A 288,358-nucleotide genomic window follows, 5' to 3' on the forward strand; every position below is an offset into this window, starting at 1 on the left:
TATCTGAATATACCCTTAGTTTGTCTTGTCCTTTGTAATTTTATTAAGTTGTGTGTGGAGAACTCAATCGAGAGGGCTACTAGTCTATCAGTAGGGCTACTAGACAAATAGGATAGTTGTGAGACAAGTACCCAATAGACAAAATCCAATAGGCTTCCATCCCACCGGTACACGAATATTGTTTTCCATTCACACAAGGGTAGAATTTTTTCATCCCACAGGTACCAGAAGATATGGACCCGATCACACAAATTGTTGTGTGAGTTGATTACTTGGTAGGTGTGTTGTTTCACACATTGAACAAACAAAAGAACTTGATTTGGACATAGTAGTCTTGGGTGTGAGAAGGTTATCACCTAGTTGGTTGCATGGCTCTACATCAGCTATGGTTTATGTGAGTAGGGTTTTTGTGGGGTTTAAGGTTCTAGCCTTTCCTTAGAGAATCCTCAGCCATGTTATATTTATTTGTTGACCGGCGATAGCAATTTCCCATCTTTTAGGTTGTCACAAAAGGGGTCCATGACCATGTGTTAACTATCCTCACACCTTAGGTCTTTCAAGTTAAGTCAGATGCTTTTATCCCAAAGTTTATGTGTTGCCTGCAAGTAAAAATCTCGTCTAAGAGCCCTAGGCATGCCCACATACCATTACCCCTTTACCCTTTGTAATTTACCACATGCACAAAGTTTCACTTAAGTGTTGGCTCGGGCACCTCAAAGGATGTGGGGTAGTAGGGAACAATGGATGATAGTGAAAATTTTACCCCGCAAGGGTTTTAAGCAACATAAAAAAGATGTTGCGGGCATAGTGGACACAATGAAGTAAAATGGTCCTCGCCACCCCACATAGTCAAAGGAAGGAATGAGGACAACATAGTAGAAAGAATGCTATGGGATAATTAAATGCCATGAGGAACAAGGAAATCCTTGTCCAGTGAGGACCCAAGGGAAAAGTGGAAGGTGTTGTGAGCTAAGCGTCTATAAAGGGATGAGAGGTTCGCACTATCTCGTATGATTAAAGAGGGATTTGTTCTGCCAAAAAGAAGAAAAGAAGGTAGGTAAAGGAGAATTGTCTCTTGTGGGATAGCGGGGTACAGCGATAGACAAAGGAGTCCTCACCCTACACGGGTCCAAAGTTTGTACAAAGGATGGTGCGAGGGAAGCAAGAATAAAGGGGGATAGAGCTCCCCGCCACCCCGCAACAGTTGAAGAGGAACAACAAAAGAAAGAAAGGCTTGCTCCCAGTATACAAAGGCATCGTGTGGGATAGCGGGGGATTTCTTAAGGACAAGAAAACACTTACCCTATATGGGTAAATTGGGCATGAAGAGAGCGATCTGGGGTAACAAAAGTAAAGAAAGTAATGACTTTAATTATCTTGCAACTATAGACACAAGGATGAGATAGAAGAGGAGCAACTTAGGTGGATGTTGTGTGGGATAACAAGGAGCACTAAAGAACAAGGAGGTATTTACCCCGCAAGGATAAAATTGGTTTGTAAAAAGTGGTGTGGGGCAAGAAAGAGGGGATAATATGGGCTTCCCTGCCACCAGGCAAGTCAATTAGGATATGATAACGCATGGCGCAAGGCAAGATGATGCACATGGGGAAGTCCTTCTTGCCACCTCACAGCCTAAAGGGAGGAACATAGAGTATCCCATGGGGTAAGAGAAAAGGTAAAGTCATGGATGGCAATTAGGCTCCCTACCATCCTCTAGTGCGATTGGAAACAAGAGGAGGGGCTTGCAGGGTAACATACAGATATATCGAATGGTGTCCCCCACTATCCCATCATGCTAAGGCCAAAGTAAGTTGACTTCATGGGATAAAAACAACAAGAGGAGATGACAGCAACCTGCCATCCCGTAGGTATAATTTTTACAACGTAGAGAACGTGATGGATGTTCATCCACTACTGACTCAAATATGACTTCATGTGGCAGTTGACCAGGCTTAACCAAGTGATTTGGACATTGAAAATGAAGACAATTGGCTTCTAGGTGGTCAAATATAAGATCTGGTATGCAGAAGTCAGTGTCTTAAGATGGTGTTTCTTAAATGTGGTAGTTTTTCTATCTAATCAGATCAGGTCAACAAAGGATAAAAAATACATTAATGGGAATCTTGTTCTGGATTGTTGTGTGGATCGAGATGATTGACAAAGAAGATATCAAATCTTACGGGCAAGTGAAGATTATTAAATGTAGTAATCTATACTTAGAGATCGATCCAAAATGGCAGATGATGGAATTAATGATGGAGGCCAATCAACATGAGCATGGATATCTTTGAGGCTCAAGAAGATTGCTCAGGGCGGTTGTGCCATCAGGTTCATGATTCTAGAGGTTGTCCTCACTACCATTTGCATTGAATGACTCTAGAAGGATTGTGTGTAGTGCATGAGGACAAATGGCTTAGGGTTTATGGTAATCTTAAGCAATCAGATTTTGACTAGTGTCTTATCTGGCCTGAAGCTTGTTTTGCTCCCTGGTGTTATAAAAGGGAATTTTGGGCCAGTAAGACAGATTCTAAAATTTTGAAGTAGTTTGTAATAGGAGCCAACCGAGGAATGAAAAGAGTGAACATTTCCTTTCTACAGATGTCTTGTGTTATGATGTATATATTATTTTGAAAATTAATGACAGAGAGTCATTTTCAGATTGTCTCACTTTGTGCATGCATGTTGTATGAATTTTTATGTTAAGGACATATGAGTTTGTCTTCGTCAAGTGGGTGTGTAATTTTGAATGTGGTTCTCTTTTCTTGAAAGGGTTAAATTCTATTTTCAAAGTTACTGCAATGTGTGTATGCTAAGTATCAGCCAATCTGCAATTGTTTTCAGAACAGGTTATGTAAGTCATAAAATGTTTGAATGTGGTTTATTGAATATATATCATGGTAATTGTTGATAATATTTAGATTGGACTCTATTTACCCATATAAGGCACTGGTCTCCCATCTCACTCTATTTCAAAATCAATCATCATCAAACTTATTCTTTATTTTTGTTAGTAGGAGTAGAGTTAGATATAGCTTAGAACTAGTCTCAATGGCTAAGTGAAGGTCTGAAACCAACGTTATAGCCAAAATCTTGAGTGATAAAATTTTCCTTGGTATATTTTCATTGAGACGTCTACTTTATATAAAAAAGTCAGATAATATATATGATTAGTTCTTGAAGGTATTATTTAGGTACACCTGCCTTGGTTTTGCAAAGCCAAAAGTGCAGAAGGTCACAGTCCTGAGACTGTACCTTGTTCGTTGGCCAAATCCTATTCTAATTTTATTGATGAGTTAGTGGCTATTTCTCTAGGACTTAGAATCTTTTGATTTTTCAACCAACAAGAGGTCACACTAGTAACAACTAGGCGGCCAACATAGGCCTCTTATGTTGTCATCTGCATGGTATTTATGTTTATTTCTATTAAGTTTCTATGACTATTTGTAAAGATCTATAAAAAAAATTACATTAGGTCCCTCTCAAGGTTAGTGTAGGAAGTTGTTCCACTACTTAACTTCCATAAAATGCTCAAGCAACAAGATTAAGACCTGCTTTCCCCTTATGTAAGCCTCGCCCTCTTTCTTGTGCCAAACATTCTATAGTGGTGGTTTGTGATGCATAAATGACCGAAAATGTGGATTTCTACCAACTCAGACATTTTGTTTGTTATTTCTTCAACCTTTGGCCCTCTCTACCCAACCTGCATAGTTGGGTTTGAGATTCCTGGAAGCCACTTGTGGCTAGTAAGATAGAGATTTTCCCCTATGTGAAAGGCTTTGTGTTGCTTCTTTTTCATCTTCTAAGGACAAAGACTTAGTGTTGGGTCATCTTTGGGCTTATGGAGAGAACTATCTCTCAATCAAACCCCAGTCCTCTTCATTTAATCCTTTTATCGAGCCTCTCAATGTGTTTTTGGTGTGGGTTGGGCTTCCAAATCAACCCTTTCATTTCTAGGAGGATTCCTTATACAAGGCCATTAGCAACTTGGTTCCTTGGTTCTTGAAGTATGATGATTCCACTTCTCATAATGGGATTTCTACCTTTACTTGTATACTAGTGGACATAGACAATTTAATGCTTTTCACAGGAAAGTGGTCCTGATGGTTGGGATAGATCTTGTTCGCAACCACTGGATTATAAGGGCCTCCCTTTTAGATGCCACTGATTCTTTTCTATTGATCATTTTGCCTCGTATTTCTCTCTTTCGCTTCAAAAAGGAACTTATACTTGGTAGAAGAATGCTAATGAAGATCACCTAATAGTTGAGGATCCTATCTCTCTCATTGGCTCATCCTATAATTCTCATGAGAGTCTTACTTTAGGTGGGCTTTATTGGGCCCTGAGGTCCTTGTTGGGGTTCCTCTAGTTATGTGTTTTGTCGATCCAATTGTCTTATCTCAAATTTCATCGTCTCATCAGATTGATACCCATCCTTGTCTTCTCTTCCAATGCTTTAGTCAAAATCTTGTGTTTGAGTAGTTCTCGCAGTCTCACCACTAGTGAGACTCGCCCTACTTGAATTGAAGGTTGATTTGACTATAAAGAGATTGAATGGCTTTTCTTCAACTTATGAAATTTAAGTATTGTGATGTGAACCAAATGGATGCCCCTAGATGGTTGGTTTAAACTTAACTTTGATGGAACAACCAAGGGTAAATTTGGAAAGGCCAATAGAATTGGTATCCTATGATCTTCAAGGGGTATTGTGGTTGTTGGTTATGTTGGTAGTTTAGGAGTGATTACTAATAATGTAGTTCAAGGTGTGGCCTTGCTTTGGGGGGTTAAATTTTCTCTTTCAATAGGAATCAAGGACCTTGCAACTGAAGGAAATTCTAAATTTATACTCTACTCAATCTAGGGTAAGATCAAACTGGTATGGACTATTAAGAATATAACTAATGATATCCAAAAACTCCTTGTGTAGTTTGAAAGGTATGAGTTGACTTATTTCTATAGAGATGAAAATAGGGTAGCAGATGCCATGGCCAATTTGGGAGCTAACTACGAGACTTTAAGAAAGATCTTGGAGAAACTATAGACACCTTTCAAAGAATGTCAAAAACCTCCTTTATACGGAGTCACAAAACACAACCCCCTTTAATGATGAAAGCTGGTAGTTCCTTTGTTAGGATTCTAGGGCCATTTTTATCTTTATGCTCTCTCTCCTTTTTAACCCCTTACACATGTGACCACAAGTGACATAGACTTTGAATTTTCAAGACCTATCAATGTGGCGATGACCTAAAATTGGCTTGTTAAGCCTATCTGGAGATTACCCCATAATGATGAAGATAGTATTTGTGAAGTTTGAAAGGTTGTACTCCCTAATTATGATAACCCCCATCTTACCACCCAAGGTTTAAATGAAGAACTCGTGATTGTAACTAAAGGTGTGGATCCCCCTTTAAGCTCTAAATTTATGTGCATGCAAAGGACTCATTGCATGTGAAAAAATAATATTCTTCTAAATATTATGGTGTCGGGTAATAAAATTTCTTATTACCTTGGAAAACATCTTAATTTATTTGATAATATTTACACTTCATGCCTTGCGATATTACTATTTAAAAAGAATCTAGTTAATTCCAATTGGTTTTCTGGTTTCACTTTGGGATTTTGTTGTTGTGTTAGGGTATTGATAACAAGACACACAAACTTTCCGTTCTATATTCCTCGATTTCTAGTAAGATGGGGGGTGACAAGGTGAGAATTGAATTGATTCTCGTGAGAAATTTTGCAATGTTGCAACCATCTAGACCATCTGCAATGAGGGAGGGATCTCTTCATTTTTGGAATGTCTAAAGTGCATGATGAGGACCTTTCAATTTGGTTTACTATTACTTGGAATAATCGCTAGGTGTGCATGGGTGGGATTTCCTTTGAGGTAAACAAAGAAGTGATTTCTCAACCAAGTAGTATGTCCTCAAAGAGTTGCAAGCTAAAAAATCATAGTAAAGTTCCATTCAATGAGAACCTTGCTCTCTTCTTCAAAGAAGAAGAAACGTCGCTTAAGCTCTAGGGTATTTTCGATAGAGAAAAGCTGCATAACCCTTGGGATAAGGCATGTTTGTTGATAGTGAAGTATTTTACTCTAAAGGGAAGTTTCAAATGTTGTCATTTTTATCATTTTATCCTTGATTTATATCACTTTAACCTAGCAGTTTTCTCCCTAAAAATCATTGAGGTAACACTTATTGAGAATGCCTCAATAGCCAAGTCTCCTTCCCCTACTCTCATGGAAAACTCAAGTGTCAAATATAAAAGTTTGTCTACAAAGGTAAACAATAAACTTACCCCACCATAGGTTACTCCCCAATCATTCATTATTCCCACCAAGGGTAAGATAAAAATCACTACCCTACAAGCCTCCTTTGTCCTCTCCTGTGGTGTCTTTGGTAACCCCAGTATGCATGGCCCTATGTTATCCCATTCCCCTAAAAATCCCTACTCCTTCCAAAAAATAATAGTAGAAAGTCTTTGTAACCTAAAGAGAATCCCCTTCACAAATTTTATTTTTGGTAAAAGGGGTTACATAGGGAAATTGAAAAATTTCAACCCCAAAACTAAAAAATAAAAAAAATCCTCAATTTAGTTCTTTGCAGAGGAGGTCCATTATGAGGATGAAATGGTTTTGGCTAAGGATTTGGAGAATAAGGAGGAGGATGTTAACAATTCAATGAGCACCCATTTGAGGACATCCAATAGCTTGGCTTCTCGCCCCACCCCCAAGATCGATACCAATGAAGAGGAGATAAATGATGTTTTCACAACCAAGGATAGTGAGGAAGAGCTAGAGGACACTGATGAAAGTAAGGAGGATTGAAATTATGTTTATAGCCTCTTCTCAAAGATGAATGAGCTAATAGTATAAACACTTCCTCTATTACTCAATTTTGTCAACCTATGCATCGCAGCTGTTTGAAATGTGACAAGACGACATAGAAGCTTGCCAACCTCATAGCCAATGTTGTTGACCTAGAAGAAAGGATGGTCACCCTCTACAAGTTTATCTCAAAGTTTATGCATGAGTCTACAACCCCACTCTATCTAATACAAGAGAAGGAATTCAAAGGACATCAAAATGAAAAAGGTGCAAGTTTGAGCAGGATTCAGACTAGTTACTTGGATATAGTTTTTTTAATTTTTTGATTTGTTGTTGTTCATTATAATATATATGTTATGAACATTGATACTTATGTGTTATTAGTGGTATGTTGGTTGTTTTATTTTCCCTATTGGCATTTTGTTTCTAAAGGGTCAGCACCATGGTTTTCATGCTTAATATTATCAAAAACATTGTGATGTGAAAATAAAATGGATAATGTCTTTTTCTCTTCATTCTTAGTTATTATATAAGATTTAAAATCTTGGTGAAAAGATGTGTTAGGGGGAAAAATTAAAAGGTAATGGGCTTAATATTGATCAACTAGGTAATGCCACATTTTGGTTTTATTAGTGGGTGAAAAGTATAAGAATTATGTTTGTTTTCTCCTCCCTCATGGTATTATGATAAGATGGCTTTAATTCGCAATATTGCGGAGGGTATTTTCATAGGATGTGAAACTAAAATTAATAATTGGAATTTTTTGGTAAATTGGAAATGCATAAGAATTGATGGCTCTATCAATACTTGCCTTTGAGGGAAGAGCTATTTTCCTAGCATCCTGGATATAGTTAAGAAAAAGGAAAGAGAGGTGGCTTGTAATAAAAGGTGGGAATATTTTATATAGATTTGCGTTGGTTGTTGCATTTATTTATCTTGTGATTAGCTCAGTGTACTTGAAAGAGTGGGTGATTTGAGACTCATAACTAAGCCTACTCTTGTGCAATGTTAAAACAAAATGTGTATCTATGGGGAATATTTTGCAAAGGAGGTATCACCACATTATTTATATCAGTGAGAGGGTTTAATGACACTCTCACCTTGAATTTTGTTCTCTTGGACAAAAGGTGAGGTAACTATGGGAGGGGTTAGCTTTATTATGACAAAGGACCTCATTGTGAGGACTACATACCTAAATTGTGAAGAGGCCATGGTGAAGAAGAGAAGTAAAGAAAATTATCAAAAAATTATTGATACTTTTTTTTAAAGAGAAAAGGTCAAGAAGTATTAAAATGAGTAGAGTACAGAGAATTTTCAAGTCTATGGTCTATAGTGAGTCTGCATGTTATGATATACTTTACTCATGAAGGTAGGTTTAAAATTGTTCATGCATACCATTTCCCACTTTTGGACCATCTCGAGTATGGTAATTTAATAAATATACCTTTTTATTTGCTTTAATCTTTGGAGAAGTGTACTGAAGATAATGCATACCCACCCTTACATCAAGGTTAAATTCTAGCCATATTGTTAACCCTATTTTCAAGAAGATTAAAGTGAAGATAATAATGTTGAAATAAGGCTTCAAAAAGTATCTCAAAAAAAATCAAGTTTTTAAATGGTACACTCATCAACTTTAATCTTCGATTGAATATAATACAACTCAACTTTAATTTTTTATTGAATAAAATACAACATGTCACCTATGCACTCAACAATAGTATGACACAATTTATGTAGACCTTATCATACTCTCTTTTGATGTCCTATAGTAATTCACAATAGACTATACTATTGCCATCTACATTACATATGGTCACAATAGACAACTTCCTTTAAAGTGACCTTGGTGAACAAAAGTTGAACGTGACCGAGGAATTTTGTAATACTACCCTCTATCAATATCCTTCAACAAATAGAACACATCATTCAACACCTCAATTACATCTAGATCCAGTGTGCATCTGCATAGGATGTGCAATGGGCAAATGAAAAAAATTCTATATGAATTAATCACCCTAATTGTCCTTTCCCTATAATCAATCCCAACCCTAAAAAATTATATTACATACCAAATAGACACCACTCTTTTATGTAGACACTTACGAGATAAAAGTATAATAAATTAATAAATGATTATTATAAACCAACAAATCTAGAGCCACAAGAATGATGTAATATTCCTAAAATCCACACCATGTACAAAGTGCTAAGGAATGTGCATATAAAGGAAGTTAGTCATGGTGCACCTTAGAAAAGAGTTTCCCTAAAATAACTTAAAATGAATTAAAACCTAAAAAGATTGATTTATGGAAATGTTTGCTTCTTTTTTTTTAAATGTTTATGAAATTGGATTGTAAGAGGGATTTTCATATCTCATTAATAATTAATGTATAATTTTTATTATTTTCCTTCACAAGGTGATTAAAATTAAAGATAAAATCTCATTTCAAGACAAGTTGACTGCTTAGCGAGAGTAGATACTTTAGAGGCAACAAGATGCAATGGCATATTGCACCAGCAAGAAAAATTGACAAGTATCTCTATTAAAAATTAGGATCTTAAAGACTTTGTTATCTTAAAAATTAGGTGTTCATCTTAAAGATTATATTGTCAAGGATGAGGAGAATTTAGCATTATGTTGGAAATGGAAAGACTCTGATGTACTACAAGCTAATAAGGAGGAAGCCTCAGCTCTAAAGGATATCCTCAAATAGAGATCATTAACTTTTAAAGAAGGACTGGATTCCATCTAGCTTGGGGAAAATTCAGGCAATTATCACTCAAAGGATGTTTATCAAACAATTGTCCAAAATCATAGCTTGAAAAAACCGAGATTCCTGTTTCTTAATGTTGGGATAAAAGATGCCTCCCAAAAGCAAGCTTTTTTGCAAGGCTATCTCTTCAAGGTAGAATTTTAACAGCAGAGTGGTTCAAAAAAATTGGATTTGCAAGGCCCTCAAAATACGTCCTTTGTGAGAAAGAAGAAGAATCCATCAATCATATCCTCCTATCATGCCCCTTTGTAGCTAAGTGTTGGCAATGGCTCTATGCCAAACTAGGTTGGCTAATTGCTCTTTCAAACGATATTTTGAGTGTATTTAATAGTTGGCCAAAACTACATTCTTCAAGTCTCTTCCATTCCTTATGGATTTCTTCACCCTCCATAACTATTTGGGAAATATGGAAGAAAAGGAATAGAAGAGTATTTAGAGGGGAAAATATCTCATGGGAAAGGATGATTAATAGACTAGAAGTAGCAATAGTGGAAGTAATTAATAGTGGTCTTCCCAAACATCAAGAAAGAAACTCTCAATTCTCTTGGTGGGATAGTAAGATGACTTCAAACTTGTATGGGCTAAATATTCCCCCCTTTGTAGGGTACGGGGGAGGAGACTTCCAAACAAAGAAAGACAATAGTATGGAGTCCTTTGATAGCCGATTGGTTTAAACTTAATTTTGATGGCGCCTCAAGAGGTAATCCAAGCATTTATGGGGTAGGTTGCATCATTCATTTCCCATATGGTATAATCATAGCTAAATTATCCAAACCATTACCAATCGACACTAACAATGTGGCAGAAATCCAAGCAGTCATTGAAGGTTTTTCTTTATGTAGGGAAATGGGCTTAAAAAAGATTTAGATACAAGGAGATTTTACAATTATAATTAATTCTCTAAGGTCTGGCTCGACCCCAAATTGGAAACTCAATGCATTTCTAAGAAGAGTCGTCAAGATTCTCAAGGTCTTTGAAGCATTCACAATTAATCATGTCTTCAGAGAAGTCAATACATTGGCAAATTCTTTGGCAAACAAAGGAGCAAATGGATACTCTGATTATATAAAACATTATGAAGGTAGAATTCATTGAGGATGACAAGGACAAGGAAACATTTTGAATTTTCAATTTTTGGTATTCAAATTCTAATGGCCTTTTTGTTCTAATTCACATTGCTCTTAATCAAGGCAAGTTCAAAGCATTTTAGTACGAGAGTAGGCTACTTCTCGTTAAGACTTTAACAAGATATACACATCCAACTCCTCCAATAAAAATTTATTGGCATTGGGTGGTTAGAAACTCAAAAGTTTCATTGTGTAAACTTGTATTTCACACAAGTTCTGAGAAGAGCATTTAATTTTTGGGCAGCTTTTTCGAATGAGCTTTGCATTTATTCTGACTTGATAGATTATCAAGTAATTTTCTTTGTTTTTCATGTCTAAGGTCTTATCAAATCTTTCACTTTCTCCTCTCTCTTCTTCTCTTTTCTCTTCCCTTGTCTGCTAGTTTTGCTTGTTGGCTTGCTCGCTCCTTCTCTCTAGTTTTGTTTTGTTGTTTGCAAGTTGGCTCGAGGAAGAGAACAATAGACTCTCCAATACATATATTGGATTCAAAAAGATAGATGGAATTCTTAGAGGAGATCAAAGAGAAAAGAATGCATGAGGTTCTAGATAAATACCACTTCATGATCTCCAGGGCAGTGAAATTGATCTTGCGCAATCAATTCTTCAAAACAGACCATAAAAAAGGGGTTACTCTCCTCCATTTTGGACTTTCAAAAGACAAATCAGAGATGTTGATCAGAAAAGTGTTTAAATATGACTTTTCAGGGGGTTTGGACCAAGATCTTATGAATATTGATGAAAACCTCACCATACCTCTTCCAATCGATTATGGAGTCAATTTCAAAAACAGAAGGCAACCGCTTAGGTTCCCTATTTTGTATATAGAAGATGAGAGCACTTTCAAATATACAGGCTTCATTGTAGATAAGAATGCCAACTTTCTTTGGAAGCTCTTCAAGATGACAGAAACAGAGAATAAAGAATGGATTAGAAGATTCCTTGATTATCATAGATTTTCTCAATTTGCTTCGGAGGAAAAGCTGCAGGAATGGAATAAAGACCTAAAAGCTATTTGATCAATGGGTGGGGAAGATCCAAAAACTGGGGTCGAATGCTTTCCAATGCCAAAACAAGGTGGTTGGGGAAAGAGAGTCCCTATCATTCTCGAAGGTGTCCCTCCTTTCCTCCATCCAAGTTCCTCTTCATTTGTGGGTTGATCTATCTTCATATATTTAGAGCACTTTTTGGACAGATAGGTGATATAATCTTAATTGGATAGTTGTTTTACCTTGAAGAACACAAATGGACACTAAGATAGGGGTGAATCAGTGGCTTTTAAAACTTTTAACTATGTGTGCAAGCACTGAAACTGAAAATTAATAAAAAAACATACACACACACACAAATCAAACCACAATGCCAGATTTATGAGGAAAACCCAATGTGAGAAAAACCTCAGTGAGAATAGTTGTTGGAGTCTACTGCTCCAATCCAGCATCATAGTAAATAACAAATTACAAAGTTTAGGGCACCAACCCAAGGAGCACCAACCCCTAAACTTTAGGGCACCAACCCAAGGAGCACCAACCTTGATCTTTATGAAAACCTACTCAAAGGAGCTCCTGCCCCTACTTTGAGCACCCACTCAGATATTTACAATGGTTATCAAAATTTTCAATGCAGTGATAAAGCCTTGTTACAAATAAGTTTTGTAACACTTACAAATTTCTCACCTCTTGAGAATGAATTCCTCTACCTGCTGAGGTTCTTCCTCTGTTTTCTTCTTCTTCCTTTGTCTATTTGTCTTCTTCTCTTTGATACAGCTTCGCTTTCCAAGATACTTTGTTCCTTCTCTCTTCTTACTCTCTCCATTTTTGTAGATTTCTTTGTTTTCTCTCAGCAGCAACACCACTCTATTCAACACTCTCTCTTGGCAGCAACACCACACACAATATATTTTCTTTTATCTTCTACTGCTTAGTCAACTAGTTGAGATATTTCTATTTCCACCTCTATCTTTATCTCACTAGCCACACCTACCAATGTCAAATCTCATCACATCTATTATTGGATGAGTTCCACTCTGTACACATCAAATTTTTCTTCTACTGCAGACTTGAATATTTTATTCAAGTCGGTTGTCTAGGAGATGTACACCTCTGGAGATTTTATTCTTTGTCATAAATTTGATATCATATTTGTCGTCTATAGTAAATGCATCCAATCTTCCTTCTGATCATTATTTGAACTTAGATTACTAAGTTTAGTAATCGTTCCCTGTCCAAGACGATTTGGTATCCTTCCTTGAGCCACACAACTTGCCTACAACTCCGTCGCCATTAATATGTTTTCCATCCTCTCTACCAGGACAAAATCGACAACTACCATACTAAACTCCAACGTCATCAACTTCTGCACATCAGATATTATCATTGACAACCAAGGAGCCATATGTCTCCATTTCCTTCATCAGATTACTCAATCAGGGTTGGTCAGCATCCATGTAAAACCCTTGTGCCTATCGACATACACAAGTGTCGTCAACAGCCTTCATTATTGACATCCAAGTCACCTAGTCAATCGCAATGTGGACAATCATGCATATTGGGTTGTCGTTGTATCGACTAAAACATCTCTAATGGTCATGATAACCTTAAACTGTATCGCTACAAGATAACAGGATATGCACCATTTATCATTTTAGCATACCTCGTATCATCATTCACACACCTATTTTGCCTATGTGGGCTGGCGGGATGCATCATCTTTCTACCTCTACTCACCCCACGAGGTCCTCTCTCCATCCTTCTGTGGGTTGCAGGATAGTGGGATCCTTCTCTCGCTTAACTACCTTGTCCTGCACGACCATCATCTTGTCTTACTTAGCATTGTGGGATAGCAGGATACATATCTCGCTTCTCCTAGTTTTACCCCAAACAACCATCGCATCTCACACTTTGATGACGTGGATAGTGGGAATCACTTCTTTCTTCTCCTTGTGTTACCTCGCAAGACCTCCAGTCTCAACACAAACGAGTTGTGGGATAGTGGGGGGCCTTCTTGAAGTTATCCCACACGAGCACCATGCACACACTTTGCATGGTGTGGGATAGCAGGGGACAAATTTTCCCTTGACATTTCTTGTCCCACGCGGTTACAAAACTCTTTCTCATCATGCCATGGGATAGAAGGAGGTCTTTCGACCTCAATGAAACTCGTATCCTGCACAACTAGTGCATCTTCCATCTCAACGTTGTGGGGTAGTTGCATATGGTCTTTCCTTCGTTCAAGTGTTATTTCGCACGGTCTCTTCACGTGGAAATCATAGCTTATAAACGACAACTTGAGACTCTATCACTACTGCAATGAGTCTGGTTGAAACCCATGTAGCATAACACGATGTTTTATGGGCAATTGCACAGCATAACCTGCATTTTATGTGCGATTGCTACTTGCTTCTCTACAACTTCTTGACATCCCTTGACATCATGATTACTACCTTATATTCTGCAACCATTTGACATCCCTGGACATCAATTACAATAATACCAACAATCTCCCCCTTTGGCATTGATGTCAACAAACTTGGAGACCACTCTCTGACTAGATCTCTCCACCTTTGACAACAATGGCAAAGGGTAAAATGACCAACTATCAACTGTGCATAGTCTCCCCCTTTGATTGACTATAGCAATGAGTGGAACTTCCAATTTTGATCATGACACACCAGCAATACACTAGAAATTTCCTTAACAACTTCTTGAAGTATGTCCTTTCTGCATGTTGGAATTCCTTTGTTGCTAGTGACCTAGATGAACCATTATTACAATATAAAAGGCAATGCCAATACTGCTTGCAACAATTCAAATCTCCCCCTGAGATAGTACATGAGGTTCAAGATAGAAAATGTGAAACAATATGCTCCCCCTAAACCACAAACTACAAAAAAAACACTTAAATGTTGCAGACGGGTGAAAGAACACCCAATTTTTGTCTCGGATATTCAAAGTTGTCCTTAGGCAAGGGCTTAGTAAAGATATCAACTATTTTCTCACCAGTGCAAACATATTCAACTTTCACCTCTTTCTCTGCAACCTTCTCCCTTAAAAAATGATATTTGATTGAAATGTGCTTTGTCTTAGAATGCATGATAGGGTTCTTTGATATATTGATTGCACTTGAGTTGTCACACATGATGGGAATGGGTTCTAAAAACTCTACCTGTATGTCCTTGAGAGTTTGTTTCATCCACAAGACTTGATAACAGCATGTGGCAACTGCAACATACTCAACTTCAGCAGTTGATAATGAGATGGACTCTTGTTTCTTGGTATGCCATGACACTAGCCTATCTCCAAGGAAGAAAGCTCCACCACTGGTGCTTTTCCTGTCATCAAAAAATCCTGCCCAATCTGCATTGGTATAGACTTGTAGAGTGAACTCTCCTTTCTTTAGGTACCATAAGGCATAATTAAGTGTGCCCTACAGATACTTGAATATTCTTCTCACTGCATTAACATAAGTTTTCTTAGGGACAGCTTGAAACCTTCTCATAGTGCACATTGCCTGAACTATATCAGGCCTTGAGGCTGTGAGATAGAATAGGCTTCCAATCATGGATCTATATAAGGTTTGATCTACAATATGTGATTCATGATCTTTTCTTAACTTTCATCCTGTCACCATGGGGGTACCAACCGGTTTGTTGTCCACCATCTGAAATTTCATCATGTCTCTAGCATACTTAGTTTGAGATATGAATATCCCCTTATTCTATTGTGATATTTTCAAACCAAGAAAATAAGATAACTCTCCAAGCATGGACATCTCAAACTCCAACTCCATCTCCATCTGATTAGCAATTTTTTTGCATAGAATATCTTTATTGTCTCCAAAGATGATATCATCTACATATTCCACAACTAAGAGAATATGTTCACCATCTACCTTGATATATAAATTGTTGTCAGCATTTCCCTTTCTAAAAATTTGTTGATGGGGATACTTATCCAATCTAAAATACCATGCTCTAGGTGCCCTCTTTAATCCATACAATGCTTTCTTCAATCTGCAAACAAAGTTATTATCTTCATACAGTTGAACCCTTCAGGTTGCTCAATGTAGACCTCTTCTTCTATATTTCCATTGAGAAATGCAGATTTAACATCCATTTGATAGACTTTGTATCCTTTATAGGCTGAGAATGTCAAGAACATTATGATTGCTTCAATCCTTGCAACTGGTGCAAAAGTTTCTTCAAAGTCTATGCCCTCTACTTGAGCATATCCCTTGCATACTAGTCTTTCCTTGTTCCTTAGTACTTTGCCTTCTTCATTCATCTTGTTCATGTAGATCCATTTAGCCCCAATGACATTTTTGTCATCAAGTCTAGGAACCAATTCCCATGTTTTGTTCTTTCCAATCTGCTACAACTCTTCTTACATAGCCTTCATCCACTTCTCACTCTTGTTGGCCTCATCATATGTTTTGGGTTTCATCTCAGTCATAAAATTTACTTGCTCAGTGTTCCTTGCTCTCCTTCTAGTTTTCACACTATCATTCCTGTTGCCAATAATCTGATCCTTAGGATGATTATTTTTCACATATATGTTTGGGGCTTTTCTAGGTGCTTCTTCTTCATATTCACTCTCAAATTGATCTTCATCTTCAACATAAGGTTCTTTAGTCTGAGTAATTGATATTTGCCTTCCTTTGTGTAAATCTTCATCCTCTCACATGTACACTCTTAATTACCTTCTTAAGTCTTTTGTTGAGACACTTATAAGTCTTGTTGTGAGTAGAGTAGCCTAAGAAGATACCATCATCACTTCTTGATTCAAAGCTACCTAATCCATCTTCATCTCTTTTGATGTAGTTGTGTCGACTTGAATTTAATCATCAAAATACTACCTGCAACATATTAGTTTCACAAAATACAAAGGAAATGCTATAGGAAATCCAAACTCAACCAATGAAACTACATGAAATTGATATTAAAATAAAAATATTGCTTTTACCTTCATGATTTAAGTCTCATTGTGTCCTAACTCCATTGTTCCTGGTTGCAGATGGTGTGCTCTCAGACAAGCACTGATAGCTTCCAAGATGGCATATGAAGAATGGACTAATAACTGATAGTTAACCGATACTATGATATGCAATACTAAATGATTATGCTAAATGAGAAATGTTAAATTGCTTCAAGATTAAAACTCATAGATGCATAAGTTTTCACAAATGGTTAGCTTGAAAACTCACTTGAAGACTAACTCTTTATCAACTCAAACTCCTGATTTTATAGACTTTGAGAGGATAAGATGATGTGGCCTAGATCAACGATCATGATCTGTTAGAACATAATGTTATTAGGGATCACATCCTTATAACATTTATATATAATGTTCTATTATAAGGTTATAAAACCTTATATATTATATGCTTTATAAGCATATCCCATTTAAAATAATCATAATCTAATAACTATTAGATTATTAATTATTTATGAGTGGGGGTTATTGAAAAGGTGTGAATAGTGAAGTCACCCTTCCTCCTATATTTAAGGAGGTTCTCTCTCATTTGAGAGGTGTGGGAATTTGGAGCTTTATGGTGAGTTGTATCACTATGCATATGAGGTATTATTGGCCATGTGGAAGTATTGGAGGAGTGTCCCCAGGTTCATGTCTATTTTATGATAGACTATATTTGTAAGTGTTTTAATTAAATGATGCTTTATAGGGTTTTTTACCCGAAAGGGTTTTCCCCATGTATATCTTGTGTAATGTGTACATTTTGCATGTATGTTTCATATTTCATTTACTTTATAATCTTGTTTATAATGATTAGTATCCTAAGATCCTAATTTCTAACATGATCAGATCTACAGATTTGGATGGCTATGAGAAAAGGTGAAGGTTGAGAGAAAGGGGGAAGGAGAAGACAAGTGTCACTCATCTCACCTTGACTAGGTTGCTGACTGAGGGAATCTAGGGTGATGCCGGAGCATCCAGGAGGGCAAATGAACAAAGGAGGACACCAAGGACTAAGGAGAGTGATATGACATCACTAGAGGTCAATTGGAATGTTTTGAAGCCTATAATGGCCTATTGTAATGTTGAATTCAATAAATTATGTAAAAGTCCTAAAGGTCCTGATAAAGGCCTAAGGACCAAAATGCAATGTAATAGGATGATGGAGTCTAGATAGGTTGGATAGGAGTTTATTGTGATTTAATGATCTTATTATGTAAAAATAAGTTGAATGGGATAGGTTTTAGTTGATTAAAAGTATTAGAAATAAAGTTGAAAATTCAAATTTTGAATTTCAACAACTAGTTCCAGTTTTGGTGGGAAATAAGTTTTAGAGTTGTTTTGACATTTTAATCACTTGGATTAGTTGGAGATTGGTTGGAGTTGGTTGGGGAAGGTCTTATAAAGTCTCTAAAGTAATTTTTGTGTGGTTAGATAATGCTGGTACGGACTTGTACGGACTGTCTCAAAAAATTAATTAAAAAACTCTTTATTTGCTGTCAAATCCTTGTTTTTTCATGCTTTCTTTGCATTGAAAGGCTAAGGGATCATCATTTCTGTACATTGGGGGTTTATTGGTTATTCCTTTGATGTATTGAGTGTATTTTTGAAGTCTTGAAAGTATCATATTTTTATTTATTGCTGACTGTCCCAGAAAAGACAGTGATTTTTTCACTAATTTGTGAATTTCCAAACATGTAAGGATCCATCCTATGAATGTACAGGTCTGATTCTCATAGGATGGATGCCAAATAACATGTACAATAGTTTAATAACCCATTATTGATAGGAAGGAGTGAAGAGTGCAGGTGTACACCATGAAAGTTGCATGAAAGTTGAAGAAAAGTGACTGGAAATGAGTGAAAATGAAGGCTAGAGTGTAGCAGCAGAGAATCTAATTGAACAAGGGGGGTATTTTATGCATTTAAGTGTCTAGACACACCATTTTAAAGGTTTTTGAACTTTGGTTGAGCCTTGGAAGTGATTGGAAGTGATATTTCTAGAAAGCCCTAGGGAAAAGGGTGATTTAGTGAGGTTTTTTGGTGTTTGGGTATCTAGGAGTGCAACCAAGACCTAAGACCTGAAAAATCCTTGGTTTGGGAACATAATAAGAGACTGTACAAAAGGGTTTAATCTAGTGTTAAGTTTTGTTGGTACTTCCTTTGTAAAGTGGGTGGTTTTTAAGGCTAAAAAGGGGCACATTTGAGGACAGCAAAGGGTCCGTCCAAAACAACCTATATTGATTTTCTGATATGTTTTGTAACATCCAAATGGGTGTCTAAATATGTAATTTTTTTGTCAAGTTTTTTGGGATGATTTGGAGAAAAGTTGAAAATACCCGATTTGGAGGCTACAAGGAATAGAGCCTAGAAGAGCAAGTTTGGTTTATGAGTTTGAGTCTGAGTTTGGGGGTGTGTAGAACCTTGTCTTATGGTGTTTGGGATGTGTTAAGACCAATAGAGGTGTTGGAACAAACCATTTTGATGTTATCCTTGGTTGGGTGTGTTGAGTTGAGTTTGGTTTTGAATCACCTAGCATGTAGAGGATCCTTTGATGTGTCTCCTTGAGTTGATTTAATCCTTAGGGAGAGTTCCAGAGTTGATCTCTCTGCATCATAGGGACGGTTGGAGAAGATTTAGGCATGAGAGGATAAGTGGACTCAAGTCCTTCCTAAGATGTAAGGATGTTGGAGGGAATATAGAAGAAAATTTAAGAAATATGTGATGCTTTGCAAAATACCCAAAGGTTAGACTAGAACCTGTAGTCATATAACACACAAAAACACACAAGAAATCGTTAGTGTTATTCAACTAAGAACTAATCTAAGCAGGCATATCAAAAGAGATACTAAGATCATGCTAACATATTTAACAAATGACACAAATATAAGAAGGCATCTCCAAATGCCTCTTAACATGTTCTTAGCTCCTTCTCCTTTGTTCCTCTCCTCTCCAAGTTCCAAAATAGTATAGCTCTCGGCAGCTTTTTGCACTATGGATGCTTATGGAGGTTCAAGATTGTAGATGATCTCAAGCTTATGCAATACAAGTGTAAAACAAACTAATTAAACATATTATGAAAAAGAATTAAGATTTATTTTAGTCCAAGATGACAATATATAAATGATTTAAATAAATGTTTGATTTAATTTTATTTAAAAGAGGAATAGGGGATTTAAATGAAATAAATATGATTTATTCATTTAACTGATTTGTGAATTTGGTATAATGAATTAATTAAAATAAATTCAATAATTTATTTAATTAATAGGAGAATGTTTGAAGATGAATTAATTAAATATTAATTTAATTAACTGGTGGCTTAGTGGATTTTTTTAATCAAATAAATAGCAAATATTCATTTAATTAAACTGGACAGATTTATGTGACTACATTTGCTCCTCTTTGAGACGGTGTGGTTTATCGCATCGTTTCAAAGAAAGAAAAATAGGTGTGAAAAAATGCCCCATAAAATGTAAATTTAATGGGTGGTATGCCCCCTCGAGAGATGGGCCGAAAATTTTTGAAAAATCGGGCGATCTCGCGAAAAAGAATGAAAATTGGCAGGGTGGTAGAAGAGAAGAATTAGCAATAACGGTGAAATAATGGAATAAAACAGAGTGAATACGGAGAAATATCAAGCCAGTGAGTACCCTTAGGTTATGCAAGAGATACAAAGAAGATGTAGTGTGTGGTTTGGATTGATGCTATACAATTGATCAAAATTGGTTGGACAATCTGGTGCAATTGGTTTAATTGCCCCGTCGAGTCAAAGCATGACAGTTGATGTCAGTTGGTCGCTTGGACAGGATAAAGTCTGAGTAAGTGAATCAAAGTGACATGATGGTGACTTAGACAATTGATGTAATTGTCCGATGAAGTCAAGTTATATGAAGTAAAATACTCGTTGAGACTTAGACAATTGATGTAATTGTCTAATGTGATTGTGTTTGATTGGTTGATCAATTGATAGTGTGTGCGTGTGATGGATGGTTGCGGGGAATCATGGCAGCCCCATTGAGACAAGGTCATTATGATAAATGTCTGTTGTAGTCTAGGTTTTCCATGATCGATTACTTGCTGAGACCCGAAGATACTTGATCAAAATATCTGTTGATAGTCTAGGTGTGCGTGAGTCGATGTACCTATGCAGACAGAGTGACTTGCTTGAGTGCATGGATGACTTGGGATAAGATGCGCAATCCCTCCTTTTAGAGAATGGATGGTGATGAATGTAGCTTGATTGAGTTGATGGGAAACAACGAAGGGTATGTGATGTTGATTATCGAGATGGGGAGGGTTGGGGGGGGGGGGTTTGATGTTAGATAGAAGAAATGGAGGACCTATGGCTCATTCCTATGGAAGAAGAGGAAAAATAGAGTATGCATTGTCATTACTATGTATGCATGATATGCAGCTATTATGAATGTATGGATGGGTGGAATGCAACAGAATGCAATATATAAACAAATGAGATGAAATGACGATCCATAGTGCTCTATTTTCATCATTGAGCTTTAAAATTTTGTAAGAAAATACAAGCAACTTGACATAATGGTTCAAGATGACCTAAGTATTCCTTTCATGGATTTTGATATAGCAAGTTAATGCAAGCAACTTGATATAATGGATCAAGTTGACCTGAGTATTGCTTGCGGAACAGACAAGGATCATCTCCGTTTATGCATGATTTGGATCGTCCTCCTTGATCTTGGGCTGATCATATCCTGAGACAAGTGCATACCTTAATAAGAGACAAAAACCTTTATCCAAATTGGATGAGGAGGAACCAAAGAAGGAGAATTGTTCGTGCAAACAAAACAGTATATACATAAAGAATAAAGAATATGGATCCTTGGTAATGGTTCATGCTCATATGGTCGAGGTATATGTTGTAGTCAGCAAGCCGTAGTGATCTATGACTGCATTTTGCATAAGATCACGTAGCTTAGTGAACTTCCCACGTAGACACCATTAGTACATGCCCCAGAACTTCATCGGAATAATGCGTCGAAGATACACAAACAATGCTGTAGGAACCTGATACATATAAATGAATGAATTACTCACAAATCAACCAAGTATTTGATAGCTTAACACATAATTTTCTTGTCAAAGAAAACGTCATTTTGTCTTTGTTTTGGTAAGGATGCATCCTTGTTGAAGATAGTTTTTGAGTGTTGATGTTGATTTGTTTGGTTAATTTGGAGAAGTGATCATCGTGCGATAATTTTTCAATGTTTGTTTGGTATCTGCTTAGATGAGTATGTACAATGCGGTGCCATGTTTTTGTTTGATTTTTGATGTTTTCTGATGTTTTTGGATTTTGTGAGATAGTTTTCAAATGTTTTTGGTATTTTGATGATTGTTTTGAATGTTTTTGTTTATTTTGTGAGATAGTTTTGAATGAAGAACCCAATGAATCACAAGTAATGCAGAATCCACTTCCATCAAAAGGTTAAAGGCATTGCCCCTAGTTTAGATATGACTATGAAAAAGCGGGATGCAAGACGCATGGAGTACTGTCTTAATTGCGGATTAATAACAAGCCATGGTTTGGACGGATGGATGTGTGGATGTAGTGAATGTGATCGCAACAAGTCTGAAAGACAATGGAGCCATAGCCTTTACGAGTGGCACCTGTTTGCCAGGTTTTCACCATCGCACTTACCCAAGGTGCCACCAGAGTGGTTGTTCACCGTTTGGATGCATGATTTTTCTTTACTCTTTTGATGTTTTTGTATTTTCTTCAACTCATTTATCTGGATGTTTTTGGTATTTTTGCCAGTATATATGGGAGCCTGATGCTCTGTACAGCTCTAGGTATAAAACCGTTCGAGGTGCATGCTATTGATCAGATCTGCTAGTGGTTCTCCTTCTGACGTCGCCAACTGATATGCCCTGGACCCAAATATAGCAGTGACAACATATGGACCCAACCAATTTGATTCAAACTTTCCTTGATCTTCTCGATTGGGTTGGTTACGAGGATTTTCTTGAAGAACAAGATCACCTACCTCGAATGTATGAGGCTTAACTCGATGATTATAGCTTCTGCTCATGTGCTGCTGATAGGCTTTGAGGTGATTGTATGCAGCTTGTCGCTTCTCATCAAGTAGCTCTAAGTCCTGAAGATAGGATACTCTGTATGCTTCATCATCGATGAGATTGTGTAAGGAAACCCATAGAGATGGTATCTCAACCTCAATAGGTAAAATAGCTTTGGCACCATAGACCAATGAGTAGGGAGTTGCGCCTATAGGGGTTTGAATGCTAGTTCGATATGCCCATAGTGTTAGATTCAATTGAATATGCCAATCACGACCGGCATCATTGATTGTCTTCTTTAGGATCCTCAATATGTTTTTATTTGATGCTTCAGCCTGACCATTGCCTTGTGGGTAATAGGGAGTGGAAAAGCGGTGTTGGATGTGAAATTTCTCACAGAGTTCACGGACATCCTGATTTTTGAAAGGAAGACCGTTATCTGTGATGATGGACATGGGTACACCATATTGGTAGATGATGTAATTGACGATGAATGAAGCGATCTTCTTGTCGGTGACTCGGGTAAGTGGAACAGCTTCGATCCACTTTGTGAAATATTCGGTGGCGGTAATAATGAATTTATGGCCATTGGAAGAAGATGGATGGATTTTACCCAAAAGGTCAAGACCCCATTGACAAAAAGGCCATAGTGTCGTGATTGGTTTCAATTCTTGTGTTAGTGCATGTATCAGGTCTCCATGAACTTGGCATTTCTTACACTTTCTGACAAAGTAGTAGGAGTCTTTTTCCATAGATGGCCAATAGTATCCAGTGCGCAGGAGTTTCTTGGCTAGTGACAAACCGCTTGCATGAGTTCCACAAATTCCTTCATGTACCTCTTCCAAGGCCTTTGTTATCTCATCCTATTCTAGACATCGAAGGAGAGTACCATCGAGATTGCGTTAGTATTAGGTTTTGGCAATAATGGTATATCGAGCATTTTGGCGAATGAAGGTTTTACGTTGGTTATTCGATTGGTTAGGAGGAAGGGTGTGATTGTGGAGATAGGTGTAAAACTCACCGTACCATGGGGATTTGGAACCGATAAGACAATATATCATCTCGGATTCGGGGATATCATAAGCGGGAATCCAAAGTTGTTCTACCAAGAACTCATAGCGTGTTGAATTCTGTGGAAGATCTAGGAGAGATGCGATGGTAGCCATAGCGTCAGCAGCTCGATTCTGATCTCTTGGTATCTACTCAAAGGCGATAGTAGTAAATGATGCCTTTAATTTGTCCACCATTTGTTTGTATGGCATGAGTTTATCATCCTTTGTCAGATATTCATCAGTTGCTTGTCGAATGAGTAGTTGGGAGTCGCCATAGACTTGTAGTTCTTGTAACTTCCATTGTAAGGCTAGCCTGAGTCCTATGATCAAGGCCTCATACTTTGCTATGTTGTTGGTGCATGAAAATGTGAGCCTGTAAGACTTCGGGATGTTGTCACCTTGAGGTGTGATAAACAGAATGCCTGCCCCCGAGCCATGCCTAGTATACGAACCATCAAAGTATAGTTTCCATGGTTGTGATGTAGTGATCATGAATATCTCTTCATCTGGAAAATTGGAAATGAGAGGATGATCGCCTATGAGTGGTGCATCGGCCAACTGATCTGCAATAACTTGTCCTTTGATAGCTTTACGGTCTACATACTCAATGTCAAATTCACTTAGAATCATCACCCATTTGGCCAAGCGGCCTATCAATGTTGCTTTGCTGAGTAAATACTTGAGTGGATCAATCTTTGCAATGAGCTGTACTTTGTGTGTTAAGAGATAGTGCCTCAATTTAGTTGCTGCCAAGCTTACTGCTAGGCAAGCTCGCTCAATAGGGGTGTAATTGAGTTCATAGCCAACCAGTGTGCGAGAGATGTAGTAAACAACACACTATTTTCCTTCTGCATTATGTTGTGCCAATAGTACACCCAATGTTGTATTTGTTGCTGATATATAGAGTAACAAAGGTCTACTTAGATCTGGTGGGATCAACAATGGCGTATTCATGAGATAATCTTTAAGCATCTAGAATGCTTGCTGGCATCTTGCATCCCATTGAAAGCGGATGTTTTTGTGTAGCAGATGTGTAAAGAGGTGACACTTATCTGCCAGTTGTGCAATGAATCTTCAAATGGATTGTAGTCGTCCTTGTAATGTCCTTAGCTGACTGATGTTCTTTGGTGGTAGCATGTCCATGATTGCTTTGACCTTTGCTGGATCAACCTCAATACCTTTGTTGGAGACAATGTATCCTAGAAGCTTCCCGGAGGTTACTCCAAAGACACATTTCTTTGGGTTGAGTCGAACATGATATTGTTCCAGTCTATCAAAGATTTTATCTAATATGTTGAGATGACTTTCTCTGGTGAGTGATTTTGCTAGTAAGTAATCAACATAATCTTCCATCATAGTATGCATCATGTCATGGAAGATGGTGGTCATTGCTCGTCGATAGGTCGCTCCTGCATTCTTTAGAATGAAAGGCATTACATTCCAGCAGTATGTGCCCCATGGACATGTGAAAGTTGTCTTATGTTGATCCTCTGGTGCGATCTTTATCTGATTGTATCCGAAAAAACCATCCATGAGGGAAAGCATGGCATGTCCTGATGTTAGGTCCACTATGATGTCGATGTTTGGTAGGGGGAAGTCATCCTTAGGACATGCCTTATTCAGATCTCAGAAGTCAATACAAATGCGGATGCCCCCTTTTGGTTTGCCCACAGGAACAATTTTGGAGATCCAGACTGCATAATCAATTGGTCTAATGAAACCAACATCTAGGAGTTTCTTGAGTTCTGTTTTGACTAGTACTGCAATCTAAGGATGCATCTTATGAAGCTTCTGCTTGACAGGCCTGGCTCCTTCTACTATTGTGAGGTGATGCATGACTAAATCAAGATCAAGCCCGAGCATGTCTTCATATGACCATGCAAAGTTGATCTGACGCTTTTGAAAGAACTCTACAAATTTAGGTTGTTCCTCTGGACTTAGAAGAGATGCCAAATGTATGAGGTGAGGAGTTTCAAGAGTCCCCACATTGTATTCTTTCATTTCTTCAATGACAATCGTTGATTGTTCCCGTTGTGTGCTATAGGGAAGGATGTAAAACCTTTCATCCTCAAGTGCCTCAGTGAGGTTTTCACCGTTGGATACGCTCTTTCTTTTTACTTTTGTAGGATCAAACAGTGCCACAGTGTGGTTTTCACTGGAAGATCCATGTTTTATTGTTATATTTTTGCAGCTGAAAGGTTTGGCATCCGCCCCGAAGTATGTTGCGCTATTAAGTTCAATGGCGAATCCAGCTTTGTGATCCCCGCTTGGTATGTTATCCCATAGTTCCAAAAAGTCAATGAGTGCCTCATTGTTTCGGAAAAGGTCAAGACACGGGGGATTTGGCTGGTTCCATTCGATGAGTTCAGGATGGATAATGGGCATTACTTCATCGATTAGGTTAAGTTCGTTAGATGTGTCAGTGAGGGTTAAGATATTATGGTGAAGGTCGTTGATGGTACTCTCCCTGTCAGAATTAGGCGTAGGATGTGACGTAGGGTCTGTGGAAGATGTTTCCAGCTCAGGAACCCAAGAGGTCATTATCTATGCTTCTCCATAAATAGGGATGTCTTTGCGAGGTGGAGGTAGTGATGTGTCTTCCTCATCTAAAGTATTAAGCTGGATGGAATCAAATTCTCATTCATGTGAGTCAATCTCTGAATCACTTTCCAGCATCTGATTACTATACCATACTGGGATGTCCTTTGTGTTAAACACTGCCGGTGTGATCGGTTGATGTACTTTTGTAGATGAAATGATCGGTGTTGCAGGAAGGAGGATGGGGATCAATGAATATGATACGGAGAGTATCGGTAGTGTTGACTCTATTGCTTCTACTGGAACTGCTGGTGTTGTAGATGTTGTTGTGGGTTTTGATGTAGTTGTTGCTGTTAATGGTGCTATTGATGTTATTACTGTTGCTGATGGGATCACTGGTTTGATTGGTGGGATGATTGGTCTTATAGGTGGTTGGGCTGGGATTTTAAGCCTCAGTGGGGCAGTTGCGATGGTGTTTGATGCTACTTTGATAATAAAAGGTGTCCTCTTTGCAATAGGCTGATATAGTGGTTTGTTGGGTTTTCCTTTGAATCTGAGTTTAGGAAAGATCTCCTTTTCAAAGCCTAGGCTTGTATTATCCTTGGCCTTTAATTCCGGTAGCAGTGGTTCATGTCTTCCTTGTTTGCAAGGTCCCAAAGCACTCTGACCATCATAACCCATTCTTTGCATAATGAGGAGGCCTTTGCCATACTAATCCATGGGAAGTGTAGCTTGTGGTATATCAGTAGTGATGGGATCTCTATAGATCCATTCTGCTAAGTCCTCATCTCTGGTTTCTTCTTCTTGACTCTTCCCAAGGATAAAAGGTGTCAAAGCAAATGCTGGCATGATCAGTGGTGTTTGAAGTAACTGCTGAGGTTTTCCATGTGCTCTAGGAGAAGTGGGCATTTGTCCCACACAAAAGAGTTGACTCAAATTGTATTTCCCAGGACCTTCCTCTGCTATTTTCATCTTAAGTTTTTCTTGCTTGGGTATAGTGGTGTTTGAACTGGCAAGAGAGGCTGGACTTATGTATGATGTAGAGGAGATGGCTTCTCTATTGTTAGGAATGGTAATCTCTAGTTGATGACTGATATTATGACAATATGCAAAGGGATTTGCATCACCCAGGATTGTAATCTCTACACTGTTATGTGGGAATTTGATACACTGATGGTAAGTGGATGGAACGGCTTGCATGGCATGTATCCAAGGTCTTCCTAACAATAGATTGTATGGCAGAGGAAGGTCCAGAACTTGACAGATGATGTGTTTCACCATAGGGCCCACTCGGATTGGTAGTTACCACAGCTCCTTTGGATGAACGCTCTGCATCATCATAAGCTTTGATTGTGAACTTCTTGCGAGGATCCACTGATTCTATTGCATATCCCAAAGCTGTGACCAACTACAGTGTACAAATATTCAGGCCTGCTCCATTATCGATCAAGACTCGCTTGATCCTATGCTAATTGAAAAATCCTTCAATGTGTAGCAAAGTGTTATGAAGTTGTTGGAAGGAAGAGTTGTCACTTTCAGAAAAAGTGAGACAAGGTGATGACTTTAGACTTCCAACCATGGCTTGGAATTGATCTGTATTTAGGTTTGCAGGGACCGACGCCTCTTGGAGAGCTTGATCCAAGATTGTTTTATGAGACGGAGATAGGCACACTAGCTCTAAGATAGATATCAGTGCAAGCATTTTGTCTAACTGTTCCACAAGGTTATACTACTTTGGGATAGATGGGGTGCCTTGTGGAGCTGCTTTTATAGTAATCTTGCTGCGACGTGTAACAACATTGCAAGTGGAGCTAGGATTTTTGATGGTTATAGTTGCAATTTGTTCACTGGCATCGTACAGGTGATTTACAGTGTAATTATACGCAGCTTGCGTATAATCAATGGTATCAGTACCTCTCCTGGAAGTGGAAGGACCCCTTTGATCTTGTGATGGAAGTGGATTTTTGAACATCAGATGATCATTGTTTGTTGTTTTTGGGTCATGTCCTTCAATTTCGATTTCACCTCGGTCAATAAGATCCTGAATAAGATCTTTCAATCTGTGACAATTGCTTGTCTTTTGTCCTCTCCCTTGATGGAAATCACAATGTTCAGTATCCCTCCACCATGCAGGTTTGACTTGAGGTTCATAGTTTGATGTTTTGGGTAGGGTTACCAGATTTTGAGAAACCAGTTGTCGTAATACTGTTTTGATGGGTTCGCCTAAGGGGGTGTATGTTCGCTTTTGTTTTTGTTGACGAGGTCTGGGTTCATCGTGAGATGTAATGGGGCCTTGATTTGGAGGAGCAACTGTGTTAGTCTAAGGTGGGGGATTTTGTCCTGCAAATCGAACTACAGGTTGTGCACTTTTGATAGTTCTTGCATCCACAACCCCGTCGTTGACAACATTTTTGTTTTTGTTCTAGAAGCTTGGTTTGTCACTATTGAAGCGTGGGTGAGGACCATCCTTTGGTTCATTATAGATTTTGATAAGTCCTTTCTTGATGAGAGCTCTCTCACATTTTAATCCTTTGGTGATCATGTCATTGAAAGAGTCTGTGTCTTTGACATCTAGGTCAAATTCCATTTCTTTGTTTAAGTTGGAAATAAATATCTCCACTAGTTCTTGTTCAGGTAACTAAAGAGAACATCTGCTAGACATTTGACGCCATTGTTGCAGGAATACTGAGAATAGTTCACCTGGTTTTTGTTTAGTGTTACATAGATCATCCATGGTGATATCACGTTCAATGTTATGACAGAAATGTGCCAAGAACTTCTGAACTAGCTCTTCAAATGTCCTAATGCCACCTAGTAGTCGGGAAAACCGTGATGTGGTTGTTCCTCCCAAGCTTTGGGGAAAAAGTCGCATTAGGTATGTGTCCTCGTATGCCACTTTGAGGCAAGCTGAATGGAATTCTCTGACATGATCGCGAGGATCTCCTTTTCCTCTATACTTTTCGAATTTGGGTGTTTCGAATCCTCGTGGAAAAGGTGGCATATAAAGATTCCTATCAAACAGATAGGGACAGATGTCATTGAGTGAAAATTGATTGGTTTTTACACCACTATGAAGTTGTTGGGCGATATTTTTGCCGCAACATCTCTATTTCATTTGGAGGAGGAGGTGGTGGGTTACCTCAAGGAATGTTATATCTGATGGGATCTCTACCTCTTCCTTCTTCATGGTGACTTTGTCGTTCTGATGCTTGTCTTAGTTGTGCAAGATCAAAGTCAGAGGGGAGCTTGGCTCCTTCTTGAGCAAGCTTTAAAAAGTGAGCATCCGCATTGCTCCTGAGTATTTCGTCAAAAAGTTTGTTAAAGAGAGGGTTGTGTTGAGCCCTTTCTATTGTTGCAGGAGTAGGAGTACTTGGGTTTTCGTCATTCGCATTTCCTCCAAGTGCTTCTTGAAATTCATTGATATTTTCCTCCTCTTCTTCTTCAATTTCTATTTCTCATTGCCTGGACTGTGATCGGGTTTGAGCCATTTTGTTTATGAGTTTCTGTTGAAGTTGGGTGACAATGATGATGAGTTGTTGATGAAATGAAAGATTGATGTTTGGTGAATTGTGTTGGATGTGGATCTCTAGCACTTAAAGGTAGATGTTACCAAAATTATTTCTTTGAATTGCTTGTTGTGTTTGATAAGGTTTGATGTGATAAGGTGCAGAGAAATCTGAGATGTGTTACAGACTTAACTACCTAGTAATGAGAGGATTCACTCATAAACTAGTTTTAACCTGCGTAGATATGTCTCTTAGGATGAGTTTATCCTAGATGTAGAAACAATCTAAAAGGTGATGTTTTGTGTTTGATTCAAGCAATATCTAAAAGAGAACTTAGGACAAGAACCTCTTAATTTTTTGAGAGTTGAAACGGATTGATGATGAAGTGAATGTGGGAATGGATGAGATGTTTTAACTTCAATAAAAGCTTTGTGTCACAAATGGAACAAATTCTACCTCTTCTCTTTTGGGCGTTGGTGGCATTTCTCGAGCTACGTTGTATGCGATACAAATTTTTGGGAAGAAGTTGGGATTAATCTTGCCTCCTTGGTTTTTGTGATAACTCAAAGCTCTATATTGCATAAAAGCTCTACAATTTAATGATTCTGAATCAAATTCGTTTGATTTGCCTTGAAGGTAGAGACGCATGTGACGTAGAAAAACTCTATGAGAGACAAAGATTTGTCTATTTAGATAGAAGAATTTCCTCCTTTTGATCAAATCCTTTGAGCTCAATGGTCTTCTTTTCAAGTTGATGTTTTGATGAAGATTTTTCTTTCTCAAGATGTGAAGAATGGTCATAAAGTTTGATACTTTTCTTTGTTTTTGATCTTTTGGTTGTTTTAAAAAATGTTTGGTTGGATGAATACTTGTTTTGATTTTTGGATTTTATGATGTTTCTTTGACAAGAAAACAAAGCAAGCACACAAACACAAAAATGTTGCCTCAAAAGACACAAATGAGTATGGGTCTAGATCAACCCAATCCTTGGACTTTTATGACCCTTTCCTTTAAGTGTATTTTAGGTGTTTTCCTTTCCAAAGCCTGAAGTTGGCTCAATTTGCACTTGGTCTTTGAGTAAAACGAAAACACTTCAAACACTTTGTATCCCTAAGGTCAAATGGCCAGTTGCGATAAATTCAACCCACATCTTGATATTTCTTCGACTTTGGTACTAATACCTTATGAATCCCATCATGGCAGGTAAGGATGTGATATACTAAGTCTTGCATGAGCATAACAAATAGATGATCCCTATGATGGGGGAGTCACCACTTTCATCAAGCCACAAGTGAATTTTCAAAAAGCTATGTTTCTAGTCAAGGAAATATGTATGGTGAGTATCTTGGGAGCAAAACCATCTATGCTCTTGCACTGAATTATATCACAAATATCCTCAATCAATAGAACGGGTGGGCTACTACTTAAAGGTGTTTAGTCATTTTCGATGTCTTTGGACATAAGTTCATTCTGCAGTGACTCACTTAAGAGCCTTGTAACTTGTGGTGGGGAACATTTGTCCTTTCGGCAAGTTACACTATAGGAATAGTTATACCCAAGGCTACAGCTTTCGCTCTCACCTGATTTCTATAGTGGGATCGAAGGATTTACCGCGCGAGGTCGTTCCCAAGAGTGATGTGTCTCTTGGCAGGCCTCTCTTAAAAAAAAAAAAAATTGAGTGTTACTAACACTTTTCTCTTGCACCTAGGACCACGAAAGCCAAGGGAGAGGATAGTGTGTGTTAGAAGTAGGACCACCCGACAAACTCTTTTGCACAAGTGTGCCAAACACGAAATGCACTTGTTCTTTTTAACCCATCATTGCAATGTGATTTAACTATTTGGAGATGTTGCTCCAACAACCATGATGTTCTTTTTAACTTCAAAGGCAATATGTTTAAGTAACTAGGAAAATGAAATCCTGGTCAACTTAATAAAAAGCATGTTTTCTTGAAGTAAATCGTTTTTGCAAAATGAGACAAGTTGATTGTTCTTTTTACTTGTACCAAAAATTGAAGTGTTGATTGTGAGTTTTTCTTAAGTTTGATGCAATAAAATGAGATTTGTCTTGTCTTGTTTTAAGCACCAAAATAGAGTGTATCTTAACTTGCAATGAAAGCAAATTTGAAGTTGTTGTTCTTTTTACCTTGTAATAAAGAAAGATGAATTTTCTTTTAAGCACCAAAAACAAGTTTGAGGTTCATTTTATGCACTCCAAAATAAAATGTGAGGTTTATTTTAACTTGTACAAGAAGGGACAGTGGATTCTTTTTAACCAACTTTTGTTGAAAGAAAGTTAAAAAAGAAACTTAAAGCCTCTAAACTAACTCCTTCCCCTGCACAAAAAAGATTAGAACCTGCACATAGTCAATGATCAAATGTTAGTGTGGGCTTACACAAGCCTAAATTCTTATCTTGGTTACAAATTTTACAATCCTGATTCTGAAATGCCCTGAAATTTGACTAAGTCTGAAATTTGGAGGATCTTCCAAAAACTAGATTTTGCATTACAACTCCTAGAGGTCTGAAACCCCTCTCAAACATCCTGACAATATATATGGAATATAACTTAAAGTATAAGGAATGTTATATTCCATATATATTATGCCTCTCACAAGCCTAAGAAAAATAATTTTATTGATTACAAGGCCTTTTTTACAACGTTCTGTTACAATAGCGCTAGTCTGTGCGAAAACAGAAGCGCTACTTTAACACAAACACGCTACAATATTACAAAAGCGCTAAAAGAAAAGATTTTTACAACAATACAAAAGCGCTAATTCATGAACAAAAGCGCCAAAATACTGGCAAAAGCGCTAATTCTTTGACAATAGCGCTATTGTAAGAACAAAAGCACTAAAAGACAAAAAAAACAATAGCGCTAAAACGCGACAAAAGCGCCAAAGCGCGACCTATGTGTCAAGTTCAACATTCAAACATGTTTGTTGGGTTAAAAAAAATTGTTTTTTAGGTGCTTGGATTCATGTCGGGTTTACCAAATGATGCTCTGCAAAATACCCAAAGGTTAGACTGGAACCTATGGTCGTATAACACACAAAAACACACAAGAAACCGTTAGTGTTATTCAACCAAGAACTAATCTAAGCAGGCATATCAAAAGAGATACTAAGATCATGCTAACATATTTAACAAATGACACAAATATAAGAAGGCATCTCCAAATGCCTCTTAACATGTTCTTAGCTCCTTTTCCTTTGTTCCTCTCCTCTCCAAGTTCCAAAATAGTGTAGCTCTCAGCATCTTTTTGCACTATGGATGCTTATGGAGATTCAAGATTGTAGATGATCTCAAGCTTATGAAATGAAAGTGTAAAACAAACTAATTAAACATATTATGAAAAAGAATTAAGATTTATTTTAGTCCAAGATGACAATATATGAGTGATTTATGCTAAATTCTTTCTAAAATTCACTATGGATTAAATGCATACAAGTTTTCAAGATGCTTGAAGCTTGAGGATTTGAAAATGAGGAATGTGAGCTCTATTTATAGGAAAAATGGAGCAATGGATGGTTGAGATTGAGTAATCTCAACAAGGATCAGGATTGAATGATATTCAATCCATGTGAGGGCTTTCAACTCAATCCCAAGATGACAAGTGTCAACATGAGAGGGGTTGAGAGGAGAGGGAAGAAGCATTAAATGCTTAACATGACCTGAGGGTTAACTTGGGAGTTAAGGTCAAGGGTTGGGTTGAGTGAATAAATTCTTTATTCAAAGAATAAAACTTTTATCCAATGGATAAATTCTTGTGCAAAGGTAAAAGGGATAACCATGGTCAAAGCAATAAATGCTTGAGGAGACACATGAGTACAAGTTGAATTAACCATAAATGGTTATGTAAGAGCCATAAATGGTCATGTAAGAGCCATTAGTGGTTTGAAAGACTTTGAAGGTTAAATTGTTGAACACACAAAGCAATAAATGTTTCTCAAAGACTTTGAAGTCTTTGAGAAGTGACTCCAAGTTGCTTAGGAATGTGACAATAATTAGGGGATGGATTAGGTTAATTAAGAAGGGCTTAGAAGAATCTAGAAGGGGGTTTAGAATTGCAAGTGGGTTTGGTGGGTGAGGGAAAATAGGATTTTTAATTAAAATAAAATTCATTTATTTCAATAAATAGGTGCAAGTTGCATTTGTACGAAAATGCAAGTGGAGGGGATAAATGATTTAAATAAATGTTTGATTTAATTTATTTAAAAGAGAAATAGGGGATTTAAATGAAATAAATATGATTTATTCATTTAATTGATTTGTGAATTTGGTATAATGAATTAATTAAAATAAATTGAATAATTTATTTAATTAATAGGAGAATGTTTGAAGATGAATTAATTAAATATTAATTTAATTAACTGATGGCTTAGTGGATTTTTTTAATCAAATAAATAGCAAATATTCATTTAATTAAACTGGACAGATTTATGTGACTACAATATGTATACGTACACAATATTTCATTAAATTTGGATGTTGGAGATAAATGATGAATTAATATTTAAGAAATATTTATGTTTGATGAGTTGGCAAAGGAAAGATGGAAGGTGAGTTGGAAAAGGGATTTAAATAATTTTGAAATTATTTAATATTTGAGACTATAGGATAGAAGAATAATTATTAAATATTAGATATTTAAATGATTGAAGGAAATAATTAAATATTTAGATATTTAATTAATTGATCAGAAGAATAATTAAATATTAGATATTTAATTAATTAGAGGAATAGGATAGATGAATTAATTAATAAAATATTTCAATTAAATTAATTAATAGAAAGACATGAAATGAATTAAATAAATTATCTTTTCAAATTTAATAGAAGAATAATTATTAAATAAATATAAAATATTTATTTAATCGCTCATAGCCTTTTTTATGTGTATACAGTAGCATTTGTTGCCAAACACCTTGAAATACTTGATTGAGGGTCTCCTGTCATACCATATTTCATAAGGTGTCATATTGTTGTTCACCCTTAGTTGTACTCTGTTTAGGGTGTATACAGCAGTGTGAACTGCCTCTTTCCAATAAACATCAGGCAGATTTGCTTTATTTAACATAGTTCTTGGCATTTCCTTGACTGGTTTGTTTTTCCTTTTCACAACACCATTTTGTTGTGGTGTCGTAGGGGCTAAATATTGTCTTCTAATTCCATGTCTCTCACAGTAGTCTTCAAACTCATTTGATGTAAACTCACCTCTACTGTTTGACCTCAGGCATTTTAGCTTGTATCCACTTTCCTTCTCAACTATTTTCTTGAAGACCTTGAATCTCTCAAATGCTTGTGACTTGTCTTGCAAAAAGGTGACCCATGTCATCCTTCAAAAATCATCTATAAGCAGCATGAAGTATCTTTCTCCATTTAGGGTTCTTATTCTTGTAGGCCCACTCAAATTAGTATGAATAAGTTCTAGTGGCCATGTAGTTGAGTATTCTTTAGTCTTGAAGTTTACTTTAGTTTTCTTCCCTCTTTGGCACTCATCACAGAAGATGCTTACGGGTTTTATAATCTATGGTATGTGCCTTACATATCATTTCTTTCTCACTTTCACCAAATTATCAAAATTAATGTGTCCTAACCTTCTATGCCACAGCCAACTCTCATCAACTTGTCCCAACATGCATTGAGACTCAAAGCATTCTTTCTAATTGTATACATTACCATATGTTCACTTACCTTCAGCAACTAGTTGTCCACTACTCTCTTTTCTGATTTCACATCAATTTGAATCAAATGTGAATTTATATCCTTTCTCACACATTTGGCTTACACTAAGCAAATTATGTTTCAGACCTTCCACATCATATACATCATGTGCTTTTAGTTTGCCATCAATATTGAGAGTAACTTTGCTTTTTTTTTTTATGGATGAATTGTCTCCAAACCTCAATGAGCCTCCATTCCAATCTTCAAGCTTTAAAAACGTTTTCTTATCACCAGTCATGTGGTTGGAGAAACCATTGTCTACTACCCAAAGATTCTTTCTTTCTGCATGTAGGGCAGTTTGGACAATCAAACTTGACTCGATCTTGTCTTTATCCTTTTTTGCCCAAACTTGTTTGGTTTCTTTCGTCTTTTCCGTTGTCCCATTCAGTTCTAGTTTTGCCTTAGGTTCAGATGTTGACACTATTTTCTTTTGCTTAACAATCCTAAGCTTACAATGTTTAGCAATGTGTCCCAAGTTTTGACAATGATAGCATTTTACATTTACATTGAATGATGAATTTGAAAAACTATTGTAGGACTGAGATACATTTATCCTACATTCATAACTCCTATGACCAACACCATTGCAATGATAGCAAATGACATTTACATCTATAAGAGCATCAAAAGAATTTCTACTTTCATAACTGGGAGGGGACCTACGCATAAGTCTACATTCTGCAATTCTATGACCATAAGTATTGCATTTATAATAGTAGACATAGAACTGAGGTACATACCAATCATTGTTGAAGTTGTTTCTCGTTGGTCTCCTTGGAGCAGCATAACTCAATCTTCTTGAGCTCTTCCTTGTATCCTTAACTCTAGTGAAGCCTCCACCATCCATCTTGTCTTTTCTTTTAGCATCAACATACTGGTTCATTGACTGATTCTTTGTAGCAGCAGCATATGTCTTTTTCTCATTGGGTTTGTTGACTATGAATGTTTGTTTAGCTTCACTTTCACTTGAAGAGGTGAAGTGTATCTCCTTGCGTGATGAATCTTTACTGTTATAACATTGTCACTTTTCAAATCCAACTCCATTGATGTCCTTGTTGTGCTTCTGCTAACATAAAATTTTGTCTAATGCTTTAGTGCTACCATCAGAATTAATCCTCATGTTCAGTTCATGTTTGTTCTTTTCTAATTTTACTCTTAAATTTACAAGATCTTCTTCCAATTTTTGACACTCCTTATCCTTCCTTTCTAAATCTGATTTAGTTACTTCATACATCCTCCTTGCTTCTTCCAACTGGATTTTCAAATCAGAAATTGTTGTCTTTGACTCCTCAAGAGATTTGTTTAGTAGATATTGTTCTTCAACAACAGCATGCTTGTATTTCTTATATTATTTTCTAACTTTTCTAAGTTCCTCTAGTGCATTTACAAGTTCACCTTCAAGGTCTACTTCAACTTCAATTTCTTCTACTTCATCATCAACAAAATGTTCATCAAATAATTCTTCTTGCGCCATGAAGAGATTGACTTCTCTTTCCCCTTCACTGCAGCAGTCTTCAGAGACACTTTCTTCATTAGAAGCATCATCATTAAATGTGTAAAGACTACTCTTTCTCCTAAAATTTCTTCTCTTTGGCTTATAAGTATTCTTCATCTTTTCCTTTCCAAAAGTCTTCATGTTTCTCTTTTCATCTTCATCCTTTTCTCCATAAGGGCACTTAGATGCAAAGCATCCAATCTTGCCATAGTTTAAACATTTAAATGGCAACTTACCTGTGTACTTTCCTGAACCTCTTTTAAGTTTCCTTACAAAGTTTGCTACAGCAGCATCAAAGTCATTTGAAGCTTGCTCTTTTCCTTTATGTGTAGTATTGAAGGCAACCTCTCTCTTTGAAGGTTCTCCACTTATTGTTCTCATCTCATAAGCTAATAGAGAGCCAAACAGTTCATCCATAAAGAAGGTGGTCAGATCCTTAGCTTCTTCAATGGCAAAGACTTTGGTGTCATACTTTGGATTTAGAGATCTGAGTACATTTTTTACTATAAAATCATCTTTGACTTCTTCTCTAAGTCCTCTTATAGCACCCACATTTTCATCTACTCTTTGCAGATAGTCAACAATTTTCTCATCTTTCATTTTCAGGTTTTCAAATTGAGCTCTCAGATTTTGTAGTTTGGCTTCTTTCACTTTGGTATCTCCTTCACATATACTTTGCAATTTGTCCCATGTTGTTTTTTTCTGATTTGCAGTGCATGACTTTCACGAACTCTGTATCAAAAAAGCCACTCAAGATTGCATTCTTAGCTTTCGCATTATTTTCATATTCCCTTTTAGCATCAAGGTCAGTAGGAGGAACTTGAGGAACAGTGTAATCATTCTTCACTGACATCAAAACATCAAATCCTGAAGAGGACATGTAAGTTTCCATTCTTCTGCTCTAGAAGGCATAGTTACTGCCATCAAACATATGGATTTTAGAGGAGGATTCATTTCTAGTCATAGTGTTCACAAGACAGAATCTCCCCAAGCTAGAGGAAACTTTACAATAAGGGAACCTAGGGCTCAGATACCAATTGAAGAACACAAATGGACACTGAGAGGGGGCTAAATCAATGTCTCTTAAAAAATTTAACTATGTGTGCAACTACTGAAAATACAAATTAATTAAGAACATACACACACACAAATCAAACCACAACACCGGATTTACGAGGAAAACCCAATGTGAGAAAAACCTCAGTGAGAATAGTTGTTGGAATCTACTGCTCCAGTCCAGCCTCACAGTAAATGACAGATTACAAATTTTAGGGCACCAACCCAAGGACCACCAAACCCTAAACTTTTAAGGCACCAACCCCTGATCTTTATGAGCGCCTACTCAAATGAGCAACTATCCCTGCTCTGAGAACCCACTTAGAGATTTACAATGGTTATCAAAATTTTCAATGCAGTGATAAAGCCTTGTTACAAATAAGTTTTGTAGCACTTAAAAATTTCTCATATCTCGAGAATGAATTCCTCTACCTACTGAGGTTCTTCCTTTGTTTTCTTCTTCTTCCTTTGTCTGGTTGTCTTCTTCTCTCTGCTACAGCTTCACTTTCCAGAATACTTTATTCTTGCTATGTTCTTACTCTCTCTACTTCTGTGGATTTCTATGTTTTCTATCAGCAGCATCACCACTCTATTCAACATTCTCTCTTGGCAGCAACACCACACTCAATATATTTTTTTTATCTTCTACTACTCAGTCAACTAGTTGAGATATTTCTATTTCCACCTCTATCTTTATCTCACCAGCCACACCTACCAACGTCAAATCTCATCACATCTATTGTTGGATGTGTTCGACTCTGTACACATCAGATTTTTCTTCTACTACAGAACTTGAATATTTTATTCAAGTCAGTTGTCTTGGAGATCTGCACCTTTGGAGATTTTATTCTCTATCCTGAATTTGATCTCATATTTGTCGCTTGTAGTAAATGCATCCAATCTTCCTTCTGATCATTCTCTATACTTAGATTACTAATTTCAGTAATTGTTCTCTACCCAAGATGATCTGGAATCCTTCCTCAAGCCACACAATTTGCCTACACCTCGATCGCCAATAATGTGTTTTCCATCCTCTGTCAACCTACCTGGACAAGATTGACAACTACCATACTAAACTCCATCGTCATCGACTTCTGCACATCAGATATTCTCATTGAAAATCAGGGAGCCATATGTCTCCATTTCCTTCGTCAGATTACTCAGTCAAGGTTGGTCAACTTCCACGTAAAACCCTTATGCCTATCGGCATACACAAGTATCGTCAACAGTCTTCATAATTGGCATCCAAGTCACCTGGTCAACCCTGGTCAATCGTGCATATCGGGTTGTCACCGTGTTGACTAAAAATACCTCTACTAGTCATGATGACCTTAAACTCTGTCGTTGCAGGATGGTGGGATGTGCGCCATTTATCCTTTTAACTTGCCTCGCATCATCGTTCACACACCTATTTTGCCTATGTGGGCTGGCAGGATGCATCATCTTTCTACCTCTACTCACCCCGCGAAGTCCTCTTTTCATCCTTTTGCAGGTTGCGGGATAGCGGGATCCTTTTCTCGCTTCACTGTCTTGTTCTGCACGACCATTGTCTCATCTTACTTAGTGTTGTTGTCTAGTGGGATACATATCTCGCTTCTCCTAGTTTTATCCCGAGCAACCATCGCATCTCACACTTTGACGACACGGGATAGTGGGAAGCATTTCTTGCTTCTCCTTGTGTTACCCCGCAAGACGTCCAATCTCAACACAAACAAGTCGTAAGATAGCGAGGGGTCGCTATGCCCTGCTTGAATTTATCCCGCACGAGCACCATGCACACACTTTGCATGGTCCGGGAGAGCAGGGGACACATTTTCCCTTGACATTTCTTGTCCTGCACGGTTACAAAACTCTTGCTCATCACGACGTGGGATAGCAAGGGGTCTTTCGGCCTTAATGAAACTCGTATCCCGCATGACTAGTGCATCTTCCATCTCAACGTTGCGGGGTAATTGTGGACAGTCTTTCCTTCATTCAAGTGTTGTCTCGCACGGTCTCTTCACGTGGAAATCATGGCTTATAAACCACAACTCGGGACACGGTGACTACTGCAATGAGTCTAGTTGAAACCCCTGTACCATAACACGATGTGTTATGCACAATTGCACAGTATAACCTGCATGTTATGCTCGACTACTAACTGCTTCTCTGCAACTTCTTGGCATCCCTTGACATCACGACTGCTACATGTTATTCTGCAACCATTTGACATCCCTTTACATCAATAACAATAATGCCAACATACCTTTAGTTTTTAGTCATCTTTTCAATTTCGATCGCTGGATTTTCGAAATTTTGATGCTACCCTTCATAATTCTTAGGCATTTTAGTATATTTTGTCTACTTTCATGGCTCTAAATCGAACTTGACTACTAATCATGGTTTGTATTTTCAGATTATCTTAATATATATTATTCTCGGCTCTAGCCCTTTACTGATCAGGAAACAAATTAGGTTTAAATTATTAATCATTACAAATTAATATGAAATAATTAAATAAGATATACAAGATATACAAATTAAATGCATTATACAAATATATAAATGGAAAAACTCCTCTAGATAATTTTTTTATTTTTAAAGAAAACCTCATAACATCATTTCATTATAAAATACTTACAAAACGATCTATTAAAACATAGACTAAATATGAGGAACTTCTTATTTTTGCATGGTCAATAATAATTTTTGTGCATAGTGATAAATTCCATTATTTTCAATGAATGACAACCTCATTAATTGTAAAAAGGGTGACAAAATACATAAAGAATATTAATCAAACCTATTCAAAACTACCATTTATAAATAATCAATAATCTAATAGTTATTAAAGTATTATTATTTTAACTAAAATATGCTAAACAAAACATATAATATACAAAGTTAAAGTTAAAATAATGTATAAATGTTACAAGTAATGATCCCTAATAACATTTTTCTCAAACAATCTCATTTGCTAAATAGATAATCGATCAAATGAATACTAATAGAACTCTAAATAAGTTGGATGATCAAATCAATCTTTCTACAAATAACCCTTTTCTAATGAATACCAAGCTCCCAAAGTTTTCATTACCAAAATCGCATTGCCCAGTAATATTTGCCTATCTTTTTTTATATTTTAATTCTTTGTATAATGGGTTAGTTGATGTATTTGTATTTGTGAAGTGTGCATTGATTCTTTTGATTTGTGGTTTTGTCTATGTATTTTAGAGCCTAAGGAATCTACCAAGACAAGACAGAAAGTTTTTGACGCAACAGTGTCACATATGCAAACACACTAATGGAGAGTGTTGTCGTATAAACTTTGTGATACCATGAATGAATGAATGAATGAAGGAATTTTAATGGCGTCCACGAGACCAAGCGGTTTAAGGGACCAAGATGCAAATTAATCCATTCTGGGGTTCCTTTCCATGTCAGTTCTTTTGTTATGAATTTTGAGTAAGAAACTCATTGTTTTGTGAATCCTTGCCTCTTCAAAAAGTTCATTCAAACTATCGAGCTTTAATTCGTTATCAAACTGATTGTGAATATCTTCATATGTTGCACACTCCTTGATGAAAAGTCATTCTATTTCCACTGCCTTCTTGGTGCAAAAAATGCACATCCTCTCTTCCCAATCTTCGTTGGGCACCTTCCATTTATCAGTTTCACGTCGCAAATGATGATATCCAGTCCTTAACTATTCAATTAAAATTTTGGTCTTTCTTTTTATCGCAAATCCCAAATAATTTTTTTCATCATGCTCCCAAGTAGGGCTAACTTCTTTAATATAGTATGTTTTTTCTCTACCTAGTTGTTTTGTCCACATGGCATCCTTGAATTTTTCTCACCCTTTTTTAATCTCCTCTTTAGTGCTAGGGGATTCATGCAGATTTATGTCCCGCTTATTCATTCATTTGCTATTTTGATTCTTCCAAGTCTTTTTCCTACAACTTAGCTCCTCTCTAACAATCATATTCAACGTTGCTTATCCAAATTTTCAACCTTTTTTAAGTAACATAACAACCAAATGATCGCAAGGCCTCAATTGGAAACATACCAACCTCAACAAGAAGGATCTCATAAGGTACAATTGATTTGACTTTGAGGTTGCTAGTGATTAGATGTTTTAAATTATTTCAATCTATCACCATTTGTTAAATGACATCTTATTCCCCCATACTTCACACCCATAAAGGATAAATGGCACCACTAACAAACCAAAAAGGGTTTTCTCAGTCTTCTAATCCCACAACTTTGCTTTCCTATATCTATTCTGAAGAAGGTATAATGCTTTCCATCCTCTTTGGATCTTCTTTGATCTACATGTCTCCCAACTAAGTCTATTATAAAAATCAATTCCTAGGTACTTGTATTCCTCCACTATCTCTAATGGGTTGCCCTCAGAGATAAAATTTGCCTATTGCTTCTTCCTTTTCAAGGTAACGATCATGACTTTGGTTTTGCTAATATTCACTTGCATTCCAACCTCCTGACAAAAGAGTTCAAGAGCCTTCAAATGCTCTCTCAAACCGTGTGCAGATTTAGCAATAAAAATAAGGTCATCTGCATATAACAATAGTTTTACCACTTACCCTGTCAATTAGATACCATCCTCATTATTATTGTTTAACCACTCTTCAACATTATCGATATATAGACCGAACAAAGTGGGAGATAATGGACACCCTTGCTTGACTCCAATGTTGTACTGAAATATTTGGACATACCCTCATTAGTTTTGATTTTAGCTCTAACTTGCTCATAGAGTTTATGGACAGTAGCTCTAAACTTCCTTCGGACCCCCAAATCTTCCATTTGTTGCCATAGCTAATCTCTAGGGACGGTGTCAAAAGCTTTCTTGAATTCAACAAAGAATCCAAAAGCTTTTCCACCTTGGTCGTCCCAAACTTTTTCAATAAAATGTCTTGATGTAATGGTCAATGGTGGAGTGTTTAGACTAAAAACCAGCCTGCCCTCTTGCCTTTTTCCCTTTTTTTCTGCCCATCTACTAATTTCGCGCTCTTGCATGCTCCCAAAAAGTTTTCCAAATAGAGGGTTGACCATAATAGTACAATAATAAGAGGGGTTATTGATGTCTCGAATAACAGCACTAGTTGTCCATTCAGCCGGAAAGATGTTTTGGTTGATCCCGTTAAAGATCTTGATATGTGAAGCTAAGAGGTCGACCCCCCACTTTAAAAATTCTACTTGTAGACTATCAATATGTTGTGCATTACCACTTGCCAAATTCTTTATACCTTGTTTGATGTCGATAACTGAAAAAAACTTAACTATAAGTGTCAATTATGGGTGGTTCACTTTTCTCATTGTTGTGCCCGAGTGGCATACAAAGGCATTCCAAAATTGGTAAGGGAAACTATAGATGACCAAATAGAAGCCAAATTGTTATGAGATCTTGGAGCTCCGGTCACTTAAAAATAGGACTTTTAGTTCTCACCCTAGGAAGATCAAATGGCATTGCACGAGCATAAAGATAAGCATTTTTATTTCTATGGACACTGCTAAAGTAGTCATACGCATAACTAAGCTTAACAAGGGGATACATTGTAACACGGGGAGACTGCAAACATTCTGAGAATTTGGTTGTAGAATACGCTGTTGGGTTCCATACCTTTGGAGCGTCTCATACGAGTTTCATTTTTGGCATTTGAATAAAGAGAGTTTTCCAAACTGTTCATTGTTCTTAACCTTCCGCTTCTGTTATGCAACCCTCGGTCACTTCCAGTCAGTTGTTCAGTTGACTCCCTAACCATTTGGCTCAGATTTTAAACATTTTTCAATTGAAGGTCTTTACTTCATGGTAAAATAATATTTCTCAAGGGGTCATTAATGTCTGTTGTTTCCTACGTTTTGTTACTTAAAAATAAAACGTTTTGTCTATCTTGCCATTTTGTCCCAATAACAATATCGATTTCCCTTTAATTCAACACAAATCTTGAACTACTTAATTAAATGTCAAATTGATTGATTTTACAAGATACAATTAACTACATCACGTAATATTCAACACATCAATCCACATTGCTTGAGGATCCAGGATCACAAAGAGATTGTGGGACAAAGAATATGGTGTCGAACGATTAAAGGATACATTTGATGACGACACTGCACTACAAATTTTTAAAATGTGATTCAAAACTTTAAATCTTGAAATGGCAGTCCAAATTTTTACTCCACGCCAGCTTGGCAGCCCGTTACCTTACCCAAGATTTACCCAGTAAGAAATACGAATCCACAAGAGTATAATTTGACATAATTTTTCGAGTAATGTTCAGCACAAATTTTCAAACTTATATTTTTATTATCAATGTTACATTGAAATTTCTAGAAGCAAAAGGAAATTCTGTAATTGTGTTGACAAGGTCAATTTAGCATTAAAAAATGTATAAGCAAAGGTAAAGTCTATTAAAAATACTATTGGTCCACTGTTTCCAGGGTGGGGACATCAAAATGGCATGCAATGCATTTCAGCGATGTTAGTCCAAGGGCCATTTTTGGGGATGGCATGGGAATGGCTACAAGTGTGTGTGTGTGTGTATTAGTTAATGGGCAACAGTATAACAGCAGCAATATAACATGAAACTGTTAAAATGATGTTTGATGATGTTTGCAAAAGCCTGCATGCCAACCATGTTCCAAAACAAAATTGGCTGTCTGCACTTCTCACACAACACCAAACTGTACCAGACCATCGCCAATTCACATTTAATCTCTTTTGCTATAGTCAATAATAGCTCACTATAAGGGTCTAATACCATATCGAAAATTTTGAAGTTCTTGATACTTTTTTGAATGTTGGAATTGAAATTATTGTTGTTAGTGTTGACTGTTACATAATTTATATCATTACGTATGAATCTGAATTGTGATATATGTGTTATACAACTGTTGCTGTTGTTGCAACGGTCATGATTAATTTAATTGCTATTATACTACTATCATGATATATTTATTGCTGCTGTTATAATGTGGTCATGTTATACTACTGTTAGAATGCTGTCATGATATAATAACAGTCTATTTTTAATATTATGAAGGATTTTCTTTCTTAACTACTATAAAATTTGCCTTGCCATCAGGGTCGTTTGGCCATCCCTGGGATAGTTGAGGCCACATACTAAACATCCCTAATCATATCGGGTACAGCCAAACCCCATCAAACACAGTAAATAAATAAATATTGTACAACAATTGCATAAGAAGAAATTTTCTAAAATGTAAGTTCACACGCTCACTAACTTTCTGTCTAAACATGTCAATATATATTATTAATTTTATCAAAGCAAAAAAAAAGGATGGTTAACAAAAACCCCGCATTTTTAATCAACCAATAAGCAGGCAAGACTAATTTTTACCCTACAAACTTAATGCATGGAGAAAGAAAATATCTAAATCTTCAAGTACAACTCAATTTCACAGAATGGATACCATGTGATGCTAATAGAATTTCATTGCAAGGGAAGCGCAACTCACCAAGTTTAGCTTTTCACCAAATATGGAGTCATCACAATCGTGAATTGTTTGAGGACGCCATTGCACAGGTCCATATTAAATCAATATATCCTATTTCACCTATGATCAGCGAGACAAATATAAAACTTGAAGCTTGTCCTACATTCAATATAGACAAGATTTACAGGACTTTTGAAATAAACCCTTGGTCAAGCTTCGAATAGAAACTACCAGTGGCTGCCATCTTACATAAAGAGCCAGAAATTGGATACAATTTTATTCATAAAATATACAAGATAGATAATTTCCAGGAGTGAAACGATCAATTACTAATACCCATTTCTATGCACCATGGACATGTCAAAGAATGCATTCATCTAAATGAATGTATAATTGCAAACTATCAAATTGCAGATCATAAATCCTAGGAATTTGATCTTAGTTCTTCTTCTAGCTCATCAAATTCCCAACCTCCAATCTCTTGTGAAGAGTAACCTTCACCAGATTTTCCAAACTCAGATTCCAACTTTGCCAGTTCTGCTTCAGGATCCAAGACGTCCTCTGATGGTTTGAAGTCTCTGTCAGATTCCTGAACTGATCCTGGCAACTGCTCTTTGTCTTCTTTTTGCAAGGATTGCAAGCTTTCAGATAAGTTCTCTGATGGTTTCTCCTCAGTAGATGCAATATTTTCTTTTGGTGTCACAGGCTCCAATTCTAGAATCGGTCTCTGCATTACTTCAAATTTTTGTCGCATTTGATCAATCATGCCAAAACACTCAATAGTTTTACCTTCATCCTCAGCATTCCTGAAAATGTCACAAAGTTTAGTTGCAAAAAGACAACTTCACAAATTAACTCTGTATTTACCAAAGGCATAACTGTTTACACAGCATGTATACCGAAGGAGCTTGCAGGGAGCTTGCCAAGAGGATAACTATGTTTTTGCAAGCTTCTTCACAGATTACACAGGAATAAAAACAATCAAACCATCCTACCTAAAGCTGCTTTTTTCATGTGCGTAAAATTCTGCCTTCATGCTGTCAACTGTTCTAAAAATTGTAATTGCCTGCTTCATGAAAAACCACACTGTAGTCAAAATTTCTGTATTGAAAAGAATAAGAATAAAGAAATGTAGTAATCTAGAAGATAAACAGGAAAGAAAACTGCAAATTATGGCCTTTTTGCCCTAAATATGGGATCTGCATTCTCTTAGTTACAGTGCACTTAACTTATTTTTGTCACTAGTTCAAGGTAAAGATAATTTTTCTAGGGAAACCCTGCTCAATCCCAATAGAATTATATGCTATTTCCTTGAGAATATTTTAATATCTCAAGGTAGGCAATCAAGATAATTATGACCTTTTTGCTCTAAATATGGGATCTGCATTCTTAGTTACAGAGCACTTAACTTATTTTTGTCACTAGTTCATGTTAAAGATAATTTTTCTAGGGAAGCCCTGCTCAATCCCAATAGAATTATATGCTTTTTCCTTGAGAATGTCTTAATATCTCAAGGTAGGCAATCAATACACAATACCACTTCTCAACATTTTCTCCTGCAGATGCCATTCCAAAACCTCATTTATTCTGTTGTCCACTGCACTTTGTCATTTCAGAGTCTGGCCTTAAAATTTCTGAATTCTTCCCTGCTAATCTGGAAGCCTGCTGTTGAGCTCTTAGATCTGCTCCTCAAATGCTGCTCTGCTGATTGTTGATGAGAACTAAGAAAGAATGACCAATTTTTTCAACTATTTTTACATAAAACAATTCCATATTCATTGTTGGTCAGCCCTATATCAAATCCCATAAGGGTTGGTGGTGGCCCTGATCTGATATAAAAAAAAAAATTTAAAAAAAAAAAACACAAAACAAAACAAAAAGAAAACGTTTTAATTTGAAAAAATTTCAGGGGTGTAACAATTGGCTGTCCGGGGAACATGGGACAGACTGGGCCATAGGAAAACATCAAAATCTCTAGCAATAATTTTGATCAGTGCCATAGCTCTAGGCAATGGAATCAGGGCTACTTCTAATTGCTTAACCTATATAAAACCTAAATAAAAGCAAAAAAATCATGGAAAAGGGAAACGTTACTAAAGATGAGCACAAAAGATGGTAACTACCTATGTACAAACAAGAGGAAACAAACTGGCTAGATGAAGCCATTTACAAGCTGGCAAAAAGAGCAACCCCTCTGTTTGAGTTCGTTATCCAACTGTGGTGGCACACATTCTTGAAATCTTCACTAAATTTACATTGAGGTGCATTGTTCAGGACGATCCAAACACTTATGCAAGAAAAACTCAGGCACAAATTCCTCAATATTAAGCAGCTCAAAATAATATTCTTCCTCATTGAAATTTATCTCCATATGATAGAGATAATCTACTTCCTTCTAGAGATATTTCACAATGTCCTGAAATTGTAGCACTTCTTCAAGAATGATGGCAACCTCATATCTATCTAATCTTCTTCACATATTACTTCAGCATGCTCAACCATAAACTTAGATGGCACAAAAGGGGCTGGAATTCTCGAAGAAAGATCTCCATCACTTGCATCTGGATTTCCAAATCTAAAATGACTGTTGACAGCAAACCTTGTGTAGGAATCTTGTTCTAACAAAGTATCCAAATTTGTGTCCTCTTCAAGAACTAGGTCATCATCAAAGTGAACATGTCGAAACAAGACATCAATCTTTGGAATCATACCCTACAATTCATCCTCATATGGTGACTGCAGCCTTTGAGTGGATTGGCCCTCTTCAGCTTCATTTGAAAATTTGTTTCAAAGAGTCAATCCATCAAAAAGTTAGTTTCACTATTTCATATTGTGCATCTACCATCTTCAATTGTGTCATTGTTGTCATCTTCTATTATATCCGTTTCCAATACAAGTTTGTTGCAAACTGATGCATGCTCAACACTTAGTTTTTCAATGATTTTCATGGAAGATGTTGAAGATGAGCATTAGTCAAAACTCAAAAATTACCATGTCTAGCACTAAAGACCTATTATTTAGTAATGGTCAATTAGTTATTAGTTGCAGGCTTTAATAAGGTCGTTCCGACTTTAGGATATACTCTAGGTTTCATTTCCTTTTAGTTTGTTCTTTTTTATTTATCTGACATTCATAATGTGGTTTGTCATCCTTCATTGTAATCATATTTAAAAAAGCTTTCACTTCTTATTTTATCAATTAATGTCTTAGTTATCTGTATGCGGATGATTTGCATAATATGGCATCAGAGATCAACTATAGCCACAAAAACTATAAAAGTGTGAAGACATAGAGACTGTTGCTGGCAGAGACAAACTGAGAAATTGCCAACTTAGTGTAGTAAAGATGCAAAAGTTTTTGCAAACTGCACCATACAGCAGATCTGTACAGATTTATGGGCTGAAATTTAATAAATCGCAGATTTATTCCAGCATGAATGAGACAACATAATTTTTTTTTCAAAATCATAAATTTATTTGGAGCTAAAAATAACAGATTTTTTCTATGCTCCCCTAAGTTTTCGGGACAGGGATGGCAGGGGAAAGGGAATGTGTTTCTGGTAGGGAATCTTTTTTGCCATTTTTTACAGATGGCAGGAGATGGCTAATAGAAAATAAGGAAAACATATTTTCATATGATAACATTGATAAAACATTCAACATAGGCATTATTGAACCTTTGTGGTGATGGGTAATTGAATAGGAATTATGATCTTTATATATAGATATGAACAAAAGTTAATAAAGACATGTCTGACCAGTGTGTGTATTCAAGCGAGGGATCTATTATTAAAGTTTTCTTGAAGCCTTCAAGGCTGTATGTTTTGTTGTCAAACTCATTAATTAAGAGGAACGGTTAACTAAAAAGATAACTGGTTATGTTTCAATTTGACCTTCACCGAAATAGATGGGATTTTTCTATGAGTTGTCTATGCAAGGCATGATTGATAGATTTTTGCATCATGAAGATGGCATTCCCTGCCAACTATAACTCATATTCAGCAGCATAATGATTGTAGCATACCAACTTTGTTTATGATATTCTTTGTATACTAAACAAGTTGTGCTGTAATGTCTCCTCTTTGAATAGGATTTAGTTATAAAATAATTAAAATACCAAAGAATAAAAATATGATTAAAATTAAAATATAGAAGAAAATGAATAGTCAAAACTTAAAAGGCATGAAATGAAAAGTTGAGTCTCCCTCAAACATGAGATATAAAAGGGAGAAAAGAACCTCATTTGAGGGGGAAATACTGAAGGGAATCAGAAGTGCACATCTGATTTAAATAAGTGCACATCTGATAAGACAACAATGAGGAGGCATGACCCTTCAAATGGATGTCTCTTTTCCTAGAGATGTGTCTCCTCAATAAAATAGGATAGTATGAAAGGATATGGAATGAAGAGAGGAAGAAAGAAGGAAGGATAGAGATTAAGGAAGGTTAATGTAGTGGGCAGAAAATAAGTAAGTGACAATTAGGGACAGAAATGATGAAGATTGTGACCCTTGCCAAGGGAATGAATGATGAAGGGGTGTGACTTCTCCCTCACAATGGAAGATATCAAGGGAAGGTCTCATTTGAGGAAGGGAAGTATATTTGACATATCTCTGCCTGTATATATGTAATACATATGGCAATTCCCTTAAGGAATTCCATTGGGCTATCTCATTTTGGAGGGGAGACATGGTACATACAAAGGATTGCAAGCAGCTAGGAAGCCACACCAGTAGAGACACCCCAAGTGGGGCTTGGAGGCGAGAATGGAGGTTGTCATTCCGTGCTCCTAGGCTGGATGGAATAGCTCAAGGCACCTTGTATGGTCTCCCAACTGGTGCTCCCTAATGATGATGAGTTGGTTAGATAGTGTAATGTCCCCATTGTTCCAGTGATCACTCAAGAATCCTAGATTTGCCTGTTAGTTATCTCCGCAGGCAAATGATGGGGTTAGGAGATGTTTGGCTCACTGGGATCAGCTATACTTAGTCAATTTTGGAGCTTGGTGAAGAATTATGCAATAAAGTTTATAATAAAAGCTTATAAGACTTTATAAGTTACCTTTTTCTATTAATAGAAAATTTTAATAAAAGTAACTATATAAAGTTATAACTTTATTTTACCCCTTGGCTCAATTTCCTAGGCAAGTGTTATAACTTAAAAGGTGGTCAAGTTAATCACAAGAAAGCAACCCTCAAAGTGGGCGTACTTTTATGAGAGGAGAAGATTCCTTGGAATCTTTGAAGATGCCTTCTTGAAGTTCGCTGAAGGTTTGGAGGCTTATATTGAAGGAAGCGATTCATTTTGGGATATCTTGATTTCATTTTTTTATGACTATTTTCTGTTTTGCACAGTCTGCAGCAGAGGGTTCCAGATCTGGGAGCCATAGGAGGACGAAAACCCTCCAATTTTTGAAGATGTGGATGAAACCCCACACAATCCATCTTTGTGAGCATTGGCAGGTCTGAAACATCAATTCTAGGCGGTTTGCAGTCAGCTTACAGCAGTTAAAGTAGTATTTATTGCAGGCCATACCAGTCCCAGGCTAGCCGTACCACCATTCTTGCCTGGAGCTCTCAATAAAATAATTCAAGGGTTTTAATTAGGCTTTTTGGTACAGAATTTACTGTTAGCAGCAAATAAGAAGAATCCCAATGTTTATTTGGTGAAATTGGTTCATACTAGAGCTACAGGAGCAAATCAGTGGGTAGAAAGCACGCCAAATTGGAGTCTCTCCTAGGGAAAGTTCAGGAAGTGCATTGGAATCAGAATTTCTTCACAAATTTGTTTTAGATAATTATTCAGTAGGTGAATAAAGCTCATTGGAGCCACTAGTTGCAGCTGGAGGTGCTTCATTCAATCTTTCCACCTGTTCAAGCCAATAAACCACCTTCAATTCTCAGCACTGGACTCCTGGTAGGCCATTATTGGCTTGGGTTGTTAAAAATAATCATTTGTTTCCATTTGTTCTATGCTGATAAATAAAATCAGAATTCTGAAATTCATTTTCAATCAATTATTTTATGTATTGCGTTTGTTATTCATTTTGCATTGTCAAATTCCAAAACTCAATAACACGCAAGTTATCCTAAAAACCTCAAACTGCATTAAAAACCTAAATTCCAACCGCTGGTCAAAGAAATCAGACTCAGAAAAACATATCAGATTGTTCCAATCAGCATTCAGCTTCTTTCAGATAGAGCTTCAAAGGGAATTCTATATGTACATCTTGGATGTTACAATAGTAAATCTGAATTCTATTTGTTCAATATTGGTTTATATGTTAATTTATCTTGTGATACTAACCTGGTTGCAGGCCCTAAATCAGGATACTAAAATGACAATTCCCATTTCCAAGCATTATTCAAACCCTAATTGGGAAATTTTAGGGCAGATTAAGTCCCAATAGGGGTCATTACATGTCCAATGTATGAAACATAATAATCCTTGATTGTGGCTTTGATTTTGAAGATGCAGAAATTGGTAATAGGTGATATGTATTTTGTAGATTTGTGATCACGATTCATCATCGATCTATTACTTGGTTAGACTTATAGTTTGATGGGGGTTTGGAGGCAACACCCTCGACAGGGTCAAGGGGCAGCACCCTTGCAAGGTTTGGAGGTAGTATCCCTTGCACGTTACTTGTCATGATACAAGATGAGGTTGAGGGGCAAAGCCCCTACCACTAGGTCCAAATTAAGACCTTCAAAACCATATAGACCTTCATGGAACACACCACTATCCTATTTTTCTATAAATCCTAGATGGGCATATCATAAACTAAACAAGCATTGCCAATTTGTAAGTTCTTTTTAAAAAGTAGATAAAATCCCCCTAAAATGTTTGGATGTCCCCTAGTCATCTTGGGGACAGCTAGCCCTTCCCTAACGTACCTTGCAAATTTTTTGACATTCCAAGGAAATTTCCTGAATTTTGGCGAGAAAGGGGAGAAGGTGGGGATGTTTACTACCCATCCCCACATCCCTAAAATGTCCCTAGTAGAAAACGGATCATTTTGGGTAGAGGACGCATCTCTGGGTGCTATGGAGTTTTTCAAAGAAAAATCGTGGAATTTTTTTCTATAAAACTCAATGGTATATTCACTAAAAATCGCATCATTTATCTAAAATTTCAGTGAGGTATCTTATCCAAACACGTGTCTATTTCTACATGAAAATCATTGGTCTTTTACAAGAATCTAAGCAATTGTAGCTAGGGCATAAAAATTTGAAATTTGTACATACATGACTAGGGTTTTTCAAGATTCTTTTACTACATAGATCTAGGGAATGACATGCATTTTTTTGCATATTTTGTCTTTTGTTGGGCACGTGATTATTTTTGCAAAAGCGCTATTAGGCATTTATTTTTGTCTTACTCTGACACTAAAGGGAGGGAAGAACAATAAGAATGGCCTCGTTACCCAATATCATGTTGGAATGCAACCAAAGCTTCTTTAGTAAATATTATAATACATGGAGCAGCATATGTTAACTATTTCGGTGCATAGATGTTTGGCAAATATTGTCCTTGGTAAAAATACTATGCAACAACTATGGTTAAAAACCAAGTAAATTTGATAAACATAACCATGAAACAATAATGTTGATCAAACTATCTATGACAGATGAAATGCTTCATTATGTTCAAACAAGGATGACTTTAGCTGAAATTTGGTAGCATTTATGAGATTTGCATGAGACTTTAGACAAGGGCAAAGCTTTCTTCCTAAAGAATATGTTATTTCCAATCACAATAGATGAGAAAGCTTCGTTACAGGAGCATTTACTCAAGATAGAGTTATGGAAGAAAAGGACATGGTAATAATAAAAAAACTTAACATGTGCTTATGAATTCTTTATTCAGACCTTGAATATCACCTCTAGGAATGTTGACCTTAAATTTGAAGAGTTATGCAATAAGCTTAAAATAGGACAGAGAGAAAAAATAGTTTGTCAGTAGCAGTGAGACAAAAAAGGTCTTCGCAATAGAAAAAAAAGGGGCAAAAACAAATTGTCACAAAAGAAAGGACAAGGAAACAATGAGGATGCAACTAAGACTCTAAAAATCATGTCATTATTATGATAAAGATGGATCATATGAAGAAACATTGCAGAAAAAAGTTGGATGATCAAAACTCCAACCTAGGAAGACCTCAACAAAAGGCTCATATTGCAGAACATTCAAAGGACAAGTTAGCCTTAAATGCTTTTGAGGCCAAGAGACCAATAGATGGTACAGAGATTCAAAAGCATCGCATCATTTCACCAACAGGCAAGACTGGTTTATGTAGTACACTATTTTCATTTTTTCATTTTTTTGGATTTTCTATTTTTACTTTTTTGGATTTTTTGGTTCTTTTACTTTTTTTTGGATTTTCTGGATGAAGAGAGAGCTTGAATATCTGAAATTCAACTTCGAAAACTCAACTGGTTCCTCCAGCTGCGCAAAGTGCTTCCTTTTTTCGCAAGTCCAATTGACGACTCAGCGGTCACCTTCCTTCTCTACATCACTTTCGTCGAGCGTTGAAGATGGCTTTCCACTGATCTTCCTTGGATTCAAAAGTTCGCGTTCGCTCACCTTTCTTCTACTTCAATTTTGTTAAGCATGAAGAGGGTAAAAATCTCTAGATTTCTCCTCTAAATATGACTTAATAAAATCTGGATTTCAGTTGCTCAAGCGTTCATCGAGATCATGCCCTCCTTCTAGCGCCAATTTTGTTGATGTGTTTTTCATGCACATGCGAACACAAAATAAAATACCAAGGTATCTTATCCTCTCTTGAACAAAGTTTCCCCGAATGTTGAAGATTTCGCCTAAGGATCAATCGAGACAACTCCAAGGTTCTTATATGTAGGGTCTCTACGTGTGGATAAGCTCAATTTGGTCTGATGTGATTATGTTGGATTCACAAAGGGGACTTACATTTGAATGTCTGAGCGTCTGATTTGCTGGAACTCAAGTCCTATCTACTAGCTGAAAGATAAAGAAATATCAAAAGATACAGGGCTCAGAAAGTCTACTCTAAGACCTAGAATGAAAGAAGATGGATGAATGACTAGTTGGAGTCCTACCGGGCTGGGTCTTACCATCAGGCTGAACAATTCAACACCAACTCAATGCGATCTTCTAAGGGGCGCTTCGAATATGTTCAAATCGCACACCATCAGACACTGATCACCATTCAAGCTAATGCATGACCAATAGACGTGTAACGACTCGACATTAAGCTCATTCAATACCAGTTGACCACGCAAGGCGCCCTTAAGATCAGCAAGAGGCCAGTGGTTTGGACTAAGCGGATTCCACGCGAGTGCATTCAATAACTTCCTTCATTCAATCTAATTATATATCATCTAAAATGAAGATTCAACAAGAGACCATGCACATTGCAAAGGGACAACATATTTCACCATATCTTCAATGAAAATGGAATCTTTTACAATTAAGGCAACAATTTCTTGCCTTCTCCTACTCTACTCTAACTTCTATTCTATTGACTATTGGCTGTCCTAACCACTATTAAGTAACTATTAACCTTTACAAATGAAGAGCGAGAGCTTTATATAAAGAGTCAGAGATTTATATAGAGAGCCCTTTACATTTCAATGGCTCTAATTGATTTACAATCAATGGCTAGGATTTCAAGATGAAAACCCTAATTAGGGTTTGTTACAACAAACTCCTCTAGCCAATGATAAAATTACATTCAATGCATGAGAACCAATAGGAAACAGGGGTAGGTACACCGTAGTTTGTGCCTTCGTGCATAAGCGTGATTCACTGAATCTGGACATGCTGATGTGGACCTTTCTCACTGGAAAAGTAGTGATTGGGATGCCACCTTGTTTGGTACTTGCTCTGTGATGACCTTGGTCGATCCTCCATCGTCCTTGATGTACCCTTCCTTGACTCTCTTGTGTTTGATGAAGCCTCCTTCCTGGTCAAGTCACTCCTCCTCTGGTAGCTCGTATAGCCTTGAAATGTTTATAAGATCTTTCTACTTGACATCCTCTGATTTCTCCATGTAGTAGAATGAAGATCTTGAAGATAGCTTGCAACTCCTCGAACACTTGAAGCCTTCCAACGCTTTAGAAGCACCTTGAGTCCTCGTGTCATGTCCCCTTTCTAGAGTGGACATCAAAGACAGAGGAGTTGGCCTATCATTGGAGTCTCGTAGGCTAGCAGAGGTTGATTGGGACTCATTCAGTGCATATAGTGACTGGATTTTGGCTTTACAGGCAGTTTGAGGGCCATTTGGAGCAGTTCCTTGATTTTAGGGAGATTCCCTATTTTTTAGGAGGTTGTGGCAGTTCCCATATTGGAGGTTCCACGGGACCATGTCATGGTTTCAGTTTCAGGAAGTTTGGGTGTGTTTCCTAGTTTCTAGGAGCATCCCTAGATTTTAGGGATGGGACTGTCAGTTAGTTCAACTTTTCCGGCATCGGTCACAGATAGGTGACAAAGTTATATTCATGATTGTTTGGTCATTTTGGGCTATTATTGGATATCTAGAGATATTTTAATATATTTTAATATTTCTTAAGTTTGCGATTAAATTAATTAAAATAAGGCTATGTATTTAGTCATTTCGGAGTAATAAGGGATTTTTGGCTTCATCTGGGTTGATATGCCTATGTGTTATAGCTCGTTGGAAAGGTCTTGAACTTTGCTACATGATTCTCACCTTCCGGAGTCTTTTTGGATGTCTGAAGCTATTTATTTGCAATTTAGTGTTATTTTCCTGTAGTTGACGCCATAATTAGAAAATAACACTCTTTTCATAATGCGCCAACTTTACTCCCTTTTAGGGTTTGGCTTGGAAAGGAAAGGAGATATAAGGAAATGACAACCAAATTGTTCATTATCTTTTTACACAATCAAACTTATTTTTGCGAATTAGCTCTGAGTGGGCGATTCTTCCTCTCGGACGCAAACCCCAAGATCTGGACAGGCTGGGACGTAGCCCTCAGTAATTATTGGCATTGGATTCTTCAGGCAGAGTGCATTGTTGATAGAGATTGAGTACGCCATTCTTCATTGTGGATTCAGGTTGCAGAGTAAGGGTTTCAGCATGGCAGATTGATTCTTCAGCTTGGGCGTGATCCTTGCAGCCTTAGGGCCTCCATTTGTAGCAGGTACATCCCACGTGGAATGTAAGGAATGCATGTATTCAGCCTTAGAGGTATTCTTGATTTATGATCACTATTCACCTTTTAGTTTGGCATCATTGTTGGATGTAAGTTCCTTGGATCTGCATTGGAATTATTATTTGGTTTTACAAATCAGCAATCTGTCTGGTACAGCTTGTAGCAATTCTGAATTTGGCTGTATGTTCTTATTTATTTTCAGTCTCCTTCATGTTTACTGTTCATTATTCATTACTTGTTTGAAAACTATCAAAAAACACAAAAAGAAACAAACCTTCTGCAACTTTTGTCTATTCTCTAAAACCATCAAAGGAATCACAGGAAAATATAGTTTATTAATTTAAAAACTACAGCAGATCAGCAAGGGGATCCATCAGGGATCTTTCAGTGGTATCAAAGCCTACATCCTACTAGCCTGTAGGGTTTATGAGAAATTGTCACATCTGGGTATTGGATAGAAGGTTTTGATAATTCATATCAGCAACTGGGTAGTTGTCAGCCTACACATTTATGCTTACAGTTGACAGCTGGTAAGACATACGTTGGTCAAAGTCCCAAAATTGTGGAGAACAAACTTTATTTCGACCTCTGGGATCCGTTGGGATATCAGTTTAGTTACAGGTAAATACCATGGCTAGAACTAAAATTGGGCACTCAAAAGTTTCATCTTCTCCAACACGTAAAAGTAGGATGCCTCCTGCCAAGATATTTAATGATATAGTTATGAGCAGCTATCATCAGTATTGTTCTCTTCCTAAGATGATACGTGAGCTCCTTTCCTTCACACAATTTATGGGTGTACCCGGAGCAGACGAAGATAACTTGGTAGCTACAAGTTCAGATCAGTGGCAAAGAAGTAAAGAAGAATCAAGGGTGCAAGAATCAAGAATGGACAGAGAACTTCCATTTAGGGGTAATATACCTCTACATAAGAATGTTTTGGCGCCCTCAAGTTCCGATGAGTGGGACAAGAATTTATGTGATGGTTTTGTTAGACATGTGGATTCAACTCAAGGAGACATTAGGACAGCTTTGGATAATGAATTGTGTCCTCACCTTCCGTGCAAGGGATGTCCAAAGAGGCAACTGAGTTAGAGGTTAGCAATTCTGATTTTCATGACAGGAGTGAGGTACCTTTGCATCAGCTTGAGGTATCAATGTCTACACTCGTACAAGATGGTGCCAATGGGCTGTCACGTGAAGGTATTCAAAATTCAGGTACCAATTATGCTTTGAATGTTGAGAACTCATATCATGATGATTCTGATTTTATAGATCAGACCTTAGAATCCAGCCCAATATGTTCTCTTAGTAGCACTGGACCCTAGGATCGTGAGCCAGTGGGTTATGCGGACACATGGGATGCAGAAGAGAGTGATGACAGTGCATTTTCAGCAGCATCATCATTGACGGATGTGGTGTTCTCGGAGGCACAGAGCAGCAGTACTTTGGATGAGGTTGTATCCATGGCCGAGTGCATACACGATGTTGACTACAGAGAGGTACAGGATACAAATACAACTTCTTTCCACAATGTAGATTTTGAGTTTGTATAGTTACAAGAGAGCCAACATTCTCGGACTCCTCATCACCTGATTGGACAACTCAAGGTTGATGACAGGAGCATAGACACAGTTATTGAGCATTTCGATGTCGCTCGCCAGTTTTTGGTTACACAGAGTTGGAGCACCCTCATGATTGATGAGCAGGGCAGCAGTGATTTTTCCTTGCCAAAGTTTCATGCTCTTTATGGAGCCATTGGGATACTGAAGCATGAGTATTTATAGTTAGTGGCTGACCGAGATTATCTCCTTCAAAGGGATTTTATTAGTTATGGTGCTTTGTTGAGGGAAGAGGAGGAAGTTGATATCCTCTCTCAGGAGCTTGAGGCGACTGTTGTTGCATGGGAGGATACCCAGTTGTCCCTTCAGGAAGCGAACTCCAGATTGGAGGAGCTTTCTGATAGATTGAGAGTGGCACAAACATCATCAGCGACAGATACAGAACAGTGTTCTACTGTGACACTGCGAGATTCACCAGAGAGTTGTGATTTGACTCACGATATTACTCCTGTTGACTTGTTTCCTTCTGGAAAGCAAATCTTCTTTTACACCTCTTACAGCTGACGAGGGAAACCAGTATGTTTCATAGCAGATCCACAGTGCTCAGTTGAGGTGTATCTTGGATTTTGGATCTTAGACATATGAGTTGTCTTCGGATTCATGGTTTGAGAGCAGTGGGAGTGATGATGAGTTTGATGGACAAGATTATGACACAGAGCCATTGAGTGAGCTTACGAGAGTCCATTTAGATTACCTCGCGAGGAGTGCACTTCATTTCTCTTTTAGTCCGATTGTAGATGATTGGATGGCTCGCAGATGTGAGTTGGTTCGGGACTTATACTATCCCTATTGCGATAGTGCTCTCCCATCTTCAGAGGATAGAGTTATTGATTGCAGGCACCTGATCCAGCAGTTTGGGATGGATTGTTTGCGGGATCAGCAAACAATCAACCGTTATGATGAGCAGCGACCGTCAGAGTTTTTCATCTCCTTGACACAGAGACTTCATCCAGGATCATGGGGGAAGGATGATGCATGGATTAGCAGGTGTGTTGTTGTGGATGGTTATCACAAGTGTGAGAGTTTCACAGTGGTTGTAGAGAGACACGGTATCGAGGATGCCTCTTACTATCATTGTCTCTTCATGATAGATGGATGTGGATTTAGTTTTATTTGGGATCCAGGTGTTGATTCATTTGATACAGCATCTTATAGGGATTATAGTATGTTGCTCCAGATATTAAGATTATATGGCACTTATATCAGAGGAGAGCAGCAGGAGCAATTTATGTCCTACAGGTGGTTTGTGTGGGATCATGGTATAGACATGTGTAGTACCTTTCTTTCGTGGATCCTACATGGTTTGCTTCACTTCAGATGTATAGATGTAGTCGTGGGTGTACAGTGGTTGTTGACACTTGGACGGTATGTTCGGAATTTCACGAGGATGGAGCTGGAGTTTACCCACTATCCATCTTAGTTTATCGAGCAGAGTGGGACGACAGTTGATCCACAGGTTGATTGTCATCAAATAGCTAACGTGGATGAGTTATGTGATGTTACTCCTAGTGAGTGCTTTGAGCCAGCTGATGTGGCAGTTTCACCTGATTCTCTAGACAGGGTGATTGTTTCATTGTTGGTTGGTGATTACATATTTTTAGATGCCAGCCTGGACAATGATGATTTTAGTCAATATTATATATTGTCTAGTGAGTTGGCATTAGATCTTCTGGCACATCAGCAGCAGTGTGTGGCAGTTGTGTGTCACTTGTGTCAGATGGGGTCAAATCATAGAGGGTCTTCCATGGATTGGTATTCATTGGATATTATGACAGATGTTATGCATGTTGGTGATCACAGACACACTAGTGATCTTGGCATTTATGGATATTTGATCTATGGAGATGATATAGTTTTCCATTGCTCTCTTGAGGTATTTAGCGGGAGCTATGCTTCGCTCTGGGACCCAAGCAGTGTTGATTTGACAGCACAGGTGCTTCAGCGTTTTGAGGAGCCATTCCAGACCGGGGTATTGCATGTTGTTTATATCAGAGATGAGCAGTAGTTACATGCAATGATTTGTTTACGTCTTATTTGGGATGGTGGAGGATTGGTGTTTCAGTTGCTTGTGGGCAAGCAACTCCAAGAGGGGAGGATCTAAAAGATCCCTGATGGATCCCCTTGCTGATCTGCTGTAGTTTTTAAATTAATAAACTATATTTTCCTGTGATTCCTTTGATGGTTTTAGAGAATAGACAGAAGTTGCAGAAGGTTTGTTTCTTTTTGTGTTTTTTGATAGTTTTCAAACAAGTAATGAATAATGAACAGTAAACATGAAGGAGACTGAAAATAAATAAGAACATACAGCCAAATTCAGAATTGCTACAAGTTGTACCAGACAGATTGCTGATTTGTAAAACCCAACAATGATGCCAAACTGAAACGTGAATAGTGATCATAAATCAATAATACCTCTAAGGCTGAATACATGCATTACTTATATTCCACGTGGGATGTACCTGCTGCAAATGGCGGCCCTAAGGCTGCAAGGATCACGCCCAAGCTGAAGAATCAATCTACCATGCTGAAACCCTTACTCTGCAACCTGAATCCACAATGGAGAATGGTGTACTCAATCTCTGTCAACAATGCACTCTGCCTGAAGAATCCAATGCCAAAAACTGCTGAGGGCTACGTCCCAGCCAGTCCAGATCTTGGGGTTTGCGTCCCAGACGAAGAATGGCCCACTCAAAGCTAATTCGCAAAAATAAGTTTGATTGTGTAAAAAGATAATGAACAATTTGGTCTTCATTTCCTTATATCTCCTTTCCTTTCCAAGCCAAACCCTAAAAGGGAGTAAAGTTGGCACATTATGAAAAGAGTGTTATTTTCTAATTATGGCATCAACTATAGGAAAATAACACTAAATTGCAAATAAATAGCTTCAGGCATCCAAAAAGACTCCGAAAGGTGAGAATCATGTAGCAAAGTTCAAGACCTTTCCAATGAGCTATAACACATAGGCATATCAACCCAGATGAAGCCAGAAATCCCTTATTACTCCGAAATGACTAAATACATAGCCTTATTTTAATTTATTTAATCGCAAACTTAGGAAATATTTAAATATATTAAAATATCTCCAGATATCCAATAATAGCCCAAAATGACCAAACAATCATGAATATAACTTTGTCACCTATCTGTGACTGATGCCGGAAAAGTTGAACTAACTGGCAGTCCCATCCCTAAAATCTAGGGATGCTCCTAGAAACTAGGAAACACACCCAAACTTCTTGAAACTGAAACCATGACATGGTCCCGTGAAACCTCCAATATGGGAACTGCCACAACCTCCTAAAAAATAGGGAATCTCCCTAAAATCAAGGAACTGCTCCAAATGGCCCTCAAACTGCCTGTAAAGCCAAAATCCAGTCACTATATGCACTAAATGAGTCCCAATCAACCTCTGGTAGCCTACGAAACTCCATTGATAGGCCAACTCCTCTGTCTCTGATGTCCACTCTAGAAAGGGGACATGACACCTCGTCCATGAACTTGAATAGGTCTTCCTTGTCCTGCCCTAATCCTCCTCCATCTTGATTTTGTTAATCTACAAAATAAACAGAGGATGATTAAGTATAAATGATATATTTGTTCTAACATGATATTTCTCACCTTAAATCATCAACAAGAGTACATTAGAATGAAATTCACTCAAGATTTTTTCCAAGGACAGGTCCTATAGTGAAATTCGCTCTGGACCCTTTGGAAGGGTCAGGAGCGAAATTGGACAAAGTTGCTCAATTAGACCAAGATCAAATCATTTGCCTCCAAAATTGTTTAAGAATGGGTTTTGCTCAAAGATCTAGTCAAAACATTAGACCTCCTAGGAATTTCGCTCTAGACCCTTTGTAAGGTTCAGGAGCGAAATTTGCATTTTAGCTCAATTTTCATCATTTCTTTGCCTCAAATCTCTTCTCAAGGCAAGAATACATCAATCTTATGCCATAAGGACAAAATCTAGGCTTCAAACAAGGAGCAAAATAGTGTTTTAATAAATTATGCTTGGGACCTTGGCCAAGTACAAGACCTAAAAGAAATTTCGCTCTGGACCCTTTGGAAGGGTCAGGAGCGAAATTTGCATTTTAGGCCTAATTCTTCCACCTTTTCACCCCTCAATTGCTTCTAAGGCATGATGACATCCTAGCTAAGGCTTCAAGGCACAAAATTTAGTTCAAATTTGAAGCAAAGGGAGGATTCTATAAAATTTCGCTTTGGACCCTTTGGAAGGGTCAGGAGCAAAATTTGTCTTTTACCCTCAAATCCATCATTGCTTTTACTTCCATTCAGTTCCTAAGGCAAGTTTATATCCATCCTCTCTCCACCATGTCCTAGGAACAAAGATCTTGGCTTGAACAAGGAGGAAAATAGTGTTTTAAGAAATTTCGCTCTGGACCCTTTGGAAGGGTCAGGAGCGAAATTCTTCCTTAGGCTCATTTCACACTTCTTTTCTCCTTTCTTTGCCTTGAATTTAACTTGTCAAACCTCCTTCTATCACCATCAAGTCAACTTGCTCTCAAAGTGGTGCCCATTTCAATGTTTTAGTGAGGAAAAAAGGTTTCCTAAGAATTTCGCTCTGGACCCTTTGGAAGGGTCAGGAGCGTAATTGATGTTTTAGGCTCAAATTGACTTCACTGACTTCATTTCCAACCTTTCCCTATCAAAACAAGTGCTTTGCTTTCAAAAATGCATGGGAAAAGGATTAGTTCATAGGCTTGAGCAAGGTAGAATGCCTTATAAATATATTCGCTGTGGACCCTTTGGAAGGGTCAGGAGCAAAATTGCTCTTCTTGGCTCAATTTTTTGACCTTGTCCTCAAATTTCATATTCAAGCTTATCCAAGGCGTCGGTGAACTCAAGCTTATTTCCCTCAAATCCATGCCTTAAAGTGAAAGTTTTGTCGAGAATAGGAGTCAAAAGCAAGCTAAGGAAGATTTTGCTCTGGACCCTTTGGAAGGGTCGAGCGAAATTCACAAAAATGCTCAAAGTCTTGACCTTTCTCCAAATTTCCAAGTCTAGACCTCATCATTAGGCATTTCTCAAGGATAAATAGGTCAGCTTCACATCAATCAATGCCTAGAACTTCATCATTCATCAACTGGACCAATCTCAAACCCTCAAAGGGAAAATCCTTGATGATACTCACTGACAAACCTTCATTCACTTCCTTAACTCAAAGACATAGGTCTCAAAAGGCAAGACTCCTAGCCGGATATAAGGACTTCCTCAAACTCAATCAAGACTTAACCTAGAAACAAGAGCAAAGCCTGACCTAGAGAAGACCTTCAAAGAGACCCTGACCTGGACCACCTACTGACCCACCTCAGCTCAAGCGAACCCTGCTATCCCAATGATCTCCCTGACAACTCTCCGATGCAAAGGCTAATAGCGAAGACCAGACAACCAAGCAAAGAAAATTAACCCTAGAAAGCAAAAAGTAGGGGTCCCCATTTGCAATGGGGCGATGTGTGAATACGTCACAAAATGTATAGACTGGTTGACATTGGACAAGTCAAGAAGCATGCATTGCCAACCAAGAGTGCATCAAACATTAGTACATTTTCTCATCAATAGTATGGGCACCTTAATTTATCCTAGCTCTTGAGCAAACTTGGTAGATAGACATTCCAACATCTAAACCCAGATACAAGTTGTTTGCAGAGCTTACCAAGCAAGGAGGCAACACAAAACTCCATCTGATGACAGACAAGCTTGGAGAGCCAAGAGAGTCCTGCAACTTGTTCATGCAGATGTTTGTGGACCAATTGACACAGCATCCATCACTAATGTCACAATGTTTTTTTCTGTTTGTTGGTGATTTTAGTAGGAAAATATGGGTGTACTTTCTAAAATTAAAATCAATTATGTTTAATGAATTTTAAAAGTTCAAAGCATTAGTAAAAAACAGTCAAGTTGTTACATAACCACTCTTAGATCTAATAAATAAGGAGAATTATGTTCAAAAGAATTCAACAAGTTTTGTATTAAGCATGGTATCAAAAGATAGTTCGCCATACCCTACACTCTACAACAAAATGGAGTAGTTGAAAGATGGAACCACTCTATCACAAAGATTTTTCCAATGTATGATGGAGAACAAGAGCATTCCCAAGAGGTTTTGGACTAAGGCAATATTTACAACAGTATATCTACAAAATAGATCTCCAACATAAGCAATGAAGCAGAATACCCCAAGGGAAGCATGGTTTGGAAGGAATCCCAAGCTAAACGGTTTGGAAGGAATCCCAAGGTAAGTTAGCTTAAGGTATTTGGTTCCATGGCCTGTGCTTGGATTCCAAATGAGAAGAAAACCAAGTTAGATCCCAAGAGTAAGAAACTGATGATTATTGGGTACAACGACACTCATAAGTCTTATAAATTGATTAATGTTGTCATTGTTCAATTGACCTTTAGTCAAGATGTCCTGGTTGATGAAGGATCTAGATCTTTCTAGACTTCTCTAGAGTTCAAAATTGCTAAAGAACAACTTGTTATAGCTAAGGATTTAGGTGTATAACTTAAGTAGTTCCAAGGGAGAGAATTGTAAGAATGAGAAGTCTCCCAAACAAGCAATACTTCCAAAATCTATTGATGATTGCCTAAATTAACATTCAAATGACATAGGTACATATAGCCCAAGTCATGGTGATAACACTAATTTGAATGAAGAGGATACTATGAAGAGACCAAAGTGGTAGCAAAGCACCATCAGAGATGTTTGGGTAAGTGAAATGATCAAGGGACATCATCAAGAGACTAAGAGCAAGAAGAACCCGATCAACTTTCTCTAATGGCCAATATTCAAAGAGTCCATGACTCAAGTGTTTTAGGAGACAAAAAGGAAAACCTGACTAGGAAAAAGCCATAGAAACCGAACATAAGTCTTATGAAAATAAGACTTGGAATCTCGTAGATCTTCCACCAAGTAAGAAACTCATTGCCTACAAATGGGCATACAAGGTCAAGTACAAGGTAGGTGGTACACTAGACAAGTACAAAGCTCAGTTGGTTGCAAAAGGGTTCTCACAAAAAGAGGGCATTAAGGAGACCTTTGCTCATATAGAAAAGATGAGTACCATCCAATTAGTCTTAGCCATGCAATCTCAATTTGGCTGGATAGTCTATCAAATGGATGTAAAGAGTACCTTCCTCAATGTAGATTTGGTGGAATAAGTGTGCATGTATCAACCATAGGGTTTTCAAGTTACATGGAAGGAATATCTTGTATGCCGACTAAATAAAGATCTATATGGCTTGAAGCTGGCACTTAAGGCATGGTACATCAAAATTGATAGGTATTTGGCTTAAAAAGCGTTCCAACAGAGTGTTTTGGATTCCCATTTTTCTATCAAAAGCATAGGTGATGACCACATTCTACTAGTCATGTAAGTAGGTGGCATCATTATTACAAGTAATGAGGCACATACTACTGAACAAATCAAATCTAATGTGAGTAAAATCTTTTGACATGATTGATCTATGTATCTTACATTACTGCCTAGGTGTAGAAGTTTAGCAAACAGATGGCAGCATGTGTCTCACAATCCAAAAATATGATAGGAGTTTACTTGATAAATTACAAAATCTCATCTACGCCTATAGAGAATGGGCTGAAGCTTTCAACCAAAATTGACTCTAAGATAGTGAATGAATCAACCTTCAGCCCAATAGTGGAGAGAGGCAAGGGTCAAAAATTCAATGGCCTCTAGAACCTTTCGACTTGGTTGGAGGTTTGAGAAGTCAAGAACTCGTGAACCTCCCAATAGCACATCACACTACACCATTGTTTTATTATCTTTCCCGAAGCTTTCTATGTCCTTACTTACTGAAGCCTTGGGAAGATCTCGAACCACGTTATCAAGTTCAAGAGTTCTTGAACTCACTAACAACACTTTCCCTTAGCCTTCTTTCCTTCATCAAAGAACTGACAATTTCTTCAACCAATGAATCCATCAACAACATTCTTTCCTTTCCTTTTTCAATTTCCACTTTCATGTCCAAGCTTTGCCACGTTTTGAACTTGTTGATGAGTTTGACAAGTTTTGAACTCACTAACACAGATCCATACTTGAGCAATTATTTCATCTATGTTTCAATTTTGGGCTTGTGGAGAAACCTGTCGCACTTTTGTGGAGTTTGCAAACTCATGAACTTTGCAACAACACGAACTAGGAAAACATCATCCTTTTCTTCCTTGCAATTTCAGCAATTTGGAAAACTCGTGAACTTGCCAACTATTGAAACCCTGTCAACTTCTCACAAAGTTCGTTAAGTTGTGAGCCTTGCGACATTGTGACCTTGGCAACATTTCTTGTTCCTTTTTTGAGGTTTTGGGAGATTCACAAACTTGTGAACTTCCCAACATTTGCAGCTTAAACACAAAGGGAAACACTTAATACTCAGCCATATTAGATTTTGACAACTCTAGCAAATAGCATAAAGGGGGAAACAACACAACAAAGAGACATTGTGATCATAGGGGACCCATTAAAGATATTTCAAATCAAATATAACTAATGGGCAAACAGCACAAAGGGTAACAAAGGGGCAAGGAATTGGACCGGTTTTACAATTGTTGTGGCCTTCAAATATGGGCAGTAACCAAGTATGTAAAAAGTAAACTTGACTTTGGCATTTTGTACAGCAAAAAGACCCTAGGCTATGTGGGTTTACAAATTCAAATTGGGCAGGTTTTATGAATGATAGAATATTCACTTATGGATATGTTTTCAGTCTTGGTATGGGTGTATGAGCAAGAGTCGGTTGAGGTCCACCACCCCACCCTCGAACCCCTGCCCCCCTTACAAGGTTAACTTGAGAATGAAATTAATCACTTTACAAAAGGTTTAAGTTTTAAGTTGGGTGCATAAAAGGCTAGTGGCATAGATGATTTTCAGATTGAATATCTAACTAGGGGATGAAAATCCTCACCCTGGATATTGTGAAAATATTCAACTTCATTCGACATGGGTTTCCAAGAAATTGGACAACCAGCTTAGCAACTTGTTTTTAAGAGTGGAGATGTTAATAATGCTTCCAACTACAAGACCACATTATCAATCATTTATTTACAAAGCTAATTGGAAGAATGGTTGAGCACAAAATTCGCAAGTGGGCAAAAAGGTTTAAAACCAAAGCACTAAACGATAGATCACAAAATTACCTTGAGGTGTATCATTGAAAATATCTAGAATGAAAAGGAGGAAGCTTAGTGTTGTTTTGTGGGCTTCAAGAAAGCTATTGCCATGATGTAGACGGCAAATATGTTGCATTAAATAATACTTTGTTATGTTTAGTTTTAATAAATGGCCATGTAATGTTCACGTAGGAGGAAGCTTAGTGTTGTTTTGTGGGCTTCAAGAAAGCTATTGACATGATGTAGACGGCAAATATGTTGCATTAAATAATACTTTGTTATGTTTAGTTTTAATAAATGGCCATGTAATGTTCCCGTAGCGGTTAGTTGGTAGATGTCGACGGTTGGTACCTTAGCCAACCACCAGGTGGTATATATATGTCATATTCTATCAGGAACGAGATCACTATTGTATCCATCACATGCTGGAAATAAAGATATATCATTTTGCCATATGTTGTTATAAGTTCTATGTGTTGTTGTTTCATGTACTGTATATTTTTTATTTACTTCTGGTAGTTAATGAACATACCCTGTAGGAAATAAACATTTTGGCGCCGTTATCGGGGATTTTTATAACCAATTCTTGTTTTCAAGGTTAGGATTAGGAGTACATAATGTTTTTAGAATGTTTTACATTTTATTTTATTTTATTTTTTTCTCCTCAACTTAATTATTTCCTTCATTTATTTTAAGTTTTTAATGAAATCCAACCCCTTCTTTACAATGTTTACAACAACCCTTACTATTTCTAACTTTAATTTGTTTTCCAAAAAATATTTCCTCCAATATTTTGCTATGCCAAAATACTTAAATTTTATTTTAAGTACCTTCAACATTCCTTAGTACTTTCTAGCCTTTACTTTTCTTGTACTACTTCCTAGTACGCGTGGTAATAATTTTGTCTCTTGTTTGGCAATGGCTTTTCTTAATTTTTTCAGTTTTTCTCTCATTTTCTTCCCCGGGCGCCTCTTCACTGTCCAGTTACCAACCTCTTGCCTATGCTTTTTATTACTTCCCTCATCATCGCTGCCAATTTCTATGCTCCATTTTGTCCCAGTGGGCTCTATGCGGGGTCGCATTTTTATTTCCGAGTCGTATTGCCTCCAGCAAGTGAATGGCGACCACTTGTAGCACTCCAGCTCGCAGCACATACCCATACATTCTAAGTCAAAAATCTTATCCAGCAAGGGTGTCGGCCCGACCCCTTTATACCGTCCATCGATGTATCGTCCACCATATCGTTGGTACCATGTCACCCTTTCCCCACCAATTTTTGGTGGGCCAATCGAGTTGGGAATAACTCACCATAACGATTTGGAAACCTGATCCTTGTTTCCAGGTTGTATTTCTGCAATGAAACAATCTTTTGCCTTAACCACCATTTTTAGGCGTGGGCTGAGAGTCGCTCCATACTCGGCAAGGTCAATCTCCTCTTCCAAATCTTCCTTGGCCTCCTCTGGTTCCTTCCTTTTACCAGCCTCCTCCTGTCGTTTTGCTTTGGCTTCTTCATCAATCTCATAGGCTAGGCATCCTTGGTGTGGCCCTTCGTATGGTTCCTTTGGTTTCCAATGGCCACCCAATCTTACCCATACAACGGGGGTGCCAAAACAGGTGTTTGTCAGGTGCTTGTGTACTCGTGGAACTACCACACCTTCTACTTGCTTCCGCACCATCCTCTCTTCTAGGAAGGTTACAGGGTCCGCCTAGTCTTCATCGACCGGATACGGCTCTCCTTTCATCATTGGATCTTCAAGAACTTTACTCCTTCCAATTGTCCAATCACCTCTCATTGCGTAGCCCAACATATTAATGGCCATAGTAGGGTGCTCTCGTTCTCTGTAAATTTTCAACTTCAAGTCATTCACCGGATCATGGATAGGATTATCGTACAATGTTGATAGTTTTACTGCACCATTCTTGCCAACTTCCCTGATTTTATACGGCCCCAGGCAATGAACTTTGAACTTCCCGAGACGAAGTTCGTTACGGCCGTTATATTTTAGTACCAACTGTCTCGATCAAAAGTTCATTCGCGGGAGGTGTTTGTCATGCAAGAACTTCCGTCAACGTTGGGCCACCTCAGTTGCCCACTATGTCGTCATTCTCCGTTCATCCAGCTTGGTAAGGTTTAGGAGTCGTTCATTCAAGCTCTCGGCATCACCCAAACGATTCTCTACTGCAATCTGTAGGCTCGATACGGTGTAATATGCTGGTACCACCACTTCCTGCCCGTACATGAGTTGGAAGGGTGTGTGACCTATCGTCACCTTGTACGTAGTACAGTACCATTGGAAGCCACTCCTCCCAATCTTCCTATTCCACCCCAAATGATTTGTAGATAATTGATACTAGAACCTTGTTGGTTGATTCTACTTGGTCGTTCGCCCGGGGGTAGTACGGACATGACAGATTGTGGAATATTTTAAATTCAGCCGTCATAATCCTGATTACATGGTTCACAAAATGTACCCCACGATCACTAGTAATCTGAATTGGGATGCCAAACCTCATGACAATTTGTTCGTAGAGGAATCTTGTCGTACTAACGGTGGTATTGTCCGGGAGTGCCCTTGCCTCTGCCCACTTCGTGAGGTACTCAATGGCAACTATAATGTACCGGCATCTATGCATAATACTCACCTTCGGTGGGCCACCGAAGTCAAGACCCCACCTTTCAAACAACTCATACGGCTGGGATGGAAACAGGAGCATGAAATCCCTCTTGAGCAGCTCCACAAAGAGCAACTACAAGACCTCCGACAATTGCCAACGGTTCGTATCTCAGCCAACCATCGGGAGGTATATGTATGGCATATTGTATTGGGAACGAGATCACTGTTGTATCCATTACATGCTGGAAATAAAGATATATTATTTTGCCATACATTGGTGTAAGTTCTATGTGCTGTGTTTCATATACTGTATATTTGTTGTTTACTTCTAGTAGTTAAAGAACATACCCCGTAGGGAGTAAACACATGATTCCCAAGGTTTATTTATAAGGAATGAAAGATCTTGGTATCCCAGTGCAATTTAAAGCAATTATCTATAGGCTCTATGAAGAGGTTCAACTCAAAATCAGAACTCAAATAAGCATTGCAAAAAAATTTAGGAGCGACATGGGAGTTAAGCAAGGATGCCCATTATCTCATACTCTTTTGTGCTTATATTCAACAAACTTTGGTTGAATTTGCAAGATGGGGGTGGTGTTTTATAGGAGAATATGTTGTAAGGCTTCTTTTGAAACGCCTATGATGCTGTTTTGATTGCTATGTCCACCCAAGGGTTGCTAGAGCACTTATTTGCCCTTGACCACTTTTGCAAATAAAGTGTGTATGCAAGTCCACATCAACAAGAACAAAACCATGGTCTTCTCCAATAGAAACAAAAACACCAGCTTGACTTTTCTTTTTGGGGAAGCATTCTTGAAGAATAAACCAATATAAATACCATGGGATTGACTTCAACAACAAACTTAGTTGGGTAACTTGCAGAAGGAAGAGAACTTTGGGAGGTTAAAAAGCAACTTTTTCTCTTTAAGATAGATGCTCTATGGATGTGAATTATGGGCCAGCAAGACCTCAAACACAAAGGGGATGCAAATAGAGAGAATCCAGAAACACATAATCACAACTAAATTCAAACTAAAAACTCCTTTCCCATATAGTACTCTTCTAGCTGAAACAGGTACAGTTACTATTGAAACCATTACCATATCGTGTCTTCTAGGTTATATGGAAAAAATCAAACTGGAGGCAAATATAAGGCAGAAGGTTGTCTTTAAAGATGTCTTGAGTGAGAGAAAGAAGTCCTAGATAAAGAAAAACAACAGGTGGATGAGCAAAAAGCACATTAACTTGAATGCATGTCCTAATAATAGCAAAAAAATAAGTGTTTCTTATGGATAAATTCCACAAATCTATGTGGGAAAAAGCATTAGGGAGAAAGAAGAAATATTATCTTGAGGAATTAAATTCCACTTCCAATCATCAAAAAAGGCCTGCCTAGGGGCTAATATCCCATGGAGAGAAAAATTCCGCATAGCTCAGTTAAGGATTAATTCAAATCATCTTCCATGAGAAACGAGTAGATGGAAATTGCCAGATGAGGTACAGGAAGAGAGAGTTTGCGTCTTTTTCACAGCTGCCACAACAGAAACAGAAAAGCACTTTATTTTGGAATGGAAAGCTTACAATGACATCGAGATCGAGTCCACAAGTAATTTAGCAGCAACTTCATTATAGGATATATTCAACAAAGAGATCGTTGAGAAAATGGAGTTCATTATCAAATTGAAAGCAGTAGATCAGCATTTCAGAAAGCAAACATAATAGCCCATGGGATATCTTTGGCCTCATGGATGTTAATAACCTTCTATTCTATTCTCAATTCAAACAAAATGTAATTTGTATGTTAACAATTTTAATCTTTTTGAGAATGATAGTTTTTCCACATTTCTTGCAAATGGTGAAAATGGTCGCCATAAGGTTTGCAACAGCATAATTTGAGTAAATAAGAACAAAGAATCTTACTTTAGCTGCTAGGACAAGGTTGCCATTCATTTTGGCACACTACAATTAAGGTCAGGAAGCTAAATGAATGGCAACCCTGTAATAGCAACTAAATTAAGAGTCCCCACTATTGCTTATCCACACTATGTTGTTCCAACAGTTGTAATTACCAATTGCAAGAAATTAGGAAAAATGCCATTCAATGGAAATTTTAACTAAGAAACATGTCAATCGAATTAAATTTTAAACTCATTTGCATTAGCATTTTAAGGTGTCCCTTGCAGTACAACACAAAATGGAACATATACGACAAAACTTTTCTTCAAATTTATAGGGGAAGCTCCCTTTTTGAAGAGCAAAGGAAATGATAAATTCCTTCACATAAAGGATTGTATAAGCTACAGATGTTATCAAATAGAGGGTCCCATAGGATTGAGAATAGTAAATCACAAGACTCTGTGTTTACAACCGTGTACACTAATCTGCAGGGATTCAAAAAATATAAATTTGAAGTCTCTAAAACCATACCAAGAATCCTAAACTAGCAAACCTAACCAAAACCAACACATACATTTAAAGTCCTCAGACCTTTTCGAGAGTCATTTAACTTAATAATGGTTGTCCAACTATTAACAGATGGCCAATGATAAATTGTTCTGTGCAAATGCAGATAATGATCTGTTATATTTTGTACTCACTTAATTTTGGAAGTTTGTGATTTAGTATCTCTTTGTTCCTTCAGCCATTAACTTTTGATTGTTATTGTATAGTGTGCTGTATTCTTTGAAGTTTGAAGTTTGAACACATGGTATTCCAACTAAATATAATTTCTATTATTCACATGCTCCAATTAGGTTATTAAAAATTTTGCACTTCCATAGATGGAAAAAATACCAAATCAAAAAATGTACCATAAAAAGGAGATCTAACACTTTCAGCAAAATATACTCTTACCATTTTAGTTTTTATCTGTGAGAAAACACACTTTCAAATATGGTAAAAAGTCAACTTAAGAATTTTTACAATTCCAGCATCATTTATCAATCTTTGCCCATAGTTCTAGTCAATTATTTACAATAAGTTAAATTATTCAATTCCTCATAAATTGTGGACCCATTACTCCCTCAGAATATATTGCCATGTGCTGTAACTACATAATCCAATCATATAAAAAGAACCAGAAATATCAAAAGGCTTATCAAAACAAAAATATAAGGATTGAATTTTCAGTTACATCACAAAGCAATTATAAAATAGCAAATCTGTGCATTAATCAGCCCACACATGGTGGAGAATACGAGAAGCAAATATTCTGAAGGTTTTCAAATAACCATATCGCACAACCATGCATAAGAGCAACACTCTGGATAAATTGTTTTAAATGGTGGGGGGTAGTCTGATGCATACCAGCTGTATTCAGTGATTGACATGGCTTGGCCCTTGCCTTACCAGGCAACAAAACTTGACCACACTAGCCATGGCTACATACTAAGCAAGACTTAAGCAGCGCAGCATACCCCACGTACACGGGATACTCATAAAAGTCTAGACATTTTATATATTTTCTAATACAGTGAGTTGTTGTCAAGTGATAAGATAACTCTTAAATCTTTTTCTTGTTATGTCATTCTCAAGTCCAAAATTGTGTTTAGTTGAGTACAAATATTCACATATCTTGGCATACATGGTTCTTCAATTTGTCTATAGAAACCTCAGAATTAGTTATATCAAGGCAACCTGTAATCATGTAAAACTAACCTGTGACTCTGCTTCCAGATATTTCTCTTCAACCTTTCTCCTTTCTGACACCTCAGATTCATTTGCTTGGTCAAACTGTGATCTGTTCAAACTTAAAGTCACAGAAATCTTAGGAAGCAATTAAGTTCATTCCCCAAGACCATGAATGTTCAAAAATAAGTCCACACAAAAAGCTCTTATTTGAGCATACCTCTTATTAGACATATCATTGATAGCTTTTGAAAATGCTTTCAATTCATCAAGCAAAACATCTAAATCCTCCTGCACTTATAATACAAAGCATAATTAAAATATTTGATGAAACTAAACCTTCACACAAATGGTTAGATACAGAGATACCAAACCAGAACATATTGGATTTGCATGTTACTCAGGTAGAAAATAATATTTCTTCACAATAATAATCTGATACCCATGTGGCAATTATATATTCATACTAACCCGTACAACAGAATTTTCAAAATCAAAGAACGCTACCTTGTATGCAGGCAACTTTGAAATGACAAATTGCAAAAATTGTCTATTGGCTTCCTCCAAAGCATCCCTTCATATAAATATAACAATAACGATCAGTTATCAATTCCATAAAGCTATTCAAGTGCTTAATAGTTTTGTGAGTTCCACAAACAATATCCATTGCCATTTTCTAATCCTTGGTTTAAGCTCAAATAATTTGTGCAGAAAAGTCTTATTATCTTATAGGTGAACTGTACATTGTTTACTTCCTACTTACTTCACCGCCTGTTCTTTCTGCTGACTTTGAGAGGACTGTAGAATCCACGTATCTTCAAGAAAATTTGTCCATGTATTCACTACAACAGATTCAGTCTTGCGTTGAGCCACTGACCTCGTCAATTCATCTTCCTGCACCCATACCAGCCTTTGGATTAAATTTCCAAGTTTAACAATGTTTATAAACCAATGCAATGTTCATACTCCAGATTGCCTCAATAAACTGTGCCAAATGGTCATTCATCATTTTAGTTTTAAACTCAATGCCAATCCATGCAATGGAATCCACAAAGTGTGAAATACACTATCAACAAACAGTAGAAATATATTGACTAATGGAAAGAAAACACCTATCTAGGTATGTGAATGCTACCATAATATACCTTCATCTTTAAATGAGAAACAATTTGAGTACTTGCTTCAAAAAACTGTTCTTTCTCTTCTTGAGCATTGATGCGACGCTTATTGACAGCTGCTATTGCAACATTGACCTACACCAAGAAAAGGAAACAGTGAATAACTAACTACTGACATGAAGAAGTGAAGTATGCAAAAACCTACAAAAATAACATTAAAAGATATTATTACAGAAGAAAACATAAACATATATTAAACATATTATAAGTATAGTTATTCAAAGTTTATATATACATGAAAAAAATAACTAACGAACCTTAAACTTACAAATAGAAAAGCAATACAAGTTGAACAAGCGAAACTTCAAAGTTTAAACATCTAAAAAATATGCCCTTTGTGTCTTGTAAACTCATAAAACTTCAAAACCTCTAAGAACAAATGTTATGCAATAATGTTGATAGCGATACCACTACATCAATCAAAATTAAGCTTTATAAATTATAAATAATAAAACCTTAAGCATGTTGATAAAAATTTGAATATTATAGAACATAGTTTTATAAGACCTAAACATTATAATGATATGTAATATCAAGGAATTTGCCAAGACTGATACATTCCACTCCACAATAATATTCCAAGGCAGGAGGAGGCTTACTACATTGTTCCAAGGTAGAACTGCAAAGTGCAAACTATCATCATTACAATAGACCATGCAGCACATACAAACCATTTTATTGTTGCCCAATGCTCTTTGAAGCATACAAAATCAATCCTTCAACTGCAGGAAGTGTAGCTTCTTGTGCACAAAAACAATGGCCAATGCAGTCAACAGAGACCATCATAACCTTTTAGAACTCCATCAACATTCTTGCTCAGAAACCTCTGCAGTCTGTGTCTGCCACATGTAAGTCATGTTACATCCTCAGTGGTAGTTCAACCCCTTCTCCTGAAGCAGTGTCAAATGTCCACTAGCAGCTGTTTACATTTTTTTGTGTGGAAAAACAAAGTACAAGCAATATGAGCCCAATGTGTACCCAAGCAAACCTCATGCATGCCATCACACTTCCCACACTCCAACACAAATCTGCACACCTATGATGAGTGCCAATACACAAAGCTTTTCGGTTAACAAACCTACTAACAAGGGTCATGGTTTAAGTATAGAAGACCAGATCATCTGCTACAATTCTAACAAGCATGACCATGCTACATAGAATTTTCCAAACGTTTTCAAGTTTTATGGCAAGACACAGGCAGGACCAACCAACATTGCTTTTAAAATCGTAGAGAAGCACCAAAGATGGCCAGCATGATCTAAGTTCTATCTAATCAAGTTTTTGCATCACTACCTATTGTGGCAAGGTTGCACTTGATCACAAGGAAACATTTAGGGGTCAACATGGTCACACAAGGCACAGCATACACCAAGGGCTACTATAAAATTAAGGACTAAATAAAAGTTAAGAGAACGCTACCTCTAAGCAACCACCTAGACCAGCACGAACAGCAGAGATTCCTAAATGAAACCCAATATGTTTTGAGGGCATCAATCTTAAAGTAGTACTATATGTTTTGAGGATTTCAATCTTGAAGTAGTAGTTGGAAGGTGGAAATGGAAGCTGGGTCAGACACCAAGCACTGAGGGACAAAAGGATAGGCGTCTGAAAGTCACACATATTGAATGTCATACTGCATAGGGCGCTGCTAAGAGAGATCTTTAAAGTACTAAGTAGAGAGGAGTTATTGCATTAAAAATAGTCCCTATAAGATGCATCTGATCTAGATAATTTGCATTTTGAAATGAAATTGAAAATTACATAGAAATGAGAAAAGTGATGGGAGTTGTTGTGACCTTTTTCACACATCGCCACATTGCAAATGGGGACCCCAGTTTTCTGCTTTTTTAGGGTTTTTAGCCACCAATCCTTGCAAGTCTAGAGTTAGGGGTTTTTCAAAGAGTTTTCCAGTATTCATCAGGTCAACTGGACCAGTTATGATCAAAGGGACATTATGACATCATAGAAGTGCTAAAGCAAGCCAAAGGACAAAGAACGCAACTGCTTAGGGTCAATTCTGACAACTTCCTATTTTTGTGGGATTCTGCTTTTTTGCTTTTTGCTTTTTCATTTTTGGCATTTTGGCACCAATCTGGGAAGCAGCTTTTTGGCCTGCTTTTTTTATTTTGGCTTTTTTCTTTTTTCAGCTTTTTTTGAGAGTTGACCTAGGATTGGGTCACTCGGGTCATGGCAACAAGGTTCTTGTCTTCGAAATGAAAAGTTTGTATCTCCAAGTATGAAAAGCAAGGGAAAATATCTAGACAAGGCATTGATCCATAAAGTTCCAGATGACCATGGTGATGAGCAAGAAAATCCATAGTGTTTATGGCAAAGAAAATTTCTAAATGGAGAAGGCAACGTCTTGTGCAATGCTCAAGTCCGCCATCATGGAGAAAGCAATGACTTGTGCAATGCCTAACTACACCCAAGGAAAGGATGAAAATGTCTTAACTGCACATGAGTTCCCCCCAAGGCAAAGATGAAAATGTCTTAACTGCACATGAATTCCCCCCAAGGTTGAAAGGAAGATGTCTTGACAAGGTAGAAAGTCCGACAAACTTCAAGTGCAATGACTTGTACAATGGCAAACTCCGCCCATGTCTTGTGGTATAGCAAAGTCTGCCTAAGGAAGGGTTGGATATGACATGCCAAAACAGCAAGTCCACCAAGGTCAAGGTTGGTAAATGACTTGTTAATACACTAAGTCCGCCCAAGAAAGGTCGATAACATGACATGCCAATATGCAAACTCCGCCTTGCACATAGCCAAATGGCATGCCAACACACCAAGTCCGCCAAGGTCAAAGATGAAAGTGACTTTCAAAGGCACCAACTCCACCCTGCACTTAGCAAAAGCGACTTGCCAAGGCATAAAGTCCGCCCCCTCCCAAAGAGAGAATTGTTTGAACAAGTGCAAAGTCCGCCAAGGTTGGAAGAAGATATGCCTTGTAAAAAATGACTTGCAAACACTTCAAGTCCACCCAAGTATGAAGGAGAATGGCATAACACATGGTCAACTCCACCCAAGGCATGATGGAAAATGTCTACCCATGTGCAAACTCCACCCAACACAAAGCAAGACATGACTTGCTAATGCATCAACTCTACCATGGCTAGAAAGGAGATGGTTTGGGACATACAAGGTTTGCACAGCATAAAAATGTCTTGACAACACCTCAACTCAGCCCAAGGTATGATGAGCATGGCATGAAAAACACTTCAACTCCGCCCAATCATGGTAAAGAAATGACTTGATACCACATGAAGTCCGCCCAAAAGGTTGGAAAAGGCGTGATAGCACATAAACTCTGCCTAGGAAAAGCATCAAAATGGTATAACAAGTGCCAAAGTCCGCCAAGCTTCAAGAGGCAACATGACTTAACAAGTGCCAAAGTCCGCCAAGATCAAGGGGAAAAGATCCTAACACGTGATGAAGTCCGCCATGGATAAAGTTTGACCAAGTTTGAAATACAACTAAAAAATTTCGCCCAACACTAAGAAAATATTTCTTAAACACATGGAGAATCTAGAAGATTCCTTGCCAACACATTCGCCTACATGGACAAGATGAAAACAATTTTGGCTAAGAGAAGTGGCACCAAGAAGCAAGAAAGGAAACATTCTTTCGAGAATCTTCTAGAAGGATAGAGTTGCCATCTCTAGGAGAGAAAAACAAGGAAAGGAAGATGAAAAAGGGACTAAGTTTGACCAATCTACAAAAAAAACATAAAGATGCCAAAAGAGTTCGAACTTCTCAACCTTATATCAATTTCAACATGTCATTTTCACTTTCATTTCTTTTCAAATTCGAAAGTTGAAGAGCTCTTTCTCTCCCAAACTCAAGGAAGGAAGATTTTCGAAGGATAACAACAGGATTTCTGAGCAAGAGTAAGAACTGATCAAGAGTTTTCATCTTCTCTCAGAAATAAAAGGCAGATTTTTCATCAAACTCAGTCAAAAGTTCATCAAAACTCAGTTGGAAGTTCATCAAATTCAGTCAAAAGTTCATCAAAACTCAGTCAAAAGTATTATTCTGAAGTTCAAAATCTGATTTATTTACTAATTTCCTTCATCTTTTTCTGTCTCAAACACTTACTTTTCATGAATTTTTACCGAGTGTTGAGCAGATTTTCTCCGTTCACAGTCTGATTTTTCATAGAATTTTAATTTTTATGATAGGCTGATGGTGAAATTTTGGACAAAAGAATTTGGAATCAGGATTGAGTTTATTGAAAGTAATATTCATTTAATTTCCATGTCTCTCTCCCAAAGTAGATGACCACTCAAGGAGGACTTTAGAGAAAGGTTCAAATGAAGTTTGCCAACAAAGGAACGCAGCCCAAGTCCAAAATCACTTCAAAATGGAGAAAGGTTGGAGACACCAACCTTAGTCACATTGATTCCAAACAATTTAGAAGAAGAATGTACGAACATAAAGGGTATTTACCCACACCAATTGCTTGAATAATGATGATGAATGGTATAGTCCAAGCAGCCGGATTTCCACTAGCAGTGGAGTGCAGTGAGCTAATTGTAGAATGTGCAATGCACTACAATGTCCAGGAAAGGCAAATTATTGCACCTAATGGGAGAGTATTGGCATATATTGGAGAACTCGCTATCGAGAAGGCATTCGGGATTCCAAACTACAACAGAACCTCATTCAAAACCAAGGAGGAAACCACCAAGATCTATGAAGAACAGCTTGAACCTTATGCGACAAATATCAACAAACTATGGCTGGAGAAGCCCAGGCCTACCTATAAGAGGATGACAAATAACCTTCTTCGCATAGATTTCAAAGAAGATTATGGAGATATAATCTTACTACTCAATAGAGTAATGGGCAGCCCTCAGGGTGCGCCATTTGAGTTCTAGATGTATTACTTTATTGATGAAATTACCTCGGGAGTGAAGATGTTCAATTGGGTAAGATAATCAGCAATAACCTGGATGAACAACTGAGAAACTTGGAGAAAACAAAATATTTCTACATGAGCTCTTACATTATTCGCCTACTAGCCAGAAACTATAAGTATGCTGGATTGATTTGCAGCGGTGTACTAGGTAATGGTGAAAATGAATTCAAGGCATATGATTCTTACCCATAGCTGCAGATTCATGAGAAGTCTCATTTCAAATGAGTGAATGATGTATTTTTTATATATATCACTAGAATACCGCAAAGAGGAACTCACTAGAGACTAACTCAGGAAGCCAAGGACTTGGTAGGCAGATTTGGATCTTGGTTCATTCGGTATCCAAGATTCACATATGTGAGGATTCAAGGATTTACCGGATGTCCGTATAGACTTCCAATTTATCCCACCAACAGAATGATATTGCTAGAAGTTCTAAGGCAATTGGAAACACATGAAAGCTTCCAGAGAGCAAAGCACAAGACTGTAATTGCTTTTCCATTTTTTATTGGAAAAATGATTGAATCTTGTTCAACAACACAAGCAGCTGAAAGTGCAAGGCTGGAAATGCAATCGTATCCATTTATCGTCTACCAATCCAGAGAAAACTTTGATCCCCATAATCATATCGGATTGGTAAATGGAGAAAAATACAAGCACAAGATGGATCTTGAGGACTTTGGGGCGAATGTTGCAGATGAATTTGATATTAGGAAAAGGCTATGGTCAAGATTACCTATAAATTTGATCAGAACAACTGAGCTTTTCCATGTGCCTGACCAACTAGAGGATGATGGAGAATACAGAGAATACACACAACCATGTTATGATGAGAATAGACCTCTTTCTCCGATAAATGGTCTGATCCAGAACTTGCAGATTCAGCCACTCTGATGCGACCAGTTGTCAAATATACACAATGGTGGATTGATCAACAGGTCCAAGTGCTGAAACAGAGAAATATGTCTCTCACTTACAATTTGATGGGCGTCATGGAGTAATATTCTTCTAATCATGAAGAAGCCTCTCAAAATGTTGAGCCACCAGAAAGAGAAAATTTGAGGAAAAGAAAAGAAACTGCAGAAAGTTTTGCGAAATTAAAGGGAAAGAAAATTGTAAATGAGGGAGCTGCTGGAAAGAAACAAAAATCAGGACCATCTCACTCCTCCATTAGTGCCACATCCAAAAATGTAAACAATACATCAATTCCCGAGGATGAACCACTAACTGAGATGAAGATCCCCTCCCCAATTCATGAAGAAATAAATGTGGAATCAGTTCAGCAGGAAGATCAAGAACCAACATCTCCTTCAAATACAGAAATAATTGAATCGGAAAATGAGGAGATGGATATCTTCGATGGGGAATTCCAAGAGGGAATGATTTCCACTCTTTAGAGAGTTGAGGATAATCCAGCTGCACAGAGCAATCAAGAACACGAAGGCATTGAGCAGCCCACAATTCCTGATTGGTTAAAAGAGAGAATGAAAGTGAAGGCACTTGTGGAAGTTCAGCAAGAAGATGATACAGCAGATTTCCTGGCCAAGTTACAAAAGGTTGCAGTAAAGAAGACAGCCAAGATGTTTTCCTCGATTCAAAGGGATGAAGCAGGCTATCGTTCAGTTCAAATAGCTGTGCCAAAAGTTGATAAGGCAAAAGAGGATATTACTCCTGAGGAGTATGAAATGACAACTATCAACTTAGGTCCAACCACCAAGGGGCAAGAAGTTGAGGACTTGGATAATTCAATCACTTCCATTAAGGCAAGATTGGAGAAGGAAATAGGAAAGAAAAGGAAGTACAAGAAGGAAGTTGAGCAATTGAAGAAGTATATCCAACACTTGACCAAACCCATTAATCAAGGAGATGCATCAGCTCCTCCACTCTTGACTCTTCCACAGGAAACAGCTGGGAACTTCGAAGAAGGAAAAGTGATAGCTGAAGAGACTAAAGAATGGATGGCAAGCAGCAATACAGAAGCTGTCACATTTGTGGAAAGGCTCATGTTAGCATATGGACAAACTTCTTCTTTTCTCTCTAGAATTCAGGACATGTCAGAAGTATGGGAAGATCTTCATGATATTCAAGATAGAATAATCCCACGCTTAAAGGTGTGGAAAGGAATTCCCAAACAAGAATTAATAGATGGACATGTGATTGTAGCTGGAGCTGTATATTATTTCAACACATGGTATTGGGCATTAATTGCAAGAAGTGAAGTTTTGTAAAAGGTAAAAGTTGATGGTGTCAAAATTAAGGAGCTGATCAAAGAGATTCAGAACAAGATTTTCCTTGTGGTTGTTGATATACTTGGGAGAAAAGCAATTCGGGAAAATGAAATGCACGTGGAAAATCTTAGGATCAAAGCTCAAGAGAATTTCTTCACTGTCATAGGGCCAGTCCTTAAGCAAAATTTTACTAAGGCATCAACTTTCTTTTCCATCAGGGATGCCTTTCAAAAACAGGAATTGGAATGGGAGAATGCTTTTGCCACATATGCTGATGACTTGGATGTAATGGAATTCAAGATAAACATGTTGCCACATGTCACTATGGAAGAGGTCAATCCTCTTGTGTCCAGGTTCATCGAACATGCTACTATAGAAAGAAGGCTCCCCATGCCACTTGTCTTTGCTTTATTTGTTCTTATCGGATAACTATTGGAAACCTTAATTAGGGTATTTGTGTTTTGATCTCAATCGTTGATCTTTGTTTGATCTGGGCCTTTCGTTCATCTTCAAAACTCTATGTAAACCCCACTACTCTCATTTGTATAGAGAGATTGGTGAAATTGTTGCTTTTATTACTAAGATAATAAAGTTCATTTGCATTGCTTTGAATTTCTACGTTATCAAGGATGCCTTTCAAAAACAGGAATTGGAATGGGAGAATACTTTTGCCACATATGCTGATGACTTGGATGTAATGGAATTCAAGATAAACATGCTGCCACAGGTCATATGGAAGAGGTCAATCCTCTTGTGTCCAGGTTCATCGTCTTGTGTCCAGGTTCATTGAACATGCTACTGTAGAAAGAAGGCTCCCCATGCCACTTGCCTTTGCTTTATTTGTTCTTATCGGATAACTATTGGAAACCCTAATTAGGGTATTTGTGTTTTTATCTCAATCATTGATCTCTGTTTGATCTGGGCCTTTCGTTCATTTTCAAAACTCTATATAAACCCCACTACTCTCATTTGTATAGAGAGATTGGTGAAATTGTTGCTTTTATTACTAAGATAATAAAGTTCATTTGCATTGCTTTGAATTTCTACGTTTTCTTGTGATTGCATGGTTTCATATTTTCTTCAACATAAAATAGAATTTGCTTTATAAGTTGTTAAATGAATGAAAGATTTGATAGTATTGGTTGGTAAAATCATTGCTCATACTTTTGATGAACAAATGATTTTTGTTCATTGTGAAAAGTTAGCTTGAGCGTATTCTGTGGATGTTTAACTTCTACTTTCAATAAATATTGTTCATTTTGATGGTATTATTCATAGCATGAAAATTATAAGCACAACCCTTGAAGATTGCACCCAATTTGTCTAGTTGTTTAAGTTAGCGAACCAAAGCGTGGTTTAGATTCACCCAATCACTACCGTCTCTTAAATTCTTAGGAATAGTATAGAATTCCTAAATCCTTTCCCCTTTTATCTCTTTTTTGAAGTCCAAAACCGAAAATCCCAAAAACGACAAAGCAAAAAGTTTTCACTGTGATTGAAATCCGCAAGTCCCCCTTGGATTACTAGCATACATAACCAAACAAGCTATATTCAACATTAAAGTCGCTAGTTCGTAGTATAAACACTGGAATCGCCATATGATCTTCTTTGCAATCTTAGCATACACGGTCATTTTATTCAAGAGAGATAGAGTGCCTTTTGGGCATCTTTATTTTGTGTTCGGTGTGTCATAAAACATGCGTCGATAGGAGTTTTGACAAAGAACAAAATTCTAACGGCCACTTGAACAGCCTTGAAGTACATGACATTATGGAGAATTTGGATGCTAAGGTGGATTTTTTACCAATGATACTTGAGAGGCTATGAATGACTAAAGTTACACCTTCTTTAACACAACCAAGGGTTACCCGCATTAGCTCGTCATGAATGTGGGGATAGATATTATTGAGTGTAACACTTTTTCCAAATTTCAAGGCAATTGAGCTTGTAGAAGCAAACACTTATCAAGTATTGTTAGTGAGATCACAATGCTCTAAAACTATGATGGATTTGCACTTCAAATATCCAAGAATGTGCTTCATGAATGATTAAAAAGATGCATGGTTCCGATTGGATCCATTGATGGGAACAACATACATAGATTCAATTCAAGACAATTCAAAAATCCAAAACATTCATAACAACAAAACACAAGGGGAGCACTTCATCAATTCTAATTCAAATGAGAAACACAAGGGGAGCATCTTTGTCATAATAGTATACCCCATTACAGAAATAGAACTATCCGAAAGACCTTTAGCTTATCCCCATTTCACATAGGCTAACGAATAAAGAAAGGGAAATAATTTTTAATAATATGAATGACCGGTTCAACCAACCACCAGATCAGGGTAAGTTGGGTCCTATAATTTTTAATTCAAGGGACAACTTAATATTATTTAAACAAAAAATATTTTTAAAACTAATAGAATATTAAAAGTATTTGTTAATAATTAAGGAAATTGGTCGCAAGGGCCCCAACGGAGCGCTACAAAAGGAGGGCGCTTCGCTTCATTTGGATTATCATGTTTTTTGCAGCACTTTGCCATTCAATTTCTAGATTTTGAGCTCGGTGTTCAAGTATGCTTACATGAATGAAAAACCCTTGGTTGGTTTGAGGGTTTTTGAGGACAAAAACGCTCTTGAATCTTCACCACTGGATTTGTGCAAGAAAACCCTCATATCCACCATTCTAATTCCATCTAGGGATTGCTTGTGTGCTAATTTGGCGCATTTCAGAGCTTTCCTTTCATTTAATTCATTATGAGTTAATTCCAAACTTGGGGTATGACTTAGGCAAACCCCTATCAACCCAACCCCATTTTTCCTCTCTTGTGTGTGCAAGTAACAGGTAATGAAGAGAAGGAATACAAATCCAGAAAGTACAAATTGAATTGAATTTTAAAGAAAACCAAAAAACCTAGACACCTATTTAGGGGATTCTAAGTGACATTCTGATCCTGAAACTATTTCCAATAGCTAAATTTGACACCATCAGGATTTAGGTTGCCTAGCCCCATAGTCTGACTTCCAAGCCCGAATTTTAGATATAGGTTGCTATCTGCTTCCCATTTCCAGATCGGTACTCAATGTCTACAGATTTGTTCTAAAATTGTTTGTTCATGCTGGTTTCTCTCAATTTTGCATCATTAGCCCTAATTCTTACATTTATTCATTTCACATCCAATTACAGCAATTCCACTAAACAGGAAAGTGAATTCAATTTGTGCTCAACCCTTTACCAATAGGTTTGAGGTTGAGCCTATTAGATTCATTCTCCTTAATGTGACGCGTTGTAAATTGGTTTGATTCATAGTTTGCATGCATAAACTAGCTATTCCCATTTTCCACCATATACAGTTTCCAGCTGCCACATGACCTCCCTAGGTCATTTTGTCTCACCATTATTGTTGCTATAGTACTTCTACAATCAAATCCAGCCACTAGCTTGCCTAATATTCACCATAAAGAATTCCCACAGCATGTGGCAGTTGTACATTCATTATTACAAACCAAAACTCAAATATTCGATGTGTGAAATTGTGCATATCAACCATTGTAAGTTGCTCCAGCAAGTTGCAACTCAACTAAAGGTAATATGAAAATGACAATACAAGATTTAATAATGCTTACAAGTGAACGCCCAAGGCCAATGGGGCTAGGATGGATAACCCTAGGAAAAAATTGAATGCTCCCTTTGGAACATTGATGAAGAGTTTTACAAATGTTGGTTTTGGAATTCTTTGAAGGATCCATCAATTACAAAATCACAGAGGAGATTCATGTGCCAAACTGTATTTTTAAAAATGGCTATTGCTTGCAAAAATTAATTCAATGTTTTATTTCAAGGCAAGGATGAAGGCCTACTTTTAGGTCCCTTTAATTAGAATTTTATTTGTTTAGGTTTAGATTTTCTTTACAGTATCTTTCTTTCCATCTTTTTTTACAACGTTTGGAAGATTTGCTTTAAAATATTTCTTTATGGGATAATTGATTATTAATCTCAAATCCCAAAAAGATATTCTTTGTAACGTATAAATAAGTGCCTTGAGCACAATATAACCAGAATGGTAGTTGAAGTGAAGCTTATGCTACAAAAAATATCATTCCTATATTTGACCTAAGCTTTTATGTGTGTGCATGTGAGATTATATGTGTATTAAAATGAAGAACAATGTTGAGTTTTGTACGAACACTACATTTCATCTTAACAAGTTACTTTGTGTGCTTCTAAGTGTTCATCCTCCTAAATTATTGCTCTATGGTTTGGTGTTGGAAGTAGCTTTTGTGCAATCCTACTTCTAACAACAAACCACAGCAATTTTTTGAATGTATATTGAAAGTTATTTATTTTAAAAACCCAAATTTTTCTATTAATTCTTTTTTGAAAATACTAAACCTAACCCTAAATCACATTTTTTTGAAAAAAAAAAATATCTATTGGTTTACAAATTTATTCCCAAGACAGATTTTTCCTACTATAGTTGAGCCAAACATGCATGTCAAACTTGAAATGTCTAAATATGACCAAAGTGGGTCATTGAGACCCTATAGTACCCCACTTTGTGAAACCCAATTTGCAAGCACACCTAGTACATCTGTAGAGTATATTATTCTCATTATGCCTCCATATGCCTTGTAGTACTTTTGTAGTATATTATTCTCATTATGCCTCCATATGTCTAAAAACAATTTTGTACATTCAAACATGTTATGGTTATTTGTAAAGCTCTTTTACTTGTTAAGCTAAATCAATGTTCTCCTCTTATTCTTGAATCAGACTCTAAAATATTGATTGATCATTTCAAAAACAGGTCTTCCTCTTGCTTCTAGCACTAATAGTTGAACGAATATAAGAAAGACATTGATATCCTTATCCATGGTTTCACTATTGTTCAATGGATCCATGATAGAAGGGAAGGCAATCAAGTTGCAATTCTTTTGGCTAAATTTCCCTCTATCAATCCTTTAGTCACTAATGCTTGGTCATCTTCTCTATCAATCTCATCTACCCTAGGCATAAAACCCCTCTTTCAACCTTATTCCACTATATCCACCACTACATCCGATTGAATTTACACATTTCTAAGCACACTAAACACCTCATCAAGTCAATCTATAACAACTAAAATCCCTCTACCTCTACCCACAAATCATTGTGGTGACATCTTGACTCGCAATCAACTCATCACTTGCAAGAACTTATCCCATTCTAACACCAATTGATTTAGTCACGAATGGAATTCTAAGCTAACAAATGTCCTAACCCACAACATCAACACGGCAAACCAATCACACAACAGAAAGCATCGAAGTTTGGACTCGAACTCAAGACTCAACACACACTTGGCAAAAAACTCAGCTAGGACTCGACCAAAAAAAATTGTAGTTTTACAGAAGAAAAAAAATTAGTTGAAAACTTTAACCTCATGTGTAATTCCAATGGAATTCTAAGCTAACGGATGTCCTAACCCACAACATCAACACGTCAAACCAATCACACAACAGAAAGCATCAAAGTTTGGACTCGAACTCAAGACTCAACACAGACTCAGCAAAAAACTCAGCTAGGACTCGACCAAAAACAATTGTAGTTTTACAGAAGAAAAAAAAATTAGTTGAAATCTTTAACCTCATTTGTGTAATTCCACTCCCAAACCCCCTCATTGTAATCAAATTTCTTATATGACAAGAGATTCCAATAACTAGTGGTGGTTTGGGATTGGAAACCCTAATGGGTTGGAGGGGCAGCAATGATCAGTTGCACAAAGTGTTAGATGTGAGAAAAACCCAACGATAGAGGGGATGCCCAAATGCGTGTCTTCTTTTCTCGTTCCCTTGCTAATTCGCTATTCAGACCTAAAATGGACAGGTTTGAGCCAAAATATGAATGAGGAAAAGCTCACTTTTTGATGTTTCAACACACCCAAACAAACCCAAGAGTTCACACCCAAAACTTGGGAGTCTGAATCTAGGACTCAAAGAGTCTTGGGGTGAGACTTGGACAAGTACTCCCTAAAACTCTTACAAACTCGCCCTGTGATTCAGTGATGAGTCGACTTAGCCAGAGAAAGGATTTGTGAGTTTGGCGAGTTCTAGAGAGTACTTGTTCAGTCCTAAAACTATGGAAACCACAAATAATGAACATCAATCTAGCATAACAAAAACAAAGTTGATTGGAACAATATAATCTTCTTAACCTTCCATGTTGATATCAATTTTGGCCATTCAACTTACATTGAGGATTTTAAATCCTACAACACTCTTTCAACCTATAAACGAACTTAAGACAAACTTCAAACTTTTTATCTTCCTTCAACCTGCTAACTCTTTGTTGCGATAGATTCCTTCATTGCATATCAACCCTGACAATAGATATTCATCCAAAATTGCTAGCCTTCATTTCAATATCTCTACAAATACCTTTTTATAATAGTCTTTTAATGACCTTTTGATGTGTAAGATGGTCCCAAATCAAATGCCTGAAGTGCCTCAACTCAAATGCTAGAAGTGTAAAACAATTTCTATTGGTTCTTCATCCCAAGAATCACAATGCACCATCCAATAAGTAACCAATATCAAAATTTCCTCTTCATTCGCTTCCCCAATGATATCCTTCAGGTTGTTGTGTAGGTCAAATCATCTTTAGTGGAAATATGTAGCACACCCACTCCCAATTATGACCAAGTTGTTGGGTCCACTCCAATGAGCATACTTGAAATGCATGAAAACATGTACAGCAAATCTAGAGTATCCCATGATGCTAGAAGATCAATTGTGCCAAAAAACCGAGTGATGTGGTCTATGATGATTGCACATGGCAATGCAATTTTGTTCTTGAGTTTGTCATATTTGTGTTGCAACACAGACAAATAGAATGTGAGGTCCTCTATGGTAAGGTAAGATATATACAAGTGCACTCCAAGAGATCGCATAGTGCTTGCGTAGAACTGCACAAATAAATAGAGATATGTACAAAACCACAAAAAATTGTTTAGGTTTCAGTTCTAATAGTCAAGCTCTCAAAGTTTGACAAACGACTTATAATAATCTTTTGATTTCGAGATTACAGCCATTGGGCTACCAAACTAGCCAATCAGACCTAAAATAGCAACAAGAAATCAAAAAACCAAGAAGACTACTTTTGGGTTGTCTTGATGTGTTTTTTCGGCACCTCTAACATAAAATAGAATACCCAAGTATTTTACCCTCTCTTGAACAAAATCACCTCAAATGCTAAATATCTGATCAACTAAGACAATTCCAAGGTTTCTAATATCAGTTCTTGACATGTTGGTAACTCAATGGTGAATGTGATTTTGCTGTTTGCACAGAGGGACTTACGTAATTGTTCTTGAAGACTCAAAATTATCATGAATGGGAGTAGGTTTGCCAATGATTTCCAAACGACTTAAGATTTTGCATTATAAGCTCTCAATCTACTTCTAACAAAGATTTTCAAATAAAATGCAAAAGAGGAAGGGTTTAGAAGTTCTATTCTAATCCTATCTTACACCTAGAATGCAAGAGATAGTGAATGATTCAATGAAATTCAACTAGGCTAAGTATTGTCATCAAAGAACAACTCCACACAAGCTTAGTGCAATCATCTAAGGTAATTTATAGATGTTCAAATTCATACTAACAACACTAACACCATCAATTCGATGCATATCAATGAGCAAGCACAAATTGAAGTTAAGGTCAAATTTGATTCCAATTGACTACACACGGCAAATTCACAATCAACAAATAGCTAGTGGTATGGATAAAATGAATTTCATATGAATGCACTCAACAATTTCTTTCATTCAACTAAAAATACTTGAAACAAATTCTAATCTAAATTTGGAGGTATGAGAACCACACAATGCTTCAAAATCTCAATAAAATCACTAAAGTTCAATGATTCAATTAAATCTAATAGAATATAGGCGAAAATTCTCAAAAATCTGAAATCGCTCTTACAAAAGAGACGAATGGCGTTTATATAGTCTCCCACTGAAATGAATGGCCAAGATTCATTTAGAATCAAGGGTCAGGATCATGCCAACATTGCCCTAATTAGGGTTTACATCAAAAAGTGGAATCAAAAATGGAGTCCAATGGGATGACGCCCAGCCATCAAATAGGGAATCCTCTAGAAGATTTCGACTTGCATCCCTCTCTCTAGTTCCATGCGAACGAATCTGGCCAAGACTGAGTTGAGTTCCTCTATCGTAACATTTGGTAGACCTTCTTGCTGCAAATCAATCACATCCAAGAAATTTGAGCAAGCATCGAAAATGCTTTCCCAATCTGTCATAAGCTTCTGCAAGTTGTTGATGTGAATCATGAAAGAAACCAAGTCATCTAGTTGATTCTTCCTTATGGATTCCAACTGTTCGAAGTAAATAAACTTCATCTTCTCCAACTCTTCCAAATTCAAACTGCTAGAAGCATGTACATCTTGTCCCAATAACTCTTCAATAGATGTGAGGATCTTAGATTGTATCTCTTGAATTGATCCTTCCATCTCCATGCACTCTTGCCTTGCATGATAAAACACTGATTTCCTCATGGCCAAAGAACATACAATCCATGGAAATCATACACATTACCTTCCTGAAAAACCCCCTCCTAGATCAATGTAGAAGTAGGAATCTGCTTCAACACCTTGAGGCGAGGAATAGTCTGTTCTTGCACTGGTTGGAAATCTTCCCATACTCCCTCCAAGCATTGCATCCTGAATATGAGCATTGTGGTCTTATCATATGCTTGGACGAATTGAGCTAGGAAATCATCCGCTTGCCTTGAAACATCTTCTATCCATTTACCAACCTCTTGATATATATTCCTCATTGCCTCATGATCAAAGGGGAATCCATGAGCAATAGCAATAGGTGAGACAAAGGAAGGATCCTCATGCCTTAGGGAATTCATCCCTTCAATATACTCCTTGAGTCTCCTGTTCTCAACTTCTAACATCTCATTCTTTTCTTCAACCTTATTCAACCGTGCCTCAATTGCCCTGCCGGTATCATTCAACTCTTGAAACTCTTGCTGCTTCATAGTAGGCCCAAGGTCAATTTAGATTCAAGTTGTCCTCTTAGACTATCCACTTTTGCTCTTTGAACATGTTCATCTCCACCATACACAGATATGGGCTTGTCCCACATTGCCTTTGCATCATTGCAGCCTTCTATATCATTAAACTCTGAATCGGTTAATGCAGATGTTATTTCAATCATTGCTTAAATATGATCTTGTTTTGCCTTTATCTCTTCCATTGTCAATGGATAGGTGCTCGGTGTAATGAAATCATTCTCCAGATAATATACAGCATATTCTCCAACTCCTGATAGGCGCAGCTTCATCCTTTTCTGCCATGTAGAGAAACTTGACTTGTTCAGCTTCGGTGCATCCCTCATATACATCTTTAGATCTTTGCCTCGAGTACCTTTAAACTTTTCTTCCGGAGTCCAAAGCTCTGATACCAATTGATAGTTTTGATACTTAATGTTAAATATAGATGCCAAGCTAATAAGATGAGAGGGGGGGGTGAATCATACAAACTTAATCTTCCATAAAAACAACAGATTCAACCTCGGTAGCATATACTTCAGCAATATAACCAAAACTGCTAAACATGCAAACTCAAAAGCATATAAACATCATAACACTCATAACACCAGATTTATCGTGGAAACCCAAATAGGGAAAAACCACTGTGGGATTTCAGACCCACTAAGAAATATACTCTTCTAGAGTATGCTCGGTTAAAAGTAAATCCTGTTAAATATTACAAACACATTGCTAGATGTGACCCGGTTAAGGGATTTCCCTCAGATCTGTTAGGATCTTCACCTTGTTAGAAGTGACCTTGTTAAAGGATTTCAAACACTCAATCAGAATGTCACCTTGCTAGAGGGTTTTACAAATAAGACTGTTAAGTCCACTCGGTTAAGAGATTTTCTGTCACTTCACAAAATAACAGTAATAAAAATCTATCTGCAATTTCACATCTAAAATGCTAAAGCAGATTCTTATTTGCTCAATACAATAGGACTTATCTTGTCCATCTGCTAGGCTCTATACTCTGTTATTCAAACAGGTCTTCAAGCTTTTGTGCTCGGTAATCACTATGTAGCATCCCTATGCATACACTTGCCGCATGCATTGTTTATCAACAGTTCCTTATTTATAAACAATTCGCCAACCGCTTAATCTCCTTGATCACATTTCCCATGATCAATCATAGCCATCAGATCTTCAAACTTGACCAAGTTCAATGTATCCTTCGATCTAAAAACATTTTACCCCGCCTTGGAACTTGCATACATTTCTTGGAACTTGTGCTAGGGTATTGCGGTTCAATCTGAGCTGTAGATCTTCTTGCCGATTTTCCTTTGCCATAGATTTTTTAACAAACTTCATGCACGGCATACCAATCATTAAATCATAGCCAGCTCATCAGCTTCCTTCATTAAATAATGCTTCTATTCATTCAATGCATTTTGTTACTACTCGGTTGCAACTCGGTAAATACTAAACTTCACTCGGTAGACATTTTGCCTTCATTAACCGATAGCGATAACCTTAGGGTTTACCGACTAGGTTCCTTAGGGTTTACCGACTAGGTTCTTTGCTCGGTAATATAGTATAGTATTAACCTTACAATCAATAACATATGTATGATATCAAAACAATCTAAACATCATGGTCTCATCATTGTCTAACTCGGTAATAGTTGCCCATTGAATAACTTATTTCTCCCCTTATTCATCACATTCTTTCTGTGTCTTTTACCGACATCTTTATACTCATCAAATCATACTTCTTAAGATATGGCAACATCATACTGAATTAGAAAATCAATTTCTTGACATCAATGACAAAATAATAATATTAAAACAGTAAACATCCTTAATCAGTTATATCCATAATCATCAACAACCTTCTCAATATCCTTATTGAAATGCCAACAATCTCTCCTTGTCTGTTATAATGCCAACAATCTCCCCCTTTAGCATCGATGGCAAAACCAATTGATTTGACCTAATTGATTCGGAGTGCTGTGAGATTTTGAAACGCTAAAATGCTCTCGCCCTGTCATCAGTCTTCTCCCCCATACATTAGTATCCATTCCTTTTCTCCAGTCTTCTCCCCCTTTGACAACAATGCCAAAAAGTAAAGAACTAAAACATAATTTCTTCCTGTATGAAGTGATTTCCTGCTGTTATGTGTCAACTTAGTCTCGGTCAGAGCATTTTATCTTCAATTCCTGTTCCCTTTATTGTTTCCTGCACACCTTTAGAAAACATCCTAAAGTGTGTAAATCAGCATCAACTCCTAAAAGATATTTTGTAGAGTCATCGAAATGATGCTTTCACCGAACTTGGTCAGTGAATGAAAGATAGGGGTAGGACCCTATTGATGTGTATTTTGTACACGACCAAACACAAAATAAAATACCTAAAGGTACCTTATACTCTCTTGAGCAAAGTTTTTGGACTGCTGAAGATCTCGCCGAAGGATCAGTCAAAGCAACTCCAAGGTTCTTGTATGTAGGTTCTCTACTCGTAGATAAGCTCTTTGCAGTAGGATGTGATTTTACTGGAATCACAAGGGGACTTACACTTGATGACTGAACGACTGATTCGCTTTGAATATTACTGGAACACAGGATTTCACTAGTCTAGACTTTGAAAAAAAAGGAATAGGATGAGGGCGAGGAAAGGATCTAATTCTGACACTAAGAATGTAGGAGCAATGAATGACCTTTGATGAAATTCTAACTAAATCTTGTTTTGACATCCGAGGACCATCTCCACAAGGTTAGTGCGATCTTCGGAGGAAAACTTTATGATGTTCAAATCATTGCTACAGGCATAGACACCATCAAGCTGATCCATATCAGTGAAGAAGCGACAATTGAAGTTAAGCTTAAACTGAATGATTCCAGTTGACTACACAAGGCAAGTCTGCAATCAACAAACTGCTAGTAGTATGGATATATGAATTTCACCATCAATCAAACACATTTCTTCCACTCATCTAATAACATGAAATCAAATATGAGAAGTATAGAGACCATGCAAATTGCTGAATCGACCCATAGATTTCACCATTTCTTCAATGAAGTTTTACAAGCCTTTTACAACAACATCCTGGCAACAATCTTTGCCTTTTCTTTCTATTCTGCTCTAATTGCTATACTATTAACTGACTATTCACTATTTCCAACTATTCACCCTCTAACTACCGACTAACTATTATTTATTACAAATGAGGAGCCAGGGCTTATATAGCGCCCTCAATACAAATCGATGGCTCAGATCAACTTGAAATCAATGGCCGAGATCTTACAATGAAAACCCTAATTAGGGTTTGTTACAACAAACTCAATTCTAGCCATTGAAATAATTGCATTATTTGGACACATGTCTTCTCTAGAATATTCGACCAATGGATAACCGAGGTAGGTACATCGAGGTTTGTGTCATCTCCCATGAGTCAGGTACATTGAATCTAGACACGCTGAGGTGGACCAATCCGATTGGAGGAGTGATGACTGGGATGCCACCTTGTCTGACACTTGTAACTTGCTAGATGCTCAATTTGATGATGCTGAGAAGCTACCTTTAATTAACTCTTCTGGAACTGTCTACTTCTTTAACGAACCCTTGCTTTAACCTCCTTTGTCTTTGATGTGCAAGATGGATGGTGTACCTTTCCTTGAAATGTTGGACTAGAAGAGGTCGTCCCTGATGATGCTGGACCGGAGAAGGTTGTCCTTGATGATGCTAGACTGGGGAAGGTCGTCCTTATTGATGCTGGACTGGAGAAGGTCGTCCTTGTCTTGGCCTGGTCTTCTTTTAACTGCAAGACAAACCAAAAGATGATTAAGGACACATAATAAATTCATTTCAACATAGTATTTCACACCTTAAATCATCAACAAAAGATATCAAAATGAAGTTAGTTCAAGACTCTTTTCAGGGACAGGCCCTATCCAGAATTTCGCTTTGGACCCTCTCGAAGGGTCAGGAGCGAATTTTGCATTCCTGGCTCATTTAGACCTCCTTTCAACATTACCTCACAATTAGCTCCTCTCCTGGCCCCAACAAGGTGAAAAATAACAGTTTCAAAGGATTTCGCCCTGGACCCTCTGGAAGGGTCGGGAGTGAAATTCACCATTTAGGTCACAACTCTTCATTTTCTTCACTTCAATTCATCTTGCAAGGCAAAGTAACATCATTTCAACCTCAACTACGCCTTAGGACTCCTAGTCTTGACTTGACACAAGGAGGAAATAAGTAGATGAAGAATTTCGCTCTGGACCCTTTGGAAGGGTCAGGAGTGAAATTCACCTTTTAGCTCAAAATTCACACTTTTGAAGGTCAAACATCTTTCCAAGGCATTCCAAATAGCTTTTCTCACCCTAGTCTAGGCCTGACTTAGCACAAAATTTGGAGGATAAGATGGTTTTTAGGATTTTTGCTCTGGACCCTTTGGAAGGGTCAGGAGCGAAAATCTTATTTTAGGTTTATTTCCTCATCTTTTCAACTCTAATCCACCTCCAAGATCAAGGACACATCGCCTCACTCCTATCTAGGCCATAAAAACCAAAAACTTGACTTGATTTGCAAGGAAAAAAGGGTGATCCTAGGAATTTCGCTCTAGACCCTTTGGAAGGGTCAAGAGCGAAAATCACTTTTTAGGCTCAATTCCTTCACATTTGATAATCATTGATATGTCAAAGTTATTTCTAAGGACCTCTCCCATCAAAACTCACCTTAGTCAGCACTAGACTTGGCACAAAATTGGGAAAAAAGGTGATTTAGAGAAAATTCGCTCTGGACCCTTTGGAAGGGTCAGGAGCGAATTTCTTAATTTAGGAAGGGTCAGGAGCGAAAATCATGATTTAGGCTTTGATTGCTCATTTTTCCAACTTCAATCTTGTTTGGGAGGCGAACATAGATCATTTTCCACTTGAGGAACCAGGTTTTAAGCCCATTCAAGGTAGCAAATGAGGTTTATAGTGAATTTCGCCCTGGACCCTTTGGAACGGTCAAGAGCGAAATTCCCTTTTAGGCTAAAATCTTGATCTTCCAAAGCATTCCACTCCCTCTCAGAGCAAGAACATACTAATTCCTTCTCCATCATGCCAAAGCTTAGCCAAAATAAGGAAGAAAATAAGAGCTACCAAGATTTTCGCTCTGGACACTTTGGAAGGGTCAGGAGCAAAAATCATGTTTTGGGTTTGATCCTTGACTTTTCCAACTCTCATCCTCTTTGGGAGGCAAACATAGATCCCTCTCCTTTCATTTCCACCTTGGTCTTGACTTTGGCTAAAAGAAAAATGAGTGTTTTCAAGAATTTCGCTCTGGACCCTTTGGAAGGGTCAAGAGCGAAATTCACATTCTTGACTAAAATCCTTCATCTTTCAATCTTGACAAGGCTAGAACATTCAAAAATACCTTCAAACATGCTTTAGGAACTAGAAATTTGGGCTTGATAAGTGAGAATTTGAGGTGTACAAGGATTTTCGCTCTGGACCCTTTGGAAGGGTCAGGAGCGAAATTCCTAATCTTGGCCAAGATCCTGACTTCATTTTCACATTTCTTCATTCAAACAAGCGTTTTTACCTTCATTCAAGCTTGTCAATGCGTTAGTTCTAGGTTTTGGTCAAAGTAGAATGTCTTATGGAGAATTTCACTCTAGACCATTTGGAAGGGTCAAGAGCGAAATTTGACATTTTGTTCTCTCCGTTAGGATCATTTTATGGAATATAACATTTAAGTATAAGTGAATTGTCACTTATACTTTAAGTTATATTCCATATATACTTCCAGGATGTTTGAGAGTGGTTTCGGACCTCCAGGAGTTATAATGAAAATCTAGTTTTTGGAGGATTCTTCAGTTTTCCAGACTTAGTCAAATTTCAGGAACAGGACATTCCAGACAGCCAAATTTCAAGGCATTTGAAGATCAGGATGACATCCAGACTTCATCATTCACCAACTTGACCTAGCTCGGACCTTCGAGAATGATACTTACTCACCAAGCAAGACACAATTAGCAACAAGAGCAAAACCAGGCCCTAAGGAAGACTTTCAAAGAAACCCTAACCTGGAGCATCTACTGACTCAGCCTAGCTCAAGCAGCGCCTGCTATCTAGCGATCCCCCTGACAACACTCATCATGCAAAGGCTAATAGACAAAACCCTAAAAGACCTAGAAAACACACCCCGGAAGGCAAAAAGCAGGGGTCCCCATTTGAAATGGGGCGATGTGTGAATACGTCACAACAGACACCTGACTTACTTCTGAGATACTCAAAAGTGTCCCTTGGTAGTGGCTTGGTAAAGATATTTGCTATTTGTTCCTTTGTGCTAACATACTCCAACACCACTTTCTTCTCTTGAGCTTCTTCTCTAAGATAATGATATTTCATAGAGATGTGCTTTGTCTTAGAGTGCATAACAGGTTCCTTTGAAATGTTAATGGCACTAGAATTGTCACAGAATATAGTTACTGGCTCGGTAACTTTCTCATTTATACCTTCCAACAGTTGTTTGATCCATGCTATGTTGGTACAATTCAATGCTGCAGCAACGTATTCAGCTTCTGCTGTTGACTGTGAAACACATCCTTGTTTCTTGCTAAGTCAACTCACTAGTCTTTCTCCTAAAAAGAAAGCTCCTCCGCTTGTGCTTTTCTTGTCAGCAATGTTGTTTGCCCAATCAGCATCAGTATAAACTTTTAAATCAAAACCATTTCTTTTCTGATATACTAAGCCATAATCCTCAGTGCCTTTCAAGTATCTGAAAATTCTCTTGATTGTTGTCATGTGTGTTTCCTTAGGATCTGCAGAGAATCTTGCAACTATACCTACTGCATGTGCTATGTCTGGCCTGCTGTGAACAACATATTGTAGCTTTCCAATCATGGATCGGTAAAGTGTCTCATCAACAGATGCAGATTCATCATTCTTTGATAATTTACAGCTGGTAGTCATAGGAGTACTTACTAGTTTTGAATCCTCCATTCCAAATTTCTTCAAGATTTCCTTTATGTACTTCGATTGAGTAATGAAAATCTCATCTTTCATTTGCAGTATTTGTAAACCTATAAAATACTTTATCTCACCGATTAATGACATCTCAAATTCTTTGCTCATTTCATTTCCAAAGTTCTTGCATAGACAGTCATTTACACAAAATATAATATCATCAACAAATATGGCTGAGATCAGTATTCCATTTTCATCATTCTTCATGTACATCTTGTTGTTTTCACTTGTTCTTATAAAACCAATCTTGATTAAATAAGAGTGCAATCTTTCATACCATGCTCTAGGTGCTTGTTTCAAACCATATAAAACTTTGTTCAATTTACATACCTGATCTTTATTCTTGTCTTCAACAAATCCTTCAGGTTGTTCAATAAAAACTTCTTCTTCTAATATACCATTCAGAAATGCAGATTTGACATCCATTTGATATACCTTGAAATTCTTGTAAGCAGCATATGCCAACAATGTTCTTACTCCTTCAAGTCTTGCCACAGGTGCAAAAGTCTCACCATAATCAATTCCTTCTTCTTGGGCATAACCTTTGCAAACTAGTCTTGCTTTATTTCGAATGACCTCACCTTTTTCATTCAGCTTGTTTCTGAAGATCCACTTTGTACCGATTACATTTTTGTCCTTCGGTCTTGGGACCAGTGTCCATGTGTCATTCTTCTTGATTTGATCAATCTCTTCTGTCATAGCATTTATCTAATCTTCACTGTTAAATGCCTCTTTCACTATTCTCGGTTCAAATTCAGATATCAAACATGTGTTCTGTCTCAATTTGTTCCTTGTCATCACTGGATCATCCTTATCTCCTCTAATCTGACTTGATGCATGATGTCTTCTGACATACTTGGCTAATACAGGCTCGGTAGGCTCTGTATGATCTTCTGCATCACTCGGTAACTGGACATTCTCTTCATTTCCTTCTGCAGTTTTCTCGGTAGGACTTATCGGTTGAACATAGACAAATTCATCATAACCTTCCAATTCTTTGGAGTTTCCTTCATCATTTTTTCCAGCAAATTCATCAATTTTCAAATTTGCACTTTCTACTATTTTGTTAGATGATTTGATCAGACATTTAAATGCTTTACTTCTAGAAGAATAACCAAGAAATGTTCCTTCTTCACTTTTCTGATCAAACTTGCCATTTCTATCATCCTTGTCTACATAGCATCTACTTCCAAAGATTTTAAAATAACTTACATTAGGTTTCTTGTCATACCAAATTTCATATGGTGTCTTCAAAGTTCCTTTCTTCAGTTGTACTCGGTTCAGGGTGTAAACTGTTGTGCTTATTGCTTCTCTCCAAAATGTTTGTGGCACTTTCTTTTCAATCATCAGGGTTCTGGCACAATCCACAATAGATCTGTTTCTTCTCTCAGCAATTCCATTTTGTTGTGGAGTTCTTGGTGCAGAGACTTGTCTTTTTATACCATGATCATTACAGAATAAGTTGAACTCATCAAATGTGAACTCTCCTCCTCTATCTGACCTAAGACATTTCAGTTGTCTTCTTATTTCATTTTCAACTCTTGCCTTGTACCATTTAAACATTTGAAAAGCTTTTGATTTTTCTTTTAAAAACATTACCGACATCATCCTTGAGTAATCATCCACAAATAATATGAAATATTTATCACCATAATAACTTTGAACTTTCATAGGACCACAAAGATTAGTGTGCACAAGATCTAAAATTCCCTTAGAAGTGTACGACTTACTTGTAAAGCTTGATCTTGTCATTTTACCCATCTGGCATCCTCGGCACATAGCATTCTCAGGTTTTTCAAGACTCAGTAGAGCTCTTACTCGGTGCTTCTTGCTTATTTTGATCAGATTATCAAAATTTACATGACAAAACCTTTTATGCCATAACCAAGTATCATCTATTTTTGCATACAGACATTTATTCCAAGTTGAGTCAAGGTGAAATGTGTTACCTTTTGTTTGTGTCCCGGTAGCAGCTAACTTTCCATGCTTGTCATGAACTTTGACAATTCCTTTCCGAAATTCTATTTGGTATCCTGTATTGTTTAGCTGTGCTACACTCAACAAATTGTAATTCAAACCTTCAACCCAATAAACATCATTGCATCTTGCATTATCAAGAAGTGTTATAGACCCTTTACCTTTTATCGGACATGGTGCATCATTACCAAATCTTACATAGCCTCCATCATAGTCTTCTAACATAACAAACTTGTGTTTATCTCCTGTCATGTGATGTGAGCATCCACTATCTATGATCCAAGAATCATTAGTATTTATGTGAGATATTAGGGCTTTTTCTTCATACCTTTCTTCATCTGATCCATCTTTGATAGCCACATAAACTACTTCCTCTGTATCAGTTTCATCTGATTTATCATCATTGGATTCCTCATCGGCTATTAAGCATGACTTTCTATCTCTTCTTCTGAAGTCTCGGTGTCCTCTGTAATGATTATCTTTCTGTCTATCATCTCGGTAATCTCTCTTCTCAGTAGATTCTTTGTCAGGACAGTTAGAAGCCATATGTCCTATCTTATCACAATTGAAGCATTTCAAAGGTAGTTTTCCTTTATACTACCTTTGCCTCTCGATAACCTTCTGGCTAATAGTGCTTCAAACTCTTCTTGCTTTCTGATTTCCTCATATAGTTGTTGCACTTCCTCCATGTTCTTGCGAAATCTTTCACTTGCACCATTGTGATCCCCTTTTGTGTACTTACTCATTCTATCATTGTAATCATCAGATTCACCAATATGAAAAGAACTAAATGCAGATTCAACTTTATTTACCGATGACCCACTGTTATCAAAGTTACTTAATTCAAATGCATGTAGCTTACCAATAGTAGCATCTAATGAAACTGGCATATTGGGTACGGACCTCAATTCATTGATTGCAGAGACTCGGATTGCATAAGCCGGTAGAACGGTTCTTAACAACTTACTTGTTATATCCTTTTCTTCAATAGTTCGACATGCTCCTTTGATTTGATTGACAATCTCCTTTAGTCTTGTATTGTACTGGGTTATGTTCTCACCTTCATTCATCCTCATAGATTCAAGTTGTCCTCTTAGACTATCCACTTTTGCTCTTTGAAAATGTTCATCTCCACCATACACAAATATGAGCTTGTCCCACATTGCCTTTGCATCATTGCAGCCTTCTAGATCATTAAACTCTGAATCGGTTAATGCAGATGTTATTTCAATCATTGCTTGAATATGTCCTTGCTTTGCCTTTATCTCTTCCATTGTCAATGGATAGGTGCTCGGTGTAATGAAATCATTCTCCTGATAATATACAGCATATTCTCCAACTCCTGATAGGTGCAGCTTCATCCTTTTCTGCCATGTAGAGAAACTTGACTTGTTCAGCTTCAGTGCATCCCTCTTATACATCTTTAGATCTTTGCCTCAAGTACCTTTAAACTTTTCTTCCGGAGTCCAAAGCTCTGATACCAATTGATAGTTCTGATACTTAATGTTAAGTACAGATGCCAAGCTAATAAGATGAGAGGGGGGGGGTGAATCATAAACTTAATCTTCCATAAAAACAACAGATTCAACATCGGTAACATATACTTCAGCAATATAACCAAAACATAAACATTATAACACTCATAACACCAGATTTATTGTGGAAACCCAAATAGGGAAAAACCACTGTGGGATTTCGGGCCCACTAAGAAATATACTCTTCTAGAGTATGCTCGGTTAAAAGCAAATCCTGTTAAAGATTACAAACACATTGCTAGATGTGACCCGGTTAAGGGATTTCCCTCAGATCTGTTAGGATCTTCACCTTGTTAGAAGTGTCATTGTTAAAGGATTTCAAACACTCAATTAGAATGTCACCTTGCTAGAGGGTTTTACAAATAAGACTGTTAAGTCCACTCGATTAAGAGATTTTCTGTCACTTCACAAAATAACAATAATAAAAATCTATCTGCAACTTCACATCTAAAATGCTAAAGCAAATTCTTATTTGCTCAATACAATAGGACTTATCTTGTCCTCTGCTGGGCTCTATACTATGTTATTCAAACAGGTCTTCAAGCTTTTGTGCTCGGTAATCACTATGTAGCATCCCTGTGCATACACTTGCCCACATGCATTGTTTATCAACAGTTCCTTATTTATAATCAATTCGCCAACCGCTTAATCTCCTTGATCACATTTCCCATGATCAATCATAGCCATCAGATCTTCAAACTTGACCAGGTTCAATGTATCCTTCGATCTGAAAACGTTTCACCCCGCCTTGGAACTTGCATACACTTCTTGGAACTTGTGCTAGGGTATTGCAGTTCAATCTGAGTTGTAGATCTTCCTGCCGATTTTCCTTTACCATGGATTCTTTAACAAACTTCATGCACGGCATACCAATCATTTAATCATAGCCAGCTCATCAGCTACCTTCATTAAATAATGCTTCTATTCATTCAATGCATTCTGTTACTACTCGGTTGCAACTCGGTAAATACTAAACTTCACTCGGTAGACATTTTGCCTTCATTAACCGATAGCGATAACCTTAGGGTTTACCGACTAGGTTCCTTAGGGTTTACCGACTAGGTTCTTTGCTCGGTAATATAGTATAGTATTAACCTTACAATCAATAACATATGTATGATATCAAAACAATCTAAACATCATGATCTCATCACTGTCTAACTTGGTAGTAGTTGCCCATTGAATAACTTATTTCTCCCCTTATTCATCACATTCTTTCTGTGTCTTTTACCGACATCTTTATACTCATCAAATCATACTTCTTAAGATATGGCAACATCATACTGAATTAGAAAATCAATTTCTTGACATCAATGACAAAATAATAATATTAAGACAGTAAACATTCTTAATCAGTTATATCCATAATCATCAACAACCTTCTCAATATCCTTATTGAAATGCCAACAATCTCTCCTTGTCTGTTATAATGCCAACAATCTCTAGTCTTATGAATCAATCCCTTGCCTGCGCTTCACCTTCTCTATGCAATCAAACTTTGAGAGTCACCTCACTACCTCAAGTAACACAATCTTGTTTGTCGGATACGTAGGAAGCTTGTAAGGTTCAAAAGTAAATCCCTAAATCCGTAGGTATGTGAAGGTAGGAAACTAAATATATGTACTTCTCGATGAGTGGCATTGCCTCCTTAGACAATCGCTTATGTATTCCGCCTTGCAACACCCTCTTGATGTACATGGTGAAAGCATTGTTCACCCTTCTATATTGATCTATCTCATGTAGGTGGAGTTGTGGATAACACTCATACACCCTGTATTGCCCAAGCATGTTTCCAACTTCGCCCTTACATATCAATCCTTGGTAAACTATCTGCCTTGCTAGCATGTAGACAAGGTAGGAAGTCATGTAGAAAGTCCTCATCCATTCCAAACTCCTCAGCTGGATATCTTAGTTTTCACTTATAATCTTCGCCCAGTTGATCATCATTGTTCCTTCCACTATCCCTTCAATAAAATAATACATCCATGTCCCAAATAGTGCCCCTTGAGGTGCTCCCATGACTCGGTTGAGTAGAAATATCAAATCGATGTACTCCTCCTTGAAGTTGGAACATAGGAGCCTCTTGGGTAACTTAGAGTGGTGACACCTTGTCTCAAGGACCTACTTGTTATTGAGAACTGTCAAACTGGCTCTGATCTCCTCTCAAATTTAGCTTGGGCGTCCTCCTTGGTTCTCTCTTGCATGTCCTGATATCTAGGGATTCCAAATGCCTTCCCAATTGACTCCTCGGCTAGGTATGCAAGCATCAACCCCCTAGGCGTTTTGATTGTTGAGGTTTGTGGATCATAGTGCCTTGCACACTCAACCATTAGCTCATTGCACTGTATAGATGGTGGAAAACCAGCTGCGTGGTAAATTCCACTCTTCATGATATTGACTGCCAAAGGAGATGGTAGATGATGCTTCGTTCCAAACATTCTCTGCTTCATCCTCTTCCTATCCAGGTACTCTATGTTGGTGTCTCCAATTCTCTTCCATCGAAAAGATATCTGCGACTCCGAGTAGTAACCCTCTTGCACATTCTTCAATTGAGTCTTCCTCACAGCTATCCCCGCCTTAGACATAGCATCTGTACAAAGCTAGAAGTCAATAACATGATAAAATAATTCAAATAATTCATTTTCAGAATTATATTAAGTTCTGATTTTTTACAATTTTCAAACTTGAACCTCACTAAAATAAAAAATTGAACAATATGTAATACGAATTCTGAAAATGTGGGAGTTTCAATCAAAATAAGGCACATCACCTTCCAAAAAACGGAAAACCTGAATTTCAGACTTAGAACAAGTTTCATTTGATCACTTGAGTCTGAGTACACCTCTCTATACTCAGAAAATGGGGAATTGGACTCCCAAAAATGTTGTCTCAGGTCTGATTTTCTGAGTACAAGGTCTGAAAACACCTCTGCAAACTAAGTTTCAATGGCTGGAAACCCTCATGATCATGACGCAACACATACACAATGCGATTTTGCCCAATCAGCTGAAAGCCACCATGTATTTGCCCAAATAGATGGCTGGAAGCAATGTCTTGGTCTGCAAATGAGAGCTGGAAAGAATATCATGCAAGCGAAAGATGGCTAGAAATGTGTTTCAGATCTTCAACCAGCGATGGAGCCCCTTTCTCAGCCTTAGCAACCTCCCATGGAGAGGCAATGGATGCCTCAAACAAAATCGCACCCTTCTCTTGACAATGGTGCACTTCAAATTAGCTCTTCCAGCACTTCAAACATCACATCAGTTACATAATAATAATATATTAGTCGCTGGACTGTCTTTTATTCACTCTTTTACCTTGAAAGTCACCACACAGCCAATGTGGGATAAAAATTTGCACTTACCAGCCACATAGGAAAATCGATATGCATTGGAATGTGAACACTTAGCCTTATTTTCACCTTGCTAATCCACCAATGCAAATGCTGGAAAATTGATTTCAATTGGGGCACACTTTGCAATCAAAATCGTGTTCATTACCTTCAAAAATTTCACTTAAATCTGATTTTCAGCCCCTTGGGGAAAATCATGGGTCATTGGGACACATTATTTTCAATTAAACCTACCCCACTTTGACAATTATAGCCTTGAGTGGAAAATCGATCCCCATCTAGACATTAAACTTTTGTCATTAAACTCACTTTCTTAACAAATCTTCTCCAAGTGGAAAATCGACTTTAATCTAGACATGTAAATTTGATCAATTCTATGTAAAATACCCCCAAGTGGAGATTCGCCCTTCATCGGGACTCAACTTCCCATCAAATCTTATCAAATTCCATCATAATGCTCTCCAGGGGAAAATCGAACCCCATCAGGACACAATGACTTTGTCATCTCCTTACATTTTCTCCCCAGTGGAGAATCGACCTCCCATCGGGACACACAAATTCATCTTCATTTCACTTGATTTTAATCATTTTCCCTCTAGTGGAAAATCAAACCTCATCAAGACACTCAATTTGCATTAAAACTTGGTCATTTACCTCTAAGTGGAAAAACGTTGGTCATCGAGACACACATTCTTCATGCATTTTGCTCTTGTAGGCCTGGTAGAAAAACGACCTCCAATGGGAGACTTCATTTGCCTCGAGTGGAGATTCCTAATTCATCGAGACTTTCCACAAAATCACTTGTCAATTAAGTCCAGTAGTGGAAAAACGCACCCCATCTTGACTAAGTCCATCTTCATCATTAAATCAACTCTTTTTTGCTCAAGATGGAATGGAAATTCATGCTCCATCAGGACTTTCATCATTTTAATCTCTAAAATTGAGTGGAAAAGTGCCTTCCATCGGGAGTTTTCACTTTTATGCCTTAATTTCATGGTAGAAAAACATTTTCCATCGAGACTGTGATGATTTTCCCTTTAAAAGCTCAAACTTATCAAATTTTATTATTTTACAAAATGGAAATTCTATTTCCATCAGGACTTTTAACATTTTGGCTTGATTTGAAGGGTGGAAAATAGGAGTCCATTAGGACTTTGTGCATCTTTGACTTATTCTACCTCCTAGGAGTGGCAAAAATGACTCCTATAGGGATTTTGATGCTTTAGCACAAAATTCACACCAATTTGCAACATTTTAAACACGTTGCGCTCACATTTTAAAGCAAGTTGCAACCTCAACACTTCGAAAAACTTAGGGTCACTTTGACATTTTAACTTCAAAACTCAAAATTTAACATTGCTTGCACATTGAAGACCTTTGTACATGACCACATCAAAAATGAGACTCGAGCGCTTGAAAGCTCAAAATTGCCCTAACTGCCAAAAACCCTAAACTAACAAAAGCGGAAAGCAAGAAAGAGGGGGTTCCCTGTTTGCAATGGGGCGATGTGTGAAAAGGTCACAACAGGTTGCTCGACCCCTAAGATGATCCTACATCACACATGTATGCATGCAGACTCCTTGGGTTCTTCTCAAGTATGAATATGGTGTATTTAGTATTAATTTACAAGAAAAATTTATCTTATGTGGTCCCTACCATGGTTTCTATGAAATTTTAGGCAGAGGGATGATAAAGAGTGCTACAAACTCAAATGGATAATCAAACATAATTTCAAAAAATATAAGGGTAAAAAGAGCCTTGTTTTTTGAATTGAACAAATGAGGACCTAGTGCAAGAGCAAACCATGAAATTTGAGACCTTGAGGGCGAATTTTCGCATGAAGGAAGCTACATACAAAAAACAGCATTGCCAATTAGGATATTGTTATCTCAAAATCACAATACTGTAATGCACCAAATATCATTATCAAGGTTTGAGCGACAAGATCTAGGGAGAAATCAAGGTATATATGAAGTTCAAAGAAGTGGTGACCCAATCCATTCCTAAACTAACTTAATCCACACCAAAAGTGGTCAAGGCTCAACATATTGTGAGCCGGGAGCTTTTAGAACAAGGCACATAAGTTAGCAAGAAGAAAGTATTCGATTAGGTACACAAACACTAGATAGCTGAAGCCTTTGATTTTTTTTAGCCATATTCGGTAAAGTGTGGGAGCAACATTGCATCATGTCACAAAGGAACTTGAACACCTATTGATGAAAGCCTATATAAAAGTAGCCCACATTAATAGATGGCATAGCCCTCCCATGGGTGCACACAATGCCATAGATACCATATAGCTAGGAACATGTATTCGTTGTAGAAAACCACTTACAAAAAATTTATTGTTTCACAACGATCTATTCCTACCTACAACCTTTATAAATTCCTATAGAATTAGACAATTTTCAATTTTGTCAGTCAATTGAGAAAGTAAAGATATATTTTTAAACTTTATGTTGGCTGTCAAATGATCTTTGAGCCATATTGGTCCTTTTAATATAACTAATTGCATATTTTAATACATTGACTAAATTGACACCATGATTTGCCTTATGCAATGGACAACTTTCTTTATATATAATGTTACATGCATGTATGATTTTCTCATGTTTTAATGGAATAAAATGCTGTCTGGATTAGTTTTGTTCCTTCTCATTCAAGTGAAGTATTTCACATTAAGAGTATGACAATGCAATGAAAAGATTAGATTGCTTTGATGGGATGATATAATAGAAAATGCAAAAAATGTAAAATTTGGAAGATAAGATTCCAATATCATGATATTAAAAGCTGCACAACTCACTTTTTTCAATTCTTCCTCCAGCTCAACCCTTCTTTTATCAAGCGTTTCAATCTCGGCTGACAATTCCTAAGAAAAAGAAATAACATATGAATACTGAAAGAACATAAAGGGGAAAAATGTAGAATATCTAAAAGTCATAATTTACTTAATTCAGAAAACCTTCAACTTGAAAAGGAAACTTTGAAAAAATAGATTGCATTCATACAACTTGTGCCTCTTTTTTGTTCTAAGTAGCAAAGTTCACAAAGAATTTTGAGTTGAAGTCAAGCAGAATAATTCTGCAGCCTATTGTCACAATAATAATTGAGAAGAGTTCATATAACTTATATTGCAATTTCAACCCCATATAATAATTGTAGCTTCAAACAGAGAAAGACATTGATTACATTGTGGGTACAAAAGAACATGTGCAAGGTTGTAATGATCTTAACAAATTTCCCTAACAGAAGAGTACAAAGCCAACAACAAAATCATGATATGCAACATTTCAAACGAAAAAAATATGATTTAACTTTGTCTAATTTTGACGAAAATTTGTAACCCTTTTTGACTTCCAAGTGACAGAAATCTAGAGCCAATCAATGCATGTGAAGCATATCACTAGAGTAGTATATGAGAAACAATGATTCATCATGTTCATCTGCCCACCTTTTGATCACTGAGTTCCATGAATGAATGGGGTGAGACCACACAGTAAGTCAGTTAGCACTAATATTAAACCAAAACTATTGCTAGTGGCAGGCCACACAGCAAGCAAGAGCAAAATATGAAAAGATATTGACCTAACGGCAATGCCTTCCAAGTTTCACAATATATCAATATCAATTTCAAGATTGAAAATCAAACTTCTTTGCCAATGCTGAAATGAGCAAAACTGGAAATTATTGACACAATACAGCAGCAAGGAAACCCATAAATAATTTCTAATACCCTTTAGCTGCAGCTTCTGAATATTGGCATAATTTAATAGCAAGTACCTTAACATAAATGATCAGCAAGTGCGACTGATATCTTTTATAAGTTGCAGTGATGCTATATTTAATATTGTAGCAACTAAGTTACCAAATATCATTCCCTAAGGTTCAGCAGGCTAAAGCTTAACATCTCCAACACTGTACGACACAGAGCAATAGTGGCGACAGAAATAAAAATGATTTTGAATGACTAACAGGAGCAGCCACGCCACCTTTTGTCACTACATGGTAGTCCCTGTTTTGTATGGCATCTCCTTTAATAGGTTGTGGCAAGCTTAATAATATACAGTGGCTACAATTTAGAATGCAGAAAAGAATGTGTACTAATCAAGGGCATCCCATGTTTTAGAAAGTAGCTGGGAGTTCTGATTAAATCCGATGGGATGATGTTCATTAACTATATTGGAGATGGTAGGACATCCATTGGCTATACTAGAGATGGCAAGGTGTCCATTAATGTCACACTCATTTACAGCCAAAAAACAAAAGAACTTGAACTAAATTCTTAATTCTTAAGTCTTTTTCAAGAAATTTCAAATTTAAAAAAAAATGTAAAAACATTTCTATTGTCATTTAACAATGATTTTCAATCTGTATTTTGTTGTCGATTCCAGGAATAAATCAATGCTTGCACTTGCTATGATACAAATATTACTAAAAAAAGTTGATTGGATCTATAGGTTTTCAATGTCTATTTACTCAGCATTGCATTATAGTAAGCAATTATATGACATAATGTAACAAATGAGAAAGTCATTCAATGTTTGATCATGGGATATGGATCAAGTAAATACTTTTACTAAAAATAAATTTCAGCTTCTTTTAGTTCAAATATTAATTTTTTATATAGTGTTTTAGTTGCCATTCCTAGTTGTCCCAAAAATCCACTCTAAGAATTGCCCTCGCCAAATACACATCAACTCGTTCCCAAAACTAAGAGAAATACTGAACGAAGTTGTGCAATAGTTTGTATCCATTTAAAAAAAAAAAAGAAAACCTGGATCTTAAAATTAAAACTTTAAAAGCGACATCAATGAAACCTTCACATCACGCATTTTCACAGTCCATGTCACATTTCTCATCCTTTCACGCTTCCATCCACACCCACTCTCAAGAAAATCTACCTTCATCCTTCATCCAAGTTGGCTGTTATTTCTTTTCCTATTTTTTAAAGTCTCTCATCTTTTTCCTATGACATGTCCATCAACAAACATTCATACTCCTTGTAACATCCCCTTTTTCGAACTAAAACAATTTAGAGGACCTGAAGCCTATTTTTATTCCCCATAAGCTAAAGGGGGGATTTAACAAGGGAATAATATAATAATACTTTATTAAGTTATCCAAACATGTACTAAATAATTGAATTCTGTAAATAAAAACTAAAAGTCAGTCCGAAAACCCTAGGTGATGATATTGCTTAAATATCTGAATTCTCTAAATAAAATCTTATGTGAAAACAAAACCTTCGAAAAAATATCAAGGTGTTCTGCTGATATCAGGCTCCCATACACTGATAACAAAATACTTCGAATGTTCACTGAAATTCTAATAAGAATCTGCTATTTTTTTCTAGAATAGAAGAGGAATAATGCTGATAAACACCTTCGAAAAAAGAGATAGGACATTCCCTACTGAAATGCAAAGAAAGAGGAATTATGATGAAATTGCTGCTGATAGAAATTTTCTGCTACTGGAATGAAGTCACTGCTCTACAGATTCGATGAAGGTTACACCCACTCTGCTGCCACTAGCTGCTCTGCTGTGAATTAATAAAGATCAGTAGCCTTGTTTAAACACAGAACTTGTTCTATTGCACTATTATTCTAGTTATATAATCTTCTTTCTCTTTCAAATTTACTATTCTAAATTCCCCTCCTTTGAATGCTAAAACATCTATAGATAGCAAATGGATTCTTGTTTAAAAAGACATTTTCTATGGATGGGTGCAACATTGTAAAAAGAACTTGCAGCCACTTCTAAATCTGGTTGGCCTCTTTGATATGATATGCTGATTATAGATGTTTTACAAATACCAGTCATCCACCATTGGTTGGTCTGCATCTATGAGTGTTTTAACAAATACCAGTCAGCCACCATTTGTTGGTCGGCATCTATGAGTGAATTCAATACTTTTTAAATAAAAATGCGATCTACCTCCGGGCACATGCTTATACATAAAATTGCATGTTTTTAAAAATCAGAATTCAGGTTTACACGTATAGGTGCACACCTGAAAGTGTCTTTGTAGAGTTTAATTCTATTCACTGAGGCATGCACTTGTGTGTTAGTATAGTATGTTCTCCAAAACAATAAATTCCTTCATTAAATAGCACGTGCCTCATAATGGTGCAGACAAATTTTGAAACTCAAACCATTTCGTCCTACTTGTAGGCACACCTCTCTGTGATGTCCTTCTAAGTTTGAAATTTAAAGATCTACTTCCTTTGCACTGACACACCCAATATATGTTTTGCAAACTTTGATCATGAGACATTCATTCTTCTCTGATGTCATCCCTTGAAGACTACCAGTTCAACATTAACTTTTATACTCTTTGACAGCATACACCATCCTAATGAAAACTTTTTGAATATCAACAAAAACATGCTCCTACATAATGGTTGGGTGTGGCCTATAATGCACAGTCAGTACCCACTGTATCACATATGATATGACAAGGTCTTTGCTAATTTTTAGAACTTGAAACTCCTTTGTATATGGAAAAACATGGCATGCAGATTTCTGCCCCAAACCTTCCACCTATTTCTTCACTCTATGGTGAACTTATTGCTATAGAATCAGAATGACAATCTTAATGCCTTCATAAATGCCTGTTGTTTTTCCATGGTTTGAGATCATTATTCACACCAACAAATGCCCTTGAAAGTTCTTGTGATTGCTCCCCCTAAGATATGACAAAAACAACATAGACCAATGGAACGAGTCTGAAACACACATGCTGAATAGGAAAACAAGATTTCAAATGTAAATTTTGCACAATACAAAACAAATTCATATGGGTACATATGAAATCTTGCACAATACAAGATTTTCTCTTGGGCTATTCATTAACTTTATTAGGGTTGTCCTTTCTTGGACCATTAGATTTGGATGGAAATTTTATTAAATGAAACTGGGATCCAGATGATGAAATGTATATGACACAACCACCTGGATATGCAAATGATTCAAGTTTTCATTTGCAAACACAAAAGATACAGAACAAATGCCTAAGGTACAGTATGACAAAATTTTACATGGATATAAACAGATAGCTAGGGCATGGTATTATAAATTTCATAAATATTTTTTCATCATGAATTTAAAAGATGCGTTAGTGATCTAAATTGCATCACCAACAACAGGGTGTGCTGGCTGATTCATCCTGCATAGACAATTTAACTTCAATTGTCCTGCACAATATTGTTACAAACAACAAAGCATGCATAATACCATAGCTATCATTTAATTTAAGTTATTCTACAAATAGTAATAATGGAGCAAACTAATCCTACTCTAGTACAACATAAATAAGAAATAATTCAATATAAATACTACCTAATGCCATTGAATTAAAGATCAAACATTAAGGCCCGTTAAGGGGCATGGCTGGGTTAATTCAGCATCCTCTGAGACCATTGACGTCGCCTGAGAAAAACCTATGGAGGGATGGTGGAAGATTAACTTCGATGGAGCCTCGAAAGGAAACCCTGGTCCGTCAGGGGTGGGGTTCATTGCAAGGGATTGGAATGGCAATATTTTGGCTTTGGGAGCGAAGAAATTGGAGAATGGGACAAACAATGCTGCTGAAGCATCAGCAGCTTTAGCAGCAATAAGATTTGCTAAGGTGTAGGGACTACCGAAGATACACTTAGAGGGGGATTCCCTAATCATAACTCAAGCAATTATGAAGGGAAAAATTGAAGCTTTGCATCTTCAGAACACAAATTCTACTATAGTAGAAATCTTGGCAACTTTCGAAGACTTCCGAATTAGCCACGTCAAAAGAATGGGGAATGTGGAAGCGGATAAACTTTCTAAATGGGCAGTATCGTTTGAGAAAATTGGTGAAACTAAGGTAGAAGATTTTAGATTTATTCCTTTGGAAGAGTAATTTAAAGTGGTTTCAGCAGATACGTAGCATTAAAGATCCTGCAATGATGGAGTTTCATTGAAATGCATGTAAAATCCTGATAATAGATCTTGAAAGGATGGTGGAGCAGTGATCGTGTAATGCATTTATGGTTGATGTTTATTTGGAATGTGGTGGTAACTCATTGCGGAGTTATATTTTTTGATCTTTTGTTTGATTCTTGGTGATGTTAACTGCACGAAACAGGTTTGGAGAAAGGTGGTGTCACTGTTGAAACAGAGAGTCACGGAGGCAAATTTTACTTTGAAGACAGAGAAGCAACTTTGTCCCTTCCTTAGTTATGTATCAGAAAGGAGGTTGAAGAGGGTGTTTTTGTTTAAGGATGACAGACTGGTGAAGTGCTTACAACTGATTTTGGGAAATTCATTCGGTGATTTGAAACACAGATACCGAACTAACATGGATGTGTACTCCCTAATAATGGCCTGGGGCTAGAACTCGGAGAATTCAATGGAGCCGGTAAAGCGGGTTATGGAGGCGATAGTCCCTAAGGAATTCCTTTTGGGAATGGACTCGATCTTTGAATGGGCAATTCCTGGAGCTGGGTTCGATGTGAGAGAGGGAATTGAAAATATGCATCATGAGGTTTTTGAAAGGTGCATTCCATTTGTTAGGTGGCCTAAGGGACACTACAAGGCGCGTTGTAGAGGGGAGGCGAGAAGGGCCTGGGAAGCTTTGAAAGTCTTTGTGCAGTTGATGGAAGCGTAGGCAGCCCCAAACCAAGCCAAAGAGGAGGCGGGGCTTGTGGAGCACAGAGCATTGCAGCCAAGGAAGAGGAAGGCGGATGAGGATCGAGCCTTAGCAGTAATTCCAGGTAGTTCAAGTTGAATTTTTTAATGCTTTGATGTTTTTTTGTTTGAGTGCTAGGGTGGGGTTAATCCATGTACGCTCTAACGCATGTAGTGGATAGACAGCGGGTAGGCTTTACAATTTTCCTTGTCAAATCTGATCTGTAACTGTTTCGTTGAGCGAATTTTTTGAGCTCGAATTGACTATGTAACGGTTGGTGGTCTGGTTGGGTGGTTTTTTGTATGGGTGGTTTATTTTGGTGGCTTGTTGATAGACTTTCTCATGCAAGATGTAAACTTTAATCTTAATAATAAATACTCTTCTTACCGACCAAAGAAAAAAGATCAAACATTAAAACAAGGTTTGATAATGAAATGAAAAGGAAGCATGAATACACACCAAATCTACAAACCTTTGAGTTTCATTTTATTCATCATGTCAAAATGCCCAAATACATGCAACCATGAAAGCTCATTTCACTGGTGCAACTCTTATTTTCTTGTTATCCCATAAAAACCTATTCTCCTAAATTCCTAATTAATACTACAGCCCTCATTTTTTTAACTTTTTTAATTCCAGATCATAAGTTTTCAATTCTATGCAACCAAATTACCATTTTTTATTCACTTTTTGCCATTTTCCTTGTTTACAGAATGTACAAGAGATTCCCAGCTCCACGGGAATATTTATTCTCTCCACACTATCCCTCTAAGCCCTATTCTCCTAATGTCTCTAATGTCCCATTGATATTATAATTTGAATATTATTCAATCTACCAATTTCATAAAACATATTACCTTTTTGCATACACGTGTTTCCTTTTTCTCCTTTACACCATGTCTATGCCAAAAAAATTCCTGTTCCATGGGAATATTCCTTTCAAGGTTACACATCTTCCTTCTAGAACATCTCATACATCTTTAAATACACCAAATATCTCCTTCAGTCCTTTGCATAGTGCTTTCAAATGTTTCATTTTAAGAACAAGAAGTCTCAAACAATTAATATAAATGTGACCTCATGCTCACATTCATATTAACATAAAAAAATCATTTCCGCAAAATAGATGATAACGTATCATTTTGTGTCATGTCCCCATCTTTAACCCAATAGTCAGATTAACAAATGTACATAGTACTAATAGTTAGCTGTATATTTATAACAATTGTAGCATAGAGACATTGTGGAAAATCGTCTTATTTCATAAGACTTCATGATCTACGTATCAAGCCTCCAAGTGAAATATAGAGAATAAGATAAGTGGTGAAGACAAAGAATTGATATCCACCCATTCCCATGATCAAGGAATGAAGACTTGAGAACATACTGAATCGGTGACCATAATACTGATGTCACACAAGTACTCATGAAGGTCTCATAGGCAAAACCTTATTGGCATAACAATGAAGACTTATCATACCTAAAGGTAATTCCTATTGGCTACATCCCATCGATTAAGGCATTAGCAAACACTTAGTTAGTGGCAGACCAGATCTGATGTGTAAGGCCCTCCCAAACCAAGCTTTGATTAACTTAGTTGACCATGTTTGACCCTACCAATAAATGCTATAATTCAATAGGATGGGCTATGTTAGACAGATAGATTGGTGAGAAAAGTAATTGAACCAGGTTACGAAATCATTTCACCTTGAGATGTACATTTTTATGCATTATGGATTTAGAACTTATAAGATTCCATGATTTGGATAACATTGATGTATGTTGATGCTCCATTTATATGCGTTATGATATAGAACTCTATATGATTCCAGAATAGGATAAATTTGAGATGATATATGTCATTATTGGATTTGCAGGACTTCACTATGATGATAGAAATAGGATGTATGTTTTATGTATGGATTAAAATTATGAGGATTATGAGGATTGCTTATGTGGATTTATTTGGATGTAAGATGTATTGATTTGTTTAAATGTATATTGTATGTAGAGTGTTTGATGTGTATTCTTATTCATGTGTTTTATATTATAGGAGGTTATTTGGAATTACTAATGTGTAATTGAGATGCGCAGGAAAATTATCCATGTGACCATGGAAACATTATGTGGAACCAAACCTAGACATATATACATTCGTAAAACCAGGGTTTGTCTATTTGGAGAGACAACACCCCGTTTGTATCGTATTTTATTTGTGAAAGTGAAAGTGGCATGTGTGTTAAATTGAATTTATTAAATTGTGTAAATCCAACAAGAGACAAAATTTCATGTGTAATTTTGTAAAAGTATTTTTATTGTGTCACTTGACACGTGTTGATTTATGTCTTGATTTTTGAATTGTCTCTTGGAGGGAGTTGTTTTAACCATAGCTTTTTCAAATAATTTAATGTGGTTCTATATTTTCCTTGGGTAGAGAATCTTTGGGGTGGTCAACTTAGGTTTGACCCGAAAGTTAACTTCACATGGGTTTAAAAGGGGTTAGGGGTAGTTTAAAGGTGTTTCCTAAAGCCCATAAGGTATACCTAAGGGTTAAGAATATTTTTAGGCATATAACAACTCCCATGTGACTGTTTAGTCATCCCAAAAAGTGAGTTTTCTAAGATGTGCGAAAATTGAATTTAGAAGGCATCATCTAGGTTAGTTAACTTTCCTTTTTTGATGAGAGATCCCTTTCGATCTTTTTCTAACTTTTTCCTTTTTGAATTTTAGAAACTTGAGAGAACTCTCACTGAGGTCTTCTTAGGTAAGAATGAGAGATTTTGTGGGTAATCACCCACACTCCATTTTTGGAGACAATGCAATTTTGAAAAGAAAAGATTTGGTATAGGAATTGGGCTAAGTGTAGAGAAACAAGGATTGTAGAATTGGGCTGCTCATCCTCAACTAGATCTAGCATACCTTTGGGCAGTCTGAAGGTTGCTTTAACTTCTCTTTGTATTGTTTTCATGTTGCATGTTATGTTGAAAAGATTTGCTTGTAAGAAAAGGCTAGTTTCTTGCATTTTCTTTTGGAGAATTATTACACGTTATGTCTTTTATTTCTTGTATGCTTTCTATGTTTTGGGAGTAACCAAGACCTCCTACTCTTGGGAGAGAGGATGGTCTTGTGGGTCGTAGAAGTTTGACAGCCCTCGAGTGAGAGGCTCTCGTTATGAGAGTGATCTCAAGGGATATTTATGTGACCTTTGCTGCATGGCTTGTTTATGCATTTGGGGGTCATAAGGAGGGAAATAAGGCATGAATGCTTTGGAGGGCCATAAGGATGTGGGGTTATTATACTTATGATATATCTTTGTTTGCCATGAGGTGGCTTTGTGTTTTACCATACTTGCAATCTCCTCAGGGTATTTGGTCCACTACCACCCGTGTAAAATCATCACATTGTGTGGTGCAGTGTAGCCTTGGTTGGGAATATGTTGTTCTGATTGTTTTCCCCTACTTGTTGTGTTTGCATGTGTGTAACCTGTCTAGGGCTTGGTTCTCCAAGCTCGGGGGTGGCTTCTAGTAAGCCTAGGCTGGGAGGTGAGCACTCCATGGTCATAACCCTTTTGATTTATTTGCAGGTTGTTGAAAGAAAAGAAAAAAGACAAGTGGAGTTGCTGGATTTATTTGTTTGCAGAAAAAGATATTGGAAAATGGAATATTTATGTTTTAAGTTGCAGCAATGTAAAGGGAAACTATGTTGTATCTATTTTCAAAAGGAAATGTATCTATTATTTTTAAGGTCCTCATTTAATAGAAATGAGAGGTCCATTTGTAAAAGTTGACTATAATGTATTTTAAATACACCTTAAAGAAATACATTGTTTTATTAAGTATTATTTGGTTGCAAAATGAATTATTTATGTGAAGAATTACGTTTTGTATTGTTCTTGAAGTTTTAACAATTGCATGCACGTTACTTGAAACAAATGTTCAAGTTTATTTCCCTATGCATATCTCTAAGTTTTATTTCAATGTTTTCTAGTCTAAAAATAGTTGATGTATAAATTTATTGAATTCTGTCATTTTATTAATTTGCAGAAAATAAAACCTAGAGTTAAATAGTCTATTTAATTGAAATAATATCCTATTTATATAGTTGCTGTTTAATTTTTATGGAATTTTGTCAATCATTTCATTGCAGAAAATAAATCTAAAATCAAATAGTTTATCTCTGTTTTATGATATTGGATTTCAAAAAGAAAAAATACATTGATTTAAATCAGCATATTTAAATCAATATGTTTTAAAAAAAAAAAAGGATTTTTGTTTTATCAAAAAAAAAAAATATGATATCTGTATTTTTGCATAACAGAGTTAGCCTGGGTATCAAAAACATCTAATATATATATATATATATATATATATATATATATATATATATATATATATATTATACACCTATTTTTAACATACATTTATATATGTAATATATATATAAATATATATTTATATATATATATATATAAATATATATTTATATATATATATATATAAATATATATTTATATATATATATATATAAATATATATTTATATATATATAAATATATATTTATATATATATATATATAAATATATATTTATATATATATTAATTAATTTTTTTAAAAAAGGTTTAACATGAAATAAAATTGTTTTAAAAAAAAAAAAATATCATAAAAAAACCTTGGTAAGGGCTCGCCCGCCCCCCCCCCCCCCGCACAGTGGGCGGCGACCCCCCAGTGGCGGCCGCAGCAGCCACGGTGGGAGGCTTCGGCCCCCTCTGTGGGCGGTGGTGCTGCCGAGCTGCGGGCGCATCCCATAGCGGCGGCCCAAAAAAAAAAAATAAGGATTTTTGTTTTATCAAAAAAAAAAAATATGATATCTGTATTTTTGCATAACAGAGTTAGCCTGGATATCAAAAACATCTAATATAAATTAACATGCATTTATATATGTAATATATATATATATATATATATAAATATATATATTTATATATAAAATATATATAAATATATATTAATTAATTTTTAAAAAAAAGGTTTAACATGAAATAAAATTGTTTTTTTTTAAAAAAATATCATAAAAAACCCTTGGTAAGGGCCCCCCCCCACAGTGGGCGGCGACCCCCCAGCAGCGGCCGCAACAGCCACTGTGGGCCGCAACCCACAGTGGGAGGCTTCGACCCCCTCTGTGGACGGCGTTGCCGGGCTGCGGGCCGCGTCCCACAACGGCGGCCGCGACCCCAAGCTCGGCAGTGGTCGTCCCTGCGGGGAGCCCCCCCCCGGCCTCCGCCTCTCGCCCTCCTCCTTTCACATTCGTTCGGCCCCCCTGCAACAAGGAAAAGATTCGAAACCCTAACCTAGTTTGGGTTAGGGTGTTCGAAAAATAATAGAAGTAATTAAAGTATGAAATAAAAAATACAAGAAAGGGGCATTATTATAATCTTTTAAATTAGGGTTTTCATGGTTATTTATTAATAATGTGAAAACATATTTATGTATATATATGTATATATATATATATATATAGAGAGAGAGAGAGAGAGAGAGTTTAAAATATAAAAGATTAGGGCAAGTTGAAGATTAAATATTTTATTAGGTGATTATAATATATATGTTTTAATAAACATATGGGTATAATTAAAAGGAGGTTTCAATTTAAAATACTTATGAAGTTTAATCTTTTAGAAATTTCATAACAAATGGGATAAGTTATTTTGGCTATGGGGAAATATTTTTAGTCCACCTAAATATAGGTATTTGATGAGATTAAACTTTATAGGAAAATATTCATTATGAATTTAATTGACCCTATAGTCGATTTAGACTAAACACATTCTAATTAAATGATAAAATAAAATATAGACATTAATGAATCTAAGTACTAGGACTAATTTAATTAGTCCCTAAAAGTAATTAATGTTTATTGGTGAGTAATATTATCTTTGTCAATTAATTTAGAGAATCTTGGTTAAATTAATTTATAGATTAATGATTGATGAGATAATAAATAATCATTTTAGTATTTTGCATTTAAGTTAAATATTATTTTCGCTTACTTGAGTTAGAGGTTAAAGTTAACTCAAACATAGTTAAGACAAAACTTGATAGGTGCGTCTCGTATTAGCAACATTTAATGTTATTAAGTTGTGATTTAAAAACAAATTTATCCCGTTCGTGCCCAAAAGTTTGGGCATGACATGATGCATGTCAGATCTATCTGCCTTTGCAACAATTAATTAATAATACATGCATTAAAAGAGAGCACCGCTCTTATTACCACAAGCAGCAATCAAGATAGAATTAATAATGAAGTTTTTATGAACAGCGATTACGATGGGAGACCAATTGCTACAATGTGTATATTCAACAAAGACAATTACATGAAGGGGCAGGGATTGTTATGCTAATCACATATTAGCAACAGTTATGAAAAGGCATCCTGTGACAGCGATTCACAAAAAAAAAATTGTATTTATCAAGGAACGTCAACTTTTAGGGGGTTGTGTGGGTTGAAAAGACACAAATTTTCTATCGATGTGAGGACTATAAAATAGGTTAGGATGGGAAAAGTAAAGGCATCGAAGGGATTGAGACTGATAATTATGAGATATTAATACTCAGCAAGATCGATCAGATGAAATCAGAACTGTTATTAAGTTACAGGCAGTAACATCCTTGTCTTGGCAGTATGCATGGAGATGTTTCTATGCAGAATTCAATAATAGTATTAGTATAGATTATTAAAATAATATTAATATCTATTCTATAATGGCCATCTTCTATTCTTAGTGGTCATCTTAGTTGTCGACTTATTTAGCTATTTAGCTTTTTAGTCAACTTATTTAGTTTGTTTAGTCTTTTTAAGTGTAACTATTGCTTCTTTATTAAAGACGCATAGTTAGCTTTTTATTATTTAACTTTTTAAGCTTTATCTAGTGTTTTAAGCTTTTAAGCTTTTTAGTTGTTCACTTAAACGATTTGTTCTTTTTATAAAACATCGTCTTGTAAACTCATTATATACAGTTGTTTATCGTTGAATAAATTATCTGATTATTTTGAGCAATCAATTTTTCATGGTATGAAAGCGGGTTTGGCGAATTTTTTAATAAAAAATCCGTAGCCTCTTTACCTGGATATTATTTCCAGAAAAAAAATTATGAAAAAAAAAAATCTAAATTGAAGAGTTTTGGAAAAAAATCTCTCTTTCTAGGCGAAATTTTTTTGAAGGTTTCTTGCTAGGGTTTGTACTTGTTCGAAGATTTTGCAGCGGCGGATTTTTTCTTCTAGGTGGATTTGTCTTGGGCGTTTTTTTTCTTCAAAGAGAAATCGCGTTTTTTTTCTTTAAGGAAAATCGCATTTCTGTTCGGAGGGTTTGCAAGAGTTTTTCGATGCGATTTTTTTTTCAGCCGTTTTCTGAGCCTCCCACAACAGATTTTGTGTCATCTCCTTGCACGTTTTTCTATCATAATTTGGCGACGCGGCAAAAAAGGATATTCGCAATTTTTGTTCAGTCACGTTTCCAGTTCGCACTTTTTTGCGTCGGTCTTCATGCCTGCGTTTTTTTACAGCGCTCAAGTTTATGAAAAATTCGTGTTTTTTTGTGTGTGGCCTAGGGCATTTTTCCCTAGGGTTTTTGCCGCACGATGGTTTTTCGGTTATCTCTGTGTTTTCTTTAGCGGCAACGATTATTAATTTTGTGATCCTTATTCCACATTTTTTTTCCCATGTTTTTCGCAATTTTCACCAGCAGAAACGCCTAGGGTTTTACTATGGAATTTTTTGCTTGCAGACATCTCTACCGCAATATAGGGTTTTTTCCCTATTTTTTTTTATTACTGTTTTTGTTTTCTAAATCTAAATTATTTTCTGCAGATTATTATTTTCAGAAAATTTTCAGGGTTCAAATTTGCAAGAAATTTTAATTTCTGGGTTTTCACATTTTTTTCCTCTATAATTGTTCGTAGGGTTTATAATTTTTCCTTAAAAAATTATCATCTCTAATTCGCAAAATTCGCGTATGATTTTGGTTATCTGGGTTTTACTATTTTTTCCACAAAAATGATGATTTGTAACCTCAGATCTATAAGTTTTCACGATTTTTCCTTCAAAATTGTCTATTGGTTTTTTCGATTTTTTCCTCAAAAATCATTTGTAATATCTATTCTATAATGGTCATCTTCTATTCTTAGTGGTCATCTTAGTTGTCGACTTATTTAGCTATTTAGCTTTTTAGTCGACTTATTTAGTTTGTTTAGTCTTTTAAGTGTAACTATTGCTTCTTTATTAAAGATGTTGGTTTTTAATTATTTAGCTTGTTAAGCTTTATTTAGTGGTTTAAGCTTTTTAAGCTTTATTTAGTGTTTTAAGCTTTTTAGTTGTTCACTTAAACGATTTGTTCTTTTTATAGAACGTCGTCTTGTAAACTCTTTATATACAGTTGTATATCGTTGAATAGATTATCCCATTTTTTTGAGCAATCAATTTTTCAATACTTAATTTCATATGCAGTGGCAGACCAAATCTGACGCATGTCAGAGTTGTCTGGCCTTACAGCCACTAAGTATACTATTAACAATGATTATGTCAGAGTTGTCTGGCATTACAGCCACTAAGTATGCTATTAACGCATGTCAGAGTTGTCTGGCCTTACAGCCATAATAGGTAATTTGCAAATACATAAATAATTGGTAATATGATTTAATTCATTTATTTATTTATGTGTATATATATTCAAATCAGAATAAGGATAATAGATTTATATATGATAATGATGTTAGCAATATTTATAATAGCTTGATATACAAACATATATACTTGCAATAATATCAATAAGATTATATATATATAAAGAACGGATTATAAATATTATGGATATGATTAAAAATAAATCACTTTGATTATTTATATATGTGTGTATGTCTTATCTTGTAATCAATCAAAGGAATGAATGGAGGAAGTAAGTTAGGGAATTGTAGTTTACCAATTCTCCCAAGCTAAGTAGGCCACCCCAAGGGATGGAATTGTCATAGTGGGACGTTCCTGCCTCTTGAGGGCCAAGAGGTGGGTTGTCATAGTGAGACGTTGTGCGCTCTTGGGCTTAGTTGGGTTGAGCTGTTTACAGGCACCCTCTCGAGGCTTCCTACCAAACTAAACTATGATTGGTTATAGGTAGAAAGACATGTTTATCATTCTTTGTAATATATGTTCTATTAATCCATGTATTTATTTGTAAATTCATGAGTTTATTGAATGACTAGATTAAGTCACTCTCATAATTTAAAAAAATGATAAACTATATTGTGGAATTACTAATTTAGGACAAAAATTCACGTAATCCCTAGTTGGGGACATTACATTTTGGTATTTTATACGGATGATCTCATTATTACAGATTCACAATCGTTTCCTCTATTTACTCACTTATTAGCCATCACATGCTTTTAATATGACAAAATCAGGCTTACTTCATTATTTTTTGGGGTTAAACAATATCAATTGGATGGTGGCACTTCCATTTCTGACAAGTACACTTTCGACTTCATTAATAAATTTAGAATGGAAAATTGCAAATGTTTTCACCCTCCCACTTGAATCTAGTGCTAGATTAAGTGTTTATTATGGTTGTCAAACACAAAGAAACGGGACTCGGACCCAACTCGGACTCGGCAAGGCAGACTCGGGACTCGGAGTCAAACTCGGCTGGACTCGGGAAAGTGAAAAACTCAAGAAATTTAGAGATTTTTAACGATTTAAAATTTGTTTCATGCACCCTTTATTGAATACACCTTAAAGACACAATAACATCATCAAACTCGACTCATTTGATTACATACACAAGTATACATCAATCACATAAGCATAAACGCAAATTGTAGGTAAGGAAATAACAAACATAGTTTTATAAATATTGTCAAATGTATACAATATTACAAAACTCATGGAATCAAAAATCCATGTTATCATATGATCATCATCAAATGTTCCATACAAATACCAAAGGTAAATACAACTACAAGCCTATGGCTCAGAGGAGCCTGCACCCTCCGGCCTCGGCCCCGGCCCCCTGCGAAGCCATCTAAGGTAGGTCCTGGATGATTCACCAGCCATAGCCGCTCCCTGTGACACCATGCCATGCTCACCAACATCAGGAACATTTGTGTCACTATCTACCTCTGAATCTCCTGTCTCTGCTCGTGCTCTCCACTCCTCCTCTGCCATGGCTACAGTCTCAGCCTCTATATCTACCCGGTCGATCCAATCAGTGTCAGACTCGGAGGTTAAATTTTCCCTACTTCTATAGACGCAGTTTCCCCCCATATTTTTCAACGGGGGTTTGGGGGCAGCGCCCCCAAGGTGGGGTCAAGGGGCATCGCCCCTTGTGGGGTCAAGGGGCAGCAAGTATTATTTTTCTATTGGCTGACATGTTGTAACCCTATTTTTTCTCATTCTCAGGCGGGGGTTGTAGTGAACAAAGACGAGATTATTCATTTTTTTTTAAATTTAAAAAATGTATTTTTTGGGCCTTTTTTGGGCCTTGCCGCCGACCGAGTCCAAGGCACAAGACTCGCCGAGTTTGTGCCAAACTAGCCAACTCGGCGAGTCTAGCGAGTTTGCCCCCTAGACTTGGACGAGCCCGAGTCCGAGCTCGCCAAACTCGGGGGGCATGAATCGTACTCGGACTCGCCGAGTTTGGCGATTTTCCGATCTTTGGTCAAACATGTATCACCACCTGATACTTGATCATTTACGGTTCTCAGTTTATGCAGGAACCTTAAAACCTATTTTTCCTCATCAATGTTAAAGCTAAGGTCATTACAGCTCTCTAATGAAGAAATTGGTGTCATAGCCAGCTTTTGTGTTTTAACTTTTCTATTTATGGATGAGAAATTACAGTATAATACCCTTCCCCTTTTAAATTGTTCCTTTCCCACAATCACATCTGCATATATTTAAATGTGAATGAATGCCATGTCACATTTATCCTCTAAGGGCTTATCACTGTCATCTCATTCATACATCTTAATTTGCAACTGGCAGGTACAAATAATTAACTTCTTGTCAAGGTTTTTTGAGCTTCCGATACAATATAGGATATGTACATTCACACAGTACACATTGTAACCTATAGCCAAAATCACTTAGGCCATAAATTTCATGTTTATGGCAGAAAATCAAGCATAACTTATTACCATTGCATCTCTCTGAATGATTTTCAGTCACTTTCTACTTTTCATCCCACTCAAATTCACATGAGAGAACTTAAAGAATACTAATCATACAAGTTAGAATTTTTTATTTATCAAAGTAGAATGGAATAGATATTATGAGTTCCAATTACCTGATGATGGAAAAAAAACCTACTGAAAATAAGAAAACATCAAATGAAACAAAATATACAATAGATATATTTCAAAGTTGCAATCCAAATTTAAAAAACAAAATTAGGAATTTATAAGGACACCTTCTCTACTTCTGTCACTTCATTAGCCTTAGCCACACGGTAATTTAGTGCTTCCTCCTTTTGGTGCCTGCAAAAGGATAAATTGAACTGGATCATATATTTTGTGAGTGATTGTTGTCAAAATGAAGACAACATACTCTAAAAAAATTAACATGAAAGAGAAAATGTGTTCTTGTAACACGGAACTACACAAAGCAGCTAGTCTACACAAACCTCAGTATGCAGGCATCAGATAACACTCCAGAATGAGCTTCAAAAAATTTCCACAAGAAAGGAAAAAAATACATGTTTTATAGTTCTGAAACAAAACTTTTGATCTCTCCAAGAAAGAAGAAAATCTAGAATTGAGATATTTCAAACAATTGTGCTGCATCTCCCAAAACTAAACTGAACGTACAGTGTTCACCACTGATTTATCACTCGTAAATCTCACAAAGAGTAAGGCAATAGAAGATGAAATGAATTTAAGAAAAATCATTTGGCTAATAATTGTGTGAAACACATTTCAGATTGAGACCAAATGAAAAATCATCCTTGGCATCTAAGTATGGACAAGAAAGTCCAGCATATTCTAAAGCATAAATGTGTAACATTTGTAACCTAGGAGGCCTCAAAAACATCAACATCAGGCTAAGAGTCAATTTTCATTAAGAAAATCACCTTTTAACTCATCCTCTCTTTGTTTTGTAAACAAATATTTATCCTCAAAACAATATCCATTCAATTTAGTATAACCAAAATGTCATGCCCCTGCCTAAACAATAAAAATCCTAATAAAGAAAATTGTCTTTTCAAAAAGACTTCAAAAATTTCTTAATTGATCTCAGGCAAACGATAATGTAGACAACAAGGGGGATGCACCAATCAACTTTACTAATGATTCTCCAATGAGAAGTGACTATTCTCATTAAACTAGTGACAGCAATTATAATTAAAATTAAATGGTAATTAATCTTCAATATGCAGAAGATCCAATAGGCAGCGATTGAGATGCATAAAACAGTGAACCAAAAGCACAATATAAACCATCAATGGAAGACAGAATGGTCAACATATTAATCGGTTATATAACAGCAAATCATGGCAATCAATTATATTATAAACCATCGGTTATATGATAGCAAACCAATTCATATTCTAATCGAAGCATTAAGAGCCATACAGCAATTAACATTAAACGACAAAGTCATTAAAAATAAAGAAAGGATGTGATGTTATGAAAGGGCACCATCTTGAGGTAGAATCTGCATTAATATTAATTAAGGTGTGATTGATGAAGGGTCAAAAGACATGTAGGCAAGGGACAGCCCTTGTGCAAACTGTTGCCCATAAGAAAAGACATGCCTCTTCACCCGGTGGGAGTAAATTAATAGCAAGATCAATCTCCAAGAGAAGGCACATAACATCAGCAAGTAATCATCATCAAACAATAAGAGATCTTCAAATACATCAGCAGGAATCATAAATTCACAAGAAGCAGATTCGACCTCCAGCATCAAATAACAACAGAACTTTTCCCATTCACGGCAGACCAATCTGTGTAATAATATTACTGTGGTATGCAGAAATAGATACATTGCTTATCTATAAACTTTCATCAATTATATATATGAATATATAAAAGATAATGATATCAATGGTAGGCAGATTTGATTGTCTAATCTAAGCATCTATGCATTTAATGATAATATTATAATTATCCATCATGTAGGGTAAGGAAGGAAGGAATCGGCAATTAGGGAGAACAGCATAGGGCACTCTGCTACAGTGGCCAGTAGGGAGATAACGTCAATGGGAACCCTATTGTAATTTCCCTTCGAACCACTACGTTGAGAGACTGTTAATAAACATAAGGATCCCGAACCATGGATGTGTGGTGGAGGACTGCATGGAGGGAGAACAGCTGTCTTAGGGCACCCCACCCTGCATCCTTACTCCATATCTTCTATGACTGAGATTCACATACAAATCAAACTTGCTGTGTAATGATAAATATAGAATTTCCTTAGCCTAATCATAGATTTATTCACGAATGATGTCTGCAATATTACCTAACCATAATGTTTAAATATATATATATATATATATATATATATCTGTCTGTCTGTGTGTGTTGTTCATCATGTGATTGCAGAATTAAAAAACCCAGGATCGCATTATTAAAGAGATATTTATTTGGTAAAATGTAACCATAACCCTATTTTGTTGCAATTGTGATTTTAGGGCAAATTCTAGGGCAAGGTACGAAGGGGACATTACACAAAATACTTTACTCCACCTGGCATAACTTCACTAAAGTTTCTCTCAACATTTTTTATATTTAAACTTCGATTTTTGAAAATTTGTTGAGGAAACAGTAAATGCAATGATTATTGTTGTTCAAAGAGACACATTCAACATTCAAAGAAACTTAGTCTGTTTAATTTCAACATACTCTCTTTTAGTGCAAAATTGCATCAGCCTTTTCTTATCTATGAATAACTTAGAGGACATATTTTAAAATGGTGCATCTTGTGCATTTACTTATTTCCTTCTCCCACTTCATAGGCTTTCCACTTTCAATCTTTCCTAGACAGATAAAATAACAAAGATTACCGTAGCCAGCCTAAGTCAATGGAAACTGAAAGATCTAAGCAGAAAAATTAGTACTGACTATAAGCAAAGAAAGTACTAGAGTGGAAGCAAACTATTACTTTAGAATTGCATCCCTGCAGGTCGCTTTTACATCCTTCTAGTTATTGTCTTTCCTTGTAATTGACCTGCTACCTTGAATTTTCATATTTTTTTAAACTTAAACGACCTACAGACTTGAATTTTCATAGTATATTGTAAGTTAATAAACTTTGAAAATTCAAGCCTGCTGGTCATTTTTGATAAATATAAACAATTTACAAGCTTGAATTTTCGTAGTTCATTATAATTTGAATAAATCCTTTCTATGCTGAAAATGTTGATTCAAAGATCAATAGAATGTTAGTTGTGGAAATTATATGAATTTTTAAATTTCACTTATATTACATTAATATCATAAATTATAAATAACTACGAAAATTCAAGCTGGCAGATCGTTTATATTTATATTGAGCACTATTAAAATGAAATTAAAATATAAACAACTTGTAGGCTTGAATTTTCATTGTTTATTAAATTTTAAATGATCTGTAGATTTGAATTTTCCGAGTGTATAATTATAAATTGTGAAAATCCAAGCCTCTGAGTCATTTATATTTCTAACTATAAAATTACTATAATAAAAAAATAAAAAATAAAAAATTCATATAATTTCAACATCCAACATTTTATTGATCTTTGAATCAATACTTTCAGCATAGAAAGGATTTATCCATTATGGTCTCTTTGCTCCTTTAAAAATAAAAAACATATTACACTTCCTTTTTAGTTCAAATGGAACATATTGGCATTAATTTATAGTAGGAGTGCAGAGTAAAGATGATATCAAAACGGTGTAAAAACTAGTGATCTTGTAATGCAGTACTCTACACATTTCCAAATAAATGTCAACTAGAATAAAGAAAACAATAGTGATCTTGTAATGCAGTAGTTTGCACTTTACACATTTCCAAATAAATGTAGATTGGAATAATAAAATCTCCTACAGAATGGCAATATTGGTTAGATGGGCTGCTCTTTGAAGAAGTAATACAGAAGGAAACAAAAAGAATTTTCACCTGCAAATACGACCCAAAACCATGACTCATATGGACTAACATAGAACAGTTCAATAAATATTAACAAAACATGGATAAAGTAGTGATATTTTAAGATCAATGCACCAAAGAAATAAATTATACCTTTTATACAGAAATTTTTCTTTTTTAAAGATTAGGCTGCTAACTAGGGTATTACTGAATTTTTCTGTTGTCTCCCTTTTGCTAGGATTCATTTTAATTTTTTCTAAAAGGAATATTGCTTCCTCAAATATAAAAACTAGTGGCAAACCTAAGAACCCTTGCTAGAAATTTGGAACACAGTCCAATGTGAGGAGAGGTTATTTATATCCACTATACTTAGGATAAGACTAGAGGCAAAAATCAACTCAAATATCACCTTACACAAATCTCTTGTCAAGATGTTACACCATGTACAGCAGCTACTACAAAGGTTAAGGAGGCAAAAGCACTCCTTGCAACATATGACCAAAGAAAAGCAAAGAAAATGAGAACAATAGAGAGAATGATAGCCTCAAACCTATTTTTTTGTTCTACAAGATCAGAGGGAGATATGGGGGTTTTTATTCCACCGGGCCACAAATACTAGGATCAAGCAATGTGGGCAGGACTGGACCCACATTATTAGAATATTTAATTATATTTTAGTCACCTATATTTAGTTCCTTGTTTAATGGTCATTTAGCTTTTTAGTTAATTAGCTTTTAAGCTTTATTTAGCATTTAGCTTTTTCTTTTTAGTTAATTAGCTTTTAAGCTTTATTTAGCATTTAGCTTTTTGGTAGTTCACTTTAAACGACTTGTTCTTAATTTAGAACGTCATCTTGTAATCTCTATATATATGCTTGTATACTGTTGAATAGATTATCCGATTATTGAATCATTCATTCAATTTATTTTTCATGGTATCAGAGCGGGTCGATGGGATTCTTTAAAGTTTGGCGAATTTTTTAATAAAAATTCATGGCCTTCTTTCTAGAATATTTTCCAGATTCTTTTTATTGTTTTTTTATTAAAAAAATGATTTTGCTTTTTTGAAGGCTTTGTGAGGGTTTCGAGGGTTTCCGGTTCATGGGCGAATTTCTATGTGTTGGGCAGCAATTCATGTTTTTTTTAGGATTCTTGAGATTTTCGAGCTTGCAACCTGGAGGTTTTTTTTTGCAGATTGAAAATTTTTCTAGGGTTTCTGCAATTTTCGACTAGGGTTTTGACCCTTCAGTTCAAGTCGAAATTTTATTTTGGTTGCAGATTCTTGATGGGTTTTTCGAGACCTCAACTGGGTCGTCATCAGATTTTTCTGGGTGAATCGTTTTCCATGCCTCAATTTTTGAGCCGTCGGATTTGCATTTTGATTTCAGATTCTTGGTGGGTTTTTCGATAGCTTTTCTGGGTTCGTCTCAGATTTTTGTGGGCGCCTCGTTTTCCGTGCCTCAAATTTTGTGCCAACAAATTTGCCTTGGAATTAAAAAAACAGTCAACGATTTCTGCTAATTCTGTGGACGTCGGGAATTTTGGTGTCTTCTGGGCGTTTATGCTGTACATCCGACCTAGGGTTTCTGCCCCTATTTTTTTTGCGTTTTTTTTTCAAAAAAAATCATCTATATTTTTCTGTTTTTTTACAAAAAAATCAGAAGTTTTTTTAATTTTCTGCAAATTATTATTTTTTTCTGATTTTTTTCAGGAAAAATTTCAGGTTTAAGTTTGCAGAAAATTTTAATTTCTGGGTTTCTTCCAAACCTCGAAATTTGCACCTTAGAATTTGTGTCAGAATTCTCCTCTAGGGTTTCAGATTTATTTGTGCAGTTGCTTCTATTCTGATTTTTGAATCAGATTCTTCTGTCTCATGCTTTCACTCGTTCAACCTCCATTTTTGTGATGGCATCTTTGACCAACATCATGTTGGAACACAGTCAAAAGTTCAACAACTGCCACAACACCTGGAAACAGTGCATGTTCACGATATCTGAATATTGTTGCCTTGATTAGATTGATTTAGGCCAGACCTCGTCTTACAGGTTCCAGGGTTTTCACGATTTTTTCCTGAAAAATTGTCTGTCGGTTTTCTGATTTTTTCCACAAAAAATCATGGGAGGGTTTTCACGATTTTCTTCTCCAAAATTGTTCGCAAGGTTTATAATTTTCCGTTAAAGATTATCTCATCTGTAATCCACGATATTCGCGTAAGATTTTAATTATCTAGGTTTTACCGTTTTTTTCCACAAAAACGATGATTTGTAACCTCAAATTTTTTGGTTTTTCGATTTTCTCCTCAAAATCGTAAATTCTCTTTTCGAGGGTTCCTATTTCAGGGTTTGATGGTTTTTTCCTCAAAATCGTGCTTTGTTGCAGTTAGTTTGGGTCGCACCTGCCAAGGCGAACATCTGCAACCGTGGTATCTTGCAGTCAGTTTTGGAGTTGATACTCTTCTACAAAAGGGTTTGCCGATTTTCCTCAAAATCATGGTTTCAGTTTTCAGTTTGGTTACCCAACGTTAGGTTGGATGGATTCTGGTATTCTTGGTCATTAACACTTTTCAGATCCAGGGAGGGTCTCCACTGCAGCAGAGTGTTCTTTTCATTTGTGATCAAAAGACCTGCAGTGTCTTCTGTAGGGTAGTTAGTAGATAGAATGACCATTAAGGGAGGGTATTAGAATATTTAATTATATTTTAGTCACCTATATTTAGTTCCTTGTTTAATGGTCATTTAGCTTTTTAGTTAATTAGCTTTTAAGCTTTATTTAGCATTTAGCTTTTTCTTTTTAATTAATTAGCTTTTAAGCTTTATTTAGCGTTTAGCTTTTTGGTAGTTCACTTTAAACGACTTGTTCTTAATTTAGAACGTCATCTTGTAATCTCTATATATATGCTTGTATACTGTTGAATAGATTATCAGATTATTGAATCATTCATTCAATTTATTTTTCACACATGAACACTCAGGACAAAGTAGAAGGACCCAGTAACATAGATCTCAACCACTGCAAAGTCATATGGTTGTGTTTTCTTCTTCAAGATATATAGTCATTGGCATAGTTAGCCCATAAATCTTCAATATTAGGCATGTGAGCATGTATCACTCTGAAGTATTTCTACTATAATATCCTTTAAATAAAAAACACTTGCTTGAAAGTTTTGCACACATAGTTTTAGCATCTAGAGTATTGCCACCCCTGTATGGTCCAATTTGTATAGGAAAACTTGCTCCTAACTTGTGTTGCTTCTTGTAAAAATCATGGGAAATTCTCAACTCCTTGTAATACTTTGTAAAGATAACTTGATTACTTAAAATTCAGGTTAGCTTGTATGAATATGAATCAAACTTACAAACCTTGATATATGTGAAGGTAGGAAATTGGACAAACTGATCAGCCCATTTTGAAATGACCATCCTAACATGCTCTGAAATGTAGATGCGGTTCTCATTTTCTAGATCTCTAACTATCAACATTAGGAAGACATTATTGACCCTTTTGAAGTGCTTCATGCTTTCCTAGATAGCAACTGTGCTTATTGCCTAAAATGTGACCTTCTGCATTAATTGTATACAACTTTATAAAAGCCTTGGACTTGAACTAGTGAATAGACCAAACAGGATACCATATGAATGGATTTGGTTTCAAAGAAATTTACCAATTGGACATGAATATTGTTGCGAATGAGATGTTGCCAGTTAATGTATAGAACATTCAACTCTTGAATGTTTGGGCTTATAGCTCCCCAAATAGGATACCATGTGAATGGATTTGGTTTATGAGAAATTTATCAGTCAGGTATGAATACTGTTGCGAATGAGATGTTGACAATTAATGTATCGCTTCCCTTTGTGCATGAGATTGACAATATAGAACATCCAACTCTTGAGCGTTTGGGCTTCGAGCTGCCCAATTACCCTATTCAACGTAGTAATCATCAAGCTCAAGCACCCCTTTGAAATCATTACAATACAATATCGTTAGCAACCAATTAGATCGTTTTAAATGAAGCAAACATTATCATGCAAGTTAAGTCTCCTAAAAGGATTACAATTCTAAGCCTAAATCCAACCTTTAATTCCCAACTTGCATACCACCCAAAATCTTTGGTAAACAACCTCCAAAACATATGCAGTGATAACAAAATGGAATATCCTCATGCAGTGCTCTTCATAGCTTCCCTTGACTCAATTTACCTCCACAAGAACTCTTTCATTGGCACAAACTCCCAAAATGTTGGTGCAAGCAAAAACCAATTCAGAGACCATGCTATGCTTTTACAATGACTCAAATATCATGAAACGTGAACATGATGCCACCCCAGCTTTGTACAAATTACTCTCCAAATCATGAGACACGATAAGAATTTGTGACAAAATGTGACATCTTTTGGAACCCATTAGTGACTTTCACACAGACACGTAGTGAAAAACAAAAATTTAATTGTTACAAGATAGTCCTTGTACCTCTTGGATGTTATTGCATCACTTGATATGGAGGAGCAGGAATTGGAACAAGAAGCTGAGAAAAAAGATACATCTAGTGATCAACCATCTCTTGTCATGTGTTTTCTACCACTTTGTGGGTGTTATTGAAGTGGATGGTATAGCTACAAAATTTTCATTAGGGGCCTTGATAGTGCATCATTAGTGGTGATGGGATCAAGTTTTCTACGCGACGAAGCCGCCCCTAATGGCTCACCAACCATATATGCTTCCCATTTGGAAGCCTCCCTCTCCAAAATAGCTCAGTCATCATTGGTTAACAATAGATCCAAATCAACATTTTGAAGCTATACAATCCAATCTGAATATGGATCTGTTGCGACGTCTTCACACATCGCCCCATTGCAAATGGGGACCCCCACTTTTCGCTTTTTAGAGTAGAAGTTTTGCCTAGTTTCCTAGTGTTTGCCTTTGCCGATGAGAGGGTTTTCTTGACATTTGAATAGTTTCAAGTTGCAAACATTGATACTTTAATGATCCTAAATTTTGTCTAAGTGTTGACCTTTTGAGCGTTAACGTGTTTTTAAACACGCGCATCAGTGATTTTAAAGTGCCAAGGTGTTCACAGACCTTTTGGAGTTGTTTTCTCGCTCCTAAGGTATTATTTAAGTTGGTTTCGCACTTTATTCCAATATTTTCCTAGCGTTTCGTTCTTTTTTTTTGAAAATTAGCCTAAGTCCAGTCTAATTTAATGTTTCTAAGCAACTTTGAGTGGTTAAAATGATTAAATCCTAAGGGAAATCCTTATGCCAAGGGTTAAAGGGTCAAAATCCATGCTAGAGGTGTTTTTCCCCTTACATTCCAGACTACCCAACCCATTCCCCTACTCAAAATCCACACTACACATGGGTTTCCCCTGAAATCCATACTGGCCACTATTTTCCCCCACTGTTTATCCAAACTGCCATCGAATTTCCCCTGGGAGTGCTAAAATATGGCTAAGTGTCAGGATTTATCCAGACTGCCATCGATTTTCCACCAGGAGTGCGGACTGGAGTGCGGACTAAAGTGCGGACAAAGTTAAGGATAATTCCATGCCTGGGTCGATTTTCCACCAAGATTTTTGTGACAACTAAATGAGGATTTTTGCTTGGATTTCTATCCAGACAGAGGTCATTTTTCCCCTTAGAACTTTAGTAAGGATTTTTGTCCGGATTTTTATCCAGACAGGGATCGATTTTCCACTGGGAATATTTTGAAGAGTTTTGAGTCCGGATTTTCATCCAAACTGAGGTCGAATTTCCACCAAGGAGGTATTTTTCCAAGTTAAGTGAGTTTTGAGTATGGATTTTTGTCCAGACACATTGAATTTCCCCTGGGGAGTGATTTTTTGCAAATTGAGTGCATTTTTGTCTAGATTTTTGTCCAAACTCACATCGATTTTCCCCTAGAGGGTTTTTGTGTGCATTTTAATGAAGTTATGCATGGATTTTTGTCCAAGCATGGGTCGAATTTCCCTTTTGGGGTAAATTTTGACACAAATGATTTTTGAAGGGATTTTTCAATCCTAACCTAAGTCGATTTTCCCCTAGAGGCTTGTTTTGATTTAAATTGCAATATCTTAATAAATAAGCCCCATTTAATTGCTTTTAAATAATGATTAATGATTATTTAAAATTTAAAAGCAAAATTTAATAACTTGCAATAATCATTTTAACCTTCTAGAAGCAAGTTAGGGTTTCACCAAGCAAGTATTTATACAAGTATTTTATCCCACATTGCTTGTGTGGTGAAAGTGAGAGGTAAAAGCAAGTATATGAGAGGAGTTTCCAACATTATTTTATTATTATTTCTGCCAGGTGTCTCCATGAAAGCGATTTTTTTCTCCAAGTTGGCGAATTTTTTGCATAGTGCTGAAGTGAAGTGTCGGGTTGAGGATTCTTTCCTCCTCCATTTTTTCCAGCTTGGCTGTTCCAACCTCCATTGTTGCAAATCTGAGCTGCCATTGAAGACATTTTCAGAATTTTGGAATGGCGCCATAGCTGGGAAAATTTCGATTTTTATTTGGGAGTGCTTTGTGTTGTTGTTTGGGGTGATTTTCTTCATGCTTGGTGGCTGCCATTATTTTCAGACCTTGCTGGGCGCCATTGCTGGGAGTGATATGACCTCCATTGTTGGCTGGGAACACATTTTCAGAATTATTTCTTCATTGCCCAGCTCATCCACACTAAGGCGATTTTGGTTAAGGGTTGTTTGGAGGAGTTTTCAGTGCATTTTCAAGGGCTGCCATTGTTGTTACAGTCTGAAACTCCATAGTTGCAGGTTGTCTTCAGACTGATTTTCATTTCCAACCACTTGCCAGCTTGGAAAATTTCACATGGGCGTCATTTCTTATGAGTTTTTTGGGCATTTGGTGGAGCTTCCATTGTTGATCTAAGTCTGAAACTCCATTTTCAGATTTGTCTTCAGACTTAGATATTTTTTACCAGCCCTTTGTTTGTGCCCAGATTTGACAAACTTCACTTTGGGAAGGTGAAATTCATCAAATACAGGTGTTTCCTATGACTGCGACAAGTTTGAATGACTGATTTATTAAAGTTGCAGGTTGTCTTCTGACATTGGGCAGCAATTGTTGGACCTTGGAAGGGTGGCTTCAGACTTTAAGAACTAAAAATCAGACTTTTTCACACCCTTTTCCAAGCATTTTCAGAATTGTGGTATGCTTTCGGGCACCATTTTTGACATTTTTCTGAGTAAACCAGGTTGTCTTCAGACTGAAACTTCATTTCCAGCCACATAGTTGTGCCCAAATGTGACCATTTCTGAGTTTTGAAGGTCAAAATAATTCAAATGCAAGCATGTGACATGGCTGTGACCACTTCCAGCCATTGATATTCATCATTTTCAGAGTGTCTTCAGACTTTCAGAGGTTGTCTTCAGACTTAAGAATCAGAAAATCAGACTTCAATACACCATTTTTTGAGTATTTTCAGACATTGGAGGGCGTATTCAGACTTTGTCCTCAGAAAATCAGACTTTTATTACAACTTTTATATCTAAAATCAGTCACTTTCTGAGTGTTTTCAGACCTCCAAGTGATATTTCCAGACCTGGACATTCATTTTTGGGCTCCAAATACTTGATTTTCTGAGTTTACATGGATGTCTTCAGACTTAGCAATTATGATCAGACTTATCCTAAGTCTGAAAATCGGTTTTCTTAAGGGGAATTTTCCAGACTTTAATCCGGACCTTCATATTTTCCAGAATTGGTGTTGCAATTTTCTAAGACTACCTATCACATGTTTGGACAAATGTCAGGAACAAAGTCCTGATGGTGTCCGGATTTCCACTCCATGGAATGGTGATCTAGTCAACAAAAGATTTTCAAGGAGTCTGGATGAGGGGGGTCGGATTTCCACTACAGGGCGGAATTACAAAGGAAGGAAGTTGTTCAGAGAGGCATCAAATTTCCACCAAGTGAAGAATGGACAAGGATAATGCGGATGGTTTTGAGGAATGATCAATCAATATGCGGATGGATTTCCCACCAAGGTTGAAATCAAGTTTATCAATGGGTGTTTGATTCAATGCTTGTTTGTTTTGCAGGACTGTTACAAGGAAAGGAAGTGCGATGATCGGGGCTTGAAGTGAAGGAGGATGTACGCAATGAGGATAAGGAAGATCAATACTTCAAAGATTGGATGGGGATTTCCGGATAGAGATTCCAAAAGCTGAAGATGAGGACTAGATCAATCATGAAAAAGACTTCACTTTGATGGTGAACAAATGAAGGAAAGCAAGAAATGAAAACAAAGGATTTTACATCAGGAAATCCGAAACTACATCAAAGAACTCCAATATCAAAGTGCGTCAAGGAAGGAAATATTTCAGGATTCCAAGATTGGGAAATTTTCCAAACATAAGGAGGGAACAGTTCATGGAATTCCTTAATATAAGGATGGAATGCAAAGTATCATAAAGGATTCCAAACATTGTGAAGATGAAGAATGTACAAGGCAAATTGATTAAGTGTGCAAGGCAAGCTGAGGTGGCATCCTAATCACCACTCGTTCAATCAAAGGGTACCAAGTCAACATTCATTCAAGGAGGGAATAGGTGACACATGGCGCTACATCAAATATTATTTATCTTACCTACCCTCGTTTCATATTGGCCAATGTAATGGTGGTTGTACAAACCCTAATTAGGGTTTTATCTTGTAATCTCGGCCGTTGATCTTGGATCAATCTTGGCCATCCAATTTGTAAGAGACTCTATATATGCCTCCTTGTCTCTCATTTGTAAAGGAGAGTTTTTGTACAATTGTTGGTATATGTTGCAGCTATTTGAATCCTAATCATTGTTCAATTGTTGGTGATTTTGCTCTTCAAGTGTTGTATTAGCATTCATGGTTCTCAATTCCTCCAAGTTAGATTAGAATTTAGATTAGAATTTATTTTCATGTATGTTAGATTGAGTGGAAGATTTGTTGAATTCATTTGTGTGGAATCCTTAATCCATACCACTAGCCTCTTGCCACTGGTAAGTGCGCCTTGTGTGGTCAACTGGAATTTAAGTAAGCATAACTTCAACTATTACGCGTCTGTTGACAAGCATCAACTTGGATGGTGTCTACGTTTGATGGTGATAGCCTGAAAATCTTTAAGTATACCTTAGACGATTGCACTAAGCTTGTGTCAATACCTGATTGTGAGACCTTGCCTGGTTTGATTCCACTAGATCCATTCATCATTTCCTACATTCCTAGGCTTAGAATAGACTTCCTGAACCCTATTCCTTTTGTCCTTTTTTAGTAAGAAGTAAATCCAGAGCCATATTGATAAATCTTAAGTTGTCAGCACACCTATTCCGCATCATTCATGATAATCCAAACATTTGCGTAAGTCCCCAAAGTGAAACACAACAACTCACATCAACCACTGAACTTACCCACTCGTCAAGACCTGACATGTAGAAACCTTGGAATCACATTAGTTGATCTCATTCTTAGCATCTGAGGTGATTTTGTTCAAGAGAGGGTAAATTACTTTGGTAATTTATTATGTATTGTTATGTGCATAAAAAACACATCAACAGGATCAATGTCATCAAGGTCAAGTGCGTGATGTGTATCCTATCCTTGTACTTTGTTGTCATGCAACCAAATATTGTACTGCACATGGACAAGGTCATTCAAACACTTTTGAGTCATCTTATCACATTTATTTATGTAAATGGCCAAAAAAAACTCCAATTGCACTCACAAACATAAGCACTACAAGGTTGGGATAAAATGTGGAGGGCAAGCTTTTGAAGATTAGGTGTTTTGGCACCATAATCTCCACACCACATATTTGCAAGAAATCAAGATAACATGTATAACTTTGTAAAGCTTTTAGTAAACTTAAAATAAATAGTAAATTAAAATCAAACATCTTTTTTTATGTGGCTACAAAGTGTTTCTCCTACGAATCTAAAAAGTGCACGATAATTATTTCTCCTTCAACCTCTTATAGCTAACTTTGTAGCTCATCAAGTATGAGGTTGTGAAGGCTGTTTATCAACATCCAATCTCTCATTACATGAGTTCAGGCCAAACATAACCTACGTGTTTTCCTTCAGTGAGAGGGAGAAGAAAAACTTGGGGTTCAAATAGTAGGCAATAACATAAATATGTTGGAGGAGTTGTCAATTCCACCTCCAATCAATAATGCACCATACGGGTTCATATTTGGCCTTATTTGACCTATACAAATGTTTAATCGTCTCATTGGCCTTATCCATGACTTCATAAATATACTCCATGGGGTTTTAATCCCCATCCACCAATAAGTATCAAAATTTTGCAAAATCAGCAAGAAGTAAAATTAGAAATAAAATAAAAAAGGAATTGGAGTTTGGAAACTTACCTTGATGATCTCCTCCATGACTTCAGCAAATCTATCATAAAAAATGGTCTCCATGACCTTCTCTACTTTAGCTTTCCTACAATAAGGAATCTCTAACCTCCTTTTGCTAACATACATGTGCTTAAGGCTGCGCAATGAAGTTACCGTACTCAAAAAGGTCAAGAGATTAGTGGCAAAGTGTGTGATCCCTGATTGCACAATCTCCTTGCCATCAATATGCTCTCTCATAAGATTTAGAACCCAGTGTACTTGTAAAATGTACTTTGTGATATTCCTTGTGTTTACCCAATTTAGTTACCTATGTTTTTAAGGAGTAGCTCAAGACGATGTCTACCAGCTGCCACATAACCAACTGCATTGTTATGTTGAAAGTTTGTCATTGATGACAATGTGATTCCTATGCAAACAGCAATCATACAGATCGTGGCATAAACAATATGGCCAATTTATATACAAGGAAGCATTGAAGATAAATTAATACGGCAGCAGTTATAATGAACCAAGACATAGAGTGAGTCTCAAGCTCAATAAATTAATCAACACTAATTCGACCAGCATTAGAAACATTGATTACATGGTCGACTTCCTATGTGAACAGCGAAGGATATACTCAAACATTTGAATAATACAATACGGAAGATCTGATTATCAGTTGATAAAATTTGTTAACAATAGTTTGCAATAATAGTAACCGATGTGTTATCTTAAGAAACAAAACATTTAAGTCTAAGTGATGTGACTGATACATGGAATCGGTGGTAAGAATAACTATCAACTTGTTAAAAGAAGATACACATTTAGTGAGAAGAAATGAATTAATATTAAAAGATACGATTTAAGACAAGAACATTATTAAGAGATGCGATTCATTTTGAAAGGATAGAATTTGTTTATTAAAACAAAAATAAATCAACAGATGTTCTTTAGAAAGAGTCACACTCTTTCCAAGATAAAGAAAAAGATATAAAGGGAAAGAAGAGTGTGTGTTATGTAAGATGATAGAGATATATGCTGCGTATAAAGAGGAAACTCTTTTCTCTGATTTATATCAGACAGAAGTAACAAATAAGATTTCGATTTAATGAATGAAGAGGAGTATATTATGAAGAATTTCTGAGTTTATTATCCTTGATTTTGGACAGAATTGAGTAAGGAATAAAGGCAGATTTATGAGCAGACCTGTAGCTTACATGAAGGCAAATTTATGATCAGACCAGTAGCAGACATAAAGGCAGATTTTTTATCAGACCTTTGGCAGATTGGTGTTGAATATGATATCAGATTGATAAACAAGTTATAACTCTAAATTGAATGAGAGGTTGGTGCCTCTAAATTGAATGAGAGGTTAGTGCCTCTAGTGAGTTGGTGCCCACACAGTGAATGAGGGATTGGTGCCTCTATCAATTGTAAAATCATATATATATATATATACGTACATGTATATGTATATGTAGATTATCATGTTGGCATGTTTCTATATATAGATATATATGTATATATATATATATATATATATATATAGAGAGAGAGAGAGAGAGAAACATGCCAACACAATAATCTACAATTATCGATTGGGGGGCGGTGGGGTGCCGGTTGAAAGACAAAACAGCTTTCTTCTTATGCGAAAAATACCAAGGGATTCCATTATGAGTAATCTCAAGGTTCATCACCCAGATCATGTTGGTCAGCCACTTGATTCATGATGAATTGGGGTCTTGAAACCCTTAGCTACCATGGTCAATGCCCTATAAGGACTTGAAGCAACATTAAACAAAATATTGTTGTAGTACCCAAATTTGGCACATGCGAACTTCACCTCATGGTGCAATTCTCTTCCGTTAAAGGTTGAGCACCAGGAGTTCTATGAGGAAAAAAAATGAACTATGCCTTCCCACACTACCTAATCCTCATATGCATGGCCCAATGGAAGAAAAGCCCACCATATCTTCTAGAGTGTTTGATTCTATAGAATTGTGAAATGTGAGTGAGGCAACCGTTTTCTCTATTGTCCTCTTTTTTCTTCTTTTTTCTTCTTTTTTCTTCTTTTTTAACTCAAATACTGAAAGAAGAGCTATCACCTCATGTTGCACCTCCAAAGTTGCTTTAGTACATAGGGTAACATCTTGGCAAGGAACCTATGCAATGTGATATTTTTCCTAAGTTACCGGTTCGGGTTCGGGCACCGGTTCGGGTTCGAAGAACCCGGTACACCGGTATGGCAAAATTTTGAAAAGGGGTTTGGGTTCGTTTGGGTTCGTTAGTACAAAAACATGTAAATTATATATATATGCAGCCTATAAGCATGAATTAAGATTAGCATGTCACATAGCATCATATAAACAACAAAACCAACATAAACTTGTAATCATAGCATCATGATCATACCATAACAGCATCATATACATCAAGTTTAATATCAAAATGATAAAATATTCAAGTATCATTGTTTCAACTTTCAACAATTTAAAGTTTGATCATCAAATGGATTCTCTAATGGGGGTTTGGGGCAACGCCCCCAACGGGGTCAAGGGGCAGCGCCCCTTGCGGGGGTCTGGGGGCAGTGCCCCCAGCGGGGTCGAGGGGCAGTGCCCCCAGCGGGGTCGAGGGGCAGCGCCCCTCGCAGGGTCCCGGGGTCAACATCAAATTACAACCTTCAAACCCACACAGAACTCCATGGCGTGCATCAATTTTCTGCTTTTTTAAGACGTCAAGAACAAGGCCAAAGAAGTCGAAATTCTGATCAAGGTGCATTCTCCCGTACGGGAATTGTGTTTTCTGACTTGTTCTTTCGTACAGACTTGTGCTTCTCTCTTGGTTGTATGATGCATAGGTGTGTGGCTTGAGACATAGGGTCATTTTAATTTTTTATGTGGTGGAATTGAAAAATAAATAAATTTTGCAAAAAAAAAATCCATTTTTGGGTTGTCAGACCCCTGGGTTCGACTTGGGTCCTCCTGGGTTTGACCCTGGGTCCTCTTGGGTTCGCCCTAGTTCGAACCAGGCCTGTGAACCACGAACCCTGTCCGAACCACAGGCGAACCGGACCCGAACCTCGAACCCAGACCGTACCGGACCAGTACCAGGGGTCTAGGGGGCTGAACCCGGTAACTCAGTATTTTTCTAATGAAGATTGTACACCAAGAGTGTTACGACAAAGAAAAAAAAACTATAGCTGCCCATACTACCTAACCCTCGTATTCATAGCTCAATGGAAGAAGAGTTCCCCATATCTTCTCCAATGTTTCACCCTATAGAATTATGAAATGTGGGTGAGGCTCCCATTGCCCTTGTTGTCTTATTTTTCTGCTTTTTCTTTTTGCTCAAATGTTGAAAGGAGAGCTCTCACCTCATTCTAAACCTCTAGATTTGCTTTCGTACATGGCCTAACATCTCAATAAGGACCCTGTGCAAGGTGATATTTTACAGCAATGGTTGCAAATAAGTTAATAACCATTCCTTTTTCTGGACCTTTTATCCCCTATTTCCAACAAGGGTCCTTAGGTTTGCCACTTTTCTTAATTGTAGTTGTGGATGTCAATATTCTATTCTAAAAATGAAAATCAAGTTTGGCAAAAGAGAAATAGCCAGAAAAAAATTAATAATATAGGCATAGCTCAAAATAAAATTATCATTCACACGCTCTCCTTGTTAAATTTAATCTTTTTAATGGTGACAAATAGCCAAAAGCCCATGGCAACAGTTTTTAAAATTTCAAATTATCCTTGTGCAATAGGTTCATCGTCACATAAAAAAATAAGCCATATTTGAATTTTCTATTAACTTTAGTTTATATTCTTCTTTATGACAAGTGCTTTTGGAACCTATTTGACATATGAAACAGCCATTTTACATTTTGAGCAAGATTCAGTGATGACTTCTATAAAAAAATTGTATTCTACACAGTTAAATTCTATAATTGTTGTTCAGGATATAATGCAGACTAGAATTTGACTACAAACATTGAAAGCGATGTATTAACAATTTCATTAACAAATGCCATGATTTGCCAACTTGTTAAGGATATCTAGAAGTAGCAGTAATATTTTATATATTAAGGGATGAGATCTACCTTTGTCATTTTATGAGCACTTAATAGCCTCTTGCTGTACTAACATATAAGGCTTTCATTCTTTTTGCCATTTCTAGGCAAAATTTGATATATTTATGTTTGCATTTTGATGTCTTTTCCCTAATGGTTAGTTGTTTGTGTTGGTGTTCGAAATAAGCCACACCCGGACCGACGATGGACTGGTCCAAGAGGGGCCAGTAGCTCAGTGGTAGAGCACTCCAGTAGCGTATGGAAGGTCCTAGGTTCGAGTCATAGCTGGTCCATGTCTCAACATGGTATCAGAGCCAGGTCCAGGCTAGGAGCCCCAAGCACACGAGAGGTGTGGCTTAAGGGGGGGGTGTTGGTGTTGGAAATAAGCCACACCTGGACCAACGATGGACTGGTGTGTCATTTTATGAGCACTTAATAGCCTCTTGCTGTACTAACATATAAGGCTTTTATTCTTTTTGCCATTTCTAGGCAAAATTTGACATATTTATGTTTGCATTTTGATGTTTTTTCCCTAATGGTTAGTTGTTTGTGTTGGTGTTGGAAATAAGCCACACCCGGACCAACGATGGACTGGTCCAAGAGGGGCCAGTAGCTCAGTGGTAGAGCACTCCAGCATCGTATGGAAGGTCCTAGGTTCGAGTCCTAGCTGGTCCATGTCTCAACATGGTATCAGAGCCAGGTCCAAGCTAGGAGCCCCAAGCACACGAGAGGTGTGGCTTAAGGGGGGCTGTTGGTGTTGGAAATAAGCCACACCTGGACCGACGATGTACTGGTCCAAGAGGGGCCAGTAGCTCAGTGGTAGAGCACTCCAGCAGCTTATGGAAGGTCCTAAAATTCGAGTCCTAGCTGGTCCATGTGTCAACAGTTTGCTATTAACACATATTACTGAACTAGTAGTAACTGATAACACATTCAATTTATAAAATAGAGCACAAACCCCCTATTTAATTTTAAATTTTTGAAATGTATTTCTTTGCAATCCTCATGGTGTTCACAGTCACAACTCGCATATTTGTATTTCTTTGATAACATATTAGTGATACGAGAAGTCAAGGTCATGACTCACATATATTCATTGACACACATACCCCTCACAGCATGTGAATATTGAAATGGTGAAAGTTTTTACCCTCACAATGTCTGAAACAGCTCAAAGTTGTGGTGTCTCAAATGGTCAAAGCGCTCAACAACAACGTCTAAAAATGGTGAAAATTAAATGATGAAATCGCATCACATTTTATTAGTTTATTTGGGCGAGTCAAACCCTAACTTGCAATTTTTTGATGAGTTTCGATGATTTTTTGGCCTAAAATTGCAACCGGTGTTTGCAATAACTCGTTGTCAAGTATTTCTACAAGTCACTTGGCAACAATTTTGACTTGCAATCACTCACGAGCTGTACAAGCAATGGCAAAGTTTTTAATCTATGGTTTCAGTTGAAATCTTTTATTCATATAAAAACCTTGTTTGTGAGAGAATTACCTGTTAGCTCTTGTGTTCAACCTCTAAGAACCAAAAAGATAAGTCAAAGTTTTATTTTTAGTTTTTTCTTTTACACAAAAACACAGTGATGTTGTTGTAAAGCGTGCATAATTGTGAAATGCGTTTAGATCTTAGGGTTTAGGAGCAGTGTTGAGTTTTTTGGGAGCTTCCACTGCTGTTGCATTTTCTGTTGTCTCAGAAGAGACAAATCAAAAAAACTAATACAGTCCAATTAACTATATTTCAGTCATGGAAAGACCATTAATATAATTTCTCAATGATAAATCATACAGCAAAGTCTATTTTTTTATTTAAATTACTAAGATTCTCTGCAAATTTACCATTCCATGTGTATATTTTCAAAGAAAAAAATTTCACATGCGTGGATTGACAAGCCTTGGCATATAATTCAATCAAAAATTCAAAGAAATGTTTTTAAGCATAAAACAGCAGTGATCGTCAACCAATAATGAATCCTACAAACCTGTTATCTGCAATTTGCTTTTCTGCCTTTGTTGTTGAAACAGAAAGAGATTCTGCCAAAAGCCTTAGCTTATCTACCTGTAGAATGATTGCATGCACAAGCACATAGAACTCAATTAGAACTTTTTGAGACTATCCTTGGAATTTAGTTGCAATCTTAAATGTGCATTGCAAAGATATTTAAAAGATTAATACAGACAATCATAAAGTATTGACATCTGCTTATGATGATTAGAATTATATACTGGAAGCCTTTGTGCCATGCTTCGCTTTCTATTATAATTTGCTCCAAATGCCTAAATGTTTCCCATTACAGCAACTTAACGTCACTAAGCTAGTGTTGTGGATTGCTCTTACAGAAAAACATATAAAAGCCTATAAACACAATGCAATACTTTGGTACTAATTTGATTGTATATTTTTCAAGAAATTGTATTACCCTCAATCAACTCTCATGGCAGATTTTAATTTGAAAGATTCACAGGAAAGCCACAAACAATCAAAATATTGAGATGTAATGGGTAGATTCTTTTCCTGAGGTTTCATAAGTAATTGATTATTTCTATCAAGATTAGACTGCACACCCTCTACCTAACTCATAATAATTGATAACAAAGGGAGATAAAAAAGAAAATATAAGTATTATGTTGATAAGGTAATATATAAAGGAGATATTGATTACAACATATTGGGATGTCATATATATGGACATTTAAAAGGTAATCTCTCATGAGACACCCATGCATTATAGTTAATTAGTTAATTAAGTCTATAACAAATCCACAGCACTTGAGATGCTTTTTACTTGAAATTATTGGAAGAGAAAGATGCTTATCCATAAAATATTTATTTTGTTGAAGTGTGTCTTCACTAGATGAATATTTATTTTTCCGTAAATGCTTGGATATTGCAAAATCCAATATGAAATGCTGGTGACCCTACCTAAAATATTTTCTCTGAGACAGTAAAAGTTTAATTAGTGAATGTCTCAATTCCCAAAGCGTGCATTGTTTATCTTGGCAAAAAAATTGTTAAAACGACTTTGAAGATTCATTAAGAACATATTTAATTTTTGTTATTTATCAAAACGAAGAAATATATCATTAAAGGTTTTTGATGGAGCCATTCCCAACCATGACATCAAAACCCTGTTGTAGGATAAACAAATAAAACAAGTGTTTCAACCAATGACATGTCAATAAAATTATAGATGCTTCCTGAATCAATCACATTTATTTCACACAACTCATCATTACTCAATATACCCAACTTTTGCTTGAATTCAGCAACTCATCAAAACTTGAAAAATTAAAAAAATCATCTGAAAACATAAATCCCATGCAAAAGAGAGTTATATAACATATTTAATGAGTTTGCAGAATGTGGAGAAGTGTTTTCTATTAGAATTGAATAAAAAATAATACAATATCACATCAAATTCTCACCATGCGAATACAAAGAATAATATGATATGAATCTCATGATGATTAAAAATAATCATCAAAAACTACAATCCCATCAAGTTACAACAATTTATAATTTTCCTTCCCATCATCCTCAACCATGATGTCATCTAATTCAACACCACCTATTAGGCTATTTCTACTCCTTTTGCGCCTTATTTACTTCCTTTTCAATATCAACAATCTTGTCTTCTATGAAATGGACTCCTCATCTTGGAAAATATAGTTGCCATATGGCTCCATGCAACCCAAGCCAATTGTCTCACGATTATCTAATCACTCCAACCGTTTTGAGAGAAGATGAAATGGCCATCAAGAATGGCGACATGGCAAACACTGTAGCTGTAATGTGAGACTGTCTAATGAAGAACAACATGGAAACTTATGAATATATGATTAGTGAAAATGAGAATTTGTTCTCCCCAAAGCAGTTGGAGAGATCCCAGGAGGTCATTGAGACCATTAGGGTCCTGGTCTTCTCTCTCTACTGAAATCATTCTATCTTTTTTCTCTTAGTTTTAATGGAAAGGACGCTACCCCCATGATAGCAATTTGCTTTTATATATATATATATAACTGGTATGCAACCTATTTAAGGACATTGTCGGATATAGTGGAAAATTCGGTCAGATTGTCTAGACTCTAAAAACAGAAATAGTAGATCAAAGGGAATTAGAAGTTCTCCTACATATATAACCTGTATTCATCAAATAAGAGCAAAAGTTTTTATATATAAAACCTGCATTCATCAAGGAATTGTATCAGATCAGTTATACACAATCTCCAACAGCAGACTTAGATCTAATAACCTGTAAATGGCAGACTTGTGATCTAGCAAGTAATTGGTATGCAATATGAGGGTCTTGCTTAACATATAATCTCATATGTAGTATTAAGATAATTAAGAATGGGAATTGCTAATCCATCTAGACTCTTGTAGACTTATAATTATGTATTTAATCAATTTATTCTCCTACAAACAACCATGTAGGGGTTGGCAAGCTGATATGTGAAGTTCCCAAGTACTTCCTAACCAAAAACACCGATCCTATTGTAGAACGAATTTCTGAAATTTTGTTTGTTTTCTGATTTTTTATTTTTTTTTAATTATGAATTGCAATTGAAATGATGCTGGGAACAAAGATACTCAACAAGAAATAATAATGATAAGCTATAACTAAAAACTTAATTTATGACTAATACAATGACATGCATACCAGGAAATTAAGAATTAACATTGTATTGTGATTCCAGAAGTTGCAGGCGGCTGTATCAGATCTGATCATGAGCTTTTCTTGCAGCAAATTATGATCCTTCCTCCTCAAAAACCACGCCAATAACCTTCCATGTATTACGCGCCAACTTTGACAGAAAAATAAGCCTAAAAAGCTAGGCGATTTGCCTAGAATGATCACGCCTAGAGCAAATAATGGTACGGCTGGGGATAGGAAGCCTGTACGGCCTGAAACAATTGTGCCCAGCAATGAATTAACACGTCTCTAGGAGAAATCTGCCTTCTGCAGTGAAATTCAGTTCAAACCCTTAATGATTCTTCACAACTATGCTCTGTTTTGACTTCTGAATGAAGCCAAACTCACAGGCAAACCTTCAGGAGATATTTCACACCCTCAGATTGCAGAAACACTGAAAAATGATCGTTCTCCAATGTCAAACAGCTCTGGAAATGCGGAAACCCTTGGTTTCTCTCCTCCAAACGCCAAGAAGTCGTGAAAAGAGATTATCAAATGCTCAAAAGATGAAATCGATTTCTCTTGGCTGCCTTATATATTTCTTCCAAGAAGTCGATCCCTCCAAAAAGACATTTAATTTGCATTTATTATATTATAAGCCTACACTTTAATATTAAAAAAACAAACTCCTAGCTATAGGCGTCCAAACAATTAATTAAATGACCCCCTTTTTATGATAAATGGATCCTTGAGTTATAAAGTGCAAATATAACTTTATGATAATAATTATTATGAAAGTTACCTTTAATAATAATTAAACATTATAACTTAAGCAAAAGTTCATACTTCACCAAACCAACTGAACAATGGGATCAACACTGCCAATCATAATAAATTCAGGTGCCCTGCTATAAATAGTAACTCTGAACTCTCGTGACCCCAAGGACTTACTATAAATAGTAATTATAAGAAACTGAGCCCTGAAACCTCTGCAAAGGCCAAGCCTGAGTCAACTGAACTCTGGAGAAGAAATAAACCATTCACTGACTAGGTCTCTGCCACAAGGGACCCTCTATCCAATCCCATTAGCCTACAAGGGTCAACTGATAGGCTAATCCTGCTGACAATTGTAGTCTAACTAGGAGGGGACATTACATGATATGATTGGGAAATCAGATATGGGTTCCCCCTCTAAGTAGGCTACCCAAAGTTAGATGGAATTGTCTTGGTTGGATGGTCCTGCCACTTGTGGGCCAAGGGGTCAAGTTGTCTTGGTTGGATGCTCTGCGCCCTTGGTCTTAGTTGTGGCGAATGGTTCCAGGCACCCTTTGTGTTATCCTCTCCAATCCATACGATGGTTGCTTGAAGGAAGTGAAGGAAGCAATCATGTAAAGGTTAGTAAGGAAACATGGTTGAGAAAGCAGATACGGGTTCCCCCTCTAAGTAGACCACCCCAAGTTGGATGTACTAGAGGTCTTGCCACTTGAGGGCCAAGGGGTCAAGTTGTCTAGGTTGGATGCTCCGAGCCCTTGGGCTTAGTTGCGGTGAATGGTTCTGGGCGCTCAATCGTGCTTTCCTCTCAATTCCCTACAATGGTTGATTCTTGGAAATGCAACTATAAATTAGATCTTGACAAGTTATGTTATTTAACTTAAATATGTATTTGATTATTAATGCGATTGATTATATATGCATTTATATGTTATTGGATTCCTAACCTTATGGAAATAATTGGCCTTATGAATTATATTTCAAATGTTAACATTTTTGCAAGGGTTAAACAAATATTTATGTTGGAAAGGAAATTGTTAATTGGTAAGTTGTATCTTAATGAACTATATTTCTTATATTATTTGAACTTGTGATTTTAGGGCAAGATTTAGGAACATCCCTAAAAGGAGACATTACATAAAAACTACAATTTGATGTTTGGTCATCAAAGGGTATGATTAACACATTCCCCTTTAATGAAACTCTTAACAAATAAAAAGTAGGCAAGATGATGTGCAATGGAACATGATGTGAAATACTATTTTGCAGAATGTTATTTACATTCTTATATTACTGGAAACTTGCTACGGCTGCTGTCAATGGAAGACAAGAAAAGATACAATCTTAAAAAACCTGCTAAAAGTGTTTGTAATGGCAGCCAAACAATGAAAACTGTGTTAAACCAGCAATGAACTCTACAAGGCACTTGGAAGTGGCACAAACTGTCAAAAACAGCTCCCACTTATGGTGCCTTTCCAAACTAAACCTCTTTACAATCTGCTAAACCCTTGCTCTGAAATTGATGACCTTGAAAGACAATGTGAACATGACAGAAGTTGTCATGGCGTGCTATTGGTTATTAAATGCCATTTTTCAACTTCTTGTCACACTCCATTATGCCTTGATCTTCTACTGTTCAAATTTCTGACATGCTCCTCTACCTTTCTAGGTCAATTTAAAAACTTGTACAAAATGCATTATGGCACACTCTGGAGCATCAATTGTCCTCTTTTCACTTAACAAGTTTTATGTTCAAAACCCCTCAAGGAAGCTCCTGAGTATTAAGGACACTTTTGTGTTTCAAAAACTTGAGAAAATCCTTTGTGATGTGCTCCAAGGACGCATTTGACCAGTTTTCACTTTATCTGCTTTCTGTCCACAAACATGGCATGCTTCTCTGCGCAAAATGGGCACTTTTTCACTTGGAAAAACTCATCCAAACTTTATTCTGGCGCACTCCATGAGGGGGTTTATAATAAGATCTCACTCCTTATCATCAAGGGTTTTCACTTTTTTATTATAGGACCTAACTCCTCCAAGTTTGTATGATCACATACCATAATATGTAATCCTTAAACCTTGAAGTTTTGACATTATACTTATAAAGAATGATCACAAATTGAGGCAAAGGTCGAGCTGCTCTAAATGTCCCCTTTAAAGAAATCTTCAGAACTCCCAACTCTGCCCCCTCCACTCCAATTCCTAATTTCTCCACCACAGCAACCTTGTTATTTATTAAGATTCGCCAACCATGGAACTATTGTTATATTCCTTTGTTGTTCCCTATTTATTATTCTGCCAATCTCAAATCTCCCAAATCCATCATGACTCTCTAATCTTGAATATAGTTCCTGAACAACAGTATACCCTTGCGAGAACTCAGACAAACACCTGTTTACTTGCTAAAATAATATTCCTTTCATGATTAGCTAAGTGCCAATTTGATGCACTTCTATATTGGGCAGCCCTAATTAGCCCAAGCTCCTGTAAATAAAGTATCTCCCTTGATTTTGAAATATCCCTGTCATGATTACCCTAAATCCTATTTTTTTGTATTTCTATATTGGGAAGCCTTAATTGGCCCAAGCTCCTATGAATATAGTATCTGCCTCAATCTTTGAATGCATTCTTGCCATACTACTCTTCTTCAACTCCAAACGTGTTCCTTTGAGTACAACCATCATTATAATTTTAAGACGAAGGCCCAATTGAATAATTTGAGACTTCTAGCATTAATCCCTCATTTTGACATAGGCGCGCTGATGCTCTTCCAAGACTAATTGATATTTAAATTGATTTTTAAAACCCCGGCAAAAAAAATCGACTAACTATTGCCAAGTTCCTCTGGCTGTTTCTTTGGAAAAGCTAACATTGATAGTCAGTAAAATGAAATAGATTGTAAAATTTTAATTTGATTAAAGACAATCTAACTGCTACGGTGATCCATCTGTTGATATTATCACTGAATATTGCTCAAACCGTGAGAATTAGATCATTCTACTGAGAAAAGCTTGCTCAAACCGTGAGAATTAGATCATTCTACTGAGAAAAGCCTTTACATTTGGCATGTAGGGGAAGTATTAATTTTTTTTTGGCAGATCCCTCAAGTTTACAGTTGAATAAAGTTAAAATTTTCTAAGCAGACTTGTCCACTCATATTAAGGCCTAAAGATAGTATTTAGCGAAATCCAATTAATTCAGTGAGTGTTGATTATCAAGCTCATATATAAGCCCTCATTTCCCCTACTGGGACAAAGAGTATACACCGTTAGGGCCATTAAATTATTTATTCTTGTAATCCATATGGTTCACTGTTTCATGGCCTAGGACATTGATAAAGCACAATAGGTTTGTAAAATTGAAGGTAGCCATAACTGGTCCAATAAGCTATCTAGCAAAATTATGTTTAGATGCTGGCAAACATTATAGATTATTGGGCCTAGAGTCAAAGATTTACAAAAAACGAATAAGAAGTTACCTTTTGGGTATGACTCTCTTCTGAGTCTCCACTGTGCAAAATAGCTTTCTTTCTTTCCAAGAGAAATTGTAGTCTTGAGCATTTGCGGATAGTTTCTTCTGACCTCTTCAACCCCTGCAAAAGTGTATAGTAGAGTCGAATCAAGATATAGAAAAAGCATTTTGAAGCGCCAGAAACAATGTCCATGTTCTTTCTGAGAAACAAATTCTAAGCCTATAAACAAAACAAACAGAATCCATTGTTTAACTACCTTTCTCTATAACAGACATATCTTTTCTAAATAATTATAATATTAAATGGGACTCACGCTGGAGTCACTCTGCTAGAATTATTTTCTGTGCCCCCACCCCCCCCCCCTCCTTTTTTTTTTCAATATTATTCTGTGTTTAGACAGCTCTGTTCCATGTGTAAACAAAAATTGCAGGCATACGTCTGATTGTGCACCTTATAGTGCTGAAACAAGTTTCCAAATAAAAAAATACAAGTTATCAGGCACACACACCCTATTGAAAAAAAAAATTAAAAATCAAAAAGTGCACTTCCATGGCCATTGGCCAACACACACCACTCCAGGCTTGCCAGATTATTTTAAAACCAATATTTGCATTCATATATACAGCAGTACGCTTTGTAAAAGAGGACAATTTTCGTCAAGAATACAAAGATAACAGAAGGGATCTCAAGGTTTTTATCACTTTTTCAGTGAGTTTTCAGTCTCTGATAACAGCAGAGATTCAACTATAAATGTACTTCTTGTTGGACAATATACGAAACAGACAACTAGATCGTACTTTGATATGGCTAACAAAGAGAACTTATGACTATGTTTAGTTTGAGATCAATATTGTTTAGCAATGGCTGATGATGAGTCATTGACCATGGGGACAATGATTTAAGGAACTAATGCTATTGACTATAGGATTGATTTTGGGTAGGAAAACCTTCTCCAAGAGAGTACTCTCTATAGTAGTGCATTAGTATTCTATCTAGCACTCAAAAATTTTAAGGAGTACTCTCTATAGTAGTGCATTAGTATTCTATCTAGCACTCAATTATCTTAAGAGATGATTACAACAATGATCTCAAAGTTGATATCGTATAATAGCATCTTCAAGTAATAAAGCTTCTTACCTCAAAAACATAGAGATCTTAATGTTCAAGCTATCAATTGTACTTGTGTCATGGACATGGTCCTTCAGAAAATAAGGCATTTGAGAATGACTTAACTTGTAAAATACAACAGCATACTCTCCCTAGACTACGAAAAATGGAGGTTGAGATTATATTTAAGCTATGAACAAATTGAAAGGATATGGTGTCTAGCATTGATTATTATTTCTAGAGGTTTTGGATTGTTCACATTGAAGTCTCTCCTAATATATTATTAAATTGATTGCCATCTGTTTTAGGTGCAGAATTTGCCCTGCCTCTTTTGAATTGTATTGAATCATTTAACTATTATACTCTGTTAATAAAATATTCAAAGAGAACAGGAGCAGACCCACAGGGAACCCAGCCGCCTGTGCAGGACCCGGGTGGGACCCAGGTCGAACCAGGCTCGGACCAGGACCGGGCATGAACCAGGACCAGGACCCGGCCATTTTTGGCAAGAACCGGTAACTGAGATAAATGATAAATGATAAATCATAAATCCATAATTGCCAATGCCAATAAATATTCATATATAGCAAATGTAATCAGTACACTAATAACTAAAATCTAATATCATATTCATAAATTGCAAAAAAGATAATATTCAAGTTTCAAGTCTTTTTTAAAAAGTCATAAAGGGGCGAATTAGAGTTTTATTAAAAAAAAACTATTTTAAAAAGTCTTTTTTTATTGTGTTTTTTATTGTTTTTTTGACCCGTGTGCCCCGTTTTTGGGAAACCACAAGCCTGGGTTCACGTGGGTCCTCCTGGGTTCACCCGAGTCATCCTGGGTTCCACCCGGGTCCTTCCCAGGTCGCCGGAACCCAGGAGGAACCCAAGGAGAACCTGGGGAGAACCAGGACCCGGACCCAGGCCAAAAGGGGAAGAACCGGTATCTTAGGTTATTTTCTCACAACCTTTTACTCCTACTTTGCATATGCACAAAAATGAGAATAAACTCTTGTATAACTGCCCTTAAAAGTTTTTCGGGATTAAATGGGTCTTTTGCATATTATTTGAGTTGAGAAGGCAATTCAAATAGGTTGCTTGAACTCATTATCCCTAGAGCACTCCCACTCCCAAAAGAACTCCAATGGCAACTATACTTTTATGAACTCTAGTTCTTTGTTGAATTTCAAGTTCAAACTCTTCACTCTCACTACCTCACTGTTGTTCATTTTCTTTTTTTGATAAAAATATAAAGCACAGCTGCAAGTGCGAACAAAACACCTTCCCCAACTCTTTGTAACTTACAAAAAAAATCAAAAAATGCAAAGAAATTTGAACAAATGAATAATGGATGGTAAATTTACCTCACATGACGTGGATTCTGTTGATCTCTACTCATTGCTATTCTTTCACTTTCTCTTCTATAAAAATTAAAAATTGTCAAAATGAGTTTTATTTTATTGAGTTGTTTTAATTTTAGGTTCAATCTAAAGGGGTGGGTTGGGGGGCGTCCTTGTGGACCCACCATCCCTTTTTTTCCCCAAATTGTGTTTTATTTTTTATTTGAAGGTAGCATAAAATTCCTAGACCATAGGGCATGTCTAGGCATCCCCTTAAAGTAATCAGGCACACCCTTTAAAAAACACACGTTTCTGGAACATTTCCTAATTTTTGCAAAAAAAATGGGAATGGGAAGGGATATTTCCTAGCCATCCCTAGGACCCTAAAACATCTCCTATAGGATATGGTGCCATTTTTGGTAGGGAACACGTCTCCAAGAAGCATGGCCTAAAAAAGAAACACAGCTTATCCAATTATTCAACCAAATCAATATGTAAAACTGTTAGGGTAGAGTTCACCTAAAATGGTGCCAAAGTCGAGAGAGAGAGAGAGAGTGAGACCATAAGATTAAGGCTCATTTACAAAATCCATGATGCAATCAATCAACAAGTAAACTCAAAGATCATAAAAAGGGTTACATGAGAAGAAAGCACACTCATCATTATAGTTACATAAGTCAGAATGAACTCCTTGGCTTAAAAATGAAAGACCTCAAACTCATCATATTTAAAGATGCAACTAATAAATTGAGAATGATTATTAGTCATTGAGACAATGTTGTATGCAATGAGTTTTTTGTTTGAGATTGAAGTTGTTAAATCTCTTCTGACTATAATGTCTATTTATTTCTTAAGAGGAGAATAGAGGAACTAAGGGGGGAATCTCAATAAGGTTTAGGTCGTGGTTTAAACAAAACTTGAATACTAAGAAAGCAGATAGTCAGATTGAAATCTCATCTACCAAATTAATCTATATATGGCAAAAACTAACTTGTTGAAACCAATAAGTTAAATCGAAATGTATAAAAAAAGCTTAATGATGGTAACCTGTGAGTGTAACATAAACTGATTGAAGTCAAAATTTGTTGATGATATTATATTAGCATATTAACAAGTGAAAATCCTAAGAAATTTATGTTAATATGTATATATTATTATGGCATAATTACATGTTGCTGCAAAATAGGATTAACAAAACAAGGTATTCTTTGTTTCTTTTGCAACACCTTGTGCTTTCAAAACTTTTCTTTTTTTCTTCATTATCAGCACAATCATTTTAATTATTTAGTGAGAAATTGGTGATTTTCTCTTTCTTAAATCCTAGAGCACCATTGTATTCCACACTGGAAAGGGAGCTGTATCTTTTCTTTTGCACTTGAAATATACATCTGAAATGTCTCTGCAGGATGTCTATTATTCCCAGTTAAAGTCTCTGAAGAATTGCAAAAGCTATATCTACATTCAAAATGTCACATAATCCAGTCCTGGAATGCTAGAAGCCTCAAATGGCCTGTAGCAAGTTAATATTGTCAACGCTTAGAGCTCACTAGGTCCCATAATGACTCAAGAGGTTCTTATATCCAGGGCTGGGTGATGCAAGGGCACAAAAATTCAATATAATCATCAGTGTATCTTAAACAAGCTCTAAACTAGCTGCAAGAGACTCCTACATGGGTGGCCTGAGAAAAGTCATTGTCAAATAAGACTTGTGTTTGTATTTTTTCTTTTTATTTTAATTCTCTGAGAAACCACTCAGAGAGCAAACTACACCACCAAATAGTTTATCAACTATTGTACAAACAAAAGGAGTATTAAAAAAACATATTAAGAGTACATTCATCGCAATTAATTCAAACTATCAGCTGAAATTGTTAATAATAGCTTACCTCTATAGTAACAGGTAAAGCATCTCCAGACTTTCTTGGGGAAACATTGGAAAAATCATGATGTCCACTGTCCAGCATTAATTCCTCTGCTATTTGGTACTTCAGATCCCTGACCTCTCCATCTATTCTGCTTGGTTCAACAGGTAACAATCAAAATATGTACATGATAATCACATTATATTTATATTTATTTTATCAACACAGTGAACTGGTTCAACTTACAAAGACGATATGAAATATCCAGAATATTGAATCAACAATGAAGAAAAATGGGAAATGGGAAAAAAATGAATGTTATAGTTTACTTTCAAAACAAATGAATAACATCAATACTGTAATGTACCCTATTGGGATCTTTTTCTATTTTTGCCCTAAAATCACAAATTCAGTAGATAAGCGATGAAATATATTTAGAAATGCACAATTGCCAAATTTATGTCTTGATTTAGATCCAAGCACTTTATAATTATCAAAGTCTGCTGACTTCGCTTATCAATTCTGAAATTGGATATCTCTTCCTTGAGCGACTGACTTCCTTTTGTCTGATTCGATGCCCTTCCTCTCCATTGCCGATCGATCTTATATAGCCTTTAGTGGAGGCATAGAGTCACCCCTTTTTGCATAGGACATCTTGCTTCATAAGCAGGTGTCTCTTCCCAATTGACTGTTGTCCCTTCATGGCTGCCTGGAACTCATTTGTTAACATTCATTTGTTTAGGATTATGATCTCTTTTGCTTGTCATTAATAGTTTATTAGGGTGATCGACTCTTAGCAAGGATAATTAACAATCAGTCATTAATTAATAACAGCATCCTTTAATGTGCATAAAAGCCTCTTTAATCCAATAGACACCCTGCTATTTTGTACGTGGATTGCTTGCTCTATGGTGGATGTAAACTGCTACCAGCGTCATCTCTTGGAAGAAATTCATGAAGTCTTATGCATAAGACAATTTTCTGGTGCTGCCATCTTCAATTCATGCTTGGAGACATGACAAATACTTAAAGACTAAAGGCAGTGATCCGTCCTAGAATTATCAGAAATGTAAGCTCAACAACACATCCCCATCATTATAAGGATTGTTTGTCATTTGACTAATCAAAGAAATCAAATCCTCATGCGGGGCATGTAAGGTCACATTCAGTAGATCTTACATAGCACGGACCACTGCATAGTTGGAAATTCGAAATTACCTATGGTATCTCCATGTGCTGCCTAAGATAAGAATGGAGAGTGACCAATCTTCATCCAATTCGAAGTTGGAAAGTTGATAATTAAACTTTGCAACAGATGATAAAAATGCATCCGATGGAAGAAAGTGCAACTGACCCTTCTCCAATTGATTAATGACAAAATACAAAAAAACCAATGGGTCACCTTGCTGGGAGCTTGAAATTAGAAACCATTATACACCTCAACAGTCCTAGGAAGTGCTATAAGACAAGTTCGGAAAGATAGCAAACATCTCAGAAGCAATAAACAACTAGAGATTAGCTGAAGAGCACAATAAATGTAATACAAATATTCAGAAAAAAATTAGAAACAATTTTTTTTGTTTTCATGAGTTTCACCACAAAAATTACCTCATTTTCTTGAGGAGAAATTGTAACACAGCATTTTGGTATTCCAGACCAAATCACTTCAATTTCTATTTTTTCAAATTCTCATTTCCTATTGTAAAAGCTATAAAGGAATTGTCATCCAATTGTAAAGAAAACAATTTTGTAGCTTCACATTTCTCCTCGGAGATTGCAACCTTCTTGTAAATTAATCTCAATTTCATTAAAGATTTCATTTCCATTGCATTATCAATAGCAGTTATTGATTTGTTTCCGTTGCTTCAGCTCATTGCTTTCATAACACGTTAAGGTTCTACACTTCAGTGTATTGTACACAGCATCACCAATCAAATCCAGATCATGCAAAAATTGAAAGTTTGATAGAAAAGGATAATCATGGCTGAGAAAATAACCTGAAATTTCCAATTAGATGGAGAAGGCAAGATCAGCCACCTTTTGCCTGTTATATTTCTTTATGAAATGGTGAAAAAAATATTGTTTATCTAGAGGCAGAAAGCATACAACACCTCTCACAAGAGATCCTATTAAAACATTGAAGGTGGAACAAAATCACACTTCCTCCCTCCATATCGTCAAGTGGCTCAAGGAAGAGGAGCAGCTGAGCCCTCTCTTTTACAAGTCCAGACTTCTCCCAATATTTCAAGTTCTACAAGCCAGTTTCGAAGATTGATTGCATTTTTCAAAAGACATGTCAATGTCAAATTTATACAAGTGCCACTTCAAGATCACAATGTGTATTAAGACCTGTGTTACTGGAATCATGCAGTTGGGTCTAGGTATGGGGCCGAGTGCGATCCAGATCTAGGTACGAGGCCAGTTGCAATCCAGGTCTGGGTCCGGTCCGGGTTCGGCCCTGGGTTCACCCAAGGTTCAATCTGGGCGCCCGGACTCACTATGGGTTCAGCAAATCAAACCTTCAATAAACCCAAGCGTTTTCGGCACTGTGGGCATACAGAATAGGGCCCCACAATGAAAAAATCAATTTAATACTTAAAAAATACCCCCCAACCCTGATTTCGCCCTTCCTTCCCTTCTATTTGTCATTTCACCTCATTTCTTCAACACAAAACTTACATTCTCACCATTTTTTTTCTCCAAGCTGGGTTTAAATGTTGCTGCATGTTTTTGAAGCTAAAGGGTACAGAGGAGTTAGACACACACCAAAGGCTTAGTAATCATTGGAAAACGAAGATTTAGCCATCAAAGGTGAGTAAATCTTCATTTTTTAAGTTTCAACAATTTTTTCAAGATTTTCAAGTTTTTTTTCTATTTTTTTAGTAAGTTCGAATATTTTTTTAAACTTTTTATGCATAATAAGGGGTTAAAATGCCCTTTTTTTTTAATATTTTCAATTTTAGGTTCATTACTCATACATCATGGCTAGAACTAGAAGTACTAGTTCAGTTGCTCGAGGCTGAAATGAAGAGAATCCTTTTAAAATTGATGGATATTTGCCACTTTGGCGCTACACAACAATGATAAGCAAATGTTTGGTGGTGGGAGTTTTCTTTGGCGGTGTTATCATTGCAGCATAGAATATACAAGCTCATACTATCGAGTTAAAGGTCAACTATGCGCCATATCTGGACACATAATAATAGCTTGTTGAGAGCCAAATGGCAAAGGCTGCCACAAGAACTAATGATGGCTTATATTAAAGAACAAGAGGAAGCCAACATGAGAAGCAACAAATCAAAGAATGATCATCCTCTTGCCAAGAAAAGCTCAAACAAACCTCCTAGTGGCTTGACACAACCAACTGGCCCACATCCTTTCATGCCAATGCCACCACATTTTGAACCAAAGAACGTTTTAGTTACACTAAAAAGAGGCCCATTGGACAAGGCCTTCAAATATGAAATCAGAGAGGTTGCAGATTAGAGCATTGCTCGTTACATTTATGTCAATGGGTTTCCTTTCAACATTGTTAGATCACCTTATTGACGGGAGATGGTGAATACCCTTTGCAATACACCTCCTAATTATATTAGTGCCATCTTTGAAAAGGTGTGAACAACCTTATTGGCGAAGGAGAAAGCTTCAGTATAGACATCAAAGAGAGTGATCAAAGATGCATGGCCAGAAACAAGTGTGACCATCATTTTTGGTGGATGGAAAGATTGCAAAAATAAACCATTAATCAATGTTATAGTATTGTCCCATAAAGGGGCAATGTTTTTATGAGCAATGATTTGTGAGGAGCAAGTAAAAGATGCAAGTTTCATTGCCAATATCATCATAGAATCCATTGACATGGTGTGGCCTGAAAATGTTGTCCAGTCATAACGAACAATGCTAAAAAATGTAGGTCAGTTGGGTCTATAGTGGAGGCTACATATAATCACATTTTTTGGACACCATGTGCAGTCCACTCAATTTAATCTTGCAAAAGATTGGCACACAAATTGACTGGGTCAAACAAGTTTATACAGAGGCTGAGAAGATTCAAATGTTGGTGACTAATCATCACAAGTCACAAGCCATATTCAGAACCTTCTCCATGTTGGAGCTGTTGAAGGTAATTTAAATTTTATTTTTCAATTTTTTAGTTTTTATTTTTTTATAGTTGATATATAATGTGCATTTTTTTATGCCATGTTAGGTTGTCGAAACACGATATGCATCTCACATAATCGTCTTAAGACGACTTGTGAAGGTGCGAGAGGCCTAAGTGCTATGGTCATCAACACCTTGTGGAGTGCATGGAGGCAATCAAACATAGAAAGAGCCTAGAAAGTAAGAGAATGGCTCCTTTATGATGAGTGGTGGGATCGTGTGGAATATGTTTTGAGTTTCATTGAGCCCATCATGAGCATGATTAGGTATGTTGATATTGAGTGCCCATGTTTAAGCAAAATATATGATGGCATGGACTCCATGGTGGAAAAAATAAGAAAAATAATAGAGGCCAGGGAACATGACCCAATAGAAACATTTTCCAAAATTGTGCAACAAATTCTTGTTGACCATTGGAGCAAGATGACCACCCCCTTACATACCTTAGCATTTGCTTTATCACCAAAATATTATTGCAAAGAGGTACTTGCATTGCCAAGGAGAGTGGCACCATACAAAGATGTGGAGGTTGCTACTAGCTATTAAGCAGCATTTAGAAAGATATTTCATACGATGAAGTTTGATATATCGTCTTGATCGAGTTTGGCCAATTAGTACCGCTCCTCATGCCAAATATAGGATGAGTGTTGATGAGTGGTGCTATGTAGATGGTCAAGGCTCCATTTTCTTGCAGCCTCTTACAATTAAAATTCTCTCCCAAGTATGTATCTTTTAATTTTATTTTTATCCTTTTCATTCGATGTCATCTTATTAAAATATGTTTATTTCATAATATACGTTTTAAGTTTTGATTCTTGAATTACAAAATTAAATACTAAATGTTGTATGCAAACTCAATAGGTTGCAAGTTCTTCTTCAACTAAGCGAAATTGGAGTACATACTCCTCCATCCACTCGGTCAAGTGCAATCCTTTGGGTGCAAAAAAGTAGAGGATTTGGTCTACATTCACTCCAACCTTCGTCTATTGTCACATAAAAAACTTGAATACAATGAGGGTTTGACAAGGAATTGGTATCAAGCCACTGAGTGTCTTGATTTAGATGCTACAGTTACACAGCTTGCCCAAGTCTCTATAGAGGAAGATGAGGCAGTTCTTGCACTTGACATAGGAGTAGCTAGTGAGAGCGGCAATCTAATGGATTGTGGTTCAAATGAAGTTAAACCTTAATGCTTGTGATGAAGATGAATATGGATATTACATATGGATTGTAATTTTAATTTTCATTGTGTAAACATTTTGAGACTTGAATATTATCATTTTTGCAAATTATGAAAATGATATTATAAGTATTTAAATGAATTATTTATTGGCAAATTATGGATTTATGAGTATCACTCTTCTTATAGTCATACATGTGTGCAGCAAAATGTGATTCAAAAGGAATGAAAATAACAAGTAAAATCACTCAAAATCACAAAAAGCAACAACAATCAAGATTGGGCAAGAAAAGAGATCAAACCGACGAACTAGCCATTGAAGACCAAGTATGATGCTCTCCACAATGCAAAAGTTTTCCAAGCGACAATGGATTTGACGTGTGCTCACAATTTCGACAACATATGGGTGCTCAAGTGATCAAGATTGCATGAAGATGATAACGGTTGCATATGTGAATAATGGGTGAAAAATTGGCTAAGTGTTGGTTGAATGAAGGGAGATGAAATGAAAGGCCAAGACTGTTTGCATTAGATCAAGGGTTGAGGGTTATTTGGTCCTCACATCCCATAAGGCATTGACAAGTGTCGACCTAGGAATGCATGTGAGAAGAGATGGTTGGGAAAGGGAGCCACTTGGAGTGTAGACAAGACATTGCCATAAACGCATTTCTTGTCTCCACACTCCAAGTACTTAGGGAAAGGATTTTAAGAATTTTAAATTCCTTGGAAGGGGGCAGAATGAAAGGGACCCATGTGGATACCCTCCCAAAAGTGGTTAGCCTTTAAGGCTGATTAGGCAGCTCGGGTGGCCATTTATGGCATGGGTTGACCCTTTCCCTAATCACATGGATTAGGGGCTGTAATGTCCCCTTTTCTAGGTGACATGAGATGAGCAGGGGTTGACCTACCATTTGAGTTTCCGTAGGTCAATGAAATGGTTATGGGACTCATTCATTCTGAGGGTCATGGAGCTTTGCAGGGGCTCTCTGAGCCGTTTTGGACCTTCAGACGACAGTTCCTACATTTTAGGGAGGTCTCCTATTTTTTAGGGAGAACTAGTAGTTGACTGAATGACCACCTGGGGGACCAAGGAGTAGAGCAGGATCCTTTTGAGCAGTTACAGGTGTTTGGAGAGAGGTTCCTACTTTTTAGGGAGATTCCCTACTTTTTAGGAGGTTGTGGCAGTTTCCATATTTGAGGTTCCACGGGTCCATACCATGGTTTCAGTTTCAGGAAGATTGGGTGTGTTTCCTAGTTTCTAGGAGCATCCCTAGATTTTACGGATGGGACTGCCAGTTGGCTCATCTTGTCCGGCATCAGTCACAGACAGGTGACAAAGTCAGATTCATGTTTGGTTGGTTATTTTGGGCTATTATTGGATCTATGGAAATATTTTAATATATTTAAATATTTCCTAAGTTAGCGATTAAATAAATTAAAATAAGGCTAAGTATATATCCATTTCGGAGTAATAAGGGGTTTTTGGCTTCATCTGGTTTGATATGCCTATGTGTTATAGCTCGTTGGAAAGGTCTTAAACTTTGCTACATGAATCTCACCTCCCGGAGTCTTTTTGGATGCTTGAAGCTATTTATTCGCAATAAAGTGATATTTTTCTATAGTTTGACGCCATAATTGGGAAAGTGTTACTTTAATTATAAAGCGCAAGCTTTATTATTCTTTAGGGTTCGACTTGCAAAGGGAAAGGAGTTATAAGGAGATGAAAACCTACTTGATAGCATCTTTGATCATTTTGAAACTTGCGAATTTGGGAATTGCTCTGGAAGAGTGATTTTGGTCTGGGACGCAAACCCCAAGTCTAAGCTTGCTGGGACGTAGCCCTCAGCACGAGTTGACAGTGGATTTATCCAGGATTGCACAGAGATTGTCAAAGGTAGAAGACACATCTTCTTGGCCTGAAGATTCAGCGTGCATATTGGGGGTTTCAACAGGGCGGCTGGTCTATTTCAGCTGGCACGTGATTTGTAGCAGCTTCCATGCCTCCTTTGCAACCACGCCTTGTTTGTATGTTGGCTTGAAGGGTTGTATTCAGATTATTTGGTCTTCCTTGTTCGTTGCCAGTAATATTCCTCCATTTGGCATCAATCCAAATTGAGAACAGCTCCAAATAAATGTATGGATTCTTGCTGAATACAAAACTAGGTTATTTGCCTGGTATGATTTGCAGTATTTTCAGATTGCTTAAGTGTTCTTACATATGAACATTGTTTACTTTTTTATTTCACAATTGTTGCTATTTATCACATACTTTACTTATAACATCAAAACCCAAAAAGAAACAATCCTTTTCTGCAACTTTTGTCTATTCTATAAGATCACCGGAAAATTACAAAATACAGTATGTTTAATTAAGAATTTACAGCAACAACAGCAAAAGGATCCATTTGGGATCTTTCAGGGGCGTACACATGATTTCGAGGAATTAATTAAGCTGATTACGAGGAGTAATTAGGAGGCAGTGGGGGGGTTGGAGGAATTTACTAGTGGAGAGAAAAGTGACGAATTAAAATTGATTTTAATTCAAATGTGGAGGAAAATGGAAAAAGAAAAATTAAATAAATATGGGAATTTATTTAATTAAATGGATGAAGGGTTTGGGAACATAGATGAATAGGCAAATTAATTAAATTAATTGCCTAAAAGGATTGGCTAGGAAATAGAAGAATTGATCGCTAATTAATTTATTGATTGATTGATGAGATGACAGAATACACAAAATAAAGGGGTGAATTGACCAAATGTTAATGGTCAATTTTAGGTGTCTACAATACAGTTATAGTTATATTTTATAATTTTGAAGTTTGATCCATACTCGTACCCAAGGAAAACAAATTTGGCATACCAGTGTACCTGATTTCGTATTCCGAATTGGCAACTTCAATAAAGATCCATGAAACTACTGGATTAGTGATGGACAAGTTTGCATTTCAAGGACCTACAAGCTCGTAACGACTGAAAGATTAATCTTTTTGACTTTCCAAGCAATTGTTCTTCCCTATTATAAGAACTAGCATACCTATCTTTAAAGGAATATAGGTAAAGTACACCACAAAATATCATATTTGTTCATTATTCCACTTAAAAATTTATTATATTATTATATTATGATATTGTAATTAATATTAATTTATTATTAAGATATGATTATATTATTATGTTTTAATATATTATTATTTTTATATATTTATATTTCCATTAAACTCTTTACAAAAGTTAAAAAAGCTTTTAGTACAAAATTATTATTATTATTATATTATTATATTATTATTTTATATTCCTTAAGAAAAAAGTGGATTTTATGTAGGGACACTCTCAATCCCCATATTAGATTGAGATAATTGTGAAGTTAACTGATTGCATGTTGGAAATAGACAAAATTGATTGATCAGTTAAAATCAGAGTGAGTGGCAGTTGAGAGGTGGAAATGAAGTAATTAGCATTATATAATTAAAAAAATAGTTAATTGAGTGCATGAGAGGAGAAAATAAATTAAAATAAATCAAATAAATAATAATGAAATATTTTTTTCTTCTTTTCATGCATTTTAGTTTTCACTAAAAAAAGCTTTTGCATTCATATGTGAGTATAATACGCCTTCAGCATAAAGAAGAACCAAGCTTCTAATCAATCCATGTTATACTTAGGATTCTTTATCATTGGAAAAAAGTATATGGTATCTTGATATCAGAAAGAATGAAGCTGGCAAACTGAGAGAAGCTTGCAAGGAAATGAATGAATTTCTTTTGGAATAGTAAGAGCAAGGAAGTCTAGAAGTCAAGCCAGTTGTAGTATGTGTGTTTGTGTGTTTATAATGAGTTTGAGAGCAGTAATCATATTATGGAGTGTATTATCCTTGCAGCTAGTGGTATGCTGATGTACTCTTTTAAACTATAGATATAATGAATTTTTAAGTTAAAATCATATTATGGAAGATGTTTTCCTTGAAGCTACTTATTTGTGTGTACATCTCTTCAAAATTAACAAAAGAAAAAATCCACTTCCTCCATATTGCATTTATGCACTCTGACCTGACTGAATGGTTGACAGACATTCATTTGACGCATGACCATGACATGTCTAAGCATCACTTTGAGTTTGAACCAAAAGGAGATTTGTCTTAATTTTGAGTCCACCAGTAATAGTTTTGCATAGGATCTGTTGTCCATGTTAAACAAATTGCCTTCCAGCTTATGGTTCAGAAAGTTAAAAGGACACTACACTTTGAGATAGACAATCCCAGTCTATGAAAAGCATTCGACATGTATAAGGTTAAAACCACTCTGTGGTGAAGCTAGAAAATTCATTCCTAACTAGCACAGGTTTAAATGGGAATCGTCCATCCACACAATCTCATTAGCAATACCTAACAAACTATACCACTCTGTTGAAGCCACAGACATCATTTCTCTTTAGAGCACATTTTTAGTATGATTTTGATAATTTCAAACTAATTCAGGTAAGAAACAAATTGCATATGTATTAAGAGGATTTTGGCAATCAGCTAAAGCTGGACATGACACAAGAAGTGAATATTTACCATTTTAGTTGTGTATGCAACATAAAATTTTATTATTTATGATGCGAACCTTGAACACCAAGTAAATAGATCAAAGCTTATAGATTGGAATACAAATTTACTAATAGTCTAATACCATTTATAATTCCTAAATACTGTTTTTCTACTAACAAACAACACCTAGCTATTTCAAGAAAATAACAAATGTTGAAACTGTGAGCTAGCGTTTGGTGACCAGTAACCACCTAATCAATTCAGCATTCAACTTTAGCCCAGTAATTGCAACCCGTACAAAGTGGAGCAGCTCGTCACGTTTCACCTGAAAATGTACATTCAGAAATCAAACTGAAGGCATGAGCACAGTTGACAATTTTGCTAAAATACTTCTTATTTTAAGCAATGTTTCATGGACTAGTAATGCATATCATAATTATTGACAAATACAAAAAGAAAGTACAAGAATCATAAGATTTATATGGAGGACAAAGAAGACCATATCACTCAGAAAAGGTAAGTATGCCATAGCCTATCTATTATTTTGATAAATTTGAAATAATTTAACAAATGTGCTAAGATTAAAAATTCAACCAAAGGCCACAAAAATACACTGATAAGGAAACAGTGTTTCTAACATGTTTCTCACATAAAGATAAATTAGATGATAATTAGGTGCATAAAAACCAAAGATACGACATGTCTGATGCACAAAAGAAAAACGCATAAATAGCAAATAATTTACATTTCAACAAACAAAGAGAATCGATACAAGGTTCAACACTCAATATGTTATTAATGAGCCCACCCAGTCTGAGTCTTCAAAATCAGGGAAACCATATTTTCATTGTTCTTGTATTCAATTCCAAAGATTAATATTCCCTACATGTTTTTTTTTTGTAATCCTATGGAATTTCATTTACAGGCCTCATTTTGTCAGTCAGTTGTCAGTTAATCCTAGAGTTTGCATCAATTCCAAGTCAATTAATGTCTTCCCATAAGTTTACAAGGGTTATCTTGTCTGTGGTTCTTTCAGTTTCAACCATCAGTTTTGCAAGGAAAAAGGTGATCACAACAGAGAAGCAAATGATAAAAATGATGGACAGAACAAGGACATAAGAAGGCAAGAAGCAGCACTTCTTGAATCCATACCCAAAGAAAAGTTGTGAGAAAAGTTGGAATCTAATACAACGAAAGAACACTTTTTGAGTGGATTCTACTACCTGTTTTCTCCACCCTAAATCAGCGAATGTGATCATCTTTTAATGATCCATGCCATATTGAAAGTTTTTGTAGACTAAGTGAAGGTTGGTGCAATTTGATGATAGCAATGCAAAGGAGAAGATCTGCCTGGCAGCCAACAGGTGGCAAATTGCTCACAAATGTGTGCCTGGGTAGACGAGGGTGAAAACTCTGCCAAATAACAATCAGCAGATGTGTCAAGAAGATAACTGATCAGTGCTTAGCTAGAAGAAAGAGAGAAAACAAAACAAGTGTAGCACACACCTTGAGCGTGCAAATTAACTAGAAAATTCCACCAAAAACATGGCGTAATCATTAATGAAGCACACCAAGGGAGGGTTAACATTCAAAGTAGTCACTGAGTGCTGTTTTGAGGTGGCAATGCCAGGGGCAAACTCTGCCCACAAATCAAAAGGTGCAAAGACCTCATGAAACCTCATCCAAGCTCAAGATCAAAATGATCAAGGAATTGAGGTGCCAATTTGTGTTGGTAAAACCACCTATAAATTCCATGTATCATCCCAAAGTTGACCAAGTCAGAATAAAACTCCATGCTGTTCAATACAAATGTGGCAATTGTTTAGGTGATCAGCATCAGGCAAGTGAAGGTAAAAAGAGGCTAAATCAAAGAGGCGTGCTTTTAGAGTGGCACCACAAGCATATATCTCCAGCTTTATCCTCAACATGGCAGTTCTTTAAGTGAAAGGAATCTCATATAGAAGTCCTTAATTGGTGGCACACTTTTAACTCAGTGCAGCCACTAGAAAACTCTGTCATACCCTGAATTAGTCAGCCAGATGTATTTTGAGTGCCTACACCAAGTGTTTTAAAGCAAATATCACATAGATGGCACCATCCTTAGTTTAACTGGCCTAGGTAAAGGAAAAGCAGAAATTAAAGCATGGATTGCTTATATATGAGTGTTTCTATTAACTCACACTCAGAAGCAAATTCACTTCTGTTGTTCATAGCAGAAACAAGACCTTCTACAATGCCATGTCCCTTTTGGGAATGAAGTTAATCAAGAGTACCTTGGCCTTTATTTGATTTTTCTGTAGGTTAATGGGTTGGGTCAGGGTAATTATTGTTAATAAAATAAAAAATTAAGTTGGTCATAATATTATTTGCAAACATTGTAAAAGACAACTCAAATATTATTCATTAGGCCACTTAAATAGGGCATAATAAGGTATTATGTAACTCTTAGTGATGTTTTATTATTAGGGTAGAAAAAGTAAATTAAAGTCAGATTTTAAAGGGTAGAAATTATCATAATATTTTAATTCCCTCAACAATTGTAATGTCCCCTAGTTATACACTATCAATTATCAAAAGCAACATCTATGTTACTACCTTCTTGTTGATCTTAAGGCAGTTCTCGTTGACCACAGGCAAACATCAGATTTGTTGCCTTCCCAACCATAGACGATAAGCTCTTATTGTCACCCCCGAGCACGCTACATAAATTTCTCACCATCAATTGATCTGCTTGTACATGAATTTGATCTCTCTGATTATGATCGAACTTGCTGTCTCATCTTTGTTCCAAAGAGGGAAGACCACGTCCATATATATCCGTCGAAAGGAGATATCCAAGAGTCGGCTCTCATCAAGGAGGCACGACCTTCATGAAGCATCGCATGCCTTCAAATGAGGGGTGGCGGACTTTAACCAAAAGTCGGCCCCTTTGAAACAAATCCGATAAGTCAAACTCGATAATGTATGTTTAATCATTAAACCTGATAATGCATATGTGACTTAATAAAGATATTAAAGGATTAACATAAGTTGATAGATTCATCAAATGTGTAAGGCCAATAGGCCATTCACACATTTGATCTTGCTGAGTCGGCCTGTAGGATTTCTACCGACGCTATATCATCAACACTTCCATTACTAATTAAGTATAACTAACTAATGCCCTGTAACATAACTTCTTAAAAATATGCCTAAGCTTAAACCAATCCGACCCTATTTCCAGAAGAGGGCTTGGCTGCCTAGGGCGCTTGACACCACCTCTTTAACGTAGCCCAGAATACCGGACTCAGTCCATTGACCCTTGGGGCCTGCAGCCCAGATTTCAGAAGGAGCCTTTCACCCTTGGGGCTTTCTATTGGATGGTTTTACTCTGCCTTTCCCTAGCAGCACCCATCTCCCTTGGGGAATAGGAAAATACGAAATTGATTATAGTTTAGGACAAATTTAAGGCATTCTGTTACAGGAATTATTGATTGTTATTGCACTCTTGTTATCTTTGATTCTTATAATTAATTAATTGTAGTCATGTTCTTGATACCTTATTTATGTTTAATGAATTTGTGTCACTATGAATCTAGTTAATACTGTCTACTTGTTCTTCAAAATAGATTACTGATTTAATCTTGTATGTATATTCATACTGCTTACAATTATATATATATATATATATATATATATATATTAAGTCTTCACATATTGAATTGCATTGAATAACAAATAAAGAAATAACTTGCTGTGAATGCAGAGTCAGCAGTGAGGGGAGATTGAACTTACCAAGACCCAACTAGGCTGCCACTATACACGTGACCTGTCCTGCAATCTCCTCAATAATTCCCGATATTTTCCTTCTTTTCTTTCCAATGATCCCCTGAATGTTGGCATGATCCTTTCATATATTCCTTCCTACAGCCGGTGGTGACATTTGGGGAAAGAAACATCCCTTCCTTTGACCGCTGCCCTCATCCACGTGGCCCAGTTGCAATGATTGGTGGTGACTCTTGGGAAATAAGGGTCCCGTCCCATAAAGCATACTTATTAATAATAATGTATGCAGATAATAATATTAATTAATACTATACAATCGAAGGTGATATTAATATAATAAGTCAAATGTATTTAATGAATTAAAAAAATAATAAATTAATCATTAATAATAAGAAGAAGAATTTAATGAATTAAAACTAATAAATGCATAGATAATAAATTAATCAATGACAATCATTAACAATAATAAGAGAAAATGCAAGGATATGATATGAAGATCAGGAAATCTAATTAAATTTGTGTAGGGATATTACAGTCTGCCCTTCCTAAGATTGCTTGTCCTCAAGCAATTTAAGGTTTGGGTGATTAAATATTTCTGCTCCTTCCCACATTGCATCTTCTTCAGGTAGGCCTTTCCACTTGATCAAATATTCTGGAATGACCTTATTCCTTAGTCGCTTTTCCCTCATGCTGAGGACTCTTTTTGGCTCTAGGATTAGTTTACCTTCATCATCCAATGGGGGAAGTTCTTCACACGGAGTAATTTGTTGGCCAAGGACCTTTTTTAATCGTGATACATGAAAGACATTGTGAATTCTACTATTTGCAGGCAATTCCAGTTCATATGCTACTTCACCAATCCTCCTCAAAATTTTATAGGGGCCATAGAAACGTGGTTTAAGTTTTTCTGCTCCACTCGTTTTGATGAAAGATTGCTTGTATGGTTGCAATCGTAAGAAAACCAAATCTCCAACCTCAAATGTTCGTTCAGTTCGATTCCGGTCAGCATATAGTTTTTGTTGGTTCTGAGCATGATGTAAGTTATCCTTGAGAACATTCATGATATCAATATTTTACTGTGCAAAATCCTTAGCCCCTAGTACTCGGCTTTCTGGAAGAATTAAACTCCCAAAAGAAGTAGGTTCATAACTGTATAGTGCTTTAAAGGGGCTCATTCCCATGGATAAATGGTGTGTAGTATTATAGCAATATTCGCCGAGGTGTAGCCATTCTACCCATGCATTTGGCTGTCTTGTAACACAATTCCTTAAATATCCTTCTATCCACTTATTAACAATTTCAATTTGTCCATCAATTTAAGGGTGATAATTTGGTGCCTACTAAACGAAAAAGCTCTTGCCAAAACATGCTAAGAAACCTGCTATCCCTATCACTAATAATGTTCTTGGGCAACCCATGTAATCTAAATACATATTTGGTCAGTCGATCCACTACTACGTATATACAATCTTTCCCTTGGATTTTTAATAGTTTTTTTATTCAATGCCCTATAATCTATAAACATCCTCATCGTTTTTGAAAAAATAAATTGAATGAATGATTCAATAATCGGATGATTACATTGAACGATAAACACACGTATATATAGAGGTTACAAGACGATGTTCTATAATTAGAACATAACGTTAAAGTAAAAGATTTAAGGAGCTAAAAGCTAAATTAAGCTTAAAAGCTAATTAACTAAAAAGAAAAAGCTAAATGCTAAATAAAGCTTAAAAGCTAATTAACTAAAAAGCTAAATGACCATTAAACAAGGAACTAAATATACGTGACTAAAATATAATTAGATATTCTAATACCCTCCCTTAATGGTCATGCTATCTATCACACCAAGCTGCCCTCTAAATTTGAGAAACTTTGCCGGGTTCAAGGACTAAGTGAGGATATCTGCAGTCTGATCTTCTGTAGGAATGTACTGCAGTATCACTGATCCATCTTCAACATGCTGGCGGATGAAATGACAATGAAGCTCCACATGCTTTGTCCGCTCATGGAAGACTGGATTTTTGGCTAATTTTAGAACCTCTTGATTATCACAAAACAAGGGAGTAGGTCCTGGTTGAGACATTTGCATGTCTGCAAGCATCCTACGTAGCCAAATTGCCTCACATGCTGCCTTAACAGTTTCCCGATACTCTACTTCGGTCGAGGAAAGAGCTATTGCCTGTTGCTTCTTGCTGGTCCATGTGACTGCACCTGTACCGAAGCTGAAAACATACCCAGAAGTTGACTTTTTGTCATCAACACAACCTGCCCAATCTGAGTCTGTAAAACCAACCAGCAAAATCAAAATATTCGAAACCCTCAAAAAGCCTTCAAAACTGCAAAATCGTAAATTAAAAAAATCTGGAAAATATTCCAGAAAGAAGGCCATGATTTTTTATTAAAAAATTCGCCAAACTTTAAAGAATCCCATTGACCCCCTCTCATACCATGAAAAATAAATTGAATGAATGATTCAATAATCGGATGATTACATTGAACGATATACACACGTATATATAGAGGTTACAAGACGATGTTCTATAATTAGAACATAACGTTAAAGTAAAAGATTAAAGAGCTAAAAGCTAAATTAAGCTTAAAAGCTAATTAACTAAAAAGAAAAAGCTAAATGCTAAATAAAGCTTAAAAGCTAATTAACTAAAAAGCTAAATGACCATTAAACAAGGAACTAAATATAGGTGACTAAAATATAATTAAATATTCTAATAGTTTTGTACTTCTTTTTGACAAGTACAACTGATGATGCAAATGGGCTTGAACTAGGTTGAATCTGTCCCATCTCAAGTAATTCATTTATAGTCTTTTCTATTTCTTCTTTAAACTTTTGGGGATGTCTATATGGAGTGGTGATCACTAGTTGTGCTCCTTTCTCTAATTCTATTATGTGATCGTATACTCTTTTGGGGGGTAATCCTGGAGGGATGTCATAAAAGACCTTTTTGTGCTTCTTGAGAATGGGTTTTATGTCAATGTGCACAGCTTTCCCTTGGGGAGTAGACTTGTCAAGGATCATGCATTGTGCTGCCCATTGTCCTTGACCTTTCCTAAACATTACAAGCTTGTAAGGTTGTTATTGAGAAACAATAATTTTATTAATAACATTGTGTTCCCAAACTTACCGAAAAATTCTTTCCATCCTTTTGCAAAAACTACCTTGGAGTTCCGTTAGGTAAACCCTGCAATGTAACTTCCTTTCCTTCATGCTGGAAGCGGATTGTTAGGTTGAGCAGATCAGTCATGTAACATCCCAAGGAGTATATCCAAAGAGAGCCTAGGATTACATCAGCATCTAAAGGTACGACATAAAAATCTTCCTTGATGGGATGTTTGCCTAAGAACATCTCTAGTTGTGGAACTATTTTGTTGCATTGGATCATGTCTCCGGTGGTTGTTGGTGCTGTGAACCCCTTAAAATTTTCATTTTTTATCTTCCTTCTCGCCACTAACTCTTCATTAATGAAATTGTGGGATGCCCCACTATCCACCAAGACGATAACTCTTTGCCCTCTAAGTGTACTTTTGATGTGACATAACTGATGTTTGGAAGTGTGAGTGATGGTGGCTAAGGTTACATGTTCATCTTCTTCAGCCCTAACTCTTTTGTTATCATTTTCCTCAATTTCTTCCTCGAAGGTTGCTTCTGTCATTTGGGCTCGACCCCTCTTGCCACATCTGTGTCCTAGTTCCCATTTTTCTTTACAGCTGTAACATAGTTTTTCCTTCTTTTGGCAGGAATGTCCCCATTCCCAAGGCTCTTGACATGTGTAACATAGGTTCTTTTTCCTGAGTTCATCATGTCCTTCCTTACAAGAGAAGGTTTTGTGTGCTTCATTCTTTTGGGGGAAAGGTTTGCCATGGTTATAAGAGGGTTTGCTGCTTGCTGCTGTAACTTCTAGTTTTAATGCTTTCTCAATGGCATCTTCTAAGGATAGTGGATTAAGTGCGCTCACTAACCCTTTGAGTGAATCCCTTAAGCCTTCTACGAAAAGATAGGTAAGTCTGTCCTCTTCTACTCCTGAGACCCGGACTGAGATTTTCTGGAATTCTATTATATAATTTTCTATTGACCCTTGCTGTTTTAATTGAGTCAATCTTTTAAAGTCTTCCTGGGGGTGTCTCCTCTCAAACCTCTTGATAAGTTTTTGTGAGAATTCTTCATAGGAGGTTATATTTTGATGCCCTTGGGTGAGGAGTCCATGGTCCCACCAATCATGAGCCAGACCCTCCAAGTGTAGGGTAGCAAATTGAAGTGCATCCTCTTCTGTCATTGGGCTGAGTGTGAGATAGGTGTTGAGTTTTTGTAACCAAGTGTGAGCTATGATTTTGTCTGTCCCATCAACGTTAGGGAGTGTTACCTTATTTACTTTATGTCTCAATTCCTTATTTGGTTGTCTTTTCGCTCTCCTAGGTACCTCTTGTCTCTTGGCTTCACAAAACCCTCTAAATGTTATAAGTTCCCTAACCTCAAGGTCCAAGTCTCTATATGCTCTAGCAATTTCTTCCGTGCTATTTGAGGGAGGGTCAATTTCATCTTCTTCCCTTGGAGTATCTTCCCTAGGTAGGAATGAGGGTTTGGGTACTCTAGGCGTAGATGTTCCATTATTATTTATTGACTGATTTGAACTGACATCTCTCTCATTGGAGGGATTGTTTTTGTAAGTTGAATTCCCCATGTTCTGTAGGGCCTGAAGTAGTGCTTTATTTTTTCTATTTTTTCATTCTGATTTATGATTGTTTGATTTGTTTTTTCCATGAAGGGTCTTATTTCATTGATCATTTGTTCATTCATGGTAGATGTAGCCCTCCTAGTATGTTGCATAAATTATTTTGTTCCTCAAGCTGGCAGGAACGGTGCTCTGATACCAATTGTAATGTCCCCTAATCATACACTGTCAATTATCAAAAGCAATATCTATGTTACTACCTTCCATTATTAATTAAGTATAACTAACTTATGCCCTGTAACATTATTTCTTAAAACTATGCCTAAGATTAAACCAATCCGACCCTATTCCCAGAAGAGGCTTGGTTGCCTAGGGCGCTTGACACCACCTCTTTAATGTAGCCCAGATTACCGGACTTAGTCCATTCACCCTTGGGGCCTGCAGCCCAGATTTCAGGAGTCGTCTTTCACCCTTGGGGCTTTCTATTGGATGGTTTCACTGCCCTTCCCTAGCAGCACCCATCTCCCTTGGGGAATAGGAAAATATGAAATTGATTATAGTTTAGGACAGCTTTAAGGCATTCTGTTACAGCAATTATTGATTGTTATTTCACTCTTGTTATCTTTGATTCTTATACATAATTAATTGTAGTCATGTTCTTGATACCTTACTTATTTATGTTTGATGAATTTGTGTCGCTGTGAATCTATTTAATAGTGTCTACTTGTTCTTCAGAATAGATTACTGATTTAATCTTGTATGTATATTCATACAGCTTACAATTATTCTTCCTATATACATATATAGATGTATATATATATTATTAAGTCTTCCCATATTGAATTGTATTGAATAACAAATACAGAAATAACCTGCTGTTGAATACACAGTCAGCAGTGAGGGGAGATTGAACTTACCAGGACCCGACTAGGCTGCCCCTATACACGTGACCTGTCCTGCGATCTCCTCTATAATTCCCGATTTTTTCCTTTTTTTCTTTCCAATGATCCCTTGAATGTTGGCACGATCTGTTGATGTGTTTTTTATGCACAATCAAACACAGAATAATATACCAAGGTATCTTATCCTCTCTTGAACAAAGTCTCTCAAATGCTGAAGATTCGCACAAGGATCACATGAGACAACTCCAAGGTTCCTAATATATCAGGTCACAACGTGTGGATAAGCTCGTTGGTTTGATGTGATTATGCTGGAATCACAAGGGAACTTACATTGAATTGTTGAATGCTGGAATCGCTGGAACTTAGATTCTACCTATTTGTTGGGAGAATAAAGAAAGAGCAAAAGGCATGGGGTTTAGGGAGTCTATTCTAATCCTAAGAATGCAAGAAACAATGAATGATTGAGTGAAATTCAACTAAGCTCTGCTTTGCAAATTCATGAGGTAAGTAGCAATTGAAGTTAAGCTCATACGATTCCAGTTGACCACGCAAGGCACCCTTACAATCAGCAAGAGGCTAGTGGTGTGGACAAACGAATTTCATCATTAATCATTCACAAATTCTTTCATCCATCTAATTATCATTAGCTAACATGAAGATCCAACAAGAAACCATGCACTTTGTAAAGGAACAACACATTCCACCATAACTTCAATGAAAAGGAAGTTTATTTACAACTTTTGGCAACAATTTATGCCTTCTCCTCATACTCTACTCTAGCTGCTATCTGCTACTAAACTATTCTCTATTGACTCTTAACTATTCTTCTATTCACTATTCTATTAACCTTTACAAATGAAGAGCTTGAGCTTTATATAGAGAGCTCATTACAATGAGTGGCCAAGATTGAACCCCATCAATGGCCAAGATTTTACAATGACACCCTAATTAGGGTTTGTGCATTAGAGTTTGTGCCCCCATGGGTGAGCTTGGCTCATTGAATCGAGACATGCCGGTGTAGGACTTCCTCTGATGGGTGGAGTAATGATTGGTATGCCACCTCAATTTGCACATGTAAACCTCATTCATCACCATGAATGAGTATTGAGCAATATCTCTTGATACTCAACATTATCACTTGCTCAAAGCTTGGTGTGATGATCAAGTTTGACCTTCTTCCCTCGCTTGCCCATCTCACCTTGAGGTGATTGTATGGCCTCTCTTCTTTATGAAACCTTTTGAATATACTGAAGTCCTTGCGCAATCACCTTTCTTGGTATCACTATGCTAGCGGGTGAAATCCTTCTTCTTTTGAATGACATGCTTGCCTTGTGTTGTGTTCCATCTTGGTGTACTCTTGAATGTGCTTCCTCACTCCCGGCTTTGATTCTTCAATCAGATTTGGAAAAGAAGACATTTTGAATCAAATTGATGAAATAACAAAATTAACTGAATCAATACACTCCCTATCACACTAAAAGAAGAACTTCGGACTTTTTGAGTGCAACTGGAGGAAGTTCGCTCATGCAGGGGAGCAATGGAAGTAACTTTCGCTCCTAGAAGGGAGCAACGAAGAGAAATTCGCTCCAATGTGATGGCAATGGAAATTGCTCCAACATGAATGCAAAGGAAGTGACATTAGCTTCAAATGATGAGCAATGGAAGTCATTACAATTTAGACACTTAGCTTGATTTCCTCTATTTACCCTCCATTCCATCCCACTCAAATGCATCAAATTACCTTCATGTGAGGCCTTAGGAGCAAATTCGCTCTCATGAAAGAGCAAAGGAAGACGTATTTTGCTCCTGGGAGGGAGCAAAGGAAGTGTTTTTCGCTCTGAGACTCGACCAATGGAAGTGACCTCAAATTCGCCCTCTAGCTTAGTTTCACCAACTCATGTCTTAGGTTTTAGTCTCTATGCACAAAAGATCATCAACTAGCCCTCAATGATTGCCTTAGAAGTGAATTCGCTCTCATGAAGCAACAAAGGAAGAGGAATTCACTCCAAGGTGAGGGGAATGGAAATAGTCTCAATTCTGCCACTTAGCTATGTTCCATCAATTCATGTTTGGGTATTCTTGCCATCCATGCATGTGAATGTGTCGAATTAACCTCAAGGAAGGCTTTAGAATCAAATTCACTCCCATGAGAGAGCAAAGGAAGGCGTATTCGCTCCTAATGAGGAGCAATGGAAGTAGTTTCGAATTCGCCATCTTCTTTCCATTCCTTAGTCAAAATTATGATGCATTTGCTTCTTTCCATGATCAGAATGATGTTGAAGGTACTTATACTTGCTCCTTACCCTCAAATATGTTCAAGAAGTTCAAATCGCTCCAAGATGAGGGCAATGGAAGAGGATTTCGCTCCTAAGAGGGAGCAAAGGAAGATGTATTCGCTCCTAAGAGGGAGCAAAGGAAGACTTATTCGTACTTAGTCCAAATTCAAGGTTGTTGGTTGAAGATTGCATTCCTGCTCAAACTAAGACATCACATGATGATCAAATGGAGTTTTATGTGTCATAAGAGGCTTGGAGAGAGATTTCGCTCCTAAGAGGAAGCAAAGGAAGACGTATTCCCTCCTAGAAGGGAGCAATATAAGCACAATTCGCTCAAAAGGAGGGCAATGGAAATGTTTTTCACACTTAACCAAATTTTCATCCACTCTCTCCATTCCATCAATTTATTCCTTAATTTTTTATCCCTATGTAAAAAAGTCATTAAATCACCTTCACCTAAAGTCTTGAAGATGACTTCGCTCTTGTGAATGAGCAAAGGAGGACGTATTCGCTCCTATGAATGAACAAAGGAAGACGTATTCGCTCCTGAGAGGGAGCAAAGGAAATCTTCATGTACTTAGCCAAATTTTGCATTAGGCCAGGCTAAAAGATCAAACTCGTTCCTCGATCAAAGCTCCACATTGCAATTTGTGATGACCAATAGTGAATGAGCAAAGGAAGACGTATTCGCTCCTGTGAATGAGAAAAGGAAGACATATTTGCTCCTGTGAATGAGCAAAGGAAGACGTATTCGCTCCTGTGAATGGGCGAATATATCTCTCAAATCGCTGCAAAAACATCAAACAATAAACCCTAATCAAAGATTCTAAGGTCCTTTATCTAGATCAGGCATACATGAGGTCAAAGGAAATGCATCATAGGCTGATCGGACCTTAGGAGGGGCAAAGGAAGTGCCCAAGCTAGGTCGGGGTTAGAGGGGGTCAAAGGAAATAACCACAAGCGTTCAATCTCACTCCTTCAATTACCATGTTTTAAACCAATTCATGATTGTTTGGGCCTTAACCAATCTTCCTTTCAAGCATTCCATTCTCCTTTGATAATTCTTCATAATCAAACTCAGCACTTCATCTCTGATTTTGCAAGCCAATGATGATGATCAAATGGAATGATCATCATGAAATCATTCATTTCCTAAGTGTTGAAAAGCCATATTGACTCAATTTCACCCAAAGGGAGAGAAATGAACTGATCACCTCCTGTCAACCTGAGATACCATACTTCCTAGAGTGAAAGGTTAACAGCCAAAACTGTCATGTCCCCATATATATATATATATATCCTAATAAAATTATTATTATTAATTAATATAATAATTACCAGCAAATTATTTGTTACTTATTATTTATTACTTACATGAAGCATAATTTATTATTTATTAATAATCTTAAATTAGTATAATATTATTTATTTATTAATAATCCACCTTTTGCACATTCAACTTACTCGATAGTAATAATCAGGCATAGCTATTAATTAAAGCTGCCAGTTAATAATAACCAAAAGCTCTAGAGATATTGTCATTGATGTCAAATAATTGGCATCTACTTATAGCAGCAAATTTGAAGTAGACCAATGATCAATTACTATATCTGCTTGTAATATATAGAAGACTCAGCCTACAGTATATACAGGTCATATATATATATATATATATATATGAGTATAGAATACATACACATCTTGATGAAGATATATTCTACAGCACATATACACTTTGTATTCTGCATACAGATTACTCATACACTTTGTTGAAGACTCAGATACATATTCTGAGTACACAGTATATGAATATAATCTGCAATGTATAAATAAATACAGTCCGAGTATTATACACTGATGCATGCGGTAACCCAGACATAGATATATGGTTCTGTGTAACAGCTACGTAGTAAATAATTAATACATAGTTCACAAAGTTATTCACAACAGCAAACCCAATGACAGTCGACTGTATGAATAAAATGACCATAATACACAAGCGATATGTCAAAAGTAGTGGTAGTGGTTCTTCTCTACACGGGAAGATAAGTGGCAGATAATAAATATTGTATTTATAATTTATGATATGGAAAGAGCAGTCAACGGATCTTTTGGAGAGGACCAAGTCATTCCCTAGAGGATGGGAATTCACGAATTTGTTTAGCATTAACAAATCGATGTAATCAAGGCCGATTCCTTAGTAGTAATCAATTCACTTGGATAAGGTGCATCTCTTATAAAAGGATGTGTCTTTCTACATAGACACCAAGGCATAAATAACATTTGAAGATCATAGGGAGAAGAGATTGGGGAATATATAATATGGGCAACCATGGAAGAGATTGAGAATTATAGTCTGTGTGCATAAAGGGGGTCCAGTTGCATCATTCTGATCGCCATCCATCAGATCAGAACAGATCAGATCTGTTATTAAATTACGGGCAGTAACATCTTTGTTCTTGGTGGTATGCATGGGATGTGCTTAATATGTATGCTTAATCTATGAGACCCGCTGATGATCTTATACAGAATTTAATAATTATAAGAATCTAATAATAATTAGTAGTAATTTAATAATTATAAGAATTTAATAATAATTGATGGAAATATAATAATTATAACTATTACAGTACTTTTCTGAGAACTGCTCTGCAGTTGTATATAATAATAATAATATCTATAAATGAATAAATATATATATATATATATAGAAAATGATATTTTGTAATCAGACAAATAAAAATATTAGATTGTAAATCAGAAAGAACTCATAAGATAATAAACAGTAAGAAGAATATCTTTGGGTATAATCCTCACTTCTGCTGTCAGTATTCACAAGGTTGGGAATTGAGATATTCCAAATAGGGGCGGTCTAAATCCAATTAACAGGATTAATCCCAAGACAAGTAGGGATCAGCTACCCATAAACCTTGAGGGTATGGTCCCAAGATAGGTAAGGGCTTGGATCTGTAAACTTATTATGGACGTGTGATAGATGAACAATTTACTTATTAATAAATTAATTGATTCAACTATGGAATATCACCAATTTGATTCTTGTTAGGATAGATTTGTCTCCTAATCAGTTTAGTTTAAGTCATAAGTTTATTGAAATAGATTAATCATGAGTAAAGCAGCTTAAGCATAGTAGGGGACATTACAAAAACTACAACTAACCTAGAAAGCAGAAAAAAGTGGGGGTCCACATTTGCAATGGGGTGATGTGTGAAAACGTCACAACAGTGTCCTCTAGGGATTTTGAGAGCATACAATACAAAAAATCCTACTAAAAAACTGGTCTGAAAATTTCCCCTCTAATGGGCTCCAATACAAAATAACATTACGTTCTAGCCTTTCGTATCTGAAAATTTTCCCTTACAGGCTCCAATGCAAAACAAAATGACTTTCTAATATTTTGTATCTGAAATTTTCCCCTCTAATAAGCCCCAATGAAAACTAACATAGCATTCACATCTTTTTTATCTGAATATTTGCCTTGTAGTATGCCCCATTCCAAATTCAAATACATAATATCTTTCAAACAAACAGTCATTTAAGTAGGCCATTAAAAACTTGCAATAGACCCTCATTGTGCAAGTTAGTATGTCATTCAATTTTAGAAATGAGGCAGTTTAATAGGATTCCTTACCAACACTTCTTCTTGATAACCTGAAAATGCTTTTGCCAAGTCTTGTATGCTACTTACAATAGCATTGTGTACCTCTTTGCCTCCTGTCAAGCAGAGTCTGCAATACATGGTCGAAAACAAACTGTGAATCCAAGATATCAATGTTACAGGGTATTGATTGAATTTCGATTTTGCAAATAGTCACAACTAATGTTGAAACGATTGGACTATGGCGTCCAATTATAACTTGAAATTATAAAATCCATTACAAGTAGAACATACTATATCCCATGAAGATGTTAAAAGAAGAAGCCTCATAAAGTTATTAATTATCAAAAAGTCTTGGGGTCCAGAGGAATGAAATTATTCAATGTTTTTACCCCAATTCTTGAGCTGGTACCCTTTAAAATGTAGCAGCTACTATATGAACCTCTTATTTTTGCAGAAAAAATGTAGATTTAAGGAATCATGTGTACACAAAAATAAATAGTTTTCATATATTGATAAGAAAAAATTATTGAGTAAATAATATGAAATACAAACTTTTGTACCATTATCTCAGGCTTTACCCATACTTTTAGCATCTAGGGAATTTGTACACCTGTATAGTCTAATTTGTACAAGAAAACTTGGTCCTAGCTCATGCCTCTTCTTGAAAAAATCATGAGCAACTGCCAACTTTCTACAATACTCCATCGAGATAACTTGGTCACTTGAATATCAGGGTAGTACATATGGATATGAATTGAAACTGTAAACACAGATATAGGTGAAATTAGGAAATTGGATGAAATAATCAGCCCATTCCAATATTACCATCCTAGCATGGTTCTCATTTTCCAAATCTCTTACTGTGAAATCAGGGAGATATAATTGACCCTTTTGAAGTGTTTCATCCTCTCATTGTATTCCAGCTGAGGTTATTGCCAAAATCATAAAATGCAGACTCAGACTTGGAGAGTACTCGGCAAGCCCACAATTTACAACTCAACAGAAAGGGCAAAAACTGAACAAAAACTCAGCAAAGACTCGACAAAAACCAGGGTTTATTGGAGGGGCGAGTGCAAGGTTTTAAACTTTTATAGAAAAAATCCTTGTGCAATACACATTTTAACCAGCGTTTTAACCAGTCCCGACGCATTTTAACCTGCCCTAACTTGTTTTAACTTATGTTGGCAGATTTCAGTCCCACCTCAAAAGAAAATTAACTCAGAATTGTGTGAAACCCAATGAGTTTTCATCTTAAATCCAGTGATTTGTCCTCTGCAACTCATCTAAAGAGAATTGCGAGATAAACTTGAAAGTATTCGCCCAGCTGAAAAATAATACTTTATATCTTGAGTGAATTCTATGATTTTAAAGAATATCCCAAAAAGGGGACATTACAATTGGTATCAAAGCTTTGTTCCTGCCAGCCTGTGGTACGAAAGATAGTTTATGCAGCTAAGCCAAAGGGCTCAAAGGCTATTGGAAAGGGAAAGAAGAAGACTTGCAGCAAGTAATAACTTTATTCAAAGTAATAAAATGGGTCAACAATTAAGAGATGAGTTGAGGACTTTCGTGGAACACAACAAAAGAACAACTCAAACTTTTATGGAGCAAAATGAGAAGACAACCCAATTACTACTACAAACCCTCCAAAATATAAATAAGACAATCAGCACTCTTACACACAACCAAAGTAATGGGAGAGATGCCACTTCTAACCATTCGAAAAATGACAATAGAGCTCCACAAGGGTCAATACCTAGGTTACAAGACCCTCATTCTTACCTAGAGAGGACGAAGAAATCAATGCACCAATCAATAACTTAGACGAGTATACAGAAGCTTACTCAAGACTTGAACCTGAAAGTAGGAGGAATATTTCATTTAGAGTATTGTGAAGCTGGAATAAGAAATAAACCTAGAAGAGAAAAGTCAACCTAAAAAAAAAATTCACATCAAAAGGTGAGTAAAATGAATCTCCCCTAATTTGCTGGGTCAGGAAAACATAGCCCATTCATGGATCCAAAAATTAGACACATATCTATCTCTCAATCCCATGTCTGAAGAAGAGCCATCAAATTCGCCATCTTTGAAGGGGTTGCACAAGACTAGTGGCACCATGGTTTGATTACTCAAGGGCTCCAAAACATAACAACCTATGATGAATTTATGCAAAAACTCATGGACTGATTTGACCAAAAACACCTCGAAAGACACTTCAAAGAACTAACACAATTTAAACAACAAGGATCTGTAGAAGATTATGTGGCAGAATTTGAAAAAATTTCATTCATGGTGTCAAGTTTTACCAAGGGAAGCTCATATTCCTATTTATTGAAGGATTAACAGAGTCACTCCGTGGCTTGGTGGGTGTTCTTGATCCTACATCCCTACAAGATGCAATCAAAAAGGCATTAAGGTTAGAAGTTACAACCAAGGTGAAGACCTATACCAAAAATATACCATTGGGATCACATAAACAACCCTTTGATGAGGATAATTTGCAACCAAAAGCATTACCTCCTCAATCCAATAAGGAGGAAGAATCTGTGACTGAGCTTTGAAAGAAGAATTTAAGTTTTCATTGTAGAGAACAATGGAAGCCCGGTGATCGATGCTTCAAATGGGGACAAGTACGCCACATAGAAGCAATAACAGATGAAGAATCTGAGGAAGAATTTGAACCTAAGGAGAAAAAAAGAAAAAAAGGTTAAGAAGAGTTCAAAAGTGGTGACTTGCCTATGCTTTCAGGGGCACCCAAGTATCACCCTTTTAGAATTTGTAGTATTCTACAAGGTTAAAAAAGTAATTGTTCTTGTTGGTAGCGGTGCTACACATAACTTCATTAACAAAGGTAATTAAAAGTCAAGGACTTTGAAGGTTTCATGGCAAATGGATTTACTACCCCTTGCACACGAAGAATTCTGCAACTAAGCATTATTTGGGGAGACACCAAATAAATGAAGAATTGCATGTGGTAAATATAAGAAATACAGATGTGGTTTTGGGCATTCAATGGCTACATTTGTTAGGTAGATTTTATCAAGATTTTCAAAAGATGGAACCATGTTTCCAACATAATGGTAAAAAGTAATTCTACAGGGTCTAACAAATGGACCTCTAAGGGTTGCGTCATCCTAAAGGAAAGAAGAATTTTTGAAGGTCGACTAAAAGGATTCAAAAAAAAAAAGCATTACATTCAAGGTCATAGATTTGTGTCAAGCTTCTAATCCTCATCTTAATATGTGGAAAGCTTGCTCAAAGAAATATCCATGACATTGTGCAAACATAGGGCCACCCAAATCAGTTTTTTGCAAATATAATTGATGCCATGCAATTACAAGATGACCTTGTTCCTTCTCAAGGAGGATGAGAGGAAAGTTAAAAAAAATTATTGGGGTGCCTCACTTGTCAAGTAAAGACAAAGATATTCCTTGGTATCAAATGTGCAACTTGAGATTATACTAGAATAGCATAGCAGAAGTTGAAAGACAAAGAAGCTGCGAAGTCCAAAGCCATTTTCGGAATCATCTTAATTGTTCTCTCCATGATCATTGCTTGAGGATAAGCAATCTTGGGAAGGGCGAACTATCATGCCCCACCAAACAAAAGCAGATCGCAGCATCTATAAAGGTAGATCGCAAACAACAATAAATAATAAACTTAGGCAATGAAATAGAAGGAATGATAGGGCCGACTCAGGGAAAAAAGAATGGCAATTAAATAGAAACTGACCAGAATTAAAAGAACTAAAATACCAAGAAAAGGGTCCGACAACGATTAATTAGTGGTGGCTATTATTAAATAAAATAGTTTGTTATAAGTTCATTCTAGTAATAGGGATTAGGAGAAATAGAGCTAATAGAAGACTCTAATTGAGTCCAAAAGAGTATTTTAACTTTGTATTTTAGTTTTAAGATGCAAGAATATAAGCCACAATATGTTCCTATTCCTATGGGAACAATATCCTAAGAGAGACGATGAGAAAGAGGACTTGCGTAATGTTTCATATGCTAGTGCAATCGAATGCCTAATGTATACAATAGTCAATAAAAGAATAGATATTGCTAAAGCAATGGGAGTCCTAAGTAGATCTATGTCCAATCTTAGCAAAGCACATTAGACTCTTGTGAAAGGGGTCTTCAAATATTTCCATGGTACTTCAAAGTATTATATTTGCTACCAAGGAAGACCTAAGTTGCGCAAGCAATTGAATATACAAGATTTTGTTCATGCAAATTGGGCTAGTGATATTGACAGTAGGAGATCCATTAGCAAGTTGTGTTTGCTCTTTCAACCATAGATATTGAGTACATGGCAACTACTCAATTTTGTAAAGAGGCGTTTTGGCTTCAAAGGTTGCATTCTAATGTTGGCTTGAGGCAAGGTATAGTGCAAATTTACTAGGGTAGTCAAAGTCCTATTGTTTGGCTAAAAACCATAAGTTTCACAAACGAACAAAGCACATTGGTGCGCAATACCATTTAGTTCATGACATGGTGGAGAACTAGAGGCTGATGATGGAGACGATAAACACTTCCAAGAACCTCACAGATTTGTTGATCACTCCTATGAGCATGGAGAAGTATAGATGGTGCAAATCTGCTACAACAATTGCCCCTAGCTATTAGATTATTTTGATTGTTTGTTTTTTATCTATATTACCCCAAGTTTCCGAGATGGGGGGACATGTTTCCTTGTCCCCAATTTTTCGAGCCATTTTTGGGGACGGATAGGGGACAGCTATATACAATATAGAAAAATTTAAATATATGAGAAAATTTTAAATATTCATATGAAAACATGGATAAAGCATGCATATATACATTATAGAACCTTAATATATAACATTTGTGTAAGATAACTTAAATTGAGAGTTCACATGAAAGTCAAATTTAAACAAATTATCAAAACTAAACATTAATATTATGGGACGGCCAAGGGACGTCCCCGAGGCGTATCCATGTCCCCAAGACCTCCCCGTTTCCAAGATGGATCAAACAGACCTGGGGACACATCCCCAAGTAACTCTATTTTGTATTTATGCTTTTGCGATGTATACAAGTGGAAGAGTGTTGGGATATTTGAGTTAGGGGTGTTGTACACCTTGCAACCATTGTAAATAATTTTAAATTTTAGTACTCTTTCCTAGGATTGTATCAATGATAACACTAAAGACAAAAGTAACTTAAATTGAGAGTTCACATAAAAGTCAAATTTAAACAAATTATCAAAACTCAAACATTAATATTATGGGACGGCCAAGGGACGTCCCCGAGGCGTATCCATGTCCCCAAGACCTCCCCGTTTCCAAGATGGGTCAAACAGACCTGGGGACACATCCCCAAGTGACTCTATTTTGTATTTATGCTTTTGCGATGTATACAAGTGGAAGAGTGTTGGGATATTTGAGTTAGGGGCGTTGTACACCTTGCAAGCCTTGTAAATAATTTTAAATTTTAGTACTCTTTCCTAGGATTGTATCAATGATAAAACTAAAGACAAATGTAAGGCTATGGTGATAATCAACTATGCAGTTTTGATATTCTAACCACAATCATACCACACGCCTCATTATTAAAATGTATGTGGTGCCCATCAAATTACTGCATAATGAAAAAAAAATGTCCATCTAAATGGCACTTGGATCTTTTTAAAAATGCTAGTGGTAATTTTAATTGATTTCAATATATTTTATCAATAAGTTTCAATATAAATTGAAATTGAATATATTTCATACATGTGCTATCATCGTTTACAAAATCCACTTTTCAATTTTTAAAAAATAGTAATTTAATCATTCTACATATATGATACTATATTACATAGTATATTATTAACATTCATAATATATTATTACATCTTATTTATAAATAATATAATATACATTTTAAATTTATTAAGTTAAGATGTGGCAACTAAATCTAATCTTGACAAGAATAAGGCTGATTAGTCTTCTCATACATAAGCTATTGCAATATAATTCATTAGTATAATAATATTTAATATGATCTAAGTTCAACAGAAAACCTGGACATATGAAGCTTCTATAATAGTCCGCCAATCTGCTATAAGTTCTTAAATTGTTGATTATAAAACTCTTAATCATTAAGAGTCCACAGTTTCTTGATACCCTTCTAGAGCTCTTGTGTTCCTGATCGAGTTTGGATCTGCAAATCCATCCTGAATTTTCTTGGCCTTTCTTTAATGTAATAAATTTTAACTTTTCTAATAGCATTAACATCACATTTATTCATCCCTAAACAACAAATTAGTTCTCCGAGCATAGCAAAACTCAAAGTCAAACAATGATTAGTATTGCTCTTTATTAATTTGAAACATTTTCTGATTAGAAAGCACTTTCTCAAACAATCCAAGGATGATTTAGAGAGCACTTACTCAAATAGTTCCAACAGCAGGGGAACTTCATCATCGCTTGGCACTTCCAAAATCTGAATTCAGAGACAATAGTGAACCTGCGGTTAAACCTCGGTCAGCCAAAAAAAATCAACCATATAGTCTAACACAAATTTAGAAAACAATACCCCTTAATTTTGGTCAAGACACAAATTTCAGCCTATTTGCCAATGCACACTTTAGGATGGAATCCATTTGAAATATAAGAAAAGTGTGGCTAAAGACCATCAGAATTTCAATGTAATATATGGGACTCAAGGGGAATATAACTAGCATAATGGTTGTTTTCAAGAAGATCTAATTCAAGTAAATTACAAATTACAAATTATCTATGTTGGAATTTGGATTAAATGCCTTTTCTGATATGCATGATCTCAACAAAGAGAGAAAATTTACCACAACCATAAATGATGTACACTTGTTTGTAATATGTATTCATAAAAGGAAAAGTATATACAAAAAAGCTTCTAGAAGGAGAAAACTTCTGAAAGTTGACAGGTACACATCCATGTAAGCTTCTTGAAGAAGAAAGCGAAAAAAGCTTCTAGAGGATTTACATAAAGACAAAATAAAAGATATAAATAAATTACACATTTTAGTATCCCACAAGAATAGGTCTCATCATTTTCATCCCTGCTTTGAAGAAATAGTGCCCAATTTATATATTAAATGTGGAAAATGGTGCTTAAAGGTTGATTGGAACATCCACTAACTTAGATTGGCAATGATCCCTTTCAATCAGCTATGTAAATAAGAGTGAATTTCCACAAGTAGAGCATGTGCAAAAATAAAGAAGCACATCTTCAATTTCATCTAGCAAAGTGTGAAAATCTAAAATTATTTTCATGGGATAAGAGATAACAACCTCTTCATCAAAATGCCACCTCACAGACTTTATGGTAACTTACATTCACAGCATCATGCAGACTATGCTGGGAAAATAAATACAGTTGAAAAATATTTCTCCAATCTACTGCAAAATGGTATAAGACCCATGCCAAACAGGTTTGAGCTTATGGTGCTGCTCATATCTAAGTCTCTGCTTGTTCTAGTAGAGCCTTCTTTTACAAACTTTAAAATGTGTAGACACTCATGTCAATCGTAAAGCTCTTTATATTTGGCTTGAATCTTCAATAAACTATCATGAACCTAACCATTGCCAAATGCTGAATAAAGCAAAATACTTTAATGTTACTCCTTTTAGTTGTGAGATGAAGTTGCAGAAAGAGTTACGAGAATCTCATACTGGTTGATCAAATGCAGAATGTCAGGTATATACATAAATAGCTTTATTGTAACTATGCTGCAATATCTGGAGATAAGCATCTCACTACTTGTTTTGCTCATGATAGATGCAGAGAGCATGAAACAGGGAGCAATTGACTGCTCAATTTGATCATCAGTTTGTGAATAAAATGGTGTAGATAATCTCAGCTGACAACCTGAAAGCTTCCACAAAGTTTTCTAAAAGTGAATAAGAAATATGGAGTCAAAATAAAAAACAATAGTGAGAGAGAAGACAAAATGATGTCATACATGTTGGAAAACAAATCAACAGCTTTATAAGCATTTCAATTTTGTTTCATGGAATAAAATTAGCCATCTTTGAAAACTGATATACAACAATAACACTATTATGTTTCCTGAAAATAGTGGGTAGGAACTAACAAATTTCATCAAGATGGACTCCCAAAACTTTAAGGGAAAAAGAAGTAGCTGATATGTAAAAAATCTTTCCATTAGATGGCTCAGATTGGTTGCATTATGACCACCTTCTCATTAAATCTTTCACATGCTTACTGATAAAAGGCCTACAGACTGTCAATGTTGAAAACACAAAGTGAGGTATCATGTCCAAAAATGACCACCATTTGATGAAGAATGGACCACTTCAATGAATGTGAGGTATCATGTACCACTTAGAACAAAAAGGCGATTTGGTTTGCACAACAAACCATCTCTTAATATATAATAAAGAAAATAAGTTTGAGCTATCATTCTTGCATATTTTAAAGCAAGAAATAGCCCAATTTGAAGATCTGAAGAATAAATTGATTTCCAATCTTCATGTGCCAAAAAATTAGCATAAAGAATATGCAAAACCTTAGAAACAGGTCTGCTCAACATATTAGCAGTCCTACTGGAAGTCCCCTTTTATAAAAAGTGACAAGATGAAATTGCTTGATGTAAATTCCATTTAAGATGACTTCGTTCTTCAATCTTGAGATATAAATTTATAAACATAAGAGGTTGACAGTTAGCATGAAGAAATTTTTCCTCCCCAATGATCTGGTATCTCCCTTGCTTGAGTGTATGAATCACAAAGAATTATTTGTCACATGTTAAGCTTATATTTGGTTTTAGAAAGTGTTTTTAATTAATATGCAACTGGGTGGCCTCCCTGCTTTAGAAGAACACCTATAGCTTAACCTCATCGGTCTCATTTATCTCATAGAGCTGTTGCAAATCAGGAAGAGCAGATACTGATGCAAGGGAAATTGTATACTTGAGCTGCTGAATTGCTTTTGTAGCATTTCCATGAGAAATGCTCCGGATTAGAGAGTTAAATAAAGTGGTTTGGCAATACAAGACATGGACCAAAACAATTCATTTATAAATTCATAATAAAGGAGCTTTTCAGATTTGTAATATTCATGGAATAGGCCAATCCTTGAGAACTTTGACTTTTTTTAGATCTTTGTGCACATTGGGTTTGCAATAAAAAAACCCAAATACTTAATGTAAGTTTGAATGTAGAGTGATCTTTTCATTTTGGTATGTAATTTTATGTTGTTTTAGAATATTGAAACTAAATATATTATAATATTTGACAAGATCATCTCAACTGCTACTCAAGACCAACATGTCATCCAAATAGATTACTATGAATTTCCCCGAATGTGCACAAGATATATCATTGATGAACCTCTAGAACATGGCTAGAGCAGTAGTGAGAGCATAAACCATGGCTAATCGCTCATATAAGCCATACTTAGTTTAAAGTTGCCTCCCAAAAATCTGTTGGGTTGATACATTGCTGATATTACCAAGATATTAGATTAAAATATTAAAAAACTTCTTAAGTAGTTGGCCCCCTTTGGTTCGTGAGATATTCTATCTTGGGAAGTGAAGAACAAGTTCTCAAAGTAATATTGGAAGTGCTTCACTATCAATGCACAATCCCCACTGATTTGTTTATTTCTTAGGTAAAAATCAATGTACTATAACAAAGTGTTGTAGCTTCAATATCTTTGTTGAGTTCATTTCCTTTATTCTGTCCATTGTTTTTATAGCCCATTAGGCATTAAGTTTCTACTATATACTGTGTTATCCACAGGATTTCCAATTAAATCTGGATTAATAGGAATGTTGATTAGTAACATATAGTCGGTTTCCGCATATGGCCCAATCTAACCACAGTCTACAAATGAGAATAACAGAATGTAAAGTTGAAATTACCAATGCATGCACATAATTTGGCAAAATATATATAATCAGAACACAAAAACACAATAATTTGTTATCCTTGACAACCAGTTCCATGCACATCAATGTAGTGAATAACAAAAAAACTAATACATTATGTTTCATAGCAACTCAAGTTTTCCAAATCAGCTCTTCAAACCACACTACTGTAAGATTATCTGATATTTCATTCAATGCTATCTACTGCACTGATATCCAATTGTGTAACTTGTTAGGCACTAGCTATTATGAAGCATAGAATTGCCACAGCTCTGTATGCCAATTCAGGTCATTATAATTCTCATATATATGGGCGCATAAAAAAATTGTGCGAAGCATTAATCAACCTTGAACTTGGCCATTTCATTGTTCAAGGATCCATACTAGCTATCCCGTCAATGATTATGTTTGATAGTAGAATTAGTCTCATCCAAAAGTGATCCATGAACGTAATGTGCATGTGGCAACGAAATCTTGACAAGAATAAGGCCGATTACTCTTCTCATACATTAGCTATTGCAATATAATTCATAAGTATAATAACATTCTATATGATCTATGTTCAACTTAAAATAATTTCCCTTATAAGATTTAACCAAAATTATTGGATGCATTTTCACATCCATTTTCTTAAGATGTATCATGCTACTAAATAGGGTAATTCACATTCACAAAATTGTCCAAGAAAGATTAGTGTAAAGACTGAAAGAATCTTGAAACCATGCTGACAAAATTATTGAGTGAAAGATCGTAATCATTCCTGACAACGAAAAGCATCCCAAGTAACTATCACTCCAAGCTGTTAGGATAGTCATGTGTATTCAGTTCATTATTAAGGTCATGACAACCACTTCAACCCCTACAAAAGCAATGTACGAGGCAGAACTGCTTAGTAGTAGTAGTACAATAGAACCAAAATTTCGAGTGTACTTTTATTACTCATGTCATATGATAACCTTTACATGCAACTTAAACTGAAGAATGGAATTCAACTGTCTTACCATAGATATTGCAATGTTTTCAAGTGCCTGGCTGTGAAGAAAAACATCACGGAAATTCATGGGTTGAGTTCCACTATCAGAATCATAGAAAAGAACCTGCATTTATGTCCAGAAAAAATATAAGTATATTGTAGGTTTTTGTTTGACAGAGATGCGTACAATTCAAAGATGACTGTTGCAAATTAATGTAAATTATTTACAGAGACCAAGCTTGATCTATAAGCATTCTTTGTAAGGAAAACTGTTGTATACTAATCTGTCTGTGCACATCTTTGATAAAAGTCAATATTTGTGATATAATAAAAATGTGGTTTACATCTGACAGATTTCTGCTAGGACAAAAAGTGGAATCTGTTATCATCTCCAAATGGAGATTTCTTAGGAATTTTGAAGAGGATTTGGATACTTAAATCAATGAAGCAGTCCTCCAGAGTCCAGACCACAGAACAAAGTTTTTACATTGCTATTACGTACTGCTAATATCAATATAACTGCTGTCCTCATTCAATATAATCTAGACCTTCCATGATTAACATCAAGAACATTGGACTTATCTTGCAATCATTTTCAGAGGAAAAGATCCACACTTTTCTAGAAGAAATAAAAAATATATATATACAAATAAACCGTTGTACTTTTCATCCGGTTAATTGAGAGCTCCTGTTCGAGGTTTTTTGCAGCCTCTATCTTTGTTGTCTGGCCTGGGCTGCCATATGTAAGTGGCTGGTTTTGTGCATAGCCTAACTACTGGAGTATTCTATTCAGGAAAACCTTGATGATAGGGGAGTGCAAGAATATGGATGGGTGATAGTTTTATTATTATAGTACCTAGGTGTATTATTAAGGATGGGAGTTAGCTGCATTCTAATATTGTCAAATTTACTAACAAAAACAATATTACCTAGAATAGGGCTTCAAAGAGGAATAATTGTGATCATTGATTATGAAGTGGGAGTTTGTAGCAGAAATGAACGGTGGGTGTATGGAAATTGGGTAGAATATACAAAGTAGAAAAGACTTTTAGATGTTAAGTTTTACATGGTTACTATAAGCGGCATACAAATTTCTATGGAAATATTTAAAATCTTTTTTAAAGCAATAGGCAAGCTTATATCACTATGGCATCCTCTGTTGAAATGGTCTTCAATAGATAAGTGTAACTTTCTCAACATCAACCATTTGTCGTGCTACACATGAAACATTGTAATGACTATAAAATGTTTCACCACATATCCATTGAAGGTGCAACTTGGAAAAGACTATCAACTGATTTCCAAGCATTTCCTTGTTGAACTTTAATAGGAGATGTGTATCATATCAAATCTTCTTCTATGTGTAATGGCCAAATGTTTTCTTTTTCTGTAAAACGGCACCTCTAACCAGTGCATTCCATTATACTGAATTGTTGGTTTGTTTCCCAATAAACTTTTGGTAGGATAAAATCAATTTGGCTGTGTGATCCCTGACCATTTCACTTATCCCTGCCTGTCCAAGGATTCCTTTAGCTGCCCTGTCAAAGTTGAGTTTTAATTGCCCATAAGAAGGATGCCTGCATATTCCGTTTTCTTTGACATTAAAGACAGGTATTGTACAGTATATCAGAATATTCCATGCATGTACCACTTACAAACCTTCCCTACCCATTGACTGAAATCTATCATGAGTATTTTTGTTCATCAGAACTGAGCCTGAACTATTCTGATGAGTGTCAGCTGGTACGCTTGTATGCCCACAAATATCCTGTCTTTGTTCTTTTCAAAGATCATATAGAATAAAGATTTCATTTTCAGTAGTGCTGTTAACTTATATGTTGCAGATGACAGTGCAGGCAAGACCTTTCCAAATGTACTGGGTATATGAGCATTTGACTAAATAGGTGGGTTATTGTTTCAGAATCACGAGTATTTTGGCATGTGGGGCATGTGGACACTTATTGGCCATAATTTTAGTTGCCTCCAACTTCTACCGGTAGCAAGAATTGCTTTTCTGCATACTTTTTAAGCACTTGCTATTGTGTATTTACATTGACTTGCATCTCGTCATATTCTAGCAGAGGTCTTTGTTGAACATTTTGTCATTGATGTCAAAAAATATTTTTCAAGGTTTCTAAACAGAGAATTGGAATAAAATGTTATCTGCTTGAGCTCCTTGCTTGACTGGTTGAGCTACCTGCCAGCGTAGTTGAGCTACCTGGGTGTCTGGTTGAGCTGCTTGGCTGTCTACTTGAGATCCTAGCTTGACTTGTTAAGCTGGTTGTCTGTCAGTTTATGCTGCCTGGTTGTCTACTTCAATTGTTAATGAATGCCAAGTCATTTGTTTTTGACATGTCATCAATTGTATTCATTGTTGGTCTCTATGATTTTAATTATGATGGCAAAGTTTTAAAACGTTAAAATTCGTGGAAGAAGACCAAAGAATTGCTACAGACTGAATAAATTTTTAAATCATGGAATATGTCACATATATAACAGGCTTCATTCTTTAAATGTCGGCAAAGAATAAGAGTGGCATGATCTGAATTGACAAGTGGAGGGTTAGTGCTCAACATGGGCTACTGTTTCTCTACGTCTAAGTTATGAATACCTTATCGTATACGCTCCACGTATTCCTCTTAGCTTGGTGTTTTTTTGTGACCATCTTCTGCTTCAGTGTACACATCTTCTTTTCTGGACGCATCGATTTTCTACAGCCAGGTTTTTTTTCTTTTTGCCATATTGATGCTGTTCTTTGTCAGTGCTGAGTTTTTTTTTTTAGTCTCTGAGCATTCAATATTTTTTTGGTGTGTAACAACTCCTGAAATCAGCATTTTGATAATAGAATGAGTTGTTTTTTTTCCAGGCAAGGAAGGTTCTTGGTTTCTGACTACAGTGATGTGTCGCTTCTGGTTTTAAAACATCTTTCTGAAAAGAGCCGTTTTTCTTGAAAATGAATGTTAGCTTTGTATCACTGTACAAAATGCTCTGGTTGGTGTGTGTGTGTGTCGAAGCTTTGCTGGAGTTGCAGCATCATGAAAGATGTGTAGATGTGAAAAGAGTCAGTGCAAGTGTGAGAGGAGTGAGAAGGAGCAAGAAGAAGAGGAGGAAGAGGATTCTACAGCATTTTGGAGAGATTTTTCAAGCACAAGGTAGGGTTTTTTTTGTTTTTTGTTTGTATTATTTTCTGATTTTCAATTCTTTGTTTGTTTAAACTTGTGTTTTTTTAATTCATTTCAAAATCAGATTTGATGTTAAATCTTGAGGGCAAAATGATGAATGAAGAATCATTCATCATTTTCCCCTCAAGATTCAACATCAAATTTTAAATAATAATAAATATAAAATTATAAATTATAAATTTTGTAACTTGTTTTCAAAATTGAAATTTCAAATTTGTATTTCAATTTGTTAAACTAGGCTGAATTTATTTTTATTTTTATTTTGTGAAATACAGTGTCACTATCACAATGAGCTCCCATGACATGAGTGAGGATGAGATGGAAATCCATTCTCATAGTGAAAATGATTCAGATTTTGAACCTAAGGCTGAGGGGGCTGACCATGGGGCTGATCCTGGAGCCCAATCTAGTTCCGAGGCGAGTGCAGCAGCTAGTACAGGTTGCCCTTCAGAGTTGTTGGCATAGTATGCTAGGGGTGCTTATGATCCTAAATCTCCTCTAAGACAGTTTGCTTCAAGAGTACAAGGCACATCACATACAGGTGGGGGAACAAGGAAGTGGCAGTGCAACATTTGTAGGGTTGCATGGTTTGGTAGCATCACTATAGTGAATGCAGACTTCCTTTTTTGGAAAGGATTAAGTGTGGACCATTGTAAGTTTTTGGCAGAACCTAAAAATATAGAGTACAGAATTGAGATGAACAAGCTTTGGGGCATTCCAGATGATAGAGAGGTTTCAGTCCCTACTACTTTGTCTGCTAGGGCACCCCTTCAGTAGAGCCAGCAAGTGCAACATACTTCTCTTCATACATCGCAAACAAGAGGAATGATGTCTAGACCTTCACACACTTCCACTTCTAGTGCCATACCCCAATCACGAGAGGCTAAGGGAACACGGAAACGCAAGATGCAGAGTGACCCCATAGCTGATTCATTTAATGTGCAGCTTAAGGATGAAATAGATGAGTCCATTGGCAGGTTCTTTCTTTGTCAATGGCATCCCATTTCATGTTGCAAGGTCTCCTTATCATAGGGAGATGAAGTCTATGTTGGCGAAGGGAGGACCACCATATGTGCCACAAGGTGAGATGAAATTGAGGACCACGATCTTGGATAAGAGCTATTCCAAGATCAATATTTTGATGGAGAAGATGAAGGCATGTTGGGTGGCATCTAGGTGTAGCATAGTTATGGATGGGTGGACGGGCATTAGCCATCGTCCACTCATCAACGTCATGGTCACATGTGCAAAGGACCCATACTTCCTTAGAGCAATTGATTGTACAGGGCATCACAAAGATGCTGATTTTCAGTTTCAGGTCCTCAGGGAGGCTATTGAGGAGGTTGGGCCAAGTAGTGATAGATGCAGCCCATGTGTGTAGAGCAGCAGGGAAACTCATTGAGGCAGCCTATAGACATATTTGGAGGACCCCATGTTGTGTGCATGCCATGAAAAATGCACTCAAGGACATGGGGAAGATTGACTAGATTAGAGGAGTGGTCAGCGATGCAAGAGATGTGCAAATGTTTATCCGCAACCACCACACTTCACATGCACTCTTCAAGACCTTCGCGAAGGAGTTCTTGACACCAGTTGAGACCAGATATGCATCCTATTTCATTCTCTTGGACAAAATGATTGAGTTGCAAGAGGCATTGCAACTCATGGTTATGACTACAGAGTGGAATAGGTGGGCCGAAGCCAAGATAGAGCAGGGGAGAAGGGTGAAGGAAATAATGAAAAGTGATGTGTTTTGGACTAATGCGAAATACATTGTCTCCATCATTTGTCCAGTATTAAAGGTCATCAGATATGGGGATGGGGATGCACCTAACCTTGGAGAGGTGTATGAGTGCATTGACTCTATGCTTGATCAAATGAGGGTTGTTGTGCGAGTGAAGGACCCCACTCTAGCATTCTACAATGAGCACATCCGGCCAATCATTCAGCGCAGATGGGACAAGCTGAACACTCCTTTGCATATGGTTGCCTATGCCTTGAACCCTAAGTGGTACAAGGCTACACTGGGTAGAGTGACATCGATTCAGGATGATGAGGTGAAGGCGGGGTTCTTTAGGTGCAAAGAAAAGATGTATGATTCTAGAGATGTCGACATAATTCGTACTAAGTGGGGAAAATTTGCCACTCTTAAGACTATTTAGATGCGACAAAGATGGATATAGAAACTATGGCATAGAAGGACCCACTTTTGTGGTGGAATTATCATGGCCCAAAATCTTTAACCACCACTCTAGCTATCCGTACGCTATCCCATATTTCTAATTCTTCAGCTGCTAAGAGGAATTGGTCTACATATAGCTTCATCCACTCTCTTAAGAGGAACAGAGTTACCTCTAAGAGAGCAGAGAAGCTTGTGGTTGTACATAGTGCTTTGCATCTCATGGACCGCAAGACACTTGTGTACAAGGAGAGTCCAGCAACACAATGGGATGTAGAGCCAAAGGAGCCATCACAGTAGATGAGGGTGATCCTCCCACTTTAGATGCAGGGCTGGTTGGTGTGAGCTTGAGGGATATTGACCATGGGGAGTCCAAGAGTTCCAGTGATGAGGAGTTTACACTTGCAGGTGATTAGAGGTATCCCTTCACTACATTGTGAGTTTTGACATTTTGGCATTTTGTCTTTTGTAATGCTATTGATATTTGCTACTCATTGTAATGATGTATCATGTAATCATCTTTATAGACTTTGTGATATCTCATATCAGATATTCATATTTTCGACATAATAGAAATCTCCAATTCGACAATTTCATTAGTCAAATTTTATTTAGCAATTAGCATTCAAGAAATCTTTGTATTTAGATTTAGTATTTCAAATTTTGCTATTTAGTATTTTAGTATTTTACTAATTTCCTATAGTTTCATTTGAAATGTAATTCTTATACTGTTATATATCTTTTCACGACTAGTTTTTCAAGTACTATAAGTATATGTATAACTATATCAGCACCACCACCCCGCCAACCCCAAACTTAGGCCCTTTGTCCCCCCGCCCTCGAAACCCGTCCCCACGTCTCCAACGATCGTGGAACACTACTTTAAACTAATCAGCTTTTGATGGCTGATGTGAAAGGTTCAAGTTTGGGTGTGGTATCACTTAGATGGTCATGAGAGTAAATGAGCATGGACAGCTGTAAGTCGACCTAAAATCTTAGAAATGATATTTAAATAGGAAAATAACATAGTAAGGTCATGGGGGAACAAGAGCTGGGGGTTGGGGTCACATTCCCACGCAATATAGGTCAGTGCACTAATCAGTAATGTCATGTAATGTCCCCTTTCTAGGTGACAGGGAATTGAACAAGGATTGGCCTATCATCAAGTTTCCATAGGCTAGTGGAGTGAAGAGGGAACCCATTCTGAGGCTTGTGGAGTTGCACGGGGGCTTTATAAGCCATTTTGGATGTTCAAAGGCAGTTCCTATTTTTTAGGAGGGATTCCTATTTTTTAGGGAATGACTGAGAGTTGGTTTTGGGGTGTCTAGGGACCATTCCGGATGATTTGAGACCATCTCCTATGTTTTAGGAGGGCTGCCATTTTTATGGGGGGGCTACCAATTGACTGGTTGACTACTTGGAGGACTGGGGAGCGGAGCAAGAGCCCTTACATGCATTTTCAGTTGATTGGAGACAGTCTCCTAACTTTTAGGGGAATTCCTATTTCCTAGGACACTGCCAATTCACCTGCTATATTTGGACATCACCAAGATGGCACGTGCATCATCAGTTTTCAGTTTGGGGGAGGCCAGGTGATGGAATTTGAATAAATTAAATATTACAATTTGACTTTAATATTTAATAAAAGAAAAAAAGTGATTATAATCATAGTTGAAAAACTCGGACTCGCCATAGACTCGGCAAACCAAAAATTTGGACTCGGACTCGGACTCGGACTCGTGAAAGACTCGGCAAATAAAAAACCGTAGTTTTACAAAAAAACATAAAGAAATTAATGCATTTAGAGAACATAAGAGCCATAATTGAAACATTACACATGTCACATACTCATAGTTTCAAACTTTCAACTCTAAAATGTATAATACCAAGATTTCTTCAATGCTAATTATGCTTTTATATGGAGCCTAATCAAACTCAGAGGTTAAATTTTTCCTACTTCCATCGGCGCAATTTCCCCCTATATTTTTTGACGGGGGTTTGGGGGCAACGCCCCCAAGTTGGGGTCAAGGGGCATCACCCCTTGCGGGGTCAAGGGGTAGCGCCCCGCGAGGCCAAAAATACTTTTATTATTTTATAAAGGCGTCGGGTGTTATTTTTCACTCCCTCAGTTATGCCAAATGAAGGCAATTTAAAAAAAAAAAATGAATTTTAAAGCTTGCATGACTTTTTTTCTGGGTTGCGCGAGTCCATGCAAAAGACTCGTGAGTCTTTCAAATGGACTCACCAGGACTCGCCTCGCGAGTCGACTCGTGGCTCCCATGGACTCGCGAGTCCGTGGCGAGTCCACGAGTTTTAAAACTATGATTATAATATCACTTTATAATGATTTAATAAAGTATCTTAATATTATAATAAAGGGAAAAGAAATAAAGTTAAGTGATTATAATATCACTTTATAATGATTTAATAAAGTATCTTAATATTATGATAAAGGGGGCCACCTTGGGCCATGATGGCTAGGGGACATGACTTAAGTTGTTTAAAATAATAAATTGAAGCCTAGGAGAAAAGGTACGGTCAGCCTAGAGGAGGAAATAATTTGATTAAAAATCAAATAAAGACTTTATTAAAGAATGATAATAATGGAAAGGCAACCCTAAAATCAAATTAGGGTTTTGAGAGAGTAAAGTAACATGGGGGGCAACTATTTGCTCATTCATGATTCATTTTTTTCAACAGCAAATTGCAAATCGGAGCTCTGGAGTACGAATTGCAGTAGAGATCAAGCCTTGGGAACGAAAACTCCCTTGGAAATTGGAGATTGGACGAAACCCCAATCTTTCTCCATCATTTTCTCATCATAGAATGCAGGGAAAGTTGAATTCAGGTCGCTGGGTGGCCTATTATCAGTGATTAGCAGTGGTTCAGAGTATGTCTGGAAGTGGACAGCAGATCTGGGCACTATTTGACACATTTCCAGCCTTATTCCAGCTCTCTTGGTGACATAGAGAATCATAGATCAGCTAGAATCTCAGTTTGCATCGATTCTTGGGTAGGCTTTCTTCGGACAGATCTTCTAGGAGCAGATTGTAGGTTGTGGACAGTATTTTTTATCACATTCTCCTACATTTACCCTTGATGTACCACCTTCCAGCTCATAGCAGCCGCTCTCTTATTGGTGTTAGGGTTTTGGGGCCATTGGAGGTGCAGATCAGACTGTTTACAGTCTGAGATTTCCAGATCTGACTTCAAAATTATGTTCTATGCTGATAAAAGCGTACGTAACCGACCCTTGATCATAAATAAAATATATAAGCTTCAGCTGTTGGTTCTTAATTATTATTTTCAGTCATTTCCAGTCATATGTTTGTTTGCATTCAATTCATCAAGCATTGAAAATCAAACAAAACATATCAAAAATCAGAAAACACAAAAAACAAACAAATACAAATTCCTTCATTCGCTGGTCAAAGACAATCTGGAAACAAAAATCAGAATTACCAAAATCAGAAAAATTGGATCTTTCATTTCATATCGAAAACTTGTATAGATCTGTAGCTACAAGAGCTAATTTATGGTTGACCTCACAGGACAGCATCATTAAACTTAAAAATATGGAACATCCAAGCTGGTATAAATTAGTCTTACCGCAGACACAAATGGGCATCACATGCATAATGGTTATACATATACCATAGTCTTACACAGTATAGACTAAATCAGTAATATCAGTAAACAAGAGTACAAGAAAAACAAGAAAGAAACAGATTTGAATCAATTTGAGCAGGTAACAAAAATATGGCAGCAAAGATCCCTCGATGGAAACTAAAATTTAGCTTCAAAATTTGATGTCATGTATAACAAAATGAAAAAAAAAATACAAATTTCATCTATTTCAAAATATACAATTTTGTAACACAGTGAAGAATAGAAAACTAACAGCACAAAGAACTGATTTATCAATGGTAATCATTTTTTTCTGGACTTCCTGCCATTAGATGAAACACACTATTTCCAGGAGAGAGTTTCCTGGGAGCTCGTTTGCAATAGCATATGTATAAAGATAGGTACAAGATGTGAGAAGACACCTTCTCAAACCTCCTTAAATAACCCATTGAAAAAAAGAAATAAAAACAATTTTCAATGCCTTATACTCACATAAAGACTGCACAGACATTTTTGAAAACTGTAAAACAGAAAAAGACAGCTAACAACAAAAACTGTGTCACCAGGTTTTCCTCCAAAAAAATTAGTATATGGCACAAGAAGTTGGAAGTTTGGGTTGCAAAACTTGCCAAGGAAGAGCCATAGAGCAGAATACAAACTAAGATTGTTTTTGTGTCCACATAGGAGCTGCCCTTCAGGACAAGAAACTCAATGATGCATAGCATGTTATAAATGAAGAGGAAATGGTCCAATAATCACCAGACAAGTTAGCAATGTCTCTAGTTATTTAAAAACCAACAATGCATTGTTTGTTAAACCTATTTTGAATTGGTCCAAAAAGATCCTTCACAAGATGTCCTTGGCATAAAGACTACATTCCATCTTCTACAAATTCTTTGAATCTGTTCTTTATTTAGTGTTAATAATCTAATTGAATTTCAATTGCTAATCCATAAACACGACAGGGAAGAGGATTCTGCATAGGCATTTACTGAGAACTTTTACGAGCCAAAAATAGCAATAATTCCCACATAAAAGAGGGCTTTAGAGCATTCAGAATTACTGCATCTTACCTACCAAAGGAGAAAATATTTCAAGATGCTATAAAACAGAAGTACAAACAGTTCACAAGGATTGCAAAAAGAGTATTGCAAGTATTAGTTCAAAGGCAAAAGATCCGCATCACAAGATTTGAAAAGAACAATCAAGAGAATCCAAGTTAAACAAAGAATAGGAATTTAGACAAGAATAAATTGTTTAAAGGCACAAAGTGCCCCAGAACCTTCTAGGTGTTGATAAATCAATATGACACAAAGATGCGGGGAAAGAGTGCATTGTAAACTGTCAATTGTCTGAGCAATGTTAAAGGTTATTAAAATAATAAAATGCAATTACTTGGGAGTATTCAATTACCAAAAAGATGGTAGTCATTATAATAAGAGACGCAAATTGGTATAAGAGGCCCATTTCTAATTGAAGTACTATCATATTGTGTATAATATTATATGAATTGTCAATGCCTAACCATTATAACAGGCCCATTTCTAGTTGAAGTACTATTATTATGTATATCACATTATATTAATTATAATCATAATTTAACTAGCCAAGGGCAAAGAAAGTATCGAACTGTATAAGAAAATGCCAGGAAATTTAACATGCATGATAAAATTTTAAAAAAATGAAAATTACCTTGGCTTTTTAGTTTATAGTTTCTTAGGTTGACTTAGTTTTACTATTATATGACAGTTCCAGTTGGTACTAGAAATGATTTGATTCTAGTTCTGAAAGAATTCTTCCCATAAGAGAAACCTATTTTTATAGGCTGAAAATCTTACGATGATATTCAATATTTTCAATGTCCACATACCAGCTACCAACTCTACCTTTTTAATTTATTTCTATCTCCCTTTTGAAATATTTCACTAACCCACTTCCCTATATATTGTGACTGATTTTTAATTTTTTATTGAAAATTATGATTGACATACTAACTCTAATGGATGTCCTCTTCAGGAAAGGTGGAAATAGTAAAATGTTTATAGATTACAGTTTTGAAGTTCTTGTTATACCTTAAACACAAATAATTATAAGACAATATTTTAGCTAGGCAGCAAGCTGATCTTCACCTCCAATGATTAATTTCCAAGGATTAGAATTTAAGAACAAGAAGAACCAAGAAAATAAAAGTAACCAACCAAAACTATTGGCTATCAAATACACTAACCAAAGAAGCTTTTCTTGGTGACGCCCTCTCATCTTCAGGTATCTGAGCCTGTTCGTTATTTCTGTCTCCTATTGGAAGCCCAGATTTGGAATCCTTCTCAATTTCCTTGAGTGCAACCAGCCACCTTCCTAATGCTTGGAACCTCTCCATTCCTCTAGCAGAGAGAGCAACCTCTTCCAATCTTCTCACTGCATGTTTGAAGTTGTTCATGTTTCTTACAGACTGCAAAGGCACAAGAAATATCTGTCACATGTCCATGGATGACTGCATACTACTTAAATACAGATTTAATACTTTTTGGCACATATCCACAAGTAAGGTGAAGACCAGAGAAGAAAGTTTTGTATATGATTGTTGCAAATTCACAAAGCAGCATAATGTTAAAAATTGCAATGTCTGATTGGAAGACATAATTAGTTATTTGTTAGGTGATCAGTCGATAGTAAGGATAAAGGTAGTTACTTACCTACCCCCTATCAAACTTTTGTCTGTATAAAATATAAATAAATCCCTTCCACAATCTCTATGTGTATGCAATAAAATAATATCGTTCTTCATTTCTTCCTCTATGCAGTGTTATAAATCACATTATACCCAGACTAACAAAGAACGGCCTGCCTAACCTGCTACTGGAGAAATATATATAAATAAGCATCAGTAAAACACCAGATAAGAAAAGTAAAGGTGTATCTACAGACATGGGCAAAAGTCGTTTACACTATTCCTAATGCTTAACAATTGCTGAATAACAAAAACTTCAATAGTTGGACTAATGCAAGAGAGTCATTGCTATTACAAAAGAATTAAACACTCTAGTCAATAACTATGGCTTGGAAATCTTGTATAGTTGTATCCTACAAATCATTCATCTCATCACTTTACAGTTTGAGTTTCATATTTTCTCTGTTTCTATATCATACTTGGCCCATTTGAAAGCTAGGTATAATGATGGTTACTGCAATTTAAACAGTTAGTTACTTTCAATCCACATTTTCATGGGTGCCAAAATCCATTTCTACAGCAGCATTGTCCTCTTTATATTGCTTAACCTATCATTTCCAACCAATTTATATTACTCTCACTTCAAATACTCCTTATTCTATCTGCAATGACTTCATTCCATTTACATTCATTGACACCACAGTAATCCCCTGAAACTGCCTCGGGTACCATTGGCACCTCAGTTTTGTGTGTGTAAATTTTGCTTTGTTGTGCTCCATAAGTTGTGCATTTGAGCATATCCACCCTTTGTTAATAACCAACCTTACAAGTCTTCAGTCGGATCCCCTATGTTGAATAATTCTTTAAGGGTATTCATTCAAAGTGTGTTTATCGTATATCCTTAGTAAATTTTGTTATAGGGTGTTTTTGTAGTCAATGGCTTGTCTTTTGGATTTTCTTCAGGTGAACCGTGACTGTGAAAAATTTCAGGTTTTTGGGGTTGCTCATACCATCATGTCTGTCCTACCCAATGTTCCACGGGCATTGGGGACAGGGGGACACGGGGACAGGCTTTGGGGGCAGGGGGACAAAGGGCTTAAGTTTCGGGGACGGGGGACGTGGGCCTGGGGGGAGACACGTCCCCGTGGAACACTGGTCCTACCTATCATCCTTAGCATGCCTTCCCGACAAGTCCAATTTTCCCCACTAAGCCCATTTTCCTTGAATTTCAAGCTCTTGGGTTTGGTCATCCTTGCATCCTTTCCTCAACTGCCAATTTTCAATCCCAAAATTCCACTTTGCAAAATTTCAAGATTTTGGGGTTTCTCATTCTGTCATGCCCATCATACCTATCATTCCTGGCATGCCTTCCCCGACAAGTCTGATTTCAAAGCTTCTCATACTTAGCAATGAGGTAATCTCTCTCTCACTCTCATAAGGCAAACCCATGTTCAAAAGCTCATGAGACATGTTTAGATGTTCATATGTACACTTGTAAATGCTGCATTATGTAAACTAATGCATTCAATTATGGGGTGGTCTCTCTCTCTCTCTAAATGCAGGTCTGTTCAAAACCTCATGCGACATGTTTAGATACTCATATGTACACTTGTATATGCTGCACTATGTAAACTACCACATTCAATTATGGGGGTGAGCTCTCTCTCTCTCTCTCTCTCTCTCTCTCTCTCTCTATATATATATATATATATATATAAAAGTCATTCGACCTCATATAATGCAGACCCATGTTCAAAACCTCATGACATTTATTTGCATGCTTAAACATACACAACTGTCAATACTGCATTATGTAAACTACAACAGTCAAGGCCATGCTCACGTGTTCAAAGTTGATGTTGAATCGGGTAAACTAACACATCTAATTTTGAATATTGAATGTTAAATTGAGCAAACTACCATATCCAAAAATGTGTCGCCTACCCCTGCAGGCAGATGTAAATCCTGGATGAATTCAACCAAAGAGCCCTTATTCATGACATATAAGCAACATGACACAAAGCAAGGAGAATTTATTAATAAATAATTTTTTTAAAAGGCAATAATTCATTTAAACTCTAACCCTGTAGAGTAATACCCTGTTTACCAATGAACTGGATACTGATAACAATGAATTCCAAAAAAACAAACTTCAAAAACAAGAGATCGTTACTACAATGTTGAAATTAAAAAAAATTAAAAATGATTAAACACTAACGCTATCCAGCAATGCGCAGACGCTGTACACTAATAACAGTTAAACAGGCTTACCATTCGATCTTGAATAATTTTGGCGCCTTCGGCCACGGCCTGGCCGGCTTGTTGAACTACGGTGCCTGCATAAGTCTTTACGGTGCGTGTCAGATTGTTCCTCCCTCCCACTCCCACTTCCGCTGCCCTATTCATTGCATTTCTCAGCCACGACATTGTTTAAAATTGTTTAAATTGTTAACAGATCTGTTTTTTCTTTCTTCTCCTTCTTCCTTCTGCTCTGCTGGTGTTTGTATGTGTAAGATAACCTTGATTCCTGTTGTCTGTGTTCCAGAAGACTAAATATATTTCGCGGATGCCTTCGTTTTGACTTTCAGGTGGAAGGTTTTATTTTTATTATGATATAAAACAGCCTTTGAAGTGATTAGGACATTAATTACTGAAACCCCGCGTGAAAACCGAAGACTCAAACCTTAGAAAACTTGAGGATGATTACTCGGTGCTTTTTAAAAAAATGGTTTGAATGAGAAGCTAAGCTTCCCATGCAATGAAATATCTAGGTGCTGAACTTCATTGATAAAGATTTGAGATAGGTAATAATTTTGTGAATTTTTTTCTTTTCAAATATAATTATTTTAAGAGAATTATATAGAAGTAATTTCCGATAGAATATCAACAATTTTATAAAATTATTATGATATATGTTTAATTTATATATAATTTTACCTATAATAAAATATGTTTTAATATTTGAAAGATAATTTTGAATAGATAATCATCATGAAAAATATATTTTATAAGTAGAGTTGTACCTCAAGAGTTTTGGTTTCATATTAGGTATAGAGCACTAATTAAGTAATTCCACAAGTGGCGGATTTATTGTATGTTGTAAAAAAGTTAAAGTGTCCATCATGATAGCTAGGTTGTTGGAATGGCAATTTCATAAGTCTAACTAAGAGTGACCTTTGTTTAATTTTATTTGAATCATTAATTTTTAATTAGAATCATAAATGACCTTGTTTGAAATTTAATGAAAAATAAAAATTAAGTAAAACATTCATGAAATGGTGTGAAAGTTTAACCTCAAAAAAGTACTTTTAAATACTCAAGAGCTTCAAAATAATAATTTTGACTTGGATTAATTATTACTAGATAAATCAATTTGTTTGTATATACTAATGAGCTCTTTTGCTTTTGAAATAAATCATGGCATCCCCTTCTTCAATACTTTTTGTACCTGAATGTACATGGTTATTTATATAGAGTTGCTTCAATGTATATAAGACAAGTAGTTTCATATTAAGATATCGTTTTGCAAAGATTGTTTGCATATTTATTGGAGTTTACATTCTTTCCTTAGATTTATTATGAGAACATGCTATGTTTAATAGTTTTGGTGTGTTTCCCATTAAAAAATTATTGTTGTGAATTCTCAATCTATTGAGATATTGAACTGTTGTTGTCCTTAGGCTTATCTCTATAAGACTCAATAAATTACTATATTGTGGTATCCTTGGAGCTGGGATTTGAATTAAGTAGACATGTTATGTCTTCAAATGGATTGCCTTGGTTAGATCATATTGTATTGGATCTAGATTATAATATTGTTATGATATTAAGTCATTAGAAAATATCACACTAAGGCCAACTCAAAATGTGATAAATGTCTACCACATGGACTAGAGGTCTATACCTAATTATTCATCTTATTTCAATCATTTGTTCACATTACGGGTAATTTGGAATCTTTTGTACCATTGATGAATATCTTGGCTCTTTTATGTCTTTTTATTGTGTGGTAGACTTTGTTGCATTATTTGGTCTAATGTATATCGTACCATGGTGTCAAAGAGTAAGGAGTAGGTTTGTTAATTTTGAGCAAGATGAGGAAATTTGATATTAATATGTCCTCTATGGCTCAGGTAATTAGCTTTGTTACATGTGCAAATGCTTTTATTTTTGTTTGCTTGAGCTTGGATTTGATTTGTATCAACTTACCATGTTATTATCCACACTCTATATGTAAAAGTTGTAGAAATACAACTTCATGAAACCCAGTGAACACCTGTATGCAAATAACCTGTCACAACAATGGAAGATTCACAAAACACAAAGATTGCTTTGAAAACCTAGAGCAAAAGAATGCAATAATAATAATCCAATAATGAATTACAAAAGGATCAATCCTTATAAAATAAAAGGAGATTAGAAAAGCCTAATGCAACCCTAAAGAATGCATGCATAAAAGAAAGGAATTATTAAAATAATAATTCCTATAAAAAGCTTCCTAAATTTAGCTTAAATGAAATAGAGAAAAGGTGGCTTAATTATTAAATCAATATGGTTTAATTAAGTATGTAAACTAATACCTTTTACTCTAACACCCCCCTTAAGATGAAGTTAGGGAGAAGCTAAAAAAAACTAAGAACTAGATGCTAGAAATCTAAAATGGGTCTCGGCAACAAGGCCTGATGAGGTACCCAAGTACAATAAAATCTCTATAAAGTGGAGGAAAAGAGAAAACCCTATGGGAACAAAACTCCTCTCCAAGAAGAGATGAAAGCTCAAGTGAAGGACTAAGAAGCCTCCAAACAAGAATGTTCCAGAAGATAGGAATAAAAGAAGAGCATGAAGAATCATTGAAGCATGAAGAAGCTACAAACTCTGTCGTAGAGGAACTGCTGTGATGCTGAAATAAGAACCTCCTCTAAAACAAAAAGATGATCAGGATCAAGAAAACATGAATCTGCATGAGTGCCCTCAATGACACTACTCGAATCTAAATCAGATGGCAAACACAAGCAAAACATCTGGAATCCAAAGATACAAATAGCATGAGTACCAAGAGTCTGAAGAACTGACCAAATGAAAAAAGGAAGGTCGCCTCCATAAATAGGAATGCAAGAGTTTCCATATGGTAAGTATTCCATCTCACCGAAATGCATGGGTAACCAGCCGCTGAATCCGCCTAGTACATAGGAACAAATATTGAATACATAGCTCACTCCAACGAAACCAAGGAAGCATTGGCACCAACCATAGAAACCCCACCCATAATGCTGACAAGGGAGAGGTATGATAGGTACACTGAATCTGAAAGCCATAATGTAGTGCATGAAGAAGAACCAAGGACATCTGACTATGTAGACATGAAAGTACAAGCAAATACAAAGGGTGTGCAAACCAAGGCACACATGCATGAGAAAGGTACGAAGGCAAACAAAGACAAACATCAAACCCCCATGGCACTTTATATCATAGTGTGAGTACAATAAGGCACAAAACTGATGTGCAAGATCCTATAATACATGTGCAATACAGAGGCACTTTATCTCAGTGCGTTTACAAAATCATAAGTGCTTACAATGAAAGCTCGGAATGTCAAAAAAAGACATAAAACTGGAAATACATGAAGAACAGCCAAAAACGAGTCATCCCACATAAACGAGAAGTTTCCACAAGCTCATGTGTCTAAGTAATTCACCAGAGTGTGAAAACACAAAAAAAAAATACCTAGAGTAAAATCTAGAAAAAGTGCATGGATGGTTGTGAAGATCTCTAAAACACAATCCCAAGGCCGCTAGAATTGCGAAAAACAGAGAAAGGGGTGAAACTTTATGAGCTCAGGATTGAAAAACAACACCTCTGACTTCAAATGGTTGTAGAATGTACTAGCACCAAAACCAGGTGATGAAACCCACAAATCTAGAAAGTAGATAAAACCAGCTTTTTGACGATATCTCGTTTGCCAAAAACCGACATCGTATGCCCAAGTTATGGCCAAAAAAAAAAAAATCTCTTTTAGGGTACAAAGAGGGTCAAAGGGATTCACTGTTGTTTGTACGTCATGCTGACGTCAGCAAAATATTCCAAGAATATTCCCCTGTGGCTGAAAAAAATCCTTGCCAGAAAAAAGTTTGTGGTAGCCAGAAAAAAAATCGACAGTCACCGAGAAAGGGAAGGTTGCCAGAATAAAAATCGGTGGCGGTGGAAACACGGGAGGCAGCCGGAAAAGGCGGACGCCGACAGTGGTGGGGCTAGGTCCATGGTGGCAGAGGCTCAAAGGAAAGGATGTCGACGGAGGTGGGGCAGGGTCCACGCCCTGCTATAGGCCGTATGGACCTACAAAGGTCGTCGACCCACTCTTTTACTTTTTTTAAAAAACTTTTAAAAAAAGAAAAGATTTTAACAAAAAAATTCAGTTAACCCTTTTCTTTTTTTTTAAATGAATTGATTTTTTTTTAAATACCATTTTTTTTCGAACTGTGTGCAGGGGGTCGTACAGGCAATTCTTTTTTGCCTCAAAGGTCAACAATGCCCAAAGTAGTCAAATTATATATCAAAATTCATGGAATCGGTCTCTGAAAGCTAACCGTGATGTCCTTTTGGGCCCAAATTGCTCTGAAAAAATAGGTGCCCCTTGGATAAGAAAAAATAAAGTTGAATTTTTAAACCCTCACAGATCTAGCCCCATGAATCAAAAATTGACAAACAAAAGGTCAATCTTGTCTATTTGACATGTGTTGGATTCAATGGTGAGGTCCAAATCAACCCAAATTGCACATAAGACCTACTATAGGTAGAAACTCCCAATCTGAAGAACAGGAAAGCCTCATGTATGAAGCTTTGATACCATGTAAAAGTTGTAGAAATACAACTTCATAGAACCCAGTGAACACCAATATGCAAATAACCTGTCACAAGAATGGAAGATTCACAAAACACAAAGATTGCTTTGAAAACCTAGAGAAAAAGAATGCAATAATAATAATAATCAGATAATGAACTACAAAAGGGATCAATCCTTATAAAAGGAGATCTAAAAACCCTAATGCAACCCTAAAGGATGCATGCATAAAAGAAAGGAATTATTAAAGTAATAATTCCTATAAAAAGCTTCCTAAATTTAGCTTAAGTGAAATAGAGAAAAGGTGACTTAATTATTAAATCAATATGATTTAATTAATTAAGTAAACTAATACCTTTTACTCTAACACTATATTCATCCCAAGCATTCATATAAATGATATACACCATTTTTGGAGAAAAAATACCGTTTAATTGATCCATAAACCTTAGTCAACTATTTCACACTCCAATAAATAACATATAGATTTTATATGAAGTGCATCTCAGTAATTTTTCATATAGTTTGCCACCTATGATTATTTGTTATGGCATGTGTAATAAAGGAATTTTAAATAGAAACATATCAGATGTGGATATCAAACTTGCATCGCACGCACATAAGTATGCAACACGAGTGTACTCTAGAGAAACTTTTAATTGGGTAAAAAACTATAATAAGAGTGATTTATAGTCCTTGTGCCACTAATGCACGATCATACAAATTACACTGCCTTGATATGTTTATAATATACCCATACATTATCTTGTAATGGACATCCCTATAGCTTTTCTTGTGATTGTCTAGAATGAAGGATTATACCTCAAACATAAGATTTGTTGTCCACACCTATAATATTTTAGATTGTTTTGCATTGACCCCAAGGCTCGACAAGCAACCTCTACAAAAAAATATGCTTTAGTAGCTTCCATTCACTTGCAATATCATGTTTTTTGTTAGAAAATAAGAGGTGACGTCAATATAAGAAGCTTCAAATCAACTATAAATCGGATACCAATTGAAAATAAAATCAACTATAACAAAAGATAACACCATAGAAAATTCAAAACATAACATCATGATTAGGTGGAGAAACTCTTTTGGGGGAAAACTCCACCAAGAAAAGAGGAAAAATCCATATTATTCTTCAAAGAGATTAAAATACATTGAGATTTCCTCTATCTTACATCAAATTTGGCAATATTTGTGTACCAGTAAAACAACTCATGTTGTCTCCAACTCAAATCCTCGATATATAGGCTCAAGGGGGCTCAAAATATCACCATAAAACATTACCATGGGTCAAATCAAGGTTCCAAAATGCCATGGTAAAAATCCATATAACCCCCACATGCTAAACATAGTCTCTTACATGGCATTATATCTTTTTATAGGTTGTCATAAGAATCCCCCAAAATAGGAGATACTCTTACATGCATCATAGACTATCATTAACTTATATAATGATCCTCTTGTGCATGTCATAATAACTGATTCTTACGTCAAAAATGATCCACCCTATTTTTAGCCCTTACAGTCGTCACAAAATTTATCATAACATCCTTAAAAATAGGATTTATATGTTATACCACTTGATGGGCATCTTTTAACAACTAACAACTTGATCTTAAAGGCACTGACATATGGCAAAAGTGCTAGCTCATAAGACTCATGCCCCTTATTATGCAAAACAATTATTTAATAGCATAAATACCAAATAAACATAGAAAAATGTAAAATAATAGCAAATAAATATTCTGGAATCACTAAGGTTGAGACACTTTCATTCCCAATATTCTCCCACTTGTTAAATACCTTGCAATAGCTAGGGGAATCACACCAACATGGAATCAACTAAGAACAAAAAACAAGGCTTATGTCCTTTCTGCACCAAGTAAACTTTTATGTGCTCACGAGTTTGGTGAGATAATCTGTAACATTCACTTGAGTGTTAATTTTCTTCAACTCAATCTATTTATTTACAATTTCAACTCACGAACAATATGGTATTGTACTCCCGCATTCTTATTTTGTGTATGATACATAGGATTCTTAGCTAAATGAATTGCACCCTAGCTATCACAACCAATTTGAACTATCCTACAATCAAAACCAATATATGTACACAATCTCTATAACCATACTGACTCCTTAAAATCATGTTAGCAGCCATGTACTCTACTTCAGTAGTGGATAAAGCAATTGTGGGTTATCTCTTACTCATCCAACTTATATCTCCTCCAAACAAAGTAAACACATACCCACTTGTGGACCTTCGACTATCCAAGTCACCTGCCCAATCTGCATCAATAAATCTGTGTATGTCTTATGTCTTATCCACGCTATTAGTCCTTGAATATTTATTTCAATGCACTCTACCGAGGTTAGACATGAACCAACTTAAAACTCCCATTGCTTGTGCAATATCTAGTCTACTGAAAACCATTGCATACATTAAACTTCCTAAAGCACTAGCATAAGACATATTAGACATATCCACTAAATCATCATCATTCTTAGGATACATATCTAACTGCCAAACTGTAAAGGAATTCTTATTAGTTTACAATCTTGCTTACTAAATATGTTGAAAATAGTGCCAACATTCTTACTCTATGACAACCAAATCTATTTGATTACCCAAGCTCCTTTAATTTTCATACCAAGTGTAGTGTCCCTAATTTAGTGTAGCCCATCCTAGTTCTCCCCTAAGTCCTTTTTTGCCCTTTTTACCTCAAATCTGATGTCACCTAGCTACATGACTAAGTGGACCCCATCTTGGGACTATGCCCTCCTAATTGTCTACTTATTTGCCATGTTTTGAGAGGAAAGGGGCACTTGGGGCACTCCTATTTGGACCGCAACACCTTGGGAACCATGGTCCTCAATAGGACCTAATTAGAATTGGTCGACTCACTTTCCCTCCCTGGTGGATTTTTGTCCTCGTGCCTCAATTTGACAGTTGGAGGTCGACCTAATCAATAAATTACCTTGTGAACCCTACATAATATAAGAGTGTTCTCCCTTTTCATTTTCATCTAACACAACCTAACAAGTTGAGCAATCTAACACTCCAAGACATCTATCCATCCATCAAGCATTCTCGAGCATTTCATCTCAACATATTCTTCAAGCATCATGGAGCAAATCACATCAATTTTCATCCAAGCATATGTTCGTGTTTGAGTGTTATATGTGTTGTCATGTTATTGCATCAATACTTGTGATTGTTGTCTCGAAGATTTGCACCCAGGTGCCAAGTGTGATGCTCAACAATCCCATGAAACATGGGAACATCTTCGAGCCTGTGGGTTGCTCATAGTGAAGATGAACCTCCAGATTGTGGGTTGGCTCCGTTTTGACCTCCTAGAAACTACTGATCTTGATTGGAAAAGGGGAAGAAAGATGCTTAAAAACTAAATAACTAAATTAGGAGGTGATACATAGACTAATAAAGACTTTAGCTCACAATTATCTCAACTACGAAGCTAAAAGTTCACAACTCATATTGACATGTTTTGCAAAATTGATTCATGTGAAAGGTTTCAATGTTTGATGTTTGTTTGTGTGACATTATGCTTGAAGCAACCAAGATCAAAGATACTAATAGATAGCACAACAACGAGAGAGATAGAGAATAAGATATTATTCCCAATATATGCAAAAGAGATCAACTGGATCATTTCATACAATGTATGATGAGCTTGTGTATAAAGGCAAGGCTAAGAGACAAGAGGGCACACAATGATGACATGTCGTTGAATGAGATGCAAGAGTAGGTACGAGAAATAAGAGTAGGTAGGAGAAATAGTAAAATATTCCACATGAGGTAGATTAGCCACCGAAGGTGGAATTATCACTCCACGATAAGTGGATATGATAAAGTAATAACAAGATAAGACCACAAAAGGTGAAATTTCTCCTACATATGTCATCCCTATGTGCACACTTACCTAAGTGTCTCATGTCCAAACTACTATGAGATGCATTATCCTAATTTAGCATAAGTAAGGTGTAATTATATCCAAGATGAATAAATAATTACACCAACACCCCCCCTTAAGTGCAACTCGGTGGAATGCACTTAAGTCTACAATGCAACAAAGAAATCAATATGGGTCCCAAGTACAAGGCCATGATAGGCCATGATAGGTACCCATGTACAAATTTAAATGCAATCTCCCATAAAGTGGTGAAAGGGAGAAAACCACGTGAAAAAAAACTCCCCCCCGAAAGAGAGATGAAAACTATACAAAGAACTCTCAAAGAAGTATGTGGAGGACAAAACCCCATGTGAGGAAAAAGTCCCCCCTATATGAGAAATGAAGAAGAAGAAGAAGAAGAAGAGAGACTAAGTAGCCCCACCTCAATGTAGAATCTACACCAATGGTAGAAGCTCGAAACTAAATAAAGGAACTGCTCCATGATTGTTAAACAACATTCCTCCCCTTAGAAAGAAACAAAACCAAAGGTGTATCCATGTGTAGCATAGATAATTCCAAATAAGATATATCAATCAAAAACACAAAACATGATAACATGATCAAAAGAATACTCAATGCAAATGAACCTAATTCCAAAGCACATTCAATAGAGGTATGGAAACAAAGCATTCAAAAGTAAAATTATGCAAACCATATGCTTCTTCCATGCGGCTCCATTGTTGTTCTTTCCTCTTCAATAGTTTTGTGGATCTCACCTACGAGTGCTCACACAATTTGAAAGCAAAAAGGCTCAAGAGTACTAGAAACGAAGGTTCGGTAAAAATTTGAGATTCATGAAGGATCAAGATTCAAGGGATTAGAAGAATCAAGGGATTTGAAGGGTCAAGGGATTTGATTGAAGAAAATCATCCAATTTATAGAGAAATTGGAGAAATGACAAGATTAGCATAATAGAGATTCGAATAGAAATTCAAATCAAGAATAGAAAAATTATGACATATCTATGACAAATTGCTATGCAAGGCTTATGACAATTCATGACAAATTTCTATGTCAAAAATTTATGACATTTTATGACAAATTCTATGACAAATCCTATGAAACATTTCTATGTCAAGAATTTTATGACAATTTATGACATTTTATGACAAATTTCTATGTCATTGCCATAAATTTAGGAAAGAAATAGGAGAAAATTGAATTTAAGAATTAAGAAATTAGGAAATTAGAGAATAATGAAAATAGGAAATTAGAAATTAATGAATTAATCAATAATTTTTCATTTATTAATTAATTCACTCACAAAGAGGAATAATTAGCCAATTAAATGAATATTTAATTGTAATGAGAAAACTTAGGATAAATAAATAATTTATTAATCCTAAAGGAAGAAATGACACATTAGGTTAAATGATTAAATCATAAAACCCTAGAAGGCGAATTAGGTCTTGATGAAAGATAATTGATTCGATTCAATTTGATTTTGGATTGATAAATGACCAATGTGATAAAATGATTCGATTGATAAATGATTTGAGAAAATGCGCCAATTGACGAGGAACAATGACAAATTGATCCAAATTGACATAATTGAGATAGACAATGATCGATAGCGAAATGATCGCAAAATGACAAGATTGAAGGATTGATGATAAATTGACAAGAGGACAAAACCCTAATTAGGATTGACGATGTCCGAAATGATAAGATTGATGATAAAATTGATAAGAGAACAATGATTGATGACAAATTGATCGCAAGATTGACAGGAGGACAAAACCCTAATTAGGATTGACGATGTCCAAAATAATGACAAATAAGCATGCTCATTGATGCAATAAGATAAAATCGATCAAAATCATGACTGGATAATGTTGTCGACAAGACCAAATTCGAAGACGAGATGATTGAAGAATGTAGAAGAATGACTCGATGTTTTCAAATGATAAAGACCAAGTGCGTGACATAGGAGAAATGTTAATGCGACGCAAAAACCTAAAATGAGGCAATGCGCAAATGTTAAAGTATGACCTCGCAAGCGTTGACCATTTTTAGGTGTCTACACCATGAAGTCTCCCCAATCATGAAGGGAAGATGTAGGGAAAAAAATCATGATGTATGGAGTCTCTAAACACTGCTCAAGTGTCCCTATATCGATACTAAAAGTTTACCCCTCCAAATCAAGTGTACTAGACCACACTGCAGAAAAAGGTAATCCAAGATCTAGTGGAGATGAATGTAGAACAAGTTCCAAAGACTCACATCTCTCCTCTAAGGATTAAGAGACCTCCTCCAACTATTGTACATAAGAATCCACAATCATGTCTGCATACGGTGAAAATGGATAACAACAATATTGAAAGACTAAATGAATTCAACCACAAAACCCTAGCCTAACAACAACAAAGATCCACCATAACATATGAAGATTACCTAAGACAATGCAAATCAAATGAAATCACAAAGATTATACCATCACATGTCCAATAGGGTTTGGATCTCCATTCTTCCTATCTCCATTGATCTTGCTTGATATATTTGCTCTCAGATTTTATGTGCACAAGAGCTCAACAAAGAACGGAAAATGTGGTTGCGAGTGGGCTTGATTGCATATGCAAGTTTGAAAGCGTAGTCGGGGCTGAATGTATAGTGAGGGTTTGATAATGAAGGAAGCATCTCCTTATATAGAATACACTATAAGAAATGGAGGGATAAGATTGAGAGGTGTAAAAGATAAATGGTCGGCTGTGATTAGAGGGTAGGTAAAGGAAATAAGAAAATAATGAAAGGGGTAGGTAGTGTATGAATTAAGAGATGAATGACACATGTCATAGGTAGAAAAGGTTAATGAATTAATTAAATAAATAAAGATTTATTTAATTAATAGAAGAAGTGGGATCGATTAAATAAATAAGATATTTATTTAATTTAGGAAAAAGATAATTTAAATAAATAAATGTATTTATTTAAATGAGAAATAAGGCTAGAAGAGGATAAATGAATTAATTAAATAAATAAAGATTTATTTAATTAATAGAAGAATTAGGCTAAAGTAATTAAATAAATAAAATATTTATTTAATTAGACTGGACAATTTTAGGTGTCTACAATGTCAACCTTGAAAGAATGATAATGTAGAGAATGAACAAGAGGGTCAGAGTTTTTCCTCGCAACAATTGAAGAGGGATCATCTTCATCAAAGAGAAGATGAATATCATCAATGATGTCTCCCAAATATTCAATGTAGGACTCCACAAACAAACTCACAATGTCTATCATGAATGCATCCCAATGAACTGAAGCTAGAAGACAAGATATATCCTGTTGCACTGAATCATAAGAAGAAAAAATTGTCGCATCATTTACATCATCAGGTGTAATAGGTGATGTGATATCAAGAGGAGGAGATGAAATGCAAGGCTCAAGAACGGGGTCACGTGTGAGAATCCCCAAGTTCAAGTACCCAAAGTTCTCCTCAAAATTTGAATCAACATAAGAAGTGTGATTATCATATAAAGAATCATCCTCGTCAATAAGAACAAAATTTGCAAAGAGTATAACCGAGATGCATGACACCACCCCAGTCGCAATGATAGCTCTACTCTCTAAGTCTCAAATGATAACTGAATCGGGTGTGAACTCCACAGTTTTTCTTGTTGCTCCATGTGTGATTTGATAGACAGAAAGAAGATTGTTTGTCAAATGGGGTACACACAACACATAATTGAAGGAGTTATCCATGGCAATAGATCCTTTCCCAATCACATCCATGTATGTATGATTGCCCATCAAAATCTGTGGTATGGTGCAAGGCTCAAATGAAGAGAACATAGACTGCAAAGATGCAATATGATGATAAGCCCCTGAATCTAGAAGCCATCTCCTTGAATCATGGCTTGTAGTACCACAAAGAGCTTGTCCTTTTATTGTCCCAAAAGAGCGAGTCTTCATGCTTGTTGTTGTCATAAATGCTTTCCCTTTCCCCTTTGATTGTGAGGAAGTGGAAGGTGACAAATCCTCTTTTTTGTAGGCATTAGGCAAATTGATGTTGTTCTTTTTGAGGATATGTGTGAGCTCATCAATCTGCTTAGAATGGCAACGACACTCCTCATGACCAACCTTTTTACAACAGGCACAAGTTGATCTCTCATTTGATGAATTGTCCTTCTTGGAAGACGATGAATCCCCTTGTTGTGGAGAAGGCGGCGCTTTGTCCTTAGGCTTTGATTTCCATTTTTTCTTGGTTGAGTTGTCCTTTCCTTGATTTCCTTTGTTCCCTTGAGTTGCTAGATATGCTTGTGACTTAGAAGACTTAAGAATGACCGTGCTTATCAACTTGGTTTGTTCCATCATCAACATGTTTGTGAAAGCATCGAATGTAGGCATTTTGAAGCTTTGACCCATTGTCATCCCATGGGTTTGGAAACTAGAAACAAATGTTGCATATTCTTGTGGAACCTTGCCCATCAAATTGTAGATCAACTGAATATCCTTTTTATCAATGCCACAATCCTTGAGTTGTGCCCTCAACTCATTTGCTTTAGTGACATACTCTTGTATTGTATCAAAGTTCTTGGGATCTAACATGGTGAGATCACTTTCAATTTGGTATCCCCTGATATTGTCAACTTGACCATACAAGTCTTGAAACTTTTGCCAAGTGTAGACACCTAAAATTAATTTAATTAATATTTAATTAATTTAAACCTGCCAACATAATTAACTAGTTTAATTATGTTAATTCCCTTCCTCTTAAGGTTAATTAAATCAAATTTAATCAATCTTATCACTATAGTCCTATAATTAATTTATCAAAAATTAATTTTTTCCTCATTCTTCTAAAGTCACATCAGCCATTATTCCTTCTAAAACCCACTTAGTTAATTAATTTTAATTAATTAACCTAACTAACGTGATTCCTACAAATCACTTTTCCTAATCTCCACTTAGCCTAATTAATTCTTCTAGAAGCATTATTATCATTATTCCTCAATTTTAAATTCATCCACTCATTCTCTCTCCGCATGTCATACCCTCCTAACTTTCCCACTTGCACTCTAATCCCTCATTAACCCACCTAATCAATCTCCTTAATCATTTGTACATCCCTATTCACCTCAATCCTTTCAAAGAAATTCAAATTCTTTGAATCTCTCCATGTATCCTCTTCCCAAGGAATTTTTAATTCCTTTATCCATTTAGCCTTCCCACACATCCTCTTATTTTAGATTTTTTAATTCCTCCTCCCTCCCCACAAGGAATTTATACTCTTTTTTCTCTTCCCAATGTACTTGGGAGATCTTCCCCATGAACCTCGAGAGGTGTGGAGACAAGAAATGTCTTTATGGCACATCTCTTGAATCCCACACCTTGTTCTCTCAATCCATGTGCTCCCTCTCAAACCTATCTCAACCCTTCATCCTAAAGTCAATATTGGCCCTCCATTTTGGCTTCCTCCAATCTATAAATTGGAGTCTCTTTCCCTCATTTCCATATCCACTTCTCGTCCAATCTTATGTTGTCCATTTGAGAATCAAAATCCTTCATCATGTCATTATAATGCCCAAATCTTCTCTCATCTAATCCATATCCATCATCATTTAAATCCAATCCAAATCCAACCAATCTTGTTGTGTGTGGAGATCAATCCACATCCCAATCAAGGAGCTAATCCAAACAAGTTAAGGAGGGGTGCATCCTTCGCTTCACCAATAACTCAATCAGAGGAACAAGAGAGAACTCTCTCTTGCAAGGTATAAGAAGCTTGGTTTATACTTTATTTGGTTTTTTATGTTTATTTGGTTTTAAACTAACCATCTAACCTTCATGCATTTTCCCTTGCTTCATTTTGGCACGCCTGGTGGGACCCACGTCCCGTTTTCTAACCTTTTTTGTGAGTTTTAGTGTCTTTAGCTCGCAGGTTGTCGCTTCAACGCATCCGTCCCATTGCTTCAGTGCGTCCGTCGCAGTTCAGCGCCTCCGTTTCAAAATTTAAAATCTTTAACCGCCATTTTGCAAGTTTCTGCAGATTAGCGCGACCGCCCCTGCATCAGCATGTGCGCCATAGTGTCTTTTGATACTTATTTTTAGAGCTAGATTTAAATTTCTTGATTTCTATTATTCAAAAAATCACAAAAACACTAAAAAGGATCTTAAAAAAAACAATTGTAGGTTAGGTTTTTAGTTTATTTTTCATTAACTTTAGGTTATTGGCTAAGTTCTCAGGTTTACGGGTGAATCAATGCCTGCGTAGGCGAATTAGCTCCTGCGCTTTGATTCAGCGCCTCCGTTGAGCCATCAAGCCTGCCATTTTTCAAATTTTGAATTTTCAAATTCAATTTACTATTACTACCAATTCTCTGTTGGGCAACGCTTGCACTTGCATCAGCACCTGCGATATATTTCAACGCATGCGAGATAGATAAATTTTGAATTTAAGCTCTGCAAATTTTTAAATTTCAAATTTCCTGCTTTCTGTTTTGTTAGGTGCGTGGATCTGCTCTAATGCATGCGTAGGTGCTTCAATGCGTCCACTTGTGGATCAACACCTGTGTTGTATCCTTAGGGATTTCGGGTGACTAATCAAAATTTTGAGTTTTTGCAAACTTATTTCGTCTGTCCAAGGCACAATCTTAAGATTACTAACGGTTTTTGTTGCAGCACCCTTGTCCAAGACATCCTTTTTCTCACTAAAGTAGATTGTTTTGTTGCATTTATAGTTAGAAAATCATATATATATATATATATATATATATATATATATATATATATATATATATATATATATATATATATATATATATATATATATATATATATATATACATATACATATACATATACATATACATATACATATACATATACATATACATATACATATACATATATATGTATATATATATGTATATATATATGTATATATATATATATATATATATACATATGTATGTATATGTATATGTATATGTATATGTATATGTATATGTATATGTATATGTATATGTATATGTATATGTATACATATACATATACATATACATATACATATACATATATATATTTATATATATATATATATGTATATATATATATATATGGGACTAAAATGAACAAGTGTTTTTTGTCCATGGTGCGCTTGCACGTTTAATGTTGAGTGGACCCATCGCTACACTCTAGTATCCTCTCCCCTCGCCTTCGTGGATCTTGGGTGTAAGAGAATGAGTGATCAACAACACTCTCTTTTTCGCTTTAGTAGTTGAGGGATATTTCTAGATTGAGGATTTCATCACCCCACAAGAGTATCTTGAATTGGGACATGTCGGGGATATCAACTCTCCCAGCGTGATCTCGAGCGGGTTTTTCGAGCTGCCATATAAATATGTTGGTCAAGTGGCTGACGTGCTGAGTGAATTCGATGTATGCGGAGGCCCCCCTCTGCACCGATAAGCTCAATTAAAGCCTTAAGTGGCTTGCTTCGAGAATTCGTCGTTAGATTGGCGATCCCTTAGAATTACACTAATAACCTTGTTTAGTAGCCCAAAATCTCACATTCATAGTGCAAGGGATGTGGATCATACCCCGACATTACCTCTCATGTACCCACTCAAGATGAGACAAGAGTTCCTTATATAATAGATCCTTGGATATTTGGGGTAAGAGAATTTGGTATGCCCGAGAAGTGAGTGTGTTGTAAGAGGGAGCCAGTGCTACCATAATCTCTATCTGTCTGTTTGTTTAAGGTATCACTTGTGCTAGAGGCCTATTGAATGGTTTCCATCTTCCAGCCTAAGTTGTATGTTTAATGTGTGTCTTTATCTTGTATAAAACTAGTGAAATTTAGTTTGGGCTAATATAGGCCCCCTCCACTTTCACGCTTGTCATAAAGTGTTGCCTTGGCCAGTGTGCTTGTGATTGTTTGATTTTTCTTTCCAAGAGTATATTTTCATCCAAAACATTCCCAAAATCGACCAAACCATTCAATCTTCACTTTATCACTATCAAACCCTTATTTCACTGCCACCATTCAAGTCAAAACTCCCAATCAATTTTTATCCATCCAAATGATCATCAATCCCCAACCAATATCTTTATCCCATCATCAATCCATTACCAGGTAGCCTTCCCCTTCTTCTTCCTTCCATCAATCCTTGATCATCTTCTTCTCACCTTAGAGGACTTGGCACATCAACTTAATCAAATCTCCAAAAATCTCAACCAATCAATCAATCAATATTCCTTTAATCCAATCACCAATCATCAATCCTAATCCAAAGTCAACACTTTGTGAAAGCTTGATTTAGACCTTTATCTTTAATCAATTGTAAATTGGCTTTTTGTGCTTGGGAAAGAATCTCCCCCAAGTACCTTTGCTTAATCATTTGGGTTGGTCAAAACCCTAAATCCTTTGCCCTATTTTTCTTAGGCGTGCAAGTCCACCCTAAGTAGAAGAAGGCTTAATCATTTTGATATTTTGCCCTATTTTGCTTAGGCACACAATTCCACCCTAAGTAGAAGAAGGCTTAATCATTTGGATCCTTTTGCCATATTTTGCTTAGGTACGCAAGTCCACCCTAAGTATAAGAAGGCTTAATCATTTGGATACTTTTGCCCTGTTTTGCTTAGGCATGCAAGTCCACCCTAAGTAGAAGAAGGTTTAATCATTTGGATCCTTTCACACCTCACTTAAGTCCTAATCCAAGGGCTAAGGTTTCATTTTAATCCAAATCAATCTTGTCCTAACCCAAGGACCAATCCAATCTAATCAAATTCAACTTGATCCAATCAAATCAAATCAAATCAAATCAATCCATCAATCTAATCTAAATTTGCTAAGTCTTAGTTCTCATCTTCATCGAACATCATCTCATTACTCTTTTTTTTCGATCAAGTCCATCCAATCCCAACTTATCCCCCCATTCTTAGCATTTTGAGGTCACATGGCTACCCAAATCCACATCCAAACTTCAAAGCTTGGTATGAGGAAATGCTCATGGAAGTTCATGGATCACGCTATCAACCATCCACATCTAGCTCACACATGCCTCAAAATTATCCAACTTCCACCTATCCATGTCTCCCATCCCAGCCCATTTACCAAGTCAATCCTAGTTCATCTCACATCTCTTATCCTTCTCGCTCCATTATAGCATATATACTATCAATGAAACTAGATGCCTGAAACAAGCATCATGTATAGTTCCCCTATTTTCTTGCACTCTACACTTGGGGTCAAGCTTCATCCATACTATCTCACCATCTGCATTATCCATATCCATTATTCTCTATCCACATCCTATCTAAGTCCATCCTCCTTTCCTATCTTTGGCCTTGACTATCCTATCCATATCCTCCATCTCATATCCCTCATCTTATCCAAATTTATCCCTCATCCCTACCTTTGGTCTTGATAGAGAAAAAATAATGCGTACACATACTTTGGGAAAAAGAAAGCCCAAATTCCTCCCCTGTTCATATCCACCACAGATTATCCTTCGATCTCACACATCTTTATTCACCATCCTTCTAGCCTTAATTGGGGCATTTGCCTCCTTTGCAACATAGTTCTCAGATCCTCATTCCACCTATCCTCCATCCTTTATTCCTCCATATCATATCACCATCCATCTACTTAATCCATTCACCCACTATCCAAGCAATCTCCCCATCCATCCATCCATCCTCTTACCAAGCCTTGGTCCTCCCTTGTCATTGGTCCCCCTTCCATTATCCTATATCCACAAACCAATCCCATCATATCATATCATATCATATCATATCATATTCCCCATCCCATCCAATCCTATTCAATCATTTATCCCCCTCCCATTTTATTCAATCCATTTATTCCCCCCATCACACTAACCTTTTCCCATATATCTAAGCTTATACTAACTCACACGTAATCCAAACACCCATCCATACTATGTTAATCAAATCCAAGCAGCAATCCTCTCACTTAGAGACCTTGCACACCATCTTGTCTCTTGCATCTATCAATCTATATGTAGCCTGCCCATCGGGATGCATCCTTCCCATGTCTGACAGTTTATCCAAATCCATCTTCCTGTCCATCGGGATATATCCTTCCCATGTCTGACAACCTAACTAAATCCATGTCCCACTCTTGGCAAGAGATGTCATGATTGAGCTTTTTGCTCTGACTTTTTTATCTTATGTCCCAAGAATGTACCTATTTAGGGCTGCCCTAATCATCCTATATCTCAACATGTCTTGGTTGGTGTATAATGGGCATTGTTTTTGTGGTATGACGTCTTTGATGGTTCCTCTAGTACGATCCTACAGTCTTGCATTTACGTCATCATCGATGTTTGTGAGCTTATATATATAGAGATACCTATTGTTTGAGAGTCTAGTCCACGCCTCAGATATTCAAAACATCTTGATTCCTATAATCAACGATGTGGATAATTTGTGGCAATATCAAAAACTAGGTTTGCTCTCCACATCTACACAATAAGAAATCTCATCCACTCCATCTCGTTAATTCATCCCATTTCATCCATTTATCTTGGAGACTCCAATTTATTAATTCACTCCCTGTTCATCATCTTCATCTTTTCATTATCTAGTCCTCCTATCCGTTTCGAGAGCACACTCGTGTTCTTAGAACCCGCATGTCCTCTCGAGGGGGCATACCATTACCTCTTCCTCATCCTTCCTCGTATCACCTATGACTGGGGAGCATCATGCTACTAGTACTTATTCTTTCCATCCACTATGTTTTATTCTTCTTTGATATATAATACTACTTCATGACGCCATATCAAAGAGGGGCAAAATGTAGACAACTAAAATTAATTAAATTAATATTTAATTAATTTAAGTCTATCAACATAATTGACCAATTTAATTGTGTTAATTCTTATCTTCTTAAGGTTAATTAAATCAAATTTAATTAATCTTATCACTATAGTCCAATAATTAATTTATCAATAAATTAATTATTTCCCCATTCTTCTAAAGTCACCTCAACCATTATTTCTTCTAAAACCCACATAGTTAATTAATTTTAATTAATAAACCTAACTAAAGTGATTCCTACAAATCACTTTCTCTAATCTCCACTTAGCCTATTTAATTCTTCTAGAAGCATGATTATCATTATTCCTATATTTTAAATTCATCCACTTATTTTCTCTCCTCATGTCACATCCTCCTAACTTTCCCACTTGCACTCTAATCCCTCATCAACCCACCTAATCAATCTCCTTAATCATTTGTACATCCCTAATTACCTTGATCCTTTCAAAGAAAGTCAGATTATTTGAATCTCCCCATGCATCCTCTTCCCAAGGAATTTTCAATTCCTTTATCCATTTAGTCTTCCCACGCATCCTCTTATTTTGGAATTTTTAATTCCTCCTCCCCCCCCAAGGAATTTTATATTCATTTTTCTCTTCCCAGTGTACTTGGGAGATCTTCCCCATGAACCTTGAGAGGTGTGGAGACAAGAAATGCCTTTATGGCATATCTCTTGAATCCCACACCTTGTCCTCTTAATCCATGTGCTCCCTCTCAAATCGATCTCAACCCTTCATCCCAAAGTCAATCTTGACCCTCCATTTTGGCCTCCTCCAATCTATAAATTTGAGTCTCTTTCCCTCATTTCCATATCCACTTCTCATCCAATCTCATGTTGTCCATTTGAGAATCAAAATCCTTCATCACGTCATCACAATGCCCAAATCTCCTCTCATCCAATCCATATCAATCATCATTCAAATCCAATCCAAATCCAACCAATCTTGTTGTATGTGGAGAGTAATCCACATCCCAATCAAGGAGCTAATCCAAACATGTTAAGGAGGGGTGCATCCTTGGCTTCACCAATATCTCAATCGAAGGAACAAGAGAGAACTCTCTCTTGCAAGGTACAAGAAGCTTGGTTTATACTCTATTTGGTTTTTTATGCTTATTTGGGTTTAAACTAGCCATCTAACCTTGCATGTTTTTTCCCTTGCCTCACCAAGCATCTTTAATTGTAGTACATTTCTCAATATGAAAGATGAGATCTTTCGATACATATTTCCTTAAGGTATCAATTTCCATGATGTTCTTAGTGAGCCAATCCAAGTGAGCATTAGGATCAGCGGGAGCAACAATTGTTCCACCAATGTAATGAGTTAATCATTTTTTTATTAGTTTACTCCATGCATCAATTTTCCAAGTAGCATAATTATGTGTAGTTAAAGGAGGAAAATTAGGAGAACCCATAGCAACAAAATGAAAGAACACAAGATACAAAAACACAAGAGACACCCCCCCAAATTCACTCAATCAAAGTACCCCCCCCCCAAAAAAAAATAAAAATAAAAATTAAAAAAAAAAAAAATAAAAAAAAATAAATATATATATATATATATATATATGATGATGATGATGATGATGATTTTGGCACTTTATATGTAGTGCATGTACAATAGGCCACTTGCAAACAATGACAAAGTGGACTTCTGATTTTCTTTTACAACTTGCCCCAATAGGCTTAGAACTACAATGCAAAAGACCAAAAGTGTAGATCTATGCAATACAAGTGCCAAATTGGCCAAAAAAAGATCATATGATAAAAGTACAATTTTGACTCTAAGCCACTACAAACTGAAAGCAAATTATGAAAGTAGACAAAAAATCATGCACTTTCAAAAAAATGGTGCCTAAAAACGAGTTTGTATGAGCCTGAACGGAGTCCCAGAAGTTGTAGAAATGAGGATTGGATAGGTACAGTCACCAAAAACTAAATTTTCTTAAACAACTGTCCACCAAAATCAGAAAAAAAAACACCAACACGTGAAACTAACGAGAAATTAGCCCAAATAAAAAAAATCACTAAAAAAGGCCTCAAAATGAGCAAGATATTCTTCAAAGTTGGGCCAAAAATTAAAATTGTTCAACGGAGAGGGGTATAAATTTTTCAAAAAATGATGTCGTCAGCAAACCATTGGGTTAAATTTTCCAGTCATATGACTGTCGCCAAAAACTTCACCGTTCTGCGTGCGCGACATTCGTACGATACAGAAAGGCTGATGTGCCTGCTCCTAATTAGATCAATACAATACGAAAATTTGATGTGGCATTGATGTGGTAGGTTGGTGCAACTTAGGTGGCGCGATGCGTGGCCTGTATGAATGCTGACTGTGCAGTTGATGTGGCTCGGTGACTAGGCTTCATGTGTCCAATGATGTGGTAAAATGTACAATTGACTTTGCAACATGTGGCAATACGAAAACTGCATGTCATGTTGATTGTGTGTGCCACGTGTCCACTAGTTGTTGACGTGTGTGCTTGCATGGCTGACAAAGCCTGTGTGGAAGGTCGAGTGGATGTACAATCAAGATGTTGAGGAAGGTCACGTGGGCATCTAACAGTTTGGCACATGGCAATTACGTGACTCAAAGGGCCTGAATAAATAATTACACCAACAGTTTGAGTATAAATTCATAAAATTGAGTCCAAGTTGTTGTTTTCATAACTTATATTCAATAAATAAGACACACATTCAATGACCTGCACTATAACATGTAGTTTTTGAGCCAAACATTGATAGAATGAGATAAAATGAAGGATTTCAAGACAAAATCACAATATTTTTATCAAACTATTCACATACAATACTATAACAAAGAATATTTGAGAAAGAATTGAGCTTCTTTATGGAAAAATAGGAATTACTTGGATTACAAGTCTACAAAAATGCTTACAAAATGACTAAAAATGCTCATAAGAAATGAGTTTCAGAGTGCTTTCTTGCTGCTACAACAAAGACAAAACTCAAAACTAGAGAAAAAGAAGAAAAAGTCTAACTTATATTAAGAGAAGGTTGTTAATTTAAAATTTGAATTCTTTGGTTGCCTTTTGCCTCGATGTCTCGGTTCTCCATTTTGATTGAAAGTGATTGGCTAAGCAGACTCCAAGAGGAGATGAGGTGTCTCTAACTAACAACCGCTCCTTCAAATCAAGCATTTGATTGAAACAAAGTCCAAATCAAGATCAAGGAGACTTTTGAATTTCAAAAGTCAGTTGCTTGGGTGAGGAGGATTGAAAATCCCACAAAAAAGGGGTTGAAACTGAAGTGAATTGGTTGCTTGTGGTTTCAAAATCCTCTTTGATTGATACTTGACCCATGTAGGGTCTCCAACTAGATGTAGTACTGTTGCATTCACCACATATTCTACTTTTTGAGGGCTCTAGTTTCCAACATTCCAAAATTTGAAATCAAAACCCCTTTTTAGTTTGTTAAAGCCCTTAACTATCGGTTAACATTGATTACAAATATTTTCTTTGATTTCCCTCAATGCTTGACTCTATCACTGCTGTTTTGGTATGTTTCCCACACTATTTTTTGCCTTTCATTCTTATAACATGTCCTCTCATGACTGCTACTACTCTCACTGTTCTCTTCTACATTTTGTATCACTGTCTTTTGTGACTGGTGAATGATACCAAACCCTACAATGGTTGTTGTATGACTGTGTACTTCTCAATGGATTCCTCTATAAAGAGTTTTGTTCTTTTTGACACAGACCTTGTCGTAGCTGCTAATATTGCATCTTTATTTGTGCTTTGTGTTATGTTATCATGGGATTCATAGTTAGAATCATTAATACTATCTTTGGCAACTTTCATTAACTGTCTTGCTTGTTCTATATAGCTGAAAAGTTGCTTTTGATCACTTTTCTAAAGGATTGCTTCCATACATGTTGCTCAAAGTCTCTATTTGACAATGATTGTCACAAAATTTTCAAACCTTTGTTGACAATAAAAAAAAAATCATTGTTGTCCTTTAAAGCTCACTGCCACTAATCTATGATTATTCTTTTATCATTTCATTGTCTAGGAATATGCTACTGCCTCCTTGAGTTCTTTTAGATTTTTGGTGAGGACAACTCATGTTGCTTTGTCCTATTCATTGAGATCCATTGTATTGTGTTTTGTCATATGATGGTTTGTCATTGACTTTTTACCTTATATCTTTTAAGGATTGTTTACTATCTTAGAGATTTCATTATCTCAGAACTTTGCTTGTAGGGTTTGAATGTTTCATTGCCATGTGACTTAAGACAATCACTGCTATGAGATCTTCCTCTATATTGATTGGTAAATTTGGTCCTTGAATCAATTTTTTTGAGTTCAACACTTCGACAGTGAGACCTCTCTGTGCATAGCCTTTGGGATTGTACTCTTATCATTAACGTTTGTCATGATTGTCCCTGCATCCATCATGGGTTGTTCTTTACCATCTCTTTAAGAAGACTGTACTAGACATTACTATTGACTGTCTTTTGTGGGTTGTGGACTTGTATTGTCATTGGTGATATGATCTTTTTCATTTTCTTGAGTATTATACATGACTATTTCTATGAATTCAACATGAGAGCATGAACACTCTTTCTTAGCATGTTCCATCTAGGAAACCCTACCTTCAACACCATATATATGTTACGATCGCTTTGAATGTTGATTGAGTATCTTCTATTAGTGGTCATCTCGCTATGTCAAATAAATGAAGACTTTGTTCTCTTCTTACTGTCCTATCATTGTCTCATATATGCCTTTAGAAATGATCTTTTGCAAGTCTAGGCTATCTAGGGTTGCTATGGACTGGTTTTAAAGTGTTTCTATCTTGTGTTTTATCATATCATTATAGACTACCCTTCATTCATTATTTTAATACTCATTGTCCTATTGATCTTTGGACTCCTTGCATTAGAGATCCAAAGGTGTAGGGCATTGTGACTACTCTAACTCAACAAACTCTCTACTTGTTCTTTGGATTGATATTTATTTCACAAGTTTTTACTCCCTAATGTCTCTTATATGTTTCTTCTTGGATGATCTTCATATGTTCATCTGACTGCTTATAGTAGATCCTAAGCTTGTACCATGATTACATCTACGACTTAAGGGTTGCAACTTTTTCCTGTTACTTTGATGTTCTTGTTTAGACCTTTCCCATGGAGTTATGGTTACAATAATGAGGTTTGCAATAATATTTCTCTCTATAGTAATCTCTATCTCATGATTACCACTGCCCTTCTATTGGTGTACAGGTTCTTGAAATGATATCATGCCTTCGCATTTGAACTTGCATAGTCTTTGTATTTGCAACCTTAGGACTGCTCTAGATCACATAAACCCACTATTATGTTCTATGTCTCTTGGTCTTGACTACTATGAACAAAGAAAAACATTATTAAGGTTATGACTGCTCCATTATCTTGCAAAATTTTGGAATCCTTGTACCTTTGCTGCTCTATGAAGGCATATTATCCTTGATATGTATCTTTGCTCTAGTTACTGTGTTTTTCCAGATTATTGCTGAGAGTTATCATTTTAGGTGGGTAAAGCTATGAGCTGCTCTTACTATCAATGTTTTGTTGCTGACACCAAAGAAAATGTCACTGCCCTTGACATGGGTATTGTGTCTTCCATGTTTTAGATGTTGCAATCTTGTCCTTTTAAACACACAAAAGAGTTTATCTTTTTGTTACTGTTCTTAAAGCTATACTACCTCTTCATAGCCATGAAGAAGCATCTTGGTTGTCTTCTTCAAGAAAAATTTTCTCCTACACTTGTGACTTCCATAAATTTTTGCTCCTTACATTATGGCTTAAATCCTTAAGTATGGTTACCATACTTTCTATTGTACCTTTCCTTTTGCTCTAGAGTTTTATGGGTTGTCCTTTGGAAGATCTACATTTTTTATTTTTTATTGCATAAGACTCATCTTCTAATATCCTTTTCTTGACTATTTCAAGTTTGTCTTTGCTCATGCTTGATCTATCTTTCAAAGAAAATCGTTGCTCTGAGCCCTTTCTTGAAAAGGCATTGCCTTCCTATCTTGATAATGAATATCATTATTGTATCAAAAAAGACAATGAATGATCAATAGAGCTCATAACCTTAAATGTATTCTTGCAAGCAGTGATCATGTTAGACAACTCAAATAACCAGAGGACAATTAAGAGGGGGGGTGAATCAGTTGTCACCAGATGGCAAAACTTTAAGCATTCAAAACCTTATTACTGGAACACATAAACTCAATACCAAAATGCATAAGCTAAATACCAGAATAACTGATATAGAAATTAAACATAAATATAAATCACATAACTGTTACCATTCATCCAAAACACATGACACCAATATTTGTACGTGGAAAACCCGGTAAATGGAAAAACCACGGTGGGAAGCCTACCAACAGTCAGATAATACTTCTGCAGTAAGTATGTGATTACAATAATGAGTGGCCTGCACATGTAGGAAGGCCAATAGCCTAGAGCGCACTGCTCATCACAAAAGGAGCCTCACTGACTACAAATAAATCCAGACTACGATCCAAAATTAAGATTGAACTACATGTATAATATCTCCTATGCTTGAGTACAGTTCCAGTTAAGCTCAGTATCGAAGGCCTTAAACCTCTTCCACAAACCCAATTTGATCACCTATGATTGGCCAGACCTTCTGCATATAATTACAACATTATTCACACACAGATAATCCCATAACCTTGACCTATGATCTACAAAGAGATCTTACATCATATTTATACCAACCCAGGACCTAAACAATTAGGTCAGCTATAAAAAAGATAATACAATAAGTTCATAACATAAAATCGCAATCCAATGATCAACCAAGTCATCTTAGGCCAAAAACATTATAAACCAATCATTAAATCCCGTTGGTAACGCATCAGGAACATCCTCCAACACGTTACATAAACCGGTCCATAACCTGGATAACACCAGACCCAAAATAGGTCCTCATAAACCAAATCCAACACCACCAATGAACTAGAACACAAACAAGATAACCAACAACATCTTGAGAACCATCTAGAAGTTTCACCAACAACACTTATCACGTGCATCAAAATATCTTCAACAAAGCTCTATCTGTAAAACCCTTACCGGTGACCAAAAGGCTTACTAGAACAAATGATAGTATCTGAGTCATCAAATCCCAAACCAACTAATCGGGATACACATCTGAATAGCATGAATAACAAATCCAAACCAATTCCACAAACCAAAGCATATCGGATCATGATCCAACCACTCTACTAGAACCAACCGAAAATCGGTAAACAACCAAAACAGCCGGTGTTGCCATCAATGGAAAAAAATCAATGCAACACATAATCAATTCCTCCAAATTGCCAACAATCTCCCCCTTTGGCATTGATGGCAACACTAGATGTGAAAAACATCCAAGTGCCAAGAAATGCTAAAAAGTCTCCCCCTATGGAAGACAACCAACAATCTCCCACAAAATGATATAGCAATGAAGTTCTGATCTCTCCCCCTTTGACTGATATTCTGTTAAGCTCTGTTTTTCACATATATCTCTCCCCCTTTGACATCAATACCAAAAATATGACGTAAACATCAAAGAAAAATCACAAATCCTTTGAATCTTAAAGTTGACTACTCCCCCTGAGTAGTAACACCACCACATTAATTCGGAATGAATAGTAGCTCTGTAAATGCGTACCAAATTGATGCCAATCAACATCACTCAGGTCTCTAGCAGAGGGGCAGAAACCCCTAATCCGTCTCTGAAGTACTCAAATGATTATATAGCCAAAGGTTTAGTGAAGATGCCTACAATTAGCTCTTTAGTGTTCACATAAACCAGTCTGAATTCATTTGCTTCCACCTTTTCCTTGAAAAAGTTATACTTGATAGATATGTGCTTTGTCTTAGAATGAAATACCAGATTCTTTGATATATCAATAGCAGCAAATTTATCACAGTGAATAACTACCAGTTCTTTACAATCCACCTTTATATCCTTCAACATTTGCTTCATCCATAGAACTTGTGTACAGTTAGTAGAAGCAGCAGCATACTCAGCTTCAACAGTAGATAAAGAAGTACATGACTGCTTCTTGCTGATCCATGAAACAAGTTTCTTTCCAAGAAAGAAAACTCCACTGGATGTGCTCTTCTGGTCATCAACATCTCCAACCCAATTTGCATCTGTATATGCACATAATGTAAAGTCATCATTTTTAGGATACGTCAAACCATATTTAGTTGTCCCTAAAAATCCTTTTCACTGCACACTCATGATTTTCTCTAGGATCACTCCGATATCTTGATATAATACAAATTGCATTCATTATATTTAATCTAGTCCGAGTTAGATATAAGAAACCTCAAATCATAGACTTGTACCTAGTGGGATTTACCGGTGTAGATGCATCATTCTTTGTCAATTTCTCACTTGTAACCATAGGTGTACCAACCGGTTTAGAATTTTCCATACCAAATTTCTTCAACAACTCTATAGCATACTTAGTTTGACAGATGAAAATACCTTTGTTAGTTTGAGTAATCTACAAACCTAATAAAAATCTCATCTCCCCAATCATAGACATCTCAAATTCATTCTTCATATTGTTAGAGAATTTCATACACAATTTATCTTCACCTCCAAAAATGATATCATCAACAAGGACCTCAATAATCAATGTCATCATCAGTGATCTTATAATATAAATTATTGTCAGCATTACCTTTAGTGAAATCAAGCTTCAAAAGATATTTATCCAGTCTTGCATACCAAGCTCTAGGGGCTTGTTTTAATCCATATAAAGCTTTCTTTAACCTACAAACCATGTTTTTGTCATCTGAAAGTGAAAATACATCAGGTTGCTCAATATAAAGTTCCTCTTCAAGATCTCCATTTAGAAATGCACACTTAACATCCATCTGATAAACCTTGTAGTTCTTATGTGTAGCATAAGCAAGAAATAATCTCACAGCCTCAATCCTAGCTACCGGTGCAAAGGTTTCACCATAATCAATTCCTTCCTTCTGAGAATATCCTTTACAAACCAATCTAGCTTTATTTCCCACAACTTGTCCATCCTCATTCAATTTATTCCTAAAAACCCATTTAGTTCCAATAATATTCTTATTTTTAGGCTGGGGAACTAAAGTCCATGTGTTATTCTTTTCTATCCGATCCAATTCTTCTTTCATAGCTTTCATCCAACATTCATCTTTACAAGCTTCAATTACTGATGTCGGTTCAACTTGAGAAATAAAACATACCTCATCGGCTACCAACCTTTTTTTTTGTCATCACTCCTTTGCTTTTGTCTCCAATGATCTGATCTTTTGAATGATTCAACCTTACATACCTTGGAGTCTTCTAATTTTCCATTCCTCTATCCTAATCTTCAGTCACTGTTGAATTTTCTGATACTGCCAGAGTAACTGGTTCAACATTTTATTCCGGTATAGGTGCTACCGGTTCAGTTATGATCATTTCACTATCGATTCTCTCTCATAAGTTCTAATTTGACTTATGTTCTGCTCATCCACCTTGACATTTGTGCTCTCCATAATTCTCTGCAATCTTTTGTTATAACATCTATATGCTTTGCTTTCATTAGAATAACCAAGAAATATTCCTTCATCACATATAGGATCAAAATTTCCAATGGAATCATCTCTTTTGATGTAGCATTTACTACCAAAGATTCTGAAATACTTAATTGTCGGTGTATGACCAAACCATAACTCATAAGGTGTCTTACCAGTATCTCCTTTGATATGAACTCTGTTGAATGTGTATACCATCGTGCTTACAACTTCTCTCCAATAGATATGAGGTAGATTAGCTTCCATCATCATATTTATAGCTACATCCAAGATAGTTATGTTCTTCCTTTCCACAACTCCATTCTGCTGAGGTGTTCGGGGTGTAGACAACTGTCTCCTTATCCCATTCTTCTCACAATAGCTATTAAATTCACCTGATGTGAATTCTCCACCCTGATCTGACCTTAAGCATTTAATCTTCAATCCTGTCTTTGTCTCAACTTTAGCTTTAAAGATTTTAAACTTTTCAAATGCTTCAGACTTCTCCCTTATAAAAGTAACCCACATCATTCTTGAATTTTCATCAATGATTAACATGAAATATCTATCACCATGAATTTTTTTTTATTCTAGCAACACCACACAAATCAGTATGAATAAGATCAAGAACATCATTAGATTTGTCTTGTATACTCTTAAAAGAAGTTCTGACTTTCTTTCCCATTTGACATTCCTTACATACTGAATTATAGGGCTTTATAATCTTAGGTATATCTCTAATTGCCTTAGTAGAACTGATTTTGATAATTCAATCAAAATTCACATGACACAACCTCTTATGCCATAGCCAACTCTCATCAATTTGTGCAATCAAATATGTCTTCTCACCGGATTTCAAATGAAAGATGTTACCTTTAGTCTGTGTACCGGTTGCAATCTCCAATCCAGATCTGTTGATAATCTCACATTTTCCATCCTTGAATTGTAACTAAAATCCCTTATCCACTAACTGTCCTACACTCAAAAGATCATGCCTTAAACCTTTAACATAATAAACATTATCAGTGTTATGCTTACCATCCAATCATATTGTTTCTCTTCCCTTGATCATGCATGCTTTGTCATCTCCAAATCTAACCAGACCACCATCAAATTCTTGTATAGATAAGAACTTCCTTTTATCTCCAGTCATATGATACGAACATCCATTGTCAATTACCCATTCAACCTTGTCTTCAATTTTAGCAGCAAGGGCCTTCTCTTTAGGTACTAGATCATCTTCCTTGATAGCCAAAAATACCCGTTCCTTTTCCATTGTCGGATCCACTAGTTGAATCTTGTGTCGATTCATCATCAGAATCAGTCACACCTTCCTCATCCGCATAGTAACATGATTTGTCTTTGTTTTTCCTGTACTTATGGTTGTTCTGATAATCATGGTTAGGCCTAAAATATCTTCTAGCTCTTTCTTCAAATATTGAATTCCTTTCAGGACATCTAGATGCAAAATTACCTATCTTATTACATGCAAAGCATTTAAAGGGTGATTTTCCTTCATACTTACTTCATGTCGGTCCTTTAGGTACTCTTCTAGCAAATATGGCTTCAAGTTGCTCAAACTCTTCATCTTCTTTCTTCACATCCTCTAGTTCCTTCACATATAAATCTTTTAAATCAATCTTGTCGGTAGATGACGTAGATGCATGAAAAGCAAGTTCAGATTTCACAGCTCCAGAAGGTCCAAATTCCTCAAGTTCAAAAGAAGATAATTTCCCAACCAAGGTATGCCTATTAATAGAGGTGTTTGCCATAGTTCTTAGCTCATTAATTGTAGTAGCCTTCATCTTATAAGCCGGTGGCAAAGCTTTCGGTACTTTAGAAACTATTTCATCTTCGCTCAGAGATCCACCACAACATTGAATTCCCAAAACAATCTCATTAACTCTCTCCATAAAGGCAGTAATCATTTCATCTTCTTCCATCTTCAGGTTCTCATACCTCACCCGGTAACCATCAAGTTTAGCAATTTTAATAGTAGGGTCACCTTCATTCAGAGTCTCCAATTTGTCCCATATAGCCTTTGCAATTGATTTGTCAATAAGTCCCATTATTTGTTGATCATAAAGTGCACACAAAAGGGCTTCTCTAACTCTATAATCATTCTCAACCTCTTTATCCAGACCTGCCAGAGGAGGATTGCCAGATTCTAGATTAAATGATGTAACACCATTCTCAGTGATCTCCCAAATTTCCTTTCTAAGACATCTTAGATGAGTATCTATCTGAATCTTCCATACCCTGTAATTTGTTCCATCATGCCTAGGAATTTCTCTCTGAAAAAATAGTTGCAGATGTATTTAATGAACTTGAACTGCTAGATGCCATAGGATCTTCCTCAAGTGGTTAAGATGATGCAGAGAGGACCAAGCTTTGCTACCAATTGTTAGACAAATCAAATAACCAAAGGACAATTGTTAAGCATTCAAAACCTTATTACCGGAACACATAAACTCAATACCGAAATCTATAAACCAAATACCAAAATAATTGATATAGAAATTAAACATAAACATAAATCACAGAACTATTACCATTCATCCAGAACACATGACACCAAGATTTGTACATGGAAAACCCGATAAAGGGAAAAACCATGCTGGGAAGCCTACCCACAGTTAGATAATACTTTTGTAGTAAGTATGTGATTACAATAGTGAGGGGCCTACACATGTAAGAAGGCCAACATCCTAGAGCGCATTGCTCATCAGAAAAGAAGCCTCACTGACTATAAAATAAATCCAGACTACAATCTGGAATGAAGATTGAACTGCAAGTATAACATCTCCTATGCCTGAGTACAGTTCTGGTTAAGCTTAGTACTGGAGGTCTTAAACCTCTTCCACAAACCCAATTCGATCACCTATGATCGAACAAACCTTTTGCATATGATTACAACATTATTCGCACGCAGATAATCCCATAACCTTCACCTATGATCTACAAAGGGATCTTACATCATATTTATAACAACACGAGACCTAAACAATTAGGTTGGCCATAAAAAAGATAATAGAATAAGTTCATAACATAAACCCGCAATCCAATGATCAACCAAGTCATCTTAGGCCAAAAACAATATAAACCAATCATTAAATCTCATCGGTAACGCATCAGGAACATCCTCAACACGTTACATAAACCGGTCCATAACCTAGATAACACCGGACCCAAAATAGGTTGCCATAAACCAAATCCAACACCATCGATGAACCAGAACACAAACAAGATAACCAATAGCATCCTAAAAACCATCTAGAAGTCACACCAACACCACTTATCATGTGCACCAAAAGATCTTCAACAAAGCTTTGTCGGTAAAACCCTTACTGGTGACCAAAAGGCTTACTAGAACAAATGATAGTATCTGATTAATCAAATCTTAAACAAACTAATCATGATACACATCTGAATAGCATGAATGAGAGATCCAAACCAATTCCACAAACCAAAGCATACTGGATCATAATCCAACCACGCTACCGGAACCAACCAGAAACCGGCAAACAACTAAAACAGTTGGCGTTGCCATTAATGACAAAACATCAACGCAACACATAATCAATTCCCCCAAATTGCCAACAGATCAGACCTTTGAAAAATAAAATAATCACCTCAAATATTGAATGAATTTCTAACCAATCTATGAAACACTTGAAACCTCCATTAACATTCAATGATCTCTTATGCAAAGAAAATAACAAATTTTTTTTTATAATAGCACATAGATCTTTAAAAACCCTAGTGAAATAACACACAAATCATAATTTTAATGATGAATAGAGCTTTGAAACAATTAAGGAATACATAACAATACTGAATTCTTGAATTTTACATGAAAACCCTACCTCGTTAGGTTTTACAACTAGTGTTCATTTACTTGAAACTACTCATTCTTCATGATACTCAATTTTATTTATTTTCTTTTGTCCCTAAACTCTTATTCCTTGGCTTCAACTATTTTTACAATGCATGACTTCTGATGTCCATCATTAATATTTGTTGTTTAGACTTAAAATTTCTTCATTCTTGGTGATCATGGAGAGTAAGAAATGTGAAACTAACACTCTCTTTTCTTTTCTACTCCCACCTGAACCCAAGTTAAAGTTTGGGGTTAAGAAGTTTGACCATATGTCCAAACTCAAATTTCCCTCCAATATCAAGTTAAACCTTTGCCTCAATAAAGACATGGAGAACTTGATTGTCAAGAATTTACAATATGCTCAATTGAATAAAAGCAATCTTGACATCTATTATGAGACCAACTAAGACTAAACTTTATTGAGCCTCAAATATAACACCTAAAACTAAACTAAAAACTTGATGAAGACAAAATCCCCCTTATAATGTAATTTAGGCTTGGGAATTAAATTATAAAACAGTGATCACGTCTAAAGGGCATTGCATCATCATCTTCTATCAATCATTGCAGAGTTGAGGTATATCATTCAACATTTATTTTAGAATTTTCATTTCATATTTTAATTCAATTCAAGGTTAATTCCTAAATCAAGGTTTGACCTAAGGCAAACCCCCATCAATAAATAATTAATTATCATTTTGTGTGTACAAAATTGACTCAAGAGCCACGAGCAAATAATTCGACAGACCAGATGATGACACTTAGATCCAGCTTTTGAAGGCATGAAAAGCAAAGGATCAAGTCACCCCACACTACCTAGTCCTGGGAATTTTTCAAGAGCTTCTGACAAGAGATTTTGTGCATCATTCTAATCCAAAAAAGATTCAGTTTGTTTGCATCTAACATTTGGAGGATTGGGTCGCCTCACACCTCCTAGACCCGACAATTCAGCCCAAATTTTTCGTCATCAGTTCTAATTTATTTCCCATCCCCATATTTAACTTTATAGCTTTGTATGATATCTGGAACTTACTGTTACTATTATTTTATGTCAAATTCTCATTGTTTGTCCTAGATCTAGCATTCCAATTCAAACCTAATTCAAATATAATTTCAACTCAAATGAGGATGATTAATATAATTTGTATTTAGTCCTTTTACGGTTAGATCAATGAAATTCAATCTCCTCCTTAATGTGAGACGACCTCATGAAATTAGTGACTTTATTAATCTAATTTGTGAAGTCCTAGTTTTACCGTTCACAATTTGGCAAACTCAAGGCTTCTTACATTTTGTATATTTCTAATTTGGTGTTTTCGGATCGTATTTTTAATTCTATACATTAAGTGAACATTGCTTTAGCTATCACACATTATAAGTAAATTTGATAAATGGAATTTTTATATTGCCTTGCTAATTCAATTTCACATTTAATTTGAGGTCTCCATAATATTCCCGTCTGTGCATATGATGAAAGTTCATGTTTTCCTTTCATCCATAACCATGATTTACCTTCTCCCACAATTGATCCCACCCTTGAAGAACATTTGGTGCAAGAAGATGATATTGTGGTTAACTTTCCTAGTGATATTACACCTAACTTTCATTTCAATGACCTTACCTCTAGAGATGAACCACTAATGAATTATTTTACCTCTCTTAAGGTATCTTTTGTTAACAAGGAAAGAATCAATACTCCTATCAGTGATCTTTCTAATGGGGAGGCAACATTGAAGAGCAACTTTACACCATGTCCTTCTCATAAAGATAATTTAGTGCAAGGGGGGAAAGGTAAACATGTTGGTATATATCAATTTCTCTAGATCCTCCTTATTATCATAGAGGTTATCTTGATCATCAACATATTTTTAGTCAATATGATATTATGCACTTTATTCGTGACCTAACACCTAATATACCATTGAGCAAAGATGAATCCTTAGATGATGAGGATCCTCCTCCCCAACCTAACAAATTGGATATGAATTGTAATCATAAAAATGAGAATCTTATTACAAAGGATATTCCCTCCTCATCCATTCATCTCTTTGGTCCTTCAACTTGTCCTTGTACAATGAATTTCAAAGAAAATCACAATGAAAGTCCTTCTCCTTCACAATTAAAAACATCTAATGAGATTAGCTATAACACAATTTTAAAACAAGGCTATAAAGGACAAGGAATTGGAAAACAAGAACGAGGAATTAAGGTCCCTATAGGTCCTCCCTCACAGTCTACTACAAAAGGTATATGATGTCCCTATTCATCAACATTTATGAATGATCTTCTTAATGTTCAAATGCCTAATGACTACTTTGAAAAAAAGAGAAATTAACATCCATTCGGGAATCCTACTCCATCAAACATTATTCTTCCTTCCTTGCCAATCCTTTTACAACAAAAAAACAATCTTTCTTCCTCCATTAGTATACCTTGCCCCACATCTTAAGAGACAAGACCTATCTGTATTAACAATCAAGAAAACTACCTACAAGAATATTTTGGAGATTAAAATATTATAAAAAATGTTACTTTTCCTTTCATAAAATATATCAATAATTACAAGAACAAAGATTGTATTGTGTATCGTGTCTTTCATGACAGTTATTCTCACTCTTGGAAATTGTAAAGTTTTTAAAGAATTGTTCATGACCGATATGATAGAGATCATATGTACAAATAATCTTATGGTTTTTCCTGGTAAATAAGTAGTACCTTATCACTCTATTATACTTGTTATGTTTCTCCTTACACTATGATGTTGGTGGTTTACCTTTATTGGGGGTTCTTTGTCATGTGTTGTGGTACAACATAAATTATAATCATACTTGGGCAAAAAACATAATTGTCATTCTTCCCTATCTACATGCTTGGGGGGAAAGAATAATATTCCAATCCTCTCTCTTTTTCTTTCCAAACATTGCCTTTTCCTTTGTTGAGTTGCATTATTCATAATTTGAGGTCCTTTATTACATAGAGTTGTCCTCCGTGCAACTACATATATGTCTTAGTTGGACTTGTTCTTTGTTTGCATTGGTGTGTCTTCTTGTGAATGATCTCTCCTAAGTGAATATGTGTGACCTTTCACCAAGATTTCACTTTTTTCTTGCAATGGAGAAGGTGCATGTTCTTAGTTTCCTTCTTCTTTTAAAATACACTATCTTTATCAAATATCCCCTCTATTTTTGGAGGTGATTATCTCTGGATAAAGATGTCTTCCTCTGTGCATCCCTCAAAATGACCCCTTTACACTTGTTGCAACATATCTCTTTTACAATTATATTTTCCTTTCTTATAAGAGTTATGCATCTTTAGCTTGGAGTTCTGTACATTGTTGCAGAAAGGGTGTCTCTTTAGTGTTGAAGGTGTGTATCCTTGTTTCTATCTTCCTTAAGACATCCACAAAGGCCTATGTTGACATCTTAAAGCATGGGGCATAATCACAACCTCCTTGAAACATATGTTTAAATTGGGGATTTCCTTGCATGATGCCTTGCTTGGTTATCCTATTCAAATTCAAGATTGTTTAGATTACCTTGCATGATGCCTTGCTTGGTTATCCTATTCAAATTCAAAATTGTGGATTTCCTTGCATGGTGCCTTGCTTGGTTGTCCTATTCCAATTCAAGATTGTAGATTTTATTACAAACAATTTGCTTTGTTTAGCTATCCTTATGTCTTAGACGAGATGTACACACTTGAAACTAGACCAAAGGGACTATACGAGATGTTTTATTCTCAAAACCAGACATTTTCAATTGCATGCATTATATAGGTTGTTGCATGCTCGAAACCAGATCAAAGTCTTATATGAGATGCTTAACTCCTAAAAATAGACAATTACATATATAGTAGGATGAGTTGACTAGCATAACACAACTTAGTATACCTTTCAACTCTTCCTTTTTCAACTTCTTTAAAGTAGGTTGACTAGCATAACACAACTTGTTAGACCTTTCAACCCTCCTCGTGCTACATTTTTCAAGATGAGTGGAACTAGTATAACACAACTTTCTAGACTATTTTAACTCTTCCTTCCTAAATCTATCACAACAACATAACACAACTTGTTGTCCTATGAGAATTCATGCTTTCGTGGATCACCTAGCATAACACAACTTGCTAGTAAGTGGAATTCATGTTCCCTCTTGCCCTCTCTCATGGATCACCTAGCATAACACAACTTGATAGCCTATGGAGTCCATGTTCTATCCTTTCTCCTACCCATGAGCTTGTAGATTTTCTAGTTGTTTGATCATGGGTCATTTATTGATGCATGTTCTTTCTCTTTCCATGTGACCACTCATGTTCTTGTAATAGCATTGTAAGAATGATATTAGTGGCTGAGATATTTTGACAAGTGAAGTCTCTTCAACTATTTTACTCAGAGCTTTTTGTTTTAGTACTAGCCCCTTTGTTGTGTGTCTTTTGACTTTGATTATCTTTTTGGTAATTTTTTGTTGTTGTCTTGTTTTGTGTGTCCTTGCATATAATTGTATGAGTTAATATCTTAAGATTGGGGGCTTGATTCCTCAAAATCGGTGATGTCTTATCTCTTTGTGATCTTTCTCCTAGTTTCTCATATACCTATTTGTCTCTTCCTCGTCTTGCCATTTTACCTATTTGTATAATTTACACCACCTTTTGTGCCCCTACATTAGCGTGACTCATCCTAGTTCTCCCCTAGGTCCATTTTGGTCCTTTTTACCTCAAATATGATGTCACCTAGTTGCATAATTGAGCGGACCCCATCCTGGGACTATGCCCTCCTAATTGCCTACTTGCTTGACCTATTTTGGGAGAACAAGGGTGCTTGGGGTTCCTTTGTCTAGACCATGGCATCCTGGGTGCCATTTTCCTCCTTAAATAGGCCCTAATTCAAATGGGTCGATGCACTTTCCCCCCCTAATTGATTTTGGTCCCCATCTCTCAATTTGACTATTGGAGGTCCACCTAATTGGTAAATTACCTTAGGAACCCTAAATAAGAGCATTCTACCTATTCATTTTCAACTAACACAACCTAATAGGCAATCTAACACTCGAAAGCATCTATCCATCCATTAAGAATTCAAGGCAACATTTCATCCCTCCATGTTCTTCAAGCATCATGGAGAAAATCATATCAATTTTCATGCAAGCATATGTTCACGTTTGAGTTTTTTTATGTGTTGTCGTGTTATTTCATAAATACTCATGATCACTTCTAAAGGGCATTGCATCATAATCTTCTATCAATCATTGCATATTTGAGGTATATCATTCAACATTTACTTCAGAAGTGGAGTATTTCCATTTCACATTTCAATTCATTTCAAGGTTATTCCTTAATTGGGGTTTGACCTAAGGCAAACCTCCATCAACAAACAAAATTTTGTCATTCTATGTGTAAGAAATTGACTCAAGAGTCGTGAGTGAAGAATTTGACAAAGCAAAGGATGACACTGAGATCCAACTTTTGAAGGCACAAAAAGAAAAGTACTAAGTCGCCCCACACTACCTAGTCCCAAAAGTTTCTAGCGAGCTTCTAACACCAGATTCTATGTTTTATTCTGATTTGAAAAAGATTCAATTTATTTGCATTTAATATTTTGAGAACCATGTCATTCCACACCTCCTAGTCTTGACAATTCAACCTAAATTTTTTGTCACAAGATCTGATCTATTGTAGTCACCTAAATTTGGCTAATTAATTTAATCAAATTTAAACCCCTTTCCTCTAATTAATTAATTAATTAGTTTCCCTATTATGTTCTTCCAATTAATTAATTCTTAATTAATTAATCCCGGAGCCCATCCTTCTAATTAATTAATTAAACCCCCTTTCCTCCAATTAATTAATCCCCAATCCTATTCCTCTAATTAATTAATGTTTTCTTCTATCTCATTTGATTAATTACCTTTAATTAATTAAATGCCCCTTTCTTTCCCAATCCCATTAATTAATTAAATCAATTAATATAATTAATTCTCTATCCCATTTGAGCACATGGCTCCTAACCTTAACCCCCCACCTAACCCTTGTCCTAACCCTAGGGTTCCAACCAACCCTATCTATCCTAACCTCCCCCAACCTAGTGATCCTCCAAACCTCCCAACCAACCCTATCCTATCCCTCCTAACCTCCATATGTGCACATCCTAACCAACTTCCCTAATTTGGGGAAAAATATCCTATTTTGAGTGGCTTTGCCCAAAATGGACACGTGTCCTTAAGGACACACATCACTCCTTCCCCTCTATTTGAGCCACTTGTCCCCTTTGAGGACAAGTGTCTCCTCTTCAAACCCCTTCTCCTTCCTCTCATCTTCTATATAAACCCTCCATTTCCTTTGTAAATTATCCACCTTCATACAATCATACTGTCACTCTATCAAAATCATTATCACATGATCCATTATCATTTGCATTATCATCTTCATCAAATCATGGAGCACAATCAAGCATCCGCATTGACATCATGAGCACACATCCAATCACAAAATAATCAAATCAAAGTAAAGATTTAGGGTTTGCGTAGCTTTTCTTTGTGTTTTTGCTTTGATTTTACCATTTTGATCTTGAAGTGTTGAGTTTAATGACTTGTTTTAGTTAATTAGTTTATCTTTTATCCTTTGTATTTGCACACACATTTTCCCTCACACATTTCTAGCATGCCCGGTGGGACCCACTTTACAGGTCATCTAACATTTTTTGTTGTTTTACTGTGTTTTATTGCATATTTTGAGCACTTGCAGGCAAAAAAGCAAATCTACAAGTTGATTTCCGCCTAGGTGAAAGTCTATTTTCTCAATCTTGTGATTTCATATGACTGCAGGATCGCCATCATAAGTTTCGTAGGGAAGGTAAATTTTTATTAAGTTTCGGGTTTTTATAAATGATTTTTGGCTTCTGTTTGTAAAACAACGGGTTTGCATTCTCGCAACAACGAGTTTGCTATCTTGCACCTGTGGGTTTGCTATCTTGCACTAGTGGGTTCGCTTAAACCAATGGGTTCTCTATCTTACACTAGCAGGTTTTCTATCTTGCACTAGTGGGTTCACTTAAAACAATGGGTTTGCGCCACATAGTAGCGGGATCGCTAATTATCATTTACATGATTTTCCTGAATGTTATTTTTGGTAGTAATCAGCTAACTTGTGTGTTAGCATTTTAGACAAACATAGGGAACACATTTTATACAACCAATGAGTTTGCTTAAACCAGCGGGTTTGAACCTCAAAACAACGGGTTTGCGCCTTGAAACAACAGGTTCACTTAAAACAACGGGTTTGCACCACACAATAGCGGGATCGCTAATTATCATTTACATGATTTTCTAGAATTTTATTTTAGTACTAATCATCTAATTTGTGTGTTGTTGGATGGTTTTGCTAACGTTTGTGCAACATTTCGAGCTATAAAAAGACCTCTAAGCATTTAAACACTAACGTTTTGCTTATATGACCGCTAAAGAAAGTGGGGTTTCATTAGAACTAATTTGCTCATTTCATTTGTTTCATTTCCTTCTTTATTTTGTGTCTTATTGCATAATTAGACACACTTCAATTCAATTAAGGGAATGGACATGTTGTGTCTTTTGAGTAATAAGGCACACCAATTCAAGTAAAGGAATGAATCCCATGTCTTTCATGTCTTGCATGCTTGTGCATTTGTAGAGTGGTCCTACTACTAACACACACTATCCTCTCCCTCTGGCTCTCGTGGTCGTAGGTGCAAGAGAAAAGTGTTAGTGACACTCGATTTTACTTTCTAAGTAGGAGGTCTTGTCCCCTCGAGTAGCCAGTAAGGCCGGGTGAGGGGAGAACAACCCAAGTGGTACTTTCTTTCGGTTAGCTATATAAATATTTGTGATTTTAGCGAAAGTTATAAATCAACTTGTAACGTTGTGTTATACAGATGGTTTCCCTCAGTATCATTATGCAAATACCTTTGTTGTCTTGACGCAAGTCAAAATCCCCTGGTACTTGTGTGGTAGTTGTGTAAAATCCGTGTTCTACGGGCTCAAATATCTCTTAAATGAGCTAGCCACCGCATGTATGACTACCTGATTCACCCCGAAAGTTCCCCCACTACAAGCCAATTATTCTTTAGCATCCAAAAATCCTTCTATGTGTTGACTCAGGTGTTGTGATACGCGCATACCAAAGAAACTCCTCATGTACCCCCAATTCGAGATAGAAAATTCATCGGGAAGTGATTAACCAAGAATTCAAAGCTTGGCATGCCCAAGAAGTGTGTGTCGAGGGTGGAGCTAGTGTTGTCAGACTTCTATCTATCCAGTTGGATGTGGTATTTTATGGTCAGGATATTTTTACACATACTATCATTTGACTATTCATAGGGTCGTACTTAAATGATTTTATCTATTTTATGGTCATATCTTCATGCTTGATGTGTTTGGTGTCAAGTCTTTTGTTGAAATATCAATCTAGCGGGTTTGAAGTCACAGACACAGTGGGTTTGCAGTCTTGTATTAACGGGAATGCTATCAACTTTGAGCTGGAATTGGCATACTTAGTGCATTCACTGTCATTTTCTAAACCAACGGGTTTGCATCTCAAACCAACGAGTTTGCTCTTTATTCTAGCGGGTTTGCTCTTTGTTCTAGTGGATTTGCTCTAGCTATTTTTAAGTCTTGTTCTAGCGAGTTCACTTTTGATATTGTCTATTGTGTTGTTCCAGCAAGTTTGCACCCTATTCCAGTGGGTTTGTACCCTGAAACAATGGGTTTGCATTTTTGGTACCATTATGTTGTCCAAGCATTTTTCAGTCTTGCCTATCTTGTTCTAGTGGGTTCATGTCTTCTTTTGGCGGGTTTGTGGCCTATTATAGCGAGTTGAATTTGTTTGTCATAATTTGTTAGTTAGTCTCATTATGATATTGAATTTTCGCTTTGTTGATTTACAATCTTACGTTTCCCCAATAGTTAGCATGTATCTTTTATGATCTTGTCCTTAGACGTTTATTGCATTGTCGTTATGATGTTTGCATTACATTATACACTTCTTGATATCTTGGCAATTTGCATCTATCTTTTATGGCCTTGGTCTTAGACATTGTTATGATGTCGTTATACTATCAGCATTGCATTAGACATTTCTTGATCGTTCAGTAGTTATGACTTATCTTTCGTGGTCTTGTCCTTATAAGGCATGATGTTGTTTTTATGCTATCCACATTTATCTTAGAAACTGCTTGATCTACCAGCTTTTAGGATCTATCTTTTATGACCTTGGTCTTTCGATATTGTTATGCTATCGTTATGTTGTCTGCATTGTGGTAGAAATATTTGGATTATCAGCAGTTGATATCTTTATCCATGCGTTTCTCTGGTCCTAGATGTCCTTGGTCTGAGTGTTATGTTGTTCGTGAGTCTCTAGATTCTTGTTGGTTTAGTATCCTTTAGTTCTTGGCTTCATGTGGCGTTTGGTCATTGTGCCCCTTTTGCATTCGGATGCTACCAATTTTTGGTTAGATCACTTTATGTCTCATATCTCCTAGCATCAGGCTTATCGTCTGTCATCATATCTTGTCTCCCAATTTGCATCATCATTCCCTCCTTCCTACGTTAGAGGTTGAACATCAAATATCCAAAATTGAACATCAAATTCCATCCTCTTTCCAACTTCTTCAAAGTTAGTCCCCATCTCATCTTGGTCTTTGGTCTATCCCTCTTTTTCATCTTTCATCTCTCCAACTCATCAACTAATCGTCATGTCATAATTCTATTATGATGAGTTTGATCGCCCTTCATTCTCTTCCACTTCACCCTATGTTGATGATGACGAGGATATGGTTGATCAACCAGATGACACATATATCCAAGTCATCTCTCTATCCAGGCTATGATGAGTATGGTCATTCCTTATTTTCTTCCACTTCACCCTATGTTGATGATGACGAGGGTATGGGTTATCAACCTGATGAGATATATTTCCAAGTCATGCCGCAATATTATCTCACATCTTCATCTAGTTATAATCTCCCATCCTATCTCAATTCTTCATCCAGTTCTAATCTCCCATCTTATCTTGAGAATCCATCCAGTTCTAATCTCCCATCCTATCTCAATTCTCCATCCAGTTCTAATCTCCCATCTTATCTCACTTCTCCATCCAGTCTAATCTCCCATCCTATCTCAATTCTCCATCCCATTCTAATCTCCCATCTTATCTCACTTCTCCATCCAGTTATAATCTCCCATCTTATCTCACTTATCCATTCAATTCTAATCTTCCATCCTATCTCAATGCTCCATCAATTTCTAATCTCCCATATTATCTCACTTCTCCATCCAATTCTAATCTCCCATCTTATCTAAATTCTTCATCCAATTCGAATCTTCCATCCTGTTGTCCTCAATTTCAGCACAGCCAAAATCATGAGGCAACCCTATGAAACTCGTCTGTTTTGTACCTTACGACCTCTGGGAGAGCTTGATCGACTCCATTGGTTAGCTCGTTTAACTTTTTGTTTTTCATTTTTAGTGTTTTCTAAGTTTTTTCAAAGTCTGCAGTTTTGCTTGCAAGTCGCACTTTAAAGTCCGACCTACAAGGTCTTTCTTTGCAAATTTTTTTGCACATCGGACTTTAAAGTCTGATGTGAACATGTTTGGTTTTTAGCCTGTAGATCAAACTTTAAAGTCCGACCTGCAGGTAGTCTTCCCCTGCATATCGGACTTTAAAGTCCGACCTGTAGGTAGTCTTCCCCTGCATGTTGGACTTTAAAGTCCAAACTGCAGATTGTTTGGTCGGAGAGTGCATGTCGGACTTTAAAGTCTGACTTGCAAGGGTTTTAGCCTGCATGTCAGACTTTAAAGTCTGACATGCACTACGAGTTAGCAATTAATGCAACATTTATTGTTAATTATGGGGTTTTATTTAATTGATTTTGTGTTTCTTTTCTTCATTATTATTTATGTTTTTCTCTCTCCGCGTGCATCTTCCTCCGTTTTCGCTCGCCATCTTGTGGATTTGTCGCGTCTTCATCAATTTTTCCCTCTCATTTTGGCGGAAAAGGTAGGTTCGGTGTTTTCATTGTGGGTTTTTCTTCCTGTTTTGCGTTTTTCCCTTTATTCCTCTTCCTTTTTTTTTATTTTTTTATGTTTTGTTTTTTGCTTGGTGGTGTGTCGGGAGGGCATATCGGATTTTAAACTCCGATTGCACTCCCAACCTTTTGTTCCCCTTAGCCTGTATATCGGATTTTAAAATCCGATATGCAGGCTGATCATTTTAGCCCCTCTTCATGTATCGAACTTTAAAGTTCGATATGCAGGAGGGTAATCTTCGCATATCAGACTTTAAAGTCCGATACGCGAAGGGGAGAGGATTTGATCGACATGTCGGGTTTTAAAACCCAACATGTCAATCAAGTGGTTTTCCCCCCGATCTGCACATCAGACTTTAAAGTCCGATGTGCTAATGATCTTCCCAAGTTCGCACATCAGACTTTAAAGTCCGATGTGCTGATAACTTACCCAAAATAGCACATCGGACTTTAAAGTACGATGTGCTAATTAAGATGTTTATCCTCGCACATCAGACTTTAAAGTCTGATGTGCGAATTTTGTTTTCTAAAGAGCATGTCGGACTTTTTTCCCCGACCTAATGTTTTTGGCAGTTTTACTCCTAAGCCTGTTCTGAGTCCGGTTTTTCGATTCGATTGAGAAAAATTGATTTTGATGATGATGATAACTATCAAAAGAGCTAATCCTTAGTGTTGAATGCAATCATTGCTAATGTAAAATCTCCCTCAAGATAAATCTAAGCCTTCCACGAGTCAATTGGAACCTTCTCTGGGTAAAACATCAACGAAAAATATGAAGTACAAGTATGATAAGTACTTGAATATGTATCCAGAGAGTTCAGTGGACTTGAATATCAAGGAGATTAGAGATACTGAGATTGGACATGTCAGTATGAAGGAATTTATTGACCGAGTTGAGAAAGCTCTTGCTCACCTAACCAATCTGATTAAATCTGAGTTGCATAAATATGCATCCTTCCCAGTTGCAGCTCATGATCCAGAATTTGTACTTGTAGTAGAAAATCAGTTTGATCGAATACAAGAAAGGTGAAGGATGCAGATCAAAATGTCATCACAACTCTGGATAGTGTATTTTTTAATAGTGTCTTCAAAGGCTCTCCAGTTGAAGAGGTAGCTGACATTTCTCAAGAGAGTGCTCAAGAGTACTATGAGAAAATTGAAGTTAAATGCAAGAAAGTGGTCAATACTGTGTACCTCTCTACTGCCAGACATTCTACTACCTCACGATGGCCCAAGTCCTTGCATAGGAGTGACTTCAATGAGGAATAAAATGACATGGTCACCGTGTTGTCAAGAGTGAAGGGGCTAAAAGACTCTCATTACTTTCAAACTTGGATGTGTTACTACATGAATATAATCAGGAAAGGGATGAGAAGAACAAATTGAATCAGAAGTGTGAACAACTGACCAATGTTCTTCTGAAGGTCACACAATCTTCTCAAGAAATTGAGCCCATAGGATCCTCAATGGATATCGAATCTCTAAAGAAGATTGAATAGGTAGGAGCTAAAGGCCGAGTGATGGATGAGTGGATTTCACAGCTAAGATCAGAAGGCTCTCATCTTCTAAGTTAGATAGTTGGACTATTGGTGGATTTTGAAGTAATCCAAAGTCAGATGCAAGGACTCAAAACTTCATTATCACATGAGATTGAGGAATTTGAGAAAAGTACTACCTTTTGGAGCAAAATGGAGGAAATCAAAATAGATGTCCTTGTTGAAAATAAGGTAATTCCTACAAGGGAAAAGTACATCCAGATCTTGTCATTATTGTCTCATAAGCAAGAGACAATAAGGTTGATGATTACGGAGCTGGACTGAGAGAAGAAAGAAGGTGATGATGAGATTAATCTCATTTTTGCCAAAGTTGTCGAACTTCCTTGTTATTTATATGATAGCAATCAGAATCTCGTTATTGGCAAGGCTATCACATAGGAATTCCTTGCCTTAATAGATCACTGCATGGGATGGAATTTCTCACTTGATAGATTTTATAAGCTATTGGAGATCCAGGTCAGTTTTGAAGTCCTTGCATCCATGCTGAAGGACGAGCAAAAGAAACAAGTAAAGATTGAAGATGTGATTCCTCGTACGCATGATCACAAGTTCTACCCCAATGCCGGACGAAGCAGAGATGAAAGCCATCCTGACTAAGTTCGAAGATTTCCATAAATCGAATGAGGAGGAGAAAGATGAATAAAGCGTCCCCTTTAGCTTTTTCTTTTTATGCAGTTGCATGATTAGATGATGTTAGTTTTCTTGCAGCTACACATTTCCTTATGCTATAGTTGTAGTAAAGTGGGACTGTGCAGTTGAATTAGTCAACTGTGCCCACCTTTTTATCCATTCTTTTCCTATTTAAGGAGGACCTCATCTGTAAATATTTATCTTTTAATATGCTTAGCAAAACTCTGCTGAAATTTTGTGCCAAATAAGACTTTGAGCTTTTTGGATGTAAAATTGGATTCGAAGTAATATAAGAAAGCAATCCATTAGACCTCAACTTTGAGTGAGTAGAAGATTGTGGTTGTGATTGGAATTACTCCTATGTTTAGTTCTCACAATTGTTCTTATATATATTAGAATCTTGTTGGCAAATTTGTCTATGTTATTGAACGAGATTTCCAAATGTGTTGAGTAGACTTTGAGATAACAAAATAGTCGGGAAATCTTCAAATAAATTAAGTAATTAGTGGTAGGCTTTGTATTACTGCAGTAACTTTTAGTTTAAAAGATTAGGAATTCATACTCGAAGACTTTGAGCTGCGAGTTAAATTTCTAACTTTTTGTAATAATCAGTTTGAGTTAGTATTACATTCAAGAGAGACTTTGTGCTACTTGATTGTAAGTTTTAGCATAAGTTTTTAGACTCATTGTTCTTTTCTTTAAGTATCTAAAATGATAGAAAAATTGTAACAAGGTAGAGGGAGAATACATAGACTCTGAAAAAGAGAGTTATATGCCCAATATCAACCCACAGATTTTGATTTCTTATTAATTAGAGAAGAAATTTCAAAGGGAACCTCCCCTTGATGAGAGGAGAGATTAATTTCTCAACATAGCTATGTGTGAATTATATATTTTGCCATTGGTACGCTAGTGACAAAATATTCACCCAACACATCCTATTTCAATCTGCTATCTAACACTAATCCAAAATCATTTGTCACACAAGCTATGACTGGGGGCATGAGTTACACAATGCTATTATTATCTATGCCCCCACCCATCCAATTAGTTCCACAAGTGGCCAGTACCCCGCAACATCAACCTCAAATAGCATCACAACCTACAGTTTCACAATCGCGATTCAGTTATCTACAAACACCACTTTCATCCATTGTTGTGATAAACATTCATGAGAAAGCACGTGGCACTAGTCATAATCCTTCATTTCACCTCAATCCTCCACCATCCACTTCCTCCTATCTTAATCCAACATCCTCTGCATCTTGTCTCAATCCACCAGCTTCCCTTCCAACTCCCACATCTATCATTCCTCTCGTACTTTCTACCACCATCGAAGACCTTTCATCCATTAAGATCATCCAACCATAATCCCCATCACCTACTTCTACAATCAGTCAAAATCTATCCAAAGAATCTCCCATCCTTCAATCTACTCCATCTCTCCTAGTTGAGGAACCTCTCGTCCTTCCATCTACTCCATCTCTCCCAGTTGAGGAATCTCTCATCCTTCCATCCACTTCGTCTCTCTTAGCTGAAGATCCTCTTGTCCTTCCATTTGTCCTAATTGAGGAACTCCCCATCTTTTCATCTACTCCATCTCTCCCAGTTGAGGAACTTCCCATCCTTTCATCTACTCTATCTATCCCAATTTATGAATCTCCCATCCTTCCATCCACTTTATCTACCCAAGTCATTGAATTTCTCATCCTCCCATCCATTCCATCTAAAGAGTCTACCTAACTACCCCTCATCACACCATCCATACCAATCCCCTCACACCAAGATCTTGTTATAGATCATGTTCAAAGCATTATTGATCCAAATCAAGATTCTACCGTTCCATCTCCTCCATCTCAAGATTCCTTATCATCCCCTCTTCCAAGTCAAGATCCTACCATTCCATCTCCTCCATCTCAATATTCCTTATCATCCCCTATTCCAAGTCAAGACCCTCCTGTCCCATATACTCCACCTCTTGATCCTCCATTTTCTCCTATCCAAAACATCCCACCACCTTCACTCTATCCCCTTGGTTTGCTTACATTCATCCATGGTAGTTCGTTTGTACCAGAAGAACATCTCATATGCACCACTCATTCTCCTTCGTCTGATAAAGGACTCGCATTTTGTTACCCAGAGAACAAGTATCCTACTTTAGAAAAAATGCTTAAAATAATGAATTATCAAGGTAAAGGCTTAGGCCTACATGAGCAAGGTACTTTGGAGCCCATCCATATACATCTAGGATCTCATGGTCTTGGTTACATGTCCCAAGGCACTTCAAATAAAAAATATCGGTATAACTAATTCAAATCTAAGTATACTTCCAAACCTACCATCCCATCTTCCCATCGTTCCTCCAAATCATTTATCGTCATCCCCCCTCCTTCATCATATAAATATAAAAAAACCATCCATCTTCCTCCTTCATCCTCTAAATCCATTTTGGTTCCCTATATCCCAAAATCTACCTTCATATATCCCCCACATGATAAATCCATTTTGGGCCCTTATATCCCAAAATCTCATCCTCTATCTTTTCCTACTTGTCCCTCCATGTACAAATCTGCTATCTTTATCACCCATCATGAACATACTATTCCTTTCATTGCTAATCAGGATCAATGAAGGCACATGTTCTCACATTCCATCCAACATCTTAAATCCATAAATTCATCCACAATTCCTCCATTTACTACACCTTTGCACACTCCTTCCAAGGCTACTAGCAAAAATTTGGATGCTAAATAATTTTTTTATAAAGCTAAACATCCACATCAATATAAAGATGATCATGTTGAAATATCCCCCTCTTATATAGGGCTAAGAAAGCAAGGAATGTCATCAAACACGTAGCTACCAACCTATTGTTCTAAGTCTCAGTATGTATCACTTGCATGTTATGTTGTTTCAAGACTGCAATATAACTTGCATGTTATGTTGTTTTGTTGTCCGCAGAGTTTGAGACTTGTATAGATTTTATCAATCACATATTTCCATCAATGACTGATTATCGAATGACTTCTAATGGATAGAATGAATGCCTAGGATAGTTATGCAATTGAATGTTGTGTTTTTTATGCAACACTATTAATAGGTATGTAAGAACATAAAGCTATAATAGACTGTAATTATATCGAACAATTGGTATGAAATCATTTAACAATGAATTGAGAGATGTAAGCTAATTACTCCTTTATTTATGCGATAATAGATTTACTACAATGCATCAAAAATGTGCCCAAAGGTCTAGCAGCCTATAAATGAATACTCAAAAAATCTGAGGGTACATGGCAGCCATGAAAGTCTACACACAATATGAGATTACAAGGAGTAATGATGCTAAAAGAACCTATTTAAAAAATCGCCTAGTCTTGCATTTGAAGGAGCAAGTAATATTCCAATCTTTAGAGCCTCCAATATGTCAAAACAAGCTATCTCCCAAAATCGCCGCTTTTGTTGGTTTGCAGATCATTAATAATTGTTGATCAATAAATCAATCTCTTTCTACTCACTAACTCCATTGTCGACCTTCCCTAATAACAACACCTTCGTCCAAAGGTAGGTTTGATGCTTTGAACAAACTATATAATCAAATTCGTGGTACAGGTGGACTGGGTCAAATTGTTTCTTGGATCTAATGTAGCCACTAAAATCCTCTTTTTTCTCCTCCCAAATACGCCTAAGAGGATCGCCCTATGCCCACAATGTCAACGCTATTCTCTATTGGGGATCTCGATGCTTCCACAATATGAGATTTTCAAAATCATGTGAATGAAGAGGGGAGTTCGATTTTAGTTCAACCTGCAACACAACTAGTTTTCCTCCAAATTCACCTTGAAGAGATCCTCAAACAAATCATCTTTCCTTTCCCAAAGTGGAAATTGCTGATGTAGGTCAAAGGGAGCCAAATCGTGGCTCTTTCCCAATCTGTTGTAAGTCTGAAAATTACTGAGTTTAGCTTCAGGAATGAAGTAGGTATAATCAACTCCTTAACAATGAGGTCCTATGACCTCCAAAGGTCTCCAAATCTTCCTCAAGTTCAAACCCAACAAGTTGGCCTTTGGCCACAAATGAAGCACAATCGAGATGACTGAAGTATCACCTCCTCAATGCAACCCCTCGGAAGATCTTTCACTCCCTTAGTTATGCTATCTATGGGAGTTTTCGTTCCCAAAGACAAAATTCTGCAGATTCCTTCTGGCTCTACAAAACCCAATCAATAACAAATCCAATTCCAAATCTGCCTTGAAGCTTCAACTAGATCTCTCTTTACACTTTTTCCAGCTCATCTCTAGAAGCTTATAAAAATAATATTATTTCACGTAAGTGACTTTATGATATAATTTTTAATTAAGTCACTTTATTAAATTAATTAAAATAAAGTTCGTTGGTGTAATTATTTATTCATCTTGGATATAATTACACTTTACTTAAGTTTACTTAGGTACATGCACAACATTGTAGTTTACATATGAGACACTTAGTGAGATGTGCTACATTGGGAGTGTGTATGTAGGAGAATTTCCACATTTTATGTTGTGATCTTGTTACTACTCTATCATATCCACTTATTGTGGAGTGATAATTCCACCTTTGGTGGGTGATCCAACTCATGTGGAATATTTTACTATTTCTCCTACCTAGCCCTACCTACCCTTTCGTCTCATTGAGCCACATGTCATCATTGTGTGCTCTCATCTCTTAGCCTTTCCTTTATAAGCAGGCTCATCTACATTGTATGTAACAACAACAACAACTTGTAATGATCCAGTTGATCACTATTTTGCATCATTGATAGGAATACAATTTATTCTTGTCACATTTGTTCTCTCTTATTTGTGCTTTCCGTTGCCTCTAGATCTTAGTAAATTCTCACAAAGTCATCTTTTAATTTTTAATTTATTTGATAACTTTATAAATAATTAGCTTAGTACTATTAATTAAAAATATTATTAAGCTGCTCATGAAAAATAATAATAATTTGGACAACTTAAATTAGATAATTAATTCCTCTCCAAAAATGGGGACATTACACATGTCCACTCAAAAAGACATGTTCCAACAGTGCAAAAGCTAATACAAAAATAAAAAAGATGTAATGCATCCAAAAGCAAAAACAACGTGGATCCCAAAGCAAAAAGATGTAATGCATCCAAAAGAAGAATCTCCAATGGCATCCAAATTTGCTAGCCCACAAGCTAAAAATGCTTCCCCTCCATCTCCTAAATCTATTTTGGGTCTGTATATTCCAAAGCTACCTATCATAATGCTTCCATCACATGTACATGCTACATCCATCTCTCCTACGCTCATCCCTCTTCCTTTGCAACATGTGCCAATATTGGTCCTGACAACATCCCCCCATCACACTCACTTTCCCTCCTTCCATCCAAACACTTGCCACTACCATATCCCTTACATTCCCCATCAAAACCATCTAATCCAAGCCTTTACATAATCCACTAGTTCCTAATAAAGTTGTACCAACATCCAGTGATCACTCCAAATGGGATCTTATTACCTTGATAAGAAAATTTATGCTTGAGTAATCCATCCTCCCTTATCACCTATCTTCTGAATCCATTTATCCTCATCACTCCCCATCCATGAATTTCCTCCCAAAAATCAGAAAAATACCAAAAAAACAAAAAAAAATAAAATAATAAAATTGTCCAATGGCAAAAACTTGGCAAATAGGCACCTTGGACAAGTACCATGATGAAAACCTGGCAAACAGGCTTCATGCGTAATTCCCCTCATCCTTTTGCTCTCCACACTTGGGGACAAGTTATGCTGAGCATCTAGCCATTTCATCCCCCGTCTCCATCTACCTACCATATGCATCATATCCAATCCAGTTCACTTCCTTCATCCTCCCTTGGATCGTAAAAGAAAAAAAAGGCCCCCATATATACATGCTTTGGACACCTCTTGGCTTCCATTTCCCTATCAGGTCAGTCCTTCATTCATCCTTCCTGCCATCCGTATAATCCTTCATCATACCTTCATGGTTCTTATCCATTTATCACCATGTCTTCCATCTACATTCCCCAACTTCCTATCCTCCTGTCAATCATCTCATCATATCCTTTCATCCACCGATCCTTATCTCTCAGTTCCTCCATCCCTTCACTCATAACTTGATCCATCCACCAATCCTTATCTCGCAGTTCCTCCATATCTTATCTTGTTCATCCATCCACCCATCCTTGGACTTCCCAGTTCCTCCGTCCCTTCATCCATAAGATGTTCCTCTCCCCATCATCCCTTCATCCCTCATCCTTTCATCTCCCAACCACTTCCATAGTGCTTCCTATAGTCACATAAATCTGTCCACTTAATTAAATGAATATTTAGTATTTATTTGTTTATTTAACCATCAATCAATTTAATATTTAATTAATTTATCTTAATCCTCTTCTCCTATTAATTAAATAAATTATTTGATTTAATTCACTTAACCAAATTCAGACCATTAATTAAATAAATAAATCATATTTGTTTAATTAAATCTTCTCTCACATTTAAATAAATTAATATTTATTTAAATCCCCCAAAATCCCATCTCTCACATTTAAATAAATTAAAATTTATTTAAATCACCTTTATCCTCCACCCACTTGCATTTTCCTACAAATGCAAGTTGCACAACTATTTTAAATAAATAAATTATTTATTTAAAATCCTATTTATCATCACCCACTTGAAACCTTTAATGGTTTCCCTTAAAGTCTTCAAACTTAATGGCTTCCTTCTAAAGTCTTCTTAAGCCTTTAATGGTTTCCCTTAAAGTCTTCAAACTTAATGGCTTCTTTCTAGAGTCTTCTTAAGCCTTTAATGGTTTCCCTCAAAGTCTTCAAGCATTTAATGCTTTATCTTCCTTTTTCTCATTTAAATAAATTAATATTTATTTGAATATTTATCCAAAGGCAAATTACACCATTTAATTGAAATAAATGATTTTATTTTAATTGAAAATCCCAAAATTCCTCCCACTTGCATTCTCCTACAAAATCCACTTGCATGCCTAAACCCCTTCTAGATTCTTCTAACCCCTTCCTAATTAGCCTAATCCATCCCTAAATATTGTCACATTCCCAAGCAACTTGGAAGTCACTTCTCAAAGCCCTCAAAGTCTTTGAAAGGCATTTAAGACTTTAAGTATTCAAATGGTTAACCTCTAAAGTCTTCCAAACCATTAAAGGCTCTTACATAACCATTTATGGTTAAATCACCTTTTACCTTTGGTTAGAGACTTTCCTCTACCTTAACCATCCTTTCGACTCATGGGTCTCTTCAAAGCATTTATTTCTTTGACTAAGGTAACCATTTAACCCTTGCACATTCATTTATACCTTGGATAAAAGGAATATCCATTAACCTAACCATAACCCAACCCCCTAGGGTAACCATCATGTCCCCTCAAGCATTCAATGTTCCTTATCTCTCCTCTCAAGCCTCCTCATGGTGACACTTATCAATTTGGGATTGGGTTGAAAGTCTCATATGGATTGAATATCTTTCAATCCTAACCCTTGTTAAGATTGCTCAATCTTAACCCTTCATTTCCCCATTTCTTCTATAAATAGAACCCTTCTCCTCAAGCAAAGGAGGAAGCATTAGAGTATTGTTGTTATACTGGTATTAGCATAGAGATTTTTCATAGTATCGCTATCTACACTTGCAAAGCATTTGTTTATCATTTTCAACCATCTTGAATCTCCATATGGCATCCATGGCTAGTGCTAAAAGCTGAGAGCTACACTCATGTGGAACTTGGAGAGGAGAGGAACAAGGGAGGAGAAACTATGAGCATCTTGATTAGCATTTGGAGGAGTATAGTTTATCTATTCTATGTTTGTATTCTTTCTATTTCATGCTTAATATCTCTCTTGATATACCTGTTTGGGATAATCTTATGTTGCTAACACTAACGTTTGTTTCTTGTGCTCTTGTGTGTGTTGCCATCAAACAGATTTTCTAATCCTTTTTGTAGAGCATCACTTCCATCTCCATCTTTTTCATCCTATCCTTCATCCTTCCATCCCTCCTCTCATATTAATCTGTGTACCTCTTTCATCCCGTGTCATTGATATCTAGCTCTCGACTACCTCCCATCTGCATTTCTATCGCATTCGCATCTTTTCAGCATGGTATCCCATGGTACCCGCATTCCCTCGATCCATCTACTCCTCGCAATCTATCATCTCATGCAAATCCTATCTATTTTCCTCTACTATCCAAGGTCAATCACCAATCAAGTCATCCAATCGCATCTTTGGTCTTGTTCTCGAGCTTTGATCGCAGTCTTCTCATCATCATCAATCTCTCGTCGCTTTTCCTCTTGATTGGGGCAAAATCATGCCTGTCCCTGAGTCTTCTTCCATCATCCATATCTCTTATACATATTGTATATAAGTGTCGTTGTACATAGGCATCTGTCAGTCTTATCCTTCAAGATCACATCTTATCAGCTAGTTCTTCAGCAATCATCCCAGAGCATCTTTGTCATCATGATTGTATCAGATACCTTTTGTCGTCCCATCATCAATATTTTATCCTAGTGTTATTCCTAGATGTATCCTTCTCACCAACACCCATCACAAGTCTACACAGGATGTATCCTTCCTCAAGTGAGACATCATCAAATCCTCATCCCATCAATCATCCTTTTGGAAAAAGACATCCGAGGCCCTTGTGTTGGCTTTGATTCTTTTTATCATTGTTTATCTTTTTAAGCTCCCGAGGGCTCTATTTCCTCTTGGTCACCACGATATTTTATATCATGGTGCCCTAGGAATAAAAAGGCTCGAGATGTGATCTTGTTGCTTTTATTTCTTTTTGCTTGGCGTGTCTTTTGGATGTGCTTCTTGTTGTACCCTCATGAGGTCTCTGTTATCTCATGTTACATTGGGCATATCTTCTGCTTGGGGTTCTTGTAGCACCGTTTCTTGCAGGGTCTCTATAACTTTGTGTGGTGCTAGATTAGCCTGCGTGTCAGTCCATCCATTGGCTGTGAAATTCCACCCTGGTTCCATATACCTTGGCATCTCACAAACATTGCTAAATCAAAATAAGTGCTCAGTACATGGTGTAGACGTATAAAAATGACCATATTCCTAAATGAATATTTTATGTTCATTTCTCTATTTAATTAAATCCAATTTAATTAAATTACCTGTATTCCTCTATTTAATTAAGTAAATCACTCAATTAAATTCACTATACCTCTTTTACCATTTAATAGAATAAATTCATTTTATTCAATTAAAGCCCCTATCCACTTTTTAATTAAATTCAAATATAATTAATATAGTTATCCTAAATTAAATAAATCTAATTTATTTAATTGCAACCAAATTGAATTAAATTCAATTAAAACCCATTATCCCTTCATCCACTTGCAAAATCCTACACCTTCCACTTGCATCCTAACCCTCTTCCTAATTTCTTCTAGAATCCATCTAATCCTAATTAATTAACCCAAACCCATCCATTATCCATTTTCCCTAAATTTGAGGAGGTCACTTCTCAAAATTGGAGTAAAGTCTTCTAAAGGCATTAAAGCCTTTATCCATTCAACTTGTTGAATACCCCCAAATTTGGAAGGACTCTTACAAATTTGTCCCCAAAGTCTTCATAACCATTAATGGTTAACTCAACCCTCTAGCATGGTTAAAGAATTTCCCTATACTCAACCTCCATGTAACCCAAAGGTCTCATGAAGCATTTATTGCTTTGACCATGGTTATCCTTAATCCTTTGCACAAGAATTTATCCTTTGGATAAAAGCTTTATCCAATGGGTAATCTTAACTTAACCTTAACCCTTAACCCCTAGGGTAACCATAAGGTCTTCTCAAGCATTTAATGCTTCTTACATCTCCTCTCAACCAACCTTATGTTGACATTTGTCACCATTTCATTGGTGCCAATTGCAAACATGGACTCCCAACTTTCAAACTCAACCCTTGATTAACTCTTTCAATCCTGACCATCCATTGCCCTATTTTTGCTATAAATAGAGCTCTCATTTCTCCATTTTCATAGATCCAAGTCTTTAGCATCACATTTATACTAAAATCCATCCATGCTTTCACATATCATTTATGCTCATCATTTAGCTTCTCTTTTAAATAGGAATTAATCTAAATATGCAAATTTAGAGTATGTTCCTTATCATTTAGCTTAATCATAGACTAATATAGCATGCTAGGATAGTCTTGTTTGCTAATCTTGTCATCTTATAACTAGTTTATTGCATTTATAGGATCATACGTAGCTTAGGATGCATTTCATCTTAAAATCAACAAAAGCATCCTTCGTTCTTGCATTTGTTATCCCTAAACCATTTTGCTCAGTGATCTGAGAGCAAAAACATTGGTTTGAGGGACCGTGTAAGATAGAGAACCATGGAACCAACCTTGGGAAGTTGAGCCATACTTCATGACTCCATAACTTGTACCAAGAAGTCATGTGGGTGTGTGAGCAAGGCTCCTCAGAGCTTCATTTTTCATATTTCGAGTTCTATCGACCCGCTTTTTTCGCATACATTTCTGGCACCCACCGTGGGGCTCGAACCCATATATCAAATTAGATTTTGAATTTAACCACTTTTGTAGGTCCGCGAGAAACAAGAATCAGCTCGTGGGAAACATTCCCTAGCGCATTTGGTTAATAGCCTAGCGCATCTAGCTTACTGTTCAGCATGTTGGGTCCACCATCTAGCGCGTGAAGTCTTTTCCTTAGCGCATCATAATACTAATATTTTCCCGTAGGTCTCGGCACGGGAGAAAAACAAAGCACGCCTCCTGAACACAGAGTAGCGCATCCTGAAAACAGTATAGCGCATCTCTGCCTTCTTTTAGCGCATCACTGTTAATTTGTAGTGCGTACAGTTTGTTTTGTAGCACATCATAGACAGACAGAGATAAGAAAAATAAAATCTGTAACCAAGGATAAAAATTAGACTTGTTGAAGTCCACCAATTATCTAACGTCTTTCACTTGTTATTTTGCAGGATTTTAACGATTTTATTGCAGATAGGAGCTTTAGTCTTAAGATTATCAAGATAGTTAGAGTTTTTACTAACTTAGTTAAGTTAGTTTAAAATTTGAACTTCTTTTTCTTAAAATTGAACTCACTCTATTTTTGGGCTATAAAAAGAACCACAATCAGAAATTTTCTTGCTTTCATAAGAGAAAAACTTTATTTTAGGCTCTAAAAAGAACAATACAAACTTTCCTTTTTGCAAAAGTAGCTTTAAAAAGAACCTCACCATCCTTTGGTGTATAAAAGGATTCATTTTAAATTTTTGCAAAGGAAAGAACCACACTTAAAATTTTTTGTTACAATCAAAGAGGGACGTTATTCCCCTCTTTGCTGATTTCCTTTTGTTGTCCAAATCAAAGTTTTGCTTTGTTGACTTGATTATTTTCCTAGATTAGATAATCACTAATTTGGGGAAATAAAATAAACACCATGTTTTTTTGGAGTAACATCTCCAAATAGAAGCTAGAAAATCATCGTCTTGAAGCCTAAAAAGAAGATTGTCTGCCTTGTCTCGAAAGTGGAAGGTATATGCTCTCCCCTTAACTGGGTGATCAAAAAGCCAAACCACTCTTAAGCTTTCTATACTTCAAGCATTATACTATCTTTAGCAGGCCTGCCTTCCCGAGGAGTTGGAATCAACTCTTAAAGCCATTTATGGCTGGTGTTAAGGGAATGACCTAAGTGGGAAATGACTTTGACGCCAAGTATTCCAACCCACTATAATCAAAAGTGGAAAGTGATGAAAGTCCTTTTCAACAGTAGCGCGCAGCGATTAGTCTTCCCCCAATATCCTTGAGTTACATAAAGCCTTTGTTCTAAAGGTTGGGAAGCCTCCTGAGGGAGTTTATCACTAACGGCCGAACAGGAAGCCTGATTACGAACCATAGAAATAGAAACCTTGAGACAAGTCAGTAACCAGACATTTATAATATCATAGTGCAAGGGTGGGAATAATCCCCCCCAAGATCGCTCACTATATATCTCTCAAGATAACTACTCAATTGTGAAGCAATTCACTTTGAGTAAATTTCTGGCAAAAGGCAAAAAAACGGGCGCCCTCTAAGGGGCGACACGGCTGTTTGAGCTGACGGAGTATCGAGACTAGTGGGCTATGATGTTATTTATGATATTTGAATAAAGAGTCTTCTTGAAGTGTATTATTTGTATCCAAACCTGTCAAAACATTGGGGATTTGAACACATCCTCGCAGAACATACACTTTTTGTTAGATTAAGCAAAATGGTTATCTTTTTGGTGTTGTGCTTGCATTTACTATTTCAGGAAATCATCCATCAAAACTAAAAAACTCATAGCAAAAATCCATTAAATTCCCAAAAACTAACCAAAGGAAAATATCAGGGCAGTCTAGTGCGTGTGGTACATTTGTTAGCGCATCAGGGCATCCAGTTAGCGCTTCCAGTTAAAACAGTAGCGTTCTATGTAAAATTTTAGAACAACATTAAACAGTCAGCGCGTCCGGAAAACAACCTAGCGCGTAGGAATCAAACAATAGCGCATAAGGTTTAGCAGTTAGCGCGTAGCAGACCCATATTAGCGCATAGCTTTTTCAAGCAAAACAGAAAACAAATTTTAGCAGTAAAAAATTTTAGCGCGTGGCTGGGGGCAACTTAGAGTGTGTGGTCTTTTATTTAGCGCATCTTGTCTCTGTTTTAGCACGTGACCAAACCCAGAAAAACAGGGGGCAAAATAGTGAGGAATTTTGAAATTTCGAAAACATTTTTGGAAACCTCTTTCCATCAACATCATTTTTCATCAAAATAGAGTAGCACAAACAGAGCTTTAAAAACTATTTCTTGAGCAAAATTTATGTCAAGCAAACGTTGTAAAAATCCAAAACTGGTCGCGTGATAAAACATATCTATCCTATCAAAATCAGGAAACATCATCGCAAGTGACAAAGGGGTCCTTTATCATCTCACAGATTTCATCACAAAAACACTTGTTTAAAACCTCAGGTTGTGAAATAAAGTTTCCATATCGGGAGACTTTATCCATATCATTTCACACACTTTGTTGTGAAGGGGCATCTAAACCTTCACTTCGATAAAGTAAAACTTGAGTTCTCAAAGCAAGATCAACTGAATTCAAAACCATTCAAAGGAAACCATTGATCACTTATGTATGACTAATCCACATATTTTGAGAAGAAAGAATATTTATCGTAACACCATGTTGAAGAAACAACAACCAAGTTTTTCCAAATTTATCAAAAGGAACAAATTTTTATACATCAATTGTCAACTCTTCAAATCTCATCGAACATTCCTTCATCACGTTAAACTTTATATCCAAAACAAATCCAACGAATTTGACAAAGAGCCTTTAAAGACTAGGGCATATTGTCAAAAATCTGCATTTAATCAAATCATAAACTGTGGAGGAAAGATCAATCTGGCATTCTTGCCCGACGAGTACATCACTTACAGCACACCCCGACTTGAACCACCAACTCCCGAGCAACATATCGAAGAGGATTTTGTTCCCTTCGTCACAAAAATTTTCTACTAAGATGCTTGTTACTCGCTCTCAAAACAAACAAAGCGAGGCACAAGCAAAATCCAATATGAATCGAAGGTTATCAAATCCTTTTGAAGGTCCACACCTAGAGGATACTGAAATTTCTAAAGAACTTCTTCAAGAATGCCAAGAAAATGCTTCATTCCAAAAACTTGTAGAAAGGCTCATAGAAAATGATAAGGAAAAATACTCGCTCATGCTCACAGGCAAAGGAGTCAAACTCCCTGAAGACTTTGATGCAGATGTGTTTAGAACGAGACCTCAACATTATGAATATCAAGAACGACAACAAGGAGAGGAAGTACGCAACCCTGAACAAGATATCCTCGAGCAAAACATACCAGAACAACATACACCAAGACAAAATATCCCCGAACAAAACATACCGTTCCATACACCGTTTCAACCTAGGATCAACGCGAGGGAAGAACTCTTCCCTCGGCAAAAAAATGCGCCTTTGGTTGCCTTTACTCAACAAATGCAAGACATGCAACAAGGGACGACAGTGCGGTACTCATTAAACAAAATCTGTCCTTATCCCTTTTACAAAAGATTGCACATGATCCCTTTTCCTCCAAACTCAGACATACTTAAATTTGACAAGTACGATGGAAAAAGTGATCCCCGTGATCATGTCAGAGAATTTTGTACCATGAGTCTTGAATTTGCTCATGATGACACCTATCTGATGAGGTTATTCCCCATAAGCTCGGGAGGACAAACAATGGAATGGTTATCCAATATTACACCTCCTGTCGGATCATTTGATGAATTGGTTAACAAGTTCATAACACAATATTCCTATAACATTCAACATGCTATAACCATGCTAGACGTCTGCAACACCAAACATAAAAATAATGAAATATGTATGATATTCCTTCAACGTTGGCAACGTATGGTTTCACGATATCCTTGAGACCTTCCTGAAAAGGAGAAAATGGAAATTTTCATCGACAACTTGAATGGTGAGATGAGTTATAGGCTCAAACTCCAATGCATACCGTCTTTTGCTAAATTGATTGAAAACAACATTCAAGTAGACGAGGCATGTGTCAAAAATGGAACGCTCAAATTCTTCAAAGAAGGAACAAATTCATCAAACTACAATAACCAAAACAACAGCAACGTAGACAAGTCTCGATTCTGGACTCGAAACAAAAACGAGGGCAGCAATGAAACGCATGATCCAAAATCTAAGTAACTAGTGCTCGCATTATCCGGAAATACTCAAGCTACGAAAGTTCTTAAAGGTGCTAACCCAAACAGTAACACATACACACCAAATACCAATCAAGTTCAACCCAACGCAAACAACACCAACGATACGCAAAACAAAACCACGAATCAAGGACCTAATAACAATTCGCGCGACGATACCAACAATTTCCAAAAACGTGTCTTCACACCACTGGGACAATCACTAGAGTCAGCATTCAGAGAGCTCCTGGCAAACAAGATTATCTCTTTGCCTGCAATTAGCAACTATGAACCCCAAATCAAACCACCTTGGTCGAATGACTCACACTATTGTGATTTTCATCGTAACAAAGGTCATCGAACAAACGATTGCATGAGATTGAAAAACATTGTTCAAGACATGATTGATTGAGTTGATTTAACGGTAGATGGTCTCAAAACAAATGGTGACCATAGAGCCTTTAAAAATCCTCTTCCAAACTACAACAAAGATGGAGCTTCAACCTCAAACAATACACGTGGATCACGTATCAACCACATCTACAATAACACCATCAATCACATATCAGCTGAAGACCATCATGTAAATGTCATCACAATCCGAGACCAACATGATCATGAATCCATCAATCTAACAACCAGAGCTTAGAAATATGTCTTGAAGGGACATACATCGCCTACTACCACTACACCGAAAATCCAATATGATTTAGTCGGCCAACTACGGAAAACTCCTGCTCAAATATCTATACTAGAATTGTTGAAACTATTGCCAAAACACAAAGACATATTGGAACAAGCACTATTAGAAACCAATGTACCTCAAGATCTGGATGCGGACAGATTTCAAGCCATGGTCACTCATATGATAGGGCCTCATAATCTCACCTTCTCAGAGCATGATAATGCTTCCTTAAGTCATCTGCATAACACTCCCCTCCATATTGAAGTCATTGTTTATAAACACCGAGTAAAAAGAGTATTGATAGATGGAGGAGTTGGGCTTAATATATGTACCTTAAAACTTATCCATGCATTAGGCTTCTCAAAAGAGTCTATTGATCCATGTAAAAAGATTACCATAAAGGCATATGATGATGAGGAAAGGTCATCTAAAGGAACCGTGATGTTACCCATTCAAGTTGGACCAGTGCAAAAGGATACTATGTGTCAGGTCTTAGACATAGACCTCCCCTACAATATTTTATTAGGTTGACCTTGGATACATGAAATGCAAGCAGTGCCTTCTACATATCACCAGTGTGTCAAATTTCCCTATAACGAACAAGAGGTCTCTATATCTGCTGATCACAATCCATTTCAACATTGTAATGCAATGGGAGCAGCCCAAGACAGTTTGGTTCCCCTTAATAGGGAAAAATAGAAATCCTCAACATCAGATCTACAGAAGGCAAAGCTCGGATCATTACCTGGATATTTCAAGCAGAAAATGCAAATCAGAGAACAAGGTATGGGAGAATACTCTTTGAAACCCATATGTTTGGCCAACTTACCAACATCACCCAAATCTCATGGATTACCCACAACATCAACGCATCAGGTAACTCAGCCCGTCACCAAATTTGATGGTACATTCATCCAACTAGGCACTCTAGCACATGAATCAGAAGAGAAGGACATTCTTAGCTGGTTATACAAAGATGAGGAAGAAGATAATAGAGCAGTTGCTCTGCATATAGTTCTACCAACACACCTATATGGAAAGGGCTACTTAATCATGCAACAAATGGGATGTGATGGTAAAGGACCTATTGGAAAACGCAAAGGAGTCATTGAACCCATAGACCTTCCTTCACATCTCAGTAGAGACAAAACAAGATTGGGTTGTAAACTCACTTTCCTATTAAGAAAGACACCACGCATAACTCCAAAACCTCAATGGAAAGCAAAGAAGAAGTATAAAGAAGAATCCTAGCAGGAAGCACTATTTGAGTCAGCCGAAACAATCCGTAAGGCACGTGAACGTCAAGAACAAAAGCAACATTAGGAAAAGCTCCTCATTCATACAAAGGCCATATCTGTAGCAGTAGCTCATATTCAAACACCAATATCTCAAAAACCAACAGAATCATCTACTAATATCGTGCTTCCTCTCCAAGGAGGCACAGTCTATGAGCAAATACAAAAGGTAGAAGCAAGATCCGACACAGAATCGGAAAAGACTATCAAACTGGTATCCATCATCAAAGATCTGTTTTCACCATATAACATACCTGTTTACAACACAGATAAAATATGGGATGATAACTTAGAGACTGATTCCAATGAATATGAATGGGGTAGCTGCTCAAATGCTACTGGAGATATCACTGACAATACTGGCTCCATATCCCTTTCTCAAGAAGAGCATAATGCGGGAGATAGACTACCTAAATTTGGACCGCAGAATATCTAGGACGCCAAGGAAAGCGAACAAAAATATTATGAACAAGTCTATACGGAAGATGATACCATCGAAGACCTCGACGAAATCCTTGACTTCTTTGAAACCAAATCCAATCACGATTAAACCTCTATCTTGACACTTATAGTAGCAGAACTTGATCCACCAAACGATTCCTTACAGCTTGTCTTTCCTGACCTTATTGACTGGGACGAACCCGAAATACATGATATACCAATTTTCCTAGACGATGAATCTATTATCCACTACCTATGTACCGTTAACCCGAAAACAGGCTCTACCAGTGAACAAAGTAACAATGTCTGCAAACTAGGGAGTGCCAAGTCTCTTAGTCGCAAAAATGAACCAAAAAAAATATCTGATGCTGAAAATCAGTCAATGGCAGCTCTAGATCACAAAAAAGTAAAACTAAAGGACGCATCTGAGGGTGAAAACCTTTTTAAGGCACCTAAGGATGGGAGACTTGACACTCTTCCTGAACGTTTTCATGAGCGATCACCCATATTGATTGAGCCCACTCAATCAATCAACATTGGTACTATAGAAGCAGTAAAAAACATACACCTAGCAGAATCTCTGACAGAGGAGGAAAGATCGGCATTTCTCATCTTTTTTAAAGAAAAACAAATTAACTTTGCTTGGTCATACGCAGATATGCCCGGAATTGATCCACACCTAATCATACATCACTTGTCCATCTCTTCAAGAGTTAAGCCAGTCAAGCAAAAACTACGAAAGATGAATCCACAGGTGGCACTCATGGTCAAGGCTGAACTGAAGAAACTATTAGATGTCGGATTCATCCGACCCATCGACTATGCATAATGGATCTCCAACATAGTGCCAATATCAAAACCATACAACAGTATCAAAATCTGCATTGATTTTAGAGATGTCAACAAAGCTTGTCCAAAAGATGACTTTCCTCTACCTAGTATCGACATAATTGTCAACCTCACAGCGGGCCATGCAATGCTCTCACTAATGGATAGTTTCTCAGGCTATAATCAAATAAAAATAGCCCCAGATGATCAAGATAAAACAACGTTTACTTGTCCTTGGGGAATGTACTGTTGGAATGTTATGCCTTTTGGCTTAAAGAATGCAGGGGCTACTTATCAATGAGCAATGACAACGATCTTTCATGACATGATGCATACCTTCATGGAAGACTATGTGGACGATTTACTAGCTAAATCCTTCACCAAAGCAGAACACCTCAGCATCCTAACAAAGATCTTTGATCGATTGGAGAAATTCCAAGTCAGGCTCAACCCTAAGAAGTGTGTCTTCGGGGTTACATCAGGAAAGTTATTGGGCTACATCATCTCAGCTAAAGGTATTGAAGTGGATCTAGCAAAGGTACAAGCCATTATGGAGATGCCACCACCAAAGAATATCAGTCAGCTCAGATCTCTACAAGGACGACTCCAATCAATCAAGCGATTCATTGCTCAACTAGCTGATAAAAGTCTACCATTCAATCATTTGCTCCATAATAATGTACCTTTCAGATGGGAGGCCAAGTGTGCAGAATCTTTTTATCAAATCAAACAATATCTGATGAACCCACCAGTTCTAGTACCACCGGTAGCAGGAAAGCCCCTTATTCTATATATTTCAATAACAGATATATCATTGGGGGCACTGTTGGCACAAGAAAATCAACAAGGAAAGGAGCGCGCCATATACTACATCAGTGGGACATTGAATGTCTATAAACTCAACTATACATTCATTGAGAAGGCTTGTCTAACAATCGTCTTTGCATCTCAAAAGTTCTGACATTATATGCTAGCACACACAATTAAGCTAGTAGCAAAAATTGATCCTCTCAAATATCTACTCAGCAAGGCAGCTCTTACCAGCCAGTTGGCTAAATGGGTCATGATTCTCAGTGAATTTGACATCCAATACATAGAACGAAAAGCTATCAAAGGACAAGCAATTGCAGATCAACTAGCTGAAGCACCGCTACCAAGAAAATAAACTATGGAGATTGAATTTTCGGACAGGGACATTCTTGCTATTTCTACCACACAATGGACCCTATATTTTGACGGATCCTACACACAACATGGTTCAGGTGCTGGCATTCTATTCATCACTCCTGAAGGACATACTATACCAAGATCATATCGACTTATGTTCCCATGCACAAATAATGTGGCTGAATATGAGGCATTGGTTATAGCCATCAAAATGGTCGTAGAATGGAAAATCACAGAGTTAATGGTCTATGGAGATTCACAAATAGTCGTCAATCAAATCAACAACGACTATCAAACAAAGGATGACAAGCTACTACCCTACAAAAGAATGGTGGATGACTTCAAACAGTATTTTGTACACATCACCTTCGAGCAAATACCAAGGTTGAACAACAAAGTAGCCAATGCCATGGCTACTATCACTTCATTACTACAAATTCCAGAGCAACAGAGTCGTTACGCGTTTCTGGTAGAGCAACTGTTCTCCCCAGCCTATGACCACTCCGAATCCCATGTTGTCTATGCCTTAACCGGTTCGAATTCTCCTTTGTATGGACCGATATATGATTATCTAAAGAACAATATCCTACCCATTGATTTATCCCGAAACCAAAAACGTAACTTTATCCGACAAGCCACCCGTTATACCCTTACCACTAATACTTTGTATCATCAAGGTCTAGATGGTACTCTTCTTCGTTGCCTTGATCGGAATGAATCTGATTCTGCTTTACACAAGCTTCATGAAGGTATTTGTGGTACACATTCAAGTGGGACTACTCTTTCTAAAAAGCTTCTAAGGATAGGATACTACTAGCCTACAATGGAAAAAAGATTCTTACCACTTCGCCAAGAAGTGTCCTAAGTGCCAGATCCATGGCAATCTAATACATGCACTAGCATAGGAACTGTAGCCATTTACAACACTTGGTCAGCAAAATTCATCCTTCATCTTCAAATGGGCACAAGTTCATTATAACTGCAACATAATACTTTACCAAGTGGATAGAAGCAGTCCCCATGACCATAGTAACTGGAAAACAAATTGCGTCTTTTATCCTGAACTATCTAGTCTGCAGATATGGTATTCCAAGTTCCATCATCACCGATAATGGAAGAACATTCAAAAACCAAGATGTCCGAGAACTGTGTGAACAATTCAAAATACAACATCGGTTCTCTATGCCATACTACCCCCAGGGGAATGGTCAAGCAGAAGCATCCAACAAAACAATACTAAAAATCCTCAAGAAAACAATAAATGATCCAGGCAAAGATTGGCATATACAACTCAATCCAGCACTTTGGGCATACAGAACTAGCATCTGTACACCTACAGGAGCCACACCTTTCTCATTGGTCTATGGATCCGAAGCTATTTTACCACTGGAGGTAGAAATTCCGTCTCTCAGATTCTCTCTAAAAGGCTTAATTCTAGATGAAGGGTATTGAGTCAACCGACTGCAAGAACTGGAACTATTAGATGAAAGACGTCAGCATGCTTACACTCATCTCAAATCATATCAACAACGCATGTGCAGAAGCTACAATCACAAGGTCATCCCTCGCAACTTCAAAATTGGTGACCTAGTGCTCAAAGAAAATCCAAGAAATCAACAAGATCGAGAAAAGAGAGGGAAATTTGAACCTAACTGGTTGGGTCCCTATGTCATCATATCAGTCTATGGATCAAGTGCTTATCAGCTTACAACTTCAGAAGGAGATGTGCTCGACGAACCAACTAACAACATTCATCTGAAGAAATACTACACTTGAGTAGTCTAATGCACGGAAAAAGTCAAAAACCAAAAAAATCAAAAAATCAAGAAAAAACAAATAAAAAGGTACAATAAAAGCAACTGGTGAAAACCTAGTAACAGGCACCATTGTGAGAGAACAACTCCTTTATCTATATCCACATCCTTATCTGTGCAGTAGAGTACCATCGACCATTGCCTGACACCTAGCACATATCCATTCAGGACATACTTAGCGTAGTCACTATCCTGGTTTATCCATATATCCTTTTACCACATCTCACCATGGCTTGGTAATCACTATGCACATCCACATCGAGAGGTACACTTAACTAGGGGCATTAATCGTCAACACTTGCAACACATTCAAGACATCAAGACTATTTGCCAAACTCAGAAACACCACATCCAACAACCAAAAACTTACTCCATCGCAACACAAAAGTTTGGATCACTAAAACAAGAATCACAAAAACACTACGATGGATGATTTTCTGAAGTACTAAATATTGCATTATTGCATAAAGTCTTGACTATTTTTGCATTTTGAACTTTTTAAAATTATTGGATTCTCTACATTTTCTCAACAATGCTTCAAAGCTAGAGATCATGGAAAAACTCCAATATTTTCTTAGTCTTCTGTCTGAGAGGCGATCACTTGTACTGTGTAAATACTTGTCTTGAGACATGATACAACGAATATCACTGAAGACATGATTCCACTTTACGCATACAAATGGTTTAATCTTGTCTGTTTATACGCAATCCATACTCTGGTCATCCTGGTTCAATTATACCTTGACGCTTGTGCTATCTTGCAAAATCAAACATCATGTAAATTTTTCTCAGGTCATTATGGTTCAATTATACCATTATGCTTGTATAAATTTTCAACATATCCCAAACAAATCAATGCTCAATGATGATACCTATATCGAAAGCAAATAACATATGGTTATATCGGGAAGACAAATGCAGAATGAGGATGCTCCAAAAACAAGTAGTTGCATATCATTTTACAAGTAGTTGCATATCATTTTACAAATAGTTGCATATCATTTTAAATCTTTCATTTAGTTGCACATCATTATCATTATCATACATCTCATTTTCAAGATACATCTCACATCATTATCATTATCATCCATCTCATTTTCATGATACATCTCACAGCATATCAAAACATACATCTCACAACATATCAAATCATACATCTCATTTTCAAAATACATCTCACAACATATCAAATCATACATCTCATTTTCAAGATACATCTCACAGCATATCAAAACATACATCTCATTTTCAAAATACATCTCACAACATATCAAATCATACATCATACATTTACATCATGCATCATATCATTTATCTAAGCATTGCATCATCATAAAGAAAAGAAAGAACATATAAAACATGCATCCATAACACATCACACGATCAAAGAAAATGGTGTCATCTATATATATATATCAAAAATGATCAAAATGTACAAATATCTGTCATGTTTGTGCCACGTACAACAAAACAATGGTCCAAAATACAATAGAGACATCATCTCTCAAGTATGACTATCTCCTGAGGGGTATGGTCTCGCTGCTTATGTCCCAGCTCCTGGATCTCTAGGACAATCCTATCTCGAGGGCCCCGTCATGCCTATGCTCTCTGACTGTGACCCAGTCTCTCGAGATTGACTCGATCTCGCCTGTGTGAAGCTCTGCACTCTACGCTCCCTGGGCACCGCATCGTCATAATGGCGTCGATAGTACTCCACCTCCCTCACTCTCAAGGACAACTCTCTCATGATGTCCCTCATCGGACCACCTGCTGCCGCTCTCTGAATGCTCCCTACCAGCTCCTCCGCTTGACCGCGCCTCTCTATCTCTGTATCATGCTCTAGGGTCAGTTGGGTAATCTGACGCTGCTGTACGATCAACTGCAGAGTCCTGATCTGGGCATCCTCCACATGTGTCGGGACCCAGACCCGTAGGGGCACCTATGAAGGGGTACCCCCTATCCCTCTGCCTGTCCTCGGTGCTGGTGGAGGTAACTCATCCATCCTCCTCCTCTGCGCTAGCCATCTCCACTCATCTGTCCCTCCCACCGTTGCTATCACCTCCCCCACTCTCCCCTCCTCCCCTGCTCTGATCGCCAACCCTCCTCTCCCTCTATCCATCACAACTCGTCGAACTGCTCTCTCCACCCGCACTCCCCCATCTCTACCCTTGTCTCCTCTCCTCCCCCGGTATCCTCTCCCCCGTCGTCCTCCTCCACCTCCATCATCTCCATCATCACCATCTCCCCCTGCCTCATCCTCGTCGTCATCAAAGGTAGGCCACATCTCCTCAGGATCTGATATCTTGGCCGCATCACGAGTTGCAAACAAACCAGCAAACTCATGTGTCATCCCCGCATCTAGTATCTCGGGCACATAGTCCCATATCTGACCCGCTAAGCTGGAGAACTCCTCTACAGCTACTCCACTATCAATAGTAGGGCCCCAATCCAGTATATCATGTCTCTGGCGCACATATAAGCAGGTCCCCTGTGGTATCCCTGCTGCCGACCATACTGCCGCAAAACCCTACCAACCTGAAATCTCTCAATCACAAAGGGCGTATGCCCTATAAAAAACCGACTCATGAAAACATAAGGCATCTCCAGCCCATCCTCGGCCCAAACCTCACAATCTGTATAAGGTCGCCAGATGACCGTATCGATATCATCCAGCACCCTCCTCCAGTGCTCAAGTTTGCCTAGCTTACGCAGGACAACTAGCCCCCTGTAACCATATGCATATGCCCACCCAGCAGGCCTGTCTCTATCCACCAGTGGCCTCGCTGCTGGAATGTGCTCCCGGTACCATACCTGTAAGAGTGTCACACCAGCTGACAAACTCCCATAACCCAGATACACAACTTCATGTAAGTCCCTATATAAGTGAGCTAACATGGCCGATCCCCAAGCAAACCTGCGGCCCTGGGTCACCATCTCCTCGAGCACCAATCCCCAACCCACAAAGAATCTCTTTGACCTATGGTCAGGACAAAGGAATCCACCTATGAAACCTACTAGTACGGACAGAAGAGGCACATAGTCCAGATCCAAGAACTCCTGCCAAGGGATCTCATACCCACACACTGTCTCATCGTGAAATATGTGTCGCAGTGCCTCTGTCCCACCCTCCTTGGTCTGCTCATACAGTAATAATGCACCTACTACGGGGATCCGCAATATCCTGTAACAGTCCTCTGGAGTAACCGTCATCTCACCAGTAGCAAAGTGAAAGGTGTTTGTATCACTATGCCATCTCTCGGCGAGCGTTGTAAGTAAACCCCGGTTCACAGTAAACCGAGGCATATCCAACAAAGATGACAAGCTGCATCTCTCAATGACATCTAGGTCAGCCTGTACCAACCGTGGTATCAATGCCGATGGTCTGGGGAACCGCTCGCGCGACTGAACCACTCCCAATCGCTCCTGTCAAAAAATAAAACAAGTCCAATATTAGTTTCTTTCATCAAAACAAAGATATCAAAATCAAAATCACATCAAAAAACATGAAATAATTTGCTCATCTAATCAAGTTCCACATCATATCATTCCATATCAACTTGTAACACAATTCAAGTTTTCAAAAACCATATCAAAACTTGTAAAACAACTCAAGTCTCCACATCACATAAACTTGTAAAACAATTCAAGTTTCCCACCCATATCAGCGTGTAAAACAACTCAAATTTCCAACCCATATCAACTTGTAACACAACTCAAGTTCCACATTCATATCAGCTTGTAACACACATCAGGCTCCACACATATGAACTTGAAACAGTGCAAATCAAATCATGATTCGATCAAAAACACAGTAATATCTACATCAATAACTTGAACAAACGCAAATTAAACCAAGTTATATCAATACTCATATTGGACAAATTATCAAAAACATGACAAACAAACACAACAAATGACAAAAATCCACCTCCCCAGGCAAAACTGGCCTTTTCCCATGTAATTTTCTACATTAAAAAATTGCCAAATCTTGCGAAACCTGATCCATGCGCTAATTAAATTTGGCTAAGCGCTAAACTATATCCATGCGCTACCTTGTTTTCTCGACGCGCTATCCTATCTACCCTATGCGCTAGACTAACTCTATGCGCTACCCTTTTTTCTTCATGTGCCAACTAATCTACCCTAAGCGCTAAACCCGACCCATGCGCTAATCTATCCCATGCTTGCGCTACCTATTTAACCCTATGCGCTAGGTCTAACCTATGCGCTACATCCCCCTGCCCATGCGACCCCCTGTAGACCCTATGCGCTAGGTTTAACCTATGTGCTACCCTTTTGACCCAAAGCGCTACCCTATGTCCATCATGCGCTAACCTAAAAATTTCATGCGCTACCCTAAATATTTTCGGACTCTACCCTAAATTGCAACCCTATGCGCTACTGAATTTTTCTTATGTGCTAAACTAAGACTTTTATGCGCTAAAATGTTAAAACTGCATTTCAAAAATAAAAAACCGACCAAAAATGATCAAATTAAAAATCCAAAAAGGGTCAAAAGGGTTGACTTACCGGTGTTCCATACGCGGCAGGCCTCCAATGCCTCCGAATGCGCTTGAATCGATGCGTAGAATAGGGAATATGCATTTTGTCTTCTCTCTAAAAGTCTTTTTCTCCAAAGTCAACAAGCACAAATGAGACAAAACAAATGCACTTTATCCCTTTTATAGGGTAAAATGAAATTAGGGTTAGGAAAATGAGCATGTAATTTGCTTGCAGAATCCCTCATACCCTCACACACATCAATTATCGGGAGATGAATCAATTTAAACATTTCACCTAGCCAAAATTTTGCACCGCAAACGCAATTATCAAATCAAATCAAATTTTTCAAAATTTTGATTCATCTCCCGAGGGGGCATTATCACCATTGTTTATCAAATTTGGGGCATCACACATCAAATCTGGGGCATCATATATCAAATCTGGGGCACGACATGAAAATCCATAAAAATGACATTGATCATAAAATCTCAACGACATGTCATTTTCTTTGAAATAACATGTGCACACACGTCACTTCAAAGAGGGGCAAAATGTAGACGTATAAAAATGACAATATTCCTAAATGAATATTTTATGTTCATTTCTCTATTTAATTAAATCCAGTTTAATTAAATTACCCGTATTCCTCTATTTAATTAAGTAAATTACTCAATTAAATTCACTATACCTCTTTTACCATTTAATAGAATAAATTCATTTTATTCAATTAAAGCCCCTATCCACTTTTTAATTAAATTCAAATTTAATTAAAATAGTTATCCTAAATTAAATAAATCTAATTTATTTAATTGCAACCAAATTGAATTAAATTCAATTAAAACCCGTTATCCCTTCATCCACTTGCAAAATCCTACACCTCCCACTTGCATCCTAACCCTCTTCCTAATTTCTTCTAGAATCCATCTAATCCTAATTAATTAACCCAAACCCATCCATTATCCATTTTCCCTAAATTTGAGGAGGTCACTTCTCAAAATTGGAGTAAAGTCTTCTAAAGGCATTAAAGCCTTTATCCATTCAACAAGCTAACTTGTTGAATACCCCCAAATTTGGAAGGACTCTTACAAATTTGTCCCCAAAGTCTTCATAACCATTAATGGTTAACTCAACCCTCTAGCATGGTTAAAGAATTTCCCTAAACTCAACCTCCATGTAACCCAAGGGTCTCATGAAGCATTTATTGCTTTGACCATGGTTATCCTTAATCCTTTGCACAAGAATTTATCCTTTGGATAAAAGCTTTATCCAATGGGTAATCTTAACTTAACCTTAACCCTTAACCCCTAGGGTAACCATAAGGTCTTCTCAAGCATTTAATGCTTCTTACATCTCCTCTCAACCAACCTTATGTTGACATTTGTCACCATTTCATTGGTGCCAATTGCAAACATGGACTCCCAACTTTCAAACTCAACCCTTGATTAACTCTTTCAATCCTGACCATCCATTGCCCTATTTTTGCTATAAATAGAGCTCTCATTTCTCCATTTTCATAGATCCAAGTCTTTAGCATCACATTTATACTAAAATCCATCCATGCTTTCACATATCATTTATGCTCATCATTTAGCTTCTCTTTTAAATAGGAATTAATCTAAATATGCAAATTTAGAGTATGTTCCTTATCATTTAGCTTAATCATAGACTAATATAGCATGCTAGGATAGTCTTGTTTGCTAATCTTGTCATCTTATAACTAGTTTATTGCATTTATAGGATCATACGTAGCTTAGGATGCATTTCATCTTAAAATCAACAAAAGCATCCTTCGTTCTTGCATTTGTTATCCCTAAACCATTTTGCTCAGTGATCTGAGAGCAAAAACATTGGTTTGAGGGACCGTGTAAGATAGAGAACCATGGAACCAACCTTGGGAAGTTGAGCCATACTTCATGACTCCATAACTTGTACCAAGAAGTCATGTGGGTGTGTGAGCAAGGCTCCTCAGAGCTTCATTTTTCATATTTCGAGTTCTATCGACCCGCTTTTTCCGCATACACATGGCATCCAGTTTTGTGGGTGTTGCGCTCCATGATCATTTCATCCATATCATCCCCATATCCATCGCTTCTCCTTTTGCATTTACTATTTCCCTTCCTTTTTGTGATGTGCACATGTTCCCTTGCCAACAGAAGCTTATCAGTCCTTTGCCTTTCCTTTCCCCAACCCCCTGTTCGCCTTTTTGACAACTTGCTTTCCCTTCTTCGATGAATAGGTGTTTTTTGCGAACCCATCTAGCAGTCTGATGAGGAAACAAGTTGTGATGGAAAATATCAAAATTATAATTTTTCGGTATTTTCTATGTTTTAATAAATGTCATTTTTGAGTCTTTGAAGCAATTTTAGCCCTCGAAACTTTGGATGATTGTTTATGGACATTACCATAGGCAAGTCCACAAAGGACTGCAACTAGAGCTCTTGGAGATCTTTGTAATGATGAAAACGGTTCGCAGTTTCGAGTTTTGAGTCAAAAGTTATGACTTTTCAAAGTTGAACTACTTTTTCCCCCTTCGTGGGACCGCAGGGAAAATTTTATTTTTCCTTGCTCCTCTCTTCTCTTTTTTTCCTTTCTTCCTTCTTTTTGGTAGCTGGGCCCTTCGTCCATGAGGTCTTGCGGGGTGGCACCCCTGCGCTTGCGAAGTTGCTCCCCCACGTGAGTGGGGTTACACCCCTTGCGAGCGGGGTTGCGCCCCTACGCTGGCAGGGTGGCGCCCCCATACCGGTGGGGTGGAACCCTCGCGCCTGCGGGGTGGCACCTCTGTGCCAGCGAGGTTGCGCCCTCACATTTTTGAGTGGCGCTCCAATGCCAGCAAGGTTGCGCCCCTGCATTTGTGGGTAGCGCTCCTGCTAGTCCCCTCTTTTGGTCCCTCTGCTTCGGTGGGGTTGTTCTCTGCCAACCCCCAGGTATTCTTTCCCCACGAACCTCCAATTTGCTCAAAGCAGGAAATTTTTTTCAAAATTTATGAAGAATTCTTCGGGCTTTCTTTTGAGGTGTCATTTTCACCTACTGGTTCATTTCTCGTCCCCATTCTCTTTGTCCATTGGGGCATTGTTTCTTTCGAGATGCCACCCAGGCTTTTATTTTCCCATGCACCCTCTCTAGGAGGCACCCCTTCCCTCATCCTCTATTCTCAATCAGGCCTGGGACATTTTTTCGCTTCCTCGCTCTTAGGTATTTTATTTTTCTTCGCACCGATGCTATTTTAGCGCCACCACAAAGAGGGGCAAAATGTAGACACCTAAATTTGACTAATTAATTTAATCAAATTTAAACCCCTTTCCTCTAATTAATTATTTTCCCTATTATGTTCTTCCAATTAAGTAGTCCCTGAGCCTATCCTTCTAATTAATTAATTCTTATTTATTTAAATAAACCCCCTTTCCTCCAATTAATTAATTCCTAATTAATTAACCCCCAATCCTATTCCTCTAATTAATTAATGTCCTTTTCTATCCCATTTGATTAATTACCTTTAATTAATTAAATGCCCCTTTCTTTCCTAATCCCATGAATTAATTAAATAAATTAATTTAATTAATTCTCTATCCTATTTGAGCACATGGCTCCTAAGCTTAACCCCCCACCTAACCCTTGTCCTAACCTTGGGGTTCCAACCAACCCTATCTATCCTAACCTCCCCCAACATAGTCATCCTCCAAACCTCCCAACCAACCCTATCCTATCCCTCCTAACCTCCATATGTGCACATCCTAACCAACTTCCCTAAGTTGGGGGAAAATATCCTAATTTGGGTGGCTTTTCCCAAAATGGACATAGGGACACATGTCACTCCTTCCCCTCTAGTTGAGTCGCTTGTCTCCTTTGAGGACAAGTGTCCCCTTCCTCTCATCTTCTATATAAACCCTCCATTTCCTTTGCAAATTATCCACCTTCATACAACCATACCGTCACTCTGTCAGAATCATTATCACATCCATTATCATTTGCATTATCATCTTTATCAAATCATGGAGCACAATCGAGTATCCGAATTGACGTCATGAGAAAACATCCAATCGCGAAATAATCAAATCAAAGCAATAATTTGGGGTTTGCATAACTTTTCTTTGTGTTTTTGCTTTGATTCTACCATTTTGATCTTGAAGTGTTGTTTAATGACTTGTTTTGGTTAATTAGTTTATCTTTTATCCTTTGTATTTGCACGCACATTTTCCCTCACACATCTATTTCCCATCCTTAGATTTAAATTTACAGTTCTACATTATATCAAGAACTTAGAGTTAATTTTACTTTATGTCATATTCTCATTGTTTGTCCTAGATCTAGCATTGTAATTCAAACCTAATTCAAATACAATTTCACCTCAAACAAGGAGTATTAATCTAATTTGAATTCAATCCTTTTAGGTTTGGCTCAATCAAGTTCAATCTCCTCCTTCGATGTGAAATGGACCCATGAAATTAGTGGCTTTATTAACTAATTTGTGAAGTCCTAATTTCAACATCCCACGCCAAGTATATACCTTGTAGCTTCCAAATCCTTCATATCAAATAACTCTGAAAGTTGATCTTTTAGCTCACTAACCATTGCCTTAAAATCACTAATAAGTAGCATATCATCCACATATAAGATAATAATTAGGATATGGTCATTAATACATTTAATGTATACACAATGATCTTCTTCACTTCTAATGAAACCCATCGAATTTTTTATATGACATCTAAGGAGATTGTTTTAAACCATAAAGAGATAATTTTAACCTGCAAACCAAGTGTTCCTTTCCTTTTACCTCAAATCATTTAGGATGTTGCATATAAATTTTCTCTTCCAAATCTCCATGCAAAAAAGTAGTTGTAACATCCATTTGATCATCAGTTGTAGCGATGGATATAAATAATCTAATGGTGGACAATTTAGCAACAAGAGAGAAAATCTAACCAAAATTGACTCCCTCTCTCTAGGAGTAGCCCTTACCTACTAGTCTAACTTTATACTTTTCTATTGAACCATCTAGTCCAAATTTCTTTTTGTACACCCAATTACAACAAATGGCCTTTCTTCCCTTAGGTGAATGAACAAGATCACAAGCATCACATGTTTCTAATGCCATAATCTCCTCTAACATGACTTGTTTCCAAGATTCAAAATCATCAACCATAGTAGCTTTCTCATAGGATCTAGGTTCATCATCAGTACTTAATAAAGAAAATATACATTGAAATACTGGTGGGCTATACCCTTCAACTAGATTTCATTGTCTTGTGGATCTTCTAAGAATAGGAGTATGGGGATATTGATGTTCTTGATCTTTCTCAACCTCTTCATGTTCATCAGTTTGATTAATAACTACCTCTGAACCCTCATCTTCTTTCTCCTCATCCTTATCTCCATCTCTTCGTTCTTTCGAAGGTGCACTTTCCTGCTTAATTTCAAAATGCACTCTCATTTCCTTCTCTTTTTCTTTTGGTTGTTCATGATTAGAAATGACACTAAGTTCCCTAAAAATCACATCTTTAGAAAATATAGTTTTCTTGGTTAGTGGTTTCTGTAACTTATATCCCTTTACATTATCACCATATCCAATAAAAATGACTTTTCAACTTTTGTATCCAACTTAGTTCATTTTTCTTTAGGAACATGAATACAAGCTTCACAACCAAATACTCTTAAATGTGAAGCTTAAGGTTTCTTACATGTATATGCTTCACAAGGTGTTGTATCAAGAGTCTTAAAAGGATATCTAATTAACAACTAATAAGCAGTACTTATAGCTTCTACCCAAAAGAGTTTATCTAGTCGTTAACCACTTAACATACTTCTAGTTCTTTCTAATTTTTGTTCAATTCATCCTTTTTGCCACTCTACTCTATTCAACAATATATAAGGAGTAGTTTCTCGTCTAAAATTCTCACATGCCTACAATTTCATTAATTTTGCAATCTGTTTGCTTATCAACTAAGGCCTTTAAATATTTAAACTTAGTGAAAACTTTAGATTTTTGTTTTATAAAATATAACTGAGATTACATCATCAATGAAGGAGAAAAAACATCTAGATTTTCCAATTAATTTAATATTGACTAGTTCAAAAACATCTGAGTGAATACTTTCAATTTTACTCTTAGATTTATTACTATTCGAAGGAAATGATTTTTATTTTATTTTCCAATTACACAAAGTTCACAAAATTCAAAACTCTCATCAGAATAGGAAAAATTATCTAACAAGTTTTAATTGAAAATGATTTTTAAACCATTCTCACTATGTGGCCCAATATATGGTGCCATAACCTACAAGTATTTTTAGATTCAGTTACATTTGAAGATTTAACAACAATAGTAGACTCAAGCTTAAACAGACTCTCCTTCCTCGTTCCCCTCATTTCCACCACGTTTCCTCTTAATAATACGAAACCATGCCTGTCAAATGTTACATGCAATCCCATATCATTCAATATAGAATTTAAAATTAAATTTCTTTCTAAACTTGGGACATGCAAAACACCTAAAAGAGATTTTCTTCTCCTATCTCTTAAACACAATTAAATCTTACCCCTTTTGACAATATGATATGAAGATTTATCACTAAGGTAGATTTTCTCCTCCATCATACTTCTCATATGTGTAAAACCACTCCTTGTGAGGGGTCATATGGTACGAGCATTTTGAATCAATTAACCAATGTTCTTTAGTCATAACACGAAGAGAAGAAATCAAAGAATCATCCCCTAAGTTTGTGGATTCCTTTTTATAGGAATAAAATTGTTTCTTTGGATTCTTTCATTTCTTCTTAACATGTCCTCTCTTTCTACAATTCCAACACTTCAATTCATTATTTTCACCAAGATTTTTAGATCTGCCCTCAGACTTGTCCTTAGGCCCATTCTCATCTCCTTTAGATCCTATTTCTTTATGCCTTCCCCTGACATTGAGAGTCTCACTCGAACTATCCATAACCTTTCTCAACATTTCTTGTGTCAACAAATATTCAACAAAAATATCCATATTTCGATCTTTGAGATTAGTAGTGATAGCAAGAATGAAATTTTCCCATGAATTGGTAAAGAACACAGAAGCATGATGCATTTATCCTTTTCTTCAACTAAAATATCCATAGAGGCTAGTTGAATTGAAATTAAATTAAATGAATTTAGATGCTCTGCTATTGATTCACCTTCCTTCATCTTAAGAGGAAATAAATTTTGTTTCCAATAAAGTTTGTTTACCAAACTTTTAGCTAGGTAGATCTCACCAATTCGATTCCATAGTGCATATAAAGTATTTTCTTTTGACACATTTAAAAGAATAGAATATGAAAAACACATTTTGATAGTTCCCCATCTCTTTTTATCCACTTTCTCCTAGTCTTCATAAAAAAGCTTCTTAAGTTTTTATTTATTTGTTACAACCACCCATTGATTTTGTTCTTCAAGGAGATGATCCATTTTTAACTTCCATGACTCATAACCCATTCCATTGAACTTCTCCATGTCCAAACGAGATGAAGTTTCAGTCATGGTATTGTTGGCAATTTAGAGGAATTGATTATAGTTTGCGTTGATGTTTTATCATTGATGGCGACACCAACTATTTTGGTTGTTTATCGGTGTTTATGGTAAAAATGGAAACAACAATATTGAAAGACTGAATAGATTCAACCACGAAACCCTATCCTAACAACAACAAAAGATCCACCATAACATATGAAGATTACCTAAGACAAATACAAATCAACAAAATCACAAATATTATACCATCACATGTCCAATAGGGTTTGAATCTCCATTCTTCCTATCTCCATCGATCTTGCTTGATACATTTGCTCTCAGATTTTATGTGTGCACAAGAGCTCAACAAAGAACAAAAATATGGTTGATAGCTTGATCGCATATGAAAGTTCAAATGCTAGTCGAGAGAGAATAGAATGATCAGGGTTGATAATGAAGGAAGTATCTCCTTATATAGAAGACACTGTAGGAAATGGAGGGATAAGATTAAGAGGTGTAAAAGATAAATGGTCGGCTAGGATTAGAGGGTAGGTAAAATAAATAAGAAAATAATGTGAGGGTAGGTAGTGTAGGAATTAAGAGATGAATGACACGTGTCATGGATAGAAAAGGCTAATGAATTAATTAAATAAATAAAGATTCATTTAATTAATTGAGGAAGTGGGATCAATTAAATAAATAAGAGTATTTATTTAATTTAGGAAAAGGATAATTTAAATAGATATATATATTTATTTAAATGAGAAATAAGGCTAGAAGAGGATAAATGAATTAATTAAATAAATAAAGATTTATTCAATTAATAGAAGAATTAGGCTAAAATAATTAAATAAATAAATATATTTATTTAATTAGATATGACAATTTTAGGTGTCTACAACTGGTTTCTGGTAGAATGATTGGATTATGATATTGATCAGGTATGCTTTGGTCTGTGGAATTGGTTTGGATTGGTTATTCATGTGTTCTGATGCGTATCACATTCAGTTGGTTCGGGATTTGATGACTCGGATACTATCATTTGTTCTAGTAAGCCTTTTGGTTACCAGTAAGGGTTTTACCAGCAGCATTTTGTTGAAGATCTTTTGATGAATTCGATAAGTGGTGTTGGTGCAGCTTCTAGAAGGTTATCTAGATGCTGATGGTTATCATGTTCATGTTCCAGTTGTTCGTGGTGTTTCATTTAGCTTATGGCGACCTATTATAGGTCCGTTCTTTATTCTGCTAGGTTATGGACCGATTTATGTAACGTGTGGGTTTATGCTCTCGATGCGTGATCGGTTGGATTCATTGATTGGATTATGTTGTTTCGGTCTTAGGCCAACTTGGTTGATCATTAGATTGCGGGTTTAAGTAATGAATTGATTGTATTATATTTTAGGTGGCCGACCTAATTATTTAGGTCCCAGGTTGGTATAAATGTGATGTAAGATCTCTTTGTAGATCATGTATGGTATGGGTTATGGAATTATCTGTATGCGAACAATGTTGTAATCATATGCAGAGGTTTTGGTCGATCATAGGTGATCAAATTGGGTTTGTGGAAGAGGTTTAAGGCCTTTGGTATCGAGCTTAACCGGAACTGTACTCAGGCATGAGAGATGCTATACTTGCAATTCAATCTTCATTTCAGATTGTTGTCCGATGTTTTTTGTAGTCAGTGAGACTCCTTTTGTGATGAGCAGTGTGCTCTAGGCTGTTGGCCTTCCTGCATGTGTAGGCTCCTTATTGTAATATTTGTTCATCTGATCAGTGGATAGATATTGCGGGTCTCCAATCCCACCGTGGTTTTTCCTCTTTGAGGTTTTCCACGTATAAATCTGTGGTGTTATGGTGTTCATCTTTATGGTTGCATTGTTGCTTATTGTTATATGCTTTTATGTTTATCGATTGCTGAGTTGGTATATTAATAAGGTTAAATTTATCCATTCCTATAGAACACTGATTCACCCCCCCTCTCAATGTTCTTGGATCCCAACAATTGGTATTAGAGCCTGGTGCCTCAGAGTAAGTCTAATAGCTTAAGGAAGATCCTATATCTGAAATCTATGGAGATAAGTTTAAGGAAGGAACTTTAAGTAGCACTTGAAGACTATGATGCTGAAAGATTGAGGAACATGAAGATGCAAGATGAGTTGAGATCTACAAAGAAATTCATTTTTACTCTGTAGGATAGGTTGTCATCTGCCCAAGCTAAAAGGAAGGAACTTTTACAAAATCAGGATGATGAAGAGAAGGATACCCTTAAGGAACAATGTCAGAAGCCGAGTCAAGAGAATATTGTCATGAAGAATGAAATGCAAGCCCTAACTATGAGGATGTCCAAGGAGATTGAAGACCGGAAGAAGGATGAAGAAAATCTTGCTATATCTCTGAAAGACAGATTTGAGGAATGCATTAGGTTGGCGCATGAGAATGATGTGTTGAGAACATAATTGGTGCAATCACATAACAATGAGCAAGAATTGGAAAGAATGGTAACAATCCTAAGAGTAGATCTGGATGTTGCAAATGAATACAAAGATAAGTTCAAAGTTAAATCTGCTAAGCTTGATGAATTATTGAAGGATAAAAGGGACACTGGAGACACTAGAGGTCCTGGATTTGAGCATGGAGAAAGCTCTGGTACTGCAAATCAGGATAAAACATCCGATCAGAAGGTCAACCGGAATTAGAGGTCACCGGTAAGGCAACCCAATGCACATAAATTTAATGACATATGCTTTGTTTGCAATAAATTTGGTCATATGGCAAGACATTGTAGAAATAGAGCAAATCAAGATAATAATGCAGTTCCCGGTCAGTGTTCAAATTGTAAGAAGTATGGTCATAGGATAAAAGATTGTAGGATGAATGTGAAATATCATGCATGTGGAAAGTTTTGACATATGGCTAAACAATGCAGGTCAAGGAATGGTCAAGGTTACAATAAGGCAATTCAGAAGAACAATGTCACTTGTTATGCATGCAACAAAGTAGGACATATTGCTAAATTTTGCAGAAGTAAGAACCTCCCGATTGGAAGTAATAAATCTAATGAGAAGGGAAAGCAGAAGGTTGATGACATTCGA

The 288,358-nt window shown here is 36.5% G+C and overlaps 1 protein-coding gene across 3 annotated transcripts; it reads right to left on the reverse strand.

Annotated features, from left to right (window-relative positions):
- Positions 1 to 45,557: 45,557 nt before the first annotated feature.
- Positions 45,558 to 206,701, reverse strand: LOC131042878 (filament-like plant protein 1). Of its 3 annotated transcripts, none has more exons than XM_057976207.2 (18): positions 206,246 to 206,701; positions 203,534 to 203,755; positions 192,347 to 192,442; positions 187,863 to 187,915; positions 181,497 to 181,593; positions 166,465 to 166,538; positions 156,366 to 156,492; positions 152,040 to 152,153; positions 145,139 to 145,215; positions 125,096 to 125,162; positions 107,784 to 107,849; positions 74,878 to 74,985; positions 74,496 to 74,626; positions 74,240 to 74,306; positions 73,953 to 74,023; positions 73,763 to 73,853; positions 46,573 to 46,643; positions 45,558 to 46,383 (listed from the first exon to the last, which is right to left on the reverse strand). In XM_057976207.2, exons 1-18 carry the CDS (start codon positions 206,399 to 206,401, stop codon positions 46,002 to 46,004), a joined length of 2,070 nt encoding a protein of 689 aa, XP_057832190.1. In that variant the 5' UTR covers positions 206,402 to 206,701; the 3' UTR covers positions 45,558 to 46,001. The 3 variants fall into 3 exon arrangements, with proteins under 3 accessions (XP_057832190.1, XP_057832191.1, XP_057832192.1); XM_057976208.2 differs by having other exon boundaries at positions 73,763 to 73,844; positions 206,246 to 206,699; XM_057976209.2 differs by lacking the exon at positions 206,246 to 206,701 and adding an exon at positions 191,693 to 192,204 and having other exon boundaries at positions 203,534 to 203,550.
- Between the last annotated feature and the right edge of the window lie 81,657 nt (positions 206,702 to 288,358).

This window comes from Cryptomeria japonica, chromosome 1 (genome assembly GCF_030272615.1).
Source record: "Cryptomeria japonica chromosome 1, Sugi_1.0, whole genome shotgun sequence".
NCBI classification, from domain to species: Eukaryota; Viridiplantae; Streptophyta; class Pinopsida; order Cupressales; family Cupressaceae; genus Cryptomeria; species Cryptomeria japonica.

Bases quoted from the DNA above. Each gene is read 5' to 3' on its own strand.
- LOC131042878 (XM_057976207.2), bottom strand. From the start codon at position 206,401: ATGTCGTGGCTGAGAAATGCAATGAATAGGGCAGCGGAAGTGGGAGTG. The intron at 145,216-152,039 runs GTAACTTCTTAT...ATCATTCTACAG, and splicing joins AAGAGAGTCATACCCAAAAG to GTAGATAAGCTAAGGCTTTT. The intron at 125,163-145,138 runs GTTTGTAGGATT...ATCCTTTTGCAG, and splicing joins AAGCAAATTGCAGATAACAG to GCACCAAAAGGAGGAAGCAC.